This window comes from Lates calcarifer, linkage group LG16_LG22, assembly GCF_001640805.2.
Source record: "Lates calcarifer isolate ASB-BC8 linkage group LG16_LG22, TLL_Latcal_v3, whole genome shotgun sequence".
Taxonomy (NCBI): domain Eukaryota; kingdom Metazoa; phylum Chordata; class Actinopteri; family Centropomidae; genus Lates; species Lates calcarifer.
In genome coordinates, this window is record NC_066848.1 from 22740483 (window position 1) to 23005780 (window position 265298).

General features: G+C 40.0%; 8 protein-coding genes, 2 long non-coding RNA genes and 23 other non-coding genes across 41 annotated transcripts; 9 read left to right on the forward strand and 24 right to left on the reverse strand.

Annotated features, from left to right (window-relative positions):
- The first annotated feature begins 18917 nt into the window (after positions 1 to 18917).
- Positions 18918 to 67779, forward strand: LOC108895698 (LIM domain-binding protein 3-like). Its single transcript, XM_051076571.1, is given in 14 exon segments — positions 18918 to 18976; positions 19142 to 19357; positions 40588 to 40739; positions 44275 to 44344; positions 48153 to 48175; positions 51827 to 52015; positions 62014 to 62070; positions 63983 to 64179; positions 64272 to 64582; positions 64584 to 64636; positions 65709 to 65889; positions 66216 to 66336; positions 66833 to 66948; positions 67471 to 67779. Coding segments are annotated over 13 exon segments (1656 nt in total). The 5' UTR covers positions 18918 to 18976; positions 19142 to 19261; the 3' UTR covers positions 67561 to 67779.
- On the reverse strand, positions 28076 to 28149 carry trnat-agu (transfer RNA threonine (anticodon AGU)). The gene has a single exon. It is a non-coding gene; the product is annotated as a tRNA-Thr (tRNA).
- Positions 28450 to 28523, reverse strand: trnat-ugu (transfer RNA threonine (anticodon UGU)). The gene has a single exon. It is a non-coding gene; the product is annotated as a tRNA-Thr (tRNA).
- Positions 28857 to 28930, reverse strand: trnat-ugu (transfer RNA threonine (anticodon UGU)). The gene has a single exon. It is a non-coding gene; the product is annotated as a tRNA-Thr (tRNA).
- trnat-agu (transfer RNA threonine (anticodon AGU)) lies at positions 29209 to 29282 on the reverse strand. The gene has a single exon. It is a non-coding gene; the product is annotated as a tRNA-Thr (tRNA).
- Positions 29488 to 29561, reverse strand: trnat-agu (transfer RNA threonine (anticodon AGU)). The gene has a single exon. It is a non-coding gene; the product is annotated as a tRNA-Thr (tRNA).
- trnat-ugu (transfer RNA threonine (anticodon UGU)) lies at positions 29862 to 29935 on the reverse strand. Its single transcript has one exon. It is a non-coding gene; the product is annotated as a tRNA-Thr (tRNA).
- On the reverse strand, positions 30269 to 30342 carry trnat-ugu (transfer RNA threonine (anticodon UGU)). The gene has a single exon. It is a non-coding gene; the product is annotated as a tRNA-Thr (tRNA).
- trnat-agu (transfer RNA threonine (anticodon AGU)) lies at positions 30621 to 30694 on the reverse strand. Its single transcript has one exon. It is a non-coding gene; the product is annotated as a tRNA-Thr (tRNA).
- trnat-agu (transfer RNA threonine (anticodon AGU)) lies at positions 30900 to 30973 on the reverse strand. The gene has a single exon. It is a non-coding gene; the product is annotated as a tRNA-Thr (tRNA).
- trnat-ugu (transfer RNA threonine (anticodon UGU)) lies at positions 31273 to 31346 on the reverse strand. Its single transcript has one exon. It is a non-coding gene; the product is annotated as a tRNA-Thr (tRNA).
- Positions 31680 to 31753, reverse strand: trnat-ugu (transfer RNA threonine (anticodon UGU)). Its single transcript has one exon. It is a non-coding gene; the product is annotated as a tRNA-Thr (tRNA).
- trnat-agu (transfer RNA threonine (anticodon AGU)) lies at positions 32023 to 32096 on the reverse strand. Its single transcript has one exon. It is a non-coding gene; the product is annotated as a tRNA-Thr (tRNA).
- Positions 32584 to 32657, reverse strand: trnat-agu (transfer RNA threonine (anticodon AGU)). The gene has a single exon. It is a non-coding gene; the product is annotated as a tRNA-Thr (tRNA).
- On the reverse strand, positions 34494 to 34567 carry trnat-agu (transfer RNA threonine (anticodon AGU)). Its single transcript has one exon. It is a non-coding gene; the product is annotated as a tRNA-Thr (tRNA).
- trnat-agu (transfer RNA threonine (anticodon AGU)) lies at positions 34641 to 34714 on the reverse strand. Its single transcript has one exon. It is a non-coding gene; the product is annotated as a tRNA-Thr (tRNA).
- trnat-agu (transfer RNA threonine (anticodon AGU)) lies at positions 35138 to 35211 on the reverse strand. Its single transcript has one exon. It is a non-coding gene; the product is annotated as a tRNA-Thr (tRNA).
- trnat-agu (transfer RNA threonine (anticodon AGU)) lies at positions 35871 to 35944 on the forward strand. Its single transcript has one exon. It is a non-coding gene; the product is annotated as a tRNA-Thr (tRNA).
- Positions 36307 to 36380, reverse strand: trnat-agu (transfer RNA threonine (anticodon AGU)). Its single transcript has one exon. It is a non-coding gene; the product is annotated as a tRNA-Thr (tRNA).
- Positions 36617 to 36690, reverse strand: trnat-cgu (transfer RNA threonine (anticodon CGU)). The gene has a single exon. It is a non-coding gene; the product is annotated as a tRNA-Thr (tRNA).
- On the reverse strand, positions 37047 to 37120 carry trnat-agu (transfer RNA threonine (anticodon AGU)). The gene has a single exon. It is a non-coding gene; the product is annotated as a tRNA-Thr (tRNA).
- On the reverse strand, positions 37470 to 37543 carry trnat-ugu (transfer RNA threonine (anticodon UGU)). The gene has a single exon. It is a non-coding gene; the product is annotated as a tRNA-Thr (tRNA).
- On the reverse strand, positions 39614 to 39687 carry trnat-agu (transfer RNA threonine (anticodon AGU)). The gene has a single exon. It is a non-coding gene; the product is annotated as a tRNA-Thr (tRNA).
- Positions 39949 to 40022, forward strand: trnat-agu (transfer RNA threonine (anticodon AGU)). The gene has a single exon. It is a non-coding gene; the product is annotated as a tRNA-Thr (tRNA).
- On the forward strand, positions 55096 to 61384 carry LOC127143399 (uncharacterized). The gene is made up of 3 exons (XR_007814772.1): positions 55096 to 55466; positions 56538 to 56577; positions 61277 to 61384. It is a non-coding gene; the product is annotated as an uncharacterized LOC127143399 (long non-coding RNA).
- A 6238-nt stretch (positions 67780 to 74017) lies between the features above and the next one.
- bmpr1aa (bone morphogenetic protein receptor, type IAa) lies at positions 74018 to 126540 on the forward strand. Its single transcript, XM_018694612.2, has 13 exons — positions 74018 to 74227; positions 91550 to 91664; positions 104683 to 105075; positions 115961 to 116123; positions 117057 to 117159; positions 117292 to 117391; positions 117497 to 117584; positions 119035 to 119170; positions 119450 to 119642; positions 120680 to 120977; positions 121139 to 121314; positions 121472 to 121602; positions 121777 to 126540. Exons 3-13 carry the CDS (start codon positions 105009 to 105011, stop codon positions 121900 to 121902), a joined length of 1581 nt encoding a protein of 526 aa, XP_018550128.1. The 5' UTR covers positions 74018 to 74227; positions 91550 to 91664; positions 104683 to 105008; the 3' UTR covers positions 121903 to 126540.
- Positions 126410 to 129389, reverse strand: rps27a (ribosomal protein S27a). Its single transcript, XM_018694613.2, has 6 exons — positions 129305 to 129389; positions 129131 to 129195; positions 128661 to 128715; positions 127377 to 127462; positions 127106 to 127237; positions 126410 to 126613 (listed from the first exon to the last, which is right to left on the reverse strand). Exons 2-6 carry the CDS (start codon positions 129176 to 129178, stop codon positions 126464 to 126466), a joined length of 471 nt encoding a protein of 156 aa, XP_018550129.1. The 5' UTR covers positions 129179 to 129195; positions 129305 to 129389; the 3' UTR covers positions 126410 to 126463.
- A 197-nt stretch (positions 129390 to 129586) lies between these two features.
- Positions 129587 to 137890, forward strand: LOC108895694 (clathrin heavy chain linker domain-containing protein 1). The gene is made up of 11 exons (XM_018694611.2): positions 129587 to 129870; positions 130691 to 130878; positions 131579 to 131667; positions 131826 to 132024; positions 132203 to 132318; positions 132504 to 132594; positions 132674 to 132780; positions 133486 to 133657; positions 133733 to 133935; positions 134291 to 134473; positions 136307 to 137890. The coding sequence occupies exons 1-11, from the start codon at positions 129667 to 129669 to the stop codon at positions 136501 to 136503; spliced, it is 1749 nt and encodes a 582-aa protein (XP_018550127.1). The 5' UTR covers positions 129587 to 129666; the 3' UTR covers positions 136504 to 137890.
- Positions 137891 to 141557: 3667 nt separating this feature from the next.
- Positions 141558 to 164874, reverse strand: LOC127143403 (uncharacterized). Its single transcript, XR_007814786.1, has 3 exons — positions 163672 to 164874; positions 154424 to 154480; positions 141558 to 142739 (listed from the first exon to the last, which is right to left on the reverse strand). It is a non-coding gene; the product is annotated as an uncharacterized LOC127143403 (long non-coding RNA).
- On the forward strand, positions 144252 to 177883 carry rtn4a (reticulon 4a). 7 transcript variants are annotated; one of them, XM_018694600.2, is made up of 9 exons: positions 145583 to 146454; positions 155407 to 155460; positions 157536 to 158981; positions 170580 to 170787; positions 172481 to 172619; positions 175438 to 175507; positions 175811 to 175857; positions 176162 to 176220; positions 176582 to 177883. In XM_018694600.2, exons 1-9 carry the CDS (start codon positions 145911 to 145913, stop codon positions 176622 to 176624), a joined length of 2610 nt encoding a protein of 869 aa, XP_018550116.2. In that variant the 5' UTR covers positions 145583 to 145910; the 3' UTR covers positions 176625 to 177883. The 7 variants fall into 7 exon arrangements, with proteins under 7 accessions (XP_050932613.1, XP_018550116.2, XP_018550119.2 ...); XM_018694603.2 differs by lacking the exons at positions 155407 to 155460; positions 157536 to 158981 and adding an exon at positions 152664 to 152708 and having other exon boundaries at positions 145667 to 146454; XM_018694602.2 differs by lacking the exon at positions 157536 to 158981 and having other exon boundaries at positions 145668 to 146454.
- Positions 177884 to 178753: 870 nt separating this feature from the next.
- LOC108895691 (glutamate dehydrogenase, mitochondrial) lies at positions 178754 to 199848 on the reverse strand. Its single transcript, XM_018694608.2, has 13 exons — positions 199309 to 199848; positions 191806 to 191886; positions 191611 to 191666; positions 187664 to 187727; positions 187037 to 187131; positions 185190 to 185369; positions 184472 to 184609; positions 184164 to 184301; positions 183588 to 183668; positions 183290 to 183413; positions 182607 to 182698; positions 182431 to 182493; positions 178754 to 182041 (listed from the first exon to the last, which is right to left on the reverse strand). The coding sequence occupies exons 1-13, from the start codon at positions 199718 to 199720 to the stop codon at positions 181922 to 181924; spliced, it is 1644 nt and encodes a 547-aa protein (XP_018550124.1). The 5' UTR covers positions 199721 to 199848; the 3' UTR covers positions 178754 to 181921.
- Positions 199849 to 205826: 5978 nt separating this feature from the next.
- shld2 (shieldin complex subunit 2) lies at positions 205827 to 214042 on the forward strand. The gene is given in 11 exon segments (XM_018694610.2): positions 205827 to 206179; positions 206815 to 207740; positions 207892 to 208042; positions 208732 to 208839; positions 208947 to 209141; positions 209263 to 209315; positions 209317 to 209410; positions 209528 to 209746; positions 210617 to 210860; positions 211297 to 211412; positions 212506 to 214042. Coding segments are annotated over 11 exon segments (2442 nt in total). The 5' UTR covers positions 205827 to 206016; the 3' UTR covers positions 212679 to 214042.
- A 1514-nt stretch (positions 214043 to 215556) lies between these two features.
- On the forward strand, positions 215557 to 265087 carry ttc7a (tetratricopeptide repeat domain 7A). Of its 3 annotated transcripts, none has more exons than XM_051076654.1 (21): positions 215557 to 215719; positions 216775 to 216961; positions 220045 to 220208; positions 220387 to 220555; positions 224150 to 224280; positions 225417 to 225541; positions 226705 to 226783; positions 227296 to 227465; positions 230017 to 230080; positions 230266 to 230403; positions 233688 to 233771; positions 234725 to 234829; positions 237800 to 237917; positions 238739 to 238796; positions 238979 to 239051; positions 239155 to 239315; positions 246267 to 246383; positions 247275 to 247387; positions 247990 to 248124; positions 251293 to 251495; positions 258754 to 259690. In XM_051076654.1, exons 1-21 carry the CDS (start codon positions 215663 to 215665, stop codon positions 258799 to 258801), a joined length of 2499 nt encoding a protein of 832 aa, XP_050932611.1. In that variant the 5' UTR covers positions 215557 to 215662; the 3' UTR covers positions 258802 to 259690. The 3 variants fall into 3 exon arrangements, with proteins under 3 accessions (XP_050932611.1, XP_018550125.1, XP_050932612.1); XM_018694609.2 differs by lacking the exon at positions 258754 to 259690 and adding an exon at positions 263876 to 265087 and having other exon boundaries at positions 215566 to 215719; XM_051076655.1 differs by lacking the exons at positions 215557 to 215719; positions 216775 to 216961; positions 258754 to 259690 and adding exons at positions 219645 to 219753; positions 263876 to 265087.
- Positions 265088 to 265298: the final 211 nt, after the last annotated feature.

Genomic DNA, 265298 nt, shown 5'->3' on the forward strand with positions numbered 1-265298 from the left:
TATTTTGTCCTTTATCAATAAAAAAAAAAAATGCTAATCACATTGAATTTATGGTGTGTTTTGCTAGGACAGAGTAGAACAGGGTATAAACAGAATTAAAATGAAGTACAAAGGAATACAAGACCTGCAGAGTGAATGGACTGACATAAATGTGTTCAAACTTTTTTGTCACGATCATGCATTTGTATTTATTTCAAATTATATTTATTTTGTGTCTTTAATACTTACAGACACTTAAATACACAAAGTTGCTTTAAGTCCTAGTATAATTTTCAGTACTGCAGACAGTGGATCTATAACTGGGTCAATAATTAATTGATGTACCAAGTTGTGTAAGGCCTTAAAAGTAACGAGGATTTTTAATTCAATCCTAAATGTACCAGGGAACCAATGTGTCAGCACTGGGCTGACATGAGAACACCATGGAGTCTTCATTCACAGTCGTGCAGCTGTTCAGTTTAGAACTGTATGCTGCTGTGTCAGACAGACAGACATTACACAGCGATGTGTTAGTGATTACTACTCCCTAGCTACAGGAGTTTTGTGTTCAGTTTGAAAATAAGGTAATGTGGAATGTAACTGAACATATCTAGCCAAGTGCTGTACTTAAATCCATTCTGGACTTAGATTCACAGTCTGTGACCAGGGTCTAAATGCAACAGACCTCAGGTGAGTTGATGAGTGGATAAGTAGCATCCTTGCTGTACTGTACTGTACTGTACTGTACTGTACTACTCACTCTATTCTTCTCTTCTCCAGTCTAATCTACTCCACCACACTTTACCACACTGCTGCTGTCTGTTCTACTTTTCTGGGGATTTAATTCTCTTGCTCTGTTTTTATCTCAGCTGTACTTTAATCTGCTGTTCTGCCTCAGAACTCTTTGTCTTATCAAACTTATTGTTCATTTACCCTCAAAATCCCATTTATTATCAGTTCAGTTCAAGTTCACTCCCCGTGTGTGTCTTTCTGTGGTGTGTATTTCTGCCTCCTCTCAGCTGGTTTTCATTCTCCTCAGCAGACTGTATCTCACTTTACATTTTTGTGTACATCATAATGCATGGAAACAGAAAAGCTCCTGTAAATCTTCCTGAGCCTCATGGAAGATCTTTCACTCCAGATGTCCTGTCAGCGCAGAATTCATGTCATAAATATACAGGTTGTTTTTAGGAGAATGTGATGTATGTGTCTGTGATTTTAGATGTATAAAGAACTGAATGCTTTCATGAGAGATGAAGTGAAAGACAATATTTTTACTGCTTCTGACCACCAGATGATCAGAACAGAAAATCTATCAGCAACTGTTTTGATTAATCGTCTTTCTTACTCTTTCTTCTTTCCTCTGTTTTATATGATAGTCAGCTGAAGAAACAACCTGAAGACAAAGTCAGCTTTGGCTTGAGGGATTCATGATAAGATTTGTTAATTTTATAGATCAAACAATGTCATTTCACTTCTGTGAGAGCACAAAATATAAGGTTCAACCTTCTCAAAAGAGATAAAAACAGCAGTAAGGTAAAAAAAAAAAAAAAAAAAGCATCAAACCCTGACACTGTCTGATATTTAGTAGATTTCAAGACCTTCTTGATTTGATTTACATTTTTTCTAGTACATGATTTTTTTTCTTATCCAAACAGGAAAAACCTCTGTAAAAACATTTAGAGCATCAAAGGACACTAAATCTCTCTCTCTCTCTCTCTTTCTCTCTCCCTCTCCCTCTTATGTGCTCTTTCTGTCTGTGTCTGTCTCTTGCCCATCAGGTGCCTATGTCCCGGAGGGCCTGCTAACTTCCTGTACGTGGGACTACATGACTTTTACCCCGTCAGTGCGAGCCTACACCATGCTGCTCTTCATCTTCGTCTTCTTCCTGCCGCTCTTCATCATCATCTACTGCTATGTTTTCATCTTCCGTGCCATCCGCAACACCAACCAGTCAGTCTGTGTGTGTTTAGTGTTGTTAATGTGTGTGTTTTCTTTGTGTATTTTGTATGTGTTGTAAGTGAAGAGGCTTGTTGGATTCATATTTGGTGTCCCTAGTAATTTTCAATTTTTAAAGTTAAAGCAATAAAAAAATCTAATTTTTGAGATATAAATGGAATTTTTACATTACTTTTCACCTTTTTTTTAATTTTCAAACTAAACAGAGATAAATTTTATTTATTTATTTTATGCCTCTACACCACTGACAGCCATGTCCACTTGTCTATCCATCCAGTTCTCGTGAACAGGATACCTCAGTAACACTTGTTACAACTTGGACTCAGAGATGAACTGATTAGAATTTTGTGGTCAAGGTCAAAGGTCGAGGTCACCTCACAAAACATGTTTTTTGCCTCTTTAATGTGGTATCTCAAATCTGCCTTGAAGGAATTTCCTCAAATTTGGCACATTCGCGTAGACTCAAGCATGAAGTGATTAGATTTTGGAGAGATCAAAGGTCAAAGGTCAAGGTCACTATGAACACACAAAACACATTTTTGGCCATAACTTAAGAATTTAGATGCTTATTAACTGCAATTAGAATGGTTGCCAAAGGCATTCAACCACAGTTGTGGTTGTTTTTGAAACATAAAAAGATGTTGTATATTCAGTATCTTTATCACAAACCGTACACACATTGTTGTTCAAATGTTTGTATCTGACCCTTGGTGAGCAAGGTTTTTGGATGTGAGAGACAATTCTTATGCTTATGCTTTTATTGACCACTAGACCAATAGCTCCACCAACAGACAACCACTGCAGGCCTAAATCCAGGGCTGCAATTAACAACTTTTATTGTTCATGAATTCTTAAAACTGAAAGTAAAAATGAAACTATATACGCCTCTAATAAATAATTAAGTTGGTACAGGGTCCTCAGGTAAAGTATGGGTGTGTATGTGTGTGTGTGTGTGTGTGTGTGTGTTTGTAGGGCTGTGGGGAAGATTAACGGCAGCACTCACAGTCATGGCAGCAATCGTGACTCGGTGAAGAGTTTCCACCGGCTGCAGAATGAGTGGAAGATGGCGAAGATCGCCCTGATCGTCATCCCTGCTCTATGTCATCTCCTGGTCCCCGTACTCCACCGTCGCCCTCACTGCGTTCGCAGGGTAAAACACTACAGTGTACACAGGCTGCTTACTGTATGTCATTGTAACATCAATAAAATCACTGTTATATTTTAAATCAACAGCCACCAAATCCAAATGTTGAAACCTCCAGCTGCAGTTCTTCTAATGTCCACTAGAGGTTGTTCAAAGAAACCTTTGATTGCATTGAAATAAATAAGAAAACCACAAATTTCTCTCTATAAATGCAAAGTCAACATAGTTTTTACAAGTTCAGCCCTCAAAAGCTAATTTCACTTTGTTGTAAACTTGTTTCCTTATCTATTGTCACAGCTTGAAAGTAGATAAAGCTAAATATGTGATAAAAATAAGAAGGAATAAAAGAAAAAGTGTACTGATCAGGTACTGACCCTCGCTCTCTCTTTTTGTTGGCACAGACAACTTGTCCAATTATAGAGCACCTTGATGCATGGTCTGTGTATTTGTTTTCATGAGAGATGCTACTGAGAGCTACTGGGTAATTTTTCGCACCCACCCCAGGAATAATTACATCCACTATGACCGCCTGCTTCTCCGTGAACTGACTGCTCCTCCAGTCATTTAAATCCCATCTGGAGCCACATCCCTGAATTTTAAAGAGAATCTCTAAGTTTTGTCTGAGCTGTTTGTCTTTCCACTTTTTTTTTTTTTTTACTTTTTATATTAGCTCAGTGTCAAGTATGACAGATGTTCATGCTATTTAATTTGAACAGGTGCTTCATGTCTGTGTGTTCAGTTCCTTTACACAGCACATTTATGCTGCTCCTTTATTCTGACTCGCCATTCTGTATAAGAGGCACAAACACAGAATGAGGGGGGCATTGTTGTGTCACCTTTACTCCAGCAGTGGATGCAGTCACAGAGCCGAAGAGATGTCAATGTAAAAGAAACAGACAGATGCAGACGCCGTTGTGTTACATGTCACCCTCTGATTCTGGAATGCTGGCATGTGATATAAAATCACACTCTGGGCCTAACATTATGCCACCTTTGATTCAGTGTAAACAAGCAAAGCTAGCATAATGAGAGGCCGTCTTCATGGCAACATAGTGGCGCCTGTGTTTAAAAAGGTCTTATCAACTCTACAGTGCCCTCCTGGGGACGCTTTTGTATTTCTCTTCTGTCTTTGTCCCTACTGAATGTCCATGTCTATTACAAACTAGATCCTGTGACGTCACTCAGATTAAAATGTCGTCCAGAGTGATGAGTTAACAGACTGAAGAGCACAGTAAAGATTTCATACCCTATTCCCTCTGTTATATTAATCTTGTCTCAATGGGGCTTAAGAAAAAGACTGTAAGGCTGAAATTATGTTTCTTCAAAGATAAATTGTAAGAAGTTTGGTCTGAAATAATAATAATAATAATAAGAAAAAACACTTGAAATACAGGAACAGGAAAATATTTAAGTTTTGATGCATATTTTCAACCAACAACCAGTGTGTCTGCATTTGTTGTGGTTCCTCACTCTGTTCCCTCTTGTGTTCCTGCTGCAGGTATGCAGACATGTTGACTCCCTACATGAACTCTGTGCCCGCCGTCATCGCCAAGGCCTCAGCCATCCATAACCCCATCATCTACGCCATCACACACCCAAAGTACAGGTAACACAATGCATGATTTAAGCATCTCCAGCTCCACTGCAGACATATCACTGTGTGACTTGCCAAGCTTTAATCTGACACTTAAATGGCAGCAAATAATTATAGGATACTTAATTAGTTTAACAGGTCACATATGTTCCTACAAGTTTCCTTTAAAATGTAATAATTTCATAAAAATTAGCTGCTGAAGCTGATAATTATTAAGATATTTAATAAGAAAGGCCTATACGCAGTTTGATGTTGTTTTTTTTAGCTAAAAAAACTAGGAAAATATAGATAAGTGAAAAATAATTCATAACCAGTGGAGGAAAGGTAATGCTTTATTATATGAATCTTTAAATTCTAATTTCTTTAAGTCTCTTAAGAAGTTTCCTGAAGTTACCAATTATATGCATGATAGAAAGTGATCAGTTGGGGTCAGTCGGTTGGGGTGAGCTAAACATGTAAAACAGGAACTGTGTCTACACACAAACAAACAATTCAGCATCAGTGAAGAATGAAGTTTCCAATAAATTATTGAGTAACTAAACTAAAACTGCTATTTTTCCCATAGTATCAAACTACATGGTTCTTTCCAGGAAACTTTCAAGAGACTATTAGGAAATAGCAGACTTCTAAAAAAAATCCATCTCCCCTACAATTTGTACCAAACTGTGCAGACCTTGTAATTTGCAGTTTCCAAGTTTCTAGGAAAATACCTAGAAAATACATGATACACCATTTTTCCAAAACTTCATTTTTGTTCCTCACTGCTGTACCCTGTAAGAAAAATATGTGATACTGGAGTATAATTCATCTCTCCTTTCCCCTAAAATGCAGAGTTGTTAGATTGCTCCCCGTGGTCTTCTTTTCTTCCACTGAATCTACATCTGAATACCAATGGAAACCAGTCAGTACTAGTGCCTTACATAAGACCTTTAGCTCTACAAAATGTTAATCAGCGAACCTGCCTGCTGCGTCGCCTATTCTCCTGTTTTCCTTCTGCTAACGTGACTGCAGCTCAGCTAACCATCACACTGTTCGAGAATCGATCCAATCAGAGAAAGCTCTGCTGCCGAAAGCGCTCTAACACCTCAGCTGATCTAACTGCTGCTCAATTAACCTGAATGTTAACTGGGCTGGACAGAATTAAACACACACACACACACATACACACTCACACACACGCGATGGTTTAATGCAGGACACCTGACCTTGATTGTTAAGAGACTTTAAAGCTGCAGGATGAAAAGAAAACATCTTATATAATTGTACATGTCTGTTTTATACAACAGCATCATGATGAAGGAAAGGCAAAGAGTTCACCATGACAACAAAGAAGATAATAAACTGACTCTACTTTGATGCTAGAACCTCTTAAAAGAAATAACTCAATTCATTACTCTGTAGTAAAACAAAAAGTACCAATGAAAGTTTGATAACACAAAGTTTCAGCTGTATGTGCTTTTCATTCAAAGTTCATAACATGACATGGTTAGTTTTAGAAGGATAGACACTTTAAAGAAACTAGTTAAAGAAATAACTCTTGTTAACTCTGTGTCTTTTGGAACACAGCCTTATAGCGTTTTTACACCATTAGAATGAATTGGAGTGTATATGCAGGTTTTTTAAATCCAGGCAAACTTTTCTAAACAGACTATGACTGTGCTATGGCAGTTACTTTTTTAAAATATCTTTTATCATCGGTTCAGTTCAATTCAAGTGAGGTCAGGACCTTACAATAATACATCACTTTTCAAACTCGAAAATATGAAGAACAAAATCCCTGTCTCTGTTCCCAGAGATTATAAAAAACAATAAGTGTTCCTGGCAATTTATGCACCAATGTCCAGAACATCAATGCACGACATAGCTCACTGATTAACCTGCTGTATCTCACTTGCTTAGTATGTACACAAACTGTAAAAACAGCTATTACCCAGTGAGCATGGTTTTTGAACGCACATGCTCTCATGCACACTTAGAATGCAGAGAGGCCCAACAAAGAGACTAATAGGGCATGTAAACTGTAACTGCATTGATTTTTCAATGCAAGCTCATCTATGTTGCAGCCAGTCCGACGATGCTGAGAATGACTTAACACACAAACTTAGTGAAAGATTTACAGACAGCTGGTACAGCCCAGTCCAGGGGGAAAAAACTAGTACAGTCTACTTTTAGGAGTTTTGGTATGACTGCCTTCTTGACTAACTTTCTTTTCTCTTTTGAAATGTACACTGGTATAGTATAGTTAGGAACATTCCATTCATCTGTAGTCTGGGGGAGAAAAACACAGACAAGGTGAGAAAAAGGCACTTTGAGGGTATTGTAAGCATATATAAGTCGTAACATGAATTCTACAGTATATTCTATGTAAAGCATCTATAGCTATTAGGGGCTCTCCACCTCTTAAGGTGGAATGATGCCCTTAGTTTAGAGACCTAGGCATGTGACTCCTTTGCCCAGTGGTAACATCTGCACCTGAACCACCAGCCAGAGTCAAACTGCTGGTCTCCCTGTCTCTCTCACTCCAGGATAGCATTAGCTAAGTACATCCCATGTCTTGGCATCTTGCTCTGTGTTCATCCTCGCGACCTCCGCTCGACCAGCAGCAGTTTCATGTCAACGCGCCGCTCCACTGTGACCAGCCAGACCTCTGACATCAGCAGCCAGTTCAGACGGCAGAGCACCGGCAAGTCCCGTCTCTCCTCCGCCTCCGACAGTGAATCGGTACGCTCAGATCTGTTGGAGTTGTGAAAGCATGTTCACTGATTTACAAAAGAAAGATAAAGCAGGAGATGAGAAATACATTTCCTCTGAGGGAGATACTCAGTTGTGTGTGTCCTGTGGTTTGTGTGTGTACACCACTGTGTGTATCAAAGAGTGTGTTTTCTTGTGCAGGGTTTGACAGACACAGAGGCTGATCTGTCCAGTATGGGCTCCAGACCAGCCAGCCGCCAGGTTTCCTGTGACATCAGCAGAGACACCACTGAACTCCCCGACTTCAAACCCTCATCCAGCTTCAAGTCCAAGATGAAGAGCAACGACTCAGGCATCTTCGAGAAGGTAAACCCCTCTCACCTGCCAGTCACATCCCTGGATTTCATCATCATTGGTTTGCCACAGGACTGGATTTTTTCAAAATTTAAAATCATGTGATATTTTCTGCGGGGAGTTTGTCCTGGTCGACCTTCAGACAGTATGAAGACAGCAGGAGAAGGATTAAACAGCAGATCACCGCAGCAAGATACCCTGTTTCAGAAGACATTTTTCCCTTCATGTAGATTATTAACATTACATTCAGCCAGGGATGAGGACATGAGGGGTCACCTGAGGAGGAGTGGGAAGGATTCTAGGGCATTTTGTGGGTTAGTTGAGGCTGTTTGTGTCTTTTTTCATAACTCCAATGTTCACGTTAATCTGCTGCTTTGTTTTTGTGCTCTTTAATCTGCTCAATGTGTTTTCAGCTTGGCCTAGAAAATCCTCTTTTCCTTTTGATCTTAATCAATGACTGAATTCTGACATTTATTAAAATTCAAGGTAATTGATTAGCGATGAGTTTGATGAATGGTCCGCTGGTTTCCTGCCTGCCTCACCGAGGATGATAAATTTGATTAAAATCTAATTTAGGAATATTGGAATATATATTGGAATATATGGTATTTAGTGTGACAGGAAGTGTTGAGAGGACTTCCATCTTTGTGGGCTTACATTGGTTTGTGTTGTTTTCCAGACATCCTATGACACTGATTTCTCCATGGTAGGAGTCGGGGAACGTGGCAGCATCCCAAATGTGAGTAGTGTCCAGCAGTTCATTTATTCACTACACTACAGCACAAAAAACAGGACATTCAATGAATTTTCTCTTTGTTCTCCCTTTAAAAAAAGCAGTGGAGAAGGTCTTACCCACACTGCTGTGTCTTAATTTAACTTTATTAAAGAATAGTTCTGGCTGACCATCATTAGACTTTCCTTTTTCAGATATTAAGTTGATGAATACAATATTATTGTTCCTGATAATGGATAAATCCATCAAAATAAGATCCACATCTTAATAAACCATAATTAGATTCTGGTGGGTGATCCTTTGACTTTCAATCTAGTGCCATCATCAGGATGTAATTTTCATTTGTCCAAAACTTTGTTTTAATACTAAATATCATGATCTTCAGCTGCACAGTGGATTTCCTTCTAAAACAGCTGGGTGTGCTAACATGCTAAACTAAGATGATGAACATGGTAAACATTATACCTTCTAAACATTAAGATGTTACAAACTGACTCAGCACATAGCTCAAAGTACTGTTTTGCCTGAGTGCTGCTTCAATGAGAATGGCTGTAAACTATTATGTTTTTATGAAGTCGATATACCAGGCAATGAATGTTTTAGTGCTAAGCTGTTAACTCAGCATAAAAGAGTCTGGCTGGTCAAGAAACACTAACAGGTGTGAGTAAAACTGTCTTCAGTGTTATAAAATCACACACAAGGAAAGTCAGAGGATCAAAGTTATTTCAGTTCATCCTGAGAGGAACATGAATGTCTGAACCACATTTCATCACAATTCATCCAATAGTTGTTGAGACATTTCTGTAAAAGCCAAAAGTAAACTCATAGGATTGCCTAAGGTCAGTAGAAGTCATCCTCTAGATACCATGAGTGTCAGTACAACATTCCAAGACAATCCATCACAGTTTTAGTCTGGACCAAAGTCGTGGACCAGCCGACCAACTAACTATAACCACACTGACTGCATGGCTAAAAACTTTATTTTTCAAATCAAAATCGAAATGCTACCATCCTTTTTTTTGTTGTTACGTTTTTCAGTTATTCCTCATCTTAATAAGTTAAAAGCAAAAATAATTATTAGAATAAAACAATGATATAATAATTTTGTTTTCCTGTTCGACAGAGTGGGGATTTTGCAGATGGACATATGATGAGAGGCACAATTGGCAGAATCCCGAGCATCGTTATCACCTCTGAGTCCAGCCCCTTCCTTCCCATTGGACGAAATGGTTCACGTTCCACCCGCACCAAAAGAGCCAATAGCAACACAGGAGCAGGCTCAGGGTAGACTCCAGCAGCCAATCACCTGCAGCCATCTGATCAGCTCATGTCCAGTCAGATATTTAGAAATGTAGAGTTCAAACAGGCCTGAAGGGTTCACCTGAAACTCAGAGACAAACAAAGCCATCAGAGGAATTAATTAGATTCTAAATTTCTGACAGTGTTCTTACAGCTCATAGGGAGAGAGAAATTGTCTTTAGCTCTCGTTGAGCCCTTTTGATTTCAGTTTTAACTACAACACAGATCTTAGACTGAGACTGAGATGTCTAAACTTTGAGCTTTTTTCCAATGAATACATTATCACTTGAAGAGCAACTTAACACCTTGTTGAAGCTTGAACATGCTTCCCCTTTGTCACCTTTGACAGGTCACTACTCCCAGTATCCCTCTATCTTAGTGGATGTTCAGACTGAAAGCAGCTTTGTGTTAAAACAAAAACAAGGTTGCAAAGGCCTGGTGGCTTGGACACTTACCATGTACTACCCCCCTTGTTTTGGCCTTAATTTGAGTTTGATATTGAGTTTGAACTGTTTAGTAGATTTACCTGACTGGCGATTAAGTGTGGATCTGAGTCACTGAAATATCAGGTGTAGCTACTAAAGCTGATACATCTGTTATTAAAGGCCCTGCACACACACACACACACACACACACACACACACACACACACACACACACACACACACACACACACACACACACAGGTGCTTTTAGTCATTCTGGCTAATTAGACCACTGTGCATGGATAATACAAACAACTTAGTGCAGTGCAGAGCCACACAACTGAGAAGAGGTCTAATCAGGCAAAAGTGAAAACACCTGTGGGCCTGTACAATCCTGTAGAGGACCTTTAACTTTGACTCAGATTGCTATGTAATATGAAAATGCCCCTTGCACTGAAGGAAAACAAGTATCTGAGGTGTTTTTTTTTTTCTTTTACTATAAGTTCAACCCAAAGAAAATTATTTTCCTGATCCTGCCCCTCATCCCAGATTCAGGTAGATGCAAACCAACATAGGGTTTAAAAAACAACTTTTAGTGTTTTGTGTGTTTTTTTCTTCAGGTGATGTTCTTTGGTGAAAGTACCTGAGCCCTTTAGCAAAACGTTTTCTCATGTTTCAGGAAAATCTCAGTATTACTATGAAATGACTGTGCGTGTTGAGATTTTTAGCAGCGCATTTTGCGTTTTTTCTACAAACCCTGTAGTGTCCTGTTTGTGTTCTTGTTGTCCATTTCTTTTGATCTGTTTCTTTTGCGTTATTCCAGCTCAGTTCTCTACAGAGTGAAGTGACAGGCTGAAAGTTTTTCTGCTTCTCTGCGAGTAAACTTACGGACTAATGTGTTATTTAAAACCCAAATTCAGGGCCCAATTTAAAATTTGAAAATCAAAAGCCTGCCAACTTACCATTCACTAAGCCTCTGTCAGCAAAGTAACAGTCTGATAACAGTAGGAATATATGTAGCCATAAAGTGTATATTTAAGATGCTTTTACAAAATCCAATTAAATAATTATTAATTCTTATTTTAAAGAAGTTTGAAACTAAAGTGTTCATCAACCAATTTATGGAATTTACATAAACTTCATTAACTTGCTAGCTATAGCTGACAAAATCTGCTTGTGACACTTCAGAAAATTGACAGCCCCTTACTACAAATGCAAAGCTGCTTTTGCCTACTGTTTGAAATTAAGGGCCAGTTGTAAAATACTAGGAATTTTGACTAAATCTGCCACCATTTCCACCATAAACTGAACATGTGCCAGAGTAGAGAGAATGAAAGGTGTAGCATCAGTAAGATGGGAGTGGTTTAGTGAATGGCTTGGGTATAAATTACAATCTATAATGTGCTGTTATATGAACAGCACAGCACAGCGGATAGTTTTTTTTACAAAAAGTTCAATAATGAACACTGTTTTGGACATTTACTCTGAATCAACACGAGGATTTCCTTCCAAAAAATTGAAGCAAACCTGCCCATAAAGATACCAAAATATACCACAATAATCAGTCCCAAATCATAGCAGCGTGATAACCGGAAATTCTGTTTTCTACCAGACAGTAACGTTTCAGCTCAGTGTAGTTTATCCTCCTGGCTGCTGGCCTGTTCACTGGTGAGTGAAAACAACAAACAGAAACTACCAAACAGAAAACTCTGCTTTCCAACATCAAATGATAACTCTGGTATTTTTTAAAGCTAGGCCCTTTTTTCCCATGATGTGGATGTAAATGATTGATTGGGATGTGCAATATTGTGCAAGAATGGTGTACCTGTTCACTGCAAACAGTGTCTGCAATGTAATCCATTTGGGCACTTGTCTACGTCAAAGTACATCCACTAAAGTGCTTGTTTTACTATTATAAGTGTCTTATAACATTATGGATAGGATTCTCAAAGAAATAGACCTTTTATGAAAGACCTTACCAGAAACATTGCTTTATATTGCTAACAGACTCCACCTCACAGAGAACAAGTATATCGTTCTTGCTCAATACTGCAAAGATGATTTTTGTCTGTATCAATCATTTACACGCCAAAACATGGGAAAATAATGCCAAAGGTTCAAAAATACAAGTTGTCCTTTAAAGAACTAGTAGTTATCAGACGACAACACCTTTGTCCTTTATCTCCCATTCTACCTACAAGTCCTTGTTTCAGATAGAAGGATCCTGGAAAAAGGGGAATATCTGATAAGATGACTTTTCATGGAAGGTAACTGCCAGATTCAAGTGAGGAGATACAGTTTTTAAATAAAACTCATGATATTTTGGGAAGTTCTCTCACCATCAGTTGGAATATATTATCTAAGCACTGAACACACAGATAAAAGCTGATTCCATGCGGATTTGGATAATATCTGGGTACAATGACAATCAACAGGATTTTCCAAAATGTCAGACTGTTTCTTTGAACTAATTCAAAAGTTTTTCCTCATCTCAGTGAATCCTGGAAGCCCTGAAGCCTGCAAACGCACTTTTGTTAAGACACACAATATTTTTTAATGTTTCCAAAAGTTTCCCTGAGTCCTGGTGTTGTTCAGTTTGTGCTTTTCTTTCTGTTGGTGTTTCTTTTTCCTTCTTTATTACATATTTAACGTGTATATGTTTCTGAAGGGCAGTATAGTGGGATGTGATTGTGATGTTGGTGGTGTGTGTACAAGGCTTGTAAAGGGATATAATTGTTGATTGTAATACAGCTCTTGAAAAGCTAATCTGACCTGTTGGTCTGTGTAAAGTTAACTGTACATTCTCCAAAAGTCTAATTGAATGTTTTCACAAAATAGCACAGAGACATCAACTCAACTACAGTTCTTTGCTGAAAGAGAAATTCTCATCAATTCAACCAAGTCAACAAACCGTGACTTAACTTGAACAAAACCCGATTAACAGACTAAGCAAATAAAAAGCTGCAGCAACTCAACCAAACTGTTCGCTAATCTGAGCCAAGCAGCTGTGGCTAGTGGCTAAATTGAGTCATTAGCTAACCTTACTCTGGTATTATGCTGTATGCTGTTGATACAAAGTGTTTTATTGGCAAGTATTGACTAAGCAGAATCTAAATTAAAGCATTTCCAAACCAGCTGTGAAGTGAAACTCAGCTAAAGCAAACTTAATCAAAATGGTTCAGGGGATAAACCACCAGTAAACTAAACCAAACCACTTAAGCAGCTAAACTAACGGTAAGATTATCCATCCCCAATACAACTTTCAAGATACTTTGATGGTTTTGGTTGGAGTTTGAAATACATGTTACATTCACTCCCAGGTATTTGAACTGTTAAACCTTTCTTTCGGCAGCAGTATTATGTATCTGCCTAAAAACTGTCCTAATCATTCCTCCTGGAATCCAATGGCAGAAAGAAAAGTATAATACAACAGCAGTACTATAATGCAGTAAATCTCTGACAACCGCACAGCAGTGTGATGATACTGAACATAAATGCAGGTATTTGATGTAGTAGTAATCTTGTGTATTAAAGTTTCTGTTTTGAAAGACTGAAGATGATTTATTGTAGATTTGTAACTTCAGTGTTGCTCTTATTTATTTTTCTAAATAAATATCTATTATTCACTGTTGAATGCCTTCATTTGTGCCTTCATCACAGCAGAGACAGAAATTATTTTTTACAGACACACACACACACATATCAGTGGTGGGCCGTCACAATCACTGATTTATCACAAACACTGTCACAATCACTGATTTATATATTTATTTATTTATTTTCCCCCCACTAATACTATATGTGTTAAATTGTTTCCAATAGTCTCTTGGCTATGCTGCTTCCATTAGAATCAGAATCAGACTTTATTGCCAAGTAGGTTTGCACATACAAGGAATTTGTCTTGGTATATTACAATACAGTCTATTTATGTTAGAGCTTTTATCCAATCAGATTTCAGTCCCGTGTTGGCAAGTTAACAGAAATCTTCTTTAGGGCCTTCAGAACCAACAGTGCAGGCCTCGGTAATTTAAAATTAATGCTAGGCTAACGCTGAGAGTCGAGTCTGCCCAGTCGTATTTCTCGCACAAGTTTTAATTCGCTGTAGGGCTGAGAATGTCCGAAGAAGCAGTTTTTTTTATTTGTCTACAAATAATCAGCAGTTTCGGTGAGTAAAATGCACTTGACCTATATTAGGTATATTGTTTACGTTTTTGTCATTTTATTAGTAAATATTGATGCTTAAGGTAAAATAAAACACACAAATGAACTGAGATTAAACGTGAGCAAAATAACACTTTTACTCAGCATTCATTGATTAACAATTCATACAACTCATCATTGTAAATTATAGAACAGAGGACTCCTCTAAAGAGAGTCATTAGTTCACTTTTTCACCTGTCAGACTCTGAAGTCTCTCAGGCTGCTGCTCACTGACTCCTGCCTCTTTAAATAAAAACCCTGCTAATGAAAATCCACCGTTAACACCCCCCTCCCCCCTTCCTCTCCCCCTCGGCCTCCCTCATGTTCTCTGCCCGGGCCGGGGACCGGAGCAGGATCCCTGGATCGCGGACCGCTGGCAGTGCCGGTCGGCCTGTGACGGTTCACGGAGCTTCAGGGAGAGAAACAGCGGCGGCAGGTATTTACCTCTCTACCTGTTTCCAATCGGTTTCTGCCCGCCTTCCTCTGCTCTCTCCTGTCTAATCCCTTCATCTTCATCATCACTATCACCGCCAACCGGCAACAAGTTGCACGGCCCGCCCGGCTCACGGCGCCGGCGGCAGGGTCACACCGGCAACTTTCACTCGCTGAGGCTGCAGCTTCTTAGTTGTCAGGCCTGAAGTTAGCTCTGCAGATTTAGACGCTCAGATACTAGGGGTATGTTTATTTTATTTTATTTTTATTTGTGTTCACTGAGTTACGTGCGTTGAGCGGGCCTGCTGGGCGGAGCAGAGTGCGGGAGGCAGCAGGAGCAGGTGGGCGGTGTCTGCAGATCACCTGAGACAGGCTACGACTGTCTTCACTAGAGTCATATAACATGTCTGCGTTTATGTAGAAGAACAGAACATTTTTATTAGCATTAATATGATGTTTGGGGCCTTTATTTAGCAGATTTTAATCAATACTTTCACATAGTTATTGACCGATTTTGTTCTTTTGTTACTGGTCATTGCAGCATTTATAGGCAATTTAAAGATTCATTTCAACATGTAATAATTAGTTTTGCATTTGCATGGTGGGATTACCGTGTTAAGCAGCCTTTTTTTAAACTTTTAAATGTCGACCTACTCCTTTATCTTACATTGTAGCAGCTACCTATTTATTCTTAAATGAATGAAAATTATATATATATCCCTATCCTAAACACAGGCAGTGGTGGAAAGTAAGTAAGTACATGTACTCTAGTACTGTATTGGATATCAGATTACAATACATTGGAAGACGTTTGATAAGATTTTAAAATACAGCACACTGTTAAAGATTAATACAACGGGTCAAATGGTTTGTGGCCTTTATTTAGGGCCCCTTGTCACATTTCAGATCTTCATGAGTTGAGCTGTTTGTGTTCAGAGTACTCTTTTTCTGACACTAAGTACATTTTACTGATAGTACTCGTATTTGTACTTTTTTAAATGCAGGACTTTGACTTGTGTGTCAGTATTTTCCCATTGTTGGGCCCCCCTCCTCCCTCCACATGTATATATGCATACATGTGTTACACATATTAGACAGTGTGCACAACAGCAGGGCATGTCCATGTCTGTATCATTTACTGAGCTGACCTTTAACTTAACAAGACAGCTCCATTAAGAAGCTGTTTAAAATGACAAACTATTCACAAGTGCTCTTAGGTCAGTAGTGTGTTATTAATGCTGAGAGAGATCCACTATCGCACCACCATCCCCTCTCATCAAATACTCACTCTCTCTCACACACACGCACACACACACACACTCTAACACCCTACTCGAATAACTGTGAATGGTTTTGCCTCAACTCACCGCTCTCAATGAAGCCCAGTGGGCGGTGAATCACATCGTGCCATCAAGTTGACTCAGTTCGTTTTCTAAACTTGAACCAGTTCACCGAAATGAAGTGAACTGACAGCAGTAATTACAGTCCACATCTCTTGAACTGAATAAACTGTTTGTCCAGATGATGGTGCTAAACAAAAGATTACAGAGTCATTAAAATCTAAAGTGTTCTCTGAGGAGCAGCAAGTGTTGGACCGACCAACTAACAGACTGCCTGTCCTCATGTTGTGTTTTGTCATTTTCCTTGCCAGATGTTGATAGTGCACCCCAAAATAGCATCAAATAATGTATCTCATAAAATTCATACTCATAACATAATTAATATGGACAAAATAGCACATGCACCAATGCTAGGACCCTCCTACTAAAAAAGGAAGCACGTTATTCATTTCTTCAATTGGGCATCAGCAACATATGTTTATGTTCAAGTGACAAAACCCTCCTGCAGCTGTAATAACTTCGTCAGCAAAGGAGGGAACAGTGTAACAGTATTATATGCTACAAATGTCCACAGAGGGAGGAGACAAGGGTGGATGGAGACCTTGTTGTTTTTATTTTTGGAAGAGCGATGTACTGTTGTCAGGTCAGAAAATGTTTGTTTTTATTGTCATGTACACATAAACAATAACATCCATGATTACAGTGGGTGACATGCCAAGAAACATAGCAATGCACCAACAAAGGCAATGTAGAAATAGACTGCTAGCAAGTGAACATCTAACTATAAATAGAGAAATCTCTGTCTGTCTGTATTTTTATTTTCTCGACAACAGCTATTCCGATCAATTTCAAACTTGACGAGTGTATTGCCTAAAACCCAAGGAAATGCAGTGTCAACTGTGAATTTTTTTTGAACTAGCAGAAGTAAATGCACAAATTCAAGTAATCCAAAAATTGGCTTTACAAAATGAGGAAAGAAATACATTCAGTGTGTTTGTTAAACCTCAATCATATGAGTTTTATTAGGTAACACTGCATGTAAACATTCTGTAAAGTTTTAAGAAGTAAAATCATGACTTATTTGACCTTAAAACAATTTTTGTAAAGTGTATTGGTCACATGCATGCTAGGAATACTCTCTTCCAGCACTATCTCTAGGTGCCTCCATCAGATTCCTCTCTGTGACAAAGGTGTCTAAACTTAGCTGGTGATATAACAGGCTGAGCAGATCAGGCTGCTCTAGGATCAGCCTGTCAGTCTCAGCAGAGGAGCTGAATGCCCTCCTTACTGCTGAAGCCAGCACATTAATATATGTAAATAACAGAGTTCTGTTTTCCCTCTCCTGTCTGTCAGAATCCGAACAGCTGTCAGTCAGCTGGGCCTTCTGATCAGGTAGGTCACTGGACACCTGTTGGTCCCACAACACAGATCCAACTGTGATTCATCCACAGGGGTTTCTGTTGCTCTTGGTCTTTATGCAGATTTTCCCACATCCAAAACTCAAACATCCAACAGACACAGTTAGAGTTGGTGAACATAGTGGAGCATTTAGCAGCTAAAGAGACAGATAGTTCCCTCAGGAGTTGGTAGAGACCAACAGTAAATATGAACTACTAAATTGTCAGCTGAGGTTGACCCTTCATTCCCTAATGTTGTTGCCCTGATTCAAAGTTTATTTATTTATGTATTTATTGTAGTTTGAAGACATTTGTTATTGTAGTTTGTATTCTGTTCGTGTGTGTGTTCATAAATACAGCTGTGTTTTATCCAGATGATTCACAGTAATTGGGCAGAGCAATGCCAGGGTCTGAGGCCATGTCTTCAAGTATCCATTTTGTCCGACCAACAGTCTAAAAACCAAAGAAATTCAGTTTCTGTCAAAAAGTAATAGCAAATATTAACATTTTCAAAGTCAGAGACATTTTGCCACTTTTTAAAAAATCAATAAATCACTGATAAAATAAATAATCGACATTTCCAGTTAATTTCCTGTCAACCAAATAATTGATTAAACAACTTAGAGGAGAGTAAGGAGACACAGAGAAACGGTCCTTTAGTCATTTCATGAAACCTCACACATGCTGACAACTCAGCAGAGAGAAAGAGTGTGTGTGTGTGTGTGTGTGTGTGTGTGTGTGTGTGTGTGTCTGTCTGTCTCAGGAAATTCTCACCTGTTGTTAACACCTGCCAAAATAAAAGACCATTAACCTAACATGCATCTGTTACTGTACAGACAGAGCTGACTGTCATCACTCTGGGTGACATGCTTCTTCATTACCATGAGCACACACATGCTGTAGTTTATTTGACTCAGTCCCAAACACACCATCCTGTGTGTTGATGCCTTGTTGTAGGGAACTTCAGCAGTGATGTGTGGGGGGAATTTGGACCAGCGACTTTGCTGTAACAGCCCATCTGCTGCTGACCTTTCGGCTATCGGAGCCACTTAGCTCGTGCCCTTTCTGTTTCAGCTCTTATCACCGCAGAGATAATGAGATGTTTCCTGGCATCGCCCCTGATTGGGTCCAAGGGAGACCCTGGGCATAATGGGGTGAGGGAGTGAGGGTAAGGGAGGGGGGCGAGTCTAGAAGAATCTGCTGGGTCTATATTAGCCCCAGTGAATCACGGCGAGCCTGACATACCAGGTGTCCCCTTTCACGCCATATAAGTCCACCCCCCCTCCTTTCCCTTCAACTCCCCCCCTCCCCCCACTGCCCTGCCTCACCCGGCCTCACCCCTCCACCCCCCCCCACCCCCCCCCCCCCCACAATGCCACAGTGCTATCTCTAGCTATTCTTAGGCTGTCACTTCAGCTCGTCTGAGCAGGCAAGTCCTCTTCTTTCTCCTCTCTCAGCTTCTTCTTTTCTCCAACTCTTTCTTGTCCTTCTTTTAGAGTTTTGGTTTTTGCATTTCACACAGTTTTCAGTTTCATTTCAGGTTTGTCTCTCCATCTTTCACCTGTCTGATAGCCGTCTCTCCATCTCCTTTCAGAGGCTACTCGGCGCCGACCCCATCCCATCCCATCCCTTCAGCTGCTGTGGGGTTTAAAAAAAATTTTTTTGGTTTAATCACCGCCGTCCGTCTCGGAGGATCTTTTAGTTACCTGGAAGAATGAGTACCTACACTGTATCGCTGCCCGGCCCCGGCCCCTGGGGCTTCAGACTGCAGGGGGGCAAGGACTTCAACATGCCACTCACCATCTCCAGGGTAAGAAAGTGCTGTTAGTGATTTTTGGTGGTGATTTTCCAACGTATACCATCATATTTTAGACCAGATAAGTCTCTAAAGTCTGTTTCAAATAGAAATGAGCTGCTATCAGGAGTTTTCTAGAAATTACTGACTGTATCTTGAAACAAGAAAGAACAAGGTGTGGCATCCTGAAAGCCAAAGGGTTTTACTGTTGGAGGCAGCAGTTGGTTTTCATTCATTTTGGTCTGATCTGAAAATCAGTTTGCTCAAACTTGAAAAATGCTTAAATAAATCTGCATTTTGCACAGAACCAGATGCAGTTCAATGAAATGGATTATTTTCAAATATGGGGTAGTTTACTGATATGAATGGAAATGACTGCCCAGAGAGTGGACATGCAAAAAAACCCCAAATTTTGGAAAATAGTGGTATAGTGCTTTAAAGCTGGCTCTAGAACCTGCGACTGCTGTTTTCCTCTTCTCATGTCATTTGCTTGTTGGTTTCTTGATCAAAAGTTGGGCTTTGTGAGATGAACAGTATGTGGAGCCTGTCTGGGCGAGACCTGTGACCCCCACCGGTCCTCCGTGGCCCCCGCAGGGCGTGACGGCTGCCAGGACTTGTCAGGGAAGCCGAAAGCAGAGCTGGAGGCCTAAAACTGGAGCTGGTGTTGGTTTCACAGCTTCGTCTCTCTGAATAGACAGAGCAGGAATGAAAAGACAGAGACAGAGAGAGAGAAAACACTCCTCTGCCTCTTCTCTCTGCCTCTACTGCCTCACTCTGCATTTCTTGAGTCCTGGGCTCACAGGAGAATTTGTTGCATCTGTTGTCAGGATGCTGAGATCCTTCACCTTTAACCTTCTCTCTGCTGGCTGCTTGTTGATGATTTAGGCACTGAGGTTCATTCTGTGAGCGGTTTTGGGTAACAGCTTCAGCTAAATGCCTGAAAGGAAATAATGCTCTGTTTGCTTTGTCCATTACACACACATACCTGACATATTGAAATGGCAATAAAGTAACAGACATGATGTGATGCAGACGTTGTGCTTTGACGTGGTCAGGACACGCGTTGGAAAGTTGTTGGCAGAGTACTATATATGTAGCCATGCTTTAGTGAAGGAGGGTCAGATATTGACCTGAGTAGATGATGGAAATATGTTTTAAGGTTTGAAGAGCAGGGAGCGTCAACACATCGAGAGATAAGAGGTACAGTTGTTTGACTCTGTTATCTGCTGCATGTTATTCTGTACTGGTCCACTGAAAACAGACTGTACTCAATATAACCCTACACATCTGCAAAGTTTTGTGATAAGTTCACACTGGAAAAGTGACATAATTAGGTATATTGAAAACTGGCACTGTATATTAAAAACTTGATTATTGAGTGTGCCGTTAACAAACATTATTGTCACTCCACTTTGCACAGAAGAAGTGGAGGCACAACAAATGTAAATACATTGTAAACAGTGGTGAAGCCTTATTAAAAAGGCAAGAGAGAGAGAGAGAGAGAGAGAGAGAGAGATCGAAGATATTGTATGAGGAGGAAGAGACAGGTGTGAAAACAACACACCTTGTTGTTGGGCTGATGATTTAAGCGCTCAGACACAGTCAGCAGTTGAAGCAGTGGCTGTGACACACAGCTGCTGGAGGTGATTAAGATGCTTTAAAACACTTAGCACCTGACTGCTGCAATCTACATCAAACATCTCATCAGTCCTTGGAGTCAAGTCTGAACTCACAGACATTAAACATGTATTTTTAGATTCAGTGTGCCTCACATTTTCCACTTATATCAAACGTCCCTTGTGAATAAACATCTATTAATCTGCTTTGAAATCATAAAAAATGATGCTCCTTATAACTGTAGAATCATCAGGTTTTTATATTTTCTTCTTGTCTATACATCCATGGGTGCACTGCAAAGAGGAGCTACTATTTACCAGCTGATTCTGCAACTTTTAATTGTGCTTATTTGCCAAAAATGTGAACAAATATAAACAAACAATACCCATTGCCCATCCCCTAAAGCATTACAAAAACTTAGAGCATAGTTATCCCATAAATAAAAGTAAGATGAAATAACAATAGGAGTTACAAAATCCATTAATACTAACTTTTAGTGGCATCATCAATATTTTTTGGCTCATACTGTTGGCTTGCAGGTGTGTTTGTGTTGAGCGTGTAACCTCAGGGTTGATGGTGACTTTCAGCCTTTCTGATTGTGAAAAAAGAAAAAGCACGTCTTTTCCATTGGGTCCTATGAGTCTGAATTTGCACGTTAATTTGTGTTGAAATTTACTACTGTTACTACTTTAGACAGTGACTGCTAGTACGACTGTTGCTGCTCAGTTCAAGTTAAACAACCAATGCATTAATTGGTGCTGTGATAAAGATGTAATCAATCAATCAAGAATCAGTGCAGATTTGATTATTAAGTAATCAGAATGAGATCAGTGAACTGATCAGGGGTCTGTCTTCAGTTGGTGGTCTTTGGCTGGACGTCATGCTAAAGCAACACAATGACATCCAGCAGCTGTTCGTGCTCTCTCTCACACACACACCACACACACACCACACACGCACACACACACACAAACACACACACACACGCACACGCACACACACACACACACACACACACACATACTGACAGCAGGCTCAGTCATTCAGGAGCAGCTGACGAGGTGCTTCCCCTCTGCTCTCTCTGTCCTTTTCGGTCTCTTTCTGTGGCTCATAGTTTTCCATTACATCATCACACAGCCACGTTGGGAGACAGACCACAGCTGTTTACAGTGAAACAGATTTTACTGGTCACCAAACGTCACATATTGACAGTAAGAGATGAGTCCAAACAGTGAGAGAAGAACATCAGCACCAAGAGCTGAATGGAAAAATGTCAAAATGATGGAAATCTGACATTTCTGTTTATTTCATGTATGAATGTGAGGAAGGCTCCACATCGCTCCACACAGATCTCATGTTTTCTTCTCGTCATGCTTCATGTGCATCAGCGTTAATTTGCTAAGTCTGTTTCCCTTTTGCTTTTTATCCACTTAGAACTTTCCAGTGTCTTTATCACAGCAAATTTTCAATTTGTGCATAAAAACAGGTGGGTGGCAATGCCCTGTCTGCCATCCTCCCAAATCATTCTTTTAAAAGGGAGGGTAAATGCACCATGTCAGAGGAAACATGTATTTTCAACAAGGTTCAGGGCTCTATTTTCATGCTGGCTCTAGAGCTGATACTGCTCTGGCCAGGACTGGCTTCCCTACCAGCAGAGCTGCCTTCGTCCTTGCCACTGTTGCCAGACTATGTGTATTTAAAAAATGCTGATGTTTTGGTCTGACGTTTGGATATTTTGGATCAATCTCTGTCCATTCTGTCATTTTATAGGGATTTATCTTGGTGTTAATGTGAGCGTGAGTGGTCGTTTGTCTGTATATGTCAGTCCTGTGATAGACAGGCAACTTGTCCAGGGTGAACCTCCACTTTTTCCAATGTCAGTGGGGATTGGCTCCAGCTCTCCAGCTTTCTCTTTCCTTTGACAACCAAGGATAACCAGTATAGCTAATGAATGGATAAAACTTACCAGAACACCCACAGTCCATTGGCCCACCAGCGCAGTGGCTCATGTATGCCCTGTATGCCTTATTCCTAAATGTCATGACTGTTTGGCTAGCTAGCTAAGGTTGCTAGGTAATATTAGCTTGTGATAGTTGGAAGCGTCAAGTGTTGAACGTCACTCTAGGACTAAGGGGTAACGACCAGTGTGGAGCCTCCTCGCTGTAACTGTAGGTTAAAAAACTACATGGTTAAAAGCACACATGTAGGGTGCACTGAGAATACAGAGGCTTACATAGAGTTTTCATTTTGTTTGGCTGGTCAGCCACGATCCACATGCAAGAAGTGCACAAGACCAAAACTGGTCATTGCTCGTCAGCCATCAGAATAAGTCCCAAAGACATTTTTTGTTGTTGATTTAAATCATCCAAAAATACCCTATCCACCACAGCTTTGTCCTGTCAGTTTTTTACTGTAAATCTGTGTGTGTGTGTGTGTGTGTGTGTGTGTGTGTGTGTGTGTGTGTGTGTGTGTGTTTGAAGCAGAAAAGCCTGTTAGTCACATGTTCACACACATAAATCTGCAGCCTTTCACTACAAATATGTTAAGATGGAAATAAACACAAGCCCACACGCACACACACACACAATATCAAAAACCCTGAGCTTTGTTTGAAAAATATTTCCATCTCTGTGTGCGGTGCCATGTGGTGATAATCTGCCGTCATTATGACAGCAGTCGCGCTCGCTCAATGGATTTACGCTGCGTTTTCTGGCACTGACGGCTTTCTGACAGAGCCAGGGAGTTTTTGGATGAGCGAGGGACAGGGGACGCTTCCCATAATCCCTTTGGGCTCCGCTGTTCATTGTTTCCGCAGGTTCAGAGGTTCAGAGCAGCAGGTTCGGGGAGCAGGGATAAAAAAGAAGGATTAACAGGCAGATGAGGACAAAACAGACCCAATCTACATCTCTTTGCTTGAGGGGTTTGAAGAAAATCAGCATTAGATTTACAGTACATGTGAATGTATGTTTCTTCCAAGTTTAGCCCATTACCAGCTGAATCGCCCCCCACTCATACCACTCTTTAGCAGCCAAGCCTGATATTTCCAACCAGGAGCTGGTAGAGACCAAAAACAGAGCTAAAAGAACATGAACTTAGAATCATCAGGGGGACACAAACATCACTCCACGTGAATGATCATGTCCCTCGTTTCCTTTCATGCCTCAACTGTCTAGTAAAGGTTAAGAAATGCCCCCAGATAAGTGACTGCTGGATCAGATGATGAGACTTTCAGCAGTGATCTCAAAGTTTATGATGTGAAAATGCCTGTATTTTCTATTGGATAGAATAAATTCAGTAAGAACAAGAAGTGAGAATCTACTCAAGTGATCGTGATCAGATATGTCCCAAATGTGTTTTTGATCACACACAGTTGTTTTAAAAGTGTTTTAGAAAAAGTACACTGATGATGATCTAACAGTGAAAATGGAGTTGCAGATTTACAACAATTAATTGTGGCCCCACTCCCCCTCCATCCTGCTCTGACTCTGGCTGTGTTGCTGCCTCATTTCACCCTTTCAAATATATTAACAGCAAAATGACTTCAGAGGTTAGTGATGTCTTCTTTCTCACACTCGAATTCTCCCAGTATCTCAGCAGGGATTAGTCTGAGGTCAGGTCCAGGAGTTTGGGATGATTTGAGGCTGAAGCAGTGAAAGGCGAAGCTGATGGCCTCTGAGCGGCACCAACCTGAAACCAGCAGGGGCTGATGGGAAGATAAAGTTTACCTTTAGGCAGTGAATTAAAACGTTCGGATGTCAGACTGAACAGGATTTAATTTCCTTTTCTTGTGTACTAAAAGAAACTTCGCTAGTCTGCCTTTAGAGGAGAATCTACACTGACTTTCACTTTCCTGGTCTGCTCTTTTAATTTTCCACTCAGATCCATACTTTACCAAAACACTCTATTACAACTAAAAGCCCTGTGTTCAGAATGTCAGTAAAAGTATAAGTATTACTTGCAAAATGTTCTTTAAGTATCAAAAATAAAATTAGTCATAATGCAGAATGGCTCCCTCCAAAGTCTTATATTATTATAGTATATTCTATTATTTTTTATCATAAACTCATATATGTAAGACCATTTTAATGTTGTAGTTCATGAATGTACTTCATATCTTTTTTCCTCAACCCAGCCGGTGGAGGCAGATGGCTGCCCACCCTGAGTCTGGTGCTGCTCGAGGTTTCTGCTTCTTAAAGGGAAGTTTTTCTTTGCCACAGTCGCCTAGTGGTGGTCATGTTAAAGACCTCTGGGTCTCGCTCTTGAAATATAATAATCTAAAGAATACAGTCCAGACCAGCTCTATATGAAGTGCCTTGAGGTAGCTTCTGCTGTGATTTGACACTATATAAATAATGGAATTAAATTGAATACAACTGGGTAGATTAGACTAGGATAGTACTGTATCATAAAGTAACTATAATTAGTATATGTATATGTATAATGTATGTAGTGTAGTAAAAAGTACATTTTTTTTACATAAAATACAATACTCACAGTCTAAGTATATCAGATTTATACTCAAGTACATGACCTGAATAAATGCAGTTAGTTGAATTCCACCTTTGCTTTTCTCAGTATTTTATCTTCACCACTGAAATTTGAAGGTCAAAATCTAGCATGTGACTGGACTGCCCTTTGTCTGTTTGCCCTTGCCACAACTACTCAACTCTCATTATCATCCTTAGGAAATGTCTTTTTCTTCATTATTATTATTATTATTATTGTTAGTAGTAGTAGTAATAATAGTAATATTTGGTGCTGAGATCGTTGCTACTGTTATTATTGATAACACCATTACAGCTATGTTCCAGCAGTTTTTCTCTCAGCTCTGCTGCACTGACCTGCTGCATATTCATTTCTCTGCCATATTCCTCGACTCTGCCATTAAACAGACTGACATTTTCTCCAAAAGAGCCACATGTGGCTGCAGGCTGACTGAAATGTCAGACAAGCTCTGAGGTTGTGCAGCAGTGTTTGTGGTTCTGAAGAGTACAACACTCATAACAGAAAGAGGAAACAGTAAGAGGAGAGTTTATGGACTGAGCTTACTGAGCTTTGGAACCTTTCAGACATGAATCCTGTAATTTTCTGCAGCAGCAAGAGATCATTAAAACAGAACAGACCAAAAATATAAAACGTCTTCTACTTATTTCTGTGGTATATTTTCATTTCACTATTGTAGAGCACTGAAGTTAAACTGTGCTGCTTTATTTGTAGGTGTGCTGCTTAGATATCAAATAAATAAACAAAGTAAGAGATCAAATACTAAAAGCCAGAATGAGCCACAACCACTCAGGAACATGCACCTAGATTAATTTAAGCTCCACTTTCATAGCATTTGTTTGTGCCTTGATTTTCAAATAATTGACATCTTTTCACTCTGATAAGCTTTTTAAAAATCCCTCACTGCTATAATTTGTGTGTGGTTTTGTAGTCTATTGTCACTGGTGGTACATGATACATGTATTTTCATATCAGTGAGACATACTGGCTACTGTTTTGATTTTGGTCCCAATAGTAACACTGAATATTTAAGGTATTATTGCCTGATGTAACATCATCAGTCAAATGTTGTGTATGACGGTCTCTGTCCATCCAGATCAGTCTGCTTTCCAGCTGATGTACAGCTGAGCGTCGTTCTGAGCTGTTCTAATAAAATTTTACAGTCTGCCTGAAAGCCAAGCTCTCTGAAACTCGACCCCTGTTGTAGCACACAAGTCTGACTCAGCTCTCAGTGAGCTTCCTGATCCCGCTGTATGCTGTTACAGCCACACAGGATCTACCTGAAACGGTTTGACAGCAGGGAGCCCCAAATAAGATCTGCAGTACACCCACTGAGATCTTTAGTGCAGGACTGATCTTGAGTTTTGTAGATATCACTTGGTAGTTTATGTCATAATGCTGCCTGTTACAGAAGGGATGATTATGTCTGTTCTCAGGATATCTGTAGGTATGGATAGATTACTAACTGGGCCTACCAAGCACAATCCCAGGGGTCCGGGGGCTCTAGCTGGGCTAGAACTTCTGTTTGAAGAGACTGTCAACATTTCATGTGGGAAAGTGAATGACATGAAGATGCTAAAAGTCACCAAAAAGACACAAAAGAGTAGGAAGCGACTATAAGGACATACAAAAAGACACCAAGGAGATGCAAAATGACCATAAACATATATAAATCAACCACAAAGAGAGATAACATGATCACAAAAATGCAAAACAACTAGGTTTGAGAGTGCACCTTAGCCAACAAGCTATGGAAAGTGCAACAAATTGCAAATTTTCAAGGTGACATGAGCAGTAAAAAATGCAAGTTAATGTAACGTATCACTGCGCTACAGCACCCTACACTGCCACTGTACCAACAGCCGCCTCTGCACACACAGGCCTGCAGTGTGGCAGTGAGCGGCTGTAGCTGCTGACAGGCAGAAGGCTGTTTTTAGCCTCTGAAGGTCAGTGAGCCTGCAGACACACACACACACACACACACACACAGGTCTTATCAGTTACCCCACTGCTCATCTGTCTCTTGTCACATCTACTGTTACAGACCTAGAGAGTCTCTGCTGTCAGGTCTGTGTGTATAATAAACTCCACATTCACATTTTTAACTTCGCTTTACAGTTACAGAGGGTCGTGGAAGTCTTGACATCACTTCCGGTGTAACTGCAGTTCAAACAGCTTCTGTATCTCAGGCAGGGTTTCTATCATGGATCTTTTAGTAAAAGCCAAACATGCTCCTGAAGTTTGTATTAGTCTATATTAAATTAGCATTTAAGATAAATTAGTGTCTACTACTGACCTTAATAGTAGAAGTTGAAACTTTTGTAATTGTAAGAAAAATAAACAACTCATTTGTTAGTACTAGAGATATTCCAAAAAAATATTGGTATTGGTATCAGGGCCAATTGGGACATATTTTAATGAGCCTAATATCAGCTAAGATAAAACCAATCTCATCCTTTCTTTCCTGAACTCTGCTTTTGACTGCATTTTACAGTATTCCTCAGAGGGTATTGAGTTTCTATTTTCAGTCAAGCTCCTATTTAAAAGGTCAAGAAGAACCTCTTCTGCTCATTATGAAAGTCTATAATTTTTGACTTAGAGTTACTCAAGACAAGGCGCTGCTGGGATTTGAACCCAGGATCTCCTGTTTACTAGACAGGCGCTTTAACCAGCTAAGCCACAGCACCTGTTTTTTCTCTCTCATATTTTACTGAATTAATTTCATTAAGTTTACTCAAATCTGAGCTTGTGGATTTTGATTTGTGAAAGTATGTGTGCAAAACCAAGATGTTTCTTGGATGATTTTTTCAAAGTCTATCCAACTGTTTGATCTGGGTTGACTAAGAAGAAACTCAAAGTGTTGCTTTATTTGAAAATGAAGAAATATATTTCAAAATTAAGTAAGTGATTGTTCACAACACTAAACTGATCCTTCCAGGATTTGTTAGTATTTCTAAATTCCTGTCCCATGGGATGTGATTTTGAAGAGGTACTGCTGGGATTTGAACCCAGGATCTCCTGTTTACAAGACAGGCGCTTTAACCAGCTAAGCCACAGCACCAGTTGGTTTTATAGCATCCCTTGGCAAAAGGTTCCTTTAGCAATGCATTCAGTGTTACTGGTCACTGTGGTGAGACTATTTTGTTGAATTGATATATTTATTTCTAAAATCATCACTCTGAGAGAAAGTTATAAGCTCATTTGGGAACATTTTTGAGGTGGAATGCGTAAGGGGGATTAAGCACAACTTTGCTTAAAGGCACTGCTGAATTTGAACCCAGGATCTCCTGTTTACTCCTGTTTTGAAATATATAAGTGTGTTTCTATATTGGACTGATACTGTAAGGTTTGTTAGTATCTCTAAATTCCTGTTATGTAAGAAACAACTTTACAGAGGCACTGCTGGGATTTGAACCCAGGATCTCCTGTTTACAAGACAGGCGCTTTAACCAACTAAGCCACAGCGCCTGTTCTTTTGTTCTGCAGCTACTATCAAATGGTTCCTTTAGCAAGGCTTTCACCAAGCTCAGCATGTTACTGACCACTGCAGTGAGAATATATTGTTGAAATTACAGTTTTACTGGGAAAATAATTACTCAGAGAAAGTTAGAAGCTCATTTATGTCCTGCCTGAGGAGGGACAAACAATGAAGAGCTGAAAGATTCTGGTCACATCTTTTCCTTTAGTCAGGTTGCATTAAGTCTAAGGCAAATCATTTGAGATAGATGCAGCACAACTTTATTTAAAGGCACTGCTGGGATTTGAACCCAGGATCTCCTGTTTACTAGACAGGCGCTTTAACCAACTAAGCCACAGCACCTGTTCTTCTTGTTCCAGCCACTGTCAATAGGTTCCTTTAGCAAGGCTTTCACCAAGATCAGCATGTTACTGACTTGACCCCATGCTCTCCAGGCAATACTGTTGACTGTCTTGTATGGAAAGTAGCCAAAGTTTGTCCAAAAAGTTATACCTTGGGCACTCAGTTATTGCCTTGTTTACTCAAGGAGGAAGGAGTAACTTCAGAAAGGCGCTGCTGGGATTTGAATCCAGGATCTCCTGTTTACTAGACAGGCGCTTTAACCAGCTAAGCCACAGCACCTGTTTTTTCTCTCTCATATTTTACTGAATTAATTTCATTAAGTTTACTCAAATCTGAGCTTGTGGATTTTGATTTGTGAAAGTATGTGTGCAAAACCAAGATGTTTCTTGGATGATTTTTTCAAAGTCTATCCAACTGTTTGATCTGGGTTGACTAAGAAGAAACTCAAAGTGTTGCTTTATTTGAAAATGAAGAAATATATTTCAAAATTAAGTAAGTGATTGTTCACAACACTAAACTGATCCTTCCAGGATTTGTTAGTATTTCTAAATTCCTGTCCCATGGGATGTGATTTTGAAGAGGTACTGCTGGGATTTGAACCCAGGATCTCCTGTTTACAAGACAGGCGCTTTAACCAGCTAAGCCACAGCACCAGTTGGTTTTATAGCATCCCTTGGCAAAAGGTTCCTTTAGCAATGCATTCAGTGTTACTGGTCACTGTGGTGAGACTATTTTGTTGAATTGATATATTTATTTCTAAAATCATCACTCTGAGAGAAAGTTATAAGCTCATTTGGGAACATTTTTGAGGTGGAATGCGTAAGGGGGATTAAGCACAACTTTGCTTAAAGGCACTGCTGAATTTGAACCCAGGATCTCCTGTTTACTCCTGTTTTGAAATATATAAGTGTGTTTCTATATTGGACTGATACTGTAAGGTTTGTTAGTATCTCTAAATTCCTGTTATGTAAGAAACAACTTTACAGAGGCACTGCTGGGATTTGAACCCAGGATCTCCTGTTTACAAGACAGGCGCTTTAACCAACTAAGCCACAGCGCCTGTTCTTTTGTTCTGCAGCTACTATCAAATGGTTCCTTTAGCAAGGCTTTCACCAAGCTCAGCATGTTACTGACCACTGCAGTGAGAATATATTGTTGAAATTACAGTTTTACTGGGAAAATAATTACTCAGAGAAAGTTAGAAGCTCATTTATGTCCTGCCTGAGGAGGGACAAACAATGAAGAGCTGAAAGATTCTCCTCACATCTTTTCCTTTAGTCAGGTTGCATTAAGTCTAAGGCAAATCATTTGAGATAGATGCAGCACAACTTTATTTAAAGGCACTGCTGGGATTTGAACCCAGGATCTCCTGTTTACTAGACAGGCGCTTTAACCAACTAAGCCACAGCACCTGTTCTTCTTGTTCCAGCCACTGTCAATAGGTTCCTTTAGCAAGGCTTTCACCAAGATCAGCATGTTACTGACTTGACCCCATGCTCTCCAGGCAATACTGTTGACTGTCTTGTATGGAAAGTAGCCAAAGTTTGTCCAAAAAGTTATACCTTGGGCACTCAGTTATTGCCTTGTTTACTCAAGGAGGAAGGAGTAACTTCAGAAAGGCGCTGCTGGGATTTGAATCCAGGATCTCCTGTTTACTAGACAGGCACTTTAACCAGCTAAGCCACAGCACCTGTTTTTTTGCTTTCATATTTTACTAAATTAATTTCATTAAGTTTACTCAAATCTGAGCTTGTGGATTTTGATTTGTGAAAGTATCTGTGCAAAACCAAGATGTTTCTTGGATGGTTTTTCAAAGTCTATCCAACTGTTTGATCTGGGTTGACTAAGAAGAAACTCAAAGTGTTGCTTTATTTGAAAATGAAGAAATATATTTCAAAATTAAGTAAGTGATTGTTCACAATACTAAACTGATCCTTCCAGGATTTGCTAATATCTCTAAATTCCTGTCCCATGGAATGTGATTTTGAAGAGGTACTGCTGGGATTTGAACCCAGGATCTCCTGTTTACAAGACAGGCGCTTTAACCAACTAAGCCACAGCACCTGTTGGTTTTATAGTATCCCTTGGCAAAAGGTTCCTTTAGCAATGCATTCAGTGTTACTGGTCACTGTGGTGAGACTATTTTGTTGAATTGATATATTTATTTCTAAAATCATCACTCTGAGAGAAAGTTATAAGCTCATTTGGGAACATTTTTGAGGTGGAATGCGTAAGGGGGATTAAGCACAACTTTGCTTAAAGGCACTGCTGAATTTGAACCCAGGATCTCCTGTTTACTCCTGTTTTGAAATATATAAGTTTGTTTCTATATAGGACTGATACTGTAAGGTTTGTTAGTATCTCTAAATTCCTGCTATGTAAGAAACAACTTTACAGAGGCACTGCTGGGATTTGAACCCAGGATCTCCTGTTTACAAGACAGGCGCTTTAACCAACTAAGCCACAGCGCCTGTTCTTTTGTTCTGCAGCTACTATCAAATGGTTCCTTTAGCAAGGCTTTCACCAAGCTCAGCATGTTACTGACCACTGCAGTGAGAATATATTGTTGAAATTACAGTTTTACTGGGAAAATAATTACTCAGAGAAAGTTAGAAGCTCATTTATGAGGAGGGACAAACAATGAAGAGCTGAAAGATTCTCCTCACATCTTTTCCTTTAGTCAGGTTGCATTAAGTCTAAGGAAAATTCTTTGAGATGGATGCAGCACACCTTTACTTAAAGGCACTGCTGGGATTTGAACCCAGGATCTCCTGTTTACTAGACAGGCGCTTTGACCAGCTAAGCCACAGCACCTGTTATTTGCCCTTCAGCCACTCTCAGAAGGATCCTTGAGCAGGGCACCCACCAAGATCATATTCAGTATTTTGATACAGCTGTATTCCCAATAAAGCTGTTTTCATTCACATGTTTTTTGCAGCAGCAGTTAGTTATTGTGTCATGCACACACAAGTGTCCAGCCCACATCGGAAACAAACAACTGTTGCAGTAGTGAAACATTTGTGAACATGAACATTTTGCATTACATTGCAACCACAGAAGTTTACTACTCTTAATGTCTGCTTTCTTTTGATCTTTCATCCAACAGTTTCTTATTTCTACATTCAGCGGCTACAGAGCAACATGATCATTCATATCGGTGTCTATGTTCACCTCCTGAATCTAACATCATTCCTTAGTCAAGTTTGTATGTTTTAGTTAAACTCCTACTTCCAATCTCAAGAACAACCTTTTTTGCTCATAAAGAAAGTCTATAACCTTGGACTTGGCATTATTGATGCTGAGGCGCCGCTGGGATTTGAACCCAGGATCTCCTGTTTACTAGACAGGCGCTTTAACCAGCTAAGCCACAGCGCCTCTCTTTTTCGTTTTTTCTCATATGTAAGTTTCACTCTTATATGTGTATCTGCTGAAACGAGACGTTCCCCCACCAATATGGTCACTTTTTGTCATGCCTCCGTGCCAGCAACAGCTGTGGTCAGAGGCATTATGTTTTTGAGTCATCCATCCGTCCCATTCTTGTGAACGTGATATGTCAGTAACAGCTTTAGGGAATGTCCTCAAAGTTAGCACAGGCACTCATTTTGACTCAAGAATGAGCTGATTAGATTTTTGGTCATCAAAGGTCAAAGGTCGTGGTCACTTACCTTACTAACTCAGGAATTCACATGCTAAGTAACTGCAACTAGACAGGTTGGCAGAGGCATTCAACTTCAAGGCCATAATTCTACTTTTAAACATTTGGACTAAAGCAGCAGCAGGTAATCAGTTATTGTGTCATCTTACACTGAAAACAAAGAACTTTACCTCTTTTACTCTACTACTTCTTTTATTCTATTTTCTTATGATCATTCATCCAGAGGAAGTCTTTAGAAATTGCGAGCATTTTACTGAGTATGTATGTATGGCCTCATCATATCATGAGCAGTAAAGCATAATATGGAGTTTTTCTCCAGTCTTCAAAATCCCATTCTCTTCAGGGAGACATAAAACCTGCCTGTCTGGCAAATGTGAATGTTGAATATTAGTGCACACAGAGATGTCTGATATTTAGTCAATTTCTGCATCACATACAGTCAGACTCTGCACTGTAGGTATTTTTCATTTGACAATATGTTCTAAAGTTTGTTTTGTACCAAACATCTACAGACCGCCTGTCTTCATACATCATTATGTTGTTGTAGTTAAGCTATTTTTGGCAAATGAGTTGAAGGGCATAGAGTATTTGTGAAGAGGAAGAGAAGGTCTGCATATGAGGACAATGTGGTGTGAACCTGGGAAGTGTATGTGTGCCGTAAAAACTGCATATGGAGAGTGTGAAGTATATGTGGGTCAGTGTGAATGGCTCGGAGTGAAAGTAGGCCACTCTGCAGCCTGGACAGGCCTCACATTGTTTGAGCTCAGTGAGCAGCTTCCTGACTGAAAAACTCTCCAAACATTTGGTCACTTTGGTTTGCTTTAATCCAGCTGGCAGTGGTGAAATAATCTAAGCTGAGTGACCGTGGAATCAGCTGGAGTCAGCGAACAGAGATGAGCAACACAAAGACTGAAAGAGCAGAACAGGAGGCTTTGCCATCATTTAACAGAGAGGTTCAACCCAGAGGGTTTAGTACCAGTGTTTTTCAGTCCTCTTGTTTATGAAAGGAACACAACACACTTACATATCATCACATTTTTTTAACATCTATTCCTCAAGTTCAGCCAAACCTCTACTTCAAACACCAAGAGCAACTTATCTGCCCATCATGAAAGCCTGTAAAGTTTTGGAGGTGGAATTGCTAATGATAAAGTGCTGCTGGGATTTGAACAAGACAAGCACTTTAACCAACTAAGCCACGGCACTTGTTCTTCTTGTTCCAGCCACTGTCAATAGGTTCCTTTAGCAAGGCTTTCACCGAGATCAGCATGTTACTGACTTGACCCCATGCTCTTCAGGCAATACTGTTGACTGTCTTCTATGGAAAGTAGCCAAAGTTTGTCCAAAAAGTTGTTAGATTTGTCACTAAAGGGGTCTGAAAAGTCAGTAAATGTAAACCTCCCCCTGATGATGTAGTAGAAACTGTTCTTGCCCATTCTTTTTGAAAGACTAATGGCCAATAGGGAAACACTGTCACTTGGCTGGCTGACCAGTGGTATACCTTGGACACTTAGTTATTGCCTTGTTTACTCAAGGACAAAGAAGTAACTTCAGAAAGGCGCTGCTGGGATTTGAACCCAGGATCTCCTGTTTACTAGACAGGCACTTTAACCAGCTAAGCCACAGCACCTGTTTTTCTTGCTCCAGCCACTGTCAAAAGGTTCCTTTAGCAAGGCTTTCACCAAGATCACAATTTTATTTAAAGGCACTGCTGGGATTTGAACCCAGGACCTCCTGTTTACTAGACAGGCGCTTTAACCAACTAAGCCACAGCACCTGTTTGGTTTCTTTTTCTCTTATATTTAAATGTCACTCATATCTGAGATTTTGATTTCCTGTCATTTTTTAAAAGTCTAACAAAATGTTTGATCTGGGTTGAGTAAGAAGAAACTGAAACAGTTTATTTATACACTATATCCAACAGTTACAGAGCAACATGATCAAACGTTTGTGTTCACCTGACTAAGGTTTTTTACAGAGAAAGGTCAACTTTTGGGCATGTGCTAATTAACTGCAACTGGACAAATTGGTGGAGGCATTCAACTTCAAGGCCGTAATTCTACTCTTTTTGTTGCAGCCGCTGTCAAAAGGCTCCTGAACAGTCAGTAAATGTAAATGCCTCTGTGACATAGTAGAAACCATGTGCACCCATTCTTTTTAAAATGAATTCATCTTCTCCAATAAGCATTATTTTATTTAAAGGTGCTGCTGGGATTTGAACCCAGGATCTCCTGTTTACTAGACAGGCGCTTTAACCAACTAAGCCACAGCACCTCTGTGGTTTGTGCTATTTATCTCAAAAAAGAAATCACATGTAGTGAAAAGCTTTTCCTCTGAAATCAATCAGTCAATCACGAATCATAAAAAATGACCACTTCACATGTGCAGTTACTGTCCATGTGTGCAGTGTTGGAGGAGTGAGGTGCCTCGACTGACTGATCTGATTTACTGTGTGCTCTCATTGCATCTGCTCAACAGCTTTTTGTGTTTTCAAGCTCTGCAGGAGATTTGAGTTGACCTACCTGTGTGTGTTTGTGTGTATGTGTGTGTGTGTGTGTGTGTGTGTGTGTTGTACTGTAATCCAGCCACAGTATCCCCTTGCTTCCTGTTGCTGTGGTAATGTGGGATGAGCATTTTGGACACAATGATTTTAGAGGTGGACGGTTGACTAAAAGAAGTATCAGCCTTTAAGTAGCTTTTCTGGAGCTGTTGATTATATCACATGATCTTCGTATACCCAGTCATCATGGAAATACAGATGTTTAGAAGAACATGAAATAATGTGACTGGGTTTTAGCCACAGTAGCACTGTAGCTCCTTGGATGTCACTATAAGTCTGTCCACCACAAATAAACGACTGTAAATCTGGTTTGAGATCAGAAAGAAGATACTCCCTTTAACTGAACTAACCTTGGAATTCTTAAGTTAGCAGAGGCGCTGTGGCTTAGTTGGTTAAAGCGCCTGTCTAGTAAACAGGAGATTCTGGGTTCAAATCCCAGCAGTGCCTCAGATGTGGAGCTGTGGTGGTTACTTTTCATTCACTATATCTTGCCGCTCATGTCTTATGTTTTAAATAAATAAAATGTTTTGGCCCTCATTTGGTGCTGTAACTTAAGTTGTACATAAACTGTGAACCAGTCTAGTTTTTTTTTAAACTTAAATAAGTCTTGTCGCTTTGTTTCATCTCCTTTTTAAGTTTATATTCTGATACTTGTTCCTACTGATTTCAATGATGTCCTTAGATTAGAAAAATGTTTCTCACTGAAGTCATAAATTCCAAGAAAACACATTATTATATTTTTTTGAAATGACAGCTTTGTGTAAGAGAGTTGGAGAACATGAAAAAAAGACATCACAACATTGTATCTGAGGCACTGCTGGGATTTGAACCCAGGATCCCCTGTTTACTAGACAGGTGCTTTAACCAGCTAAGCCACAGCACCACGCCTGTCTGTGTTTTTATTTCTCTGCTTCTCCTTTTGTTCCTTGGAAAAGTACACATCCCAGTAGTATCCACGTCTATTAGCAGCATTGTGGGAGGCAGGAGAGAGCAGGATCAGACTCTGATCAGACCTGCTTAGGTTAGAGATGTTTTAAGTAAACATTGGTACAGAAACCAAAGAGTGTGTGGGGAATTAAGCATAAGAAAAGGTAGACATTCAACTGTTACTGTCCAACCAGGCACTGCTGGGATTTGAACCCAGGATCTCCTGTTTACGAGACAGGCGCTTTAACCAACTAAGCCACAGCGCCACATCTGGCTAATGCCCCTACTGTCCAAAAGACCATGTGAAATGAAACTACAATTATGCGAGTCACTTTACACTCCTTTTTTGACTCAAATTGAAAAAAGCATCGGCTGCACAGAAGCCAGGATCTCCTGTTTACTGAATGCTACAATTATTTCTACAATTTGTTAAGACTAGCATGTTGGTGAACACTGTCTTTTTTAAAGCCTAGCTGAGTTGATGTAACAATAATAAGAGTAAGAGTTCCTCAGAGAGCCAAGAGTAACTACATAACTTCCACTGTGATTCTTATCTCTTGAAATAACACATAACATATAAACACATTTTGAATTAAATTGCATGTATTCGGCATTAATAAGTAGGCACTGCTGGGATTTGAACCCAGGATCTCCTGTTTACTAGACAGGCGCTTTAACCAGCTAAGCCACAGCGCCTCTATAGTGTGCTGTTTCTCTCATATTAATACATGAACTTAATACATTTTATGCTCACTTTGAACAAAGTGTCAGCTGGAAAGTTTATTGTGCCTCTGGAGGACCTTCCACTGTATCAGAATTCACAGTGGATGTGAGAGGAATCCTGTAAGAGAGTGCACATGAGTAAGGCTGCTGGGCCTGAACACATCCCTAAAAAGCAGCATTTTGCTGCGCTCTTCTTAAGTTTATAGTTTCAAGCCTGTGATTGTTCAGTCGCCACCACTGTGTCCAAAGCATTGATTCTGGTCCAGTTATCCTAAATTGGTGCAATTTCAAAGCAGAGGAGATGACTAAGCAAGTGATAACAAGGCACTGCTGGGATTTGAACCCAGGATCCCCTGTTTACAAGACAGGTGCTTTAACCAGCTAAGCCACAGTGCCACATAACATGAAGACTGGTTTTGATGAGCAAAGCATTTAGTTGTGTGTGCGTTCCCTGTATGTAGCTCTTGGGCGTGGTTGAATAGTCAAAAAAATCTCCTTACCTAACCACTTTCCCTTGACCTCAATGGAAAACATCATGACGTCAAGGAAAGATAATTGATAAGGACTCAGGAAAAGAGGACTGTGGTATTTAGAGAATCTGACTGCACCTATGGAGTCCATACCAGTACCCACAAACCACCAGGTAGTAGGCATGTCTGAAATATGTCACACACACTAAACTTAACCCACACTTAATACACACTGTTCCTAACTGCTCTGGAGGCAGTATGCAGAGCTGGGTGTCCAACATATCCAATTTTCCTGTTCTCTAATAAAATCAAAAACAGAATGTTATTGTTGACTGTAGTGAGAAAAGTTTGTTCTGAATCTTAAATCAACCAGAGGGCGTCTCCGGAAGCGGCTCTGAGCTGCTGAATTTATTCGGTTATCAGTCCTCGGTGCAGGAGCTCTCCCAGCTGGAATTGGACCAGTAAGCTGAGCAGAGTGCGAACTGGGCCGGCTCCCCGCTGGCTTTCAGTGTCATTACTGCTCATCTCCAGGGGGGCGATGTTTCATTCACATCCATTAACCAGCATTCAGTGGAAATGTCAGCCAGATGAGTCAGAGCAAGATAAGGACCACAGCTAAGTGTCAGAGCACTATTTAACCTTTATCACTGTGTGTGTGTGTGTGTGTGTGTGTGTGTGTGTGTCTATAGTACAGTCTCATCCAGGTCTCAGCTGCTGTTTTTTCTGTTAATCCTGCAGACCTCTCCTGTTTCCCTGCAGTCTGTTCAGATGACTGCTGTTATTCTCCATGCAGATGGGATGACACACAAACAGATGGTTAAATCATAGGTTCACGTTTCTTCAAGTTTATCTTAAAACAATACGTGCCGTACCCATATGTGTGTGTGAAAGGCTTACTGGTTTGTCTAATTGCACCTGCTGTTCATTCCGACCTTTAAGAAATCCTTTCCTAAAGTAATTTCTATAAGACAAAATCTTCTAATGGGGGATAACATCAGCTTCAGCTTCAGACATCTTTGGAATGTAAATTAGTGCTTCATATGCCTCCTCTTTACTCACCTCCATCTTTGGCTCTGTCTCCACCTACATCTCCTTGTTCTTCCCCCACCTCCTCTTCAAGGACCCCATGCTCCATCTCCACCATCTTGTCACCCACCTCCAATTTTACATCAGCTTCAACTCTCTCCTCCAGGTGTAGAGGTTGGAGGTTCAGACTGGAGCTAAAATATCTCCCGTGGATGGAAATAGAGCGAGTAATTAGAGTGAGTTGATGGGACTCAGTGGGGGTTAGCGCTGCATGGACAGCTGTCCAGGCTTTAACACCCAGGCATGAACACTTGTGTCCTGTCATTGTGTTCGAGGCGCCACAGAGGCCTCGAGGTTACAGACCAGCCCTGTGAGTGAAAGGTCACGAGGTCAGATCTGTCAAATGTAGCAATGCTTCCATCAGAGGCCGTCTGTCCTGCTCAGGTAATACCTGAAGTCGTGCTAGCAGCACTGTTGATTGGTTGGTCAAGAGACTAAATTATCTTAACAAATATGAGATTGGTCTTTAGAGGATGCACCGTATGACTTTGATGCCTCACTTTTCCTGTAGCACCACTGTGAGGTTCACACTCGTGGACTTCGGTGAAATGTTGTGACAACTACTGGATAGATTGTGATGAAATGTGGTTCAGACATTCATGTTCCCCTCAGGATGAACTGTAATATCTCTCTAACATCTCGTGAGTGCTGCTCATGTCTTATATTTGAATCAGTAATGTTTTGGCCTGAATGTGTTGTAACTGAAGTCGTATATGAACTGACTTTTGTTTTATGAACTTTGGTGATATTCAGTCTTCTTCCCCTGTTTCTTTCAATGAAGTCATATATATATGTGTGTGTGGGTTTTTTTTTTCTTTCTACCATAGTCAGTGTTATTACATTTCCAAAAATAGCAACAGCCTTATATAAGAGAGCAACATGAAAAGTAAACATCACAGGTTCATAGTTGAGGCACTGCTGGGATTTGAACCCAGGATCTCCTGTTTACTAGACAGGCGCTTTAACCAGCTAAGCCACAGCGCCTCTGTTCAGTTGGATCTTCACTCATATTAAAGCTGCACTCATATCCGTGATGTTAAATATTAGCAATATCGTGTATGATCTCAACATCTCAGCAGCACCCAGCTCAGATCGATCAGACGGTCAGAAATCGCCTCAAGTCAAATAGTTTTTCTTTCATTTTAAGCAAATTCTGGACACTTTCAGGTACAGATTTATACTAGATTATCTACAGGATTATTTTATACAAAAATATCCACAACCGTTATGTAAAAGGAACACAGAGGCGCTGTGGCTTAGTTGGTTAAAGCGCCTGTCTAGTAAACAGGAGATCCTGGGTTCAAATCCCAGCAGTGCCTCAGACATGAAGCTGTGTGGTGGTTACTTTTCATCTTCATGTCTGACATCTTTCCAAACAGGTCTGTTTCATTTTGTATTTGAAACTGTGTGTAACTTGCGAATGTAGGTCGTGTCCTCGACATGTGCCAACACAACTCCCCTCCACAGGTGGATTTTTAGATTAAAGGGTCTTTAGTGTGCCGCCATATTAATCATGAACTTAATGATTAATTCTTTTCTCATTTGATTGATTGTTTCGTGGAAAACCAGCTTGTCATGACTAAGTGATTGAAAGATTCAAACTGACAAGTGCACTGACCTGTGGTGTGTGTCACTGGAACTTATCACATGTGCTAGAAACCGACATTCAGGATATCTCCAAAAGTAACACAAAAACAAATAAATGTTAATTTGTTGATAGATTTTTTTTCTTTTTGTTCTTTTTCTTTGTTCGTTTTTTAACCAGTGTGGAAGAAATTACTTTTTGCAGATTTATTCTTGGTTTGTTTTCTATGTTATATGTTCAATAAAAGATTCTTGGAGCAAACGTAAGATCTAAATGTCTTTGTCATTGTGTTTGCACAGATCTCTCCGGGCAGCAAGGCAGCACAGGGTAATCTGATCCAGGGTGATGTTATCGTCGCCATTGATGGTGTCAGCACTGACGGGATGACTCACCTGGAGGCCCAGAACAAGATCAAGATGGCCAACTACAACCTGGCGCTCACCATGTCCAAGTAAGAACCAGTGGTGGAAAGTAACTGAGCACATTTACTAAAGTACCATATTTAAGTACAATTTGAGCTGCTGGTTATTTGCATGACTATTTCAATTTTATGATACTTTGTACTTCTACTCCACTGCTCTGCTCCAAAAGGCTAAATGCAGCAACAACACATTTGATCAAACCTGTATCTGGCGTTCTGACATCTGACAATTTATTATATTAAAAGTATGATGCCATGGAAATGTGTAATTTCTGAGAAAACTGCTTTTTATATTTGCAGTTACTACAAGACAGATCTAAAAACCAAAACACAGCATCTGTACTTTGGCTATGAAGTTAAACTGCAGTCTGGTTTGGTAATCAATGAGCTATAGACCTGTTAACAGATGTATGCAGATGTACTCTGTCATAGAAAGAAGCTAATTACAGCTAAAGTCAGAAGGAAACTGAGAGCTAGCTGTGAAATAGCCATGGCTAGCAAAGTTTAGTTATTGCTTTAGTTATTCAGTTTGAATTAAATGTAAATGAAATAAATGTACTGGACCTGTCCAGGATGTACCTGCCTCTCGCTCAGTGTCAGCAGCTAATGGATGGATGGATGGCTGTATTATTCTGAGTTCATTATAAATATTAGTAGCACTCAGACAATGGAAACTGAGTCAAACTCTGAAACAGGTGATTCCTATCGGCTGTGGACTGTGAATAATAAAATCAAACTTAGCTTTAATAACTTTTCTTAAACAAGTTAAAAGGGATCAGAGACAGTTTATTTGTGGATACTGCTGAAGGTTTTGTATTTAGTTGTAAATACTATAATAACTGCAAATTTAACTCCGTTATTAGATTTTATGTTTTACTATGGAAGATTAGAGATTGGTTTTGGGTGCTGATAGATCCAATCTGCTTAATTTGTGCAATGAAAAGCATGTATGGAAAACAAAAGAAAAAGATGGCCGCTGCAGATGTTGGGCTGGTTTGGTGAGTCAAATCATCCTCCTCTTACCCCCAAGGTGTCTGTCTGAGATCTGATAAGTTCAGTGAGGAAATGAATGTTGGTCCACACAGAGCTGAGAGCAGAGTTTCATAACCACAAACCCTTGGGGTGATGAAGATAAGATGTTGGACTGAGGATGAGGGGCCTCTGTCATGTTTTTTTTTTCTCATCATTTTTTCATGTCATTCATGTTGTGTTATTAGTGTAAAGTGGACAGTGAGACCTGTGGTGGACTGGCAGGAGACACAGGTCAGGAGATAGATGTGAAGCTCTGACACACAGGAGCAAATATAATAGAAGCTGCTTGACCTCTGTTAACCTTTCACACTGCCTCTGCTGATGAAATAGGTGACACAGAAAACATACACACATAGACAAAGAAGAGTACAGTCATGTCTTCATTTTTCATTTCAGGGACACTTTGATTCCTTCCCAGCACAAAATGACCATAACAAATCTGTGATGGTCAGTGGGTTTGCTTTGTCAAAATACTTGATCAGCTGGCTTCCAGAAAAAAAAACTGGTTCATGCTATGTTTGTGCAGTCTTAAATAACATTTGATTATTATCAAGGTGTGGTCTCTTAAGTAACAGTTTAATTAGCAGTGGATAGAGCACACCTGTAATTCAGTACACACTTGTGCCTCCTGCAGGCCTGCTCAAGGGCAAATGTTTCTTCAGTAAACCTCTACAACAACCATCTACAACAAAACTAACTGTGACCTGCAGCGGGGAGGTTGATGGTGTTTGGGTGTCTGAGTTCACCCTCATTACACCTCAGTGCAGCGTCCTGACTTTCTGTTTGTGTTCGCTTATCATCGCTGCTCTCAGATGAATAAATTCCTTCGGTCCAGCTCTTATCTTGCCTAGACTGGTGTGTGAGGTGATATGTGGTAGAATTTATTATAGTGTGTGTACAGTTTTGTGTCCTACTTTCTGACTTTTTCTCCCACTTACTGTGGTTTTATTGAATCTTTCTGACTTGAGTTTTCCTGTGTGGAGGATGGTTCTTTTTTTCCCAGCAGTAATATTTATTCCTATTATTTTCTGACCATGAGGCTCTTAGGGACATGTTCTATAGTCACATCTGACTATTGACCTCCTCCTCCTCTTCTTACTTGTGGCTGAGAAATCGAAGGTTTTTCTTTTCTTTGCTGCCTTGTACCTTTAGGTTGCTTTGTTAAATAAGAAATATTGACAGAGATTCTGTGTTTGTTCTCCCTCACTGTCCCTCACAGTGACCTACATACTGAATGATTTCATGGATAAAATAAAATGCCTGTAAACTGATCTCTAAATGCACACTAATTTTACACTTACATAATAAGTTCCTGAACAATTTGAACAGGAAAATTAAGATTACATCCAAATAACAAGCTGGCAGTTATCATTCCTTAACAAAGATGAGCTTGATAGTTTTTCCTGAAAATGCCACATGACATTTATTATTTTTTAGCTGTAAAAATTGGATTAGGGTTTGTGAAAGTAATGGTGACTATGTGCAATTGCTGAATGAAAGCCCCATTGAATTCTAATCCATCAATATTTTTTATTTTGCTCTGTTACATATTTTAGGAGGTATAAACTACATAAAGCAGGGCTGTGGGAAGATCATGTGCTCTGTAATAACACAGCCTCTGTTTAAGGCAACACTTAAAGTATTTAGTATTCTCTGCCAAAATAACATACTGTATTATACAGTGTGGTGAAGGCTTTTGCACATTTGTCATTTAGGCCAGAATGCTGGGAGATAAAATTTATAGAGAATATAACTTAAAAGTTAAATGCGTAGTAGTGAAATTCTCAAAAAACACACATATATTCTTAGTTTTCTAAATACCAGGTGTTTCATGCACTGTGATTACACATAGTCAAGAGACATGTCAGTTTAAAATGTTTCAACCTGAGCAAAAAACTCACACTGTTTATGCAGATTAACAGTTTTGAGTACATTAACTCCAACACTGTACTGAAGTACCTTTTTGAGGTACTTGCCCTGTGACCTTTATGGATAAGTGTTATAGATAATGGATGGATAGATTATATAAAATCAACTAATATGATACATTATTATAGATGTGCCTACCTATCAGTATATAATGCAGTAGAAATGAGCCTCATCTTTGCCAGCTGCCACATTAAAGTGATGTACACAACAGCGCATGCTTAACTATAATCCAATAATAATATATGTATCATTCTCAGTATAATGATACTTTCACTTTTAGTACTTGATGTTAATGCTTGTGTACTTTTACAGTAACAATGTGACTGCAGAACTTTTGTTTGTGAAAGAGGATTTCTACATTGCGATATTTTTCACATTTTCGTCACGTTCTCAGGAAATGATATATATCTTTGTGTTGTTGGTGGTCTTCTTTTTTCCTTTTATTTTTCTATCATAAGACAGATGTGTAGGAGTGTTTGGCCTTGGTGGAGTTGTGCACTCTACTGACTGCCATTCTAGTTTTTATGTCCCACTCTGTCAAAACACATTTTCTTTTCTGTTCACATATTGAATCATCACCTCTGGGTTTTTTTCTTCCCTGCAGGTCAAAGCGTCCCATTCCAATGCCACCACCAAGAATGGATGCCACTATTTCCATGATCCCTCACCAACAGGTAACTTAACCTAGAATACATTTCTACCAGCGCAAACTGCACTGAGATCTGCCCTGGATACTGCAATGAAACTGATCTGTTGCTATTTGTTATCAATCACACTAGTGCAGAGTATATTTTCAGTGCAACTTCAAGTCTTTATCGATGGTAAAAAATTTATCTTAAAATTCACCACTGCATAAAGGCTTGAGGTTCCTCTGAGTGTTACGATAGAGAAAATACTGATGCATCAAATGGCTCTAAACAGATAAATAAACTCTAATGGAAAAATAATGACGCTTAAACACATTTTCTCATCACAGTACTCAACTGTCTGCATTCCTGTTTTCATCAATTAGAAATTTATATTTTTCACTCCTGCAGATTTTTGATAGAAAAGTAAGTCATGGTGTATGGAGTTGCTGTACTTTTTGGGTGATATTTCTTTTCATTCATGCCCATTTTGTCAGCATTGTCAGAGGATGCTTTCAAAATACTACCATTAATATTTATCAGTTTTTATTTATCAGGGAACTTTATCTTAAGTGCCATAAAGAGATAAGATAATCATAATCATATCTTTAAAAATTCTCGGTACACTTGGTCACAGTTTTTCAGGTACTTGGCCAGTCATTTTGGAGAACTTGCCACAGTCCCTCTGTGGATTCAGTGTGTTTCACTGTCTTCTGTCTCTTAATGTAATCCCAGACTGACTCCATGATGTTAAGATCAGGGCTGTGAGGGCCAGACCATCTTTTGCAGGACTCCTTGCTCTTCTTGTCTCTTTGGTTCTTTATGATTCTTGCTGTATGTTTGGGCTCATTGTCCTGATGGTGTTGATGATGGAAAAGAAGCTACTTTTACATAGAGCAGCGTAAAGGATTTTTGTTCCCCATGAAAATCTGGACTGTTCAGACAGGGCAAGTGTTTGAGTATTACAGTACCTTTTTACACACACACACACAGAGAGAGAGAGAGACACTGTGGACTCCTTCCTCATACCTAAGGAAGGATCAGATTCCATCACATTGGTTCAGTACAGTGGGCTGCCGCCCCCTGGTGGCCGTAAGAAGACAAAAAAGCAATCCATCCATTCATGCACGTTTTCCCAAAAAATACAAAAAGACAGAATCACAAAAACAGTGTTTTGAATCAGGCTTGTAATTTCATTGATGCATATGCAAGACATTCAATTGTCAAATAAAATATAGTGTCGTATATGTAATGATCATATCTAATCCCTGAAAAGATGGCGTTTTGTATATTTGAGTTTTTCATCCAACAACAACATACAGGATTTTATTTATGTTTGAATGAGTCTGACAGGCTTTTATATTCATTTAATATTGTTATTGTTAAAAATCCATAGATATTAATGAGACATTTTTGGAATATGTGCAGTAGAACTTATGATTATATCCTCATAGTTCTCTGCTCCCTCCTCCTCCCCTGTCCTCTCCCTTGACTCCCCCTCCTCCTCCACCTGAAGCCTCAGTCAGTGCAGGTGAACGGCCGCCTGTCAGCCTGCAGTGCCTCCTCTGGGCCTGCAGTGGCTGACTCTCCCGGGAGGAGAGCAGCGGCTGTCAGCCCCACTCAGAGGAAGCAGTATAACTCCCCCATCGGCCTGTACTCAGAGGAGACTCTGAGAGAGATGGCAGCAGTTCAGGCGGGTCAACCTTTGTGGTACGTAGAGATGAAGAGGCCCGATGCAACACGTAATAACAGGTTAATGAGCAGAGGAAGAAAATGTTGCAAGAAGTTTTAAGCTACAATAGTAAAACAGCACAACAGCAAAACAAAACACGACCATTTTCTGTTTTGTTGGTTGTGTTTTGCCACTCAGGGCCGCCATATAATTAGCAGCTCCACCTCTGAGACATTATGCTGCCATGTTGACCAACAGGTCAGCACAGCACAGCCTCTATAGGACAAATATTTCACTCTGTTTTGTGATAAATATCTGGGCCTCTGCTCTGCTGAACATTGACCCTAAACAGAAGGAGAAAAGTGCATCAGAACATTCAGTGTTTTAAAACCTGGGCTGGGATGGTGTGGATTGAAGATCTGGTCGTATATAATGGTGTGAGACAAGAAGACAAAAAGCAAATGGTGCCTAAATGTTTCAGTGATGATGATGGAGACTGTTAATGAGGAGTGAGGAGGAGGATTAGGCGTGCCTGTGGGCTTAAAGTGAAAAGGATAGCTCATCCCAAAAAACACATTACTGTCTTTTAGACAGCAGGAGCAACACACCGCACACACCTAACCTCACCCCAATCTTAAAACAAATCTCAAAACTCAAAAATGGAACTATTTAAGTCCCGGGGACTTGTTTTTTGTCCCCAGAAGGAAGTTGGGTCCCCACAATGTGACTGTGTAAACAGAGCTATGTCCCTGCAACATAAGTAATACAAACACACACACACAATCCTGTAACAGATCAAAATACACACTTCCACTTTAAGCACTTACCGCCCTGAGCATTGCAAAGCTGTGATGAGAGGTAAGTATGTGACTGTTACCATAATTATTCATAATCATAGCCTGCCACACACACACCCAGTTACCCAGCATGCCTGTGGTGTTTCCTCAGTTCTCAGTGTGATTCGGTTACTGTGTCACCAAACTGGCCAAACACCTGTTGGTTCCTCTGGCTGCTTTTAAAGGTCAGGGAACCTTCTGGACACACACACACATGCACACACACACACTCACCACCCTGTCCTGTCTGGCTGCCCTTTCCTTACTTAACATTAACACTTATAGAGTTCCTCTAAGTCCCTGAACACATAAGTCAAAATCAAGTTTTATTTATATAGTCCCAAATGATAACTGAAGTTATCTCAGGTCTCTTTTCATATAGAGCAGGTTTAGATTTCACTCTGTGTAATATAAAAAGCTACATAAAGTCTATAGACATTAAGCTACGTAAATCAAAAGCCGTCTTATAGATTTAATAAAGCAGTAGAAAAGGCAGAGTTGTATAAACAACATAAACTCCACAGTGGCTGCAGCCAATAAACACAGACAAATTGCTATGTTGCTAGGCAACACAGTAATCGATGCTCTCCTCAGTAGAGTGATTTTATTCATTTATTGCACACACCTGTCTGAACATTCACTGAGTCAAAAAATCTAACCAGTTCACACAACAACAAAAAACAAACAATAGAAAGGTGGTGCCCAACTCATTGATGGTGAGTTAAGTGAACGAGAAGTCACAGCTGGAAGGATTCACCCACAGGATTTTAGCATTTAGAACTCTGGAGTTTCAAGATCCACTTCACTTCAGTCAGACGTACTGTCACATGTTCACTGTCATCGCTTCAAGTCTGTGACAGTGTTGGGTTACATGGGGATAAAATTTCCCCCAGTTGTCTATAAAATATGATAAAAAAAATCCTTGACCTTGTAACCTATTTCAAAGATTTTCTTATGAAAGTGTTTTAATTCTACTGATAGTAGGAGCATATGCTGTTCTTTTATTTATTTATTTTTTTCATTCTTATCCATATTGCTATCTAAGAATCTCTCTTCACACACAGATTTATAGCTCTGCAGCACAAGAGGTTGTGGGAGGATATTGGAGTCCTCTGTCCTAACCTTCGTCCCTTCCTGACCTCTGAACCTTTATTTCCTCCTTATCTTTAGCCTGGCGGAGGTTGTTGTGCTATTATAATTGTTCCTCTTCCCATCATCCATCAGCTGAAGGACATCGCTGAGCCGCTGGACTCAAAAAAAAAAAAAAAAACAGTGATTGTGTTTTTTAATGACTCCTCTTTCTTTCTGTCTTTTCTCTCTCTTGCTTCCTTGCCGTTCACCAAACAAGGTTTTCTCTCCTGCTGCTCCCAAGTTAGTATCCTCTCCTGCTGACTGCATCTTGGATGTGTGCTTGCTCTGTTGTTTGGTCTTTTTAAGGCATGGTTTGGTTCTGTGGCTGATTTTAGATGGACTGTGTGTCATAGTGTTGGGATAAAGTGGTGTCACAGTTGTGACCTTTAAAAGTGCTGCCTGTAGCCTTTTTTGATCATCAATACATCATTGTCAAAAAATAGGTAACTGGGTAAAATTACCATGAATAAATAAGACTGTGTCAGACATAGCAGGTCCCCTCTGTCCATATCAGTGTATATCAGTGTTTTTATAAATTAAGATCATGTTTTCCATCATCTGTGTTGTTTCCTATTGAATCTCTTCCTGTTCCATGCTGATGGTGTATGTGATGATCCAGTTTATTTCCCTGCAAATCAAGAAAAAGACAAGAGTATGGGTTAGGGTTAGACAAAAAATAAATGTGATAATGATTTGTTGATGTTAAACAGATACAAATCACCTTTAACAGACAAAGCAAAAAATTTAAACCTCAACTTTTTCCACCAGGCGATACCTCTCTTTTAGAGACGTTTTCGTACCATGTGTTATCTAATCAGGTTCAACATCAGAAGTTGTTTATAGTCATCATTAATGGCAGCACTGGTAGACAAAGTGACAAGGCAGCCATCGTAAGGTGGCTTTCCTTCCAAATTTTCAACAAGTTTTAATCAAATTTTTTTAGAAAATCAGCAGAAGAAAATGCATGTTTCCAATATTAGCAGTTGGTTTGTTCAGATAAATGGCTGGTGGAGCGGGGTCTCCACTCATTGCCATTAAACCACTGCAGCAGAAGAGAACAAAATGAGATGAGGTCATTAAAAGAGCTCAAATGATGGAAAACACGAAGGAAATCTGACATTTCATGTATCAGTGTGAGGAAGGTTCCAGTCTCCTCATCGCTCCACACAGGTCTGATGTTTTCCTCTCTTACATTTCCAATATGCATGAAAGCAGGTGGTTGGATATACACAACCTGAGATGGAAGATGTGATATGGTTTAACAGTGCACATTTTCAGTGTCAGATTTAGTTGTGGGAAGAATGAAAACAGGGCTGAGAGAGAGGTTCAAACCCTGCCTCCTTTGCCAGAAAGGGGGTTTCAGGTGCAATAACACAGTCCTACAACCAGCTCCTTTTGAAGCAACCTGACCCCTTTTCCTGGAGAGTCAGTTTGGAATCCCTCAGGGGAATGTTTTGGAACCACTGCTGTTATGATCTGAAGGATTCCTACAGGTTTCTCCTATCTTGAATTCTTTAATCAGTTTCCCCTGATCCTAAAGCTTCATTTATGCTTTCTACATTGAGTGTGCGCATGGACTTCATAGGTACACAGCTTATGTCAAAAGATACCACACCAAGCATTTTCTCGCCAAGTTTCTGATGGGGATGGATATTATTGAAAGTGAGGTAAGATAAGAGATAAGATGAAGGTGAAATAGAACTTATCTGGATGTAATTCCAGTTACATAAGTGGCTTTGTACCCTGCTCTTTATCACAAAGTGAAATATAACAGTCACTATAGAGGACTATAGCAGGACACAGACATGTATTATACATACATCAAATGCTGTTGCTGTGGTGTCACTAACTGCTGAAATCAGATGCTGAATGTATAAATGAAAACCTACGCTACAGGCATCTAAAATTGGACCCCTGTTAACTCTTTGCTTCAAGAATACATCCAGCCCTAGGGTTGGGTTTAAGCTGCAGGGATCACCAAATGAGTGACATTTAGAGGTGCTTCTGGTTACTGTCAGTGAATGACCCACCCACCTGGTACTCCAAGCCAATTAAAACAAACACCAATAGTTTTCTACCGAAAGTCAGGTCTGTTTTTTTTTTTTTTTTCCTTGTTTTTTCTGTTTTGTATGTGTTGATAGGTAGTAAATGTGCATCATTGTGGTTTTCTGTGTGTTTTAGACTGAAAAGCTGCTGTTGTTGTTGTTGCCAGTTGCTACAAGGCTGATGGCTTCTTCTTTTTAAACTAAAAATGACAAATGACTCTCCAGCTAATGAAGTAGCAACAAGTTAATTAGCTGTCAAGATCCTCTCTGGGTTTTTGTGAATGTTTTTGCTCCACTGGTGTTTGCGGTGTGTTGATTGGCTCTGCATGCATCCTGAGACGCATTCATTTATTATTTTCAAGAAACTGATTAAATCCCAGCTGTGTTTCTGGTCTGATACAATCATCTGTGCTGTGTCTCTTGGCATTTCTGTTGTGAAAGTAAAGGTCATTGTTTGACACATTTTTCTGTTGAAGTGAGCTGCTTGTGACATTTCATGGTGGAAGCATGTGGATGTTTGAAGCATGAGGCGTGATCAACTCTGTTTTTAAACAAAAGAGATAAGATCAAACTTATCATCTCTAACTGAATGTTTAGGTGCTGGTGTGTTCTGTTGGCTTGACGTTTTTTTCCTGCTTGTCTTGATGTGATGACGTTTTTGGACAATCAGGAACATAAATGAATTAAATGAATGAATTAAAAGACTGGAATAAACAGACTATAATCCACTGTTATCAGACTTCAGGCTGAAAATTTAGCACAACAAACCACAAAGAAACCACAAAGAAATGTGAAGCTGTAACCCAAATAAAAACAGTAATTTATCTGGATCCTGGTTTTAGAAAGTGAAACTCTGGCAGCTCCATTTGGAACGATAAGGTGTAGGCTGATGTTAGTTTGGCACATCTGCTGTGTAAATCTACTGTAACCTAACTCCAATGCAGATAGACATGACTCGGCTACAACCTGCTGCCATATGCAAGCTGAGATCAGAGAGAGATGATTGTACTCCTGTTTATATAGAACCAACAAAATGTTTTCATCTGATTTAGTTCACGATTAAGTTTCTTAGACCAGGTTAGACCAACCAATACCTGACATGTAGGTTCATTTTTTCCCTTCTTTTTTTCCCTTTTTAAACACAGTGATGTAGTTACCATCCCACTTGGTGGGAAGCTAGCAGGTGCTTGTCTGCAAAGTTGAAAAGGCAGAAGAATAAGGCAGCTTCCTTTTTCACAGTCCACAAAATCTATCTTTATCCGGTGACGCTGCCATCCACTGTGTGGAACCCAAAATACTTCCACACGCTGCTTCTCAGATGTTTTGGTGTCGTGATTGTCCCCTCAGGACGGCTCTGCTCGCAGTTCACCTCCTCCTTCTATCAACGTAATGAGAAATTTTAGTTAATTAACATATTTGGCGAGTCACAGATACATAATTGAATATATCAGTAAAATGTTCACAGACAATGTGTTTGTTTTCCACCAAACCAAAATGATCTGATCTTGCAGTCCAGTACCCACTTGTAATGACCACAGCACTGGGTTATAGTTAGGGATAGTTCTGGTTTATATATCGCTGCATGAAAATGAAATGTGAGGACCATATACAGTTCTTTGTTTGTCAGCATAAGTAAGTAATCTGTTTGCTGTGAGCACGACTGGCCTGGATGTTTTCTTCTTTTTAACACAACCCCCATCAACTACATCCACCACCTTATTGTTTCACATGCTTCCCTTTCACCTTTCCCTCCATCTATCTGTCCCCCACTTCGCCTTCCTTTCTCTTCCTCTCTTTCCTTTCCGTCACCACCCATCCGCTGCTACGTTGCCCCTCCACCCAACAGCGCCGGCTTCAACCCCAACGTGCTGAAGGACACTGCCCTCTCCACCCACAAGCCCATAGAAGTGAAGGGCCCCGGTGGTAAGGCCACCATCATCCACGCCCAGTACAACACACCCATCAGCATGTACTCGCAGGACGCCATCATGGACGCCATCGCGGGACAGACGCAGGCTAAGGGGCACGACGCCAGGTAAGAACACCACCTCTTTCTCTTCATCGTCCTCCTCCTCCCACTCCTCTGTAATCAAACTTTCAGTCCTCTTCCTCCCCTGCCGTCTTCCTTTTTATTCTCTATTACGTTCTTTCTTTTCTTTCCTTGGCATCCCTCCATGTGCCCCCCTCTCGCTTTCCCCTCCTCCTCTCACCTTCTTTCTTTGTTTTTTTGCTGTGTTTTTTCTTAAAGACAGTACTGACTCTCCTGTGCTGCCTTCTTATTTTCCCTCTTCTACATACACTTTTTCCCCCTTCGTCCTCTTCTTTCATCTTCTTTGTCATTCCATCTTTTCACTGTTTTATTGGACTTCTTCCTCTAAGCTCACACTGCTGGATATCACGGTAATTAATCCCACATACAGTTCTCTCCTTGGCAAATCTGCTCCTCCCTCCCCTACTCATACTCCTCTTCTTCGTCCTTTGCATCCTTACTTTGTCCTCTGGGGACTCACTTCCTCCCTTGTATTTCACGTGGCTGTGATTCAGTCAGTCAGCTCAGTTGTGAGCAAACTGCTGACTTTTTTTCAGGGTTTGCCTGGATAGAGAGAGTAGTGCAGTGGTCTTGGCACTGATTGTATGAACTTTGGAGACTGAATGTTGTTGTCATGCTCTTTGTTGCTGGTTTGTAGTCGTTTGTACTGCAGCACTGTTTGTGTTCACGTGATGAATGTGTGACTTTTCCTATGGTGTGTCTGGATGCAGTTTACATCGGTTTCATCTGAGCATGTGTTCAGATCGGCCTGCGGCATCCAGTTTTATTCTAAATGTCATCCATCACTTTAGAAAATATATCACATGGTCATTTTCTAGACACAACCTCCCATTAAAGGTATAGTCTGTGGTTGGTTCGGCATGGTCTGCATGCTGATTGTGGCACACTGTGTGCAATTCTGAGAGAGTGCACACATCACATACACCATCAGCACTGAAATCTCCACGAAATCTCATGAAATCAGCATGAAGTCTTCCAATTTAAAAACAGGTACAAACTCATTCTTACCCTAACCTTTAATCAGCTGCCTCACTCTGATCTCAAACCTCAGTTTCCTCAGTGAAGTGAAATTTCATTCAACCAATGTGAGGTTGTAATTAACTTCAACGACAATTCCCCTCTGCCTTTTACAGCTTTTACAGGATCAGCGGTTAACACAAGCTTAAGACATTTTCACATGTTATTCTAGGACATAAATTTTTTTTAACTTGAAACGTCTCTTTAAGAAGGCAGTTGCTAACATGTGGCTAAATGAGACTACACAGGTTTTCAATGTCATAACACAGCATAGGAAAACCAATCGCCAGTCCACTTTTACAGCCTCCTTGTTCACACTCGTGCTAAATTATTGCTAACTTTCTAAGAAGATTGGTGGTGACCGTGGTGTTCATCTATAGCCCAATGTTAGCTTTTTACTTATGGCGATTGTATTTAGGCTTCAAATATCATAAAAGTGGTTCATTTGTGAAGATTATCTTGCTGTATCTTAACTTTGTAATGCTCACAGAGTTTATTTTCCAAAAGCAAGTGAAAAAAATACCATTGGCTTTTTGTTGTTGTTGTTTTTCTTCAGCACCAATATACCAAGACACATTCCTTGTATGTGCAGACCACTTGGCATTAAGTCTAATTCTGATTCTGATTCTGTTCAGGGAGACAGGGTGATGCTGACCCACAAAAATGCTTCATCTCTGCATCACTCCATGTCTGACAGTAGTCTCAAACCTCACACTAAATAAGCTTTCCAGCGTTCCAGATTTTATGTCACACACTTTCCCATAAATCTTGAAGCCAAAAAGAAGTAAGTCTCATTTAGCTTTGGTGCATCTCTGGCAGTGCAACACATTTTCCTCTTGGTAGATAATCATATTATCAACGGTCAGTCACTTGTCAGCCAGTTTGGATGATAAATGAAGAGTTCCAGAATACAATTATACAGACAAAACTCCAAGTTCTCCTCCAAGTTTGATGTCCTGCTACTTCATGTCATGATCAGTTACAGTGGTAACATCTGCACACTTATTTCAATGGATGTTTCTATTCCAGTTGAATCTTTCTCAGGTCAAAAAGCAAAACATATATGACTGTTGACTCACTTTCCATGCATGCTCTCTGTCTGGAGACTGGCTTTTGCATCTTGCCTTTTTTTATTTTCAGTTTTCCTTTCTCTTAAACATTACGAAGATTCATCTCTTGGGTTGTCAGGCCCTCTCGTTTGTCATTAGAGACAAACGTAGTTGGATTGTGTGGTGTTATGGCAATCATGGAAAAAACTACTGTTTATTCCTCTTTTATTTTTCTGCAGATTATACTAACAATCAATTTTCCATCCTGTTGGAAAATTGCATCTGTTGAAAAACCGCTCTTGTTTTCCCTTCAGAGGAAAAATGATATTGCTCCAAACATCTCCACACCCATTCATCATTTCAGCAGCTCTATTTTTACTCCACGATAAACCTGCTCCAATTGAAACGTTAGCCCGAACAAAACCACCCAGCCGTACTGAGGACGAGCTTCACTGAAAAACCAATTACACTCCTGTGTATTACAGTTATCCTCCACCTCCTCCCAGTCTTCTCATCCTCTCATCAAACTCTCATTTAGAGAGAGACGGAGTCAAAATACAAAACTAAACAGATGAAAAAAGCTGTGTTTTCTTTAACAGACTGAGGGAAAGAAAGTCTGTTACTGGTCAAAATGATGATAAAAACTGAATGTTCTGAGCCCTCTTCTCCCTCTTTTGGTGGTCTATATCTGTTCCTTCTGTTTCTAACAAAGAAAAATCTAATCTAAAACATGGTAAAACATTCTATTTCTCATGTTCTCCTGTGAACATTTGCTGCTATCCTTGGTGGAGGTCATGAGTTTTAAATTATTTCTCATTTATAGTGAGAGCCTATCATTCTAGATTTTAGTTCCTCACAGTTTCCGTTTTCTCCACCTTCATCTTCATTTCATGCAAAATCAAATCAATACCAGCTCCATATTGCTTTATTTTTATTTTACTCCTCATCTGTTTTTTTTTTTTTTTTTTTTTTTTTTTGCTTTTGTGTCATTCTGGATATCAGACAGTAAATATTTTAGCACTTTAAGGTCCAAAGCTTCACCCTCTTCAACCAATAAGTACCAGTTTAAGTTCCCAAAGGTCCATACAGTTCCCCATTTTCATTCATTCCTGGGACTAAAGCTGTTGCTTTAGTGTCTTGGTGTTGACTCTCTGTGGTTTCTTGTGGGGGGGGGTTGGATGTGCTGGCCTATCTCTGTGGTTGCAGTACTCTCCCAGTTAAAGATCGTCTTGTAGACAGCGCCTCCCCGGTCTATCAGGCCGTCCAGAGCGCAGAGAAGGACCCGGACCTGGGCGAATGGGGCCGCCGCAGCACTAACATGCAGTCCAAGTCCTTCCGGGTCCTGGCCCACATGACCGGAACTGATTCCTGTGAGTTTCCTTTTCCTGATGTTGTTATGTTTAATTACAATTTAAGATACATTCATGCCAGTTTCTACTGAACTATTGTACTTTTTACTGCACTGCATTTATCTTACAGATTTAGTTTCCTTAAAAATTAAAATGTTTGCCTACAAAACATGAAGAGCTTGTAAAATGTGAAGCTTTGTTACAAATAAAACAATAGTAAAAACATACACAGCTGAAATGATTAAACCCAGCATCACACCAAAGCCTGTAATAGACACATCGGTCCACTGTGTCAGTGTCACATTTTGCGTCACCAAAATGTCAAAACTACACCCATGTAGGATAGTGCAGTCAATGAATGATGCATTACAATGAAGCACTAGATTTATCAGTGACTGCAGAGTCAGACAGAAGTAGTTGTGTGATGGGTACGAAGCAAATGACATTCACATCAGAGACCAGGGTTTGGGTCCTGTCTGTGGTTAGGTTTAGGCATCAAAAGAACTTTGGTTAGGGGAAAAAATTGTGATTTTGGTTAAATGTAAAACATATATATGTGTATTTCACACCTAGACATAACACTGATGTTTAACAAAAGCGTCATGGTTCCAGCTCCTGCTTTTATTTTATCCACTGGAATTACTTCAGTATATTTTAAGAATGTCTCTTTGGGTTCCGGGTAGTTGTGACAGCAACTCTCTCTATTTTCAGAATTTTTACAAACCAAATAATCAATTGATTCATTTATAAAATGAGTGATTATAATAATTAATATAATCATTAACAGTCATATACAAAAATAGTTCAAATAGTTCAATTCCACCTCAACCAGCTACAATGGTCGTGATAATAATGTAACAATATAATTTATTAAAGTCACAGGGGCCATTGTTCTGTGTTGACTACTTTATTATTTACTCAATACAGGACTTTTACTCAGTAGTTTTTACAGTGTGGCATTAGTCATTTTACTTAAGTTAAAGTTCTTCCTCCAGATATTTAAACTTGAAATGACTTGAAGTTTTCTAACTAAGCATACTGAGGATGCTCACTAACACCTCCTCTCCTGTGTGTCTTCTGTTTCTGTTACAGTACCAGAGGAGGAGGAGCAGGAGGCACTGAGGAGGAGCAGGTAGGCAGCAGGGCTCCATTAGACAGCTGCTGACCCCCGGCTCCTCACCTGTTCACTCTGTCCCGCCCCATCCACCTCTACCCGGCCTTCCAACACATCACAACCCCCCCCCAACTTCAACCTACTGCCCTGTCCATAAAAATCCTCAAGCCTAAAGATCGCCTCTATATCAGGCTCCATTCTTCATACGTACAGCACTTCAGTAAGCCAACATGTCAGCATCGAAAATAATCCCTGTAACTTTCATCCAGCTCACAGATAAACTGCTGTATCCTGGAAAACAGAGCACATTCATTCTGAAACAAAAACCACAATCACACAGAGCACTCGTATTGTATTGTATTGGTACTGAGGTTACAGACAGAGAGCTGCACAGAGGGAGGTCAAACAACATTAAACTGTGAAATAACATGAAATGAAATGAATGAATCCAATACCTGTCACAAACAAACTACATGTATCTCTGAACTGATCAGGCTGGTTTCTTTTAAAATGTAGGGTTTTTTTTTAAATCCTATTTTGCTATTTTTTTGTTTTTATAATTGCACCAACACTGAGCTTACAATAACCTGCAGGTTCTCGACATGAAACCATCATTATAACATTATAGCTCAATATATAATGCAGCAGTTATTTGTTGAAATATAATATAAGATTTTAGATCTTAAGTAAATTTCCATCAAAATATACTTAAATTACCCAAAGTAAAAGAACTCATTTTTCAGAATGGCCCTTTTCATATATCATATGTCACATATTATTGGATTACAATTATTGATGCAGTAATGTATGTAACTTAATATTACAGATTGGAATGACTTTATATACTGCTAGGAGAGCTCTGAATTATCTTATATATTAACCTCAAATAACACATTGTAATTTTTATATTTTTCATTATTAATCTGAACCTGCAAAGTAACTAAAGTGACTGAATAATTGTAGTTCAGTAATAAGTGCACTGTTTGCCTTCTGGACTGAGTAAATGTACTTAGTTACAAGTCACCTGTGTTACAGTTTGAGATCTGGGACACAAGCTGTGAAAAATCAGTGTAGTTCAGTTGTAAACACAGAAAAAAAGGCTGAGGCTGAATATGGTGATGCTGATGAACTTTGAGAAATAACATGTAATGAGCTGAGTTTACCAAAAGGAGGAGCAGTAGAGCTGAGTAAACTGAACACACAGGACACATCCTAATTTACCTCTCCAAAAACCAATTTAAATTTAGTTTTAGGAAGTAAAGTACTGCAGCAAACATACACATGACAAATATAACAAACAGCAAAATAAACAATAAACAGGAGGAAATTATAAAAATAACATCAAATAACACAAGGGAGTTGCATAAAATAAATACAGAAAGCTCTTCACACAACTGCCAGTAAAAGTTATTTGCATATATTGAGTACATTAAAAATAGTTTTTCTTTTTTTTTTCTTTTTTTAAGTTTTTTAAACCTGTTAAATGTATTCATATAAACATGGAACTTTGTTTAGATAACTATCAGGTGAATAATATAGGTGGTTCTTAGACTTGTTTCAGGCACAAACATGAAAACAAAACAATACATCAAATTCAGGAAGGATATGATTCAAGTTATAAAAGAACTGATGGGGGAACAATGTGCATGAGAAATGAAACCTTCTCTTTTAAGATACTGCACCAACAAAAGACTTGATCTTGAATAGCTCTTAACGACGTAAAACTTTCTGAAAACAACTGACGTGATGTTTGACCATGTAGCACTTTGCTTTTGTTTGAGTCTTTAACGCTGCAGGGAGGGGACACAGAAACCACCATGACAGTCTGCTCCTCCGCAGACATGTGATGTTCAGGACCACACTTGGTTTTCCTGTCGCTTCTCCAGCCTGCAATAACACACATCAGCTGTTGTCCGCTTTAAGTTTTAAGTAAAGACTACACTATGCATTGTAACCTGTAGGAGGATCTACTGCCAGATATACAATACAGTTGTTTTAATGCTGTTGAAGCTATAGCTGTGTGTAACCCAGACATCTACAACCAAATGTAGCCTGGTTGTAGAAAGTGTTTTTGGGTTAAATGTTGATCTGAGGGAAGGACCAGATTCAGCAAATGAGAGAAACTCTGTGAATGTTAGATTTAGTTTTTAGGATGTTCTAATGAACCCATCTGTCCTGAAGTAATCAGCTGGATGCAGAGAGGAGACACTGATTTTGCAGATTTTTTTATTTCATTTCATTTGTCCTGTTGCTGTCTCCATTTTTTTCTCCTTATTTTATAGCTGCTGTTGTTGTTTAGGTGTTTCAGTCTTTCCTCATGTAGCACTACAAGTCGCGCTGTGTAACAGACACTGTATATCAGAGTGTGGAGGTCTGCTTAGTCTCTGAGAGGACGAACAAACCTTTTAACCCTCCACCCCTCCTCCTCCCTCCTGCCTGTCGCAACCCTGATGGATGGAGCTTTCTCCTCTCCGCATACTTATTTAATCATCCCTCCATTATGCACAATCGATCCCTGCTGCTTCCTCCTGAAATACAGCCAAATAACCCCCCCTCCCAAAACCCCCAACCCGCCTTGGTCCCTCGTCAGACTCTATACACCGACCAATGACTCAACATGAATCAATAGGAGCAGAGGTCAAGCTTTTATCCGCCAATAAAGAGACTGTGGTTTTTCCTTTTTGTCTCTATGTCGTCCTGACAGAAGCTGCTCACATTTAGCTTCAGCTAAGACTGAGGCACAGAATCGGCTGCTCCAGAGAAATATGTATCTTTTAATGATGCATTTCATCTCAGATTCAGCTATCAAACCACTCGCACAGATCATTTTAATGATCTATGGGTTTTATGTCCCAGAGTTCCCCTTACACGGCCGTTCAGACGAGGTTGATTAAGAGCTTTATCCCCTTCTACACCTCATTCTGATGAGGAAAACTCAGTCAGTCCATCAGACTTTATTTATACAACATTTTTCATGCAACAACGACAGATGACTGACAAGCTGATAGTGAGGTAGTGGAAAAGTAAACAGTAAAATAATCTGAAACAAATACACAAAAGATGTGAAAATGATGAAAATGCAATAATGAAACCAATGAAATAGATAACAAAAACAGTCAAATAGAGAGGACAGTAACAAATAAATAGATACAAGGGAATGAAACATTTTATACATGTCAACACTTATCTTAATAAAAATAAATGAAAATGATAAAATAAACAACGGCCATAAATTCAAAATTGTTCAACTGTCATATTATTTAAGTCTTACTTATTTGCACTGAATTAAAACAACATATGATGTTTGCCTTTAAAGAGCCACCCTAATGTTTTATGTGTCAAAATACAGTTTATCAAGTCCCAAAGTGACCTCACATGTCATCAGTGGAGGTTGAAGTCTCTGTCACATCCTATTTTTGTGGAAACAGGAACAAAGTCTGCAAAATGTGACAACAACGTCTGGTTCAGGACTTGTCAAATTCTTGAATTTTTTTTAAATAATTAAATAATGATTCTAATGATTCTTGTTCTAATAAGATGTTTGTTTAATTGACTTTCAAAATACAGAACAAATGATCTCAACTAACAAATCATATGTTCTCAAATTTTATCTACTGCCACTAATCAGATTTCTACAGCTGGTGGCTCAGTTTTTACAAACTGTGGCCGTTCTCTATGATTTTGTCCATTTTTGAAAACAGCTGCTGAGTCATTGTCGTCGTCGTCTCTCAGCTGCTCTCCTTAGGGTTTGCCACAGAAGACCGTCCTACATATTTGATTTGGCATAGGTGTTTTATCCAGGCTTGGGACTGGCACTAAGAATGCACCAGACGCAAAGGCCAAACCTTTCTACCATCACCACCCAAAATAAGTATTGAGTGTGATTCTCAGTTTTAATTTCTTAAGTATGTGGAAGCTCTCTGGTTTATCTGTAACTCCTCCATCTTGAGTCATAATTTGTAGTCATTTGTTACTGAGCTTGAAGAGCCTTATTGTCTTTCAACCTGCTTGTCCATTCAGCCTGTTGCAGGAAAGCACCATGTTAATGGTCCCAAAAGATTCATTTAGTACAGTGACACAGAAACAGCTTCATCAGGTGAAGCCAGTGACTTATGATGTTAAATCATCTGCTTGAAATTAAATTTATATTGAACTGGTTTGCAACAGCAAATACATTGTGAAAGAAATGTAATGCACTTAACTCTTTCAAGAAAATGTTGCCTTTGAACATAATACAGCCACTGATTGTGTTTCTGATCACAAAATAACTGGGGGAAAAAGTTGATGATTATTGAGATTTAAAAAAAGGTTGGTCAATAACCTTTCAGGCTCAATAATGGAGGAAATTACTTGGTAACATTAAGGAAGCGTTGGGGTTTTGTGTTTGGTGTTATTTGCTATCGTCAAATGAAGAGAAATAAAGCATCACATTTTATCAACATCCTCACATCAACCTGAGCAATATCGAGCATTTTGATTTTTGCATGAGAACAGTAACAAGCTTGATTATCTTTTCTACCTTTTCAAGGCTTTAACTAATCTGATCTGTGTATAAACAGTATATATACAGTATATATACATATGTGCATGCAGACTGGTAAGGACTACATTTGTAAATATATAAATGTATATAATACTGTATATATTTGTGCGGTTCCAGCCCAGATTTGCTCTCTCTCTCTTACTGTTGCACCTAATACCCCTTACTGTGCTGTAGCCCTACTGAGCATGCTCCAGCTTGTGCCGGCTCCGCCTCTGCCTCTCCACCTGTTATGGCTGCAGTGCAGCCTCTGGACCCCGCCCCCTCTTCACCTGACCACGCCCCTCACAGGTAACCAATAAATTTGACTTGTGAATTGTTAAATATCACAAAAATCTTTGGGGGCATGCAAATATGCAAATAAAACAGAAAATAAATCTCATTCAGGGTAGTTTAAAAAAATCACAATCATTTTGAAGTGACACATGAGGGACATATGGTGAAATAGTGACCCTCTTGGCTCTCCATAGAGTTAAGTGACTGTTGTGTGTTTGATGTCAGCTATGATACGAGTGTGTGTTTACACCTGTTTACTTGTGTGAGTTTGAGTGTGATCTGGGTCTGGAATATCCAGTATGTTTTGAGTTTGTGCCCAGACGTGTTGCGTTTGTGCGCTAGTGGGAAAGCTCAACATCTGCTAAAGTGTCTTTTTGTTGGTGGTCATGGTGAACTGAGTGAAACACATTTTTGTTGTTGTTTTTGGTCTCTACCAACTCTGTCTGTGTTTACCTGCAATAAAACACTGAGAAACAGAACAAACATGGAAAAGCAAATGTGGTAAACAGATTTCACTCAAGCTTCACCAGTAGTAGGTATTGCTCTGGGCTGACCACAGCCTGCAGGCACAGGTGACCTGAGGTACAGTTTGTAAATCGTCATGGTGACCTCTGCTGTTGTCGTCTCTACACCTGCAGCCTGAAGCGACAGTCTGCCGCTGGTTACAGCTTCCAGCACAAAGCTGCAGTCTCCAGGTACAAGTCCCTGCAGCTGATCCAAGTGCTAAAGTCCACATGCTGCCAGCGTTTAGTCCACTTCATGCTGCCTCCTTTTCTGTGCTACATAACACACCACCTGCCATTAAACGGAGGCTTCTTTCTCTTAAACTCCTTGCAGTACCATGAGTGGATTTAAGGCTTTAGTGTGCTTCAAATCAATAGCTTTTATGTTTTTATAAGGAAGAACAATGGAGAGCACAAATTAGGACAAATGACAAGCTCAGAAAGGTTCAGGTTATGTGAAGCTCAGCGTTGTGGGTTGGCAAGTTCTTTTAGTGGGAAAGGCCTATTTCAAACTCAAAGAAATTCAGAGTTGCACACAGGCCTGTGAATATTCTCATTCATCCAGGTCATAGTATCTCAAGGGAAATTTCAATCGAATACAACTGGGCTGAGGCCAGGCTGAGACTGGTCAGATACGAGCATGAACTGATGAAGCCTCTTGGATGAGAGGTGAAACGTCTTCCTAGACAATAACTAAGTCCAGCTGCATTTGATTAAAATTTCCCATGAGAGTTGCACACAGTTGTTCACATGAAAAGTGACAGAAATGTGTGATTGTCAGATTGTCTGCTTCAGAAAGTCACAAATATTTGGCACATCTGATTCCACCACTGACATTTCAGATGCTGTAGACGAGCCAACAAACACTTTGTTTGAAGCATACTGAAGCCTTCATTTTTAAAATGGGTGACCCTGATGGGAATTAGACCCATAACCATGGCGCTGTTGGTTCATTGCTCAGCTGGAGACATAACAACTTCATCATTTCATCATCTGAATAATGGGCTGAATGAGCTGTCCTAACTGGTGTTAAAGGATGAAATTCCAGCTTTAACGTATACTTAATTTTTTTCCTTTGCTTTCTTACAAAACCGCTGTTTGTTAAGTTGATGAAGGTGACTTGTCTTTTTTGAAGGGAGATGTTGTAATTGAGGCTGTCTGTGCTAACAGTGTTTTTCAGGCTGGGTTCATGTTCTGTTTCACTGGTGTGCTTTAAAAAAAAACTTTAACCTGCTGTTGTGTATCCATTGTATATTATGTGTATATACTAGAGTTAGATGTACACCACCCAGTAAACACTGATGTGTTAAAATGTAACCTAGTGTTGTCTTTGACGGGACAATCAGCAATTCAATGTCTGATACATGGAAGAGAGCCAGGTCAGTATTTAGACTGGTATTAAATGCTAAAGCTACAAATGCATCTTGGTCCCTGTTGTGAGTTACAACTGCAGGATCATGAAAACTTGCAGTTCACAAAATCAAACTTCTGTTTGTTACTTATTACAGGATAAAGGTCATTGAAATGAAGGACTGTGTTTTCAAATGACTGATTGACCAGGGATAGGGATGTAAAATTAAAAGGAAAAAACCAACATGAAGTGTCTTGGAAAGTATATTAGGCCACTATTTGCTGCAAGAACAGCATCAATGCAACTTGGCATTGATTCTACAAGTCTCTGGAACTCTACTGGAAGGATAGAACACCATTCTTCCAAAAGAAATTCCCTCATTTGGTGTTTTGTTGATGGCAGTTGAGAGCACCGTCTAACACATCAGTCCAAAATCTCCCACAGGTGTTCAAATGGGTTGAGATTTGATGACTTCAAGGGCCATAGCATATGAGTCACATCATACTCAAACTATGCAGTGACCTTTTGTGCCCTTTGTGTATATATTTCTGCCAGTTGACCCACTCAGTAATCCTTCTATGGCAGAGGCTGAAACTCAACTGCAGAAACCAAGTTGCATGACAAAGTCTGAAAAGATTTCTGTTTGATGTTTCTTCTGTTATAACATTTCTGAACTGAATTTGAACACAGTGGAGAAACACTGCATGCAGCTTAGAAGCAGTGATGGATCAATTACTTTTCATCCCTCTCCAGCCAGTACGCTCAGCCTCCTGCCATGCATCAGGCTCCACAGGCCCCACCCCCACAGCAGTACCAGCCAATGCCACAGCAGTACCATCAGCCCCCCATGCAACACGCCCCACCAACTCAGCAGAGCTCCATTCAGATCCCTCTTGGCTCCGCCCCTCCCAAAGTGGTCAGCACCGCCTGCATATACCCCTCCCAGCCTGGTGAGAACACCTGCGAGCTGATTCATAAAGTGCAGATTTATTTTTGCCTCCTGATCCACTACAGGCTGTTTTAATATTTTCCTCACCTCTAGCTCCAGCACCAGCTCCAGTTCCTCAGCCCCGCCCTCCAGCCGCCGCCCCAGCCCCACCTCCACCTGCTGGTGCCTCCTCCAACAGACCCCCCTGGGTGACCGACACCAACTTCGCCGATAAGTTCGACCCGAGTAAGACCACCACCACCACCATGAAGGTGCAGCCGCTGCCCCAGGCTGCCCCTCCTCCACCAGCTTACATCCCCAACCCCTCCCCTGCTGCACCTCCTGTTCCCAGCCCCGCCCCCATTACCCCCAGCCCTGCCCCTTTCTCTCCAGTGGCGAGGGGTGTGGCTCAGAGGGCGGAGAGGTTTCGCCGCCAGCAGCCGTACACCCTTGTGTGGGGCCTGCAACAGTGTCATCAGGTAATTTACACCTGAGTCTTCTTTTTACTGTACAGAAGCCGTCTAATTTAGTTAATATGACACTATGTGATTTAATTTGTATATTATTTAAGAAGTTCACCTCCTGTAGCTGCTGTGCTTCTGCTGGGCTACACTGGTACACTGGTTGGGATGTACAAAATAATAATGTCTATATGAAGTGATAATATTAAATATTTACCTTAGAATTACATTAATTTACCCATATTAATGATGTAATGAAGGTATTTTTAATCAGAAATTTAGGGGATATGCAGTAGAGTGAATAAATTAATTCATACAAATTAATATTAATATATTAGGATATTTTCAGTGGCATATCTGCAAAATTCAAGGCCTTATAAGGTGAAAAAATCTTTTAAAATATTTACCAAATAACATGAAATCTGTCTTTTAATTTCTAGGTTAAAGAGAAATTCTGGGATGCTTTCAAGTTACCAGATGTAGTAGATCTTAACGGGTTTACTCCATAAAAAGTCCTTAAGCAAACAACACATTAAATTATTATATTATGCAAATATGAATAACTGTGCACCTTGATTGAAAAATGAAGGTGGTGTATGAACTCAGATATACCTGTGTTGTTAAAACCCCTTAAAACTTGGTCTATTATTTATCTACTGTGATCATTCTTCAACACTGACTTTGATTATAATTAATTCATATAATTAATTTGCATCCAAAATATTTCTGATCAATCTCAGTAGCACCTTAAATTGATGACTGAATTACCTTATCTTTTGTTATCAATACCAAGCACCTTGATTTAGACTAAGGTGTCTGTTTTTACATTACAGCTTAACTAAGGGAATTTTAATTTTAATTAATTTTGGATTGTAATTGTAATTAGATTTGATTTTGGATTAATTTTACAATTACAATGTATTTTCTCAGGAAATGCTGTATTAACTAGACAAACCTACTGTATAGTAGTTCTGTTATTTTCATTTACTTTGGATGTCTAATGCTACAAAATTAAACCAAATGATGGAAACATGTTACCTGAAGCAGAATGAAAAGAACATGTTGTTGTTGTTGTTGTTGTTGTTTCCAGGGGCCCCTTCCTGGTGGCCCTCGGCCGGTCCTGGCACCCCGAGGAGTTCAACTGTCACTACTGCCACATGTCTCTGGCTGATGTTAGCTTTGTGGAGGAACAGAACAACGTTTACTGTGAGAACTGCTACGAGGAGTTCTTCGCCCCGACCTGTGCCCGCTGCAACACCAAGATCATGGGGGTGAGATTCTCCACCTGTCTGCTTGTGTTACAGTGGTGCATTATAACCTGAGTGAAGTGTAACGGATCATACTTCTGTGTGTGGCAGGTTTGATTTATTGAATAATCATCACAGCTCTACAGCTAAATACTGATAAAACAGAACTTCTTATAGCCGGCTTTTTCCCATCGCTGATAGAAAGTCTTAGATTCTCTTTCCTCCCCTGTTAAAACTACCCTCCATCATTTAGACATCTATGTGGACCAGGCTTTGAGTCCTAACCAGCACACAAATGATTTGGTTCATTAGCGTTTTTTAAACTCAGGCCTGTGTGTCGTGTGTTGCAGGAAGTGATGCACGCTCTGCGGCAGACGTGGCACACCACCTGCTTCGTGTGCGCAGCCTGTGGCAAAGCTTTCGGAAACAGCCTCTTCCACATGGAGGATGGAGAGCCATACTGTGAGAAAGGTACGATGACCCTCATTGTCCAGGACACGTATGGATCAAATGTATCTGAAGAACCAACTGAAGAGTAAAACAGTTGTTGCCTCAGTGTGAGAAACAAGACACATTTATCAGTGACTCCCTCTTACAGCCATCCTGCTGTTGGTAGGTGAGATACGTCAGAGAATAATAAGGACATTTTAGTTCCACACTGACAAGTGAAGACATTGACTGTAAATCAAACCAGTGTCAGATTTATTCTTGTTAATTGTTTTCAGCCTGATAAATAACAAAAAAAGAAAAAAGAAAAGGTGATATAACATCTGAACAAATAACTATCAACTAAAACAGTTCTATCCTTAATTATACAGCTTCAATTAATGTATTATTATTAGTAGTAGTAGTAGCAGTAGTAGTAGTGTTACCTAACTTTAGACTGGTCAGAGGTCAGTCTGTAAGCAGAAAGAATGAACTTAAAAAGGTTGTTCAAACTAACTCTGGCTCTGTTTGTTTTTCTCAGATTATATTGCACTCTTCAGTACAAAGTGTCATGGCTGTGACTTCCCAGTTGAAGCTGGTGATAAGTTCATCGAGGCTCTAGGTCACACCTGGCATGACACCTGCTTTGTCTGTGCGGTAAGAATTAGAAACAGATACCATTCAAGCTGTAAAATAAGTTAAGGAGTCTGTTCAGCTATATAACAAATTGTTATGGTGTTTTTCTCTGTCTTTGTTTTTTTTGTGAAACCTTATTTTAGATTTTTGGACAAAAAGAAGGGGTTTACATAGACAAAATTATACCGGCACATGTAATGGGTTACATTTTTCCAGTATTTTACATAAGAATCATATCACAGTGTTAGGGTACAGATCAGATTTAACATCCCATTATTTCGTTGACAGTTGCAGGCCAGTTGTTTTTTGTTGGAGGATTTTGGCTGCAGCCATATCCATGTGCTTTCTTGTTCACAGCCAAGACTAGTTTAAACAGATATTCATCCTGAGCCAGGAGTTACAATCATATCATTATACTAGGTCTTTTTTTATTTTGGGTGAACCAACTCTTGGATATGCGCAGATGTTCCTGATGGATCACAGATAATGGACTTCAGTTCTTTGCAGTCACTATAATCACTGTCATATTTGCTCCAATGGCAGGTTTGCCATGTGAACCTGGAGGGCCAGCCTTTCTACTCAAAGAAAGACAAGCCTCTGTGTAAGAAGCATGCTCACGCCATCAATGTGTAACCCGCCAACTACCTGTGGGTCTGCTGCCTCAGCGCTCACCACCACCGACTGCAACGATGAAAACAAGCCAACAACTTTTACAGATGTGTGTAAACACTCTTTATGCAAATACACTTTGGTTTGAGACATTTTTTGTGCATTAATATTAATGTTTAAAACAATGCTGCCTGATTATTCTGCTTCAAAAACAGGAACTTATGCAAAAACAAAGTAATGATGTTTCTCTTGTCCATCCAGCTCACTTTATTATGTACTGTAGTTTTATTTTTATTATGTTTTCTACCAGAAACTACTTGTGTCTATGTGACCGCCGTGCTGCTCAGTTCAGACAGGGAAGGTTTGTATGGAGTCTATAGTGTGCCAAATGAAATAAGAGTAGACTTTTTCAGTGTTAAGTATAATTAAATAATACAATGAATGTTAAAAAACATACACACGCACACAAATATAAATATATATATATATATAATATATATATATATATATATATAATATATAAGTATGTATATATAACTGCATAAATGTAAATGAAATAGATTTTAACAATTATAAAATAATAAATCAAAAAAACTAATTCTAAAATAAAGTATTTTAAAATGTATTCATTTAAGCCTTTTTAAAATGTATTTTGCAAAACATTAAATTAATATTTTATTATTTATAGACAAAATAAAGAAATGCAATTCTCGTTTAAGAAAATAGAAATATATTTTATATTTTAAAAATGTTATGTTACTCTTTTTTTTACTTTGAATTTATAATTTCTCAAATTAGATTTCAATTAGTTTTTATAATTGCTTTCAAAAATTTTATGATTCATCATTCATAATTTAACATGATAAAATTCTATAATTATTTCAGTGCCTCACTCGAGACTTCAGAAGTTAAACTGCACAGCTGTAGTTTGTCTCCGGAATATTGTTCTCATCATATCTTGGACTTGTCTTGGTGCCTATTTTGACTTTTTTTTTTTTATCTTTTAAAAACAACAAAAATAAAGTTTGGTTCAGCACTACAATGTAAAACCATAGACTGTATAGAAACTACAACAGTGAGGCCTAAAAGTGGTTTATTTCTTGCATTGATTTTAAAGAGAACATAGTTGCCTCTACTCTCAGTCCTGACTCCAGTCTTGAAACCAGTCTTGGGCCTGGTCTGTACTCTGATTCAGGCAGATCTGCTGATGGTCTGGAATGAAGTGGTCTGACTGCAGCTGTGTGAACTGAACAGCTTAGCCGCACATGAAGAAGCCTTATCTGAGCTGAGTCTGACATGTAGTTAGAAGTGAGAGTGGCAGTGAATATAACACGAAACACAAAAAGGTGACACTTTTCACCAGCCTCATTCCAGCTGGTTAACCTGTGTGCTCAAATATGAAAAACAAGTCCACATACACAGTGATACAGTGTGAATACTACAAGAGAATGTGGCACAGTGAAATCTATTCATCTCCTCATTCACAATGGTTTATTCAAGAGACATATTTGTATCACTGACTCCTGACTGACTGCAGAGCCTGCTGTGTTGTACTCCATGATCAGCTTATAGAACCTTGGATGGTGTGACACAGCTAATATGATTCCTCTGTTTTGGGTTTCCTGGGTCTGTCTGTTCCTGCAGATGTAAGGCACTGATATTCTTGAAAACAAACGCAGATGTGGACAGTGAACATTCTGTCTATGCTGCACTGAGTGTCTGTTCACACATGCAGTTGGCAGACGTATACTTTATTTCAACCTCATGATAACTTTGACGGTCTTTTCCTAGCTTCCATGAGCAGTTTTCTCTTTTGTAAATATGTCACTGTTATATTACAATATTGTAACTGACATGAACCCAAACTGATCACATCTGCTGCTCTCTGTCAAGATGAAACTAAAAAGTTTGAACAGCCACATATCACCTCCACATAGACAGATATATTTATATGAAGTACCAACAGTGTGGATTTATTTCCCACCCTCATGCGCTATCTCAATGTATTTGGAGTTGTTTTTCCAGGTGAACCTGCTCAGGTGAGGCTGCTGCAGAGCGATGATGGTCTCTGAAGATGTGATGTGGAGTGTAGCTACTAATCCCTTTTTGACTTCCCATACACTAGGTGTTACAATGCAGCAAATAACCTTGAATTTCATATTTATTGACTATTTTGACTGTGTGATATTTATTTCAAAGCTAATATATCGTCACTGCTGCGTTCAGTGCTCTTCAGATTATTAGTTGTTTAATTCATGTTTGTCTCAGTGAATGTTTGACATCACAAGGTGTATTTTGAGTGTTGATTTTGATGATGGGGTTTTTTGTAATTACACTGTAAATGTTCTGAACTATAGAGGCTTGAATGTTTATTACAGTGGCATTTTTCAGTACAAAGCCACTTAATGGCTCTATTCACACTGCAGACCATACCGCAGGATACTATGTAGCCCCTAATGTCCCAAAAGATTATTTATTTTCTTGTATGTTGTGCTTACAAGAGCTACAAAAATATTATCTTTTGAGACTGTGGGGCGTCCATAAGATACAAATTATGTATGTCTAAAAAAAAATGCAACATACCAGTAAACATGGTGGTGCAGTCCATCTCTTGGGTCAGTTAGGGCAACATAGATGATTTATCATTACCTTAACTCTCTCATAGCTTTTTAAGCCACAGTCCTGAGGGTTGTTATTATATAATTCTCTAGTTTTTATATTATGTATAGCTGGTGTTTATTCTGCTACAGTATTTAGAGTCATATCTCGCTGCGTGCACGTAACTAAATGTGACATTGTGTACATTCTATAGTCACATAATGACGTAATATAGAAGAGTGAATCAGTAGATCTTGAGGCATTTGCATGTGTACATGTAGAGCTACAATGGCTTATAAAGAAATTTTGAATTTTCAACTGCACAGACTGCACATAAGGCATGATCCATTTCAGATCCTTCGTTGGTACACTGATTTGTGCTGCGTTACAAGTGTGAAGGAGTAAATCATGGAGCACACAAAGAAGATAAAAATGTTTTTACCAGTTCACCAGTATCAGGCAATTTAAACACATCCTGGTTTTGAAAAGGTTTGCAGTGTGAACAGAGCCTCACATACACTGAATAGATGATTTAGAGCAGAGGAACTTTTCAGATGAACTTAAAAAACTTTGACACAAGTTTCTGTGGGGAAATTTAAAGTGTTCAGACACGTCTCCCTGCAGTGTACTGTGCCTTAGGCCACTCTGTTTCTGTCTGACTGGCACACACACTCGGCCAGGTCTGATGAGTCTGTGTGCTGGTGTACAGTTTTTACATGGAATATTTTATACAGTTTGTGTGTGTGTGTGTGTGTGTGTGTTTTTCAGAAAGTGAATGTGTGCATGCAGAACACTTTGTCACAGTTTGTCACAGCATGTCGAACGAGGCGACGTCAGTATTAGTTTGTGTTTGTGACACCACGTCATGACAAGAGAGACGTGCTAACCCAACTGTTTAACATTAATAAGAGAGTTTGAACTGGTTTTGGTGTCAATGAGCTGTAAGTGAAACATTATCGATGTCACATTATGACTGAGGAAATGAAGGAAGGAATGAAAGAAGCTGAAGTTACATTAAGACTCTCCTAGTTGTTGGAGGTCCAGCTGCTTTACTACATTTGATTAACAAGTTTTAAATATTTGTGTTGCAAGTTGAATAAATTGCACTTCAAACACTTGAAAACATTTGTTTGTTTATGAATATTTACTGTTTCCTGCAGGAATCCTCAAGTTAAACTGACAGGATTTAGTATATTTGTTTGCTCATAAGAAAAATTATAATTTGCTTTGGTTTTCTGTTGTATTACAATCATATACATGTACAATATACAGTGAAAATACAATTACCACAAAAGATTTTTATTCAAGATTTAAGTTAAAGTGAAAACATCTGTACAACAATATAAAACTATTTACTAAAGAATGTACAAAAGCTCAGAAACTATGAAACAAGAAATATAGAAATTTATGAAAGAACACAATACAGAATGAAAAAGAAGAGAAAATACGTATATATAATGATAATTTCTCAGTCCAGATGTTCAGCAGTCAACACTGTAAGTGGGAAGTTGCTATTGTTTGTTAGAGGTGTTTTTTTAAACAGTAAAAAGATAAATAACATGTGAGTTTGGACCCACTTCCTCTGTATCTACCTAGGAAATTGAGCCACATTCTAAGAACAGATATGAAAATGAAGATGTTCAGACTGTCCAATATGAATGACCTGAATTAGTTTGGAAAGAAAAATATGTAAATGGGCCAGTGAAATAAAAAAAAAATAAAAAAAGAGCTGAAATAAATTTCTGTTTGACCTTGGTTTAGGAGTCACAACAGGAATCTTTCAAACTCTATCTACTGGGCAAATCTTTTACCTACAAATCCCTGATTTAAGAGGATTAGTTTTATATGTAAAAAATAATATGTATTTTAAAGTCTTAACTGTGTCATTAAGATCAGAATTTATTTTTAAAATGATTGAAAAAAGATAAGTTCACAGGATAAAAAGTCTGAATTCTGAAAAACTTTCAGATTTCAGTCCCTCTAGGCACAGACAGAGCTCTACCTTTTGTGCACACACATGCAGGTGTAATCCAGTCTACTCAAACTAATCAGAACATACAACTCTCTCTTGAAACAAGTAGTTTTTCTTGTAACATTACAATTTTACTGAGATATTTGTGAACTGTAGAAACAACATCTATATTGTAATGTCCAGCAGCAATATTAATGTTGTTTGTACAAAATTGTACAAAAGGATTAGCTTTAATCATTTTACTAAGAATAAAATAAAAGTCCTCTCCTCTCTTTTAGTATGTATCATCCAACAAAACATTTACCCAAAGTTCCTCTTTCAGTTTCAGTCACAGTTTTCTGTAACTGACTCACAGATCGCAATTTCACAGAAATGACAATAGTTTAATATCAGTGTTGCAACATTGTCTGTATTTGTCACAAGTCACTGTCACACCAAAACTCGTCACTCTTGTTCACTGTAGATCTTTAGATTGATTAGTAAGATAAGATAATCCTTTATTAGTCCCACAATGGGGAAATTTACAACAATGGGGAAATTAACATTTAAATGTATTATTATTGTTATTATTAGTCTGTTGTTATTGTTAGATTTGTGTTTATTCAAATTCTTGTTATTATTAATAGTAGTGATAGTAGTGACAGTAGTAGTTGTAGTATTGGTGGAGGTAGTAGTAGTTGTAAAGTTAGCAGGCCTGACGCTCCTTTAACACCAGAGGGCGCTTGAAACGCTTTTAGATTTGACTTCAAAATAAAAGCCTGCAGGTTTCTCTGCGGGACTGAACAGCGTTATAGTGATTGGGAGCACAGAGTCGTAAAAATTAAAGAGCTCTCACTCCGCCACCGTGTTGGGAAACAAAAACAAACCAGTCCGCGCTCGATACAGCGCAGTCTCTTGGAAAATACTGAATTCTTCTGTAATTCTACTGTCTGCTTCTGGCAGTAGGTTTATGTTAGAAGCTGATGTAATATCACACAGATATCTGTAAGGGTATTTGAATATCTATAGGTAAAAATATTAATGATGTATTTAACAAAAACACTTCTTTTTCAGTGTGACCTCTTTATTCAGCCTCTGTCCAGTAACAATACTATTACACAGAGGAATAATCTGGTATCCATAACTGAATTTAACTGGTAGTAATGTTAATTAGAGCAAACCTGAGCTCAGATTTCAGATAGTAAACATCAATTAGATTTTTTTGAGGAGGAAATTATACCATTTCATAATTTTAAAAAAGATTTATGGTTTATTATTGACCTGATGGCATTTTGGAAAAAAGAAAAAAAACTGAAAATTTGCATTGCATTGTGGATCCATCATCAGCTTTGTCGAGATCAAAAACATTTAAATAGAAAACAATCTTAACTCAAGGCCCTCTTACTAGACCTTTTTACCTGCAACACAAGTTCTTCATCAGTGAGTGTAGTTTGGACAGTTGTCATGGAGATGGTGTCAGCGGTGAGATATAGTGATATGCTTATGCAAAGAGGTAAAACTTGAAAAAAAAAATCATTGTGAGACACTGATTTAAAACATTATATTTACTCAGTTAACTCTTCATATATTGTCTGTATTTTTTTTTTTTTTGTTTCTTGCTATTTATTTTTTGTTAAATAGCTACTGAGTACAGTATTTATATTTTTTTACTTTATATTTTATTCTGTTATCTTATTGTTTATCTTCATTTATATTGTCTGTAAGCCCTGCAGAGTAAAAGCACAGACGTCCCTTTGTCTGACTCTCACTTTGGCAATGCAGTGAGACATTATTGACTGACTGATCCTGTGAGAGAAACTGTCATACAGCAGACTGACTCTTGCCGGCCGTAAACTCGGGGATTTATTTTGAACCACCGAGGGAGTCACCTCTTCAGTTACAGACGATCTTTGTAAGGCTGGTATTTGCTCTCCTCCACCATCAAACAGCCGATCGACAGAGCGGCCGAGCGGGGAGCTGAGAAGTACGACGCCTAAGACGCTACACAAAAAACGCTAGGAAATTACGCTTTTATGTCCTGCAGTACCGGTGGAAATTTGGGCTGGAACTACGGCAATGAAATAGCGTCGAAAGGAGTGCCACGTACACGGGAGAAAGTGAAGAAAGCGGGAGGAAAGAAAGGTAAAGCAGGGTCAATCCAAAACTTCACTCCCAGACTGCGGGTCTGATCCCGACTTTTGGGCTTCGTCTATGTTCCGGGGCAGACGCACTCTTTTGTATTTACGATTTGTCGCATTTGTGAAAACCGACATTGCTCTTTATGCCAGGCTTTGTTACTATTTTTCGAAACTTATTGCGTGTGTTTGATTTATATAATAGAGTACATGTCTGAGTTGTGGAAACAAATCACCATAAACAGTCGGTGATTCGGCGATCAGATTTTAGAGCGTATGTGTCGGTGCCAGGGGATAGACGCATCCTTCTGGCTGCTGTCGTGGAAAAAAGTTTGTTTCACCTTTGCTGCGGCGCCAAGTTGGGCTTTTGCTAGTTAAAGTCACAAAATTTACCACGAACACACCTTAACCGATCACCAATACTTGAGTTCACTCTGTAGTTGTTTATCGAGGAACATTTTATTGCATTTTTGTGGAGATATTCACTGTTGAACGCTTGTTAGCCACATTCCTCGGTTAGCTAACTGCTGCATAGTTTACATAGCTTGTCTGTAATTATAGTAAAGCTTGAGCGTATACTAACACGACAGAGCACACTCTTCAGTCAAAACATATCGATTTTGATCCCTTCTTGATCAGTAGTCACGTTATTCTCATTAAATGTATACGATACGAGCTAGCTAACGTTTAAACTTTGGGTTAGCAGTCTTTGTTTCTGCTAACTTTTTTAGTTGACTTTTGCAGAAATGTTACGATAGTTTATTAAGTTCAACGAGGGAAACATGTTTAGTTAAAAGGTCTGTAAATACTCCTGTTCTTTGTGTTTTATTACGTTAATTTAGTTTCTTTCTTCATTAAAGCACTGATAAATATTATGTTACTAATGTTGAGGTAGCTAGTTAGCGTGCTCTGCTAACTTTGCCAGTAAACAAATCCAAACCAGCTTTAAGTTTTATGGTGTTTATTGGTGAAAGTCTCAGATAATCTTGTTATTTTCATATTGTTCTTTAGTCTTTCATAATCAGTGTTTGCAAACCTTTCTCGATCACCAGTTGTGGCATGTAACTGCATTTACTCAAGTACTTTACTGAATTATAAATTCAAAGTGTTTGTACTTTACTTGAGTTTGCTTTCATGCTGCTTTATTCTTATTCCACAACATTTCAGAGGAAAACCTTGGACTTTTTACTCCACTGCATTTACCAGACAGCTGCAGTTACTTTACTAACAGAGATTTTTGCTTACAAAACATACGAAGAGTTTGTAAACTATGATTTTTCAACAAAAATGAAACTACTGAACAGTAAATACACGTACAGCTGAAAAATTTCAACAATTTTGATAATTTTTCATGCAAAAACCCAAACATTTCATGATTCTAGCTCCTTAGTTATTTTTTATTTATTTTGATTAAACAAAGACTTTGAAGCAGATTAATCCATTTCATAAATAGTTATTAGTCCTGCACAGAATAGGTAAATCCACCTGAAGCAACTAAAACAGTAAAATCCTGTTTTTACATTAATGTGAGTTATAGAAATCTAATGATATAATAGTGTAGTCTTCTACTTCAATACCTTAAGTACGTTTTCCAGATTGTGTTCTCAACTTTCTGTACAGGGCTTTTACCTGTAACAGAGTACTTCAGCATTGTTGTATCGGTATTATTGCTTAAGTAAAAGTTCTGAATACTTCCTCCACCTCTGGGTATTGTTTATCCCTCTGTGTCTACATATCTGTTACTGATGTCCTTTATGCAAAACAGTGGTGGATTAGATATTGAGATCTTTCATTTCAGTAAATGTAGCAGTACAAGACTATGAAAACACTCTACTACAAGTCCTGCATTTGTAATTTCACTGAAGTAGACGTGCACAAGTATTAGCAGTAAAACATGCTAGCAGCTGCAGAATTTACATGTTGTAGCTGGATGACGATGATTATGTCATGAACTTATTTCCAAATTTCCACAAAAGTCGCTTTATTTTAAGCACATATCTACACTCTATAATCAGTATCATCCAGTGTTAAAGTAGCCAGTCGATTACAATTGGCTACAGGTCTACAGGTAATTTTCACACACAGTTAGGACTGTTGATCATTCTTTTAGTCTATAAAATTTCAGAAAATAATAATAAGTGTTTGTTCCAGTTTCCCAGAGTCCAGAGACAATGTTCATGTTTTGACAACATTAATCATCCATTTTAGACAATTTGTAGTATAGTGTTAGTCCAGGTATTAAATTCCCTGTCAATCAGTTAAAGATTGATAACATCATCTATCCTGTGTTTTGAGGTGGAGGGGGCTGGGCCACTGATTGTGGCTTTAATGTTAGCTGCTCAGTGCTTTTACGATTCAAGCACAAAGGTCAGAGTTTTCACTTTTTGAGCTTTCAATGTTTTTACTGGTATAAGTTAGCAGCTTTACAAACAAAACCTCAGTTGTACGTTTTTGTGTGTTGTCCAGCTCTCATGACTGCAGCCCCTTATTAATATAAACCAGGAGCCCTCTTGTTAACTCATGTTCTGATTGGGAACCAAATGGACTCCATCAGCTGGTTCAGTTTCCAGGAAAAACCAGGACAGTTCAGTGAGCTGTAGGGTGAAATGAGGAAAGGCTTAGCTCCTGTTGGTATCAGTGTTAAAGGTGATCAGGATGGAGAGGACTGGACAAACAGTCAGCAACCAGAACATGAGTGGATCGTGGGTCAGTGTGGGGCTCAGTCTAAGCAGGAAGTTGGTGTGTTTGCCTGCTTATAGTAAACAAAGTCGTATTTTACTCTCCCAGTTGTTTTGTGGTCTGAATTAATCTGGATGCTCACTCTGTTGTTGCTTTACCTACATGCTGAAAGGATTAGTCACGCACAGTGGTGGAATGCGTCCAAGGACATTTACTCAAGTACTGTACTTGAGTGCAAGTTTGAGGTACTTGTACTTTACTTGACTGATTTCTTTTCATGCAAGTTTCTACTTCTTCTCCATTACAAACAAATATTGTAATTTTATCCCATTACATTTATCTGACAGCTCTGTTTACTTTTCAAATGAAGATTTTTTTCGCTTACAAAACATATCGTAGTGCTTATAAAATGTGATGCTTTGTTATAAATTAAACAGTCCAACAGTAAATACAAGTAAAGAGGAAATAATAGTTGATAGGCAGAAAATTAATATGCAACCATTTTGATCGGTTTCATTTTTCGCACAGAATTCTCAGACATTTCATGTTTTCATGTTTCCATTTTGACAAAACAGGCATTGTGTTAATCAACTGATTAATCAAGACAATAATCCTCGCTCCATCTCAACCACCTACAATAATAATAGTTTAATAATAAATAAAGGTGCAGCATTTACAGGGTGCATTTTTCTCCATTGAGTGTGTTTACCTCTTTATACTTCCTGAATTATATTTAGCTACTTTTACTTAATTAATATTTCAATGTAGTCAGTCCAAGTGTTGATTAGATGTGGGTTTTTTTTTTTGGGTAACAAACCATCGCAGGTAGAGTTGAGTTAAATTTGTTAATTACCAGTGAGTGATAAGATATTTCTCTTTGTGTTAAGGTTTTGTATCCGAGGACATGGATAGGAGCACTGTGCAGTTCAGAGGATCATTTCTATTCTAAGTTGGGTCTAAAAAGATCCTGTCCTGTTACAACATGTTCTTATCCCATATAAAGTGACTTCATTTAAAAAAACAGGTCATATTCTCATTTGAAGTCTCTGTTTTTGTTACTGTTTCAAGGTCAGTGTTTGATCAGGGGATATGTTAAACTGTGCAATAGTTTCCAACTAAAATTAAAAGTAATCTTCCAACAGCGTCTATCTCTGCACTGTGAATTGTCCTCCCCCTAAAGATAGGAAAAATAGCTCACAACAGATAAAAATTCACATTTAATGTATGTTTGTGTCATGGAGGTTCATCCTGTCTGTGTATTCACTGGTCAGTAAGCTGCTGTATTCAGTCTCTTTGCATTTAATCAAACAAAGCATTTTATTCCACTCTGTATTTGCATAAAACAGTAAATGACACCGTTATATCACCAGCATGGTGGTGTCTCTAAGTGACAGTCAACAGCACATACACAGATGTTTTATCTACAGTCATGGACGCAGAACTTGTTTGGTACCATGGCTTGTTGAACTAGTCTGAACACAAGCCTGTAGAATATGGTTTTGCAGGCTGGGTAGAAAATAAGCTAGTCAGCTGTAGCAGATATGAAGATCAGTTTGAAGAAAAGATCCTTTCTAAACTTGATAAAATGGAACAGATACAATGTCCAAAGTTACAGTCCTTTTTTTTTTTTTTTTTTTTTTTTTAACCACAAAATTAACTCAAGTGTTTTCCTGGAAATGTTTACTTGTTTCACTTTGATGGAAAGATAGTTAAGATGCTGAATGGTGTGATTTTTCTGCTCTTGTTTAAATATGAGGATATGGAGAACATTTTCAGACAGTCCCTCCTGGAAGACATTCATAGTGTTGCACCTGGTTGTTGACATGAAAAGCATCAAGATTAGTCGTGTGAAGAATGGAAAAAAGAGCTGAGGGGTTCAGACCCTGCTTACTTTCTCACCTCCACACAGCTGACCAATCACGGGTTGAAGTAGGTGTGAATGTTGGATCGTTATCTTTGAAAAGTTACAGAGATGGTCAGACATAGCTCTATCCTCTGCATGAATTGATTCGTATAGAAAATGAAAATAAGAAGGAAAACTGCTGCTCAATGGCCCAATCAGAGATTAATATTTAAATGGCATAGTCTTTATAATCACAAATAAAAACTACAGACGGAAGGGTGGGCACATCCTGTGTCTTTGTGATAGTGATAAAGCTGAGAAACTCTTATTTTTGACTGAAAATGGTTTGAGTTTTGTACCTCCAGTTCCACTTAAAAAAGAGAGACACTCATCTACCTTTGCAGTCCATTTCTGCCACCTCCTCCCCTTTCTCTCCTCTTCCTGCTCCTTGAGGGAGAGGGGGAGGGTTGTTAGAAATTAAAATCTAGTATTATCCATATGCCAGACAGCTGTACATTCCACAGCCAAGCCCAGGATCTCTGTTACCGAAATAACGGACTGACTGACGGTCAGGCCACAACAAGAGAGTGAGAGAAGGAGAGCAGTTTGCCATATTTATTCAGCATTTTTTTCTTAAATGTATTTTCTTATTTTATATATATATATGTGTGTGTGTGTGTGTGTGTGTGTATATATATATACACACACACACATTGTTGTTGTGATATGGTGCTATATAAATAAAATTGAATTGAATTGAAATTGAATATATATATATATATATATATGTGTGTGTGTGTGTGTGTGTGTGTGTGTAAAGCTGAAAGTAGACATTAAGCCTGTGGGTAATAGTTTTCATTATCAATCTGACAGTTGTGAACTTATTTTACAAGCTCCTAATTTTTTTTATCTAGGCTGCCATAGGCAATAACATTGTTATAACATATTTCTGTATGTGAAACTGGTTGAAAAATCCCAAGTACTATTGTTCCAGACCTCTGAACTTATGGACCTTAGATTATTAAATGTATGTTTTTTTCTTAATCAGGTTAATGAGCTTTGTAAGTTTGCTGTTGCTACATAGCCAACCTTAGCATTAACAGCTGTCAATGTACCAGTCTTGCCAAGAACTTCAGCCATCATTGCATTTGCAATACAAGCAGCACTGGTCCCTCAAGGCAGTCTGGAGACCACAGTGACTCGGTATGGGAAAGTGATGAGTCAAGCCAGGGTTAGCTGGCTAGCATGCTAACTTCAGTAGGGGAAAAGAAATGTTAGAAGTAGAAGCTGGAGACGGCTCTTGGCGAGTAAAAGAATGAAGTTTGATGCTGAACTTACAATGTTTCCTCTAGACTGGAGAGTAAACAGCTGTAAATGCTAAGGTTGGCTACATATGTAATGAAAATTACAAATAGTTCCTTCCATTCATCCATCCATTTCCTGCTGCCTGTCCAGGTCCAGGTCATGTTTTAAGATGTTATTAGAAATTATTGTTATTTACACCTGGGAAGTACTGGCAAATGTATGATATAAATATCAGTAAATCCATGCCTTTGGTAAATAATTTTCATACTTTGGCCAGTATGACCATGAAACACATTTTGAAATCCCCTCTATGAGCTATCAGAAAGTATTAAATTAAACTTGGTGATGCTGCACAAACCCTGCTCTGTTGACTAATCTCTTCAGCTCTCCTAAAAATGCATTCAGACTGTTGTCAAACAGGGCTTTGGCTGAACACTGTTTTCCCTGAACAAACACAGTTCTAGTTGCTTTTCTAGTGGTGTGAGTCAAACATAACAGCAGAGCACAACAGCTTGACTTACTCCTTGAAAAATCACTTTAAAATTTATTTATTTGTGCTTGGCAGTATTTATCCTGCCTATAAGAGGCATAGGTACAGTTGGACTTTTATTATACAGACTGTGAAGCAGCAATGGCACAAAAAAGTCATTATTTCTCCTTTAAGAGGGTCCAACAAGAAAGCATTTTTCACTGACATATTCAAGTTTTATAAATTCCTGTCCCCTCCTTTATGCCACTAGCATTTGTTTTGTGGTTGAATGTGTTTGAGCAGCAGCAGCCTGTGGTGTAGTATTTTTCTGTGGTTTCTCTCCTCAAACAAATGAGGAGATAAATGTGTCTGCGGGGATGGACAAAGGTTAAAAGACAAATCACTGTGCTTTTTTTTTCTGTCCATCACTCATACATCAGTTTTACTGAGGACACAGACGCCATGTTAATTCAGGTAAAATATCTTGTAGCATGTAGTTGTAGTGCTGCGCTGACTCTGTCAGATAATGTTTGTTGGTTGGTTGAACAAAACAAGACGTCTGAGGATGTCATTGTGGACATTTTTATGCCCGTGTGCTGTCAACAGCCATAGCCGGACTTTAGGATGAACTGATCAATTTTTGGTGGTCAAAAGTCATTGTGACCTCACGAAACTCATAACTCAAGAATTCATGCGATTCAGTTGAAGTTCACTATTACCTGGCATTGCAATAAACGGTTAATGGAGAAAGTTATTGACAGATTAATCAATAATGAATATAATAGTTAATTTTAGCCCTGATTCTGGTAATCAGTTAATCATCCTGGTTATCCTGTGTTTAAACAAACAAAAGTTCTGTTTATATTCAGTGTTTCTCACCAGAACTTGTGTGTATCATTGAGCTCCAACACGTGATGAATATGTTTCCTTCCTCATAAAACCAGCAGCTTGCAGTTAACAATTATTTTATTTTTGATCAATCAACTGGTTATTTCCTCTCTATAATTTAACAGAAATGTATCTGATAAAGACGTCTTCAAGTGTAACATTTCACTTGAAAAATGAACGGTCAATTATTGAAATAGTTGCCTTTTTTGATAGACTAAGGAATTAATCGACTAATAATCACATAAAATTTCCCTTACATTTTACTTCACCCTGAAATTTTGGCTTAAGAACACATGATGGAAACCTCATGATGGTAAAGTTGGTGACCAGCTCTCAGTTTGGATATGTAGTTTGCTGATGAAAGCTGGCAGTGGCTCAACACAGTAAATACATCTTTACTTTTACTGAAAACATGAAATTCACACACAACTTTTCATCTTGTCCTTGCTTATGTTTAGCCCAAGTATCCCCCTGTTTTTAGCTCTTTTCACCATTTCCATCTCTTCTTTCTATAACTTGTATTTCTCATTTTACTTCTCTTGTCTATCCCCTTTCATCTCTCTCCGTTTTTCTCTTGTTTCTTGGTTAAAGGTTCCCTGTGCCCTGCTTTCTACATCTGTTTCTCCCTTGTCGTATTGTTCTTTGTTCTTTCAGTTCACCATTTATCAGCTCTTTATTATAACCAGTACTAAAAATAACTTACTCAAGGTGTGGTCAAAAAACAGCTCACATATTTTTACATTCAAACTGAATATCTAATGATATCATATATGATTTATAATCATTTGAATATTGAAAATAGCTCTGTGTTTCTTTCTCTTGAGTGTTTCTAGTCTGCAGTCTTGACCTACGAGATCTCTCTTTTTTCTCTGCTCTTTTTCCATCTCTGTTTCTTTTTCCCTCACTTCTTTTCTTCCCTTCTCTCCATTCCTCTTTTAAGTTTCTCCCTCCTCTGCTCATTCTACCTCTTCTCAGTTTTCTCTCTCCTGGGAGTGTTTCCAGTCTTGGAGGCTGAGCTCGGGGATCTCTCTCTTTCCTCTGCTCTATTTCTATCCCTCTCTCCCCTTTTTCTCTTCCATTTCTTCTTTTCCTCCCTCCCTCCACCTCTCCTTCTCTCTTGGAGTGTGTTTCCAGTCTCGTAGGCTGACGATCAGATTACTCAGGGAGTCTCGGAGGCTTTCTGGCGAGGTGGCAGTGGTGGAGGTGGAGGAGGGATGGAGGGAGGGAGGGAAGAGGTAGGGAAGGAGGGAAGGAGATCAGGTTTCACATCTCCAGCGCTCTCCTCTGTCTGCCTCGCCTCCCTCCTCCTCCTCTTCCCCCCCTGGCGGCCTGGAGACAGAGTGGCTGAGCCGGGGAGGAAAACATGCAATCCACCCCTCTCCTCCTCCTCCTCCTCCATACGTCCAGCCTCTCCGCTGCAGAACAGCAGATAAATAAAGCCAGTAAATGGGAGCTGAGCACACAGAGGGACGATTCTTCACCTCTTCTACCTCCCCCTCTGTCCCTGCAGAGATATTTTATATCCTGCACCGTGTGTTTTCATTCTCCTGGATGTGTGGCAAAGGTGAAACTGCTTCAGGGAGACTCTAGTTTCTCGAGACGGCCAGAGCTGAGGATCAGACCTGTACTCAGAAATCAGTAAAATGTGTCTCTGGAAGTAAATGCAGAGGGGCCAAAGCAGTGGGGCTGCTCTAGTAGTTTGTAGTTGTAAGACACTTGTGGCTTTAGCAGCAGCTGTAGTAGTAATCTGTATCTAAGGGCTTTGTATGCATATTTTGTCTTTGTGTTCCTTTCTTGGTGAAAGTTTGGTGAAGAAGTATTTTTAGTCTTTGCTCACTGAGGTGAATTGACTCATCAAAATACATTTTAAGTAATTATTGATTAATCAGTTAATCATTTATAAAATTGGTCTATAGAACAGTCAACAAAACATCAGAAAATAGTGAAAAATATCCACCACAGCATCTTGCTGCACTAAGTGATGTTTGCAGATATCTAACCATTATGTGACCAACAGCCCAGAACCCAAAATTATATATTTGTTTATAATGTAAGACCAAGTAAAACAGCAAATTCTCAATTCTCTTTGAGAAGCTGGAACCATGAAATTCTTGGCATTTTTTCTTGAAAGATAACAGAATAGTTATTTATTGATTTTTCTTTCAGTTGACAAATTGTTTAATAGATTAATTCATTATCAAGGTAGTTTGGGTTCAATTGTTTTGATTGACTAATTAATTAATCAGCTAATTGTTGCAGCTACCTACAGGCACAATCGGTGTGCCTGTGAAAGGTTTACAACTGAAGACCTAAACTTGGATTACGTTGTTGTTTCCAAAGTGCCACAGTATTACTACAGCTGTATGCTGTGAGTGTTTGCTCAAGGAACCATCCATGAAAACAAGACGATTGAAGACATCATCTATGTACTACTAATACTGCCTACCTCTTGCTGAATTAAATTATTTCAGCTCACACAACACAGCCCTGCAGAATTTCTCTCATCTTTTTCTCAAGCACAATCAATAGGCCTCTGCTAATGCCATGCATTTCACAGTTTTTTTGCCCAGTCACTCATGTGATAATAGTTCAGTATTTTCAAACCAGGTCTTAATTTTTGCAGCCAAACTGTTGTTTCTGCGACGCCGCCTCCTCTGTCCTGACCTCACTTGAAGGTCGATGCAGCCTCCATGTTCGGCGGCTCCAGCGGCTCCAGTTGTCCTTTAATGGTATTGATCTCTGCTTTAAATACACCCAGCCCATCCCAGTAAATAATTCAGATGGCCTCACCACAGTGGCAGCAGAACGTTCCTGTTCGATGGTCGGACAGAAAACATTCCCTTATTCTAATAGAGGAAGTGGGGATGGAGTCTGTTGGGGCGGCACGTTGTGGTCGCCTCTGTTTCAAGTCAAACCTGCCTTTTTTCACTCGCTATGAAAATTAGATTATTTGTGGTTGTGTGTGATTTTGCGTGGTCATGTGACAGCAATGAAGAGGACTGCATTCCTCAACAGTTGAAAAATGTGAAGGGGTCGCCAAACTGCAGGAATGGAATCAGATTTTTATATAGAGTTCACAACAATTCTCTCTTGTCTTTCACAACACAATTACATCACAGAACAATTGCTTTATAGTTGTTTGACTGTAGCAAATAACCATAGCTGTATTTGGGCTGTTGTCACATCCAGTGTTAGTCACCTGGAAGTCACTCTGTTCTCAGTGAAACATCGGACATGCACTGTTGTTCCTTTAGTATAAGTGATTGTTTGGTTTTACAGCATTTTGTTGATGATTTGCTCCAAAATGTCCAGAAAACCTGAGATTGTGTGTTATTTCTTTGGTGACAGCACTTTGATCTGCTGAAGTGACTGACAATGTAGTTTGATTTTTACATTAAAAGAAAATAATCCACACATCATGGACGACACAGTAAAATCCAAGTATATTCATTATGGTCACTAATGAAAAGAGAATAATAAGAGCCCAGGGAGGTAGGGCAACATATTTCAACCAAACATCCCTAGTCCTGGACAATTTGTCCATTCTGTTGATTAAATCAGCAGAAAATTAATCAGCAACTACCTTAATACTTTGTTTAGACTATTGGTTGGTTAAAACAAGATATTTAAATGGCATTTTCCCCTTTTATTGGAGATTTTATAGCCTTAACATTATTCCATAATGTAATCTTGAAATGAATCGGTAATAATAACAATGTAATCATTAGTTGCAGTCCCACTTATAATGTCTCACCTTGCTGCTACAAAAATAGCTTTTCCTTATCTTTAATTACTTTAATATATTTTTTTTCTTTTTTTTTATTATTTTTTTTTTCTTTTATGTATATTTTTCAATGATATTATTCTTCACTAACATTGTTTAGTAAACTTGCTTGCTAATCATGACAAATTAGCTCATTAAATCTGTTTAATTCAATAGAATCAATGAATCAAATGTCTAGATCATATAAAGACAGTCAAACATGAGCTGGCAAGTAAGGTATGAGCTCATAACTCTGTGTAGTGCAATAAGAAATAACTCATCAAAGTCAAATAAATGACTAGAATTAAAAGTGAAATGTTTTCCTTCACAAATAAGAAAACCCAAGCAAGTCTGTGGTCCTCTAAGTCTAAATATTAGGAACACAGCACAACATGTAGGTCTTAACTCCCTCAGACATCTGGATTGTATAGAGTTCCTTCTTCATTCTTGGAGTTGGGTTTGCTTTTCCTTTCTCAGTAATCCTCCTGCCTGATAGGTGCTGTGATCTCTCTGAAGTGACAGTGTACCCTGACCTCCATCCTGACCCCTGACCCCTGACCCCTCCTTCCTTACCCCATCGTCCTGACCCCCTGTCAGCTCGCCTCTAATAGAGTCATCCAGCCCCACCTGGATTAGACCGTGTGACTGACTTCACAGTGATCAGTGTTGAATAGATTTCTGTATTTACATAAACAGACATTCTCAGCTGTTAGTAGAAAGTTTTCAGAGTCGTGAGGTGAGGCCAGATGTTGTGTTTGTGGTCTAAATAGTTGTTCTGATTGGTTTCACACTGAGCAGAATTAGTTTTGTATGTTTTATGCTTGTTTAAAGATGAAATGTCTCCTCCTTGATGTCTTCTGTCATTGTCAGAAGAAATCCAGTTTCCTATCATAAAATTAGGCTGATTGTTTTAGTAAATATTTTGATAATTAATTAATTCATTGTTCTGTCTTCTTTCAAGGACAGATTACAAATTGTGTTTTATTTATGTTTCAGCCTCAGATGTGAGGATTTATGGCTTTTGTCATATTTGACAGTAAATAAAGTGTTTTTAGCAAACTGATGTTTTATATATTAACCAACTTATCAATTAACCAAAAAGATAATCAGCTGATTAATTAATAATATAATGATTTGTTGCAGCCCTGGTGTAAATAACTGTACAGTCAGTAATCTGGTGTTAGGAGTTCAGATGAGAGTTTCAGATCAGCTCCAAGCAGGCTTATATGTGGGTTGTTGAGTGTTCACATCAGCAGGACATCTGAATGTCACATGGTGTTGCATATGTTCAAAGTTTGAATGGCAAAACAGGCAACAAAACTTTTGGACTTCTTTTTTTTCTTTTAGTCACACACACATCATATATACAAGTACATATTAAACAGTGAAAACAGCATCACAACAGCATCAGACCATCTCATCTCATCTCATCTTCTTTTAAACTGTTTAAGACAAGAATTGCACTTTGTCACAACATTTTCCTCAGCTGAAGGCGATGTCTTTAAATGTATAGTTGTATTAGAAGTCTCAAATCCTCAAATATTCAGTTTACAGTTATGTGCGACAAAGGAAAGCAGTGAATCATTTCTTTTAGGGTGGACTCTGCAAATGTTTGGCTTTTTGTGACAATTTTTTGCTTGAACCACAGTCTGAAATAATTAATTGATTAACATCACAAAGAAGTGGCGATTATTTTCTTTTAACTTACTATCAAAATGTTTTTTATGGAACATTTATCTATATTTCTGAATCCACTTTTTTCACCCTGGTCTCTGTTGGTTAACAACCATCATTTGGAGTCTGTGTGGTGGGCTGGTAAACTGCAGCAGGATGGTTTTCAGGCCAAACTGTACTCATCAGTAGGTGGTTTTATATTCTTGGCTGTCCTGCAGGCTGCAGCCATGGGCAAACATCAGCCCAGCACACAAACCTCATCACTGAGTTTTCCCACTCCGCCTGGGCTCCTGTGAATGCAGCACTGCTCCCTCCCTGTCTCCCTTTCTCCTTGTTTCAGGTCTTTAATTTCAATTAGCTTTGGCCACTGGTTGACCTTGATGGCATTAGTCTTTCTTCCCAGCCTCCACTCTCTGCTTGCATCTTCCTCTGTTGGTTTTCCAAAAGCTGCAGGCTTTAACTGCTGCAATCAGAACGCTTTGCTTCTGCTCCCTGTGTCCATCCCCTCAAACACCCAAACCTCCACACACACGGATTCTTTAAGGCCTGCAGAGGCTGCAGGGGGATGCAGGTGGGAAGTACTGTTAGTGACAGACAGTAAAATGATACAAATCTTCAGATGTTTCCTGGCAACAAGATGCTTTTATTGGACTCTCACAGGTCATTGTTGTTCCTGTCTTTATTGATGTGAATGGATTATAGCAGATGTACCTTTCTGAAACCGTTAATACCACAAGCAGTATGCTCGCATTGCTGTTCATCGGAGGTGATGACACTTAGAAAGGCACGTTTAATGACAAAATCAAGTAGGCCTCCAACCAACAATAAATTCAAAAGGTGACTCAGAATTCCTTTGCTTGTCTGACCCTCAGTCCAAACCCCAAAGAAACTATCACTTAACACAAAGAAAAGCAACAGAAGTGAACAGAGATGAGAAGGTGGAATTTTCTGCTTGAGAAATGACATAAATTATTAATCAGTTCATCAAAATAATTTCAGATTAATCAACTTGTCATTGCAAGTTTGTGGAAATTGAGCTGGTTTCTGAAAGGAAACTTTTTAGAAGATTAAGTCTGATCTAAATTTCCAGTTGGTTGCCTTGACTCATTTTCAAATCTGTCTTTAATTCCCACCCAAACAGCTGTGGTGCGATCTTCAGTTTGGAGGGGGGGGTCTCAACACCCTCATTCCCCTTCATTGATGGAACAAACTGGCTTGTTCGATGATCAAGTTGATTTTTGGTCAGCTGTCTGCAGTTTGGGCAGTTCTGTGCTCTGATTTCCAACATGGCTGTTGTTTAAAGATCTGTCATAAGCTGTAGAGAGCTTGTTTTAATTATTCTGGTATTATATTGCATGTTATGGTTCTGCACAAAGCAAAGAGACAGTGAAACAGTATAGTGAAACAGTATTTGCCTCTGAGTTTGTTTCTGTTCATTTGTTATGTTCTCTCTCCACACTAGAACTATAAACTTTTTCCACTGCTGATAAACCTCACGTTTGAATGTGATTGCTTAAAGAACAAGCTGCAGAATATGAGCCAAGTGTTTTTAAACTCTGGAGCTCTGCTTGTATTTCTGTGTGTTTATGTACCATCACATCCTGCATACCTCTGCCTGTCTGCCTTAGGTGAGGGCTGGTTTCACAGCTTTCCCCTCAGACTGTGGTTTCACACCTTCATCTGACACGTAGCTCGCAACGCAGGAATGTAGATTCAACTATCAGTTACCTCAGAGCAGTTTTACTCTTCAAAACAACTCACAAATGCTTTCAGCCAGGTATTTACTTAAGTATTTGTATAATTGAATCTCTTAAGAGTTTAAGAGTAAAGTGTGGAGAAAAAAAGTACATATTAGTAGTGATATTGCCTCTGCTTCCTGTTTCTTTGCATCTATCTTACATTGCTGGTTTTCCTGTAAATAACTGGTTGCTCTGTTTCAGATTGTAAACAGCCCAGAGCAATGTTACTGCAGCTTCCACTGAGTGGACTGTGCAGAAAAGCAGGGAAATCAGTCTAGGAAATCACCAACACTCACCATCATCTCCCTCCAGCTGGTTATCATTCAAGTATTTTTAATTAGCAAAAATCAAGCATTAAATACAGTGAATGGAAATGACAGAATGCAGTAAAATACTAATTTAAACAGGTTTTTCCTTCAGCAAGTTAACTAGATTTTATGGCACTGTAAACATCCCCTGGTTTGCATTTGAACAAGAAATCTCCATCATCAAAGCTAAGCAATTGTTTCTTGGTGTGAGGCCTGTCTGCCTCTCAAATTTTATAGATATCTTCTTTTTTGCCATTTTGCTTCTCAATTTGAGTTCAATATTTTTAGGTTTGGTTTGACAAAAAAAAGCTTTTTGAAGACTTTACCTGGAAATCATGGACAAAGATCACGAAAAAAAATAGACAGATGATTATTTTCCATATCGATTATCGTCCGTAAAATGTCAAATGTGAAAAATGTCCATCACAGTTTCCCAGATAGAAAAAAATGTCTTGAAAGTATTGTAATGAATGATATGAAATGGCACAGCAGTACTCTTCACTGTGATTTGTCTTTATTTTGGTTGTTTTATTGATTAAATTAGCTGATTTATTTGAAAAATAAGGAATAAATCATATCAATCATTGAGATTTGGTAGTACATGCAACCTCTCTGGAGGCAGTGGTGGACAGATGGACACAGTAAAACTGTTCTATAAAGTGAGCAAATGGACAGCTTAGCTTATTCTACAGCTTATTCTATTCTACATTTCTAAGTTTCCAGTGCTGCTTTTTCCTCTTTGCATAATATTTGCATAATGTATATCTCAGCCAGAACTTTTCTCCTGCTTTTTGTTGTTTCCACTCAGCTGTTAGAATTCATCATAGTTTACATAAAAACAGTTGGACAGAAAGCAGAGCTGTGTTTCACTTCAGTTCACCCTTGTGTGTGGGAGAGCAGGAGGTTTTTCCCTCCGTCTGTCTCTTTTTCTTGGCACCGCCACTTCATCCATAAACGAGGTGTGTTTCTTTGCGTGTGTGTGTCTGTGTGTGTCTGTGTGTGTTTTGGACAGGGAGGCAGCAGCTGTTTTTTCGCCAACCTTGTGACCGCTCTCAGCCCCCGTTTTCGGACATCTATTTTCTCCTCGTCTGTTCTATAATAACTCAGCGGTCGAATCCCCACTGCTGTCATTTTTTCTTTTTTCTTTTTTCAGTCCCTGGGGGTGGAGCTGAAACACCCTCTCTCCCCCAGACACACACACACACACACACACACACTCACTGTGAAGCTACTGGTCAGCTCGTCAGCACAGTTTTCCACACTGTCTTGAGTACATTTTCCAGCTGAGTGTGTTAGTTTTGGCGGCAGCAGCATGGTGTAGTGTGAAGCCAGATCCTCCACACCCTGCTGAAGAGCTGCTACTTACTGCTGACCCTGACCTTTGACCTCAAGAGAGGGATTTTATCCTATTTTAACACAGAATGTTGATGTTAAGCTTTGGTTCATATTGAGATATCTCAATGACTTTTAGTCAAATCTTATATTAGTTTACTCTGGATGTTCCTTCTCTACAGACGATGAACCCTTAGATTTTGGTGACTGCATAATCAATCCTCAAACTTAATATTTTTAACTCTTTAAGGAGCAAAATCATCATGTGTGTTCTGTGCAAGTATTTTGGGTTGCAGCGAACATTTCAGCCAGTACTAGTAGTTTCTGAGGTGGCAGGTTCTGTCGTAGTAGTAGTAGTAGTAGTAGTAGTAGTAGTAGTAGTTGTTTCTGTCAGTAGTAATGTCTATAGCAAAGATAGTAGTTGTTGTAATTTCTGTGGTTATAGTAGAACCAGAGTAAAACTCTTCATTTTTATTTTGTTAGTTTGCCTGCTGTGTGAACAGCTTCCTGTCCTGTCTGCAGTGTCTCTGCTCAAACTCTATAACCGCCAGCTGGTGTTTGACTCTCTGCTCTCTGAGAGTGACTTAACTCACTCTCCTGACGTCTGCCTCCCTGACTAAATAAAGCCTCCTTTGAGGAGCTCTGTGCTGTCGAATAAAAAGGCTTCTGTGTTGGAGGGCACGAGGAGGACGCTCCGACTGTCAGCCGCACTGTTCCACTTATCTCCTTACAAACAGCAACAAGTCACAGACACTCTGACATCAACACTGATCTAATGATGGAGCAGACTCATGCTCAAGAGTCCTGAAGGAGGTTCTGTGAGTCTCTAAGGTGACTCTGTTGGTCCTTTAGGCCTTTAGTGACTTGAGAGGACGCAGGGATTCTTAAGGTTTTTGAGGTGGTACTAGGAATGTTGGAATGAGTTTTAATCAGTCCTTGAGGGGGTTTTGTGGTCTTTAAAAAAGGTTGCATTAGACAGTGAAGAGACTTGGGCTATTTAAATTTCACTGCAGCATGACTCATCTCAATAAAACAGAAATGTTATAATAAAACAATCCAATTAACAACCAAATCACTGTAAAAGCTGCTACATTTGAGAACTTTTTGAATGTGTTTTCTTTAACAGAAAAATGTCAGTTGTTCTCATTGAAAACATTGAAAACATCTCTTTTCTACATTTATGTCAAAATATCTGTGACACTTTCTGAAAGTGGTGTTGATTTGCTTCACTGATTACAACAAAATATTACTTTTTTACTTCTTATCGTACAAAGCCCGATAAGTATTACAGTATTATAACATGTTTGTTTCTATGTCTCTGTATCTCAGATTGGTGGTTGTGATGTTGGTCTGATCAGACCAGCTTCCTCTGCTTCAAGACTACATTTCCCATGGAGCTGTGCACCGACACAGCAGACTATTCTACCATGGAGCCACCAGTCAGGTATGAATACACACACACTGTTCCAGCTCAGCTCCCTGCAGTCAGTGTGTAACATCTGCAGGATGTTTATTGTGGTCACATAAAAAAACATTACTGGTTGGCTTTCTGCTCATTTTAAGTTACCCCATGTCACACAGGCACACACACACACACACACACACACGCACACACACACACAAACAAACATAAACATTTTTTGTGCACAGACACTTGGATTATTCCTTAAGGGCACTATTTTAACAGTCTAAGTATAGCCTAGTATAAGCATAGTCTAGCAAGTGTATTTAGGGTGTGAGCAAAACCACGTTTGCTAAGTTTTAAAAAGTTTGTAACTCCAGGTGCATGTTTCAAATGTATTGTCTCTTAATTAATCGTGATCGTGGTTTGGATGTAACATGCAATAAGAATAATAAGCAATCAGGGTGCCATCTCCTATCCCTTTAAAAACTAGGTGCACTTGTACCTTGGTGGATTGCTATTATAATGGTAGATCTGCTAGCAGCTTCTGTCAGCTGATCTCTCCTCGCCCGGGCTGCTGCTGGTGTATTTGGGTTCACTAACATCGGCACATGCAGTTCAACATAACGCCTTCTCAGGCTCTGTAATGCAACATTACTTTTTATCGTTTGTATGTTTTTGTGCTGCTGTATGTCTGTGTGTGTACATGCATTGTGTATCTGTCTGTTTAGTCACTTATTACTATCCTGATAAACTGGCAAAGACACTTGGGCTGTGCTTCATGTTGCTTTACGTCGGGTATAAGATAGTTCCCTCTAATTTGACTGTCCAATCCCCTTTCCCCTCCTCTCTTTGAGGAGATTAACCTTTGACCCTGGGGCTGAAGGCAGGGCTGCCCAATCAGGAGGCTTCCTGGCTTTTAATTGCAGGCTCTGATTGGGTCATTTGAGCTGTCATCTGGTTTGATTAATAACCACAGTGCAGGACAGCAGGAAGAGCGCTGATTACATGGAGCCTGAAGGCTGTGTCTGGATCTGTGTGTGTGTGTGTGTGTGTGTGTGTGTGTGTGTGTGTGTGTGTGTGTGTGTGTGTGTGTGTGTGTGTGTGTGTGTGTGTGATACAGGTGAAGTATTGCCTTGCAAAGAGAAAGAAAGCATGCATGTGTGTGTTACATAGGTGGAGTGCTTGAGAAAAACGTGTGGAATGTGTTTTAGGGTGTATGTCTGTATTTGTGTAAAAGGTGAAGTCATGCCTTCATTTGAGGAAAGATTGTGTGTCCTTTAACTTTTTTGACCTGCTCAGCAGGGCTGGGCAATATGGCCCAAAATCTTTACATATCACTTTATACTGATAATTATTAATAAGTATATTTAATACTACTTAAACTGGAAGGAAATGCATTCATCATGTGTTTTGGTGAGTAAAGCTGAATGTAAACATAACAAGAAGAAAATTCCACAGGGCTCTAAAGTATGATTTATTTTCAAATGAATAACTTGATTCTCCCTGAGCCAACATGGTTTAACATTTAAGCCTCAACAAGGCAACAGCATCAGGCTTTTAAATAAACATCACACAAGAGATCAGCATGTTCTGCTGCACATATTGGCTCCTTCACTCTGGTACTGGTAGTTTCATTTAGATTTATGCGGCATATAATAATAAAAAACAGAAATATATAAATGAGAAAAATGTGACTTTTTAAAGTGACAAACAGTGACTGGTCTGGTTCCTGTCAAAGACTCAGTGACAACATAAACTCAGACAGGACCAACTGCTGCTGGGGTTGAACTGAAGTTACCACAAGAGGCTTGTTATCGAGTCTGCCTTCTAGTGCGCAGTTTGTGGCGCAGACTTTGTTTTTCTGTTTACTCGGTCAGATGGTAACGTCACCTTTTCAAATGCTGGAGGAAGTTTGTTGTGTTTCCCCTCTTTGTCGGCTCAGGTCACTGCATATTTTATAACAGATATCGCTCTGCTGTAATATCCAACTCCCACACCTTTTCCAAATCACAGATGTCACAATCACTTGTGTTGTGCGAATGGTTTAATCTGCGTCGACCAAAACAGATAATCACCAAACTAACCAGCAGATTATCAATTCTGAAAATAACGTTTTGTTGCAGCATTAAATCTATTGACTCACATGACAGATGGGGTCATTAGAGTTTTCTGTTGTTGGTACTTGGGGGCACTATCTGTCAGTTGTGATGAAGTCAGTTTTTCCTGAACAGTTTGACATAGTTGATGAGTTTTGTAGAAGTACGTGACTGTATGTTGAAATGAGGCATATTGCTGCCTTTGTTTTCAGACCTTCAAACAGAGCCGGCCAGTCTGCAGCACAAAATCACTCCCATATGTCCCTCGGCAGCCCCGCCCCCGCCACCCAGCACACTTCCCTCACACACTGCAGCCTGGCTCGCATCAGCCTGGCACAACTTACAGTGCAACCTGGCATACTGACAGAGATGAACTATATTGTGTTTTTAACTACAGACAATTTCACATTTCACATTTTACTACAATTTCAAACTAAAAACTGTAAAGAGTATCCACAGAAAATGAAAAAGTCTAATAAAGGATCAGAGCCCAAAATTGATTGAGAAAATGCTGATGCGAACAGACAGGAATGCCTGTTAATGGTTACTCAGTGAAATAAAAACCTGTAGTAGAGTACTTCATGATATTGATGCAAAAACCACATACAATACTGTACAAAACTTCTGTATGAGTCTGGCTGTATGTTTGGGCTCATTGTTCTGCTACAGGATGAATTGGGGCGTAATCAGATGCTTCCCTTAAAGTTACCAGGTTGTTTACAGTATAATCTCATGGTATGTATCATCATATTGCAAAATCCTACAAAAAATGTAACTAGATTTTCACTGAAGATAAATGCACCACAAAGATCACAAAACAAGCTACTATTCAAAACAGATACAAGTTTTCTTTAACTGCAGATACCTGTTTTTCTCACTGCAGAGTTAGCAAGTTTCGTAGCAGCTGGAATAAAGTTGTAGTCTGTCATATGTGTATTAATGCATTGTGTTATCTGTACATGCACACTTATTATGTGGTTAAAAAGAAATAAACAGCACAATTTAAAGCAGAAAATCCTGTTGTGAAGTGATTAATATGCAGAAATAAGCTTGCGAGGTTGAGTGTTTTGGTGTTGATTTTGGTGTTATCTTTACAGCAGCTCAGTGAACGCTCCCCCAGTGGTTGGCAGTGTTTGGATTCTGCTGTTTATCAGAATGCATTCGGGTCATAAGTTCCTCAGACACTCCTGTGACTGGTTTGAGTCACTGTGGTGAACTTTCAGTCACTGTTTCACTACTTCTTCTGTTGAAGGCTTGAACAATACTAGAAATTACAAATCTTTTTTAATAAAATCGAAACTTTTTTTATGTGTCCACCAGTACTGGAGTTAAATCCTAAATCACCACAGTTGCTCCTCAAATCTGAGAAGTTATCAGAGAAGGCAGACTCATGTAAATACGTTTCCTGTGGCATGAGGCATGTGGCATACACACACAATAAAACACACTCCTCATCTTGTGGACTTACATCAGATGCCATTCTTCCTGTCTTGTCACTCATCTCTGTCCTTTTAAACTCCTTTACTAGTTTTAATGGATATTTTGAGCAGGCCAGTGTGAACATTTAGAGGTTTAAATCCAGAAAATAAGGTGATTTAGATCTTTAACACTGTCTTCCATTCCCTTTGTACTTCACTTCTTCATTATGTCTTCACTTTGTCTTCATTCCTGCTTTCCTGTGTCCCCTTCCCCCTTTTTTAATTTCAGTTTTTCATCCATGACTTTTTATTTCTGCTTATGCACCTATGTTTATTCTTCTTTCTGTGTTTTCTGTTTCTTCTTTACACACAAACATACACATGTGCACAAGCTCACAAAAACACTCTGAGACAAACACACAGGACCACCTATATCGTCATACCATCCATGTACAGCTCTGTGGCCTGGCTGTAGTTTCCAAGGCAACACGGTGGAGGAAATCATCCGGCCTCCCTTCATGGAGTCCAGCCTCTGACCAGACCACCCACACATATACACACTCATGTGCACACACTCACACAGGGCCAATATTCTGTCTGCTACAATTACAGTTATATTTTAGTTTTATGTTTTCATGTCTCTGGGGAAAGTTGTCTGTGCTCCAGTCTCTCCAGTTTCCACTCCCTCATACTGGGAGCAGACCAGTGCAGCCTGCTGGCAGCTGCTGTAGCAGCTGAGGCAGAAAATGACTTTTACAAAAAAGAAAATCCACCAGAAAGAAACTTTCTACATCTGAGTGTGATTGGCTGTCGAGGCTCTGGAGGCTTTGCAGTCTCTGGTGACCTCAGACTCAAAATAGAGGACGTTTGGTTTAAAATGACTGACAGCACATGAGGGCGGAGCAGCTGAGTGCGAGGAGGATGGGACTTAGTAGGCACATAGTAGTGGTTGTTCTCACAGTCTGTCTGCATGGAGAATGCTATCAGAGCTGTAGCAGAACTGTGTGCGTGCGTGCGTGCGTGTGTGTGTTGGGGTGTACTTTCCATTACCTGGTTCCCACATCCCAGCAACAGTTGGAGAAGGAAGGGGGAAGGGGAAAAGAGGTGATATGGAGTCAATGGAGAGGGCTGGTATTGATAAGCAGCAGTAGTCAGCTGACTCAGGCAGACCACTTTACTTTGGGGTTGAAACAATTAGTCACTTAGTTAGTTTACAGAAAGTTAATTGGCTGCTCTTTTGATAATTGATTAATTGTTGGAGTCATAGTTCAAATGCCAAAATGGTGCTTGCTCATGCTCCTCCAACATAAGGATCTTTAGTTTTTCTCTGCATTTAAATAATCAGACACTGAACATCATGGGTTGGGGACTGTTGATCTGATAACTGAAGACATGTGAGAACTTCACCTTCCACTTATTTGGCCATTTTATAGACCAAACAATTAATCAATTAATCTAGAAAAGCATTGTCAGATTTGTTTGCTTTCTTATTGTTCATACATGACAGAAAACTACATATATTTGGGTTTTGGGCTGTTGATTGCATAAAACAAGGATTCTAAATGCATCTCATTGAGTAGAATAATTTCTGACACATTGTGACAAAACTTGAATTAAAGAATCAAGAAAATAATTTACAGATTAATTGATAATGGAAAGTGAATGACTGGATTATGCTGCTGACTTGATACAGGGGACATTGGTTTTAGGTGTCCCCAGTAGCAGCAGCAGTAGCATGAAGTGGTTTAACTGGTAGGGTTGTGTTGCAAACCTTCCAGTGTCCACTCCACTTATCAGTGTGATTTATGATCATAATGTTGCTTTTATGGTCTGAGTGTATTTGTTTTATGACTCAGCTGTAGGACAAAGGCGATACTGTGCCAGTGATGGATAGACCTGTTTCTATGGTGATTAGAGTGATTAAAAACACCTTCAGGATCTGAACCACATTGTGCTGCTTTATTACTTTTATTGCTTTGTGACTTGACGTCTGTCTGTGTCTGTATATGGAGAATCTGCAGGATGGCTGAGCACTTCAGCAGCTGGAAAGTTGCAGGCTTGAGTTTTAAAGCATCAGTACCAGTATTGATAGGTCATTCAATCAGTAATTGGTTCATAATGATATAAACTAGCTGTATGTCAGACCTTGAACATGTGATGTTCCTGCTGTAGCTGCTGGGTAATCTGTGCTGCTGTAACTCAATGAATGAAGAGGGAAAATTGATGATCCTCTTCCAATTGCAGCTGCTCAATGGATCATCTGTTAGCCTCTAATGAAATTAAACTTTGTCTCTGCTCACTCTCTGTCTGACACACACAAATAAACAAGATGAGGTGGTGTATATGCAGCGAAGCAGCTAAAACTAGGTTCAACTCCCCCTGAGATCAGTAGACTAAAAGCTAAAACAGTTTTTTTGGATTTATCATTTAGTCTTTAAAATGTCAAGTGAAAAATGTCCATCACAGTTTTCCAGATCTAAGTCTTCAGATGTCCTCTTTAATCTGATCAACAGTCCAAAACCCAAAGATTAAGTTTATAGCCAGAGGAGAAAACTGGGAAGTATTTGAATTGGAAGAAGCTGGAACAAGAAAATTCCTACAAGACTCAAAACAATGAATCAGGTATCAAAATAGTTCATATTAGATACATGTTTTGGCATCAATGTCATTCTAGTCATTGCAGCTTTACTCACAACTCAAATTGGAACATGCTGTGTTGACTCCACATACTGCTGGAATCAGTGGAACCTCTTCTTTCCATTAATGGCCGCATGTCTGAAGGATCCACGTTTATAAATTTCCTCATAAATAACATAAAAAGCTCCCCATCTTGGCTCATAATCATCAGATTTTAGGCTAAAAATAATCCAGATGATTGTTCTCTATACTGCTATCCTGCCTGTGTAAGCACTGCAAATTTTATTAAAATTTAAAATGAAGTAAACCAATGCGGTATCAAGGCTGTTAGAGACAGTAGCTCTTGGCCGAGACTTCGTGATATTGTATATATTTTTGTTAATGTTACACGTAAAATGTTAAACAACATAAGTTACAGGAGCCCAAACAGATCTTCAAACCATTAAAATCACAAGTTTTGAATATCCAATAAATAAAATGGAGAGAAAATGCTGAAGTCCTCACATCTGAGAAGCTGAAACAAGTAAATATTTGATGAATTACTTAAATAATGAAGCAGTTCATCAAATGATCAAATATAATTAAATCCTGAGGTTTACCCTCTGACCCTCTGATGATAATTCTAAACTAAACATTACATTTTATTGAGCAAAGATAATTTCCATCATACAGGTATTAAGTTCTTTTGAAGAGATCAGATTAAGCAAGACATTCTTAGGGTTGTGTGTTCAATTTCCAGTGTTATCACCTAGAACTTCCTGTGTTTCTGTTGCTTTAAGATGGTTTAAAAATCATCCTCTAAATGTTGTCATTAACCAACTCCGCTGTGGAAGATGTAGCATTTGAGATAGAGATTGAATAAAGGACGATGAAGAGGAGGAAGGTTAGGATGAAGGAAAACAGAGGCAGAAGATGCAGGGAGGAAGAGGCCCGCAGCGCCACTCACCGTAGCTCGGGGTATTCTGGGTATTCTTATGCTAATCCATCGCTGGGGATGAGGCACAGAGCAGCCAAGCAAACAATGGCAGTGGAGCCAGAAAGTCTGGCCTGCAGTCTCTCAGGCCCTGAAAGGCATGTCGGGCAGGGCGCCGACACCAACGGGAGGCTGCTGCAGCACCCAGAGGCCCGCCTGCAAGGAGGGGCCCCTGGAGGGGACGGGGAATGGGGCCAAGATGAAGGGAGAGAGGGGAAAGAGAGAGGAGAGGAGAAATGAGAAGCAGCAGGGAGAGAAGGGGAGGAGGAGGGAGAGAAGTAAGGGAGATGGAAAACTGAAGAGGGGAGAGAGAGAGAGAGAGAGAGAGAGAAAACTGGAAATGGAGAATAAGGGAAGAAAGAGGAGGTAAGATGAGGAAAAGGGGGGAGGAAAGAAGTGAGAGGGGGAGGGAGAGAGAACATAAGAGACAGAAATGAGGAAGGGAATGAACTAAAGGTAAAGAGAACAAAAAAGAGGAAATAAGATTCCTGAAAGGAAAGGTGATGTGGTGGAGAGACAGATGGAGAGGTGGAAAGGAAGAACAGACCAAACATAAAGATGATATTCTAAAACACATTTTCAGTCTCTTCATTCAAGTGAAATAACAAAGACGCCTGAACTTGATATGGTTTTTATTATGCCTCAGTGTTCTGGGAAAGCTTGTGTTAGAGGCATCCAGTAACATGCATCTAAGGATGTGTGTGTTTTAGACCCACTCAGTTGTGTCTACCTTATTCCGTACACTACTGGTTAACCTCATTAATGTGAACAAATGAGTAAGTATGTGTGTAGTCTGGTGGATTGCTCATGTCTGTCACTTCAGAGACATTTTTAAAAAGGCACTCAAATTGTAGATACATCCCCCAAAGCTCTAAAACAGAATACCTCTCAAGAGGAAAAAGGAAAAGTCCATCAGATTTCAACAAACTCCTGCTTTACCTTCACAGTTAAGCAGACTCTAGTTTTGCTGTTTGCACATGAAAGTAACAATATGACAAAATAGTCAGTAAAACCACTCAAGGTTTGGGCCTTTTGACCATATCACAAGTTTCATGATACCTGAGAAAAATCCATCTTCTCATTAAGTCCTGTGATAATCTAAGTCCTCAATCAAATAAAAAAATTTCCAAAAGTTTTGTTTCCACTAGATAAAACTAGTTTATCTATCTTTTTCCAAAAGATTTATTACTGCATATAACAAAATATATTTATACCATTCATATTATACTATTTTGATAGTGGAATAATTGCTTTTGTTATTTTTCATGCAAAAATCCCAAACATTTGTTCGTTGTAGCTTTGCTAATGTGAGGCTTTGCTGTTTTCCTATCATTGTAAACAGAATATGTTTGAGTTTTAGACAGAAAGACATTTAAAGATTTTAAGCCCTAGGAGACTGCTATGGATATTTTTCACTATTTTCTGACATTTTATACACAAAAATGATTAATCATTAAATTATAATCAAATTCACACATAACAGTCACAGCCCAAAAAAATGTTCATAACCAGACAGATGAGAAGCTGGGGATGAAACGGTAATACATAAAAACAAACAGAAATGCAAACAGTCCATCTCAGCTTCCCTGTTAATATTCCCCACAACCACCAGCACTGATCCCAATCTCCCTCATTACTGCATTTATTTGTGGAGCTCAGGGGCTCTTGGTCTCCGCCGGTCCTCCAATCAGGCCTCTGCGTCGTTTATTTAGTCTGCCGCCGTTCTTCCAGAGCAGGAAGAGGAGACACGTTAAGGCTTGATTATTGATGTCTGGCCCCTGATACTGCCGTCCATTTGGGGATGGGGTGGGGAAAAGTATTAGGGATGGATTATTAATGGCTACACCTCCCCTACTACCCCTCCTTTGCTAGGCCCAGTGTCAATTTACAGCATTTTAACAGTTCTTTGAGGAGCTGTAAAGTTAGTAAATAAGATGTGGACATGAGGAGCTGGAACTGCTTCTGAGCTGCAGCACAGAAAGGTCCTCTCCAAAACAAACCCTGCAACATTTATATTGTAAAGCCTTTTTTCAAAAAAGACTACCTTTTAAAAGTTAGCATTGTCTTAAGAATCTGTTAAACCAGTAGGCCATAGGTGTGAGTAACTCTCTGTTGTGTGAAGCCTTGGGAGTCAGTCATTTGGAGGGATGGAAGGAATTTTTTGCAGCAAATGTTAGTGTTTTTTAGTTTTCTAACAGGAGAAGTACCAAACATATTGTCTGTAGCAGCAAGTGAACATGTAGTCAAATGCTGAAAGTTACTACTTGGTCTGATAAATTCATGTTCTTGCTGACCTCCCATGATTTTACCTTTTAATGCAGAAGTGTAACCATCTTATGTTTGCCTATTTTTGCTTGATAAATGACTGAAATGAGTATTTGATTATTATTGAAGAGCTGATTGATTGTCAATTGACTGATATTAGTTGAGACATCATTTCAACCCTAAATCTAAAATCTTTCTTGACCTTGAAAATTCTGACCAAAAAAAAAAAAAGTTGTAAGGAAACTTGCTTGGTGGTTGAAAGCTGCTGAAAAATCTATTAAGTGAACCTTGGGTCAAGTTTCTTGGTCATGTACCGAGTTAAAATCTTTCCTGGCACAAGTAATGATGAATATCTAGCAATAGCCCTTGTGGGAATTGAACCTCTAGCCCTTGCAGTGTTAGTGCCTTGCTCTGCGCTACACTGGCCAAAACAAATCCGTGGGCTGTGGTTAGAGAGAAGACTAATCCTAGTAATAATAATAGTAATCACAGTATAACTTGGTGTGTTTCCTTTATTGAGCTCTTCATGCAGACTGCTGTAGGAGCCACCAGCCATGGCAATGTAATATCATTTTACATAATAGTTTTTATAGCCGGCTACCTCTCCAGCCAAATGAAAAGTTATTATACCCAGAAGCAGACAGCTTCCATAAAAGCCTTCAAAGAGCTCTGTTTCTTCTACAAGTCTTAACCCACTGCTTGGGTTTCTATCCCACCAAATTTCCCAGCATCCCTGGAGAGGTGTGACCTCAAATTCCTTCCCCTGTTGGGGTGGGGGGGACTGGCTATGGCTCAGCGATTCCCTATAAGGGCGGTTTATTTTGTACAGGTGGAACTGCTAACAATACCTCCTTTCATTCCCGTTATGCTGAATGTTCCTCCTCCAAGACTCTGATGTCACGTCGAGCTAGCTGGAGCAGCTATGCTACATTAACTGCTGTTAACTGAGGAGACAGGCCTGAGGAGGAGGGAGACAAGACAGGACGGACCATTGGACACAGGTCATGTTTGGAGGGAAGGGATGTAGGTTTGAGCCCCACAGCAGCCAGCACACGTCAGACTGGCATGAGGGAAAGTTGTGGTTTCAAAAAAATTGTGTCCACAAATCTCAAAATTAAGTTAAAACAATGCATAATGAATGAACTGTCAAAGTCTGCTCCCTGTTCTGTAATAGTGGATGAAGTATTTAGATCCTGTACATAAGTAAAAGTACCAATACCACAATGTTAAAAATCTTTATTACGATTCAAAGTCCCACTTAAATAAAAGTACAGAAGTATTATCTGCAGAATGTACATTAAGTATCAGGAGTGAAAAATCACTTCATTGTGCAATAAACTGAAATATAAAAAGTATTTGCATTTTTATGTCCATGTAACCTCATCTCGACAGAACCATCTGTCCATCCTTAATTGTCAGGAACAACACCTCAGGTGAATCTGTCAAGTCATTGTAACAAGCATTGTTACCTCAATATTCCTAATGCTACCTCGATCATTTGCAGGATCTGAATGCCCTAAACAGCTTAACCTCTGCAATGACCATCATTAATTTAGCAGTCGATATCTGAAAAACATGAGTCAGAGAAAATGAGACACTGGAATCTGCGTTAAACTAAATCAGCTCTGTTAATTTCTACTGGGGGAAGAAGGCGTTTGTTTTTTGACTGAGAAGCAGGCTGAAGGATCAGACAAGTTTTAACCTGTCTCTACTGAGGAGGAGGAGGTGCAGCAGGAGAGAAAGTTACCCGACACCTAGAGGGTTTAGCTTTTGGAGAATCTGTCTCTGTTCATCTTGCCTCTAGTGTCATGTATGAACATTTTATTTCTCTGCTATTTAATTGGTAGTTGACTGATGACTCTCTCAGCCTGTAGTGTGACTGTGTGATGTCTGATTATTCCAGCCTTAAGGCACAGAGTCTCCATGTCAATCACTAGTTGTATATATATATATGTGTGTGTGTGTGTATGTGTGTGTGTGTGTGTGTGTGAGTGCGTGCGTGCGTGCGTGCGTGCATGCATGTGCGCGCGCGCGTGTGTGTATGTATGTGTGTGTGCACAGATGTCTTACCTTATGTTTTCAAAGGGAAGTGAATGTGTTGGATGATTTTGGGAAGGGTGTGTGTGAAGAAGATGGGAGGAGGCATGCTTCCTGCCGTGGGGGCTCTCAGTAGACGGTCCTTCCTGAGCCTGCCTCGTCTTGCCCTCCCTCCCTCCCTCTGTCTGAATGTGTCTTTGTGTGTGTTATCTCTGAGCTGCTGCTGCTGCTGTTGCAGTTGTTGTTGTCACTCTCTAAATGGAGCAAAGATTCAAAAAAACAAACTTCAGGTTTTGTCATGGCAGTGAGGTGAAGATTTTTCCACTTTCTGTTAACAACACAGGTTTATGTGTGTGTGTATTTCTGTAGCTCCCTCATATACACACACATACACACTCCCTCTCTCTCATACTACACACACTTACTCCTTCATTTACTGCCCTGCATGCACATCCTAACCCTCTCTTTATTTCATTCTGTCTCTTGTGCACACTTCCTTATCTGTACTCCTGAGTTTGAAAATGTCTGCCTCATACACACACATACTCACTTCTGACTACCTGTGATCAGTGATCTGCAGATCTTAAAATGTTTTAAGAATCACTTAATTCAGTTTTTATAAATGAATAAAAAGCCAATAAAACATATTTAAAAGTCTTAAATTTCACTGTTATTTGATGTACTGTTGGTTATAAGATGTTCAGGCTGTCAGGAGATGTTAGACATCTCTAAAGTAATGATGGGATTGTTGTGACTGTGCTGCAGGAGGCAGTTCATTTATTTTTGTGGAGTATTATTTAGCCTTATCAGACCTGTAGTAAACACTTAGTACTGCTGCTACAGAAGCTTGAAAGATCATCAACTCATAATGAGCAAGTGTCAATTTTAGCAAAAACCTTTTTTAATCCAAACTTTAATCCAACCATTTGAAAAAACGGGGTACATAGCTGCCTGCATGTGAATAGATTTAAATTGCCTTTCACTGTGTGTGCTGCGTCATGCAATCTGATTGTCTAGGAAAAAATAGTTGTAAATATAAAATATATATATTAATTGCACTCATGCACTCATTCCCTAACTTCTCAACATCAACCATGCTCTCCTTCACTTTAAATGATACACACATGCACACCCACACACATTCATATACACTCCCCTCAGCCTGTACAGTGTCCTGTGTGTGTGTCTTGTTCTCTGCCTCCTCCGCCAAAGATGTGTGAAAAGTGGGTCACAGGTCGGACCTCTTTGTCCCCCCCAGGCAAATGAAAAGTGACAGACGCCGGCCGCACATCGTCCTACCTCCCCCCTCCTTCCTCCCTCTTGGCGCCCACTAATTGCGACATGCCGTTATTAGTGCTGCACAGGGCCAGCACTTGTAATTGCTGAACATCCCTGGACAAATAATTTGGTAGTTAGTTGGACTGTCGGAGGCCAGTGCTGGGCCTGCAGGGGTCACTGGGTCACAGCGTGCTGAAGGTGGGGGCAAAGGGAGAACCATCACCCAGCCAAACCAAACCACTGTCAATTTACATGTATCTTACATGTATCTGGTGATCACTTTGGATCAAAACCTTCACTAAACAGCTGTGGTTGAACTCAGTTTTAATGTTGTTTGTCTTTTCCTTCCTCAGGGTTTTGGACCCAAAGAGCAAGTGAGACAGAGGAGGACCTGATATTGTGATATTACCCTCCAAAACCTCAACCCCATCCTTGTGTCATCTCCTCCCTCCATCCCTCCTGCTTGTCCTCCACCTGACCATCCTTCAGTCCGAGGCCTCCTCAGGCTGCCTCAAGCTCCTCCCAACTTCCTGACTCCTGCTGTGGATTATAGAGTTTTATCAGGACTGGGGTATCTCCTCTCAGTCCAGCACACGGACCAGCTGATCAGAAACTGCCTCATCACTGAGCACGGAACTGTCTGGGCCCAGATCCGGTCTCAGTCCAGGTCTACTGCAGGATGGCAGGTCTACCGTTCTGTTTGGCTGTGTTGGCCGCCGCTCTCCTGCTGACCCTCAGAGCTGACGGTAAGAAGTTTTAAATCCATTTATCTGCTCTGATCTTTCAATCATTTGAATCCAAACTTGTTTGTTTTTTTTCTGTTTTAATTCCTTTATTGAGGAGCACTGGTTTATCTTTAAGATCCAATCACATTCCCCCGTTTCTTGACAAATTAAGAAACCGATCAAAATATTACAGAAGGCTGTTTAGGCTGAAAGAAAATCAGATTGATAGGAAAGGTTTAGCTAAATTTCAATTTTTAAAAGTTTTGAATTAGAAACGCACTGACCTGTTTAAATGAGATGTGATCTCTGTGCATCTGTCAGGCATCTCTGTCAAAAAGTTGTATAATCTGTGCTGCCATCACCTGATGCAGTGAGTTGTGCAGACACTCCTCACTTGAAACTTATGGTTTGTTTTGTAAAGCCCTGACGAAGCAGATTTTCATCATTTGCACGAATTTAAAGTATCAGTCCAACTTAGATAAAATAAGCACAGATGGGTAAGTAATAGATAAACCACTCATGCAGTACTGCACATCAAAGGTATGCTGAAAACAGTTTTGTAGCACTGCAGAGTGCCTTTACTGCAGCAATAAACCTGAGACTGATTCATCTGTAAAACAGCCAAGAATCACAGCTGTCCATTTTAGATCTGCTTCCAGGTCAGCAAAATATCTGGATTTGTTAAGCTGTGATGCTACCAAATATCTCATAGAAGTTATTATGGAATTCATTGTTTTTTATTATAAAAGACCAATTAAGAAAACAGTCAGGTAACTTTAGAAACTTATCATTTATACACCACCTTTCTCTGGTTAGAATGAGCAGTGTTGGCAGCAGTAGATTATATCAGATGTAGACAATTAATGTTAATTGTAACTTTTGTGTAACTGAAACTGTAGTGTAAAAGGCGTAAAAGTCAGTTTGTTCCGTCTATTATTTCACTGTTTCACAACAATCACTATTAGTCAGTAATCAGTAATCTGTGATCCACTGCTGCTCAGCTTATTTTCAGGTTAGAGCTGCAGGTTAGCAACATTAGTTAGGCTAGCTTCATCTATGTTGATGTTGATTCATTCAGTAGCTGCCACTAAAAACTGTAGGATTTCTGGCTTCTTTCCCACAGCTGATCACAGATCAGAACTCAACCTGTGACTTGGAGCTATTTATGACTTTGGTTACTGACAAATGGTGAAAGCTAAAGTTAATTAGATTTAAGTAGTAGAAGTAGAAGTAAACCAATAAGCAGATTTCATACACAGATGTGGGCTCTACTTTCCACTTTAATGGAGGTATTTCATGTTTTACTGTATGGTGTCTAATATTCATGTCAGCACAGTTGATTTCTTTTCTGTGTGGTTACTTGACCTGAAATTAGTTTGACTGTGACTACTTGATCTGTAAAAGGCTTTCTGTGCAAAATCAAGCTTAGCCATGATGATCTGTCCCTCACAGCCACAGTCCTTTCTCTTCATAACTCTGATTTATCTCTCTGAATGGTCACTTTTCTTTCATAAGCTTCCTTCGAAACATAGAGTTACTCATTAACCTTTTTTGTTTGTATTCAGAGAGATAAGCAGTACTTAACACACTACATTAGCATAAAAAGTCATTATGCCCCTCCTTCGTAATCAGTACCCCCCTCCCTGTACACACAGATCTGTATCATAAGCCTTTTGTTAAAGCTGTGATTGAGTGTCAATTGGCTGATAATGGAGAGACTTTGGAAATGAACCTCTGCCTGTGGAAACAATAAAGAGGATTCAATTGGGGAAAAAAGTTCCAGGAATTTTCATTCAGAGCAGCACTCCTTCCTTACATTTTCTCTGTTACACAGTCAGCTTTTTTAATCTCAAGTTGTTTGTATGTTTCATTCATTTATTCAACCAAACTGTGAATACTAGATACTACCCTATACTTTTTTCCCTTATCTGAAGCAAGGAGTGTTTTCTGTGCTGTATAGAATGTGAAGCTCAGTTTTGGGGTGTGAAAAATGCCAGTTTATTGTGTAGCAAAAAGACTTAAAGGGAAAACAAATACGGTGGTGGGAGTGATAACAGTGCAGCTCTGAACATGAGAAAGGTCACCTTCTGACCTGCCAGTCACTGATGTACAAACACACTGAGCAGACTGATAAAAACAGGGCAGTGCTCAACCAAGTGTTACTGACTGTGATTGAGTCAGACTCTTTGATATCTGTGACACACACACTTATCTGTGGAGGAAAGGGAGAGACTCTTTCAGTCATTTTCCCACTCTTATGTTCACATTTTCACCTCTGTCTGTTGACTTTGGCTGTGTGTTTTTGTACACAGTATAATGTTTGGAAATCAAGTTAATCTGTTGTTAATGTAAAAGCATTAATGCATCCCTGCATTGGTTTTAGTGTGGAGTTGTGTTTTCCCATGATGGTCTGATTGCTGCATCAGAGGTTTTAATGGCCTGAAAAATGTAAAAATGGCTGCAGAGGGTAAATAAAAAAAAAAAAACAAGTGTCCTTGTGAAATCAGGTCAGTGCAGCAGCATCATGGTGGGACAATGCAGTTTGAAAAGTAGAAGAAGAAAGGGATGAATGGATAAATGATGATTTTATTTGAAATGTGAAACAAACAACACTGCATCACAGTAAAGGACATGATGCATAAAAACACCCTTTTCCTTTTAGAATACAGTACTACAGAAAAGATAGAAAACAACATAGTGACAACAACAGCAGTGTGAGTCATCTTACCTGCTGTATTTATTATTCAAAAAACTCTGTGTATTATCTACTGTAAACTAGCAATTCACTTGTAGAGCTGCCTTTATATTTTATCTTTTGCAAACAACTTTTTTTCTGCACTTGGTTGACATTCATTTTACCGCATTTTAAACTTCATAGCATGAAAAATAGATGGAGGAAATAGCAGAAGGCTGGAAAGATACACAGACAAACAGAAAAACGTGTGTGGTTCTTTTAGTTATTTTTCTGGATGAACAGGGCCAGATTTACGTGAGAAATCCCAGTAAACACCAGGGTCTCAGTTCCCGAGCTTCAGCCCACATTCATGTAACACGCCATTAAATAAGAGGTTTCCACTCTCAGCAGCTGTATCAACCCTCAGAAACTCTCCCTCTTTACTCTCCACCACTCCTCCCTGCAGGAAGCTGTTCAACTGATTGTTGCCGCTCTCACTTCCCCGCTGCACATTAACCATTTCCTGTATGGCACTGTACGAGCTGTCAGTGGTGCTAAATGCTCCAAACAGCCATTGTTCTCCGGAAATATCCCTCAGTCCCTCTGGAGACATACTCGCCCTTTTGAAACAGTGTTTATTTCCCCTCTCTGGACTTTTTCTGTCACAGCCTGTGAAGACTGAGAGTCATTGAACACCACACAGCTGATTTCATCAATGAGATATGAGGCACATGCAATAAGAATTAAGGCAGCAATTAACAACTAACTAATGATATATCTGTCTTTTACTTTTCAAAAAAAGTAATAATTTATTTATAATTTATATAGATATTTTTCAAGTGTCGTGTCATAAAAGACCATGGAAACTGGAAAATGTTCACATCTGAGAAGAGAAGAATGCATTCTCTAAATGATAAATTGATCAAATTAGTTGATTGATAAATTGATAAATTTTCTGTTGATCGACAAATCATTTCAGCACTAGTCAGGAAAAGTGAGGCCTTCAAAATAAAAGCCTAACATAAGTAAGATGGCTTGAGTGCTGCTGCCAATTCAGATGTTCCATTTTCTGTTGAGTTGCTACATTACAGAAAAAAACAACAAAAAACAAAGTTATCAGAACTCAAACCCAAACTAAAGTCACCTGAATTTACTCTACAGGTGCAGATGTGATTATACAACTACTTTGCCCTTCACTCACTTCAACTTTAGTCACTTGGAAGCAGGGAAGCATGAAAGTGCCAGGAAGGTTTGAGTGCTGAATTAAGACTGATGAATGGATGTTTTGACTGAGTGCAGGTCATGCAGTGACTGTACTTAGGGACAGAGAGGTGACAGAACTCGTGCAGAGAAAGAGGTGGATTTGATAGCCGTCTTCTCGATCACATTTTCTGACCATCAGCAGGATGATGTGCATCTGAGTCCAGGGTGTGTCGTCCTCTCCTCTCGACCTGCAGAAGTGATGACGACCCGTAACAAGAGAAAAGTGGCTTCTTCTCTGTCCTGCTCTCTGTCAGGCTGTACTAACACTGTCAGGGCAGAGAAATAATCTCTCCCATGTCTCCTTCACTTGCTCTTTCTCTTCATCCCATTTCCAAGGTTGGAGGAGTGAGCAGAGCAGAGGGCAGTGACACTGATCGTTCTCTTGGGGTTTCAGAGTGGTTGACAACTGATCTGTTCTCTCTTCTGCCTCTTTTCTCCTGTTATCTGTTCCTGTTTGCAACAACAGCAGCAGCAGGTGTCACTTTGGATGTGTGAGAGATTCCCAGCATACTTAAAACTTGTCTGTTTGTAAAGTGTATTCAGTGCTTTATTTTTCCCTCAAAGGTGCAAATTGATGCAGTCAAGCCTGCAAACACAAATACACACTGAGAATTTATTCACACATATAAAGAAACAAAAAATGCTAATGTAGGAGATAATTTGAAATGAAAATGACCAACCAATGGTCTAAGTCATCATGTTTCTAGGGCTGGTCCAGCCAAAAACCGAAACAGTCACAGTGAGCTGAAACAGCTGCAGGTGACAGACTCTTACTCCTCCACCACTGAACTCTATCAGGCTTCTAAGATTCATGTTCTTGCTAAAGGGCACACATCCTGAAGGTGGTAAATCCATCACTAGGAAAGTTTAAGAAGGTGATGTCAGTGCAACAGTCGAAGACTCCTGGTTGCAGGGCAAATGTTACACAGTATTTACATTTCATTTGTTTGTTTAATCATGCATGGTGGACCAGACGGGTGGAGTTTATCACCTCAGGGCAGGAGTGTGATTAGGAAGTTTCCAATGCAAAAGAGTAGATAACAATGACCTTCATATGGTGACCCCACTCTCCTTGATACACACTTCACTTCCTCTGCTGTACTTTTCATTTCAGCAGTTGGGATATGGCAGGTGGTAAAACGAACACTCCCCAGTCTGCTTTTAGCAGCAGCTCGACCACATTCCTTTCTACCAGTGTTGGAATGTAACTATGTGAATGCACTCAGTTGCTGAGTGTATTTAAGTACATTTGAAGAATCTTTAGTTAACCTAACCCTTTTTATTTTTTGTAGATGTACTTGTACTCAACTGTGTTTATCTGATAGCTGAAGGTATAAATGACTTTACAAATTCAGATTTTACATGTGAAACAGGATTTTTGTTTAGAATATGATAGATTGTGAAGGATTATGATACTTGAGTAAAACTGTACTTTTACAATTAGTCAGTTAATCTCTTAGTTAAAAATAAATTAATGACTGTTTGATCATGCAAATGCAAAAATACCAAAGATTTCATGTTGCCAGCTTCTCAGATGTGAGGATCGGCTCTTTTTCCTTGTCGTAAATTAAATTAAACTGAATAATTTTGAACAAAACAAGACCTTCCTGAAGATGCAACTTTGATCTTGGTGTGACAGTTAAGGGCATTTCTCTCTATTTTATTTTCACCTACTGCTCATTTTCCTTCCCTGGGTGAAGTTGTTATATCTATTAACCCAGTGTGGTTTGTTGTTATCTCTATGTTAATTTTCCTTTAGCATATTTCAATATTCTTTGCTGTACTGTGGCTTTCAGTTGATCGTATCATTTTTATTACTCTACATATTTGCAGACAGTGACTCATTGCTGACTAACACACAGTCATAAAGTCTCTCTGCATGAGAGCAGAGCAGCTAAGTTTGTCTCCGTTTTTACTCAGACCACACTGAGTGAAAACACCCAAAACAGAGCGTCCACTTTCAGTGTTACACAGCAGTTATTGGGACATGGAACAACATAAAGCAAGTGCTCTCTAGCCTGCTTTTCCCAGCTGCTCCCCCACATTACTTTCTGCTGATTTAAACAATGTTCATACTTTATTCCATATCTCCACCTAATTTCCTCCCTTGTCATTTTGCTTGAGTGTTTGATTTCTAGGGCTGCAACTAATGATTATTTTCAGTGGTGATTAACCAGCTGATTATTTTTCCTATTAATCTCTTGTTCTGTCTGATGCCTGTGAAAAAAAGTGAAAAATGTCCATCACAGTTTTATAGAGCCCAAAGTAACATTAAATGTTTTTTTTTTTTTTTTTTAATTTAACCAAAACCCAAAGATTTCAGTTTACAATGACATATAAGAAAGAAACATGTCAAATCTTCTCATCTGAAGAGTCTGGACCAGAGAACATTTGGCAGTTTGTCACTATTTTTGCTCGAAATAACAGAAATGATTGTATAGTTCTCCTAATAGTGGCACAGTATTTTTCTTTCAATTGACTAATCCATTAATCGACTGACCATTTTAGCTCTATTGATTTTTACTTTGCTAAGTGTAATCATCTTTAATACATTACATACTTGCAGTTAGTATGTCATTTTTGACGAAGTTACAGTCAGTATTTCCTCTCCTGTATTGAAGTCATAATATACTGCAACTAACAGATATTTTCATTATTGATTAATCTTTTAAATTAAAAGAATTCTGTATGACTAGTCAATTGATAGATTTGTTAAATGACAAGAAATGAATCTCTTACTTTTTTGATAATCTAAAATCACTGTAGTACATTTTTATTAAAAAAAAAAAAAAACATTTGATGGTCCCAGCTTCTCAATGTGATGATTTGATGCATTTCTTTGTCATACATAAATCAAAACTGAATATCTTTGGATTTTGGACTTTCAGTCAGACAAAAACAAGACACACAAAGACGTCACTGCAGGATGTAGGAAGTTATAACGGGTATTTTTCGCTATTTTTGGGCCTCAGACGTTGTGTTTTGTTCCAAAAATCCCAAAGCCACAAAGAAAAGAAAAACAGCAAATCTTTTCATTTGAAAAGCTTTTATCATCTTTATTACTCTACATATTTGCACCCAGTGAGTCATCATTGACTAACTCACAGTCGTAAAGTTTCTCTGCACCAGAGCAGAGCAGCTAACTTTGTGTCTGCGGACCACACCGAGTGAAAACACCCAAAACTGAGCGTCCACTTTTGCTGGTTCTGCGACCGGTCATATGTTTAGATGAGCTGAAGGCCGTCTGGCTGCACATCACAGTGTTGTATCAGACAGCTGCTGCCGGTGGATGCTCAGACCGCTGCATGTAAATAAACAGTCTGAAGAACTGAAGCAATGCTGTGACTTTAAGAGCACATGGACGGAGTCTGATTACCCAGCGTGCTCTCTGCCAGACCTCAGTCTCCACTCTGACTGCCGGCACAATTAAGCACACATGTGGATGGACACACACAGAAACAGCAGCCATTTCCAGCCTCAACACACCCCCTATCCCTTTACTGCTCCTTCCTCCTGGCCCCAGTCAGTCATGACTATAGAGCCAATCAGAGCAGTGGGTTGACCGGGAGGTGGGATGGCAGGAAACAGTCTGAGAGGTTTTTCAGGTCTAGACAGTGATGATATCATTGTTCAGTTTTTTATGTTGTTCTTTTGAGCAGTTTAAAGCTTCAGATTTTAAATGTAAAACCACGCATAGCCTAAAGGACCATGTGGAGTTCTAACCTGCCTGCAGCTCTTTGCCATTCACTGACTAGAAAACTCAGATAGGACGTAACATAGGGACAATTCATTTTTAGTCATTTTTTCTTCGTCTTTATTCTGCAGGTGAATCAGTAATGAAGATAATTGTCACAGCCATAATTGCAACTAGCACAAAAAGTTTCTAGGTTAAAAAGTAATGTAGAAGAGCCACCCTGAGTCACAGCAGTCCTATGAACTGCGACATGGAATAGTTACAGTATGTGGACCCGCCAGCTGACTCACTGCAGACTGATCTGAGCTCAGTTTGTGTTTGTTGAAGAGATATTATCTCTGGTTATGAGATGTGAGGCCATGGAAGTGGAGTGTGTGAATTCTGCTTTATTCAGTGTGTCCCTTCTGGCGAGTGAACACCAGCTAACAGCTGTCTGCAGATACCAGGCTGATGTCCTGTCAACACAAACAGTGCTGATGATCTAGTGAGCAGACTTTCAGTTTCTGTCCTGTCTGTGCTCACAGTGATCATTAAAAGGGATGTACTGTACTTAGTTGAATCATCTGCTTCTGACAGTCTATGTGTAGCTGCATGGGACTTGTTTCTCTTTTTAAATATGCAAAACAATGACGCCCTTGTAAGCGGTTTTATTGTTCTTACTCAACTATGTTGAGCATGTAGACCTAAAGAATATAGATGTGTCATGTTTTAGTCATTTTACATTTGCTGGGAAAAATAAAATACATTCTTTGGTTTATAGTTTTAGAACTGGGAAATGTGTTTTTTACAATTATTTATTCAAGGAAACCAAATAATAATAATAAATAAATTCAACTTCTCAAGATAAATACTGAACACTGGTTCTGAGCAAGAGTTTCTTGAGATGTTTAGATTCTTCATCATCAGTCCCATTAGGGAGGCATTTGATGGGTCCCAGATTTATTCTGCAGCAGGACAACGAGCCCAAACATACAGCCAGAGTCATAAAGAACTATCTTCAGAAACAAGAAGAACAAAGAGTCCTGCAACAGATGGTCCAGCCCCCACAGAGCCCTGATCTCAACATCAAGGAATTGTTCTGGGGTTACATGAAGAGACAAAAGACACTGAGACAGCCTGTATCCACAGAGTAACTGTGGCAAAGTTCTCCAAGATTCCTGGAACAACCTACTTGCCAACATGGCATTATTTTGTAAAGCACCTTTACTTTAAGTGCTTAAAACCTTTGCACAAAACTAAATATCTGACATAAGTGAAACATCAAGAGTTGATTGGAATTGAAAGAAATGAACTCTGACTTTTGGATTTGTTAGGTTGAGTCCTGCAGCTGCAGAGTGAGCCTGTGTTTGCCGACTCAGCTCAGTGATGTAGATGTCATCAGCTCATCAAAGAGTTGCAGTGAGGCGACATCAGATGATTCCTGTTTTTTTTTTTTATCTCTGTGCATCTGTTAAACATGAGTCAGAGTCTGCGTTCCAGTCAGTAGAGTCACAGTAGATGTCTGTTAGATTCTCCTGTGAACACACTGAGGACAGTTTCTAATCCACAGCACCAGTTTTTACTCTGAGGAAAGACTACTGTGCGCATATTGAAAGAAAGAGACACACATCAGGGGAGGGCCTAGACAGACTAACTGACTGTTGCTGTGGCGACCGGGTAGCTCAAATTGTAGGTGTGCAGGTAGTTCATGTCCAGACATGACAACATGCACGTCAGCACACCTCAAGTGTTTTTACTCTGAGTTAAAGACGAGAGAAGGAAAGGAAAGCATGAGATAGACGTGTTTATGTAAAAGCCTGAAACTGAAAAAAAAAGGAATAAAGGGATAAGAAAGAGAGAAGATGGAGAGAAGAAAAACAAAGGATTAGAGAAGGAATGGAGATAAAAGAGGGATGGACAGAGCTGTATGAGAATGCAGAAGGATGGAGGGAGTTATACTTCTCCTCCACCCTGTCTGATCTCTTTTCTGTTGCTTTGATAAAAAAGAAAATAAGAAATATTTTTGCTCTCTGATGAATCTGAATTGATTTGTCCAACCACAGAAAACTAATCAACTATTGTCATGATATCTTATTATCAGCCAAGTATCTTTGGATGGGCAGATTGAAGAATAGAATAATAGGTTACTTGGAATAGTATTAGTTTCTGTGATTTATAATTGTGATTTCCTTTAGGGTATGTCAAAAATTCTCAGGAATGTAATAAATTAATAATACAAAATGAATATACATATAAAAAGAAGCAAAACACAAATACACAAGAAAATAACTTTACTGATTTGAGAGGAAACTCAGTGTGACTGGAAGCAGGACCGTGAACAAAAACAAGTGGAAGTAAAAGTTTTCACTGATAATCTGGGTTTTACTATGGAGTCTCAAGAACACCTAGAATGTAAAGGTTAATGCAGGACACACTCACAGTTGTTGGTGAAGTGGTCTTTGGTCAGTATAAATAGCCTGTGGTCCTTATATGGAGTTTCATCACATCTCCTCCTCCTCTCTGCCTCCGTGCAGACTGTTGTCCAGCTGATTGTGGAGGAATGTTACACCTCCAGAAAAGGTTACTCTGATAAATCTGACCTGGAGTCTGCTCCCCAAGCTCCATCCTGTCCCAGAGCACAGGATTTAAAACTTAACTTGTGTGTAATTGATGATGTTTGTTTGTGCTCTTTGGTCTTGGTAGCATTAGCAGTGTGTTTTGTTTGGTATCAGACTCAGTCTTGTCACAATCTTGACAAAATCTGTTTTGTTTGAAAGCTCCAAGTGTCCTGAGTCTCTCTGTGCAAAGCATTTTAGGATCTTCACGTCACTGCAACACCTGTTTTCCATTTATGGCCAGTTAGCATATAGAAAGGTTACTCCTTACCGTCTCTGGTGAGTGAAGCTTCATGTCCACATGAAGCGCTAAAAACCCAACCACGTTTTCAACACAAGGTTCCAGTGAACAAAATTTACCTAAGCTTTAGTCCAAAAATGTGTTATCGTGAAGAAAAAGCAAAAAACCAGTAGAACAGGATTGTGACAAATCAAAAGGGGTTGAAGAACTGTAACCCTTTTTTGTCCATTGGTTGAAAGAGCAAAGCATGCTGGTGAATATTGTACTGTGAGCATGTCAGTGATTTTGATTGAAAGGAGGAAAAAAGTCGTATTTTTGTTTTAAAACCACTACCAAGAAAATAACACATGACTAATCACCTCGAATTTGAGTTGACCGACGCTTATAAATAGTTTGTTTAAACAGCCTGTCTCTGACTCAGCTTGTGTGTCTCCATCTAGCTGCAGGTCAGAACCCAGACCACGTCCTGCAGGGGACAGGGGTGAAACCTGAGGCTCGACGACCCGGCGAGGACTCCACCATCGCACCCGAGGACGCCGCACGATTCCTCAGCTGCTACTGCTCTGGACACTGTCCTGAAGATGCCACGAACAACACCTGCCAGTGAGTAGAGACAGCAGAGTAGAAGGCAGTAGAATCTCTGATAGAATTCATCACCCACCTGCCTGAGAGTCCTGAAATAGCTTCACTCTGAGGACAGCAGAATGATTCAGAGGAAAGAAGGATCAAGCTGGTGACTAGTGTTCAATTGTTAGATTAGATTTGTTTTGTACTGTATTTGTACACTTTAAGTACTAGTATAACAAAATGCAGTTATACAGATATACAAGCGGTAGCAAACATGCATATAGAGATATGTAACTGATAAGCAACTCTGCAGAATGAATAATAAACCAATAATAATAATAATAATAGTAATAAAGTTGTGATAGATATGCAAAATAAACAAAATAATATACAAAATATAAAGCAGTATGAACAGAACCTAAGAGGAAGAGCAGATTTATCGACTGATCAAATTTATAGTCACACGAAAAATCTACAGAGAATCATTTGATTGTGCACTTACCAGTTTTCTCACTTCTATGCAGCTTTACTGCATTTTTCAGCTCATGTTCTGCTTTTCTGGATGATAACTTTACTGTTCTGCTGACTCTCACTGCACTCATAGCAACATTTGAAAACATGAGAAGAAGCAGTAAAAAGTCTCTGTTCACTAACTGCTCAGCAACAAACAGCAGACAGACACAGGTAGAGACTTGGTAGTTAACATAGATAGTGGAGGATTTAGCAGCTAAAGAGCCAGATATTTCCCTAAGGAGTTAGTGAAGACCAAAAACAGAGCTAAAGAAGAGGGAATACTGGACTTCATCAGGGGGACACAAACACCAGTCCAAATGAATCATAGTGTTTCCTGTAACTACTGGATGTGGAAACAACATCATAATATCAACTTAAAAGGGGCCATAATATCAGTTAGTGCAGGTTTAGATTCACTGTTATTAATACATATGGATGATGTATTTGTCTCCTTAGGACTAATGGTCAGTGTTTTGCCATCATTGAGGAGGATGAGCATGGAGAGGCCATCCTCACCTCCGGCTGCATGAAGTATGAAGGCTCACACTTCCAGTGCAAGGTACACACACACACACACACACACAAGGTGTGATCAGAAAAGTTCAGAGACTGCTCCTGTTGCGTATGAACAGAGCACAACATGGTAATACACATGTGGTTTGATTAACTGGATGGTTGGTGTGATTGACAGGACTCTCCCAAAGCGCAGACCAGGAGGACGATCGAGTGCTGCAACACCGACTTCTGCAACAGAGACCTGCAGCCCACCCTCCCCCCACAGGCTCCCTCTGGTAACATTTCTACTGACCAGCTGAGTGATTCAGGTGTTTATCAGGTGAAGGTCAACCCAAGTTAATCACATTGTTTGTTTGTTTTTTCCTCGGGGGTCTTTTCAGAAGGGAGCCCCCACTGGTTGGCTTTCCTCATCTCTATGACGGTGTGCTGCTGCACTCTGATCTGTGTCACCGTGATCTGTTACTACAGGTAGGACGTCACCTGTACAGTATCCACAACACCTTACACAACTCAGATGATATTAAGGCCTTGAATAATATAATTTTAAGATTTAGATTTAGAGATGGAAATGTCTGTCTGTCATGTAGACCTACAGTTAATTCCCATTCAGTAGTTTCACAGTTTCATCTTAGTTTTAGCAGACAAATTATTTATAACTTTATATTTCTCATATCTTTAGATTTTGTGAGACTTACACTTGCAGAGGATAGTATTATCTGATGTCCATCATGAATAAACATCCATGCATTTGCTTCAAAATCAAAAAGATGCTCCTTGTATCTGCAGAACCTGCCTGAAAATCATCGTATGTTTAAGGTTTCCTCAGTATCACAGTAATCAGCTGACAGTTGTCTGTACATCCATGGGTACACTGCAAACAGCAACTGCTAATAGCTTATTTGACATGCTTTTAATGGTGGTTTGTCCAAATGTAAAAAACATGTAGGCTACCAAGAGGGGTTTTTTCAAGAAGGGAGGATTTATTGTAGGACTGTAGTTAGGTGGACCTAATAAACTGGGAACTGAGCGTCTTGGACTCATAATCTGTTATTTCTTCAAAGGCTTTGTGACACCAGATAAGTTCAATAAACACATCAGATTGGACTCACTGATTTCCCTCTGTGGGTCCATGTTTTCTCTGATGACACAGGATGATTATACTTTCATGTTTACAACTCTTATGTTGTTGTTTCTTAGAAGCAATGACTGTAAAAAGATGAACGAAATGACAGTTCCTCAAAAGTGAAGCCAAAACATCTTGATTGCCCCCTGGTGGCTGACTGCAGTATAGGTCGTAAATCCTGCCCCCTCCATGTTAGTGGATGGAACATGAGCCAAACTAAAACATCAAAGTACATGGCAAATACAATTTTTTCCAAATATGATTTCTGTCCATTTAGGTAGTTCTATGTTCATGTGTTTATTTCACTGATCATTTTGGTTTTAATGAGTTATTTGTTGTAATAAAAAGCAGGTAAAATGTCATGATTGACAGCTGTGATTGACTTGTGATTGGTCAGGCAGGTGTATCAGGTTGTTAGACTGCAGTAGAAAAACTCTTGAAAAACTTTTTGAGGTGAAAATGAGTAAATCCATCCCCTGTAGCAAACACACATTAAAATTATTCTTCAAACTTTTTAAACTTAAATATTGAAAAAAAATAAACAACAACTTAGTCAGTACTTACTGACTTTCACTTCCTGACTGACTGCACGACATTTGCATCCAGAATTTACTGATATTTAGTGGAATTCATTCTTCCCTCTGTCTGTGCAGTGTGTCCTGTGTTACTGGCTAACACACCCAGCAAAATATTTCCACCTGCATGCAAAACAGTTGGTCTGTATGTTGAAGTGACTGTAGGTTGTAATACAAGACTAAACTGTTGTTGAAATGTAATATTGTGTGTATGTGTCAGGTATAAGTGGCAGACTGAGCGTCAGCGATATCACAAGGATCTGGAGCAGGAAGTCTTCATCCCTGCTGGAGAGTCCCTCAAAGATCTCATTCACCAATCGCAGAGCTCTGGCAGCGGCTCAGGGCTCCCCTTGCTGGTAGGTGTACAGTACTACACTGAGAGTGCGCATGCGCACACACACACACACACACACACACAAACTGTAACTGTGCTAAAAAATATGCCAGAGGAAAAGGACAGAAAAGCTACTAAAACTCAATGTGTCACTAAAACTGACACACTCCACTGACAGGAGGTCAGAGGTGAATCAGCAGTTGAGATTTTGCTTGTGTGACTCAAATCCTAATCTTAATAAAACTTAAAAATGACTCATCATAAAATCTTGTCCTTCTGCCTCACTGCGTGTGTCCCTCAGGTGCAACGAACCATCGCCAAGCAGATCCAGATGGTGCGCCAGATCGGTAAGGGCCGGTATGGTGAGGTGTGGCTGGGCCGCTGGAGAGGAGAGAAGGTGGCCGTCAAAGTCTTCTTCACCCGAGAGGAAGCCAGCTGGTTCAGAGAGACGGAGATCTACCAGACTGTCCTGATGAGACATGAAAACATCCTGGGTACCAATCACATTCATCTCTCAGTACAATGAGACAACAGATTGTGTTTTTAAGTCATTGTAATCAAAATACAAACATTTATATTTAATATCTTTGTAACTAGGCCCTGCTGGTCAAATGAGTTTATTAGACTGAAAACATCACTGAAGCCCATTGTACATAATGCTAAATATCAAACACTGACTATTTTAGAAAATCTGAAGACGAAGTTCCTGAAATATCAGTCAATCAAGAACGAGTCTCCTCACTGAAGCCTTTTTTTCTCATATAAATGAAACATGAAATACTAATATGTAAAACCCGCCTCAAAGCGACATACGCCGTCAGGGAAACCGAGCCTGAGGGACTGATCGATACCTCCAGTGATTTCTTATTTAGTCGATGATTTAAACTAATGACAGTGAACGCAGCATGTCGTCTGTCAGGACTAATGAGACACCACAACAACGTTCTGTTAAGCAGAGGCAGACAACACTGTGGCGGGATGTAGTGAAGACGCAGTCATGCATTTAGAAGTGTGTGTGTTTGAAACAGTCTCTTCAGTCGTGCTCACCATCTAGATTCATCACCTCCACTTAACGTGAGAATAGAATGGACATTTACTGAGTCAGTTTAATCATTGTATGAGGACTTGAAGCGTTGACTGTCCACGTTTTGTGAAAACAGGATAAACTGGGAAACAATATAAAATTCAAAAGACAATAAGAATAAAAAAAAAATCTGTGATAGAAGCTGTGATGAAGAGCCTGTTTTCATAAAGCTGAACATAAAGTTTTCTATTGTAGCTCCTGCCTCTCCTCCAGTATACTTACTGTAGGTTTCCCTCCCAAGGAGAGTTTGTCTGGTTCATGATCATCTGAATCATCTGTGACCACCCTCTGGACCAGAGGAGACATAACCTGATTTATATGTAGTCACAAATACTGTTATCCATTGTAATTAAATCTGTACAAGGTTTTCTTCCGATGCTAATGTTTCTTGCCACAGCTCATCAGTGGAGATCTGACCTATCAATCATCCCTCCCTCCCTCCTGCAGGCTTTATCGCAGCCGACATTAAAGGTACGGGCGCCTTCACACAGCTCTTCCTCATCACCGACTACCACGAGAACGGCTCTCTGTACGACTACCTGAAGCTGACCACGCTGGACACGCAGGCTCTGCTGCGACTCGCCTACTCAGCCGCCTGCGGCCTCTGCCACCTGCACACCGAGATCTACGGCACGCAGGGCAAACCGGCCATCGCCCACCGAGACCTGAAAAGCAAGAACATCTTGATCAAGAAGAACGGCACGTGCTGCATCGCTGACCTCGGCCTCGCTGTCAAGTTCAACAGGTTCGCTGTCAGCTGATTTTAACTTGATGGTGTTATTTTATACAGACGGGATGGAAGGAGTAAAGTTTCAACCAAAAAATAATGTAGGAATTGTACGTAATATTTGAAGAATTTCAGCAAGAATTTACTGACTGACAGCACTCTTGTTTGTGTTGCCGTAGCGACACTAACGAGGTGGACATCCCTCTGAGCACCCGGGTGGGGACGAGGCGCTACATGGCCCCTGAGGTCCTGGACGAGAGCCTCAACAAGAACCACTTCCAGGCTTACATCATGGCCGACATGTACAGCTACGGCCTTGTCATCTGGGAGATGGCCAGACGCTGTGTCACTGGAGGTACACACACACACACACACACACACACTTTCTAAACTCTTTTTGACTTGTCCAGATAAAAGTGTGTCCTCCTCTGTCAGCACAGTCCTGTTCAGTTCCGAAAAAAAGCTTTTCCAGGTTAGTTCACATCAGTTTTTGCTCCTCTGTCTCTGTTCAGGTATTGTGGAGGACTATCAGCTGCCGTATTATGAGATGGTGCCCTCTGACCCCTCCTATGAAGATATGCTAGAAGTGGTGTGTGTTAAAGGACTTCGACCCACAGTGTCCAACCGCTGGAACAGCGATGAGGTGAGAACACAAGTCCCCTGTTTATCACTTGTAAGCAGTAGACAAATAAATGAAGGTTTATAACAGACTATGAATAAGGAATAATAATAATGACATTTTTGAGATGGGAGGACCTCCTGTCCTCTGAATGATGTGTCTCTAACAGTGTGTGTCTTGCCCTCTGTGTTTCCACAGTGCCTCCGGGCCATGCTGAAGCTGATGTCAGAGTGCTGGGCTCATAACCCCGCTTCCCGCCTCACCATCCTCAGAGTCAAGAAAACGCTCGCCAAGATGGTGGAGTCCCAGGACATCAAGATCTGACCTCCCTCATCATCATCCTCCTCCTCCTTGTCCCACCTCCGCCACCGGATTCACCTGAACTCGCCCAGCCTGACCTGACGTGGACCGGATCAGACCGGACCAGCGTCCACAGGCTCGCTCACCCCTCATCAGGAGGAGGAAGAGGAGGATAAGTTGGGAGATAAAAAAACTTTTTTTTTTTTTTTTTTAAAAGAAAAGGACCCGTCTCAGGGCTGAACTGTGCACCACCACCTCCTCCTCCTCCTCCTCCTCCTTCTTCTTCCTTCTTGCTCTTCTTTCTTCCTTCTTGAGTCCATCAGCTGGAAACAAACATAGAGTCCTTCCTCCTCCAGCTCCTCTTTCTGTGATGAGACAGCCGGGTTTGACGCTTTCTGTGAAAGCCAAACAAGACAATAAAAATAATTCTGATGACGACTTCTTGTGGAGGGCAGAGGAGGTGAGGGGATGGGGCTCTTGATGCTTGTTGTGAATGAAAAGTTTGAAACTTTTTTTTTTTTTTTAAAGGACCCACCTTGCCCAGCCCTCCTCCACATCTGCCTGTTTTAAAAAAATGCCAATTTTTTTGTTGTTTTTTGTTTATTTTTTTTTCTCTTCAGGACTGAGTTCTCCTGCCATATTGAAATATATCTCCACTCTTACAGTAGAGTTAATTATAAAAGAAAAAATAAGGTACTATTATAATATGTGAATTTTAATGTGTAAATAAATGTTATCATTAGATGCCGTGCCTCCTCATAAGAAGATTTTTTAAAAAAGAAACCAGAACACTATGCTGCAGTGGTGTTGACGTCCGGCCGACTCCTCAGAGACGTTGACGGGAGATGATGGAGTCACTGCGGAGACGTCTGCCGTCCTGTTTGTCTGTCTGTCTGTCTGTCTATTAGGTCATTATTGTACAACAGTTAAAAAGAAACAGAAAAACACTCTCTGGTTGAGTTAAACCTCAGTGGGTGAAGCCAAAGGAGCCAAACCTGTAGACCTGTAGAACTTACTCTGACCCCCGAGGCACTGCCACGTCCAACGATTTGTTCAGTGACTCACATGAATTAATGAGACCAGTGACAGCATTGTAGGCGAGACTAGAGAAAAGGAAAAAATGGATGAAATGTTTGCAGTGAATTGACAATCTTGGCTTCTTTTTTTTTTTTGAGAGGACAAATTCTTAGAACTGAGATTTGCCAAATCATCAGTCATTTCTGTTCTAGTCTTCACAAAATGATCATTTCACTTCAGCTCCTGTAAAACTAATACAACAATGTAAAAATACTCAGTTACAAGTAAAAGTTCTGCATTTAAAATGCCACACCTACAAAATTTTCATTGATAAAATTTTCATCACTGACTTCAGTCTCAGAGGAGTCTGGGCCTTGTCATCTGTATTAGGTTAAAGATGACTGTTTGGATCTGAGTTCCTGGCTGGTTCAGATCCTTCACAGTCTGACCTGAGGCTCTGCCTCTCTGCTCTCCTCACTTTGGCTTCCTTCTCATCATCTTCACTCTTAACAGACAGGAGTGAGTGGGAACTTGGTATCATCAGCCTCCTCCTGACTGGTCCAGAGTTCCTCCTGTTCCTCTTTAATATGTGGCCTCTCTGGGTCCTCCTGATCCAGGCTATGGCTCAGCTCAGGGGGAAATCTCTTCTTTAATCACCAACAGATGCTGGACATCTGCTGGGAACACCAACATACAAACACACACACACACACACACACACATTATGGATGACAATACTTTTGATAAAAAAGTGTCATGAGCTAAACGCACTTAAAGTACCAAAAGTAAAAGTGCTTGTTCCACAAATGGCCCTGGACCAGTGCATTATTACATTTACACTTTACTGTTGTAGCTGCTCGAAGTGGAGCTGGTTAATACTACTTAATGTTGCAGATACATTTATATAACACTATAAAAATGTTGAATAGTTTGAGCCTCAAACTGCTTTAAATGAAACCATGTGACAAGTTTTGAGGGGAAAAGTCTCCAGTGGAACTTACAGCTGACAGAGCTCAGAAACATGACTAGACGCTGACTTTTTGTTAGAGATCCCAAATCAAATAAATTGGAAACCACTGATTAAATCTATAAAAATGTATTTTATTTTATAGGATTTTCATATTTGTATATGTAAAATATTAATCTGGTAACTAGTAACTATGAAGAAGAAATATGAAGTTGCAGAAAATGTACAAATAGTTTAAAATCTTTTACTTGAGTACACTGCTTTAGAAAAGTTCTTCTCACCACCACAAAACTGAAATTAAAAATATTAAACCAAGTGACATAATATTTCCTGCTCCATCTTGACTTTGGCTCCCTCCACTGTAGTTTAACTTGTCCGGTCAGTTTATTTTAATTTCGAGGAATGCTTGTTAAAATCAAACTTCCTTCAAAAAAAATCCACTGCTTCTTCATTCTGCAACATTGAAGTAAACTGATGTCCTTGAATGACCTTCAAAACAATCAGGAAATCGTTTCTTCAGCATTTCAGTTCAAAACTTTGTCATCAAGAATATTTGGGGGGGCAGATCCTGGAGGTGTTTAGCCTAGCTTAGCACAAAGACTGGAAGCGGGTGGAGACTGTTAGCATACCCCCATCAAAAGAGAAAAATCAGTGTTCCAACAACTTGCAAATCTGTTGGCTTTACATGTTTTATCCGGTTTATTGAACAGGTGTAGAAAAAGAAATGTAAAAATGAGACTTGACTCTTTTGATGGAGCTAGGCTAACACTTTCCATCCACTTCCAGTATCTGTGCTAAGCTAGACTAACCACACTCTGGGTCTATCTCTGTACTCAACACATAGAAGATTTCCCTAAAATGTTGGAGTGTTCCTTTAACTGTTTTGTGTTGGTCTTCTCTCCTCAGCAGCACGATGACATGCCTGTGTTGGCTTGCTGTGCGTGTTCACTGTGAGTGAGTGAGTGAGTGAGTGCGAGAGAATGAAGCTAACCGTTCATACAGTAGCTATTTAAGAGCAGTAACTTTAGTGTTTTTCTCTGTAATAAATATGCAAGAAAACCCCCAGTATAGAATAATCTCTAATATGTAAATCTTTAATGTTTTTTGTTTTGTTTTGGTGTTGTTGTTGTTTTGTACAGCATCTGGTTCGGTGCCTTATGAGTTTACCAAGGAAAATGAAAAACTCTGTATACAGTCTGTCCAATGTAACGATTTTTAAGTAAATAACCTTATTTTAGTACACAAACTCACAGCGTCCACTCTGCTTCCTTCACCTGTTCACCAGCTCGTTGATTTATTTGCTTTTAATGCACATGTTGTTTATGTTGTTTTTTTGGTTTTTGGTTGCTGTTTTGTTTTTGATGTGTTTGTTTTATACACACATTCTTTCACTTTTTGAATGGAAACCCATTTCTACCCAGAGGAGAAAAAAAAGAATAGGATAAAAATAATCAGGGTCAGAGTTAAAATACAGCAGATTTTTGACCCTAGCCAAAATTGAGACCCACTCAAATAAAGCAGATATAACCAGGTATAAGCTTGACCTTTTCAAAGTAATTATTGTAACAGAAAGTCAAAATTTATATGTTGCAAATTTTGACTTGTGTTGTAATCCATACTTTTAAAATTTATATTACATAATTATAATTTTGACACACCAAATTTTAAGTTGGGCCAATAATTTTCTTAAATGTTAATGTTCTAATCTTCCCCATGATTTAATACAATTTCGACTCTTTTGAACTTTTATTTTGGGATTTCAAACCTTGTTTTACTGTGGAAATGATTGATAGGGACATAAATCTTTGGAAAATTACATTAATTGTTGGTGGGGGTCTGATAATAAGACCCAGGTTCAAAAATACTGGAGTCATCATCAGAAAGTCAAGGTCAGAATTTTGACTATAAGACAGATTTTCAAATTAGTCAGAATTTTGTATCAGATTCCCATCATTTTGATTCACTGCATTTGTTATTTTTGTTAATATAAATATTTCATGTTTTCTTGGCAGAAATGAGCTTCCATACAAATCAGGACAGTGCTGCATGTTGTTTCTGGTTGTTCAGAGTCCAGACTGTTCCTCTGAGCAGAACACCAATACTGCATCTCACAAACGTAAGAACCAAGCGATCTTCATTTTAAATCAATGTAGGTGTTTACTTTTATATGTGATCAGTGTTCAAATATTATCTGTAAACATGTAAAATTGTTAAAAATGTGACTAAGTTTAAGTTAATTATTCCTTAAAGATCATTAACTATTTCAGTTTTTCAAGGCAGCAGCACTGAGTTAGGGGTCAAGGTAATTTCTTATTGGAACTATGTCTGTTAATTGTCATAGAGAGACAAATGCCATGCTTTCTAGTCCAGTACCATAATCTATTCAGTTTACAATGATATGAGAATATTTAATTGCAACCCCAATTTAGTGTATTAAAATAATTACCAGTTCTGATAAACTCACAGACCAATGTACCTTGTCTCAAATTCTCCTTTTACCATTAGTTCACCAAATTAAACTTGAGTAAATACACAGAGTCTTTGGAGTTGTTGTCAAAACATTTTCGTCTTTATTGTTAACGCCCCTCAGTCCTTCCCTGTCTACTTGTCCTCAGGCTTGTTGAAGCAGTAGGTGAGGCAGCACTTCCCACAATAATGGCGGTCGAAGTGGCTTGCCATGAAGACGCCGGCACCACACTCATCAGCTGGGCACTCACGCCTCAGCCGGTGGATTTTTCCGTTCTCATCCACCTGGACACAGAAGAGGAAAAAAAATTATTTAATTAATCCAACTGCTGCAGCAAAACTGAACAATCAAGAAAAACAGCTGGGAAGGAATGCTGTTTCTGCACACAGAAACTATAAAACTCTACAATTCTTTTTACTTTTTTAAATTTAATGACAGGAATAATTTCACATATTTTAGCTGAAGCATAGCTTGATTCAGCAAAAGTCTGATAAAAAACTTTGCATCCAGTTCAACCAGAGTCCACTTTTGATCTGGTCTTCACCACAGACTGACAGGATGCCTATTAGAAATCAGAAGATCCAGTGTCTCTGAATCAAAATTAACTCTAATTGGTTGTATGGGAATAATGTCAGCAATTTGTGTCCATTTCAGTTCTGTTGATCATCAACTGAAACCTGCAGACTGCAGTCTGAACACCCCGCATCTGGCAGATTTAGCTCTCAGCATGAAGCAGATGATACTGAACCATGATACAGGAACTGAGATATTTGTACCTTGTAGTATTTGAGCACAGCGAGCTTGACCTTCTTCCTCTTGTGCTTGTTCTTCTTGGGGGTGGTGTAGGACTTCTTCTTCCTTTTCTTGGCACCACCACGCAGCCTCAGCACCAGGTGCAGGGTGGACTCCTGAGAAGAAAAACAAATAATAGTTAACAGACAAACTGATGTGTACATCACAGTCCAGTCTTCTAGATCCTGTAAAGCCACATGAAACAATCAAAAAATTATTTTTTATTCTTTTTTTCCTGTTCTGCCCTCAGCTCACCTTCTGGATGTTGTAGTCGGACAGTGTGCGTCCATCCTCCAGCTGCTTTCCAGCAAAGATCAACCTCTGCTGATCAGGAGGGATACCTGCAGACAAGAAAACCCAGGTATCAACACCAACACTGGACCAGGCAGGTCATCAAACTAATACCCTGTCTGTAATTCAATCCACCACAGCCTCAGATAAATGAGCGGAGACAAAAGCTTTACCACTTATCACATTCATTCTGTTTCAACAGTTACATGTATGTAACTGCAACTCTAAGACTGCAAACCAAGGAACTAAAACAGGGCTGCAATTAACGACTATTTTCTAAAACCACTTCCACCTCCTCAGAGTCCATGCTGCTCTGCTGGTGCAGTCAAACTACAGATGTGCACTTAACGTTTATTCAAACCCACAGATCTGCATTTTAAAGTCAAGTGAAGTGCTCAAAGTTTCCAAGGATGCAAAATATATCAAGTTCAAACAAATGTGTCTGATATGAAGCAACAGAATACGTACAATATCACTATCTGATGGACTGTGCAGCTGTAAACATCTCGCTTCAGTGAAATGTTGGAACAAAAATGATTTAAAAAAATGTGATGCTGCACCGTATTAAACTCTCCCCCAACTTTGATGATAGAAAAAGGGGAAAACTCTTCACTCCTCACTTTATAAAGATAATTAACCAGCTGTGCACAATAAGCAAAGGGTTTAATTTTGGATTATAAATCAGAACCTCAGTTATAAGACAGAAAGATCAACATAAGTTAAACAAAACTTTAACTGATGTAGGACTGCAACTAATGATTATTTACATTATCATTGTTTGTCAATGGAAAAAAAGCTTCCCATTATAATTTCCCATAATCCAAAGGGACATCTTCACATGTCTGTTTTGTCTGACATGTCAGTACTCAGATCCTTCACTTAGGTAAAAGTAGCTGATACCACTACACTGCATCTGTTTTCATGAGCTACTCCTGGTAAATATGTATAATCAAAGTAACTGTATATGTCAGATAAATGTAGTAAAATAAAATAAAGTAAAAGTATTTCCTTCTAGACTGTACTTAACGAGTAGTACTAAGTATTGCCAGACTACTTCGCGTAAATTTGTACTGAGATAGTGTAAATGAGTAAAACTGAATATTACAATAGTGGATCAACTGTCAACTCATCAGTACAGCTCTACAGCAAAGCAGAGAACATTAATCGTGTAAGACTCATTTTGTTTTGTCTAGCAAAATGCAGCGGAACAGCACATTGGAAAAAAACGACACAAATCAATTAACTCACCCTCTTTGTCCTGGATTTTGGCCTTAACATTTTCAATGGTATCTGAAGGCTCAACCTGTAAAAAACAATGACAAGGTAAAGCCGAGACACGCTGTTCCGGTCAGAGCTACGGTCACATCCTAAGTACAAGTCTCAACGTTTTATCTTTAGACCCACACATGCAATTTTACTTAGTTATATACGTAAATGTGAACTCTGTGAGGGGAGCTGCGCCGGATTTAGCCCACTGCTGCCCCACACGTGTATATGGTGCTCTCCGCAGCTAGCTTAGCCATTTAGCTTCTGTTATATGGTAAAAATAAAAGGAGATGGCAACCACTCCGTTAGGACTTAAGCCCTTGCGAGCACCACAGCAGTCAATATACGGCTAATAAATGGGTCAGATGTGGGGTTTTGGGGTTAATTTGACAGTAAATTGAGTAAAACTCTTGACGGCCGCCGAAGCGTCCATCACAGCCCGGCTCACCCACCTCGAGGGTTATAGTCTTCCCCGTGAGGGTTTTGACGAAAATCTGCATCCTGGCGTTCAACCCACCTACATGAGAACATACACAGGACTTTTACCTCATTATCTGTGCTAAACGGGGTCTGAAAAGTCGTTATTTTGTGAGAATAATCGGTTAAAACGCAGAGCACGATCTTACCACTGGCTCACTCCTAATGGCGGATCATGAGAAGAGGGCTTTCGGTTCGAGCGACGGGGTTTTCTGAACGCGTTTCCACGGGGTAGGTAACCGTCACAGCGCCTGATCGAAAACACCTGAAAATATTCGATTTCGTGGTCGTTTGGTGACTTTTATCACCCGGTATATGGGTTAACGTTAATCTAACATATCTAATAAATACAAGTATTTTTTTTAAGGAACCCAATCTGTACACTGTACCTTTCCACGGTAACCATAGCAACGTCATTATTTGCAAAATGGCTACTCGGTGAAAGTGTTGGAATCTATCGTAATGTATGACTAAATAACATAGACTACATATAAAAAAAAATAAAATAACAATGTCTGAGCCACAAGATTTCAACAGTTTGTCTTCAAGAGAAGAAGCAAGACATCCATCACCCGACATTTTGATATCTGAGAACGATGAAAGGTTTTTTCAGTCTCTATATGAGTTTATTGAACATGAGAAACGGTACCTGCAGTGTCCGGAAGATGGTGTGGACGAACTCCGGTACATTATTTACCGCTCCGTGTTTAATAAGGTGATTGATGAATTTAAATCTTATACAGAACATGTCAACTTTATATACTGTTTATAGTTTAATCCATAACAACGCCTCATAATCTGATTATATATTCACATGTAATCTGAATGAATAACTAGTGACTGTCAGTAAATGTAGTGAAGTGGGAAGTATAATAATTAATTTTCTCTGAATAAGTGATGAAGTACAAAGTACAGAAATGGAATATCAAGTATTTGTTACTTTACTCTGTTCTACTGATACTGTCAGACTACCACAGTACTACAGTTAATGCTTTTACTGCTGTTGATGCAATTTATCATCACAGTCTAATTCATATCTGACCAAAAACATCCTTCTTTGTAACATTGTATGTAACCAAACTTGAGTCATCCACTCTGTAAGTAGAAGCTTGATGCAGTGTAAGGAAAAGAGCTATTGTCACGACCAAAAATCTTCTTGTATTGCCCTCCATGATACAGGCAAAGATGTTACTTTGGGTTCTGAGTCACTGTGTTCTCACTATTTTCAGAATTTTTCAGTCATAACAGAGTAATTATACAGCGTTGCATTAGTACTTGTATTTAGGTAAAGGATCTGAATACTACTTTCACCTCCATAGGATAAATCATGAAACACTAAAATTCTGTTCCAGAATTTCCTAAAATGTTACGTTTTAGTAAAGCTGTTGGATAATTTATGATTGTTTGCGTCAACATCAGTTTTGCAGGTTAAGCAGTTTCAAGATTACTGTTTCTTAATTTTTGAGTAAATCAGAGAACAAAATAAATTTGGGCTCCTGTTGTCCCTCCTCCCTCTTTGTTTTTTTTACCAACAGGTGATTGCACGAACAACGCACTATAAGAGACTGCTGTTGACCATAAAGGCTGAGTATGACGATGTCATCAGGGAGCTGAAGAGGAGGGAGGATGAAACCAGGGCGGCTCAGCGAACTCTGGAGGCTACAACATCACATCCCAAATCACTAATAACCTGCCAGAGACGAGCTGACCAGCTGCGGGACAGGTGTGTGTCTTTGTGAGGACCAAATAGAATTTAGACCTTGACTGAGTGAGGAAATGTTCTTCTGTTTGAGGGCTCATGATTTTATCTATTCATTTTAACTGTAAGGGACCATTAATAACATTAAATATAAATGTCTCCATTTGATTTATTGTACCACATGGACCAATTATGGCCTCTCAATTATGATTTAGTAAATCTAAGCAAATATTAAATCTAGATTTTGACTTTCTATCACAATACTGACGTATGGTGACCAAGACTGTGGCATTTTATTCATTTAGTATTTTGACTTAGGTCTAAAATTTGCTATAATATGATGATATAATTGACTTGCCATAATTTTTTTTACTCCAACATGACTAACATTACATTCATTTTTTGTTGTGTTTCACTGTCGCTCTCATAGTGTTGTTTTCCGCTGCAGCAGGCAGCTGTAAAAGCTGTAAAAAGGCACTGGACCCTGCCTGCTCAGCAGAAAACATCAGACACACACAGTTAGAGACTAGCTGATGAACACAGTGGAGCATTTAGCAGCTAAAAAGCCAGGTATTTCCCTCAGGAGCTGGTAGAGAATGAGCTAAAAGAGAAGGAATATTGGACTTACATTCATCAGGGGGACATAAACACTACTCCTGATGAATGATCATGTTGCTCTGAAACTGCCGGATGTGGAAATAAGCTTGTATGTGTTTCTTTCCAGAATCTCTGGCCTCCAGAGGGAAACAGCAAAACTTCAAGAGGAGATCAAGAGACGGAAATCATCTAAAGAGCAGAACACATGGATACCTGGTACTTCTGATATTTGATACTTAGGCTTGATTGGTTCAAGTTCACTTAGTTGTCCTGTTAGTTGTGTGAGCATGTCTGTCTGTCTCATTGTCTCATTATCCATCCATGGCTAGAATGAGTGGCTGTTAACTGCTTCTGTCCTCTGTCTCATCTCTCAGGTGTAACAGTGGCTGAGTCTGAGGATCCTGAGGCTCTGGACAGGAATCTGAAGCGTCTTGTGGCTCAGAGAGCTGCTTTACTGGACAGGAAGAGTCGCTGTGTCTCTCTGGAGGTCAAAGCTGGGCTGGACGCCAAGCTGCAGACCGCTGAGTGCCACAGAGACCAGCTGAGCACCGAGAACGAACGACTGAAAGTCGTGTAAGAACTGAAAACATTAAACCTGCTGCTGTCTCTGTCTGGCCTGATCTGAGAAATACTTAAGATACTTAAGATAAAGACATGAAAATGTCAGTGTGTGTGTGTGTGTGTTAAAATTTTGACAGTTTCATGTTGACATAGACTCTACTGAGCTCTTTTTCTGTCTGTCTGTCTGCAGATACAAGCGTCTGAGGTTTGTGTGTGACTGTCTGTCCAGCTGGGAGGAGGAGGGGCAGCAGGTTCCTCTGGAGGAACTCCTGCGTTCCACACTGGAGAACATCAGACAGACCAGCGGTGAGACTGGGGGACAGTTTTGATGTTATGTCCAGGAATTTTTATTATATCTTCAGTTTGCTTTGGTGCCACTCAGGATTAAATTAAAAACAAAGTGAAGGTGTCATCACGCTCACACATCTGTAAATAAATATTTGAACACCTTTGATTGTAGCGACTCAAACCTTCTCCGGTTTGCTCTGCAGTGACAGACGACAGCATCCACGCTGAGCTGTTTGAGGACGATGAGCCGACTGGAGTCGACGAGTCCAGACTCCTGGCAGATTACCTGGACAGGTGCTGCGTTCACAAACAAGTCTGGATCAGTTTATCTGAACTCTCTCTGAATCTTTCTTCCTCTCCTCCACTCTGTCAGATTTGTTGAGCTCTTTGATTCAGCTCAGTATGAGGAAGCTGCTCTCTTCGCTGCCAGATCTCCTCGAGGAGTCCTGAGGAACCTCAACATCATGGAGATGTTCAAAGGTGGGCAACACACACACACACATCTGTACTGTCGTATGCACACTATGTATAAATAAGTGATTTACGAACATATTACATAGCAGCTGTTAAATGCATGTTTTAACTATTCTGAAAACAATTAGCTGGAAAACATTTAAAATTAATGTTTAGAGGTGAATTTTTTATTTGACATCCTTGCACTGTATATTTCTAAATACACACCACCTTTGGCAGCTAACGTGACACATACTCCAGTGAGAAACAGAAGCTATGATAATACTAAATGGGGTTATACACTAAGAGGGCTTTCACACCAGGGACACAGGCCCAGATACGACTACGCTTGACCCCAAAGTCCAACTCATTGATGTGTAGATATGCAAGTGTACTTGGGCACTGAACAACAATACTGGAGTTAAAGCTGGTAAGTGGAGAAGTGGAGAGGGAGGGCAGCTGAACTCAGACATGGTACGAAGCAAGTTAGAGTCTATAAAAATGACTTGTAAGTGTCCAGTAAACATCAACTGACTGAGTAATGTCAGCGTGAAGTGAGAGTTGGTATGCCTGGAATTTTTCCTGTAGTTTCAGTGTAAAACCACCCACCCTCATGAGCATGTTTATAGTTTGTACTAAAGTCATATATTTGGCAGAGTATCTGCAGGTCTAAAGTTACTGAGACATGTCTTCCTGTACACCTGTCACTTTCTCTTCCTCTTCTCCTCCCAGGTGTCAGAGCCTCCCCGGGGTCGGTCCCCCCACTCCTCCTCTTCTTCCAGGCCCTGCTGATCACCGTCCCGGCCGGCGTCGAGCTGTCGGCCCCTCTCTCCCTGCAGTGCGTCCTCTTTGCCCTGCAGCACGGCGCCTCGCAGCTCGTCACCCACGCCATCACTCAGAATAAGTAAACACAGCAAATTATCACAGCGTAAACTGTTTGCGTGATCTCTGCTGGTTTTTCAAGTCTTTCTCCTCGTAGACTGACCTTCTCCGAGCACCTGGGCGATATCCTTACCGAGCATGCTCAGAAAAACACCAGCGTGGCTGACCTGTGTCTGACTTTGGGCACTGTCGTCTATCAGGCTTGCGGGCTGGACAGGAAGACCGCACTGAGCATGTGCAGGAGAGGCCTCATCCACAGTGCCGCAGAGTTCATTAACCACTGCAAGGATTTCACAGCTGGTCTGCGTCTGTGTGTGTGTGTGTGTGGAGGCTTGTACTGCTGTCTTTATGAGGACTAGTGTCAGTTTTAAGTCATTGTTATGAGGACTTTTTAGCCAGTCCTCATCACTTTGAAAGACAGGTCAAAGATTCAGGCATCACGAACAGAGAATAGTTAAAAGAAATGCCTCATGTTTGGCGAATGCATTCACCTCATAAAAAGTATCAATATCATAATCAATCAATATCAGTTTTGATATTGGTGATCGGAGGGGTTAGAGAATGTATTATGTCAAAGAGGGTCCTAACAAGTACACTGTAAGTCATTTTAAGTTCATTCAGCAGCATTCTATATGAAAATCTCTCTCTCTCTCAGAGGACTGTATTTGGGTTCTGTATCGCTCGCCCAGCCTCGCCCTCCTCCGGCTGTTGACAGAACGTCAGCAGGGCCGGGCGGCCTTCTTGTCAGTGGGCAGGACCTGTTCCTCTCTGCTGGCTGATCCTCAGCAGCAGGAGTTAGCGCTGCAGCTCCTGGACAGCTTTGTCAGCCGAGGACGAGGTACGTAAACTGACAGATAATCACAAACAATCAGCAGGCGCGAAGCCAGTGCTACCACAAACACAGTTCCCTCAGGCAGTAGTCTAAAAAACTTGATGGATGAGGATGTGTTTATACTTATTAAATGATGCAGTGTAATATTGGTGCATTAAAACCTCCTGAGACCACCTTATACCTATTGATAGATATTTTATTAATCCCAATGTTAAATCTCAGCATTACAGCAGCCACATGAATCACGAAACAAAAAGCAAGAAAAGAATACCAACAAATAACTAATATTGTAACCAGACGCTGGAAAAATAAAAAAGAAAGAAACAATAGGACTATACCATAAATATATTCAATGATAGTACCATATAAAGGCACAATCACACACCTGTGCTGTATATTGACTTTTTTCATTTGCTGCATTTTGTTTCATCTCGTGCAGACTGATCTGTGCATCAAAATAAACTTTTAATGCAGTAAAGTTAGAGTCAGTAAGAAGCAGAATAATGGCTGAGTTTTACTAATAATGTTCTCCACGTGTAGCTGATGTTCTGTTTGACAAGTAAGTTTCTCTCAACAGTTCAAATGTCATTTTTAAAGTAGTTAATTAAATCATTTATGTAGTCATGTAGTCATCAAGAATGATTTATGTACTTTATTTACAGTGTCTGATTCAACCAGGTGACAGAATCTGTCAGGATCTAACAGTTATAATGACATGATCATTTGGTGTTGATGATGAGTTGTGACCTCCATCAAACCTGACAGAACATTTTTATCACGAGTAAAAGTCCACACTCTGCTTCCTCTGGAGAACAGAATCCACCTCCACACAAAGATATGTTTTGCATATTGTTACTTCACTGTTACTTCAGTATGTGTAAGGAGACTTTTGCAGTGTTTTATGTTTTGCCACGTTCGGGGATGTTTTTAAAATATTTGCAGCTGCAAGTGAGCTCATTCTTCTGAAATATTTAAGGACCAGTGTGAATGATTTAGTGGCATCTAGTGGTGTGGTTCCAGATTGCAACCCACTGAATACTCCTCCCCTCACCCCTCCTCTTCCAGGAGTGTAGGAGAATCTATGGTGGCCTTCAGGTAACGCAAAAATACAAAAGGCCCCCTCTAGAGCCACAGTTTGTTTTGTCCATTCTGGGCTACTGTAGTTCATGATGGTGCAACATTGCATAATAATGATAAGAGTGATAAAGAATCTTAAGATTACAAAATATTTTACAAAGTGCAGGCAAAAGGCAGTGGAAAAAGAACTGAACAATGAGCTCAAATAGTAAGAGTAAAGGACAAAATAACATGCATGTACACACACAACCTTACATAAGTATGTTTACCAAATAAAAAAAAAAAAAAAAGAAAGTCCCACAATAAAGGTATGTTTTTAAGAGTGATTTGAAAGGTAACTCTGATTTTAGTCTGGATATTGGTTTATGATTCATGCCAGTTCAGAGGGCACTGCAGTGATCGAGTTGTGAGGAAATGAAAGCATGTATGATGGATTCAGTATCTGTAAAGCTCCAGATTGAATGGATTCTGGGATGACTTTGCAAATATGTGTTGCAAAGTTGAGACAAGAGCTGAACGTGACACTGAGGTTTCTGGCAGGAGGCTAAAGATACACAGAGGGCCCTGAATGTTGTTGACTAAAGACTGTTCACTGCAAAATGTTGCGATAAAGTCAGTGTCTGCTGCTTTTGCAAGGCCTCACAGGGCATAAATATGAATCCCACATGGGCGAACAAAAAAAACAGGGCGAACAGAGGAAACAAACCAAACTACTATCAACACCTGACTTGAGGTGACCCCTGTGTGTCTCTGTCCTCTCAGGGGTTTTGGAGGGCGTGATCCTGGAGGACAGAGAGTCCTCAGTGGACGTTTGGAGTGATGTTGCATCTCTGTGCTCTGAGCTGAAGCGGGCTGACCTGAGCCAGGCTGTCCTGTCCATCCTGCTGGACCAGAGCGGGACCGGGGTCCTGTCCCCAGACCTAGACGGAGCCCGACTCATGGAACACGTCTTCCTGTAAAAACTGAGCCTGAACGTACAGGTAGAATAATTGCAGCACAGTGACTCTAAACAGCTGTTATTAACCTGTTTCTTCATCACACAACATCTGATGTGTAAAAAAAATATTTTTAAAGGCTCTGAAGCCTCTGTGTTAATGATAAAAGAAACTTAAAAAGGTCACATAATGAAAAAACAATTCTATTATTCTGTAAAGACTCATGCAAATGCACATTTTTCTAATTTGTACACTGCTAAATAAATGAAAGCTATTACTCTGTGCCCATTTTAAACAATTCTGAAACAGTAGCCATCATCAGTATCACAGATATGCATCACTGTGATGCCGCTGCTGTCTAGCTGACCTGTTTTTAACACTTGAGCTTTGGCTGGTGTCATTGAAATGACTCAGGTAAAAAAAATCTGAAACAGTGACAGCTGATGGCCAGCAGGTGGCGAACAGATTCACAAACTGAAGCTGAGAATCATCTGTGAGGCAACTGCAGTTGTGGCCTTTGTGGTTGTACTGAGCTTATGCAGTTTTGAGGTATTTTATGCTCTTGTCTACCTCTGCTATACTGCATTTCAGAGGGAAATATTGCACTTTTTACCACGCTGGATTTTCTTGGCAGATATACTGTCTAGTTCCAGTTTCTTCCAGTTGATTTTAGAAAGATGACACACACTGGTCTGCAGGTCAACAGCACTGATAAGCACTGCAAATTAATTTTAATTCATTATAGTTACACAGCTCAAATCACTCTTACTAATTGACACATTTATGGCATAAACAGTCTTCAGCCTTTGGTATTTCCTCCAGAACACCACCAGTTTCCTGAGGTACATTGTCCTTCTGCCTCTGTGTCCATCCTTCATGTCTGCTTTTCATTTGATTTAACCACATACTCAGTATAGTTGACCATCAAAGTGAACATTTGTGAATGAGCTGGCGACATCAGTAAGAGTGCTGTTATCTAAATTGCAATCTCACAACCTCAAGAGTCTAGACTCCACAGTTGATCTTACCAAGTTTGAACCCCCAAATCTTAACATGAGAAAGGCCAAGTAGATCTCTTATGCAGTTAGATAGTGGTTGGATACTTTCTTTCAAGTGTTTGAAATGATTCATATGAAAAGCCACAGGAGGCTTATGGTGTTTTCCCTCATGATTTACATGTGTCCTTGTTTCCCAGAATCTTAACAGCTTTTATATGAAATTCACCATTTTGAATAAACCAGAATTCTTTAACATCCTTTAACATCTCATATTACACCTGTGCTGGAGACCAAGTTTTACTTTTTTCTGTCTCATTTTTGTACATTTAATTTTTTTCCCATCTTGCGTGTTATCATTTGGTTTTAATTTGGTTTTCATTTTGATACTTTTTATTCATTTAGTTTTTGTTGTAAAAAAATATTTTTAATCTACCCTAATCCCATTTGCCCTTTTTCTGGACCAATAACTACAGGCACTATTAGAACCCCCAAAATATCCACAAACGAGTCCTCGTAAGTCTAGCAAACCTGACAGACACACAGGCTCAGCAGGTCAAACAGAGCAGCCTTTGTGTCTGTAGGCCTCAATCTGAGTCACATCACAGTGAATGAAGTCGCACACACACTGAACAAACACACTCCCACTAGTCTATAAACAAAGCCAACTGTTAAACCAGCACCCTTTCTGTTCATCTCCTTGTGTGCTCTCGCTCTGCTTGACCCATAAAACTTAAGCAATGAAGCTTTTATTCTACTGTGACCTCAACAGATAAAACAATAACATAAACTTAAGTATAATAGTAGTAATTCATCAGTAAAAGTACCACTACCACAGTATAAAAATGCCCTACAAGAAAATCAAAATTCAAAACTACTGATAAAAGTAACATCATCAAAATGTATTTCAAATATTAAAAGTGGTTCAAGAGTTGTGCAGTAGATGTCTCCTGTGACCGGTGACACCTTAGCAGACACTCCCTTTTTTGTGCACGATACCATAAATAATGCACCCAAAATAAAAAGGTTACTGGTCCTCAACCATTTTGATTATAGTCATAACCCAGGTCTCCTTCAATGGGAAACTCATTCAGTTTTACAACCAGAAAATCAGATTGAGCAGAGGAGATACTGAAAACAGTTTCTAGTCCAAACCAGTTCTGTGTCTGTTTCTGTTGCAGTGATATGTGGATCCTAAAATGCTTTGCACAGATAGAATCAGGAGACTTAAAGCTTTCAAACAACATAGAATTTGTAAAAACACATCTGTACAGACCAAAACACAGCTAATGTAGTGCTACCAAGGTCAGACTGTCCCTCAGATGTATTTATACTGAGTCATCAATGCTTCATCAGCATTTTATTGTAGCTGCTGCTCGAGCTGGAGCTGGTTTTACCTACTTTTTATACAGTGAGCTAGTTTAGTCCAGTGGCCCCCAACCTAGGGGTTGGACCCCTCAAAACAGTCACTAGATAAATCTGACCGGTCATCAGTTGATAAATGGGAGAGGAAAGAAAAAATAATTCAGATTCACAGATTTTTAAAAAATTTTTTTTTTTTTTTTTGTAAAATGTGAAAAATGTCCAAAAAAAAAAACCCTAACATTTTTAAATACAACAACATGAGACGTTTAGAAGGGAAATGTCTCTTTGTTGGAACTGATAACTCACAGACTCGTTAGACAAGTCAAAAATACTGTGAGTCACTAATTAAATCTTTAACAATGTTTTGTATTTTATAAGCCTATCATATGTGTTTTTACATAAAACAATATAAAAAGTAGAAACTGTCAGATAGTGGAGTTAAACTTACAATATTACCATGTGAATGTGTGAATTGTTGTGGAGTAAAAGTATGAAGTAGCAGAAAATGGAAATACTTTTCACCACTGCAAAACTAAAATGAAAATATTAAACCAGGTGATTTAATGTTTCCTGTTGCATTCGCTAAAGGGTTTCTGGATAAATCTGTGGGGTCATCACATGTTTCATGGGAAAGGAAAGAAGAAAAAACAGAGTTCTGATTCGTTAATCTTTAGTGATTTTTTTTCTCTCTTTTTTGTCTTTGGGCCTTATAAATGAAACCAAACATTAATATTTGATTTGCTGTAGTGTCTTCCTATGTGTTGTTATGATTTGCACTTTGTAGCCACCGTAAAATACTCAAGTAACGCACAAGTACTTCATAGTTATTCTTAATCAGAGTACTGCAGGTAATATAGAATCTGTAGCTGTCACACACTTACTATAAACACACAGTGTGAGGTTATGGTTCTGACTGAAGTGATGCTGAGAGGTTGGGAGGGGGGAGAGGAAGATCTGTTTATCAAAGGGAAAACATAAGAAGCAGTGTTGGAAAGGACTAGAAAGATGTGGGATACAATGAGATTAAAAGAACAGAACAAAGAGGGGGACAATGCAAAGATATAGTGCTGACTCACAATTGCCTGGCTCCATCACAGCATACTGATCTCCTGCAGTGTGTGCGTGTCTGTGATGCTGGCCCAGCATGACACAGCTTCTTTGACTGTCACCTTCTTTCAAACCCCATCTTTTTCCCCAGGGTATTAAAGGATAAGTCTGTCTTGAAACAGTACTTACATGCTAGTGTAAACATCAGAACAGGATTTTCATACTGTTCATTTTGAGCATTAAATGATCCATGATAAACCTTCCAATGTAAGTGATGGGAGACAAAATCCACAGTCCTTGCTCTGTGCCTAAATGTATATGTAAAGTTGTTTGTTATGTTATTTATATTTATAAAGGTTTCCTCAGTGTAGCACATATCTGTTTTGAAACTAAACAAACAGATATCAGGTCGGTTTAACTTCAGTTACCTCTCACATAAATACTGTACTTGGGAAGAAAATGTGCTCACATTCCAGGTCTGAAACTCATAACTATCCAATGGTACAAAGATAGAAGAACACACGTGCCTCAGCTACACCCACTAGGAGACAAAGATGGGAGGGGATTACACAGCATTTTTCACTTTCTCTACAACTGATGTCTGCTGCCTGAGTGTGTGTGTGTGTGTGTGGTGTGTGTGTGTGTTACTCAGCTGCCTGAGTAACACAAACACACACACATACACACACCTTGTCAGACTTTATCTGTCTCCTCCCTACGAATTCATGACATGAGTGTATTGCATCAGGAATGGGCAACTGGTGTGTGTGTGTGTGTGTGCGTGCGTGTGCGTGTGCTCCAGTTGATATTTCCATCATGGATTAAGGTGTTGCTGTTGGTTTGGTGGAAAATATTCTGCAGAGCCACCACAAGCCTAATGAAGAGATATTTCTGAGGTGGGGTGAGGCATGGCGACAAGTGTGTGTGTTGTGATAGTTAATGCATGATTTATATGTGAGGATATAAAAGGAGTAACTATGTTTTTGCCCGTTTAAAATGTGCCTGTCAGTACGTGGAATTGTTATGTTGTTATATTGTTATAAAATATCCTGATGGGGGTTATGGGTTCTATTTATAAACTCTTCACATTTTGCAATGTCACTGGGCACTGGATCAGTAGGTGTGTTTGAGATCCAGCAGACTACACCCAACTTGATGGAGAACGTGAACTGCATTTGGAGCGTGAACATTTTCAGACACAAGTTTACATTAGCCTGTTTACAAATGTGGAATTAATTAATATGTAATATATAAAAATATGACAACGTCTAGACTGATGGGCTATGGTGTATGGTGGAATACCTGCTAAAGTAACACTTTCAGAGAGATCACGTTTCTTAATTTATCTCTGTTTTATTGAGAACCATAAACTTGAGAATAAAAAACAAGGGTCACCACACTGCCAGGAGGACAAATGAAATGAAACGTAAAGAATAAAAAATCAACCTCTAAGGTCGTTACTTTTTTTTTCTTTTTTTTCCATTAACAAACCCCTGAAACTGATGAACAAGTTTCCTGCTGGGAATTAAATGTACAATGTTAGTGCACTCCCTTGGTGAGAGATAGCCATAGGAGATAACAGATGTCAAGTTCTTAGATTAAAAACGTATTGCATGTCATGTTTGTCAGTGAAGTCTTCAGCCAATAAGGACAAAGTTCTATAATCTGAAGGAGCTTTGTACCTGCAAGTTTTTAATGTCATGTTACGTGATGATGTTGTGCAGTGTCAACCAAAGGCAGACAAAATTTCTAATGCATGCATTGTTCTAAGCCCAGCATACAGCATGCCAAGTCAGTGCTGCGCAGTGCTGCATAAAGTCAAAAGCACCTATCATCACATTGTAATGTTAACACTTGTGATGCCACAGAACCCTCTGTCAGTTGGCTTTGGGTCACAGTTGAAACTGTCCTCCAGGACAAAAATAGCACACAGGTCATTTGTGCAGCAGCTTATTACAACTTATAGTTATGTTTTTTAGTTAAGCAACATCTAGTGGCTGTAGTAATTATGAGGGCAACAAAGTGGGTGATGCAGTATAAAGGGCAACAAAGTTTGCATTAGGAGGAGGTTGGGATGGATGGATTGGTCAAAAATACAGGTCTTTCACACAAGAGACCACTGTTCAGTTCCTGTTCAAACCCTGTAGTCATTGTTGTTTCTTTAACCCATGACCACTCCACAACCAATTTTATTGCAAACATTGATCTTTTCCTAAAACTAACCAAGTACTTTTTATGCCTAAGCCTTACCAAACTGAGATCGTTCCACAGGACGATGAAGCTCCAGTGCGCTGCTGGTATGCTTCTGTGGGTTGTACCTGAGGACAGGAATAAGCTTCCTGTGTGATTGTTGAGGTTGGAGGATTTGTTGGCTCTTGCCTGGGGCTTCAGCAACCCACCCACCAAGTTTTATATCAAATGGATGAGTGGCCGTCGAGAAAATAGAAATATTTATTTCAAGAAAATAGAAAATAGATTTTTTTTTTCATGCTTATTAATTTATTTATTCATTTGTTAGGCGGGGAGGCCACTGTCTCTTGTTTGTTGTCTTTCAGCATTTCAAGCAGCTTCTCGTAGCTCTTGAACTTTTGTTTGTCCTCCTTGAAGTGTAGGAGAAATTCCTCGTAGATCTCCTCCGTCAGTGACTTACTTTCGCTGTGTAGTAAGTCAGAGAGACTCTCAAAGTCTTCTTCCAGCATGCTGGCCTTCCTCTTGTTCTCCATTCTGCTGCTCTTCAGCCTTTTCTTCTCTTGGGAAATACAGACTCTGACCTGACTGACAGGGTGATATAAGATATATATATATATATATATATATATATATATATAACTGTTACATAATCAGTGATGTCATCTGCAAAGAATAGAATATAATTCCGTAAAAATGTGTGTTAAATAAATGATTGACAAGACAATTCTAGAACTGCTCTTTTTTGTTTTCCAGATTTCTGCCTACCCTAGCTTGAGACTTTCAGAAAACAAACAGATTCTCCCAACATTGTGTGAAACACTTGTAAAATTATAAAATGATATTAGTTAATACATATGCTATAATACAATTATATACTACATGAGATACATTTTATTATCAATATGTAATCAGTAAAACTTTTAACGATTGTGTTAGAGGGGAACAGATCTGATTTTAATAAAGTAACATTTTTGATAGCAGCCCCACCCCCTCTCTGTCTCTCTCCCACATTATCATGTTGTCCTGCTCCGTCTTTGAAGCAGCCATATATACTTACAGACATATATATTTACATATTATATATAGACTCAGGCCGGTCCTCAGCATACCATGTAACTCTATATCTCACTCTGAAGCTGACTTCAACTCTGTGCTCCTCTGAAGCTTTGCACATCTCTTTCCAAAGACTTTATTGATCTCTGTAGAGCAACTGGGTTGTTCAGAAGCAAAGAAAAGAATGTAACAAAACTACAAGCCCACAGCCCTGCTAGTGGCTCTGAATCTGTATGTGAGCTAAAGTCATTAGGACACGTCCTCTGGGGAACATGAATGACACTGCCAGATTTTGTGCCTGTAGATGTTGAGATATATCACAGCACAAGTGAAAACTTTAACCTGCTCCTGTCACTAGAGAAAAATTTAAAACTGTAATACCTCTGATTATCCTCTGACTTCATCTTGCTCCATCACCAGGTCAATTTTAATTTGTCTAATACTTGACCAAATAACTGCAAAAGACATTCCCATCAGCCTCTGCTGTTCTCTGTGATGTAGACTGATGCTGAATCTTTAAAGCTTTGACAAGCTGAGTTCTTGAGTTAGTTAAATATGATTTGACTTTTGACCAAGATGTTTCATGTGAATTATTGTTAAAAATAAATATTGTTATTTCCTTTTAATCTATTTTTTACGGTCCTTCTATTTTTCATGTGTGTCAGTTTCCTGTAAAGCACTCTGAATTGCATTAATCTGTATAAACAATGCTACACAAATTAAGTTAGACTGATTGATTTAAAAGTATTCTAAAGCAACACTGTCATTCAGCAAGCTCTGCAGCTCATATAAACTATAAACTTAATAGAAATCTTTTTTCATTTTTCTACAAGATTGAGAGCATTGAAAGTTAAAAAGCCTCAAACTTCAGTACTGAAAATGGGAACATCTAAAACTACCCTGTAATTAAGTCATTAAGGCAATAAATGTCTGGTTAGATTCACAATCTTATTAACTTATTCTTTGGTCTGATAGTTTTGGTCCAGATTTAAGAAGTACCTTTTCAAGCCTGCTTAATATTTTAAAGATCATCTAGTTTTACAAACAAGTAAACTACATTTCCCAGGTTCCCTGAATGCAGCATCTCTCTGCATCTGACAAAATTGTAAAACCCTGTGATTAGTCATCCCTGGTTGACTGACATTTTGCCTCAGGATTCCATCTGCGCACATGTTAATACTTGAAACAGGTAAGTTCAATGTACAGGCTTATTCACTGAAAGTTACTCCTATTAAATATGAGGTTGAACCTCAAACTTCAGTACTTCTTATTATTGACTGAAAATGGCTGCAGCAGTGAATATCTAAATCTATATCTAAAGCTATCCATGTGCTAATGTGTGAGCACATGTTGAATGTGTGGTGGAAAGTTACTGTGCTTGACTACTGTACTTAAATAGAATTTAAATGTACCTGTACCTGTATTTCCATCTCCTGCTGCTTTGTATTTCCACTGCACTAGATTTCAAAAGGAAATATTGCACTTTTACTACATTCTTTGAGAGTTTTAGTTAATGACTTTGCATATCTGTGTTTTTAATCCCCCCTGGTGGCCTAAGGGTTTAAGGTGCTGACTTTCACTTGACTTCTTTGGAGCCCTTATTTGAAACCACAGGAGAAGTTTAGAGGGGAAAGGTTACTTTGGTGGAACTGACAACATCTCACAAAAGTCTGAAACATAAAAAGGAGACACAACTAGACACTGATATTTTTGCAAGGTCCAATCCACCTCAAACTTCCAACCAAGTTAATGATATTTTCTAGTGAAAGAAAAAAAAACCTTCAGAAACTATACTGTCAAGAGTCGACTCATTGTTGGTTCTTATTATACCTTAGTGTTTGTGAGGAAACTAAGGCTGAAGTTAGGGTTTTATTTGCAGGAATGGCCTGCTTGCTGCTATCTTGTTACCAGTTCTGTATAACTATGTTTATCACAGTGTATTTGTCACCAATTTAAAACACTTAGTTGTGTTGTACTCCAGAGTCAATTGGCCATCTCTCTCTATGCACTGTTAAAGTCAATGCTATATTTTTATTTATAAAACCATCCAAGACAAACTTCTTTCATATCTTTGCACAGATCACAGTACACATGGACCCTTGGAATAACTGTATTGTCCTGTCTGAAATTTGTGATTATGCCATCCTGACCAGGCTCCCCTTGAAATAGAGGTTGCTAACCCCAGTGTGATTTGCCTGCAGAAAGCTAAAATCTTAATCTGAAAAGTAACTAGAAATTATGGCTATGTGTAGTGCTGTAAAAAAGATGTGGAAAAAGGAAGAATTAAGGTACAATACAGTACTTCAGTAAATCTACTTTGAACCAGTGGAGGAAGAAGGGGAGTAAGTTAAAGTTATGTAATAATTGCCCTGCTGGACCAGAAGTAATGTCAGGGTAGGAGGACTGACTCCGCTTTTTGCTCCTACTCAGGTTTAGCAGAGTTTTGGAAGAAGGCGGGGTCAGCGTGTACTCTTACCACTCTGATTGGTCACAGCTCGTGACACTCAGAGGTTAAATTGCATGTAATTGGTCTGCGGAGTTCCCCCACTTCTCAACTTTACAGTGGCCATCTGGGAGTCGGGTCCGACTCTGGGGCAGCTGTCGTGTGGCGCACTTGTCCAAATTTGTCCGGTGTCGAAAAGCAGACATACCGGAGGGACTCATCGGCGCGGTTTCACAGCTCTTCCCGGTGGAAGTTTGTCACAGGCGATAACTGAGCCGGATAATTACTGAACTGAAACTTTTTCCACCTCAGGAAACACTTTGGGAAGAAAAAGAAAAATGGCAGACAGCGAGGAGCAGCAAGTCTCTTCCACCACTCCTCTATTCAACGAGGAGGTGCATCACTACCAGGCCGAGCCGGACCAGCCCAAACAAGACCTATTCAGCGTAGACGATATTGTGGACTTGGTCGGCGGGGCTCAGGACGCCTTGGAGAGGCACATTGCGGAAGACAGTGCGCCACACGAGGTCACAGAAACTTCCTTCGCTCCCCCAGAGGCGCCGGTAACATTACTGGAGCCAGAACCGGTGTCAATGCCAGAGGTAAAGGAACCTGAGCCTGAGCCTGAGAAGGTGATCCCGGACTCCACCAGCTCTTTTGTTCCTGAGACCCCTTTAGTTGCAGAGGATCCAGAAGTCGTCGCCCCTAAAGCCGAACCGGAGATCACAAACATCATACCGGAGCCACAGGCTGCCCCCGAGCCCAAACCTGCCCCGGAGAGCGACGCCCTCCCAGTGGCTGAACCCCGGAAAGCATCCCCAGCCCCCGCAGAGGCAGCAGAGCGACCTGCGGTGACGGAGGAACCACCGGCTCCTGCATCTTGTGAGTATTCAAACGGAAAAATGACTGTTAATTTACGTAGGAATGAGTTTGTAGCACTTAGATGAGATAAATAACTCTAACAATTGTCATCAATGTGAGGGAAATTTAGTTGAACTGGATCTTAACGGTATTTTTCCATCTTACCGGTTTCTGTGCATCAGATCTGGATTAGCATTGTGTGCTTGTCCAGACGCCGACATAGAGATAAATAAGTGGGGTAAAACGCCACATTTTGCCGGTTTGACCAACTTTATCCACCGGCATACCTTAGATCACCTTAAACTGTGATCATTTTGTCCAGATTGATAACATTTGTGCAGTTCGGCCGCGGTAATGGTTAACCCGGTTAGCGGGCTAGTGATGCTACCCTGAGGCGATCGTGAGCTGCTGTTTCACGCCTGAGTGTGAATATGAATGGAGAGGCAGACTTTTTAACAGACGAGTATTTATGGTGTGAAAAATTAGTCCACGTTTGCTGATTTTGCAGTGATTACCCATGATTGAGGTGGGCGCTTTGCCCCGGTTTTTGCTGTGTTGTAGCATGCGGCCCACCTGTTTTCACTGATAAACGACAGGAAGCGTCATGTCAACCGTTGCCTGGATGAGCTGGCAATATTGCACCATTTATCCTCCAGCAACGTCTTAGCAACTTGCTCCATTAACTTAACGTCTGTTGTATATTTTATACATTTTACAAGAAAATATTTGACTAATTTCGCCGTTATAGGTGTGTTTATTGTGGTAGACCGAGCAGCGCCCATCTGCTCTGTGCATCTACCCGCTGTTGCTAGTTGCATAGTTCAATTATCGGACACCAGACACTAGGTTTTCTCGGTTTTTGTTTGTGTAGCCACAAACAAGTAACAAACAGCACAGGGATTCTATCAGATATCCAGGCTACATCATTTTCTTGAATACAAAGCATAAGAACAGAACACGCTCGATAGTGTGAGGTTTTTATTGCTAGCAATCAGTTTGACTTAAGTGCTAAGCTAACGTTACAACATTATACTTAATAAACCTACAGTCGGGCAATTTGAATTGTAACAGGCATGAGATTATGTGAGACCGGCAGTTATCTTTTGGTGTCTGAAAGCAAAGGAAAAAAAATGGCGTGTTAAATAATAACCTGTCCGATAATGGAAGCACGTAATGTTAGCAGTTAAAGCTGTAACCCAGAGATTAGTCACAACAAAGGAATCCGCTCTGCGTCCACTCCCTGTCGGCTGTCCTGCATTTCCATATTATTTCCACACTAACTTCAACGCCTTAAATCAGTCCTGCGTGTTTTATTTTCTTATTCTGGCTTCAGTGATTCAACCCCACCCCCCCAATCTCAACCCAAACCAACACCCCAAATACGAAAGCAAATTAGCTGTGGAGGCCCGTGTCCTCTTTTAGCTGCTATCACAGCTCTGAGTGCTCTTTAGCTGTCTTTTTTTTCTATAATGTTTGGACTGATGGTGATTTTAGGAAGTGCATATTCTGAGTTGCCGCTGTAGCTGTTGTTTACTGAGATGTGGCAGGTAGCAGGTAAACAGGCCTGTCTGGGCTTCTCCAGGCAGAGGAGCAGGCAGCAGAGAGGCAGGGTGGGGCTGCTTGGCAAGGCCACTGATGGAGGTGGATAAACCATGAGCTCCCGTTAAAAGCACGCAGTCACCAGTCTGAACGAAAGACAAATATATACAAAAAAGCAATCATATTTTCCTACTTTTAAGGATAATTAGGATATGTCTGCAACTAATGATTATTTTTTGCTGTCAGTTAATCAGCTGATTACTTTTTCATGTAGTTGATTAGTTTACAAAATCATAAAATATTGTGAAAAAATTCCCCCCTCAACTTTACAAACCCAAATGTGATGTCTTTGAATGTGTTGTCTTGTTCAACCAGCAGTCAAAAACCTGAATATATTTAGTTTACTGTGGTGATGACAAAGAAAAGCAGCACATCCTCACATTAGAGAAGCTGCAATCAGTAAATGTTTGGCATGTTTTCATTAGTTTTCCTTGAATGACCAAAACAATTAATATATTATTAAAATAATGTCTTGTTTTGTCTTACCAACAGTTCTAAACCCAAAAATGTTGAGTATACTGTAACGTAAGACAAGGAAAAACAACAGTTCTTCAGATTTGAGCATCTGAAGCCATTGGTATAGAACTATTAAATGTGTAAGTGATTATCAGAATAGTTGCTGGTTAATTTTCTGTCGATCCACTAACTGATTAAAACTTACAGATCTATTTGTTACCAAGCAAAATATTGTTATTGCACTGAGCATCAAAACTGAAAGTATCTGGTTGGATTAGTAATCTAGTTCACTAACAGTGGCAAGAAAAAAGAAGTGAACCCTTTCGAATTAAGAGGTAGCCTACATAACCTGTGCTGACAGGTTATGAAATGCATTACTAATAGACAACATGACAATGTTATTAACAAAATATTATGTTTGCTTATAAATGGACTGGTGCCATTAGTGTCTGATGAGCTGTACGTAATTTCCTGCTAAGCCGAGGCCAGCAACATGCCATACTTTCAGTTTCCCAAATGTAAGGATTTCCTGCTTTTCCCTGCCGTATATCACTGTAAACAGAATGTCTCTGTATTTCTTTGTTCTGTCACACAAAGAATTTTAAGAGTACGAAACATTTTTACAGGCATTTCACTGTTTTCTGACACTGGGCCGACAAACAATAAATCAATTTATGAAGAAACTAATCAGCAGATTAATTGAGGAAAAATAATAAAAGATTGTTGCAGCCCTAAACATAACACCATGTGTGGGGAAACATGAACAGGAGTGTAAGTGCAGATATTACCCCGCCCACTCCATTGTCTTTTCAAAGCCTCTGTCATCCCTTCTCTGAACATGAGTCTGATCTGATGAGTCTTGCTGTGACTTTACATCACACAGATTCATGTCGTCAGCCTAAAAAAGGTGTCTGATTTGAGTTTTTGTCCCCACCCGTTAGACGCGGTGACTGGCAGGCTGCTTAATCATACGGGGCTCAGCGGTCATTGCCGGCCTACATCTTATTTTTGGGTCACCCACATCCGTCAGTGTGTGTTTGTGGAGAGCTTGTGATGTGGTCAGGTGGATTAGATGGAGAGGGGAGATGTCAGACACACAGTCACGGAGGCTTAAAGCTCAGTGAGTGTGTGCGTGCTGTCCAGTGTTGTTGTTTTCCCTGTATCCTGGTGAAGGCTACACATAAGTGGGGTTAAGTGCTTCGGAGTCAGACCCCTCCACCCAAAGCAACAACACTATCAGGCTTCTATGTGTTGTTCTATCTGAGCCAGCATCTGGCTCTCAGTGTAGAAGTGAGACACACTCCTAAATATGATGAGAACCACATGTTAATCTGTTTTAAATCTGGCCTCTTATCGCTGTGATAAGTGCAGAGATTTCCAAAGCAGTGTAGTGAAAGATGATATTTACCCATGTTGTGCAGATTCATCACATTCATGCTGATTTTAAGGCCATGTTGCTGTGCTCAGGGAGGTTTTTCTGTTATAAAAGCTGCCATCTTATGGATGAAGATGAAGCCTAAATAAACCAGAAGCTTCATGGAGCAGGAAAAGGTTTCTTTTCACAAAAAGAGAAAGTACTGTCAGTTCTTACAATTTCCAGAAGAACGTTTCAGTTTTTCCAAGTCTCTCTGTTAGTTGATTAATTAATAAGTCAATAGACAGAAAAATGATCTACAGGTATTTTGAACTATTTAATCATTTCAGTCATGTTTCAAAGCAAAAAGCTTTGTCATCTATTATTGTAGATTGAATATCTTTGGTTCTGAATTTTGCATTGAACAAAACAAGACAATGTGAAGATGTGATGTTCACAGAACCAGATGGTGCCACCCGTGGCTGGAGGCATTGTGTTTTCACACTGTCTGTCTGTCTGTCTGTCCCATCCTCGTGAATATGATAAATCAAGAACATCAACCTGGTACAAATGTTAATGTCACTGTGACCTCACAAAATATGTTTTTGGCCATAATTCAATGATTCATACACTAAAAACTCTTAATAGCTTTTATAAATTACTTTACAGTCTTCGCTACATATATTACATAAGTCTGGACAGACATAGATGTAAACTGCTATTGCATCGCGTTTACAGTTGCACTAATATCTCCTGGCATTCATAGAGTATTCTGTAAGTTGAAACCCATACAAATATATGGCAATCAGCTGATATCTATTTCTTCAGTAGCTGTGACAGGAAAAGCAGATGTTGAGATGATACATGAATGTCAGACACATTAGTCCTTGAATACTGTGACCAGGGAACAAGTTTTGATCTCAGCTGTGCAGACGAGCTGACATCTCTCACTCATTTAAGTCACACAGGTTCATGTCAGCAGTTCACACAGTAACAGCAGTTATTACATGGCAGACACCCAGACAGCATGCATTTAGGATTGGTTTTGGTTTTGCTGGAGGCCAGTTTCCCTCTCACTCTGTGTTCTCTTTCTGTGGACGGGAACAGCTTAAATTAATGGAACAAAGGGGAATCAGAAAACAAAAGGTTCTGGACTTTGTGTCCTGTTTTTCCCCAGAACTGCTGAGTGTCAAGGAGCCTTCAGTAGAAACATGCTGATCCACAACCACCACAAATCTCACATCTTAGAAGGTTTTTATTGTTAAAAATGCTTGTTTTGTTTTTGTTTTTTGTTTTTTTTTGTTAAGCAGAATTGCGTAACTGTTGGTTCGGGGGGCTGCAGCAGAGACAGTAAAATCAATTGTCTGTCTGTCATTAAACTAACCAGCAGGAAGCAAAATAACCTGCTCTGGTCCAAAAACGGTTTGACCTCAGTTTTAACTCAGCGGAAATGAAGTGATAATGTTTAAAATGTAAATAAGGGAAAGAGTCATCATTACCTACTTCTGGACTGTATATTTTTAACCAGCAGGAAGCAGAAAGAGCTTTGACAGGAATCGTACATTATGTTCTTTATTTTACAAGATGGCAGCAGGTGAGTCGTTGGCCTGAAGTCATATATCAGTGTCAAGCTGTGAGGCATTCCTCAAGATACATTTAGCTCAAGGAGGAGGCGAATGCCTCAGCATGTACAGCAAGATGCCTGAAACTATCAGGGTTAGTTAGGGGTTTGATCCTCATCAAGGCCAGAGATGACACTGTTTCTTGTAATGTAGTCACATGTTGAGGATTTGGTTGGAATTCTAAAAGTTTAAGTAAAGCTCTAAAAGTACATTGAGAAGAAGAAAAGTTTTTCTTCCTGGAATGCTAATTTAGAAGCTTTTTATGGACAAAGTAAGTCATATCTACTGCATAAATACCTTTACACATTAATGCAAAGATCATACACAAATCAAGGGCTGGGTGGGTGTAGGAATGTCTGCCATTGTTTTAATATTTAAATGAAAAAACAAAAGAATCTAATATTTTCATAGAGAAGTTACTCTGATTGTTGCACAACGTTGCAGCAATGACCTGAGATCCGTTATATTGCCCTAAAGAAGACCCTCCATTACACCTGCTTTGCTTGTTTACATTAAACCAAACAAAGCCAGCATAATGTTGCCTCAGTGTGTGATTTTAGATAGCATGGTGGCGTTCCAAAATTATGAGATGTGATGTGGAACACAACTCAACACCGTCTCAGCATCTGTTCCACCATGCCAGTTCTCCCTTTTACACAGAGGTGGAAGAGGTGTTTTGCAGCAGCTACACAAACATTAGCTACAATGCACTTTTTGCGTATTATCTTACCTTATATAAAATCAGTAAAACCTGAGTCCACTGTGGGGAGACTGGGAGAACCTGTTTCATGTTGATTTGATAATGTTCCAGGTTTTCTGTTGAACGCTACAGGCCTTTTGATAAGGAATAAATGGGTCAGACTTTGTTGTTTATTGTTATTTTATATATTTATATTTAATACATAACTTGACCTAGAAATTTGATACAGCTCCTGAGACTTTCAGTAAGTGTGATGGGTTTGAAATCCGCTTCTCTGGTGTTTGTAACAATTAGAAACACAAGAAATATCTGAATACAAGCAGTTTAGATGCAGTCTATTGCATTTAGACTGAATATACGTCAGAATTAGATCTGTAACAGAACAGTACTATTATTTTGCATAAATGAACCCACTGAAAGGATATCAGGTTCTCACTGAATCTCACACTGAATTAGTTAAATGCTGAATGTATCTCTATGTTGGTCTCTGTTGGTTCAGTCCTAGGTCATCTTCAGCGTTGGAGGCTAAACCTCGACAGCAGAGGTAACCAAACAAAATGGCCTACTATGAAGAATCATTTTGGCCTAATCATGATCAGATCAGCATAAATTTGTATTTCAATCTATTCTCTGAAGGATTTGATTTCTAATACACCAATCATTTTGATAATCGTCGTAAGATACAGCGTTGTTCATGATTTGTGCAGATTATTAACTTGTCACAGCCTTAAATCATCTGTTTAGATAATAAGCTCTGAACTAAAGGAAGGAGCTGAGGGCATGTTTTCACTATGATTTTTGGAATCATACCAGCAAACATTCTTGATTACATGTAACTCCTATGGAGAGTGCATATGTCCCATTCTTCTTGTTACTACATTACAGTGGGAGCTATCCAATACCAACACAGCCTTCTCCTGTCTATTTATAGTGATATAGCTTAAGAGCACTTCCCTGTGCTTGTCACTGTTTTTTTTTCCTGTCTGTCTTCTTAATGACATCAGGGATGAAGTCTTTTGTCAACAGCCTCAGTAAGGGTTAAATACACTGGCCAAAGGAACTTGATTTGAAGGATTTTTAGCTTTGCAAAGCTGGCCCATGAATCTTGAATCTTTTTAGCTCCTTTGTTTGGTGGGGAATGAAGATAATATAAAGGTTTACTAAAGTATGTATTGTTTTTATTTCGCTCAGTATCATACTTAAACCACATAGATCCACAATGGAGCCAGCTATCTCAGCTTATTTCTATTGGGCTCATTGACCGATTATTGGTCTATGCTCGTGCCATATTAGTGATTTTGCTGACAAACTGATTTTGAGTTTTGAGTTTGTTTTCTTCTTTGTATGTCATGTTATTAGCTCGCTAGTTGTTTGTTTTTCAAAGTTTCTGAGTTATTGAGAACTTCATTTAGCAAATTCATTGGTATTTTGAAAACAGAGTGATTTAAACCAGTCTTTAAGCAAAAATACCAAACATCATTGATTCTGGCTCGTAAAATATGAGGACTTGTTGCTTTCTTTTGTCATACACAGGAGTAAACTTAATAGCTCTGAGCTTTAGACTGTTGTTTGAACAAGCAATGTAAATACATCATACTGTTGTATGTTATACATAACCTTCTGTTTATCTATAACACATTGGTTTATTGTAGTTTTTCATGGGTGTCTGGCGTTTATAGAAGCAGCATTTTCTTTGATTCGTTGTCCTTTTCCTCATGTGGCCTTTCACTTTGGACAATGTGTTTTTTAGTGTCTTGCCACATGCAGTTAAGTTGATTTGGTAAAATCACCCAAAATGGCAGGCCTTCTGTTTTCAGCAAGCTATCCCTTAATTTCATTCAGCTTAATTTGCCTTTATAAGCCATCTGCTGATTTGGCTCAGAAACAAGTTTCCTCTCTGTGGCAACATCAGTGATAAAGTCACTGAAGTCACGTTGATGTGTCACAGTGTACTGCAGCCATGTTATTTTCGGTATTTGTTGCACAACATGCTCACATTATTATTTTGTAGGTTCCTGGTTTGGACAAGTAGCTCATGTGAAAATGGTTGTTATGCTGAAGTGCCTGTGTTTCCCTCTGGTTGCTCTCTTCTGTCACATCTGAGGATTATAAACCACTAAACATAATCACTCCCTCCTGATCAGAGGTGCATTCTTTCTGTTCTTGTGTCTTGTCTTAGAGAGCTGCCTCTTTGTATGCATCCAGGCTTCTTTATCTTTCTCCACAGCAACCTCTGTTATGTCATGCTATGACACTGACCTTACTGTCTCTCTTCTTATCTGGCCTGTTCTGTCCTCCCCTTGCTTCCAGTGAAACCTTCAACAAATGTTCACATACATGAGAGAACATGTTGAGTAAGAAATGTAAACATGCAGTAATGCTTTCAACATCTTATGAATGTTATGTTGAGGTTTGATACCTGCAATGATGGAGGAAATATTCAAATCCTTTACTCAAGGAAAAAGTACTAATACCACACTATAGAAATACAGTTATGAGTTAAAGTCCATTGTGCATTGTAAATGTTACTTAAGTTAGTTAGTTAAGTAAGTTAGTTATGTATGTAATTACAATCACAAAAATGTATTTACAGGATTAGATCATTTTAAAGAAAAAAATGTCAAATATCTGCTCTTTCCAGCTTCTCATAGATAAGGACTTGATGTTTTTCTTTGTCACATGATAATGATAATGAACATCTTTGGATTTTGGACTGTTGGACAAACAAAATGACATTTGAAGACATGCTCTTGGTCTGTGGTAAAAGGACTCCATGGCTGAGATTATTACTACTAATGCATTGATGTAAAAGCAGGATTTTACTTTTGTAGTTGATTGATTAGCATGAAAAGAAAAGATTTAAGTAAAGTCTTAGTATAGTCCTTCAGTAAATGCACTTAGTTACTCTCCACTGGATATCCAGCCTTGGTTTTGTACTTGTCTCTAGAGTTTTTAAGTTTGGTGAAGAATACCCTGCAGGCACCCATATTTCTCCCTCTGGTTTTGCTTAACGTATAGAAACTGTAATTGAGGCATCCCAGCTGAATAAGACACCATCAGGTTGCCAAACAGTTATCATATCAGTTGTGGTTTAGAGACGTGATTTCCCACATTAGGATTTCCAAATCGCAAACTCATTTGTAATGGGAGATTATATCTATTACTTCCTCTGGTCTTCCTTTTCTGGGCTTACAAACTTACTGAATTCACTTTCTGCTGCTTTCCTCTTGTTTCCTCCACAGATGTACCTTCTCCTTCTAAAGCTCAACCTCATCCTCTGATGCAATTCCCCACAGGCAAGTTCTCTCTGCTCGCTCTGTTTCCCTGTCCTCCTCATTTATTTTCTTCCACCACCTCTTCACTTAATTTAAGTGGCAAAAATAACCCTCTGCATGTTAAAAGCTGTAGATTTTTGTCACGTGTAGCATTTGTGGATTTGAGTAACACTAAATCTGATGTTCGACAATGCTTGTATTTGTGTTGCATTATGACTCACATGTGACTCCTGTTGTAGGAAGATTGACATGAGCATACAAGTAGTTTGTAGAGGAATAATGATTCTCCTCAGGCCTGAAACAATATTGATTTTTTTACTTGACAATATTTTGAAAATATTCTTTGAGAGGAATCATTATCTACCATCACTTAACAGTTTGTGTTTGAGAGACACAATGGGCATGGTTTACTGGCGCCAGACCTGGGGCAAAAAAATCTACCACCATGCATCAAACCAGGGTGGTATACCAATCACCAGACAAATGCTGAAAAATCTTGACTGTGAAAGGCTCTCCCAACCAGCTTCACTGCAGTATGTTGTAGTCTTGTTAAACTTGTTTAACTGATTATGAAAGCCACAGATGAAACAGGAAAAGTGTTGCTGCACCGACATCTATGACTTGAAAGATGTAACTGTTGAACCTCTTACCACACCCAGCTTCTCAGTTGGTGGTCACTGTGATCAGGTGTGGCCTGATGTGCTTTTGTCCACACCCAACTGTGATGTAGGGTTGCACTACAGTGCAGTGTTTTCAGACCTACTCTCTGGTATGTTTTTTTTTTTTTTAAAGGGTCAAAACTTCTGCTACATTTTAAGTATTAAGAACAACTTTATTGTCAGACTAATGTCCTTTCTTCTGACCTTCGTTGTGGTCAGGCACTCTGATAAAGGCCACATTCTGAAACACACCGGTCTGACAATATATCAGATACTTGATGCTTGATATTTCAAGTGTTGCTGCAGGTTTGGCCCTGTAAGACTGCTTACCCTTAGTCATGACACATGAGAAAGTGAAGAACCCCCCCCTTAACTTATACTCCTGGCATATGGGTAAAGCAGGGAGATGGTAGGAAAGTGCAGTGCAGCACAGGGTATTGTAATTACCACTATTTGGCGATGCAAGTGCATAATATTACCCTATTGGTCAGAATAAGCCACCCATCCTGGCTTTTTTTAAATATACGGAACTTGTTGGTCATTTACCAAACGTTTTGTTAAATGTCTACCAGCCACAGGCCAACCTTTTAGCAGCATTTGTCTGGTTTTTATGGCATTACTATCGTCCGTTTATTAAAAAAGAAGTGGGAATGCAAACTGTCCAATATAAACTGCCACAGACAATCAAATTCAGGCTGATTTTAGATGCAAATCACAGCTCTTTGTGAAATTCAGAGATAAGTGATTTTAATTTGCACTGTAGCTCTTGTTTTTGAATGATAATCATTTTGTGTTGCAGTTTATATTGACTGGCTTGTGATTCCACATTTCTTTGTGTTTTTCTTAACAGACAAAAGTAATGCCATAGGTCTTGATTTCCAAACCCTTCCTCAAAAGATTTTCAGTAATGCTAACTTCTACCCAGGTGTGGTGGGCACTGTAAGGAATGGAGTATGTCTTTGATATGTGCTGTATTGCATTCTCCCTCCTCCCTCTCTACTCAAGCACTTGGGCAGAAGGGTGATTCCCCTGCTCCCATCTCTCCTCTCTCCCCTCTTCACTCCCCTGACTCTCTGGAGGAGCTCTCTCTGACTGAGAGTCCCAACCAGCCCCCCACTTCAGGATCTGCTGCACCCTTGGGCTCCTTCTCCACTGAACCCCCCACTACTCATTCCAAGGACATGCCTTGGGAGGTTGAAGAGGGAGACTCTGGACCAGGCCGCAGTAAGAATAAGGAAGACCTTCTAGATCCGTTAGCTGGTCCTTACCTGAGTTTAGGGAAAGACCCAGGGCCTCATAATCCATGTGAAGACAGCGGAGTTTCCTTTTCACCTGAGGAGAAGCTGATTAGCTCAGACAGGTCCTCCACTGGCCCCTCCCCTGTGAACCCTCAGATGATGGTCCCTGAGTCTCACCTTGCCTCCTCTAACCCAACAGAGCCCTGGGATTCACCATTCCTAACATCTCAAGACAACTCCAAGGTCTCCATGGATAGCTTCTCCAAGGACACGGCCCCCATTAGCTCTTCCAAGTATGAGCCAGACCTGCACGGCAACCAGTCTGATGAAGATGATGACTTGATGTACGAAGTGAAGAAGAATAATAACCCATTTGAAGGCTATTCCCCACTGGCGGATAGTGGCTACTCTCATTTTGGAGACTCCAAGTCTGACAGCAGAGCCTCTAAAATGTCAGAGAGTCCCACTCCAGATCTGGTCCAGTACGGGCAGACTGGAGAATCTCTGGATAGCCCACCATCTTTCTTAGACGAGGGGAAATCATTTGAGATGGGCAAGATGGCTCCTGACTCGCTCATGCAGTCAGTGAATCAGTTCTCATCTGGTCTTAAAGATGATGATGAAGGGGAAGAGGAGGATTCTACTCTTCCGCCATCGCTTCCAGACATCCTTAAGTCTTCCCCACTCAACCCTGAAAAAATCGACTCTGGCTCTTCAGAGGGAAGCCCAGAGGAGCAGAGTCCCATCCTAGAGCGGAGGATGATGGAGTCTCCCAACCCTCCAATTAATCTGTCTGCTAACAACCCGTTTGCTTTTGATGCTAAAGTGTCCCTTCTGAAGGAGATGGCTGAGGAGATGGAGGTGAGAGCTGCAGACAAAACAAAAGTTGAAGATGACAAAAGCTTTGGCGCATTCGATCTTGTTAAAGAGGCAGAGGAAACGACCCCAGCTAAGGTCAAAGAGGAGGAACCTGTCAAAATTGAGCAGAAAGATTGGTTCTCAAGCCATGATTCTCCCAAAATGACCGAAAAGTTTGAGCCACTTGACTTCCAGAGCAAAAAGACCCCCGCTGAGGATTCAGATTCAGAGTCACCAACTGCAGACTCTCTGTCTCCAGTCCTGGAAGCTATGGCCAAAAATCCTGCTAGCTTCCAGGTGGAAACTGAGAAGAGGGATCTAAAGATGGAGGTGGAGGAGCCAGAGGTGGCTGAGGAGGTCTCTGAGCATGAAGTGTCCTCTGAGGAGTTTGAGTTCATTGAGCGACCACCCAGGGGCGTTATTGATGAGTTCCTTGAGGCTCTGGATACTTCCAAGTTTGCCTCCTCCAAGGCCCCAGAAATCCCCATGGATGATGATCTGAGCTTTGGTCTGAAAGATGTAACTCCAGTTTCAGCCCCTCCTCCAACAAAAGTAGCCCCACCCCCAGAGGTTGAAGAAGAAGCTCCAAGTCAGGGCTCCTACCGCCTCCTTACCCAAGCCTCCCCTCAGAAGAGCAAGGCTGAACTTGAGAAGCTCGACATCCAGCAGCCCCCACTCCAGGCTCCGCTCACTCATTCCCCTGTCGGTAAACCAGAGGAGCCAGTCGCCAAGAAGAGTGTGGAGGGCAGCAAACTGTTTAAGATGCCAAACCTGAACATAAGAGCAGGTAAAATAAACCAGTTCTGGCATGGAAACCATCTCCCCCACATCCTCCTCAGTTTTAATTGGCATTTCCATGTTCATCGGCTTAATTTTCATCTTCACTATTTTGTTCTCCTTAGTTATTTTCTCCCACCCAACCAACCACCCCCCACCCAACCACTCAACCAACCAACCATCCAACCGACCAGCAGTCAGTATCTACTTTAGATGTCATCACTTTCTCCTTAGTATCACTCTTTCTTTCTTGCATTGTCCCTTTTTGCATTTTCTTTGAAAATTAACCCCTCCTTTTTGTAACATCTGGTTTAATTTGTGTTTGCGTGTTCCATTGTAGTTTGACCTTTGCCTCTGCTGCATTTTGTGCATTTCTATCTCACTAGAATAACATCATTTCTCTGCACCTGAACCTTTTTTTTTGTGATGTGGTAAGTAAAATGTGATGTTAACATTGATTTTTTTTTTTTTTTTTTTTTAAGCTTCTGTTCTGTTGACAACACTTTTATTGTACTGAAGTAAAATCTGGTGACAAAGGTATAATAGATTGTCGAGGATATTTTATGCATGATGAGCAGAAATGAGAATTCTTGGGATATGATCAAACCTGTGCCACTGTTGACCACCTAAAAACACTTGTGTAGTTTGTTTCTATTTGCCCACTGAGCATTTTTCCTGTCGAATTGGATTACCGTGCCGTCTGATTTTAGCGTCTCTCTGCTCTCGAAATAACTCGAGATGCCACTCTGAAACCCAACACCACCTTATAGACCCCAACCCACTCAAAACTACATACACACATATACATACAGAGCTACCAGCCACACCCTGTTACTGACTGAGCAAGCTGCTGCACTGATTTATCATGTGCTTTACAACCTCCCCCACTCCCTGTAATACACGACTGGATCAGATTTTATGTACCTGAGGCAGAGAATCACTTAGTGATAGACTCTGTGCCAGATAACATGAACTGTCACGACTGAAGAGGGCTTTGAACTTTGTATCTACCAATCTCTCAAAATATTTCTCTCACAGGGTTATTTTACCAAATTTTATCTAAAAATGGAAAGTTTCTGTTAATTTTAATTGGGTTTGATGTAAGAAATGAATAGAGGGATGTTTAGGTGGCGTTCATATATAAATGAAATATGAAACAGTGAATTTAATATAAAACAATAGAGAAGGAAGTACTGATGCACAACTAGTACATGTGAAAGGAAATCAGTTTGCCAGAAATTAAAGGCTTATTGCTGTGTTTAAAAACAAGAAATTAAAAGACAGGTAAAAAAAAAAAAAAAAAAATTAACAGTGAGCAAGATTAGAGTGGAAACAATAAGTCAATGAACCTGTTATTCAGTGACATAAAAGTGATGACAGCTTTAAAAAATGATTAATAGTTTCAGTTGTTGCATTGATCTATAAAACTCAGTGTTTGTAGCACATTGTTATTGTACCCTGACGTAACTGTGTGACTGTGATGATGTTTCAGTGCAGAGTAAGCAGCTGTTTATCAGACAGATGCAGCGCCACCTCTTTCAGGGCTTTTAGAAAGTGATGATTCACCCACAAGGCTCCCCCCCCATCTCTCTGAAGACACGATCACTTAGTCTTCATTTTAATGGATGACTCAGTTTTATTTAAACTGATATTGATCATTTAATATATACACACTTATATAAATGCCTCCACACACACACACGCACACAGTTCTATGGTGTTGCATACACTCAGACAGACAGCTACTGAGTAACTAGAGCAGTAGGACTTTGCTCTTTGGGACAAGCTGCCCAGGCTTAAACTATGTGTGTGTGTTGGAGGAATCTCCTGTTAATTAAAGCCTCCTCCTGCATTGCGACACTGGCAGGCCCACAAAGGGTTCTCCGACCCAGAAACCACTCAGCAAATGTTCCTAATTATACAGCTTGAGGTGCAGCGCTGTGACTTGAACAGAAGTCTCCCTCCCTGATCGTCCCTCGCTCTATTGTGATTTATGTATTGTGTTTTTCTCTAGCAATCTGAAGCGTCATTGACAGTGAAACAAATCTTTTGATTTCAGTAATTTGTGCTATGTTTGAACACTACCCTGAGCCTGACGAAAGCTGTTTTTAAAGCATCTTTCCCTTTCACAGAAATTAAAATATCCTCAGGGTGCTTTGGTCTCAGTTGGTTAAACCACCAACACCAGTAAATCAGCCGTTTGATGTGAAACAGCTGTGCTCGATCAGATCAGTACATCAACAAATGCTTAATCATGTTCTAATTATTTAATTATCATTCAGTGTGATATTTTTATGCAGTTAGTTTGCAAAATACCTATATTATTTATTTATTTTGAAACAGATCATCTGATCTACAGATTTATGATCTAAATGATGACCCTTGCATGTGTCATTCTCCCAGTGGATTACATCAGCAGGAAAACAGTGGAGAGCAAAGTTATTCAGAGACTGAGATCAAGGTGAATGGTCACTTTGTACTGCTTTGTCCTCAGAGAGAAAAACTTGTACTTTTCTTTTATGTAACTGTCTCTTTCACCATTGAAATCACCACAGTTCACTGTTTTATTAACTGTCAGCTGAGTGTTGGTTTCTAGCAGGACACCAGTAGGTCATTATTAGACAATACTAATGGCAAACTAGCCCTAATGGGTAGAAACCCCTCTCCATGTCTGGCAGGAGAAGAGGCAGAGGGGTTTATAAAGTGAGACAGGTGCCCTCTAGTGGAAGAAGTCAGTGATTACTACTGCTACAGACCAGATAACATTAGCAACATTAAGTTTGCATTTGTTTTATGACATAACTCAGATTATGTCAGCTTGTAAATGCACACCAGCATCATTCAAATTCTCACTTTATTAAAAATGGATTTTCTTATTTTGTCCAGCACATACTGCTAAATTGGGAAATCTTGGCAGTAACTGGAAAATTAGCTAATCTGGTAGGAAAGGTGCCTGGATGGTTTAAGCCTCTGAAACCATTTGCTGTTTGAGATATTTCGATACGCTTGTCGATGCAATGTCTGAGTTCAAGTTCTTTCCAAAGATTTCCATAGATTTTGATAGGCTCAGGCTACGGACACACGGACAAATAATAGATTTGAGTGAAACTGAATAAAACCAACAACAGATTAACATGCAGTAAAAAAACAAAAAACAAAAACCTGTTAAACATACACAGAGCACATTTAGATTGGGCACCAACAAAATCAGAGGGCAACCTCAGTGAGAAGAGTTGTTGGGAGGATGACCTTCAAAAGATCAGTAATTAATTGTGGAGCTAAACCATTAATGGCTAGATAAACAAATAGTAAGGTTTTAAAATCAATTCTGTATTTTACTGGCAGCCAATGCAAGTGTGTCAGGAGGGATGAACAAAAACATTTGGACAGTTTGTATACTTCTTCCCCACAGGTTATCTGCCAGCATGTGAAGGTCTTTATACGCAGTTTAGTTTGATGGTGAATGAATACCTTCACCCCTATGTGGATGTGGAACAGGCCTGTGGCTCTGCTCTCTCTGTTTATTTTTTACCTGCATAAGTTTTTAAAAAATGAGGTTTATCTTTCTAGAGAGATTTGTAGCTGAATCATTTTCACACAGACAGAAATCATTCATTCACTTCGTCTCAATGCTTCGTCAGCAGGACGGGGGTAGGAGGAGGGATGACGAAGGGAAAGCAGAGTGAGTTAAAGCGTGGGGGGGGGGGGGGGGGGTGGAGAGAAAGAAAGGAGGGGAAAGGGAAGATCAGACTGGGTGGTGGTGAAGAGGGGGAGGAGGATGGAAGGGAGAGCATGCCAAAAAGAGAGGGAGGGGGTGGTGAGGCAGAGACGTTTATAGTTGCTGCGTCAGAGCGCTGGCAGCAGACAGTCAGCTGACAGCACGCCTGCAGGACAGACTTCGTTCGCTCGCTGCAGTTGTCTCCCGCCCCCCAGAGGAAGCCTCACTCAGGTTCTCCCCTCCCTCCCTTGTCTTCCTCCTCCTCTTCCTCCTGCAGCTGATCACATTTACTCACACACATTTGCATTTACCGCCTCTGCTGGGTGCCTCTCTGTGGAATGTGTGTTTGCTGATCGGACAGCATGGAGAACAACTCTGCAGACAAACAGGAGTGCGAGCCTGCTGCAAAGCACTGGAGAGAGCAGGGTATACCTTCACCTTTCTGTCTCTTTCTTTGGCTTGTTTGACTGTTTCTCCACTGTGGCTAGAGCGGAACAATGACACTATGGAAGGTGTCCACTGCTGCAAGCTGTTTCAGGAATGAACGCGTCCCAAATAGCTTTTTCTTTTTTGGTTTGTTTTTATCGTTTTTGCTCTTCTTTCACACACTGACTGTAGGACATAGATGTTTGAGATTGATGCCTAGTAGATGTGAATTGACTGGTAAAACAGTCGGACATTGCAGCACTTTAACCTCCTCTACCCTGCCTGTCCCTCTGCTAGGACCATTGATGAACGCAGCTTACGCAAGCCAAGCTTTGGAAACGTTGAGCAAAAGATAACAAAATGTCAGGCTGCATCTTCAACTGTAAAAGCTTTATATGTGATTTGATCAGAGATCTTGAGTTTGAGTATTTTACTCTAGTTATCACACAGTTTCATAAGGTGCAATGAAAGAGGAAAGTCAATGTTTAGGAGGTGAACTTTTTCATCCCAATCTCATGTCATTCATCTGTATGTTTGTCCACAACATGCATTGTACCTGATTGTGACTCCTCAGTTGTTTTCTTGTTTTCATACCAGGAGGCTCTGAGGGCTCAGAGATCCATGATTGCTCATTTTTCTATGCTGTTTGTGGGGTTTGTCCTCGTGCGACTGCAGCAACTACAGGGACATTTTCTGGCAGAGAGGACCTTTGGACAGTCAGCCAGTCAGCCACTGTGACCAAAGGTAGAGAGTAGAAAGGAGGAGGAGGGGGAGGGAGGGATTTGTGAGCAGAGTGATGTTAGCTGGCAGTGAAATGATTGGGTTGTGTGTTGGTGATATGCTAATAACCTGGAGAAGAGTCAGACCAGAGCTTTCAGTAGAGACACTTTCTGCACAGGCTTAATGTTGACTGCCACTGTGATAAACTAACATTTTCAACAATTTCCATTATTAGGTATGTTTTTAGAAAGTGTGTTAACAGTGAGTGCTGCTGTACTTCAGGCATCTTTTGAGGAAGTTGTTCCCATAGTCGTGGTTAGGGTTAGAATGAAAGTTGTAGAGCATGAGGGTGCTTTGCTCAACAGCAGTCATCTTCTTATTCAAACTAGGAGGCTGTAAAATCATATTTACTTTGCCTAATGTTCCAAGTACTGTCCGTTATCACTATGGAACTAGGAAGGTCTCTAGATATCTCTTCCTTTTACGTGTTATGTTAATGTCATGTTAATCCATTATTACTTATACTGTTACATGCAGCTGGAAAGTCCTCATGTGACAGAGACATCAATAAGTTCATGTACTTAAAAATAACTTACAACTAACTAATTGTTTTCATTGCTCATCGACCAGTCTGGTTGTGGAGCAGGGATTTACATTCTCTGTGGTATAAAAGAGGTCTTTAGGACATTAAATTAGTTGGAACACTGCAGATATACTGTACATATACCGTTAGCATTAGCATGTTATCTCATGCTGTGTGCTGCTGTCTGCTGATCATCATGTGTCCTGCTTTTGTCGCTTCATCTGAGGACACGGTGCCGCTGTCACTTGTCAACTCAACACGGAAGCCCTTGTGCTGTGTGCTGCGTGTGTTGGTGCTGAGCTTCATAACAGTGTGTCGCCTCAGCTCTGTCATTCACTGAGCCAGTAACAAGTGAGGACCATGAAGTGGCAGAACGTGTTGGCTGCGCGACTGAAAAAAGCTGTTGTGTCTCTGAGGCTGTCAGGAGAGTCGCACTGTGACTAAGCAGTATTTGTTTTTTGTTGTGTGTGTGTGTGTGTTGTGTTGTGTGTGTGTGTGTGTGTGTCAGGGACAGTGAGGTTGCAATAGCAGTGAAATAACCAAGCTTTGTGTTGCAAGTCAGACTGGGCAGTATTTAGAAATCAGGAACATCATCTCTTTCACCTTTCGCACATTTTTTTTTTTTTTTACCGGAGGAATGACTCATCTTCCTCCTCCTTCCTGTCCAGGCTGAGTTCATTATGAGGTGTTCATCAGCTAAAAACACCATCAGTAGTGAAAGCATGCTTGTTTGAGCTGCACAACAATAATCAGCACCATGGATAAAGCATCACAAATGACTTGGTAACTGTTTACTTTCAGTCAATCAGCATATAAACATTCAATAACTGTTTTCTTACACACTGTAATGTAGTGGTAAACATATGTAAGTACTTAGAAACACAGCTAGGAATAACATGTCTTCATAGACATTCATGTTTGCATACAGCTTAGAAATTCTAAACAGGGGGACTTCAAGTAAAGTGTTTTGAATGTTCCTCTGTCAGCTCCTGCAGCCTGGAGCAGTTTGACAGTTCAAACATCCCTTATGTTTTATTTCAGCACAAAAATACAGGTGCCAGACTCTGGACTGAGCAGAGTTACATACAATGTAATGTTACTTAGTTATCTATGATATCACTGTAGTGCTGTGATTCTCTCAAGCATTAAGAAATCCAAGGATGTTTGTTTTGACTCCAGGGAATTTCACCTTCAGTACAGTGTTTTCAACTGATGTTTAAGACAAAAATTCAAACTCATTTTCAATTTGAAGCATTAATACTTCTCTTTAATGCAACTTTACGCTTCTACCCCACTACATTTTAGAGAGGAATATTGTAATTTTTACTGCACTCATTTATCTGACAGCTGGAGTTACTAGTTTCTTTACAAATTCACAAACATATAAAATATGAATTGATGAATTAAAAAAAAACTAGAGAAAATAACCATCCACAATAAAAAGAAGCCCTAGTCATAGCCCTGTATAAAATAATCTGTGTTGAGTACTTTTTATAGTTAAAGTGCATTTGGATTTAAAGTCAATTAATTAATTTAAACTGACCCTGAGTCAGGCCTGATGGTTAAATCCTGATTGGTTCGTGTTAACTTTGTTTTGCAGCCAGTGGCTTAGTATTTAGGCTGCAACTCTCCCAGCATGCACCTGGAGTTTCCTGGACAGCTTGTAGTCCCTTTTATGGATTTTTAACTCTAGCGGATCTCTGATGAACACTCTGTTTCTTCTGTTTTAGTGGGTTGGATTTAAATTCCTAACTTTTATCTCATCTTTATTTCTGCCTGGTATTTCTGGAGCCAGTTATCCTTTTACAGCCTCCTTATGCAACACACCCCCACCCACCTCCTGCTGTAATGATCCTTTATGCAGTGTCTCAAAGTGCGTCTGCTGTTTCCACCCTCCTATAGTTAGCAGTAGTCAGGTCAGTATCATCATATTGGAAGAGTGATGTTGTGTAAGGATGAACCTAATGTAAAGGGCTATTTTAATTTCTCACAGTCCAAGGTGGCATCTTCAAATGTCTCAGCAAGACCCAGCAACCTGCAGCTTTAATTCAGTAGTTTCTGACTAATTTTCCGTCACTAGATCAATTAATGGTTGCAGCTCTAAAATACAGTTTAATGGGACACTAGGAGAGAGATTTTTATATTTTAAGTTTTTATATTTTCTTTTGGCTTCGTTGTGATCATCAGCTAAATATCAGAGCACACCCCTCTCTTTAATGTTCACTATTGAGTACATGTCAGGCGGTGCCTTATGTTTTTAAAATGGACTTTCACAGAATAAATTGATCGTAATCAATAGATCAACCAACCGCACAGAGAGAGGCCGAGCTGCGCATGTCTCTCGCTCTCTCTCTCTCCCCTCTCTTTCATTATGTCTCTCTCCCCTGGTCTCCCCTCCCGTCAGCCAGGCGGAGCCGCCGTGCTGCTGCTGCATGCTTAACGGAGGTTCAAGATGGACGCCAAACGGGGTTAGTCTGGTCATAATCTTTTGTTTACCGATCATCTCTCTCCTCTCGTACGTGCCACATTTGCCAACGGTTATGTAGCGTTTATGGCCTTGTCGATATTTGCATGAGCACCGGGAGACTGGCCGCAGTCAGCTCGGGGAGGGTTGGAGGCGGATCGGCCGCCTGCGGAGGTCATGCCGGACGGTTTGACGTTTTGTCCCCGCGGTTTGGACTGGGCTACCGGCGGTGGCTGTCAGTCGGATGATAGCACCTTTTAGGAAACCGACTGCGTTGAAAACAGGACGGATAAAAGTGTGATTAAAACATAGCGCCGCGTGAAAAGAGCTCAGCGGCCGGGGTTTAGCTAGCTGTGATGCGGGGTCTATTTTTAGCCAGGCTCCGGCGGTGCTAGCACGCCCGCTACCATATGTAGCCAGGCGGCTACAGTAGGACCGCGGAACCTCCTCCTCCGCCTCCTCCTCCTTCCTAACCACCACCTCCTCCTCTTGCGTCGGCTGCTCGGTCCGTTTCTTCACCTGCAGACAATGGCTCTACCGGCCACAGCTGCTGCAGTGTGGCTAACGAAGCTAACACGGAGGTAGTAGCATGCTGAGCGATAAGATGATGGAGAGCTGAGCTAACTGCCAGCGCCCACTCGCACCCCGCTCTGCTCAATAAGCAAGAAGCTTCCCGAAAATACAGGGGGGATTAACTGATCAATACATCCGTACATCGATCCATTTGTTGTTGCTTGTTCAGAATCAGGTCGTGTCTAATAAAAAAGTGATATAATCGTCAGTACATTCATGGACTTAGTACTATATTCTAGGCCTTATCATCCCTGCTGGTTTTCATTACTTTTCATACGTTGGCTGATATGACAGGTATTAAATTGCGTTCTGTGTGGTATTAAATACCTGTTTTTACAAATCTTGAATTGAATTTGTGAACCGTGCTGAAACCCCTATTAATGTAATGCATAAAAGTGAAACGCAGTTCATTGCATTAAACATTTTTGATAGTTACAGTTTGCTTGATTAATGCATGCATTTACATTCAGTGCTGGACGGCTGCGCATATTAATATAATGATTAATGAAAGAGATGTCGTGACCATAACTGCATTAATTTCTTCAGGAAGGGATATTGAATTTTCCTCGTTAAGTTCTTTAAAAGACATGCTGCGAATATGAACCAGCTTTTTCAATTAGATTTTGTGAATGAATAACCTTTGGTGTGGCAGCTGACCCAGTGTTTTACAGTACTTTCAAACGAGCAAAGAGCTGTTATCTGTTCTGGAGACCCTCTGAACTGTGAAAATCTGTCTCTGTAGTCTGTCTCATAATTAAACAGCAGCAGCACTGAAATCTAAGGTCAATTGTTAAGATAACTTGAGTATAATGACTGTATTTACATGGCTTCAGAATGGTCACCAAGCTGTTGATTGTGCTAGAACATGTTGTCCAGTAACAGGTGTGTATTATTAAAATATAAACTTAGTAGTAGAGCTGCAACGGACATTGGTTTTCAGTATCCATTTCATCTGCTGATTATTTTCTTAAATAATTGTGTCTATAAAATGTCATTTGTTTTTCAGTTCAAAAGCAATGATGATTTTTTTTTTTATTAAAAGAATGACTATCCTAACCCTAATAACCCTAATAAATTGTTTTCTGTTCTTTTAAATGTCAGAAAATAGTCAAAAATAATTCATCACTGGTTTACTAACAGCCAAGGCCATTTAGTAAATGTATTTTTTCCTATGTACTGATGTTGAACCAGTGCAGGTGTGCTGCAGTCAGTTAGATTTCTCCCCTTGGCTACAACTTGTTGCTGGAAATAAGATTTTGGGCTTTACCTCATCTGTGGGCTGTTAGGCCATTTTCAGGAATATTTTGGTGGGCAGCCAAACGTATTGTGGCCAGTCCATCTGTCTGTGGTGTTTAGCAGCATGGCTGCCTTCGCTCAAAGCACCTGCTGTTGTCTCTGTGTGCAGAGGAACATCAGTTCACCCTGCAGCCTCAGTTTGCATTTTAATGCTGCTTTGCTTATCGGCAAGCATTTTATCTGTAAATAGACATATGTCGTCTTTAATGCTTTGTGTCAAAGCTTTAGGACACTTATTCCTGCAAACTTTAACTTCTAGAACAGATTGATTCATTAAACTGTGGTGTGTTTGCTCTGTAAAAGACTGAGTGTGGTCCAGTGTACTATTTTGAAGTTGAAATGATTTAAGTGCAGCTTGTTGCTAAATGCTTAATTTTCAAGCGTGTCCTGTCAGCTGTGTGATTGCCAGTTAACAAGGTGGAAACATGAAACAGATTCCAGTGTATAGTTTGTCGTACCCCTCTGTTGTTCAGAGTCAGAAAGTACAGCGTGTATCAGCTGTGAGCGATGTGAGCGACGTCAGCACTGCAGTTGTCAGAGACTGCAGGAAACCCAGGACCCCTTCACTTCTAATATTGTCCACTGACCTGCCTGGAATTCCCTGGTGAAATATAAGCATGTGCTCAGTGCAGGTCCCAGGTCATGAGCTCAGCTGTCTCCTAGCACAGCCTGACCCCCCACCCACCACCTCCACCACCCTTCTCTCTGGGTCCTTAGATAGGGAAGAAGCTCCCAGCAGCACCCGCAACCTGCAGTTTTAACTCAAGCTGAACACGGCTGCTGTGGTTCAACTTAACCTGACGTATTTTGCGTTTTAACATTTAGTAAGAAAGAATTTCCCAGAACCCAAGATGACATCTTCAAAATGTCTTTAAGTCCGTTCCAGTATTTATCCAGAGGAAACTGAGAGCATGGTTGTTTCATGGCACCTACAGTAATGGGATGAAAAAATTGTGAATTTTGCAGGCACTTTTGTTGTGTGTAATAAAATAATATTCATGAAAGTCAAAGCTGATGACCTAGCTGGTGTTACGTCACTTGAAAATCGTCATAATGGCGTCAGGGTGGAAAGTAGAAGAGAGTCCAGAAGGCATGGAGACGAGGACGTTTGTGAGTCAGGAGCTGCAGTGAGTTTCCTCCTGCAGGGTTTTTTTTAAAATTCTGGATGAGTCAGACAGTTTGTGACCTCTCAGTGATGGAGGAGACAAACTTTAAGATGCTCCACCTCCACAGCCACATGCACCAACCATGTGACCGTTGAGGGATCAAGCAGAAAATTTGACAGTGAAGTCAAGACAACACAGTGCGTGTTTGGAAGAGATTTTCCCTGAGGACACTTTAACTTAACGCTGATTAAATTTGTTAGACTTGTCTTTTATTTTGTCTTAACCCAAAACAAATTGCACCTTGATTTTATCCTTGCTCCCAATCAGCGTGTCTTTTTCACGCCTCATGACAATCCCATGATTTCTGCTCTTATCATGCATATTAGACTGAAAATACATGACAAGAAATGTAACATTCACTGATCTAGGCTTGTTTTAAAAGAGCATTGTAGTGCTTTTCCTCTTCAGCATCTTTCCAGGTGTTGGGAATATGGCTGCATATGTGAAAACATTAGTATAAAGTCTTTATTGTCTCTGGAAGGAGCTGATAGAATCTGATCAATGACCACAAAAAATATTGGGGTGTGGAGTTAGAAAGAGGCGAGCGCACCAGACCTCTGTAGCCTGAGGCGTCATTTGAGGACATAAACTGGGGCTCGGTCACCTCTCTGTGGATGATTGACATTAACCATCCATCCAACCTCCTCTTCCTCCTCCTGCAGTGGTGGATCTCCTCTACTGGCGTGATGTGAAGACCACGGGCGTGGTGTTTGGCGCCGCCCTGCTGCTGCTCCTCTCCCTGACGGTGTGCAGCATCGTGAGCGTCTGCTCCTACATCGGCCTGGCTCTGCTCTCAGTCACCATCTGCTTCAGGATATACAAAGGCATCCTGCAGGCCATCCAGAAGTCAGATGAGGGACACCCATTCAAGTGAGTATCAGCAGGAGAGAAGAAATATAAACTCTTAAAAACCATAAAGATTTAAAGATCAGAAAATATAACATATGATGTTAATTATACAATATAGGAGCATTATTAACTTAAAGGCACAATAATAATAATAGAATAATTTGTAATATGCCAGGTCTGAAGAAATAATGATGCTTTAGTGTATTTTTTAATAAGATGACTGATGATTGTGCACTTTTCTTGGCTCAGCATCACTGCGCTTCAAAAGATTAATCTGTAGATGTACTCAGCAGCATCCTTACAAATATTTATACATTCAACTATAAAAACCAATAAGGTCGATTGAATCCATCCATAAAACCAGAATATTGCAGTTGAGTCTGTGGTCTCTGTCTCTATAAGCACAAACCTCTCGTGTATAAAGTGAACTGCTCTTCACTAATGGTTTGGTCTATAAAAAAAATCAATTTATCAGTTTGCTGTCATCTGTGACAAAGGAAAGTATCAAATCCTCACACAGGAGACTAGAAACAGGCAATTAGTCCTTCATCAGAGTAGCTGCCAGTCATGTTTCTGTGTTTTTCAATGAATAATTGTTGCCTCTCTAGTTCCCTCTCCCCTACAGCAGTATGTGTAACACAAATGAACTTCGACTAGAATTCTTCTGACAGGTTACTGTGCTTGATTCGAGTCTCTAAAATTGACTGGTAAAACAAAAACATACCTGTCATGTCCAACTCCTCAGCCTCTGCTGTAGCTTAAGACAAAGGCTTTCATGGATATGCCTGATAAAAGCGTGTTTCAGATATTCTGACGCTTTACATAATAAGTTGAATATATTAAATGATCTAGGAAAGCACAATACAATAGCAGAGTAATGTAGGATATAAAATCAAACATTAAAGTCAGTTTTAATGTGAGTTTTGGTACGATTCTGGTTTCACTGGGAATTTAACCCGGTCAGTCACATTAGAGAAATCATTGACCTGATTAATTCTAATTAACAGTCAGTGCTGCGGGCAGTCTGAACCAGCTGCTGATGTTGTTGATGCCGGGTCACAGATCATATTCTTTTTAGATTTTCTATTTGGATGTTTTAGCTTGCGTTGTCCTGTTGTTCAGGTCAGTTGTTACAGTTCCTCAGAAACACGCAAAGTCACCTAAAACCATCTGTGTTCAGAACCATCCTGTAGCATACTGACGCAGGATTTTCTTCTACACTGAGCCTGCTGGTTCCTGCCTTGTTGTGTGTTCAGTAGTTGTTGGTTGATCCACCTTCCTGGCTGTTTGACAAAACCTTCTTACTGTGTTTTCACCTGCTTCCTGCAAACCGACCTCGCAGCACATTAAAGGTCAGTTATCTCAGATTAACATAAGCTGGGGAAACTGAGCTCAGAGTCACGTTACAAGCTGATTTCTACAGATCTGACAGTTTTAAAACTTTAGTAAGAGAAATGAAAGTTGGATTGAAGAAGCTGGATTTCCTCATTTTCATTGAGAGGAAATGTCACAGTGATTCTGTCCTCAATTAAACATGTCTGCAAAGATCTTAAAGAACCTTTAATCAGCTTCAAAGTCACTCATTTGGCACCAACTCAGTTGTAGATGTCAGGTTTTGAAGGAAACCTCAAAATTGCACATATAAACACAGTACACACAGATTCATCATCGTCACATCTGCTCTGTATTAAACCCAATCCTCTGTCCCTCTCAGGCTGTACCTGGACCAGGAGGTGGCTCTGTCTGAGGACATGGTCCACAAGTACAGTGACATGGTTCTGGCCAAACTCAACAAGATCATCGCTGAGCTAAGGCGCCTGTTCCTGGTCGAGGACCTGGTCGACTCCATCAAGGTGAGAACAGCCTCGCTCACACTAATTGGAACCAGAACTGATTATTAATATGGAGTTAAGAGAAAATTGTGTATTTAAAACCACAAACTTATGAAATGTTTAAACACATCTGATATTTGTAACTGATGTCAGTGACCTGTGATGTGAGGGAGGTGTACAGGTAAATCAACAGCTTTTAAAGTTTCACTCAGCTCCAGTTCCCTCTGCAGGCCTACAGGGTTATTTTTAGATATAGATGTGGCAGAATGTAGCAAATGTCTATTGCAGTCATTTTGTGTTACTGATAGTAAAATAAATCAATGATGTGTAAATATGTGCAGAATGGAGTGTAACCACACAGAGGTTTGGTGGTGGTTGGGTTTGACTGAGAAAACAGTGGCCATTGTGTGCATTAATGTTACAACAATGAAGAGTGATCCACAGTGTTGTCCTCACTGACTGCTGTTGTCCTGGCTGTGTGAAGAGTTTTGAAAAAGTGAACTCAGCACAGAGAAATGTGAGTTGTAAAAAAAAAAAACAAATATGTTTGTAGATCAGTGCTGGTAACAGATGACAGACAGTCCAGTCCAGTTACACTGAGAGCTTTCAGAGGTCTGCAGCTGTCAGAGGCCTGTCGACACCTCGCTACACCCCCCCCCCACCCTCCAACCTGCAGTCCATATACAGATCTGCTCACAGTTCATCAGAGAATAACACAGGAGAGATTTCCTTAGAGGGTAAAAAAAAGTCTGATTCTTTAATCCGATCAGGAGCGGCTCTGAGCCGCAGGAATGTTTTCAAATTGTGTGTGTGGATGCATTACAGGATATTCATGTTATTCTTCTGTATCTGATTAATTTCCTGTTATCATTCTTGCTGTGCCAGCAGAGAATATTTACAACCACACCAGCAGGTCATTAAAATGTCACACACATTTAAACTGCCTCCAGTCAGGATTCTAAGTGTGTTGCCGCAGGGTCTGTTCGCTGGCAGCCATGTTGGCTCTGGGCTCCGGCTGTTTTAATGTACATCATTAACACGAGAAGAAAAGTGTCAGGTTATATCTCGTTCATATTACAAAACGAACGCTGGGCCATTTTCAGCTTCCTCTGATCCTGTTTTAACCCTCCAGCTGAAGCTTTGCATCCAACACATCCAAGAAAAAAGTGTTAATAGTATGTCCTAATGCAGCTCTATAAATCCTTCCAATATTTACTGACCCTTTTTGAATTATTATTATTATTTTTTGTCTCATTTATGCAGCCGCATCTGTAAGATCCTTTCTGCCACTGCAGTGAGTAAATCATGAGAAAAAACAGGAAGTATTGAACTGGGTTTAGGTGTTTTTACCATTAATGTCTATCTACTGATTGGACATCCAGTGGCAGGTGAAGCACCCAAAAGATAAGATATACTTTTATTTATCCCACTTGTGGGAAATTTAGAAATATATTTATTATATAGTGATATTATTTATTTATTATAAAGTGATATTTCATCATTATTACGACACTGGCTCTTAGTTAAGTTTTCTCATCCGTTTTTATCAGTCATAATAACATTGTACTCATCCATCCACCTCCAGGGTTGGGTTGCAGTGGCAAAGACGTATTTCACAGACATTTTATCAATTTCACAAGTGATATTTTAGAGACTAAACAGTGAATTAAAATATTGATCTTAACATCACAGGGGTAGGTTAGGGATATAATCTTCACTGTAATTGAACTCGTTGCTCTGGACGACGTTTTAACTCCGGCGACGTGACAGGATCTGGTGTGTAATCGACCTGGACATCCAGCAGGACGAAGACAAAAAGAGGAGGAGGGAGATGCTGCTTGAGATGAATTAGAGTCATAAATCCTCCTCCTCCAGAGTCATACCACAGACATGACACATACATTTATATCATTCACTGTGACTTGCACCTCCTGAGGATATGATCTGAATCACCGTCCAGAACAAACCTCCAGAGAAAAGAGAGGCTGAGTCACCTGCCTGTGACTCAGCAGGTTTTTAGGGTTTCTTCAGTATCACAGTGATCCAGTGATGGTTGTCTCTACAGCAACTTTAAATGGACAGTGTGACTAAATGTAAACAAATATAGGCTTCATGTTTCCATCTGATGGCCTATAGAGAACATGAGTGCCCACTACATTTGCATGGTTTTATTACCTTCCCTTTAGTGTGTGCTCATCTTGCTGTGACCTGCAGACCATCAGATCAGCTATTTTCATTACATTTCACACTGAGCTTATAAAATCAGCAGAAAGAACAGAGAGATCAACTTTAAAATCCAAGCGCGTGGCTCTGGATGTGATTTAAATTTCAGACGGAGCAGCTAGTTCACAGACAAAACAGCAGCTCATTGTTGCCGTGTTGTGGGTGAAAAATGATGAGATTAAAATCACTGACTATTTAAAGAAAAAGTCTCTGCATTGTACAGTCACATTCCTTTCATTGACATCACTAGAGCCTGAGAGACGTCAGCGTTCAGACCGATTCGCTCTGATCAGGTTTAGATCTGCCCTCTGAGTCTGACTCTGTGCAGGAGATGAATTCACATTCAGCACCAACCTGCTGCAGTTACATGAGTGAATAAAGAGCAGAGCTGAAACTTTAATGATCCCAGGAGGAAATTCTCTTAACGTTATTGATGCAGAATTGTTTATCTCCCTCCTTGTAAAAAAAGATGGTTGTTACAGGAATACACTGTGCCCCATGTAGCAGCATTTCAGCAGCAGAAAGCACTCTTGTTATGTACACGGTGTTCCTGTTTATAATGTTTTTAATCAGTTGTCGTGTTTTTCCTTTTCCTCTCTTCCTGTGTTCTCTGCAGTTTGCTGTGTTGATGTGGATCCTGACCTACGTCGGTGCCTTGTTCAACGGGCTCACTCTTCTTATTCTGTGTAAGGAACAGTCACATGCAGTGTGAATGAGCTGATCAGTGAATTTAAAGCCACTGTTGTTGGGATATCGGCATTTCTCACTTTGGCTCCATCTAGTGGTGAAATGACAGAATATCTGCAGCTTTAATGATTTCACTGTGAAGGTGTTCGAGGCATTAAGAAGCCTTGAATCTCATTTACAGGCGTTGCAAGTAGATTTTCTTGTGTTTTTAAATGATTAGTCAATCAACAGAAAATTAATCTGCAGCTATACTGATCAGTGAATTGTTACATGAAGTGATTTTTCTTCTTCCTCCTCCTCAGGTCTGATTGGAGCGTTCAGCTGCCCGATCGTCTATGAGAAACACCAGGTAACAACCACAGTCTTTACCCATAATGCACCATTTACTCTGCTGCTTTTAAAAGAAGATCCTCTTTGGTAAAGTTCGGAGAGTCTGCGGAGTCTCAACAGCGTTCACTTCATGCTTCTTGTCAGACAGGTGGAAATAAAAAGTTATGATTAAAAACACAGATTCACTTCAGTCAAAACTAAACCGATTCAGTCTGCATTTCAAAGTAAAGGCACTAATTCAAACTATGACTTTTATTATGTTTATTTTAAAATTTGAATTACTGTCTGAACTGTTGGTAATCGTGGTGTTTGTGTGTTTTCAGGCTCAGATCGACCACTACCTGGCTCTGGTCAACAACCAGATCAAAGACGTCGTTGGAAAGTAAGATGACTGAACAATGAGCAGTGAATTTACCTCTGTCTATATTTATCCTTTCCAGACCTGAGCTTTTCAAAACTGCTGCATTAATCATGTCATGTTAAATGACTTATTTCTGGAATTGCAGACATTAAAAAAAAATTCAAGGGATCAGATATTAAACTGAAAACATTTATTTCCAACATGGTCCCCAAGATGTTAAAGAAAGACAAAACCCAAGATACACGGCATGAAAATCACATCAGAACACAAGCACAGGGACAATGTGACGGCTGGAATAAAAACTTCTATGTCATGAATCTGTGAGTCTCAGGTCTCAGCCCGGCCTTTAATCTTCTCTCGGTTCTTTTGTTTCGTTCTCCAGGATCCAGGCGAAGGTGCCCGGGATGAAGCGCAAAACAGAGTGAAGTAACGACAAGTCGCAGTTTGGATTCAGGAAGTCCTGAGAGGAAGATGGTTTGGTGGGCAGGTGGGGGTGTTTTGGCGAGGGAGGGGGAGGGTGGGACGTATATGAAGGAAGGCAGGAGGAGGAGAGGAGGGGTCTGGCGAGGACGCAGCCCTTCTAACTTTATTTGTCAAAATAATAAAAACACTTCTTTCCGGTTCAGAATTCCTTTTTTTTTTTTTTGTTTGTTTTTTTTGTGTGTTTTCTGGAAAAGTCGAGGCAGAGTCACGACGCAGAGTCCAGCTCGATGATATTTACATCTCCCCTCCTTTTTTTATTATCACTGAAATCAAGCTTTGAAATGTTTGTTTCTGTGAGATGTTAAAATTCATAGAAACACATTTTAAAACGTTGAACGAACCCTCTCTCCCCACCCAGGGCATTGTGGGAGGTCAGACGCTCCTTCAGCTGAAGAGTGTGGATGGTCTTTTGTGATCTAGATTTTTCTTTTTCTTTCCCTGCCCGCAGTCGAGCCGAGCAGAGACAAGAGCGAGCAGCAGACAGCACCTCATTCGTATTTCTCTTTTCTTTTTTTTTTTTTTTCTTTTTTTTTTCTTTTTTTGGTATGAATATTCTCGCTGAGTTAGAAGTATTTTGTGATTTTACTGTTGTGTCCCTCAAGCTTCGAGCTCGTGTCCTCAGTGACCTTCTGCGTGGTTTGGCCTCAATGTGACGAACGACGGATTTGTGAACGACGTCTTTTACTCCTGATGAGGCAGTTGGGGGTGGGGGGGTGGGAGGGGTTGTATTACCATTTAAAAAAACAAAACAAAAAAAAAAACTTCATTGCTTCTGAGTAACTTTAGCTAGGAACATCTAGAAAACCTTTGCCAGACAAACAAAACACATTAATTACACAAAAGATATTTCCATGTCATTGCAGTTGTCTAATAATGAAAAACTCTGGAAGGAACACGTTTACATTCATCCACATCAGAAAAAATATTTAAAAACGGAAAAAAAAAGAAGAAAAAAAAAAGAAATGGGAGTTAAAGAAAAAAATAAATAACCATACTGTCTGTGGAGCCGATATCTTAATAAAGTTGCAACTTGATGTGACTTTGGGAAACCTTCAAGCATTTGTTTGTTATGCAAGTATAATTGTGAATGATAAACTTCATACTTCAATTGTGACGATAAAAAGCTTCCAGCCGGGAGCCGTGTTTGTGGAATGCATTGTGAGATGTAAACAATTATCAATAAAGCTTCTAGACGAAGAGAGTCCCGCCTCCTCATCTGTCTGTCAGCATTCATCAGCAGCATAATGACCATTTAATCACCAGGTCATTAATAACTAGAATGTAGTTGTATGCTGATATGAAGAGGTTTTCGGGGTTGATGTTGTCCTTCGAAACAGCAACTTGACAAAAAAATATTTAGTATCGGAGCAACTCTCTTGAGTCTGTCTCTGAAGAAAGCCATGAGATGCGGTTTAAAGGTTTGAGAACAAGTTGGACCCTGTGTAGAGATTTGTTTTGTTTCCTTTATAAAATCAAATCCAGCTGTTAAATAGTGTTTTTTTACTTGTTGGGCCAGGAGGGGGCAGCAGAACTGACAGCAACGACCTTTATAGTTAGGGGAAGAATAAGTTAAAACTCGTATTATACATCAAAACAAAGCAGAAGAACCCAGTTTCAGATTTATTTTAAAACCTTTCTTTTTTTTCTGAAAAGATGAAAAAGTCAAGTCTAACCTGTAGGTCCTAATGATATCTTTATTTAATAAATGAATAATAATACAACATTGTTTAATAATCTAACACATCCTGGACAAGCAGTAGAAAATGGCTAGATTATATAACTCATTAAAAAATTACCAATTTATTTAAGAATAACATGAATTTTATATAAATAATAGTTATGGAGAAATATGTGATATTACTGCCTTCACTGGGTAAGAGAGTACGACATGAAACAGACTCTTTAAAAACTTCTAAATGATTTTTGAGTAACCTGCTTAAAATGAAATAGTTTTTGTCAGCATCTGTAACATCTGTTGTTGTTGTTCTCTTTTAGTTTCCAGCTGTTTATTTTCCCATTTACCAAATTAGATCTGAAAACAGATCCATAAAGACAAACACACACACACACATTGACCTTCTTTGTACTTTATTTTATTTTAACAAAACAGCATAAAAACTTCCACACACAGAATCCCAAAGCAGTTTCAATCAGGGCTGAGAGACAGAAAACCGTTTGTTTCATCCTTTTTTCCCCCAATACAGCATCAAACTCCCCTGACTCCCTATGCCCTCTTTCCCTAAACTACAATCTCAGGTGATGGTGTGAAGCCTTGTGGCAGCAACAAAGGTCACATGTCAGTTTAGTTCAGCTCAGACTCTTTGCTGTTGGTTGTGTTGTGTGTGTGACTTCACTGTGAGCTGCAGTGATGTTGGTGTTGGCGGGGGCAAAGCTTTCTTCTTGAATTTGTGCCTGTTGACTGGTGTGTGTCCTCCACAGGGACCATAACACACAGTTAGCAGTGTGCTTTGCATAGTTCATTAAAGAAAGTGTCTGAGCTTCATCCACCACAGCTCTGTCAGTTTGTGTCCGTCAAGATGAAAAGTCTCACAAAGTTCAGTGTCAGATAAGTCTTACACTGAGATACAGTTTCTTAGAGAGACTGAACTCTCAGTATTAGTACACTGCATTTACAACAGCAACACTTCATTCATTGTCCAATTTCCTATGACAGTAAACTCAACATCTTTGGTTTTTGTCTGTTAGCAGAGCTAACAATTCCTGTGAGAACTCGCACCATCGAGCAGCAAGTTTGATTTCATTTTGATTTTCTGAAACAAAACTCTGAGACACTGATCATCTGAGGATTCTGAGCTCAGTGGTTAGGGAGGCAGGTGTGTGAGGAGCCTACAGTCCTGTAACAGAGCACAGTATTGCTGAGTTTAACTGCATAGATTAGCTTGACCGTGAGCTGCAACTGTTTCACAACCTGAAAGGAAAAAAAAAAAAAAAACAGCAAACTCTCAGGGGGAGTTTGACTGCAGACAAACTAAACAAGGAGCGAACAGTTAAAGGATCATTCCAGGTGTTTTTTAAGTTTCAGGCAACATGCCAGGTGCTTTTTATTTTACAACTGACGTAGTTTTAAAGGATGTTGAAGTGTAACAGATTTTTTGAAATGTTTTGTTTTAAACTACTGCTGCACAGAAATGTAGTTGGATGGATGGATGGAGATAGACAGACACTGTACAAGTACAATGAGATCTTGTTTGGAGCAAGCCTGTATATGCCTGGTGTTAGAGTAATAAAAGGTATAAGAGAATAACAACAACAACAATCTGTGTGGAGAGCTGTAACCTCTGACTTTAAGTCCCTCTGTTTACCATTCATTAACAGTATATGAAGATGTAATAACTGGTTTCCAACAGCTGTAATCAGATCTAAGTGTTTATTAATGTATGTGTTAACAGCTCCTCCTGTAGAGGCTGCTGTATAAACAGATAATGAACGACGACACAGGAAAACATAGTTGTGACCTAACATAAAATATGTCTTCAAATTTTATATATGAAGACATTTCAACTGTAAACTGTTAATGAACATTTAAAATGTACTTATAGCTGCCTACAACTACATGATATTATGTTATACAGTATTTACTAAATGCTTCTATACTGCTCGTTAATGCTTAACTGGGGGAGTTAAAGCAAAGTGGTCCCAGTTCACTAAACACTGACTGTGATGGATTATCTCGAAAAACTGATGGATGATTTGAAAAATAACGAGTAAACGGGATTTGTAGTCAACAGGCTTGAAAACACACAAAAAAACATAGGAATGGTCCTTTAATAAAGTAACTCTAGAAGCAGTAATTATTAAAGCTAAAGTCCTGAGGCACATGTGCACTGACTGCATTATATAAAAAGAAAATAAATCTATGCTCTCCAGCTGGCCACAAACATATCGATACAGTGTGCACTATGTGGCCAAAAGTATGTGGACGCCTGGTAACATGTAACAGCCTATGCTCGTCTGGTTTCAGTCTTTCCACCAGAATCATTTTTCAAGTAAAAAAAAAAAAACTCCAGCTCCTCTGCTTTGCAGCTGAGTGTCTGTGACCTGTGACTGAGTAGGTGCTGGTCATAGACAGACACTGCTTTTCTTTAGGCCAAAAAAAAAAAAGATCACAAAGTTAATCAACAGTTTTGATACATAGCTACTTGTTTCAGTTGTTTTTCAAGCAGAAATTCTCTGATTCCAGCTCCTCAGATGTGAATATTTTCTGGCTGTCTATGATATTAAACTGAATATTTCTGGGTTCCAGACTGCCAGCAGGACAAAAGAAGACATCTGAAGAGGTCATCTTGGACTCTAGGGCACAAGGACACAGGGATGGACATCTTTTACTATTTACCGAATGATTCATTAAAGACAGGTAAATGAATCATTAGTTGCAGCTCTAGAGAAAAATTCCAATCCAAGTTCAAAGTTCATCTTGATTTGTTCAATTAACAGTCCAAAACCCAAAGATATTCAGTTTACTATGATAAAAGACGATGATGAAAATCAGGAAATATTTACATGTGAGGAGCTGGAAGTGACTATATTTGCTTCAAGTTGATTACAAAAATTGGCAGGTCACACCTTAAAACAAAGTGTCTACTGTTTGAGACAAATTCTACAACAGACCACAGATTAATTTCACTTGTTTTGCTTGAATAAATTCTGAAAGGCCTCAAACACCTAAAATTATCGAGTAAAAGAACAAAGATCATTTGTTTGTATAAAATGTTTTTCTTTCTTGTCCTCGATAAGTAATAATGTAGTGACTCATCATGTTGAGAAAAACATCCATTAATCTCAACAACAAAACAAACAAACAAACAAAAACTAGGCCACAACTACACTGAAGTTAATGGGTGCAGGTGTCCATATACTTTTGACCACACAGTGTATTGCAGGCAAGTGGTGACAGTTTTCTCTGTGCTCTTAAGGCTTTTAGATAATTTCTCTATATATTTAGGTTGATATGTGCATAAAGCAGCTGTAGGATTCATCAGAAAGCAGCAGAGCTGTGATTCAGCCCGTTTTAAAGCCGTCAACCCCAAGTTTCTAAAGTGTATTTCAAATGTATGGAGAGAAAAAGACTGTAAACAGGTGTGTTGAAGAGAGGGACTGAAACAGGGAGAGTTTCTGCACACTGCTGCTGCGCAAAAACTGTCAACCCTGGACTCTGTTTAAAAAGTGAGGTGTTGACGGGACAGGTAACAGACAGACATGGAGGCGGATGGAGGTGACTCTATGTGAAGATGAGGCCGGCCTCGCTGTAAACCTTGAAGACCTTCTCGATGGCGTTGACGTACGCCGCCGTCCGCAGATCCAGACCCAGGTTGTACTTGTTGGCTGTCCGCATGATTTGCTGCATGAGTGGAAGGGAGTGAGGAAAGGAAGTTAGGAGGAATAAAAAGAGGGAAAAGAAAGGAAGCAGGAGAGAAACATTTCAGACACAGAATATGTAACATTACTGACATTTTGTCGTTCACTTTCCGTTTACTCAGACATGTGGAGTTTGGACTCTAATTGTTCTGGTTACAACAGTTTTCCCACAGATCTTTAAAAAGTCTTACAGGAGTCATGAGTTTATTAATCAAAAAATAAAACCTTCATTTGTTTTAGTCTAAGTGTCTTAAATCGATCCTTCAAAAGTCTTAAAATGCTAAGACATGGCAAGTAGGATTTTTCTGAATCAGGTATCTGCCACTTAAGCTGTAGAGACTATGTAGACGTGTGTGTGTGTGTTTTTTTTACCCTGGCAGAGCGCTCCATGGTGAAGGCCAGACCTGAGTGAACAATGTCCTTCTCAGATGCTCCCTGCAACCAAAACACACTGTTACAACACCACAGAAGAAGAAGTAAAAGAAGGAGAGGACATATAGTAGTGGTAGTAGTAGTAGTAGTAGTAGTGGTAGTATCTGTATACTCACAGAGATCCTGGCCTGGAACTCAGAGGTGGGGACGACGGGAATGGCGCCGCCGTGTTTCCCAAACTTCCTCTCTAAACTCTCCTGAACCGACACTGAGGTAGTGAGGTGAGAGCATTAATAAGCTGCTGTCGCTCTCTCACTGTTGTTTGCTCTTGTATTAAAAAGAGTTGACTAAGTAAATAATTAGCAGATTAAGTGTTAATCGTTTCCTTTAGGTAAATCACAATAAAAGCCTCCTGCTGGTTCAGTGGTGAATGAGAAGCAGCAGCAGGAAATTAAGTTCAGGGCTGAAAATGGACAATAAACAGTGAAACGAGGCTGATATCTGAAATCACAACGAGGAGATGAATATATTTAAACGACCGCCTCTGCAAAAATAATTACATTTATAGTGATATACTATGATTTACAGCTGAATGTGTAGTTATATTCTACTACAAATCAGCCGTCAGTTGATAAGGCAGTGCTGACTGTGCTGCTCCTTTCAATAAAAATGCAAATAAACAATCAATCTATCAGTGTCAGGCCTCTGTCACTGCTGCATCAAATATACAGCAGATTATACAGCATCTTTTGCTGGACCACTGTTATTACAGAAACCACATAACTGGTTTCATGACAAAGTGTGTATTTGCCAGACTGATATAAATGTATGTAAACGTAAGAGACCTCATGTCACTCACTGAGCAGGTGGTAGTTGGAGTCTCTCTCATATTTGAAGGTGAGTCGACCGTAACTGACGTGGTTCAGATTCTTCAACCACTCAAAGTATGAAACCGTCACACCACCGGCGTTCAGATACATGTCCTGACAGAGCAGAGAGGAAACAAGGAGAGGGAACCAGGAGAGGAAACAAGGAGATGAGTCTCAGTGACACCTAAAAGTGGAAGTAATGCAGAAGTTCCATTGACATTTTATCTTTTTTTTTTTTTTTTTTTTTTTGATGAGCTCTTATTCCAAACAGTGTCAGACTCCACTCACCGGGATCACCATGATGTTTCTCTCCAGGAAAATGCGGTCGGCCTCGGGTGTGGTCGGACCATTGGCTCCCTCAGCAATGATCTGAAAGGAATACAGACTCCAGATCAGTACTGAGAGATGATGGGAAAACAGGACAGAACAGAGAGTTTTAACGAGTAACCAGGTTACAGGCAGTTTTCTGCAGTGATCTGATTTCTTAAGCATCATATAAACAAGAAACCTGATTTCCTCAGCTACATTTCTCCTGAGTCTGAATATGTCAGTTTCCACAATTGTACATTTGACTGTAAAATTCAGGTACCACATAGAACCTGTTCTCTCACTGTGCTGTCAGTTTAAAAGCTCTAATGAATAAATCAATCAATCAATAATCAGCATCTTGTATCACTAACTTACCTAAAATATGTAATGCTCTAAAAACACAGTCTGGGGTAGGGATGAAATCTGGTTCCTAAGTCAGTAACTTACTACATCACCTGATTTCTCCCATTCACTGATGACAAATGATGAACTGATGATTCAATTATTACTGATGATGACTGATACTATGTGTGCACGTGTGTGTGTGTGTGTTACCTTGGCTTTGATCTTGTGTGCGTTGCTCTTGGTCAGCTGTTTCTCGCTGGCAGCTGGGATCAGGATGTCACAGTCGGCCTCCAGGATGTTTCCTTCGTACGGTGTTGAGTTCGGGAAACCCACGATGGTCCCGTTGGCCTGGAGACAGAGAGGAAAGGTTTAGTTAGTAGGTTCGACAGATTGACTGTACTGTAGCGACATCACTGTTCGTCCAGCAGGTGGCGTAGTGGTCTTGTGTATTGAGTGGACTGTGTGTTATGGTTGCTTTTATTTTTGTTCCATTTCTCTAATATATGACCAGTGCTCACCAGTTTGTAGTCCTCCAGCTCTTTGGGGTCGATGCCGTTGGGGTTCCAGATGTTTCCATCCATTTCTCCGACTCCGACACACTTCGCTCCGAAACGATGGAGGTAACGCATGGAGTGGAGACCCACGTTACCAAAACCCTGCAGGCAGAACAGAGGGCACAGTAAACCCTGTGTACATCACAGACATTTCTCACAGCCACATTTTATCGTCAGTTTCACAGAGTGTGAAATATCTCAACATCTACTGGATGGACTGTGGTCAAAGTCATGTTCTCCTCAGGATGAATCATCTTGCAACAACATCAGGTCAAAATTTGAATGAATTAAAATAGTTAATTTAAAGATTAATTTTTTAAATCTTTCTGTTGAGGGTGCAGTTTACTGGAAAAGCTATGAACTAAATATTCGAGTATGTGCAAGGATTAAAATCCTGCGGTCTGTGTGCTGTGGGTCATGTTGATTGCAACTCATCGGCTAAAACTGAAGGAAAACATGTGTGGCTTCAGATGAGTCACAGCTGAGGACTCTGGTGGGCCCCATGAGGAAGAGGAGGAGGAGAGAGGGATGACTGAAGGATGGAAAGAGTGATGGAGAGGAAGAATGGCGAGTTTTGTGTGTCACATTAATAACATACAAAGATCACGAGGAAGGAATTTCTCTCTTGAACTTTAAATCAATGAAAAATGTGTGGAATGATGAGGAAGAGGACCAGGCGTACCTGGATGACAAAGGTTTTGTCCTGAAAGCCGGGACACATCCCCAGCTGGCTCATGTAGGCCGCCTCGTTGATGAAGTTCTCAATGCCATGGAAAACTCCTCGACCAGTGGCAGAGATCCGACCATGGATTCCTCCCTGACTGATGGGCTTCCCGGTGACGCAGGCGTGAGCATTGATGTCCTGAGGATGGAAAATAGAGAGCTGAATAAAGAGACGACTGGAAGACCTTTTTGCTAAAACTGAAACACAATGGAGCAGCCAGTAAATCCACAAACACACAGCAGTTGAATCCCATTTGCAAGTTTCAGCTTCCTTTCGAGTCTGACTTTCAACATCAACCACAGTCAAGGAAACAAATGTGAAATATTAGATTTACGGGAAGATACTCCAGATGAAGAAGGAACAAAAGTCCTTTCCTTAAATATGTGTCGACCATCCAACATGTTAAAGTAAAAACTTGTGTTATTTTCCATGACTTGAGGAGGATGAGTGCTCAGCCTCCTGCTGGTGTTACACTGTATCATGTGGCAAACGACACACAGTCATACTCTGTGACCTGCAGCAACAGCAACATGGCTCGTGTAGGCATTCAGAGCATCGATATTCACTGAAATAAGACTGAATATTATTTGCACTGTGTTGTTTTTACTTGTGCAGCTGCAGCACAGACCCCCAGAGAGGAACAAACTGAGTGAGGACGGGCTTAATGAACGTCACAGAGCAGAGATAAAATATGAGGCCAAAGTCCTACAGCCCTTCAGCTCAGCACAATGTCCATGGTTTAGGTCTGATAGTTAATTCATGTTAGTTCATGTTTGTTTGGTGGTTGTCCATAAATCACAATTAAAATGACTTCTGCATTCTGCAGTCACAGCTGCATCCTATATATCTAGGTAAACAGGTTAATATACTATCAACAAAGAAAAAGTTCACATCAAACCCAAATGCTATATCCCCATAACTAACCAAATGATCAGAATAAAAATGATAATACAGTACAGTAGTAGCCTATTGAGTACTTAAAATAAATAAAATAAACAAGGTATGGTGTGTTTAGACATTAGTTCTACATGACGACAATGTGATTTTGTGGCTGTCAACTAATTAAAGACTAAATTAAAAGTTGTTACATGAAAAAAGAAGCACTGACGTTTGCATCCTTGTATCGTAAAGATAAGTTCTCATAAGTTCTCACGGGGCAAAATGAACTGGAGCACACTTAATAATTCAGTCTTTAATTGCACAAACAGACTAATGTTTTGACACCACTGTGTCCTCATCAGAGTCCTCTGATCCTCATCCTCTGATGAGACCAACTGCAGTGACTCTATAAGTTTGCTGTATTCAGAGGGAGCTGTGTCCAGCAACACCATGAAACTCTTTCCAATCATTTTACAGCTAAAAACAGACCAAAACTATCAATGACTGCATATCTGTGTTTGCTGGAAAACCTGACTGACTCTGAAGTCGCTGTCCTGTTCACAGATAAAGAGGTCTGAGGTCAAAGGTTGATTTTCAGCTCAATCAGATGATGAGAAACTTAAGGAGAAAGTCACCGATTGAAGGATATACATCCACCAGCCTGAACACAGTGAAGACTCGTGATTTACTTTCAGCGGTGTTTGGTTTGGCAGCAGAAACCCTCCAGCCAGATCTGGAGTTCATGTCTGATCCTGAACTCAAGTGTTAAACTACAGCTCAGTCTACATCTGATGTTGCGTTAACGTGTGACTTTTCTGATTAATGTTTCCTCTGCTTGTTTATTTTTGATATTTTGACACTCCTTATCTGTTTCCATGCCCCCTGCATAACGTAGGTTCAGGTTAATATTCAGAGTGGAGACTCACATAGTGTCCCATGGTGGTGGCAAAAGTGTCTGCGATCCAGGACATCTCCCTCTCTCCAGTGCTCATGTCTGGAGCAGGAACATCAATACCAGGCCCTGTAGAACCACAGAAACATTGGAGACATGTGACAGATGAAGGGCAATAATAACCAACAGTCTTCATGTATTAAGGCAGTTAAGTCTCTGTGTTTCCGTTCTGCTGCATGTTTCATTTCATTTCATCACATTTTTGTGCTGTTTCCTCAGAAATGTTTGTTATAAATTCTCCCAAATCTCTGAACTCTGCTGGAGAGATGAACAGCATTCTTTCCAAAAGATATTCCCTCATTTAATAATCATAGACTTTATTTGTATAGCTCCTTTTAAAAACACACACGACACAGCTCAAAGATCTTTACATTAAACTGTAGAAAACAGATTAGCAGATTTCAGAACAGACTACCAAAATACAATAAAACAATGATGAATAACACAAATAGAAATAAAATGAAAAAAGAATGATTCATCAGTAACACTCAATAAAAGCCAGACAACAGGTGTCTTAAAAACAAAGTGTAACGAGTTGCACTGCACTGCTGTGTTGGACTTGGTGATTTGAGAGGTAATTTTCACGGTGGAAATCACTTACCGATGAAGCCTTTCTTGGCAAGCTCGATAGTAAACCTCCTGGTGATTTTCTCCAGCTCAGTGTCCTGAAAACACACACACCAACAGTCAGTTCAGGTATAACTCCCCATAAAACCTAAAACTGTGGACTGGATTTATAGTTCTCTCTGTGTATGGAAAAAAGAAATGAGATAGAAAATGTTATTCAGTGAGCTTTAGAGGTGTTGGTAAGTGTATTTTTAAGCTCTGGACAAAGCCAGGGAAGCTGTTTCCCCAGTCTCCTACAGTAACAGCTAATCACAAAATCAAACAATGTCCAAAATAGGGAAAAAAGCAGTAACTGATATAAAATGTAAATTGTAAATTTCCCCATTGTGGGACTAATAAAGGACTATCTTATCTTATCTTATATCGATAGGGACTTTATGCTAAACTAGGCCAACCCAGGTCTGACTTAAACACTGAATCTGTTTGAACATTCCACTGTTTTTTTAAACATGCTAAACTAATCTTTTTTATGCAAGAACAAACTAAACTCTAAGATCTTTTCTAAAACTGCATAAAGCTCAATTTAAAACCAGAGTCATGATCAGTCAGAAAATGACTATGTAGACAAAAAGGCCTACAATTATTTATTAAATTCATGAATTTAACTACATTTTTGTGTGTACTTTTCAGCTGTATATGACAATAATTCCCACTATAAATCAATTAACCTGGATCTGGGTAAGTGGCAGAAAAACAGAGCAGTGAAAAATGATTCATTCATTTATGTTCCTGCTAAAACTTTGATTTTTAGCTGATGATTTTGTGAAGTCTCCTGACAGCTACAATCTTATAGACACATTTTACTACTAACTTACTGCTGCAGCAGACAAGATTTAACAACTTTTTTTTTTTTTAAGAACTTAATCAAGTTCTTCAAAGACTATGAAACTGATGAATCAGAATGATTTTTTTTTTTTTAATAATGACAGCTGATTTGACACTTGTCTGTTTGAACTGAATCTAATTCCTGGAAGTTCTTCATGTGAAAAGGTCGGAGGTCCTCACAGGGCTGCACATGTGAGAAAGCTGATGTGTTTTGCAGCGGAAAAAAAAAGGAAAGCGCGAAGGTCAAGCAAACATTTAGCCAGAGTTCAGCCCCAGAGATAGAGAGAGCAGAAATCAATGTGTAAAGAGGGAAAGCGAGAGAAAGTTATTGACTCATCATGTTAGAGTGAGAGAGAGAGAGAGAGAGAGAGAGAGAGAGAGAGAATCCCAGTGTCTCTCTGCCAGGTGATGGCTCAGCATTTCCCATCAGGTCTGAACCACTGAGCAGCAGATTGGGAGGGTCGGGGGTTATCACCAGTTAAAGGAACATCCTGCTGTTATTTTACATGGTTTAGACTGGGGGTTGGTAACGTGTGACAGAGACATGCAAACACGAGTAAAAGTAAATAGACAAGCAAGTAAATATACAGAAGCACTGACACACAATATGTCACAGCTTTGCCAAATATTACATTAGTGTGGTCCTGTAATTACACATTGCTAAATTATATGAGTAATAAAACATGTTAAACCTACATGGTGTTGATATGATGATATGTCAGCTGCACTTATCATTGTGCTGTCTCCAGACATGGCTGGCCACCTCCCTGTATATATACTGTTTGAGTCATTTTTATTTCTAAAGCCATTCTAGATAAACTTTGCTCACATGTTCGCAAACCTTTACAGAGAGTTCATCCTCCAGTCCTGTTCTCAGACCACAAAACACTCATCTACTGTCAGTCCCAGAGCACGAAGTGAGACAGGAAAAAAAATGTTCATGTTTTCTGCTGCAGAGTAATCTGCAGAGGGAGCTGAAAGAATCTGGTATTCAAGACTGAATTCCAGCAGTGCTGAGACCGTTTCAGTTCTGATCAGCTGGGAAGAACTAAAGTCTGTTTTTCCATCTATAAATCAAACTGTTTACTTAATTGTCAACTTTAAACAATTTAATTCCATATCAGTCAGTTTTATTATTCTATTGTAGCCTATTCCACAAATCAAGAAGGAATCTTCCAAAGTTAGTGTTTGTGTCTGTGTCTGTCATTATGAAGGCATCTTTTAAATGATCACAGCAAGAAATAATTGTTTCAGTGTTTGTGTGGGCAGAGATAAAAAAAACTGTGAATCTAACATTCAAATGATCTCTTTTTTTCATCCAACAGCTTCATCCTCCCTGAGTGTGATGATCATTACAGCCTCAGATGTGGCAGAGTGGTCTAACCTTACTAATCTTTACTGTTTACACCAATTAATAATAATTTAAAAAAGACCTGCTGAGTCATGTGTGAAGGAAAGAAAAACTGTCAGATTTTAGGTGTAGTGAGAAGCAGCAGAGGTTCCTTGTCTGTAATATGAGACTGTGAGTCAATCAGGAAACAAAGCATGTCAGGACATCATCAGCTGTTAATGATCTCTGTCTCTCACACTCACTCTCTGCTTCACAAACAGGATTTTTACTAATAGCAGTGTTTCACTCACACACACCTGGGATCTAGGTCACTGTGGTGAATTAATAGGACAGAGGTTGTGCTGTATTGGATTTAGAAAGACCCCTCATTACACTACCTTTGCTTATTTACACTGAAACACACACAGCCGGCATAATGCTGTGCTGGTGTGTGACTTTATACAGCATGCTGGCATAGCAGAATCAGAGGCATGACTTGCAACACAGAGGCATCTACGTCATTCGGGTTTCAGCTCTCTTTTTACTCACACATCACACTGCTTTTGTGACTACAACCACTGCCAGCTTAAAGGCGAGACAGCCGGGGTCCTCCCGTTCCACCTCTGCACCTTTTATACAGAGCAGTGAGGTATAATAATGGTGCCATATTATCAACTTGGACAGGCTGTGTAAAAGATACTACTGCAAGTCCCAGCAGGTCTGAACAAAGTCAGTATTAAAACTTGTCTGTAGTGTGCGATGCCTCAAGTTTTGCTAGGTCTAGGGATGTCAGTGATCAATTGATTATCGACTGTCATAACTGTTGTAACTGAGGTTGTTGAGGATGATGCGTAACTGTCAGAAAATGTACTTCTGTACCTCTTACTGTTTAACAGGATGGATTAACGTGTATTGGGTGACCACTCATAAGAACCACACAAATGAAAAAACTAATGCACCTCCTCACCATCCGAGGAAGAAGTAAATGTCAGCGTGGCTCCCTGTGCTCACTCTGGCATCGTGTCTACGAACACTGCAGCGTGAAGCTGTTAGCTATCTGAGGCTTATGCCAGGCTCAAACTGGACTGGATTAAGTTTGGTGTTACTAATAACGCTGGCTCTCTCAGCATTTGTGTATCTGGACACCTGTCCCACCTGAACAGGTGCTTACTAAACTTCTCATGTAAATAAGGGTTGTGTATTTTCTTATATAAAACAAGTAAAACCAGAGTCTGTGGAGAACTTCCTGTTTATTCAGTAACATCACAGGTTATTTACTGTTGAAGGCTACAGGCCTTCTGAAGAAGAAATCAGTCAGACTTTGATTTAATTGTCTGATCTAATGTATAATGGGGATTGTATAGCATTGTCTGTGTGTCATTATGTTGTTTAATACTTTGGATTTTTTCTGGCCAGTTGGTGACAGACAGGAGTGGAAGCTCTGCAGTTTTAAATGAAGTCTGAACAGTAAATCTGTTCTTTAAATTCTGACTTTACTGAATTTGTGGTGAACACAGGTCAAGTCAGTGCCTCTCAGTACCACTGTCTGTCATGAGCTTTAAAGGTTAACTGACTATTGATTATTTTAAGGAAACTGCTTTAGATTTGAGGACATGTTGTGCCTTCTCGTTTCTCTGTTAAGAGTCAGAGCACTGCTTTTCTTTATCATTACCAAATGAATCAGATCTTATGTGTTGGAGGAAAATGAGTGAATGCAGGAGATCAACTAGAAACTTAAACAGTCTGGAGGTTGTGTCTGGACTTACAGAGTAGTTCCTTGGGTTGATCTTCACTCCGGCTTTGGCTCCACCAAATGGCACATCTGGAACAAATTCACTTTACTGGAATACTAGAACAAACAGCAGCTTCACTCTACAACCAATACCAGAGGAGTGACTTGGATACCAAATATACCAAAAGGGTGTGTGTGTGTGTGTGTGTGTGTGTGTGTGTGTACTCACCAACGACGGCACATTTGTATGTCATCAGCGAGGCCAGAGCCTTTACCTCGTCTACAGACACATCTGTACTGTAACGGATACCTGAAACACACAAACAATAAAACTCAGATTCTTCCACTTACAGAAGTAAAGATAAAGGTCTATAGCTCCAAAAGCAGTGAATCTGAGTGAATTTCTCTTTTTCTCTCCACTCTCCTTCATCTCTCCCCCGAGACAGTGAAGCCCTGTGTTTGAATTTTGGGACATTGCACCTGAACCAAAACATGCACTATCTATGAGTCCAAACAGACTGCATCTGTGCCTTAACTCCCTTTCCAGAGTGAGTAGAGATGCAGTGTGTAATAGTGATGTGAATTAGTAGTGGTGAGATGCGAAGAGGACAGTTTCAATCATTAGGTGTTCCATAAATATAATGTCCACAGGCTGTAATTTTAAGTCCATCTGCTTCCTGCTCCAGATGCATCAACCTCTACCTGACTTTGTATCCAAACTAGAGATCAAGTTTTTTTTTTCCAGAATGATACAGCTTATTAAGACAAACAATATTCCTGTATATATCCTAGGTTCTTTCACAGTGGATCTCCTAGAAGCAAAATATTTAAAAATTATATGAAAACTTTTAACCAAAATCAAAACATCATAGCACTGATTTCAAGTGTTTTGCTCTTGCTTGACCTAAATGTGAAGCATTTACAAAAAAAATAAATAAATAAATTTGCTAGTGACTAGCTCTTTGCCCTCTGAATTAACACCAAGGGGTTATTTACAGTCTCACTTCTGTTACAAATCTGGTTTGCTGCTAAAATATAAACACTTGTTGGTATGTACTGGAGATTTCCCAATAACAGAAATGAACATTAAAATTTGTTCCCTCTGCTGCTCAAATCAAAAGCCTATTTGTCTCTATATGGAAAATAAGAACTCATTGAAAGTGGAGGGAGTTCAGTCTGAAGCTGGAAATGAGTCTAGAGCTGAGCCAATACATGCAAGCCTGTTCACACGCATCACTGTGAATACAGCCTGCTGCAGGGAAACTGCACAAAATTGCTGCAGCTCAGAGAGATAAAAGAGAGATGGAAAAACAGACCAAGAGAGAAAACCAGAGTTTCTTATTCTATGTTACACTCTTGAGATTTATTTGTGCAAAGACAAAAGGAGTAAAAATCTAATAAATTGTGATTTTTTAAATCTTTTATTTTATTGAGAGCAGCAGAAAACAAAATACTGGACGAGGACAGAAAATAAAAAAATGTGAAGCAGTGAAAGAGCAGTAAACAGGAAGCAAAAACAAAAGTGGGGAAGAAAGAAGGAAAAAATAAGAAATCGGCAGGGAAACAAAGAAGTGAAGCAAAGAGACGAGTGCGAAAGAGTTAAGAGGAAGCAGACACACTTGGCGTGAGAGGAGATGTTTCTGAAGCCGCAGTGAGTCAGTCAGTCTGGGGTGTGGTCACCTCTGCTCAAAACAGGCTCATTTAAAGGAACAGTACAAACAGCTTCACATTCAATCAAGTTGACTTAATGAGTTTACTTAGTAAAACTTCATATAGATCTGAAACAACCACAACCTTCACCTACTCTACCAGTTCTTATATTAACATTTACATTCAGTACATTTGGCAGCTGATCTAATTTACCCACAGACAACTAAGAAATACTCAGTGTTTAATTCTAAGACCATTACCATCTGGTGAAAGTTTCCAACCAAAAACTTTGTTTAGCTGTGGTGGTCAGCCACCCAGATCCTGACACCTCTCATCCCTCAGTAACTACCAGATGATAGCCAAAACAGCACAAAAACTCATTATGTGGTTGATTTTTATTTTTATTTATTTATTTTTTTAATAGTACCTCTGCCCAGAATTAATCAAACATGAAGATTTAATAGAGAGTTATAAAAGTAGGATTGTTTTCATGGAACAGGGGCTTTTACTTTCATTTTTTTCCCCAAAGTGTCAGTTTATTGTTGGAGCAAAGAGAAAAGACGTCTGTCTGTTCAAATGGGCCTAAACTTCTTCAAACAATTGTTATTTTCATTTATTTGATGACTCTATTTTCAACATATAATTGGTTCTAGAGGATCTGCTGGACAATTTTCTTGGCAAAAGTGCTTCAAATCCTGAGCCCTATCATAATGTTCCACCAGTTATACACGGGTTACAGAAGATACAGTGATGCCACCACAGAAATGGCGCCTTGTTAACTTTTGTCTACAACCCAGATTTGTGTGTAAACCACTGCAGGAAATGCTGCTCTTCTTACTGGAGAGAAGAATGTCAAATGTCAATGTCAAACCAAGGAGTCAGTCTGTCACTGGTGTATGATGGACTCTCTGCTGCAGACATGACAACATAGGAGTTTTTCCTAAATCAGACAATTTGGAGCTACTTTTAGCTTTAAGGTGTTTTGTGCTGATGACTCCTGGTTGTTGGTCATTTAAGTTCAGTCTTGGTTTTGGAAACAATAGTTTGATACACAAATCTAAAAACACCAGATGATCACATTTTTGCAAAATGCTCCTGACAAATAAACAAACCAACACTGGTGAAAACATAACCTTCTTGGTGGAGGTAAAAATCTATCAGCAGCAAAAAATGGTTGCAACAAATGAAGTCACTGCTGTTTTGAATTACTTTGAATAAAAAGAAAAACAAATGAGAGGATAAAAAAAACCTCGCTGTGACACACCTCAGATAATTCATGTCCTTAATCATATGTCAGCTGATGATGATGATGTTTTCAGAGGCTGAAAACTGGTTTCCACTGAAAGTGAGATTATTATCTGCACTGCACTGCACTTCTACACACACCGTCCTGCTGGCCCAATTATTCACCAGAACACCAAATGTGGATTAATGCACTGCTGAAAATAGTTCCTAACAAATGCTCTATTTCCTCCTGTTTGTCTGATAAAGACTACAGTGAACCACAGACAGAGTTGGGAAGTCAGAAAGTACTATGAGACAGACTAACACACTGTTGGAAATAGAAAATAGAGGAAAGCTTTATCATTTTGTACAATCCAAGGTGACATCTACAAAAGTTTGCTGTCATGTATGACAAAGAAAATCATCAAATGGAACTTCAGAATTTTTGCTTAAAAATGACAAACACACTTAATCGATTATCAACTGGCTGATTAATTTGCATTTGACAGACAAATATATGACTAACTGTTGCAGCTCTAGTCTGGACTTGACATTCCCGGATGACGTTGGACAAGAGTCAGGTTACACCCGGGACAGGTTGCCAGTGTATCACAGGAATGCCTTCACAGGCACAGCAAACATGTGAACTTCACACAGAAAGGCCCCAAACAGGAGTTGGAACCTGGATCCTTCTTGTTGTGAGGCAGCAGTGCTAACCACTGCAACACTGCAACACTGCACCACTGCACCACTGTGCCACTGTCAAACTGGAACTGGACTGCATGTTATGGATAATGATGAACAGGCAGAATCAGGATATGAAAGAAGTGTCTTGTACTGCAGTATTGCAGGAAAACAGCCACTTTCCTTAAGGCACAGACTGAGGAGGAGGGGTAACAGCGAATATTCACTACGGCTCATTAGTCAGCCCTTGACCTAAACTTACTTATAACTCATTTCAAAGCCTTTCCCTTGGTCTTTCACAGCCAAGTTAGAAAACACAAAAAACATTTCTACCACTTACTATATACCACCCACCTGTCAATTACTGAGAGACTCTGAGTTAGTGCTTGGTGCAGATACAATAATTATTAGATGATGATGCGACAGCCTTATTTCAGCATTTAATTCACTATTATACTCAATTGGCTTATGTAAAGGAACACTTGTTCTGACATCTGTGATCTTGTTCTGACATATGGCATAGAAACCGAACATTTAATAAAACCCTCTTCAGTCTGACCATTTTATAGAAACATAAAACAAGTGTCTATGACAGCCTTCTTCCACCTGCTCAATATTGTGAAAATCAGAAACAGAGAGAAAAAGAAAAAGAGCAGAATGGGAGCCTTCAGCTCAATCTCCTCTACTGCAGAATCACCACCTTGAATTTGTCTGTATCTGCATCTGTTAAGGCTTGAGAACAATATTTGAAATAACCAGCTGTTTTAAAAATGAAAAAGAAACATCTGTGCAACCCTGAATAGATGATAGTTGATATGATATGATTTGAATCAAAGGTGCAATACTACCTCCCCAGTCACTACTTCCACAGCTAATACATCAACCACTGCACCACCTGCTGCTACTCGAGGACAACCCTCTGTGAAGTTTTCTTTCACAGCACAGATCAGTGACAGCCGCAGCAGGCAGAGTTTGAACTGGGGCCAGATTTCTTCCTAAAACAAGACTTTTCCTGCAGACAATGAGACAGTCTGATGGGATTAACTCCTCTCAGGTTTCTGCTGACAAACTGGTGTAATTTTCAGTTCTGAGCTGTGTCCAGGGCGTTTCCTGGAAATATCCCATCACTGCTGTCGAGGAAACAATTGCACAGCACCCCCAGCACTGATCTGTATTCAGTTTAAAAAGGCTTAAAGTAAATAAATAAGCCCTGCAACAGAAAGCATTTAGCTGTCCTGTAAATGTGTAATTTGAATAACAGAGATAATGTAAGTGTGGTAGTTCATTAGAGAGTGGGGAAAAAAAACTTTAAAAGCATCCTATCTCAGTCTGTTAACAAATTCTGTTGACTAGTTTTTGAGACATTCTGCTAACAAATACACAGACTGATATATTATTCTGTAGTAGCAGGAGTTTCAAATGGTTGTTTCAAATATTGTTCTGGCAGCTTAGAGGACAAAGTTTTGTGAGTTCTGTTTTTTCATGTCATTTCAATCAAGGCACCTGATCCAGTATTCACAGTTTTTTGTAAGAAGTAGTCCATTTCTCAGCAAGTTTTATATCTGTGTCCTGATGTCAGATTTATGGATGTGACAGAACTTAAACTGAAGTATGTGTATCACTGAGGAATCAGTGATTTAGCATCTGAAATCTAACTTTCACAAAAGTAAAGGCCTTATAACCACAGTGTAAAAATACTACTGTTACAAGTAACATGCCACATCGTAAAGTACTAATTATGCAGAATGAGTAATTTCATAAGATTATACATTATATAGATGTATTATAAATAAGCACCACTGTCATCTTGCAGCTGGTAATCTGTAATAATGCATCAGAAATGTATTGCTGATTAGGTTTTATATTATGAATCAGAATCTGCAAAGTTGAAGTGGAAGTATAAACTCGGGTAAACTACAAGTACTTCAGATTTGAATTTAAGTACAGTACCTGGAAAGTGACAAAGTACTTTGTTACTTTTCACCAATGACTATATAAATAAATTTGTATCATAACTTGTCAAATACCGACTTATTCTTTGATCAGATAGTTTCAGATTTAAAGAATAATTTCTCCAGTTTTGGACTACATTTCATTTAATGGAAGTTCTACTTGTGTTTAGACAACATTTAGTTTTTGACAACTTTAATTTCTTTTCTGCATTGAAGGAAAAGTTAAGAGGAAAAACAGGTTTATATTAAAAGTCAACTTTTTCATGAAAGTATGGTATCTGCGCTAGTATTACAGATACCCTACATGTATCTCTACCATCTCATGTGGATGTTTCCACCACACATGTTGCCTGAACCTTATGTCAACAGACCTGTGGTCAGTCTGTGAGGCAACACATTCATCAAGATCCCATCATGAATGTACAGTAACCAGCAAGACAAATAAACACACACAGTGTGCAGGTGAACCAGCTGCTGACCGGACTGTCAGCATTCCTGTCAGGGGAGGAAACCTCACCACCTTTAACCACATCGAACATGCCTGACGCTCCTTTCAACGTCTACACAATCTTTTATTACTTATCTCCGCTGATACAGTACAACATTACATTTTTGTTATTGTTATGATGACAGAATTTCAGCCCATATGACAATATGAAGCCTTTTAACAGCTCTAGTGAAGAGATACCCTCTAAAATCTGGCTGTTAGACATTTTTTCTACATTCATATTATTTCAGGTTGGTTCTTCCATTGAAAAGCAGGAGGTGAGATTAGCCCAAAGCCACTGGACTTTAGTGACCAAATGATTGTCAATAGAAAAGAGAAGCTCTGCTATTAATTAGCAAACATATTAAAAATGAGCTAAGCTTATAGTATATTTTTGACATACAGGTGCATAATAATTCGATTTGGTGCTGCAATGATTAGTCACGTAATGGATTTGTTGATTGACAGAAAATGATACAGAAACTATTCTGATAATCAATTGATAATTTTGGTATGTTTTTAGTAAACGGGCCGAACATTTCACAACTCCATCTTTTCTGCTTTCCATCACTATGAATGACTCCTTACACATTGCATATAGTCCTTTGATCCATTTTCAATATAAAAATATAGTAGAGTGAAGCTTTAGTAATGCAGTCCTGGACTAAACTAACAAGAAATGTGTATGGATATTCCTTATTCCCAGAAGATGAATCTTTATCATTTTGGTGACCTCCTGACCTCACACCACCTGCAGGACAAACTTTATGTTCAATTTCCACTGTCACTTCAACATTTCTGTAATATTCTTATGATATTCCTGATTTTCTACTTCGCATGTCTGGTCACATTTATCTAGCAGTGTTCATCATCTGGCTTTTTACTCCCACTGTAAGTTTAACTTTCTAATGACATCCTACCAGTAACGTTATGATACTCCAGTGATACCCCAGCCACTTCCATCCCTTGCAGAGCATCTTGTGTAAGACTGTGATGTAGAGAATATAAATGTTCTATAGTATTTTTGTCTATCTTATTAAAATACAGCATCACTACATATCTACATATTAATTTAGCTTTTAATGCAATCAGTGGTGGAAAGCAAATAAGACTGCACACCCAAAACATAGGATCGGTTTACAAAATGGGAAGGGGTCTCTATTCTACAAATACTTTGGTCATATCCAGCTCTTTAATAATAATGGAAAATGTGTATTTTGGGCTCAGCCATTGAACTTCAGAACTCTGACTCCTCCTCCTTTTAAAAGTATATGGATTGTTATAACCTCTACGACAGATAAACAGACACTGTTGAGGCCAAAATACTGCACCTTATTATAAATTATGGGCTAAAACAATGGCTCAACTGGCTGCAAATGACAGGGTGGCAATCTCTCCTAAAAAGTTTGATTTAGATATGTTTACATGTGGCCCTTTCACTGCCTGTAACTCAGTTTACTAATCCAGGTTAACCCATAGACTGTTGTGTTTAACCCTAAAGAAGATGTCAGCGTGTTGCTGTTTTTCTTGTTGTTGCAATCATTCAATAAAATGTTCGTTGTATATCCTGTAGTAACTTCTTGAGTCTAGTTTCAGCTCTCTAAAAGCGTCCTATCATGTTCCTTTTTACCTCCTGTCTGCCACTTCCGACAGTCTGATAATACTGTTGTGATAGCGTTATAATATACCTATATTATTATATATACTGTTGTGATGGTCCAGCTGCAGGTCTCACCTCCCTTGCAGGGCGTCCTGTGCTGGCTGTGCTGAGCCCGGTAGCCCTCTATCACCTCCCACTCTCCGTTGTCTCTCTTGATGGGGAAGCTGACGCTCAGAACGTGGTTACACGGCTTGATGATCCGCAGGATCCCGCGGACCCTCTTCCTCTTCTGCTCAGGGGTCTCTCGCGTCCTCAAGTCCTCCACCAGCTTGTCCTCCACGATTGCGGCTCCACGGTCGAAGAAGCCCTCCACCATGGTGAAGAAGTTTGGGTCGTCGTCCCGGTCCACGGCCTGGCTGTAGCCGCGGTACCGCAGCAGAGACGCGGACGCCGGTAGAGCCGAGTCAGCGGCAGCAGCAGCGGTGCAGCCTGAGGCCAGGACACTGCCCGCTCCCCGGGTGAGTAGCTCTCCAAAATACCGGTACATTTTGGGTTTAATGTAAGTTTACCGTCCCAGGGAGACGTGTGAGTCGGGCTTTAGCAGGACAGTGTGGGGGAAGACAAGGAAATGGAACGGGGAAACTAAAAGTTGTACCGCAGCAGCGACTCCTCCTTCATGCCGCCCCTTCCTGTTAAACTACACCGCAGTGTGCGTGACCAACAGTGCACGTGCAGCTGCGTGTTTTTAAAGCGAACACAAAACCACACAAGACCTTTAAAACGAAAATAATGCAACAAGAAAGTCCTGCTGGTTAGCTAAATCGTTAGCATTTAATAACAGTTTACAAACGTGTTCAAACACAACTCTCAATGTAGTAAACACAGAAAATTTGCTACATGTAAACAAAAACACAAAATATGAAGATTACTTCTCAGACATGCACTCTGGACTTGACGAATTTTCCGTAATTTTGGTTGTTTGAGATAGCCTCAAGCCTGCTAGAATTGGTACACACTTAAACTTCCGGTTCAACATTCAAAATAAATGTACATGTCAATGAAACTTCAAAGTTTCGAGTGGTAACAAGGGCACAAGGGGTGGTGGTGGTGGGGGGTTTAAGGTTATTTAAAAAGTATAAAATTGAATATATAAGGTATTAAATATTATTTATATCCTACTTTTGGAAGCAGTGTTTCTTGTCTTGTCTTAAAAAAATAATCGTTACAGAAGACACAACTCATTTATCACTATAATTGATGTAACTAACACGTGAAAACACAGGGGAGGATATAGTTAACACTTTTATTTTGAAAGGAACAACTTTTGAACTTCCCCCGGCGCGGGTTCTCTTCACTACCTCTCAAGCGCACCTTCTCCAATCAAAATATATATCAACCAATACCCAGACAATAAAGGAAATATGTATGAATTCTGCGCAATGAAACATTTATAAATAAATTTAAATTTAATTTTGTGATATTAATCATTATAATGTTGCATGTTCTTGCATGTTTTAGAGTAAAGTAATGCGAATGTATTTAATCTAAAAATAAGGTCACATTAGAGACCTTTGCATGTGTGTACGAAGAGGTTTTAAATGTCGTCATTTCTAACCTTAGAGCTCATGGTCACTTACATGAAACTGTTTTTATGGACTGTCTGTAAATGTAAGAGACTCCAGTCATATAAGTCTGCTTCTGTCAATTAAAGAAAAAAAATGATGTCAGTAGTGATAAAAAAAATACCATCACAACTGTAACATAGACAACTGATCATGTCAAAATATATATTTTTTTCCTCTTTAAACAAACAAGACAACAACTGTTTGGAAAATGTATACACATTTTTTCATCAGTTGCACAGTCCTGATAATGAATTTATTTGCTCTACCATTTCAGTTTTTTGCCATTTTGCCATAGTTGTACTTCTTGTAGAGTCAGTTTTTCCTTAAAGAAAAATTCTTCAGTGATTATTAGACATTGCTCATGTGTTCTCCCTCCCTCCCCCAGGTCCTTGTAACAACTTTTTTACTGGTAAGATTAATAGTATTTAATCGATGGTCTGTCACTTACCATCACCATCATCAAGGAAATATAGTAGATAAAGAAGCACAGAACTCATAAGTATCTTGTATCCTAGTATTTGTGGACACTTTTCATTAAATGTTCCCCAAAATTCAGACATTTGTTGTCAAAATGTATGTTTTTAGTATATTGTGAGTCATAACTTACTCTTTATTATTACTGTCTTGTGTTTAAAATATTTCAGGCAAGTCACTGTACATACTGTATGAACAAAGTTTGTGTGTTGGATATATGCTTTTATATTTTGACTGTGTGGGACATTTTATAGCTGCAATGGTTTATCAGTTATTGGTTAAATTTACAAAAATATTTATATGAAAATATTAGTATTAATTGATAACATTAATTAATATTAATGTTCCTTGGAGCACCAATTTAAAAAGGGAAAGGATCTGATCTCACACAGATACAAATAAACTATAACAATATGGCATACTTAAAGACTTGATGATGGTAAACATCAGAAACTTCTGACTGGGAACTTCAGAGTTCCACATGGTCAACTCGAAAACAATAGGAATGGCTGCCCCAACATCTTTGTACTATGTTGTTGTCTTTACATTAATATCTACACATTAACAAGTTATTGCAGCTGCTTGCTGTGGATGAGAGAGATGTAAAATGTCTATTCATAGACTAGTAATCTAATATCAATCATTACAGACATCTTTGCAAAAACTGTAACACTGACATCTTCGCTAATATATTAAGAACATAAAGTCTGTTAATGTCAGAGAGCTGCAGAGTCTGTGAAGTCCCTACAGAGTAGATCCTCGATGACGCCAGCCTCATACCAACAGCAGAACATCTCGCTGCTGAATTTAGTTTCCATTTGAGACAGTTTCTTGTTATTTCATCCATCTTTCCATATCTATACATTATAAATATATTAAATTGTTGTTCATTATTCCTGCAGATTTAAAGATTTCACACACAAATCCTTATTACGTCTGATATTGGTCTCTGATCAGTCATGTGATCAGTTGGCAAATGTTCTTCAAAGAGACCATTCCACTGTAGGAGGAAGTCATTAATAAATGTTCAAACACAGACAGCTTTTTATTCTGAAAGTGGTTCTTTACACACTTAAGGTGTGTCATTCTAACAACGCTGATCAATTATCAATTATCATATTGATTTTGAAAAGGTATCAGATAACCCCTGATATCAGTAGTTAATACATGAAAATAGTTGAAACTGAGGGATTATCCAAACCATCACAGTGCAGCCTGTAGGTTAGGTTGTACTGTAAAGTCAGAGAGACATGGAGTTAATATTAGATAATAAACTGGAATATGAACGTGCAGGAGTGTGGAGGCGGGAACATGACGTCCAGCTGACGGGAGCAGTTTTTGTCACGTCTCACTTCATCCTGCTGACTGAAGGCAGCAGGTGAAGGAAGCAGAGAGAAGTCAGTGACTGAAACTGGAACTGAGTAAAAACACATGACTGCTGAGTTACACTGACTGATACACAGAGAGGGAGGTCAGGACTGAATAATGTACCACAGCCCAGGGTGACGTCTGCAGATTTCTTATTTAATCCACCAAACATCCAAAATCCAAAGATAATTGTTTGCCAGCTGTAAATCCTCATATTCTTTGATAGTAAAGTGAATATGTGTGGATTTTAGACTGTTAGACAGATGAAACACAACCTCTGAGGACATCACATTGGGAACTGGGATATTGTTGGTGGGAATATTTCACTATTTTCTCACATTGATCAATTAATCGAGAAAATCAATAATGAAAATAATCTTTAGCTGCTTGTTGATTTTACTGATAACTGTTACTGGTCACACTATATGGCCAAAATACAGTGTACAAGACAGTTTACTTTGTCTGCCCTGTCTATGTCCAGTCGTTTCAGTCACTTATCAAAAAAAATCATCAAACAAAACAAAAATTCTGATTCCATTTTCTCCAGTTTGTGTCTTTCTGATGCCTTATGAGAGAGTGAACTGAATATCTTTAGGTTTGGAATTATTGGTCGCACAAAAAATCAGACATTTGTGGATGTCACTTTTGGATCTTTTGTGATGAAGATTTTTTTTATTACTGTTTTATGGCATTTTACAAACAAAACAATGACCTGATTAATACTAACAAGTAGTTACATTATTAATTCTACTATGCTACATTTTAATGGAAAAAAAGAGGAGATTACTTTTTACTTTTTTATGGTCAAAGATATGTGGACAGTCCTGTACTTTTGTCTGAGTCTGTTTTACCTTGTCTGGTCTGGTTCCAGTGAAGTGATCTGCACCAACACACTGTGATATTTCACACAGCAGTGTTCTTACATCTTTGTGTGATCAGTTTGTATCTATAGCTTTACTTTTGACACTGTCCGTTCATTTTCAAAGAGAAATGATGACTCCAACAGAGATAGAGGCATTAGGATGTATGTCCACTGTGACCAACAGATGGAACAAATGCTTCAGCAGTTTCAAAGATAAAGGCTGTTGTAGCTACAGAGTGTAGAGGTTCATATATCCTATCAGGGCCTGCACCTGCCCAGCAGGTTGGACAGGTGCAGCATCCTGCAGGTGTGATCACCTTTAACTATTGATAATGATGACGGAGCTTCAGTTGCCTGAACCAGCCTGCTGAGTCAGTCTGTCCAGTCTGAAAGCAACAACAGCTATTGTAGGATTCTGCCCTTTAGTCACATACTGTATATTCTAGGATAAGACTGATAGGAGATGACCAGGTCTAAAACAGGTCTAAACCTCAATTTTTCCCCAACCTGAACCTCTTCGTTAAAGTTAACACACCACCACCTCCCCTAGCACCCTGTCCTCTGATTGGTGGAGCTGTGGCGAGCCAGTGGCTCTGCTGAAGGAACATTTATGGCCTGGTTATTGTTCCCAGCTGTGAAACACACCAGCTGTCTGCATCCATCAAGTGGATGGAACCATGTTCTGCCTCCTCAGTCTGAACTGTTTCTGCTCAGTCATGGTTGTGTAACATCTAACATGTTGTTCAGTTTGACTTCAAACTGCAAAAGTACCCAAGAGAGACGTTTCCTTTTACAGTGATTTTGACCAAAAACATGCAACAGTGATGGAAATGATCCAGAAACTCAGTTGTTCTTATGTAACACTATGTAACACTTGACCCTGTGGAACAATATCTGAAAAGCACATGTTCACCTGTAGAGAGATTCAGTTTCAGTCTGGTCTTCACCTTTATTCAACTGGAAAGGATCCAGCTGATGTTAGAAATTTCATTTACAAAGCCGAACTGACCAAGGGAGCACCTGTGCACACAGACGGGACAATGTGGCACACAGTGTTATACATGTGGCAGATACTTTGTCCAGAGTGACAAATGAGGTTCAGTCAAAGCCACGGTATATTGAAAAGAAGCCTTTGAGAACTTCAACACTCAGTTCATGTCCATCTGACCACCTGTTTGACCACCAGACGTGTATGTTCTGATGGAGAACACTGGCCCCTTCAGTGTGCCCACATCAGGCTTCAAGTTTTTTCATTTGCTAAATTCAGCATTTGATAGTGAAAATACTGCACTTGATTCCAATGTGTTTGACAGTGTCTGGGATGCTGGTTGCTGTTACTTTGTTGTTGTTTAACTGAGCAAAGAGGGGATTTGTGGTACAATATCGCTATGGTGTTCATGTAGAAGGGAAAAAGTCTGCAGAGGTAGAAACTCCAGCAACATTGTAGTACACAGAACAACTTTATTGTCAGAACAAGGCATTTCAGCTTGAGGCCAGAGTCATTAAAAAACACATGGCAGAGAGGCAAGGGGTGTGCTCAATAATGGACATGGATGACACCTTGGGTGACACCATTATCAGACACACCCCTTTTTAACCATTTTAACGTTTGTTTGTCCTAATCAAACTAACCTTAGTTTTGTTTGCACTGGCAACAGCAGCACACAGAGTAAGCAGAAAGTAGCAGTTTCATTATGTTCATTCCCTGAATCGACTAATCTGAGCTTCTGTGTCCGACCACGTCTTATCTCTGTATCGTCTGATGTTGCTGCTGCTGTTCTGCAGTGCAGCAGAGAGGATGGAAGTAGCTGAGGAATAAATCAAGGCAGATATACATTGCTAAGCAGAGAAAGCAAATGCTTGAAATCTTTATACAGGCCAAAAGAAAAAAAAGTATAAGTGCTGCAGCTTTCTATCAATAAATTGTCTCATCTATAACATGTCAGGTAATAGTGAAAAGTACCGTCCATAGTTTCTCAGACTCGTCTCAGAGGTGATGTCTTTGGTTTACTAAAGATATTTAAACAACAGCATTACAAAACCTGAGTCATTACCAAAAATGATGTGGCCATGTATAAGGAAGTGTCTGTGACATTCTTTTTAAAATTGCAAATGAGTATTACAGTATTATTCATTCATTTATTGGTTTATTTAACAGGGACACTGCATTCATAAACATTGCCAAGGGGCTTTTTCAACTGTAGTCCAGTCATCCTAAAAACTGAATATAGACTAAACTGATAAAGTTGTTGACATGATTTCTAAGTGCACAGAGCAATAATAATATGATAATATGATAAACTTCATACAGGTCACCATTGTTCTACATTGTCAGATGCATGCACAGAAGCACATAGGTAAAAGACATGCTGATCAATGAAATGGGAACTGTTAATATAAATATGGACTGAATAAGACAACATTAAAAAGATCTGAATTTATTAAACCAGTAATGATGAGACCTGACATTTTGCTGTAAATAAACTTCCATATTTATCCATCTCAGCTGACAGCATGTGTGACCGGCCCAAGATCCATGTTTTCCTGGGGGCTCCTCCTCCCTCCTCCGGCCCATTCTCAGTGTCGCAAGCTGGGGTGGAGAGCGAGCGTCGCCCCCCTGCCAGATGGAGGCACCTGGAGTTAACCTGGACAGACGGACACCTCAGGCCAGCAACCGGTGAGGCATTCAGGGACATAAGAGGAAGGACTGAGAAGGTGTTTTTTTTTTTTTTTTTTTTTTTTTTTTTTTTCAGATTTACATGTTCAGTAGGTATCAGTGGGCTTGGAGCTGAGAGGCTGTTGGTTTGACTCTACACATGAGATTTGTTGATGATACAAATAGATACAAAATCTACAGTAATAAAAATTTATACTGTTACGACAACAGTAAAGATCAGTTTAATTCAGTTAATGTCTAGTTTGAAGTGTTGTATAAATTTCTACTCAAATGATCATTTAGCTAGATGTAAATATAATAAAGTAAAGTATGTATTTTAAAGCCACTAATTTACTTATGTGACTATCTCTTCTTTCAAAAATTTCATTTGCAGTCTGTGTGTTTCTTTCAGTTTATTCATCTCAGTTTTCCTGGTTTGGATCTGTATTGAAGCCACCGCTACATGGCACAAAAGTCAAAAAATTTAAAGACTACACAAAGTAGCTTTAAATCTATTTTCCTTCAAGTTTTTCCAATGTACCAGGGTAACGATAAATGATGAATGATAAAACTTCATCATTAAAAAAGGGAAAATTAGTGTAGTCTCTTTAACTAAAAATAAGTGAACAAATACTAATAATTTGCTTACTTTTCAGAGGAGGCTAGAAAACAAGCAAGATTGTCAGGAGAGGAGGAAGGAACCAGCAGGGAGGATGTAGAAGTTGACCCAACTACGCCGAATTTACGAGACCAAGATGATCAGACCAACACCAATCTGGATGACGCTGGATGGACCACAAAGGCATCACAAGGACAGGAAGAACAAGCAGGATCAAGCTGCAATTGTAACACTGAAAAAGATCTTTGCCCAGATGATCACAGACCTGTAGAGAGATTTATGAGCCAAGATGAAGAATCAGATCCTGAAAAGGAAGATCAATCTTCAGCTTCAGTTCTTGAGTATCTGGACAGTTGTTTCCCTGCAGCTCAACCAGAGCAAGAACAATCACAACATGAACCTGAACCTCCATGCTGTTCTAAACACCAGTCATCGCCAGCAGCCTCTCCTCTGAGTGTTAGGACTCAATACCTCACCACCTGGACCCTGAGTCAGGCCTTAGTCCTGAGAGGCAGGCGCGGCGCACAATCACCAGCCAGCCCTGAGAAAACCCTGCTTCCTCAGACCCCAACCAAACACACCCAAACACCACCCTCCATCTCCTCCAGCACCCCAGAGCTCTTCAGTCCTTTAACCCCGTCACCTGGAGCCTCAGCTGAGCTCTTCAGTCAACCCTGCTCAACCCCAAGTGTGGAGGAAGGGGGCGTCGTCCTCGAGGCCACAACAGACGGTGTGCTCTGCTCCCAGGTGGCTGAGTCTACAACTGCCCTCGACTCCCCCACCAAATCTCCCAATTTCAAGAAAGCCCGAATCTCTGAGGACTCCAGGAGTGAGGCGTCATCGGACAGCACCACAGTCAGCCTCCAAGGTCCTACCACACTTCTGGTTCGGTGTTACAAACCAGGGGTGCGATACTCAGTTCTGGTGGCGGTGGTTCATCCCTGTCACCTAAAGGAGATCAAGGTGAGATGTTCTCCACTGCACTTTTAAATTATATAACATTTCTAATGTTAAAAGAACAAACCTTCTTTTGATACTTTTTTAGATTATGTAATGTTTTAACTTTCTGCATTACCTCTGTTTGAGGTTAAGTGTCTGACTTGTTGGTTTAAAGGTGAAGTCTGGGCCATCAGCAGGGACTTATGTCCCTCTGGCATCCATGGTGGTGACAGACCAGTCAGACGTTGAGATGAAAGTGGTGCTGTGGCGGCGGGCGGCATTCTGGGCGTTGACTGTGAGTCCTGGAGATATTCTGCTTATCACAGGTACAAGATCTGACCACTTTACTTTTACATGATAGCTAATGGGCTCAGTCCACTTCAAACTCTTTGTCTTGTTGAACAATATCTGAAATGCCCAGCCTTCACCCATTTTCCATTGTTGCAAACTGGCCAGTCACTGTGTGGTGTAGGTGTGATTGTCTGATGTTGGTTTTTAATACAATGTTGAGCTCTGATCATTTGTTGATTGACTCTAGCTGTCAAAGTAACAAATCTTAACCAAACCTTCCTCAAACAGCCACAACAGCCACAACATTAAGAGCACATCATCAGTGCACAACCAACATATCAACAAGTGATGTGACTACCAGATAAATCATTGGGTGGTGCTTTTGAAAAGCTCTGTTTTCACTGTCACTTTAAAACATGGTTTTAAATTCTAGAAAAAAAAAATCTCAATTTTTGGTGGTGAAAAATACCAGATTAGAGCCCATTCACACCAGCATTTATAACAGCAAGACTTCTGACTGAAATCCATTCTTTTCAATGGAATTGCCACGATCATGACGGCAATGTAAAGTGTACAGTGTTTTCATGTAGAATTCCACTCAAAATTAGCAGTGTGGAATTACAGACCATCCTGATAGAGCTGTCTCTGAAGAGACAGAACTCATACCTTCACACACACGAGATGTTTCACATGAAGTGTGGTTTACAGTGCCGTCTCTGATCAGGACTGCAGGTTAATGAAGACAGGTGGAGAGGAGAGACGGTGCTGCAGTCAACCTTCAGCAGCAAACTGCTCAGCCTTGGACAGATCACTGCCTCCACCTCGCCACCAGGTACAGCTCAACCCACCCTGCGACCAATCATCAGCCACCACAGCTGAAGTGTTTCAGCTGCAATTCCTCCACACCTCTTACTCTGTTACTTCTCTCTCTCTCTTCAGCTCCGCAGCATGTTAATGTTCATACTCTCAGCTCTCTGTATGGATTTCTGAGGGAGCGACGCCCTCTGCTGGTGTCTCTGCCCCCCCACCCACTTCAGGACCTGAATCGCCTCCCCTACGCCACCCTGAGGTCACTGAGGGTCAACACACTGGTTCACGCCCTGCTGCGTGTCACACACACGCATATCAGCTCAGGTGAGTCTATGACACACACATTGAGTGGAATTATATCACTCTGTACCTGTCCTGTTGATTCATTTCATTGAAAGACAGAAATGAATGTGTGTGTGTGTGTGTGTGTGTGTGTGTGTGACAGTGTGGCGGAATGAGGCGGAGTCTCGCTCCAGATCAGCAGTTCAGTTGAAAGCTGGTTCTGAATGTGGAGCAGCCAAATGGTCAGCAGGGGGCGCTGCTGCTGTGGGGAGCTGCTGTGGACTGGCTGCCTCGTTTCAAGAGAGACAGGGGTACACACACACACACACACACACACACACACTGTTGCTTGTACTATAAGTATGCTGACACACCGATCTTAGAGGGTCAGCTTACAAAATTACAAAAAGCTCCTCTGTCTCCTTCAGCTGCTGTCTGGGACTTCCATGTCCTCCTGGTGAGGGAGGGTTTGACCTTTGACCTCCCTGAGCTGCACTCCACCCCCTGGAGCTCTGTCCAGCCCCTGGACCCCACCGACCGGCGAATGCAGGATTTCCTCCCATCACGACACAACCAAAAAAGAAACAGCAGCAGCATCAGCAGTCTGGAGCTGGACCTCGACACGCTGCTGTCCCAGAAATACAGCGGTGAGCCTGAGAGCCTGATCACTGTAGCATGACCTTTGCAAAAGTGCAGCACTATTATCTGGTGCAATTGTCAGAACTGTAATAAACTTCTGTCCTTCAGTTGTCCTGAACTGATGGTAAAGTAAAAAAAAAAAAAAAACAAACTTTCAGAATACAGGCTGACTAAAATACTGGCATGCCCATTTGGAAATTTTTACTGTGCAGGATGTACAGGCAGCATGCTTAGATGCTCAATAAACAGTTTTAGCTTTTTCTTGTCAGTGAATCAGGACATAATATTATTCAACGCAGAACATTATTTTTATTTTTTGTTAAAAAACAAAATTAAGTTGACAGCTATTTTCAGTGTCTACACCTGCAAGCCCTTGAGAGAGAGACAATCTATGTTTTTATTACGTATGGCAGGCACGGTGTTGAAATGCACAATGCTCCCTGAAAGCATCACTCTTTATCATAATAATGATGTAGTCATGGTTCTGCCTGGTCAGCACCTAGACTTCTTTTATGCATATATATTCAAAGAAAATTATAAGGAAAATGAAATTAAAACAATTTATTTTGTATGTTCTAAAACTTCATCCATCCCCCTCAAATTTGTTGAGATATATTTGAGATATTTGCAAATTGAGATTTATTGAAACAGACAGTGCTGTAAATACAGAACAGAGTTTACATGGGAGTCAGTGTTCCTCTGGAGTAATTATAGACTTTTACCTGCCTGCCATATTCAATAAGACCTAAAATCAAAGTATGTCAACACTGAAAAAACATAAGACCTAAAACTGAGCAAACTGAGCTACATTTTTACATTACAGCACTTAATAGGCTTTTCAGGTGAAGGTGTTATTTTTTTGTTCTCTCCTCCATCAGGTGATGTGGAGCTCAGAGTCCAGGTCATTGGCTTCCGCTTCCAAGACGCTCCACCCTCCCAGAATGCAACTCAGCCACTCCTGGACAGCTCCACACAGCTGGATGGTATCCTAGAGGCGCTGAGCGGAGACGTCACCTACACTGGCTGTGGTCGCTGCTCTGCCGAGCTCAATACTGACACCAACGGCATCTATGGCCCCTGTTACCCCTGCCTGCCCCACACCACCGTACGCCGCTACTACAGGTACGACTGATATCAGTGTTTTCAGGAAATCCTTTTTATACACAGGCTAACAAAAAAGCACTTTAGACATTACAGTCCTTTTCATTATTGATTTCCCTGCTGATTATTTTCTGGACAGCAGGTTTAACCCAAAGATATTCAGTTTACTATCATATACAAAAAAAATCTCACATTTAAGAAGTAGGCTCAGCTAATATTTAGTATTTAATACATGGCTTTAAAATGGCAATAAGAATGAATAAAATGTTTAAACATAAATATTTCGATTTTGTCATGTTAAGAAATCCTCTTTTTGTAGAATAAAAGATGAAAATGCATCAACTTTTTTTGCCTTACTTTCAAGACTTGGATATGGATAGATAAACCCTAAAAATACATTCTGTGTGTGTGTGTGTGTGTGTGTGTGTGTGTGTGTGTGTGTGTGTGTGTGTTACAGGCCAGCTGTGCTGACTGTGAGTGGGCAGGGCAGCAGTCAGGTGTGTGTTCAGGTTCCTCCTGTTCCTCTGCAGAATATCCTCGATGCTCCACCTGATAAACTCCACAGGAGCTCAGGTGAGACACAGTCTGACTTTACTGACTGTCTGGGTCTGTCCCAGCACCCACACCTGCTGGGTGCTGTTCACAGTACATTGCAGGAAATCGTGCAGACACAGAAAAATTTGGATCTCAGTGCCTTTGGCTGTGGCATGATTGTTGGTGCCAGACAGGATGGTCAGAACAGAAATCTGAGGCTGCAGTGGACAGAGGCTCACCAAAACTGGACCCCTGAAGACTGGAAAACATGGGCTGGTCTGTTGAATCTCGATGATAGGGTTATTAATCTGTGGACCCAACAGTCTGGACTGTTGACACAAGTGGAACATTTCTCATTCATGTGGAACATTTCTAAAGGGGAACAATCCCATGAATCTGAAAGTCCATGTGAGACCCTAAAGAGCCTGCACAGAATGATGGTGGGAATGATAAGATTTCACTGAACTCCACATACTGAATGACAAACTGCTGCAACAGCTGCATCAAAACTAACAACAGAGTGAGCGAGTTGCCAGTCAAGCACAGTTTGTGCACACTATGGCTTTCACTTTATATTTAAGATTCAGACTTATCTGGATAAAAGTGAGTCAAAATTAAATATTCAAGCTATGATGGCCTGTTTGAATTCCACATTTATAGTCTGTAAGAGCCACAGAGGGTGGCATGGTGGTGCAGTGGTTAGCACTGTCCCCTCACAGCAAGAAGGGTTTGAGCCCTGGGCTTTTCTGTGTGGAGTTTGCATGTTCTCCCTGTGTTCCTCTCACAGTCCAAAGACATACATCTTAGGTTAACTAGTGACTCTAAATTGCTTGTAGGTGTGAATGTGAGTGTGATCCTGTGATCCTGTGATGGACAGCCAATCCATACAGGGTGTACCCCACCTCTCGCCTGATGTCAGCTGGGAGAGGCTCCAAACAGATAAGCGGTATAGATAATGGATGGATGGAAATGCAACAGAGCATTTGAAATTATTTCCTGAAATCCACTGTCAACTTGACCTAAGCCTGCCTTATTGATCTGTCAGGAAATTCAGTTAATCAATAAAAAGTCCAGGTGAGGCAGGAGTGTTGTGCATTAACCTCTGTTATTTATTTTTTTACTTGTCTCATAGCTCCAGGCTCACAGGTGAAACACATCCAGGTGGCAGCAGAGAGGATCCAGACCCTCCTCTCCCTCCCAAGGAAAACCTTCGTCTTAACCATCCGGAGTCACTTCCTGTGCGATGAGAACAGCTTCCCCCTCAGTCAGGACTTTACACTGCTGGACCTTCAGTTCCCCAGCTGACAGACTGCACAGTGATTATTGTTGGTTTGCAGTTTACCAGGGAGCTGGAGCCTATCCCAGCTAACATTAGGCCCTGGTCTATCACAGGGCTGAGACAGAAACAAACAACCATTCACACTCACACCTACAGGCAATTTAAAGTCACCAGTTAACCTACCCTGCATGTCTTTGGACTGTGGGAGAAAGCTGAGAGCCTGCAGGAGACCCACGCAGGCTCATGGAGAACATATAAACTCCACATAGAACCTACTTGCTATGAGACGACAGTGCTAACTACTGCACCACTGTGCCCCCCAGCATGACAACCAGTTTGCTCATCAGTCTGTCCTGTAGTCAGCTGAGTTAGTTGACACTCGAGTTAGGACAGATCTGCCTGTAGAGTGTTCTTCAGACTACACTGTGTATTAGCTTTATTTCTTACCGATTGATTTTAACAGTGAGCACATTTAGTACATTTATCTTTGTAGCAATGTTATTAATATCAAATTTTATTCACCAGAATGAAAGAATCAAATTTCAAACCAACAACAGTTTTTTTTAAAAAAATAGTTGCATCTGTTGACATTTACTGAAATCACAGTGATCTATTATATATAGATTATAATAACAAAAACATGTATATGAATACACACTCACATGAAATACAACAAAAAAAAATTCATCCAACTGTTGAAGAGTTTGAATAGCATATATTATCATCTGAACAGCATTACCAGTCTTATCAAAATACAAGAGACAGTGTGCTCTGGTGTTTTAATACATCTGATTTATGACAATGTTTTTTAATTAAATTAAATTACTGATCATATCTTGGTGACATTGGACCACATAGTTGCAGGGTATCAGCTGCTGATACGTGGAAGAGCTTCTGTTTAACTGCACGACATTAATGTTTCATTAGAAAAAGTTTTTGAGGAAAACAAGTTATTTGATGAATTAGAGTGCGACTCCTTAGAGTCACGAATGTCATCCTGTTGTAGACTGACTATGGTGAAAACTGTATTTTAGATTTTCTAGATGTATGTGCTGCTTTTGACATTGCTGACTGTAACTCTGGTTGTGCCCCGCTCAAACTGACTGAGTTTTTGTTGCTGTCCTGGCCCCCAGATCCTGGATCAGTCTCCCTCAGTGGGTCAGGTCAGTAGAATGTTTTAAATCTCATCTCTAGATGGACCTTTTCTCAAAATGAATTTATTGATTCTTTGTTTCTCTTTTCTCTCTCGTTTTTATCCCTTTAAACGTTTTTTTTGCTTGTATCTGAAGTTTGTATTCATGTGCTATTGAGCGCATTCATTTGCTGTGAAGCACTTTATAAACCTGGTTTTGCAAAGAGTTGTATAAATAAAGATTTACTTTTTCAAGGGCCTGAAGTTAGTTTGAAGGGCTGCTGTGGAAGACTCACCTCCTCCCTCTCCCTCCCTCTTGCCACCAACAAGTGAGAGGGCATCTCCGACATCAAATTCTCCTTTGTTGTCATTGTCTTTCTTTCCAGTGATGAGACAGAGGGCGTTGCCTGGGGCAATAGATGCATCAGGCTCAACGAAGAGTACAGAATATCTTAAGGAAATTTAGTATAAGTTCACCTGAAGCTTCAGTCACTCTATATTTCCTAAACTGATCTGACCCTGACAACACAACCCATCTGCCCCTCACTCTCAGATCAACACAAATGTTGTGTTTAACTTGGTAAAACCCTGATCCTTCCACATGTCTGTCTGTGAATCATTTACAAAGTTATCCTTGAATAAAAGTAGAGTAACATTTATAGTTTAATTGGTCTGACCATAGTCAGTCTGATGTCCTTTTCAGGCTCAGGATGTTACTATAGGACTAATAATAATGACTGTGACTGCATTGCTGTATATTTCTCCCAAAATGAGCCAAGGTGAACTTAGATTGGAAAATAAGAAAATTGGAAGGAGTTACAAGAGTGTTTTCTTTAGGTTTTACACACATACATCTCATACAAACAGGCTGAGACGATGTGCTGTTGCCATCAGAGTTTTCAGTCCAGCACCATCTAGCGGCAATTGTCAAAAAAGCATCACAGTTTCGTCTCATGGCTTCTATACTCTTTGGTGCCGTGATATTACACCGTCAGCTCAACCCATAGAGCACTTGAAGAAATGCGAGAGTCGATGTTTGATGTTTAAATAATACAGTTGATGCTGCATCAACCAATGCTGTGTAACATATCAGTCCTGCAATACATCATTCCTTCATAAAAATTAAACGGTATGAAACTGCATTAAAGAGACTACATCCTCTATAATGATTACACAGCTGAATCAATATCTCCTTTCAACAAATAGTGAAAAAAATTTAAAAAATTTAAAATTTTCTCGAGGGGAGGATTTATTGCACAACTGTTGTGCACAACTGCATTAGTTTTGGCTAGATATTCATAATAAATGAAAATATGTATGTATGTATGTATGCATTTACTTTATTAGCTTCATAGAATACACTGTTGGGAATTATCGTTAATGTGATTAAGAGTGATAATGTGTGTTATTTGTAAATATTTACTGAAAAATTCAAAATCATTTTAGACTACGTAGGTTGTTGTTATGGAAACCCAACAGTGTCACACACGTCTCTCTAGAGCGTCGAGCAGCATTTAACCCTAACTATTAAAATTCTTACTAGCTGAGGATAAACGTTTATAATTTGTGTTTTGTTGTAGATCATAAAACCATGAATTCACTGCTCTGCATCCAAGACTAACTGCTTTTCCTAAGTTTAGCCTGTATGTGTCTGTTTAAAGGTCGTTCTTCCCCGGTCCAATATGAAGGCGACGCTGACGTACGATGGAGCGACCTCTTGGATGTGACCTATCTTGACAGAGAACTACATCTTTGAGTTGACTCTGTTATTGCGTCAGCAGGGGGCGGGGCATGGTGCAGCCGCTCAGCTGTCAAATCTGCCCCGCTCAGGAGAACGCTGTTTGAGAAGAGGGAGAATCGTCGATTCAAGTCAAACAAATGTCAAGTTTCCAGAGAGAAAATGAGGCCGCAAAATCTCTGTTCAGGAGGCTTGAGGTTTTATTTTATGTCATAAAGTAGCTGATATAGACTCGCAGTAAAACCTCTCAGTAGTGAGTGACCCTTAGATGTCCCTGAGTATTTACACCCTGTGCTGTGGTCAGCGTGACTAATGTTGACTGTTGTTGAACTGCTGGTGGACTCTTGTGAATTCCTTCCTTTTCCTTCAGCTTCACAGATATCCCCATTTAAGAACGCGAGTTAGTGTGAACTGAAATAGTTTAGCTTTGTCTGCCTCGTGCATTGGTTTGTACAACCTTGTGCTCGATACAGTGCAATTACATATCACAGTGCAATAGCTGACAGATGTAATATTTTGTAACTGAGCCAGGAGGTTAGCCAGCGTCAGCCTGCCAATGTGTCTGAACCCAGATCAGGGAGTAAGCCAAGCAATTACAAATTGATTTTTTTCCCCCCCACTGAACTCATCCATGAAATGAGCACTATTAAAAGAAAAGAACAGCACCTTATATGTGTGTGTATCCTGCCTTAGCTGAGTTGAACACTTTGCTGCATTAGAGTACGGCTTTCTGTGCCTTGCTCTTTCTTAAGCCCCACCTGATCCAGTTAAAGTGTTAACGGAAAAGATTAGGGACATGGGTCTTAAAAGGAAGACACCCTTCCTCCAGATCAAACCCTCTCAAAGTGCCACGCTCACTTCAAGAGGAGACAGGAGTCACTAATGCACTGCCAAAGACAAATAATGCACAATAGTGTGCAGTGTAATAAATATTCATTGTAAAGTTCTGACAGAAGACAGTAAGGAAGCTTGTTTATGGTGAAAAAGATGTATTTACTCTGAATATAGCTGAAATTTCCTTGTTAAACTATGAAACTTAAGCCTGATATAGATAATATTACACACTGATAATTTGGTCCTGTGTTAACAGTAACATCCTATAACACCTATCCTCACTCTGCTTAAAAAGCAACATGTATTTACTTTTGCGCACTGGCTTCTGTTGCTCATGACCTCCTGTGCCTGTAGTAACCCACACTCCACCCTCCATCCCTCCGCACTCCAAAGATTACTCATTTATTTCTCCTGGTAGTCTGCAGTTACTCCCATCGTGTCCGGGGAGTACAGTCACCACCGGGACAGAGCAGCGATGGCATCCCGAGTCTCCTTCACCCAGATCCGGCTGGAAGCGGAGCTGGAGCGCTACCGGGCCGAGTGCCAGTGGGACAAGATGCCGGCGATCATCGACCAGATGCAGGCGGCGCGGATGCACGAGGACGGTGAGTAAAGAAGCGGTTTAATACCTGGAGGGGGTATAAGCTGACGCTTCCTGACTGCTCGCTGATGTGCACACTGGAAAAAATAACCATTTAAAAAAGTTTACAGGATCCCATTACAGGTTGATAACCTTGACTCGCTCATATTAAGTGGGGGGAAAATTCCACTTGTTTTTAGGGAAGCTCTTTCACTTGTTTCAGGAAGTTATTTGTTGAGTTAGTTTTAGAAAATTCTTGATACTAAACATGCTTTGAAATAAGTTGCATTGGGAACAATAATATGTGTATACACTCAGGCTCAGTAAGAATTCTAATTGTTTGTCAAGGATGGACATTTTTTACAGTGCAGGGATTGTTCTATTAACAAGCTGGACTTTGGACTTACAACAACATAGAGTGAGTTACTGTACTTAAAGGTTTCCTCAGCACATGTATTCCACAACCACAACAATAATAGTAATGATGTTAATAATAATGAGTTGAGTGCATCTGTCCCTGTGGGTCAGACCAGGGGTCACAGAGGGGTTACCAGATGTCCCCGTGAATAATTGTGCATTGTGTACACTAGAAGTTTACAGTACACACAATGAGAGGCTGTGCACATGATCAGAGATACTGTATGGGCGTCCACATTGTTAACACCCCTCATACAGGACAGACAGTCCCACCTGCTATTTCTCACACAAGACAAGATTTTCCAGTGAACTGTGAACTACTCACTGCCTACCTACGCCCTTGAAATCATTCCACACTGTACTTGTGCTCCTAGAAATGCAAACACACTTATGGTTCTGTGCTCCATAAAGCATTACTTCGGTAAGTCACTAATGCACCTGCCTCCACCTCTCACCTCGGTAAAGTAAATATGGGTTCAGGTGACTTGACTGCTTGTCTGCTGTTGTTGAGCCCATAACTGGCTGATAGTGCAGACCAGCAGTTTCTCCCTGCCTGCACACGCACTGATGTGTTAAATCAATGTAGTATTACTGTGCGCATGCATGCTTCACATTAGCTGATCTGATGACAGTGAGTGTGCATTGAAGACTCAGAGAGTTTATTAGAGATAGAGGAACTTCATGGGAGGTGAAGCAATAAGGAATTCAAGTAAGCAGTAAAAACCAGCCTGTAAAACTGTAAAAAAGCAGCCAGTTACTCTGCATAGGCAAATACACTAATGAGCTGTAGCTACTATTAAGGACACACTGGATCATGTTCTCAGTGTTTTTCTGGGAATTTTAGAGTTTCACAAATCTGGATGAATTATGCTCTAAAATTAAAACATTTCATAGGTTGGTATTTCATAGGCTGATTTCAGTATTTCTAGACTTAAATGCTGTGACGTTTTCCTCTAAACTAAAAATGTATGTTAACATTCAGTGTGTCATTGAGGCTGAACAAACATTTCATTCCTCATTAAACATTTGCAAAGTTTTTTGTTACGTTTTTGTTAAGCTACAGTGTTTACTTCCATGTTTTGTTTCTTCTTCTTCGTAAATTCGAACATTACCACCACCCATCAGCTCCACAGCTTTAACTCAGTGGGGTAGCTTTAAATCATTAAGTAAATAGGTATGATAATACATAAGTATGTAAAGGATTCAGTGTTTCCCCGCAAGAATCTTATTCAAGAAGTGTTAAGTTTTGGCTTTTTAAACTCTATATAGGGTACTTTTGTGGTATATGGTAAAAGCTGCCTGTGGATAGCACACAGTAACACAATGTGGCCATGGATGTGGGTTAGTCTTAAGATAATTTAAAATTGGAAATAACACTTTTGGCCATATGGGGACAGCAGAGTAATGTAAATGTAAACACATAACTGATATACAGCAGTTGATACAGTTAACATGTCAGCAAACAGTTGTTCATTTAGACAACCAACATTTAAGGAGCATTTGTTTTTAGCCCTCATTTGGAGTCATGGTTCTCTCCACCTGAATCCTAAGTCCAATGTGTTTGGTCTCCACCAGCTCCCGAGGAAAATATCTGGCCCTGTAGCTGCTAAGTTCTCTACTGTGTTAGCTATTTGCTAACCTTGGACTGGAAAAAGGGAAAATGGAAATCATTTTTTTTTCTTAAAAAAAAAAAAAATTCTAGTTACCTATGGGTTTGTCACCGTGAACAACACCTTTCACAGTCACATGATCCCTTGTTAATACAAAAATACTGATTACAGCCATTTTACACTACACCACAAGATCGCTTATCTTAAGACCTGCCTGTTCTCTGTGGAGTTCAAATGTGTAACTCCTACTGATTACTAACTGAGGATGATGAAGATAAAAGGAGATGAAATTAGAGCACAAAAAAAAAAAAAAACACCTGGAAAACAAAGTGAGTAAACTCGAGGGCATTTTCTTTTACTACCTTACCAATCTGTTTGCATTGAAACAAGAATATTTTCTCTCTGACTCTCTCTCTCTGTCCAATAATAGTCTTACCTCCTCATTACTTTATTGCGACACTGCTCTTACCAAAGTCTACGTTGCAACTTGTTTGAAATCATTAAATAGCTTTTCCTGCAGTTATGGGCTGAGACACGTCCTGCTGTTTATCCCTCACTTTCCCCTCACTGATAACTTCAGCCTTGGCTGTGCTGATAAAACCAACTGGCAAATATGTCAAGTATCAGAACATAAACACTGCTCACAGAGCTGGCGTCAGAACACACACATGCACACACACACACAGTGAATGAAAAAGCTAAACAGGAAGGCTTTAATCGAGCATGTGTGTACACAAAAACTGAGTTTTACTACTGCACATGAGTGAATATCAGGCACACTCAGAACAAGGTTAGTATGAGTAAACCTTGATATCTTGTGGAGATGTGGAATGTTTATCATGTGACTACAATGTTAACGCTATTTAAGGAAAGTACAAGGGAAATGGAAACTGTATCTTCTAAATAGGCCTCAGGACTCTGGCATATTTTAACTTCTCTCTCTGTGCCGGTGGGAAATGCTGTTTTTAATGGACTGTGTGAAGTTTGCTTTGGCTTCAGAAACAAATGACCTGTGACCCTGAGCTCAGACCGTCTCAAGCAAACTCAGTTCTCTTTTAACTTTTTGAAATCCCACCCCCAGACGATTACGGGACACTGCTGATGGCTGAGGCGTTGCTGGAGGAGTGCCTGCAGGAGAACATGGACCTGTTGCGGAGTTCCACACCTTTGATGGACAAGACCCAGCTCAAATTGTGCAGGGCGAAAGGCCACCTCAACACCATCCTGAGCCGAGGCCGTCTCACAGTCAGTCTAATCTGTTGTTTCAGGCTATCCTATTAAAACTCTGCCTTTATAAAGCTTATTTTATACATTTTAACCTAAGAAAGGCAGTACATTATGGCACAAAGCACAGGGAGCTTTATATACAAATCTAAGTCTTTGTGTTGCTTCAGTTATTGCCAACCCTTTATTCCTCCTCCAGCCCAGGTACTTGAATGAGGCTCTGCTGCTGATGGCCAAGGTGCATTATGTGCAGGGTCGCTACCGTGACGCCCAGGGAATGTGTGCCAGGGTGGGACTGGAGGAGCTGACACAGGATGACCAGCCTACCTACCATCTGCGACTGCTGGCTGAGGCGTTTGTCATTAAAGGTACAGGGCCTCTCTAAAACCTAAAGGGCAGTTCTGGATGAATATAACTTGGGTCTTATTTTCATACTTACAGTAGTAATAGGTCAGGTCTGGGAACACAGCAACATCACTAAAAAAGAAATCAGACGGTTCAAATTAAAGCAGCACAACAATGGGACACATTTTTATCAAACCTCAATGACCATCAAACTTATTTGGAGGAGACAATTAAGGTTAACAGTAGAATTGTTATTTTAATCATAACTGTATGTGCTATTGTTGTGCATGTAGAGTTTCCCTGTGTAATGTGGAGTTATTACAGATGTTACAATACAGTCACCTTCAGTTTTACTCTCTGTCTTTCTACGCTGGCTGATCATCTGATCACTCACTTCTTCCCCAGTCAGATTCAATGTAGCAATGCCAACATGGTCCTAGATCTCAACAGTTTCTTTGATAAGTACAAGGTTAAGAAAGAGTCTTGCACATCCAGCATTTCCTTTTCAGGTGCATCAGACAGAAGTTCAAACTTTACAAACCAATATTCCTGCACATTGTCTTGAATGTATTAAATGCAAGCAGTGTATATTGAGCACAATGTTAACACACCTGAAAACTATAAAAACATGGCTCAAGAATTATTTACACTCACTCAATTATTATATGATTATGATGAACAAATGAGCATTTGACATTTATAGCATTCAAGCTTTTCCAACACAAAAAGCAGAAACATTTAAAATGAAGTGAAAACAGAATCATATATAGGTAAAAAACATCCAAGCAGTTGTGTCCGGCCACACATGATTTGGGTGTTTCCAGAAGTCGAAGACATTTCAACTAAGTGAGAGCGGTTTCCTTCTCTATGAAATTCAGTCTTATATACCCTTTTTGAGAACTTTTATATGGCTAGGTGGTGGAAAGCTAGTGGAAAACAATACTTCCAATTTGGTCATCTTAATAAAAGTAACAGACCAACAAACACACACACCAATGGTAGAGAAGAAAAGGGGGGGTGGGATTAGCACTAGCAATGATGGGAAGCAGCAGGGTTATTGAAAATTGAAAAATTATTGAAAAAAGATATCAAATTTGTGCTGGTGATGTAATCCACAGGCCTGCCAGTGGTTTTACACTGTTACCTGGATTAACAGTTAATAATCAGCTCACAAATATGGTTGTAAAGGATGCAGCTAGCAAATGTTCATCAAGGAAGGGAATAAATTCATCACTTTTGTTAGACCTTATGGTTACTGCCAAAGAATTTTGGTGAGAAACAGTGAATATAAACAAGTGTTCAGAGAAACTTGTGCAGAGGTCTTAGACCATGCAACTATAGTGCGTAACAAAGCTATTTCCATCTTTAGTGTAAAAATGATCATGGCTTCCATGAACCTACTGTATGTGAGCTAAAGCCATATGTTCGCTGTCAGTGGGACTTCAGACTCTGTAGTGCTGCACAGTTTACATTTGCAGCAGCTCTCCTACCTGTTAGCCTGAGCCTTATGTAAGCAGGAGCAGCACTGAAGACTGGCACCTTTCCTTGAAAAACACCACAGGCAGGACTGAACAGTTCCCTGCATACATTTCCTCAATGATCCCATTCCTAATCCCTTTGCAAGGAGCTATTAAAGCCCTAAAATCACAATGACCTTGTATGGAGTTTGGATGTGGATATAGAGGGAGGTGAGGGAGGGGCGGGCGAGCAGATGAAATTTGGTCTGTGGAAATTAATGTAAGATGGCTGGAAATCATCAGCTTGATTGGACAGACAGTGGTGTCCGTAACTTCCTCGAGTATTTGTTTGAGTTTTAACCTCAGTTTGTGGATGACACTGATGATGTGAAAATCTGGAAAAGCTGGCCCCATCGTTGTGCACAACAAAGACGACCTTTGTGTTTTCTCTCTAGCTTCCTCTCCTGAAGACACCTTTGGGAGTAATAATGTCTCAGATTGGATAGATTCAGAGTGAAGTAATGACTTAAAGCTCTCTTGGGAACAGATTTACTGCAACTGCTGTGTATTCTGACAGATTTCTATACAGATGCTGTTTTAAAAACCTGATGATGGTGAGTCATATGCCAAGGAAGTGTTCACTGTTACTCACAGTCACACAAGCTGTCTGAAGAAATCAAAAATACAGTCTCGTTATAAAATGTGTTTTTTCCAGTCAGATACCATCTTGAGTATCTCCGTCAACATTATGAAAGTCAAAGGTCACATAACATTACACAGTCCATAGTCCTCTTAGCACTGGAGAGCCTTGTCACACTCATCATCATCATCATGTCATTTCACTCCCTGTTTCCTGGCAATCGGACATGACCTCATGCTCATGAAACTGAGGAGAATGTTATTACAGTAACAGTCAGATTTTGATTTCCTCTGATTGTTTTGGAACCCAGTAGATGATATTTACAGTGGATTGTTATGATGACTCTCAGAGGCTACATGAGACAACAGATCAGATCACGTGGGGGTTGCTTAGCTCCTTCCCATGCCTTTTTGTGTATATGTTTTGTGTATTGTTGTGGGAATGAAGTCAGATGTGAATATTTGGATGATGATATCTTGTCTCTTGGCAGCTGTCTGCTTATTTGATTAGGCCTGGCGTCTGGCCTGAGGCTGCTGTCTATCACAGGCCAACGGCGGTCTAGTAATGTTCCTGCTCCATCCATTTATTTGCACCAATAAGTCCACTAAGAGACATCAGAGCTGGCATCTGGACCACCAGTGCCCCACTCATTTCTTCCTCTGTAGAAGACTGAAATGAGCATCTGTCTGCCCAGCACAATACTAGAAAACCTGCATAGTAACATCTGTTAAAGGGCAATCAGTGCTCTAAAGGTAATACTTTTATTTGTATTGGAAAAGACAAAAGCCATGCTAGCTCTGTGAACAATAACAATGCTCATGTGCATGTTTAACAGGTTTAGGTTTACCATCTTCATTTAGCTTCTCCCACTTGATGCTAACATCTGCTGTGGTCAGAACATCATGGAAAGCCATCCATTAGTTGTTGGGACATTTCAATCTGGACCAAAAAGTGGTGGACCATCAGTCCCAGAGTTACATGTGAATGAATTTGAGGAGAACTATTTTTAGAAGAATCATAAATCCAGAAGACTGTCTGGGGACAGATTAAAAAGGAATGGTGCCAAAGCCTGAGTTATTCCCACCTTTAGTCCATGGTACGAGGGAAGCCCTGCAATGCTGGGAAATCTGCTTCCCATAATGCTTCACACAGTGCAACCCATTTTTAATTTCACTTCTTTCAAGCCCAAGCTGAGGCAAAATAATCCTGATGATGTCATCAGGGTTATTTTCTCAGAGCCACGGAGGACATACTTTATGCTCTTACTCCTTATGATGAGTAAACCTACCTTTATGTCGTAATGTCGTAATTTTCCTTTACGACATTTGTTTGATTTGTTCGCTCCAGCTGGAGTTTGTTCTCTTCTAACACACAACTCATACTCAATGAAAGGCTTTAAATAGTACATTTTATTGTATATTTTGCTTTCTGTAATAGACCGCACATTCACTGGGCTTTTGCTGGTCGATGATACCAGGTGGTGGTAAAATTCATGATCAGGGTGTTTCCTTGTGTTTCAGGTCTATCTCTGGACCACCAGACTGTTTCTGCAGTGTCTCGGGTTCGTCTGTCGGAGAGGGAGGAGGAGAGTCTGTCCTGTTACCTCAGGGCCTGTGATGCTGCTCTGTCCTACCTGCAGGAGCTCGATAAGGTAGATTTTTGATTCATGTGGAGTTTATATGATATGTGAGTGTGTTTTTATGACTGTGTGTGTTTCTGTAGTCTCACTGACATTGAAAATAGAAATGTATGTGTGTGTGTGTCTGCATGAATTAAGTACAGCTTGTTGTCAGTGGAGATAGTCTGTGTTCATCAGTTACACTCGTTTCCAGCACTATTTATTTATAAGCAGACTTTTGAAGAAATACTCACTCTTTATATCTGTTTGCTGCAGGGTTGTTTTTACATCTTTTCATTTCAAATATCAGCAAAATATGGATTTACCCAAATCTTTTCATACAACTGTAAATGCTTGAAAGTTTCTATTTTAGGCTACTTCATATTCTACTTCATTTATTCCACAGCTATAGCTGCTGTTTTTTCCTCAGATTAAGATTTTACATATAAAACATGTAATCAGTGAATGTGATATGATGCATTGTTATAGACTAAACTGCACAACAGGTTATAGAGTATTTCTAATTAGCTGCATCTTAACCACCTTCAACACTGAAGTACTGCTTACATGTTAATGCACAATAATAATGATCCAGTAATAAAACAACTGGGATCATAAATATTTTTACTTTTAACTTTTTACACATTGTTGCCAAAGATTCTGTACTTTTACTTGAGTAAGTTTTTGAATGTAGGACTTTAACTCGTAATGAGGTATATTTGCAGTGTGGTATTACTACTTTTAAGTAAAAGAACTAAGATCTAGTACTATCTGTATTACTTTGGACAACTTGGAGACAAATGCTCTGCTACTACATGAACATGATGGAAAAAATAAAAACCAAAGCATTTAAAGGTGCTTTAAGTTTTTGCTATTGCTATGCAGCCAATGTTAGCATGAACAGGTGTTTACTCACCAGTCTAGAGGAAACATTTTGAGTTCAGGGATGAAGAAGTAGCGCTGCCTAGAAATGCTGAACTTGCTATTTGCAATTATTCTAGACTTCTTTGTTTTCTACACAGAGATATTACTGCTAACACTGGTTATGTTAGCATTCATATTTACATATAGCACCTGTAAGGCTCACTGTCATTCATTTACCTCTGGATTTCACATTAATGTGCACCTACATTTAGTGAATATGAACTTTGTTGTTTATGTATTTACAGGTAGTAACTACACCCCACAGCAAAACAGCCAAAGCCAGTCTGCTTCCTCCACCTGTGGACATTGACCTGGGCTACTTCCTACAGGCTGCATTACAGAGTGCTTACATATGTCTGCTGCAGAGGGGGTGAGTCTACAAACTGTATATACACAACAAACAACACAAACCCAGTGTCTGCCCTCTTTTGTTCTTTGTTGCTGTGTAATCCATTTCCCTATTCTGTTAAAACTGCGTATTAAAATAACTTTGACTTGACCTTCAAGATTCAAAAGATGACAGGCAGGAAAAAAAAAAAAAAAAAAAACTCACCTACATATTTCCTTCAGTGTGACACATACGCAATAATTAAATACCAACCTCCTCTTCAAGAGTAGCAGCCAACTGATGGTGAAAAGTTTATCAAATAAAACTGCTTCTTAATCAGGATAATTTTTAAGAAGAACAATAGAGGCAGAATGAATCTCTTTAAACTGATATTTGTTATATAATTGGTTGTTGGCCTTATGCAATCACAGACTGGAAGTTTATCCACCTGTATGTGACGTCACTGGTTATGCAGTATGTGTAGTGGCTGCAGGCTTTGCTGATTCATCCTTATCTGTGATGGAGAAGGAACCTTGGGCTTTGTCCTCTTGTCTTATTTTAGAAAATGAGGGGGAGAAGAAGTCAAGCTGAAGCTTTCGGGCTACACATGACTCCAATGCAGCAGAGATGCATTTTAATGTGACCAGTAGGTGTCAGTGTTGCTCTTTGAGTCAGAGAAATTTGAATAGCTGTTGGACTGCCATGCAGACTCAGCTCTCAGTTTATTAAGTACTAGCTAAATCTAATGCAGTCTAATTTTGTTTAGTTTTTGTTGAAACATCTATAGAAAGGTGTTGATTCAAATGTATGATCTTTTTGGAAGCGGTAATTTGGGCTGCTGTTGAATTGTGTTACACAGAGTTTTTTTTCTAGTATTTCTACCATCACTGGTGGACAAAATATTAGAGACAGAAGTTAGTGAGAATATTGCTCCAGTCATTAGAGAACTTTACAGAACTCTGCTGTTAATATGGCAAGCTGTGACCCTGCATATATGAAGCTGTTTGCAATCAGAATATCACTATTTATAGTGTCGTCTGCTCTTCTGTCCACAAGACCACATATCTGTCTGCTTCTTCTGCTGTGTATTTATTTTTTGTATTTATTACAACTTCACAACCTAAACATCACACTAAGGTACGCCTACCGTATGTGTGTGTGTGTTTGTGTGTGTGTGTGTGTGTGTGTGTGTGTGTGTGTGTTAGTCATCTTGCGCAGGGTGCACACCAACTGCGTAGGGTGCTCAGGGTGGTGGAGTCACGAGGGTCTCAGAGCTTCAAGAAGGTGAGACACACACACATACACACACACTCACACACACAAAAAAAACATGGTTTGCATTGCTACAGTTTTTTCTTTCTGGAATGATGCAAACATGCAAAACCAACATTATTCGAGTGGATTTCAGTAGCTATTTGCTAACATGCAAGTTATTTAGCAGGCAATTTAATGATGCTTTTTGAAACAAATTTGCACAAAAATGATAAAAACATGTAACAAAATTATTTGAACACTAACGAGTAATTTCCCCATTTGCATCTGAGTGGAGATGATGGACTGATGGGAAGATGTGTATGGCTAAAGCTCTCTCATCCAGTCTCAGTTAACATTTGTGCAATCTGATTAGTAAAAACAACAATAAACAAAATGATTATTTATCATGTTTCTGTCTGTATTATAATAATTGAATACATACTGTAAGATAATAAACATGCTGATCTAGCCAGGACTTAAAATTATTATACTATATTCATCATTATTATATCATTAATTATTGCATTGTGCTTGCATCCTAGTCTGCAGCGAGGAAGCTAGCAGAGGTGCTGCTGAGCTCAGTGAGTGAAGACAGCTACTGGCCCCCGCTGGGCCCCCCACCTTCAGCCTGGCTTCACAGAGAGGGAGCTGCCGCCTCCAAAGACGCCATGTATCCCACTGTTAAACCACCACAACGTTACAGCACTGACTGGTCTGTCATTTCTGTTTCACTCTTTTGCTTTTTAGAGCTGTCTTATGTTTCACCCCATATCTACAGTCAGTGTACTAGGTGAAATTATTTAACCCAACCTTAACATTCAAGTTAATACCACCTGTGATTGTGTTTTGTTATGCTACTGTATCAGCTAACTATTATGTGCAAAGCAATTGTCTCTGCACGTTTCAATTTCCTTTGTCAAAGTTTTACTTTGAGCCCTTTCATGTGTATCACTTTTCTCCAAGTTACCATCCTATCAACAACTGTAGGTCTTGGAACTTGGTGCCAGTTTTCTTTGTTCAAGCGGTTCTTGGATTATTTTGTACTAAATGAGTCATCAGCAGGGTGGTGTGAATCTGAGCCATGTCTCTACAAAGTAAAAGAACACCCTTTTTTTTATGGAAACCAAATTGGTATTATGTAACACCACAACCAGCAGGGTGCTCCTATAGACTAACAGTTTAGATCAGGCATCGAGGGCATCCAAGGTGAGGACTGTCACAGCACACCCAGACTATTTCACACTCATTCCTTCTCTTATCAGTGTGATCTGACACTAAACTTTTAGATATGAAGAGATTTTTGGCACCACTCAAAATACAGCCCAGCAGTGAATTAGTAATGGAATCTGACTGTTCAATCATTGTTCAACAAACCCATGGTAATCTAGCCTACTAATTAATTTAGTTTGGTCCTGTTTCAGTTGTAACAGCAATTTCCTCATTCAAATAAAACAGATATAGCAGGGAAAGAGAAAAATACATTTGGACCACACTTTGGCTTGGATTTCACATGAGGCAAAACTACCATGTTGACAAAAGGATACTGTGCACAGTACTAAGATGACACAGTGGTGTAATAAAACATAAGAGACAAAGAAGGGCTGGTGCTTGGCTGCAGTTTAAGGTTAAGATGAGATCCCTGTCTAGTCTGAAACAAAGTCACAGGGTTTCTTAAGCCCCATTGCTGTGTCCTCAGAGTCTATGGTTTACCTGTGTCCTGTAGAAATCACCAAAACGCCACTAGAGGTCATCATATCTGGAGTTTAACTGAAACCTCCTGAATGGTTTGACTATATCCAGGGTGATATGTTTAAGGGCAGATGTCTACAACTCAGGTCATTCATTTTTCACACCAGAAAGAAATGGAAGTTACTGATTATCTGACCAACTGAAGAAGTCCAGTTATAGCAACCAGGTATGCAAGTTCAGTACCTTCCGATACTGTAGGAGGTTTTCAGATTGTCAATAATGTAAACTCAGGCACCTGAGGCTATATGTATATATAATACATTTATATTTATGCATATTTTACAGTTTATGAAACCGCAGTAGATTGGAAGCCTGTAGTTATTGCAGGGGCAAATAGTTCCATGATATAATGTATACTGATATTAAAAATTTAGACTAATAGAAGTATATTCTGTGATAAAATCATAACCACAACATAAATGATAGAGTGTTCTGAAAGTATTTTTGTATTCTTTCCTCAATAGTAATAGTTGAATAGGAAAAACAGAAATCTGAAATCTAAAAGCAACTCCCTTTATCACCCTTATTCAGAGAGGTGCAGCATTATTATGTGGTGTCTCTCTGAATCACCTGTGTGAGGCAGAGATTATGAAGTAACGTCATCTTACATCAGGTTTAACTTAATGCCTGTTAAACCCCTCAAAGTTCCAGTTTCTCCATACACACTGGAACCTGGAAACAGTGACATATACAATGATATAACATAGCATAGCACAGCATAAAATAGCATAGCATAAACATAGTATAGCAGAATACAATATGACAAAATATAACATAGTATAGTATAGGATAACGTAGCATGACATGACATAAGGTGGCATAAACTGACAACATTAACAGGGCATAGTCCTGACGAGACAACCTGGTTATCTGCATCATCACACACTACTGTATCGCCATTTTGTTGCCTCGTTTCAGCTTTTCCCACTTTGCAGGGATCCTGCGCTCGTTGTTCAGGCCCTGCGAGCCATACTTAGTCACCGCCACATGACTAATCCTGCCCACACTATCAGAAGTGAAGATCTAAATCCATGTCTGAGATTAGAAGGAGAGGTTGAACAGGAGAATTTACCCAGAGGAATAGCTGTACTTCAGTATTGTTGATGGCTCTTGTCATCAGTTACCTCTGGTGAAAATGCCATGATGGTGTCTGGTAAATGTGTCCTTGAACAGGACACAGGAGCTGACCAGAGGGATGAGAGCCACAGAGAGTGATGAATGAGAGGGGTGGGAGAGGCAAACATGGCAGAAATTAAGGAGCCTGTGTGTGTGTGTGTGTGTTTGTGTGTGTGTGTGTGTGACATTTGAGATAGAGCTGTGTAGTGATACACCCAGGGTGGTCCGTGTTGTGTTACAGCATTACAGGTGAGACAGAAACTGGACACCCATGGCAATCTGGCAAACTACCTGTGGACAAGCAGCATATGTGTGTGTGTGTGTGTGTGTGTGTGTGTGTGTGTGAGGGATAGACTTCCTGTTCTTGCTACTATTTTCTGTTTCCTGTGTCCTTGCAGTTGCTTTTGTCCTCAGGACGTGGTGGAAGAAGCAGTGTTGCTGCTGCTCATCACAGAGTCCATGGTGAGATACACACATACTCACACACACCATTTACTGCCTTTTTGCTTCCTAATGTTTCAACACATTACTTAGAGAACCCTGCAGCTGAGACCACCTGTTCATCTGCCTTTTCCCTCTTTAGTCTTCCTCTTTTTCCTCCTTCCTTCCTCCTCTTCTTTAACTCAGCCTCTCTCTCGTTCATCCAGGCCAGTGGCGAAGCGGTGATCAGTCGTCTGCCCGACCAGGCCGATGCCCGCCAGGCCAGCCTGCAGGATGCCGCCTCTGTCTACGACCTGCTCACCATCGGCATGGCCAGGAGGGGGCAGTACGCCATGCTGTCTGAGGTGTGCTCACAGACACAAACACACACACTTACACACACTCTATGCTGGAGGTCTGAGGGGAGGAGAGCAACAGAGTGAGAGATGAGATGTGTTAGTAAGAGCTTTGCCTTTGCCAAACTTTTTAATGAAGGTCCTTATCACTGTGAGCGAGGGGATTATGAGTCTTTTCTCTCACTGTCTCTCAGTCTTTTCTCATCTCTCAACACCCCCCCTCACTGTCTGTCTTTTTCTAATTGTTCCTCCCTTTTTTCTTTCCCTATGTTGCTCCATATTCCTCTTCCATGCTCTCAGTCTTCTTACAACCTTTGTTACCCCCCAATGTGTTACCCCACCCAGATGTGGGAAGCTGGGGAGGCAGAGGTTGGAGGGGTCGTCTCAAATTAGGTTTGTCCACCTGTCTGACTGATTCATAGATAGCATCAGTCATGGAGGACCACACACACACTCACACACTGAGGTAGTTTCACCTACACCAGTGGCTCACTTAAGACCAGTGTGGACCATTCATTAAAAATAAGGTGTCAGCCAGTCAGTCACAGTTCCAATTACATACATACTGTAGCAGTAACGAATTAACTGGTGTGTCTGCTGCAAACTCAGACTAATATTATATTTCAGTTAGAGGATACAGAATTATGAATTAGTATTATTATAATGCTGGATTTCTTAAATGCTTTGCCATCATTTAAAGAATAACATTCAAGGAATATGTTGAAGGTTAGAATGGCAAAAAGTCAATTTTAATTAACTTGGAATATCTTCAGAATAAACCAACTACTGACAGTGGTGAAACAAGTTTTCAAATGTTGTAATTCAGGCAAAGTATTCATACCAAAACTGAAACATATTCCATCATGAGTGGAGCTCTGCAATCAAAATATTATGTGAGTAGAAGTGCATAAATATTATGAGCAAAATGTATCAAAAGTAAAAGTATTAATTATGCACAATGGCCATTTTCAGACTGTTGAATTATTAAATCTACTATATTGTTGGATTATTATTACTGGTGCACTTTATATTTGTAGATAAATGAAGTCAAGATAGTTTAATTACTTTAAACAGTGACTAGTTGTTTAATCAATCGAAATGTGTCATATTTTATAATATGTACTATATTTGTAGAGAATTGTAAAATCTTACCCCAGACCCTCAAAGGATAAGCGGATGGATGGATGGATGTAAAATCTTAATGGATATCTCTGGCATTGGACCAGGATCTTATTTTCCATGTTTGTGGGTGTAAGTGAGTGACTGGGACAAAAATCTTTGGAATCAGTACAGTATTGAGCAAGACCAGCGCACTGGGCAGTTGTCCACCTTAAAGTACATCCAGGCACTGACAGGCTCAGACTGCTTTTAGAAGTGTCTGGCAACATTATGGAAGGGATTCCTACAGAGACAGACCTTTTTATTAAAGAGTAAGATCCTTTTTTTTTTTTTTTTAAACCAGAGACATCACTATACATCTCTACCAGACTCCGCTGACAAGAACTTTTTTTTTTTTTAAAGATTTTTTTATTAGGCCATAGTTATTCTTTAATCTGCAAAATAGTTATCACTTTAGAGTTAATGTGTAAGATGTAGTGGATTAAAAATATAAAAGAATGTAGAATTTAAATACTCATTAAACCTGCATTAATACATTTTTTTGGCCGTGGCTGTGGCTCAGGAAGTAGAGTGGGTCACCCACTAATCGGAAGGTCAGCGCTTCTCTAGTCCTGTGCCGAAGTATCCTTGGGCAAGATACTGAACCCCACGTTGCCTCTGATGTGTCATCGGTGTGTGAATGGGTGTGGATGTTAGAGCGCTTCGTATGCAGAACAAGCGCTGTATGAATGTGTGTGTGAATGGGTGAATGTGACGCGTAGTGTAAAGCGCTTTGAGTGGTCGATACGAGTAGAAAAGCACTATATGAGTACAAGTCCATTTACCATTCACTTGGGAGCAGTGTAACAAACTGTAAACACAACACTGCTACATTACCACCTTTTAAAATTGATATGGTGAACATGTTGACAGACAGTTACCTGTTTACACAACCAGCAGATAGAGAGCAACATGAGCATTAATTTGGATCAGTGTTTGTGTTCACCTGGTAAATATAAGCTCTGTTTTGGTCTCCACTACATCCTGAGGGAAATATCTGGCTCTTTAGCTGCTAAATGTTCCGATGTGTTCACCAGCCAGTCTCTAATCTGTTGTCTGCTGAAAACAGGCGAGCACTTCTCCTGGAAACAAAGATGATGGGAGCAGTGAGGCTGAAACAAAACAGTGAAGTTGTAAATTGATCCTAAACATAAAACACTGAGCTGAAAGACTCTAAAATGCAAATGGGAGCTGAGGAGAACTGTAGTTTGATGATCATTTTCTGGCTTTGTCATAACACACAATGCACAGTGCATAGTGCACGTAGTCATTAGACCAATTGAGAATATAAAAAAACTGATTAGTGCAGCTTTAAGTACAGTTGTTGAGTCAGTGTAGCTCAGGCTGTTGGCAGTTTTCTGTTCCACATCCCAGTTTGACTGAACCCTAATTCAGGCTCTACTTGTTAACCCTCAAAACAGGGGTTAAATTGGGATTTGTAGTGGACTGGGGCCTGAATTAGCAGGGTTAACAAGGGTCAGCATTGTTATGTAGCAGCAAAGATAGTCGCAGCTTCATATGGCTTCATAAAAGCCTAGCAAGTATTACTGAAGCATTACAATTCACACATAACTTAGCTCATTTAAGAAATATCCACAGTCTATTCAGTCCACAGTTAATCAGATCACTCATAGTGTATGTTGGGCTCTGTACAGCAGGACATCTTTGTCTGTGTGTTAAGTGGTCAGCAGCCTTTCTATTAAGTGCACATTATTTAATCAGAATATAGAGCAAACCTTTCTCCTGGTTTTACTTGCCTTCTGTCTGAATGACAGCATCTAACTGAGCGGCGCTCCATGCCATCCTCTGCTCGTCCACACACACATCAATCACATCATTATGTGCTGAAACAGAACAGAGTGGGTGGTGTGTGGTGACTGACAGTCATTTCAAGATAGAAAAATGTAGCCAAGGAGAGTGGCCATTCAATTCAACTGCGTAAAGGAGGAAAAATTAGTGAATAACTGTAATGTTCCTAACCCTGGTTTTTCTAACTTAAAAACTGGTTCCCTAATGGCTTAGACAGTTTGAACACAAACACACATTTCTTTTTGTTTTACATCCCACTTGTACAAACTTACATAACTAAAATGTGTTTGTGTGTCTGTGTCTGCATGTGTGTGTTTCTTCTCCAGTGTCTGGAGCGAGCCATGAAGTTCTCATTCAACGAGTTCCACCTCTGGCACCAGCTGGGCCTGTCACTCATGGCGGCTGGGAAGGTGAGCTCATTTCTCCTTATATACCAGCAACAGACCCTCTCTCGCACACACACACACTCATACGCCACGCCACACCCGAAGGAGACATCCATCTTCTGCCATGCCTATGTCCTGTACACTGTGGTGCTCCTTCCTCACCCTTGTGTCCAGACGTGCAACAAATAGCATTCACAGCCCAGTGTTCAGTCTGCTCGGAGGGCCAGCTGGCTGGAAATTTACTCAGTCTGGACAGTTTAGGTATTGCCAATTAACTGACGGTTCCAAAGAAGTACAATTAAAAGGCATTCAGCTAACCTATAAATCTAAACCATCTAGAATAGATTGTGTTGTCCTGCAAATGCGACCCCCACCACCTTCTGCTACTATAAAAAAAACACCCTTGAAATGAATCCATTATAAATGAATAAATTCTGTTGTAATATTGAAAAACAGGACATCCTTCAAATGGGAGTCCTTGAGAGGAATAAGAAATAGTTTACAATCCTCTCTCTCTTTCTGTCTCTCTCAGTCCCTCTGAGTATGTGAGTGTGTGTGTGTGTGTGTGCGCGCGCTCATGTGTGTGACAGAAAAATTGATCTGGGTTGCAGGATAAAGTGACACTGCAGATCAATGGAGAGCTCTAGAAATAGGCTGCTCCCTAGAAGGAGAAGGGGCCGCCTCAGTGTCGTCAGATCCGCTTCTATTTAGGGCCCGCCGAGTGTGTGTATATGCGTGTGTGTGCATGTGTGTGTGCGCATGTGCGCGTGGTCCATTAATGATTGACCTACATGTATTAAGTGACTGTGTGTCTAAATGGGTCTATTAGGGCTGTGTAAGGACAGTTGATGTGTGTTTGATACACTTGTTCAAAAGCGATCCGTGTCATCTGTTGCTGTGTGATAACTGGCTGCTGCGTGCACATGAATCACAATTTGTCACTGACATTTGTATGAGTGTGTGTGTGTGTTTTCCAGGGGGTTGGTGCTGTGTCTGTCTTTAAAGAGTGCGCCAGGATGAGACCAGAGGACCCTTCATTGCCCCTGTTGGCTGCTAAAGTCTGCATTGGTCAGCTGCACTGGGTGAATACACACACATCACCTACATCAACTTGTGCGCAGTAACCACGACATGTACACACATGCATTTGAGGGTCAGAAGCATGCATGTTTTTTACTTGTGACACTTGGCTCTCAGGGCCTGTCATCTAAATTTTTACTTTTTTGTTGTGAAGTATTGGATACCTCTACCTCTTCATCCTTTAAATAAAACAATATAAGAGAAAAGAAAAGCAGTCTTTGCCTCGGTTGCTCACAACTCATGTCTGCATCATGGCCATAACACGTGATGAGACATCGCAAGTGGACCCTGCTTCATTTTAACGGGTTATTCGGCAAAAGAGTTGCACATTGCAACAGCTCTATATATTGTTCCTGTGGCTGTGTCTCAGGCGGTGGAATAGGTTGTCCACTAATTGGAAGGTCGGTGGTACGATCCCCAGCACCTCTGATAAGCCAAAGTATCCCATAGCTAGATTGTTGTCAAGTTTTGTGCAGACATTTATGGTCTCCAGACAATGAATTCTGTCGATTTTTGCCCCCACATGAGGTTGGCATTTGTGGTTTTGTGTGAAATGCCTCGACAGACAGTTGGACTGATTGCCTTGTTGTGGTAGCACACAGTCACGTCCCCCACAGGGTGATATATAATAAGTTTTTCTGAATCCACTTTCCATCAGAAGTCAAAAGTATAATTTGTCTAGTTCTTAGCTTCAAAACTAAAGATGTTCCTATCAGCCTCAGTTGTACTTGGTGCTAATTCAGGGATAACTCTATATTTTTGCACCTGGGCACCTTTTCCTGTGTTTTGGGTATAAATATTGATAGGGACAAAAATCTGGAACAAACAAGCAAACTCCACACAGAACAGCCCTGGGCGAACCGTGGTCCAAACCAGAATCTTCTTGCTGTGAGGCGACAGTGCTAACCACTGCACTACTGTGCCGCTAGAGAGTAAGTAACATCACCATATATCACTACCAGACTCCATCGGCAAAAACAGCCATTTTACTTGCAGAACACTGCAATATTCTTTACATAAGAAAAAGTATCACACAATAACACAAAATACCTCCTGTGTTTTATGAGGTAATATTACGGTTTTTGTCAATGGAGTCTGGTAGTGATATATATTACTCTTAAACATCTCTGAAGGAATCTTATATCATATCCAGTCAGTGTCAATAAAATATGGACTCATCACAAAGCCATTCAACAATACATGAAAAGGCTGAAATTTCACAGGATTACAGCCATAGTATCAAGGATCTATTCTCCATCTGGAACTAATGAGATATTGCAAATCTGCATGTGAATACAGTATCATGGACAATCACATCTGTAATCCAGGGATATTCATTTTTATATAGTAAGACCTGCTGCCCCCCCCCCCAGCATCAATTAACAGTTATGAGATGATAAGATGAAATATGAAGTTGCATCATAGAATTCAGTTGTGCATGGATTGGAGGTTTTTTTTAGTGTAATGTTGCATCAATGCATGCTTTGAAATGCAGTGTGTGTGCTTGAAGTCAGAGAGTCACTGCGCAGCATCACTGTGTCGCTAATGTTTCGGGATTGACATAGGGGTCACTCAGGCAGATACACACACACACCACGAAGCCCGGCCAGCTTGGATAGACCTGCTGTTCATGATCTGGGCAGGAGGGAGAAAGTTACAATAACAGTGGTATTTATGGTGGAGGGAGAGAGTGACAGAATGAGTGAGGGTGAGTTAGACAGAGAGAGCGAGAGAGAAAGGGGTCAGAGATTAGAAAAGAGGAGCTAACAGGGGCGAATGGAGAGAGCACATCTGTCAGTGGCTGGAGATCATGGCAGGCCGGAGACACTAAGGAGCTTACAGCCTTAATCACAATGGGACACTATGGCCATAGTGCAGTGGGGCATTACATAAATGGGCCACCATTATCCACCATCAGCTCCACTGGACAGTCTGAACTGTTTTCTAGCCAGCAACATGTTTTTTGCTTATTCTGTTGGCTTACTAGCTCACAGCCCAAACCAAAACTTCATAAGAATTTCATATTTTCTCAGGTTTTCATAGCTTTCCTATACACAGTTTATGAAATAGAAACGGATGTAAAGCACATGAAACCCTCTCCCACCACACCACAAACTGCAAGCTGATTTTCGAAATTCCTGAAGAGCAGTTTTGCAGATGCAAAACAACTGCGACATGTTCTTCTCTCACATCGTCCGAGGGTGAAAAAAGCCTAATCCTCCTAAGATGTGCGTGGACGGGCTGTGTGTTTAAATGACTGGCTATTGTGTGCCGGCTTTGAACTCGCAAGGGCTGGACTCAGAGAAAGAGGCACAGAGAGAGAACAGAGGAGGAGGATGGCGAGAGGAGGAAGAGGAGAACGAGGAGGGGGAGGGAGGGTGCCCGAGCAGTTGGCTCGCTGTTGCGCTGGCATGCCGTCAAAAGGCATTACCCCCACCCCAACCCCACCCCCCTGCTCCCACCTAACCACCTGCCTGCCCGCCACCAGCCATACCTCACACGGAGTGACACACTTTTTCCTCGGCTCAGAGCACCTCGGCTCAGCCACACACACTGCCTGCAGTCTACTGCTGCGTGTGTGGGCGTGTGTGTGTGTGTCCTTCAGCAAACTCTGCGTTGTCCTTCAGCTGAATATACTCGGACTAAACTCACACCAGGCTCAGCCATCAATACTCCATTCCCTGCTGCACTTAAGCCACATTTGCCTTTCAGTGCTACAAAGGCTTTTTCTGTCACGCACAAGTGCATGAGAGAATATTGCAGGTCCTACTTACAGCACAGGACCTTGCAGATTTTTAAAATACATTTTATTGTAGGAGATTTTTATTATAGGTTATTGGTTTCGTTATGTAACTGGATTTGTCTTTGATAGAAGACTAATGCAGTGATTCACCTGCCCATTGAGTATATATAATTATGCTAACATCCTTCAAAGGCTAACTGAGTGTGTGTGTGTGTGTGTGTGTGTCCAGTTTGAGGAGGCAGAGGTTCTGTCCCAGAGAGTGGTGTCTATGGGGGAGGAAGCTGGTGAGTTTCTGCCCAGGGCCTACCTGGCTCTGGGGCTCTGCTGCAGTCTACAGGCCTCTGAAGGTATGGATACACAAACTACCAAACAAACAAACCTACTATGATTCTCTTCACCAGAAAATCAACAGCATCATTTGCTCACACACTGAAGAGGACCTGTGAAAAGCAGCCTGTTGTGGTCATGAAAGCAAACCTCTCAAGGAGAAGTTAAGGGAGGGTGTTTGGCACCCAGCATAGGTTTCTTTTAATTATGGTCATGATCTTTCAATAACCTTTAACAAGTGGCTTTAGTTACATTAAATTGACCAGGAATAGTTCAACATTTTTGGGAACACATTTATTCACTTTCATGCCAAAACTTAGATGAGAGGATCAACAACATTGTCAAGTCTTTCTGTTAAATATGAATCTACAGCCACCAGATGTTTAGCATTGCTTAGCATGAAGACTGAAAGTAGGGGCAAAGAGCTATCATTTGGACCTGGCTGGTCTAAAGCAGGTCAATGCCAAAATCTTTTGGTCCAAGGGTTAAAAAGGTTTACCATCCAGCACCTCTGGAGCTCTCTAATTTATGTCTTATTTATGTCTTTTATTGAATGAGTGTAAAAATCAATTTTTAGGTGGACATAGTATGTTACCATAAAGTTGCCGGGAAACCATCAGAGACCCTGGTATGTTACTGTGCCAGCTAGGCTAGCTATCACCGCCTGTATGCCTAAGTTATGGGTCATACAGGTGTATCTGTCATAACGGTCACCTTAAAAGAGGAACGAGAAATAACCTACTTTGTGGTTTAGGTATGAAGTTTTGTTGAACACATGTTGCTTCTATTCTATACAAGAGTTAAAAATATAAAAAAGCTAAAAACTAATGTCTCTCTGCAGCTACTCTCAAAGCAGATCGGAATGAATTCAACAAAAGGGCGCTGCAAGCTCTGAACAAGTAGGTCCTGGTTGATTATCTTAATAATATAAATTGGCATTAAATGCAACATGTTTTTCCATGATTTTATTCCACTAACACTCAGGCTAAGTTTGTGACATATATAGTAATCAAAAAAGTTTGATATCCTGTTATTAAAATCTTTGATAACACAATATGAGCCATATTTCTCTCCTCCACAGGGCTCACTCATTAGACCCCCTGGATGCTCAGATTGCTATGTACCTGGCTCTTCAGCTGGCACTTGTGCGCCAGGTATAAGCAAACACATGAGAAATTATGTTTGTGCAGCAGACAACAGAGACAACAGAAGACAGTGTAAATTGTAAGTGCCTGAAAATGTGTTTGTGTGTGCCAGGTATCAGCAGCCATGGAGCCCCTGCAAACAGCTTTATCTCTCCATGGAGACGATGTACACTCCCTTCACCTGCTGACCCTGCTGCTAAGCGCCCAGAAACACCACCGTCATGCGTTGGACACGCTGGGCTTGGCCCTCAGCCAGCACCCTGACAACTTCAAGTAAAAACCCACTACACCATCCCACTCACACATGCAGCAGAAAATGTTGGTAGAAGTGCTGGTGAATTGAGGATAAGGTGCCAATCGATTTCTGTACTTTTTAGACTTTGTATAGGTGATTTTTCATGAGTGAGTGAGTGTGTGTGTGTGTGTGTGTGTGTGTGTGTGTGTGTGTGTGTGTGTGTGTGTGTGTGTGTGTGTCTGTCTCTGTGAGAATGGCTCCAGTGAGTGGTACAGCAAGGCCCTGTCCTAACACCAGTCCTCTCCATAGGGATAGGGTGTCTCAGCTCCACTGTGTTGGAGGCCAAGCACACACACACACACACACACACACACACACACACACACACACACACACACACACTTGACTCCTTATTTAGATGTGCCAGAGTGGAGGCCTGCACTTGCAGTACCTATGCCCCTCATACACCCTTACCCTTTTAACACTGCAGCTCTGACCTGAGCCCAAGTGCTGCTTTCCTCACAGAACTGAGTTGCCCAGCACATATAAACTACCCGTCTGCTACGCTAAGCAGGTTAAAACACATTAAAATAGACTCAGACATTTACACTCTAATCATTTTGGGGCATGTAGGGATTTAGTGATTTGCTTTAGGACAATTTGAAAGGACACATTGCAGGAACTTTTGGTTATGAGTTGGTATCTCTAACTATGCACCCACCATTTCACCTTTTTGCCAAGTCATACTTGACATATGTTTAATATGTGCATTTGTGTAATGAATCATATTACTGCATGATATCATGTAACTTTAAACTATATCTAAGAAGCATATGGGATATGTACAAAGCTTTCAAACCTGTTGTAAAACCTTATGCTAATATTTTGACATTTAATTATCTTAAATTAAGAATCCATTTTGAAATGAAGTAGTTTGAAGCAGGGTAGTGGCAGTGCAGACCCCTCATTGTGGTTTAAAATGCTCACATTATATCACAGGTTTTCAGTCAGTCGTACTGAGCAAAAACATTCAAAACATATTCATTAGCTGTGGAGGAAGCTCTGTTGTATCTGAGAAAGACAACATTAACACTCCTGGCCAATTATTTCACAGTAACCATAACATGGAAACATGTTGCATCATCTTTCTGATGTGTTTTCTCTCTATTTCAAAGCCCAGTAAAGCATTTCATAATACAACCATTTGGGGTCAGTGTTGGCCTCCACGGTTCCAGCACAGACAGATGGGGTACATCCATACATCAGGAGCAAGAGGATGAGAGAGGAAATGCAGAAAAACAAGAAAACTGATGACACAATGAAGGGAAGGAAGGATGTAAGAACCTGACAGGAAGAACAAAACACAGAGACAGAGTGGGAGGTTGTAGGAAAGACTACAGTTTCATAATTGCACAGGTTTTACTTATCAGTACTGTATGTAAAATTGGAAGATGAAATCTATTCTCTCTCTATCTAGATGCACAATCACACACTTAGACACACACACACATACCTCCTCCGTAGAGACACTTGACTGCTTTGACCCATTTAAGAGCTCTTTTCCAGGCTCAGCCAATCACATCGCTCTCTGCGCCAGGAATCCCCATCGCCCCAGTAACCATGAGGTCATATGGGTAGAGCAGGCAGCATCAGTTGTTGTTCCCAAACTGTTGTTATGGAGTGGTAGAGAGACATTGAGTCAGAGAGAAAGAGAGAGAGATACTTATCTATGTATCTGTTGTTTGCTGAATGGAGCAGCTGATTTAACATGACTTGTTACTGAATGTCCGTTAACTGTTTGTGAACCTCTAAGATTTACTGATTTGTTTTAGTGATAATAATTTCACTCCTGCCAGTAAAACTAATTATAACTGAACCAAATGAGAGCTAGAGAGAGAGATAGATACTCTGCATGGGCTTGAAATTTCTGCCCTAGTCTGACCTTACCCAATTGACTTTGGCCCAAACTTTGCTTGGGAACAGCACTCTCTCTCTCTGTCTCTCTCTCTCTCTCTCTCTCTCTCTCTAAAGGAGTAGACCAGTTTCTGTGTAGCAATGTAACAAACAAATGGTCTAGTCTGCTGTTACATCATATCTGTTCATAATAATTGAGTAAGCATCTGTGAGTGTTAGTGGAAACATCACACAGTATACTATACTACATACTATACATACTAAATATTATAGTATATAATAGAAAAACTGAATTAGAAGTAATGTAACAGCTCTCACCAAGCATTAGCACCAACATCTCTCCCCACTGTTAAACTGTTTGTATGTTCTAAAGTCGACCCTAACATTATAGTTGTGAGCAATCACTTAAAGCTGCACCAATAAATATTTTAAATGAACAATGAATGAAATGACTGTGTGTAATGTGTAGATGTCTCTCATAGTGACAAACACACACAGAACTATCGCTCCACTGTGCTTTTCCCCTCAGCTCTACACAGTGCACAGTTGTTTTAGTGTTTTACTTGAATGTCCTTGTGCCATCTCAATGCTCTTACAAAACATCAGATAGACAAAGTTAGCAACTAGCTGGTGAGCATAGTGGAACATTTATTACCTAAAGAGCCACACGTTTCCCTCAGAAGTTGGTGGAGACCAAAACAGAGCCAAAAGGAGAGTAAATATTACTGACATTCGTCAGGGGGACGGATGCACAACTGTAGATTTGTGCTCTGTGTTTGCTCTTTGTTGAAACAGGCAAATGTTATGCTTTGTTATGCTAATACATTAGCCACTAGCAATTAATGGAGCTTGAATGAACCAAACTGGAATCACAACTTTTCCTTGTTGTGAAAAGAGCACTAAACCAAATCATTTGCAAATGTTCCCCAAATCTTTTCCAACTTGCTGTCTCAATGCAGAGTGGTGTGTTTGAGTAAATCTTCACAACACAAGCTCATTGGTTGATCCAACTTCCTGTTCTGAGGCAGGTTTGAAGCAGGCACTTAAATATCATACCCAGAATTCATACAAAGGTATAAAATAAAACAGCAACATGATTGTTTACCAGATGACACCTGTGCATGTTTGCTTACATGCAGACAGAGAAGAATGTTGCACGTGAGAAAAGGACAAGATTATCAGTATGCACTACAAATAATGTCATATTAATCATTTAACTGTACTAATGATGGCAGTACTTGATTCTACCATTTGATTATCAACAGTATTTTAGCCGTAAACCCAAGCCAAACCTGCAATATGCACCTGAAAATGAATCCAGACCCATCCAGAACATATCAATACCCTCGGGCTGAGGCAGTTGCAGATCTCAGAGTCAGAGAATAAGAGATTGAGACACACAGAGAGAAAGAGAGAGAGATGGGGAGAGAGAGAGATAGTGAAAGGAGGTGTTTTCTCAGTAACAAGCTCACTGAATATCATTTGCTTTGGATGTGTGAGCGAGCATCAAAGATCAAAGTGTGTATCATGTGTGGTGCCGGGCATTCCATGACAGTTGCGTGTGTATTTTACGTTTTGTGATGCTGGGGGGATGTGGGTGTACATGTGTACAAGATCGTAATCTTGCACATGCATGTTTGTGTGTCACTGTGTGTTTTGTGTGTGTGTGCATGTTATGTGTGTGATTCCTGTTAGCCACTGCCTCTCTGCACCACAGCAAACTGTCAGCTTGCTGTAGCATACTGAATTTTTCCTTCCTCCTTTTCTCCCACATCCTCTACCCCCGGCTTCTGTCTTTCACTCTCCTTCTCCGTCTCTTCCTCTCGCTTTCCTCCTTTCTCACCCTCTCGTTCTCTCCTTGCCCCTCATCTTTTTTTTATCTCTCTGTCTCTGTTTCTCCCTTTTCTTTGAAATTTTAATCACCCAGTAAACAGGCACGCATTTCAATGTGAAATGTGATTCTGCTACAGATTGAGAGAGCTGAGGAGAGAGAGGGAGAGAGGGAGAGAGGGGGGAGGGTTGTGTATGTGTGTATGAGAGAGAGAGAGGGAAGGGAGTAGAGAGAGAGTGATCGTGGTCTCACAGTTTGTACTAAAGAGAATGATTAATCCCAGCCTTTGATTCTGCATTCATCTAACGGGATGTTGCAGCATGAGCAAGTGTGTGTGTGCATGTGTGTGCATCTGTACAAGTGTGTGTCTAAGCATGCACAATGCGTGCCTGGCTTATGCTGTACTACACAGAGCAAGCACGTCTGCACAGGCTTGTATGTGTTGATCTCTATGGATGTACTATATATATATATTTATATATATATTTATTTATATGCACATACACACACACAGAAACATAGATTCACTTTGAATGGGAAAGGGTCTCAGACTGGACCCCACTGTGTGTGTATTGTGTGTGCACTTGTGTGTCTGTAGAGACTGTAGAGAATATACACTCTGATCTGTGGGAGTGCAGAGTGAGTAATACTGTAGATGCACCACTTTTTCAAGGGAACATTATTAGCTATTTTTGTATGGAGTTTACACTGGCACTCACTACTCTTAGCTGGCCACCACCGAGCATTAAAACTGAGCTACGCTGCTCACTGCTATCCATCGTCAAACACTACGCTTTGCACAAGCCGGGCTCATTCCCAGGAGGCTGGAAATGACAGCCTTTTGTAATCTGATGTGTGGTTGTGAGTGCTGTAATCTTGATGAAATCTATTTTTTCTGGAGCTTTCTGGAAAAATCTAGTGTCTGTGATGGAGTGGTGAATAACAAGGTGGAGAAGACTCCAAGACTCTATCCTTGGATGACTTACATCAGTTTGACATTACTTACCATGATGTAACAGGTTTGCTGTTGATATGAAGTTTTCTTTCCTTCATTGTGGTCTGCTCTCCTTTGCCATTGCTTCAGTCTGTATTAAGCTGGTGTCAGTTTATAACTCAGGACCTTCCAGGACCTTATGATGTTAGCTTATAAATAGCTCATGAATTTGTGAATAAGAAAAGTACTTGAACCACTTAAAGTACTTAAAAAAACAAGTGCGCATTAACTCAGACCCAACCAGCGTTTGAACACCAGCATATATTACCAGCTCTTTTTAATTTATGTCTTAAACACTTGTGAAGGCCAAAAAAATGTGAATTAACTGCAAAGAATTAGATGTAAAATCTCAAACAATGTCCTCATTGGCAGACATGGCCTTTGTTTGAAACAGGCTTATAGTAGACACAGGCATCTATTCCTAATTTTTGCTGTTAATGCAAATTCAAATTTTATCCACGTTCTATTGATGTTGAGTTACTGTCAATAAAACTCAACTTTTCTTGCATAAATGACACATAAAAGCTTAACCCCTCCCTTTTCTCACAGACTTTTAATGTGAAGAAAATAGACAGTGAGCACATCCAATCCCAGTTGTCCTGGGTTTGCCTGCACACTTCATTCAGCAAGTTTTCCATGCCGCGTTTCAATCTACAAGGTCTTTGTCAGACAAATATTATTGTGCTTTATATACAGGCTTAAAATTAGAGCCCTCCTATTCAAACTCTTTACTCAAAATACTTTCTCTCTTTCTTTCTTTCAGTGTGCAGACCCTCTTCTTTTACTGTGAAAGTACTGCAGGAAATGTTGACTGAAAAAAAACCCTAAACAAACAAACAAACAAAAAAAACAATAATGCAGAAACAATTGAAAATCATTTGTGAATGGGGACAGTATTTGTTTTAAGAAGAGACACAAGTAAAGTCATTATTTATTTGAATAATCTGAATATCATGAGAATTTATGGTAAACTGAATGGTACAGTACAGTACAGTATTGATGAATACTGTACTGTACATTTAAGACAAAGAGAGAAGTCAGTTCTTTGTATGTATGACACCCACACACACACACACCTTGTCACATTTCAACACCAGGATGGATTTACACCCTCACAATGCTTCTAAACGCTTTGCCACACTGGTAATGGGGAGCCTGGAGACGCACAAAATCACACACACACACTCCAGTGGACCCCTACTGGCAGGCGTATCCTTAACACAACGTCCCTCGGCAGCACTTGTCATCCACACGTCAGAAAATCCAACCCCCTTCCTCCCACACACTTTCATTTTTTTCTTTTCCAGCATCCCTCCATCTTCTCCTCATACCCTCCACACACACACACACACACACTCTTCGTCCCTCCCTTCCTCCTTCTCTCTATCTTTCCTCCCTCCACCTTCTGACAGGAGAGTACAGAATAATTGGAGGAGCCTTCAACAACAGGCAGGCAGCGGACAGCTAGGCAGGCGGGCGTCAGATGTGGTGAACACCATAGTCTCCCTGTCTCTCTCACTCTCTCTCTCTCTGTCCTCACACTCATGGATGAGTGATGCCCATGACAGACTGCATCCTCTGAGAGCCCCTTCTGGCAATTACCACACACGCACACACATCAGAGACTCCCACATCACTTAACCAGTTGTCTTCAACTAAAAGGGCCGAGTGGAAACACTCTACGGCCTCTACTCATCAACCTCTCAACAAGCCTCTTAGAGCTTGTTGTTGATGACTATCTTTACCCCCTCTCTTTTTCTATCGATCCATGTGTGCCTCAATCCACATGCATCAGTTAGATGTTGATGGGTCCTGAGCACTTATCCAGCTACTGTAGAAACACAAACACTGACACAAGGGCATGACTGTGTACATGTATGCATATTTATGTGCTTCTTATTTTTATAGCCAAATAAGTAACTAGGATAATATCAGCTACTTTTCACTGCTCATCCACAGAGCTGTTTGCAGAGATCCACTTTTCAGTGGTGAACACTGACAGGTATTGGTCTCTTGCAAACCTGCAGTTGTTAACATGTTATGTGTTGATACTCTAGTTGATATGATCAGTGACAATAAGAACAGGTTTGACTGTGTTTGGATCCAAGTTCTCTAGGATATTTTTCCTTGGGGACAGTAATTGTACAGCATAATATGGGTACCTACGTACATGATACAGCAACAAAACATGAAAAATAACCATGACATTAAACAAAGATAAGTAATCTGTGTGTGTGTTTTGTGGTCCAGTTTGCTGTTCACAAAGGTGAAACTTGAAGAGGCTCTGTTTGGCCCGGCTGCAGCCCTGCAGACCTGTGAAGAGATGTTGCAACGCTGGCAAAGCCGCTATGATGTGAGCCGCTCCAGGTGAGTGTGTATATGCAGGATAGTGTGTTTGTGCTACTTTGCTTATCACCACACTGTAGAATGTGCAACACTTGACTGCTCAAGCGTTTTTTTTAAGCTATGCATGTTGAAGCTGGGAGGGGGAAGCTTTTGCTGCTGTGATATTAATTATATTGATCACTTATTGTGTATTTATTTGTTTGTTTGTTTGTGTATGTGTGTGTGTGTGTGTGTGTGTGTGTTTTCATGCTTTCCGGCATTTCTGGTATATCATGTCCATGGAATTATAAGGTTCTATCTGTGATGAGAGGAGCTTAGGTTTCACATCTTATATGGCAAAACTGATGTACTAAAGTTCTCTGTTATTCAGCATGATAACAGAAACATTTAAGATAGGGTTTTCTGAGGGTTGGCTATCGCTAGTAAAAATGTTAGCTAATGTCAACAAGACGGCTGAAACCCAGCTGTCTCCAACAAAAACTTGATCCAACTACCTAACCTTAATTTTCAGGCTATTAAACATGGTACACTCAGTATCCAACCATAATGTGATTATGTACTGAGAAATTTACTAAATTTAATTTGGATTTAATTTGGTTTTGAGTTCCACTTAAAACTCAGTCACCTAGCAGTGAGACAACCTTATAGGCTCAAGTTGGAGAATAACTCTGGAGATGCTAGTAGGAATTTTCAATTTTCAAATTAAATGTCTGTTGATGTACAAATCCAAACATAACCTACACAAAATATTAATAACTAAACAAAGAATAGTTTGGATTTTAGTTTGAATAGTTTGAATTCTAAGGTGAGCACATGGAGTGTATGTAGTGCTTACATTAGTGGGTGCGTTTGTTCATGTATGTTTGTACTGTACTGTACATGTCTTCTTTGGTGTGTGTCTGTGTGTTGCAGTGAGACAGATGACAGCAGCAGTATACCGATGGCTGAGACAGCAGAGGTCAGCCCTGGTGGCAGGAAACCCTCCATCCACCTGACCCTGCCCGACTTCCAGGACGCCTCTACTGGTGTGCTCTCTTGCTGGTTTAAGTCTTTCTAATGGGGGCCTGCCACTGTACATATTTGGATTCCAACGTGCTGAATTGATTATTTTAAGTTAAACACATCTCTCTCCCTCTCTCTCTGGTGTTGGGTAAACACCAGTGAGAAAGGTGATTGTGCAGGTCAGTCTAAATCCACCAGCCTTTGGCCTAGTATGATTAAAACTGTGTTTGCCTGTCTGCAACCCAGTTTTGGGCAACAGATGTGCTGTTTAAATATGAATGATCTGACTCATGTCCACATCTGTGTTTTGTATCAGGATTGCAGGTCTGTACAGTTGCCATTCAGTCACAGGAAATCTATTGATGTTCTGAACAAATGTTTGTTTTCCTGAATGTGGCTCTATTCTGTCTTGGTAAATGAACAAGTGATCTCTGTTTCATGATCCAGTGTTGTCATATTCAAAGGGTTTTGAACTGAATCTGCTATTTGGTATTCTGTAACACTATATTATTGTATTATTATATTATCATTGTTTTTTAAATGTATGTAATCAATTTGCCAACCTGAATTTAGTTTTCTGCAGTCCCTTAAGACAGTACAATAATCCTTTCACTTTCCTGCACAGGTTCATTGAGCCCTTCATCAGTCGCAGTGTCTCGTCTGGAAGCGGCGCTCTCTGAGGTGTCAGACATCAGCTCCACCCGTCGCCAAGGACCCACCTACATCTGGACTACCCTGGAACGCATTTGGCTGCAGGCTGGTATGACAGGCTGTAAACATAATTTTTCAAACGTTGAAGTTTGGTTCTCTTGGAAAATTGGATTTGAAATTCCTTCTGTCAACAGGGAATTACTTTTAACACTTGTTTGGGTGCAGGGTCGACCAGTTACCATGAAATCACAGTGTGTGCTACATGGGAGTTAATTTGCGGTTGAACTGAGAGAATAGGAAAACTCTGGCTGTGTATTTATTGACTCTGAGCTGGAGAAAAAAGTTGGCCAGGAAAGTTTTGTTGGAAATTGACAATTGACAGTAATCAGATTCCATAGTTTTGTGTTTCTCAGTGTTATTAAGCTTCATGAATAATAATCCCATTGGCAAGTGCAAAATGGAGAGAAAATTGAGTTCAGAAAATTAAAGCTTTCCAGATCTCCTGTTTTTATTTGAAAGACTGCAGCAATAAATCCTAATCCTAGAGCCATGCTGCCCTGAGTAGCTGCACTGATGCTTTGAGCTGAATGCTGATGTTAGCATGCTTACATGGTCAGTGACAATGTTAACATGCTGAAGTTCAGCAGGTACCATCTTAGTTTAGTGCATTAGCATGCTAACATTTGCTAATTAGCACTAAACATAAATTACAGCAGAGGCTGATAGGGATGTCATTAGCTATTTCAGGCTTGGAAATTTTGACCTGATGATGGCAGGATGGGGATCACCAAAGTTATTACAGTTCATTCAGTTCTGAACGGGACATGAATGTCATAACCAAATTTCATGGCAATCAATCTGATAATTGTGGAGGGAGTTCCCTCAAAACCACAAATGACAACCTTGATTGTATTCATGTATGGTAATACTAGATGAAAAGTTACGGGATCACCATCTGGGGACTCATCCTCTGGGGACAGCGACAATACCACCCCTAGATATTAAAACAATACCCAGAGAGTACCCAAACTGGTTGCATCCACGGTTTGTGTTTGCTATAAAGGCATTTTAATTTGGGAACTTCTGGATGAAAATGTTGTGCAGATGCTACTATGGAAGCTGTGCAGCCTGACTGTCTTATACTGCTCCCTGACCTCCTTACAAGCTCAGTTGAATTTCAGTCTCTCTGGGGAGTGAGGCATTGTTTATGCACTTGGTACAATGTGAGCACACTCTTTTCACATTTTGAGCACTGCAATCACAGATATTCAGCTGGGGTCACCTATATATAATAAAAAGTTGGAAAAACCTTGTGCTATAACATAAGGGATCTAGATAAACAACAAAACAATTCCTGCTGGAGATGATGTGTTTGTAACCTTGTTTAAAACTATGTAATTTGGTGTGATTACTGCAGCCATTTACCATTACCTCTGCCTTCACAGACATGGGTAAATAAGGAAATTGTTAACAATTTAGTGGTCGGAGCCATTTCAGCCCCATTCAATACAGCATACTTGATGTACTTCCACCGCTTCAGCCTGCAGTCTGCATGTGGAGGTTCACAGGAGAGCAGAGCATTAGCAGGAAATGAAGGGAGAGGAGCACAGAGATGCTCCGCACAAACAACACTCCCATCTATCCACTCAGCTGTAGTGGATGAGGCATGGGAATGGGAATCCATGCAGCAACCAAGTGAAGGCAGTGATGCAACCAGAATACCAGCGTGTTACAGCACAGGGCGGAATGGGTGGAGGGGCCGAGGGGGTCACATCCCCCGTGGCCCAGGGTAATTTGGAGGTTATTTTCTACGTCCAACCTTTGAACTCTCACTATTCCTCTGCTGAGAACAGGCAAAATAGAACACGCTCGCTAAACTATGTGTGTGTGTGTACGTGTGAGGCCAGGGGTGTGTCCCCTCACTTAAGGCTGAGCCAGTCATACCCCCAGCTCCCCCCTCCTCCCTCCTCTGCTTCCCAGCATTCTTCTTCACATCGGTCACTTCCTCTCTCAATCTCACATCCTTATCGACCACATAGGGAAAAACACGCACGCAGAGGGCTCTTTAAAAGGGATACATTTAGCTGTATGTAACCATGCAAACACACACATACCCGCAAACATATAAATGGACTGCATACATGCACACACTGATCTAATAGTATTTTTCTTTTCTGGGAGTTCAGGTGAGGAGCAGGCCTTACATAACCATTCACTGAATCCTTTTTCCCCGAAATGTAGCTATGAAAAGGAACCCAGAGGAGAAATGGCTCTTTTTCATCTCACAGAGATAGCATGCATGCACTGAGTATTTCCCATCTGCGCATCTATGAGACACAGGTAAACAAACAAAACATCCGCTACCAAACACACACATGGGTTCACACAGCGCTCGGGAGCAGACGCGCGTTCAATGTATTTGCACAGCACAGTTCACTCTATCTCTCTGTAACATACACAACAAGGCTGTCTGTGTTTAGAGCTGAGGGGTTTCTTTCTCAGGGTTTCTCTGGGTGTTGACCCAGCGTTCACTCATGAGTGTGATTGACAGCTCCCTGCCCAAGCATCCTGTCCACACAGTGGTCTGTGCTCCGTCCTCAGGGGCGGGTCCTCTGGTCAGCTCTGTGTCCGAGTTCTTATTGGACAATGAATTGCTTGTAGGCGTAATTCTGTGTGTGTCTGTGTGTGAGTGTGTGTGCGTGTCTGGGGTTTGTCCTCGTCTTCCCAGCAGCAGCAAAGAAAGGAGGCAGGCAGCTTTAGTATGTGATGGCCATATTTAGGCAAGACTTTCATGACTTCCCAGGCACTACATTGCTCCCACTCTCTCTTTCACACTGTCTTTGTGGTTGTGTGTGTGTGTGTGTCCATCCAAGTGTAGTATTTTGTGTTAGTATTTGACTGCTGCACAGTTTACATTTTAACGTGATGCTGTTGAACTCACAGTTAAGTCATCTCTGTCACTTTCACTTGTTACTGAGGGGATTAATACTATTTTTTTCCTCCTTTCTCTGCCCCTGATTATCCGCCTTTTTCTTCATCCACCCCTCTCGTCCTTTTGCACCCTCTCCCCCCTTGCTTTCTGTTCCCTCTGTTCTCCCTCACACCTGTCCTTCCTTCCTCTCTCCTTTCTTATACTCTTTTCCTATACCTTTCGCTTTTCTTCCTCTTTCACCTCATTTTCCTCCATTCTGTGTCATTACTGCCTGTCCTTTCCCCCTTCTCACCTTTCTCTCCCTTCCTCCCTCCTTCCCTTCTCTCTCTTCTTTTCCTCCCGCAGGGGAGCTGTTCATGGCAGACGGTCGGCTGAAGGAGGCCCAGTTCTGCATAGCCGAGGCCAGCGCGCTCTTCCCCAATTCGCATTCGGTGCTGTTGCAGCGGGGCCACCTGGCCGAGCTCCGGGGCCAACTGGACGAAGCCAAAGGCCTGTACGATGAGGCTCTGGCCATCCATCCCACAGGAGAGCGCATACTGGTGCACATGGTGAGAGACAGTGAAAGCATTAGAGGCTGCTAAATTGAATTAGAGTTTATGTAACATTCTGCTCTGTTAAGTGTCTCACACAATTTATGGTATTAGATTAAAATGGACGTAAGAGAAAGGCTGAACATGTGCACACACTCATGTATGCAGCCTAGCATGCAACTGGACTACACACACATCCATGCACACACTGACAATTCTTTACTTGAGTTCACTAAATTACATTACACTTTATGTTACGCAAGACCCTCAGAGTCGAGCCAGACTCACACCTGCAGTCATGTACTAACATACACACAAATTTAAATGGTTCTAAATCCACTGAATTAAATTACTCAAAATTCAATTTTGTCCGATCTCCTTAACATGTACGGAAACACGCCATACAAACAGTACAGAACATGTAGTTTCACATGAGCATAGCAAGGTTTTTACGTCTTTACACGCCAAGATATCGTATCTCAACAAGTTAAAATCATATGACAATTTTCCACATAATATGTAATAAAAGAAAAAAAGAGGTTCTCTCATGCACACAGTTTAAATGCATTTTTAGACTTTTTAAAAAGTACTGTTAAGGGAGACTGAACTGTGTCAGCTCTTTCTCACAAACACACATACATTCACACAGATAAACTGTGTACACTCTGGTACACACACACACACACACACACACACACACACACACAGCATGTTATTATTATTATGGCATCTCCATAATGATAATCATATCTATGGAGAGACAACTTGAAAATTAGATTATGAAATGAGATAAGCCACTCATATTTTTGTCAAAATGTATGTGTATTATCTCTGCAGAATTAATTTTACATTTTCATGTAGTTTTGTCTTTAATTCACAAATTTAAATATGGTTGCAGAATATTTGTTGACATATACAGCTAGGGAAAATGTGAAAATACCTAACCCATTTTAAACAGAATCATACAACCTTAAACAATTTTTTGAATTAATCATAAAGAGAAAAATGTCTTGAGAGGATTCATCAATCAATATCAGGTGGAATATCTGTAATTCTTTATCACGGCTTTAATGCATCCTAGCTTCTTTAATATCTAATCAATACCTTATTAAGCTGAATCAGGTGTGTTGGCGGTGGAGTTTCCTACAAATCCCTCTATTTTTACAAAGCTGTACAGCAGGTTTGCGTCACACTCTCAATTATTTAGTGTGGTGACTTTAACAGAAGAAACGATGCTGTTTGACTGTTATTCATGCTCATAATCATTACTCTGGAAATAAACAAATCCCTCTTTTTTCAAGTAGTTATAGCATATGTTAGCCTGAAATATTGTATTTAATAGTGAGTGCAGTTTAGTTTCATGTGTAATTTAACAGGAATTATAAGGCTAGTTTGCTACTAGCTGCTAATATTAACTCACGCGCTGGCAATAGTGATGTCATCTCCTCATAATCATTATTCTTGTCCTCTTGTGTGTAGCACTGTACAGTGTCAGTGTCAGGATTGGGGTCATCATAGTAATATCACATTATAGCTCAGTCATATTCTGAGATGTGCTCATTTGTTGTGGGCAAGCTTTAAATTTCAGAAAATAGAAACAAGCCTTGGTCCACAACCAACAAATGACAAATACTGCTCAAAGACTAGCTTTCTCTTGCCTGATCACTCCCCCACATTTCTTTCATCCGAGCAGATCCTCTCTTTCTCCCACTCCCACCCACTCCCTCACTCAGTCTCTCTCCCAGTCTGTCCTCCAGATGATCCACTGGATTAACCACAGTTGCTTTGACCTTTGAACTTTCTCTGTTGTCATGGTGAAGGGACCAGAGAGGGATATTCCTCAAATCCAAACCTCACAACGCCTGACACTCGCTCGCACGCACACTACACACATAGACACACATTGACTGTGGTCTCCATAGTGACCAGAGATGTGCTGGTTGATATCTCTGTGACTTAAGTACTGGCCACCTTGTGACCACATAAGGCTAATGCTTTTCTTCCTACTGTGCACTTTAGTCTGAGTGTGTTTGTGTGTGAGTGTGTGTTTGTGTGTGTGTGTCTAGAAGTGAAGTCCCATTGGGGTAGACAGAGGTACGCGTCTCTTCCATATTTGGCCTGTGGGAGAACCAATCCCAGGGGTTGAAAAAGTTGAAACAAAGCCAGCTGGCAGTGTCCTACTCTGGGTCTCTTACAGGGCAGATGTGTTCTCAGTCTGAGTGTGTGTGCACACATGTGCGTGTGTTAAGACATGATTGTGTTTGGGTATGGATTTGGTGCACATGTAGAATATTTTTTCTTTTTTTTTTTTAGTAAATCGTATGTACAGTCGCTTCAGAAAGTATTCAGCCCTTAAGAAGGCAGTTCACCGACGCTTCCCATCCAAACTGAACTTTGAGAGGATAGGTGTGCTAACTGTAATTGCTGCCAAAGGAGTTCAACAAAGTACTGAATTAAGGGTCAGAATACTTTTGTAAATGACACATCTCAGTTTTTCACAAAAGTTGTGTTTTTACTTTGTTATCATGGGTTATTATAGGCAAAAATGGCTAATTTATCATATTAAGATAAATCTGCAAAGGAAGTGTGCAAAAAAGGTAATACTCTCTGAAGAACTTGTGTGTGTGCTTGAATTTAGGCACATGTCACTGTAAGAACTATTCATCCATCCACCCATTAGCTATACCACTTATCCTTTGAGGTTGCAGGAGGCTGGAGCCTATCCCAGCTGACAGTGGGCGAGAGGCGGGGTACACCTTGGATAGATCGCCAGTCTATTGCAGGGCTGACATATAGAGACACACAACCATTCATGCTCACATTCACACCTACACCAATTAACCTAACCTGCATGTCTGTGGTACCTGGAGGTAACCCACTCAGGCACAGGGACAACATGCAGACTCCACACAGAAAAGAATCTTCTTGCTGTGAGGCGACAGCGCTCACCGTTGTGATGCCCAACATTTTAGGAACTAATAGACCCAAGTATAAAAATGTTGCTTTATAGAATTCTGTATCTTCTGGATTATATATTATACATGCTAATGGAGCAATGTGAATAGTTGCATCCTTGCGTTGTGATGGAGCCTAAGTGGGACATTGTGTGGGACATTTTATTTGGAGCACTGCCCATATTTCTGGCTTGCATCAGCCTGCCAGAATACAACTTACAGTTGCTGCTACTCAGTGACTCTGGCTTCATGCATTTATTTTTACACTGTATCTGCTGTGGACACTTTGTGTGCCGGTGGCCCATTTATTCTGCTCTGCCTTAGGGGGAATTCTGATGATATTCTTGGTTGATATTCTTACACTTGAGCTATTATTCTGCACAAGTACATACTGTACTTTCCTTGAATGTCCTTTTTTAAAAAGGCTTTTTTAGTTATCAGAGGTACAGAATAAAAAAATAGATGTAATCCTACTGTGGCCTCAAAATGAAGTTTTTCTCATTTTCAGTTCTTCATTGTGGAAGATTTATTATGAACCTGCATTATGTACCAATGAGACATGTAAAAATTGACAAATTGACATTTTGATTTTGCCTTTATTGGAGACCTTACGGTGTTGATACATGCAGTGAAAAAGACAGGGTGTATACTCTGCAGCAAAGGGCTCCAGAATCAAAACAGGGACACAGCAATTATATTGAATATGTCTTAACTACTGGAGTACTGGATTTAAGCCAAAAGTGTTACAAGAATCTGAATGCAATGATTATTCTAGCATTTGATTTCAGAGTCATATTTTCTCTATTTCACTGGTTTTTAAAAGACTCAAACATTTGAGGTTTATTTGTACATTTATTTTTACTTTTCATTTTAAAAGTCACTGTAAAGCCATTACATGCCATCCATGAAACAAAAACATATAGCCACTGCTATTTTTAAGTATGCTTATGAGCTTGGTTGCTGAGAGCTAGATGAGAAGGTTGATACCTTCTGCTATCAAGCAAGAGTCAGGGGTTGATTAGCTTAGCTTAGCATAAAGACTGGAAACAGCTAGCACAAAAATGACAATCTGAGATTTTTCATGAGTTACATGCTGTAATCATTTCTTAGCAAAAAACATTTGGCTGTGACTTCTCCTTTGGTTGCTAACCACAGATTCATGGAAAAAACACTTGGCGATAAAATAGTTATTCTAGAGACAGTCATAGAACTCCCTCTGCAACCACAAACAAAGCTTTTGATGCCCAAGAAGGTTGATTTTTGGACCTTGGAGAGGGCCAAGCTAACTATTTTCCCCAACATCCAGTCCTAATGCTAAGCTAAGATTTTGCTTTGATGCTTGCTGGCTTTTGCTTGGTTCTTTTTATATCCCAGGCATAACTACATTTCCTATAGATTTTAGAGCATTTTGACTGATGTCGACAATTCAGTTTGCTCACACAAGAACAGAAAAATCAATTAAGCAAAGAGATTTTTTCAAGGGTTTTGACAGAATTGAACAGCTTCAACCGGAGTGAAGTGTGTTCATAATTTCTTCATAGTAGCCACAGTAGATGGAAAGGGGGCAATGTGAGTAAGGGAAACCCATAACCGGAAGCCAGTTATGGGCCACTAGCCCCTGCGGTGTGGTTAGTAATAACACACCACCACCATCTTCCCTCATTCACCACACACCCATTTACTCACTCGACCTCTACATCAACCATGTCCACATGGTTTTTCGAGTGTGTGTATGTGTTTGTGAGAGAGAGAGAGAGAGAGAGAGAGAGAGAGAAATGCAGCGATCAGACAGTGACTCACAGCTCTGGTCAGCTGCTGGTTTCAAAGTATTTTTGGATGGATGAGGGTGTGTTAGTGAGGGAAACCAGTATAGGGCTATGGTATGTTGTGTGTGTGTAAATTTGTGTGTGCTAAAGGTTAGCAACAGATTTCTAGTGTAACGTCTTGGTTGTTGCAGTCCACAGGTTAAATCCAAGCACATATTCTGTTTGTCTACCATAGTATTAGCCATGTCAGCTTTTACACATCTCTCTGTCTGTTAACCTCATTATGGTAACCAGTTCGGGTGACGTTTATGTATGTGTGGCATGTGGTGCATGTGTGTCTGTTCTGATGGGTAGCTGATCCTGAAATGTGGCCCAGCCTTGCTTCCGGCAATGGTATGAAATGAATCTGACCCACTCCCTACATCCTCCACATCTCATCCCTCCTTTTCTGTAGTGGAGCCTGCTCTGAGTCAGCCACACACACAAGAACGCTCGCATGCACACACACATACACATGCACGCACACCTCCAACACACACACACACACACAAGCATATTCATACACAGCTCCACATATGCATGCATACTCTCAAGGACGAGGGCTTGTGCTCATTGAATTAATCGCGTTCCAATTATCAAATGCCCCCCATCTCTCTCTTCCTCTCTCTTCCTCTCTTTCTCTCTTTCGTTCTCTTCCTCTCTCTCTCTCTCTCTCTCTCTCTCCTCTCCTTTCTGTGTGCATGGGGGTGGTTGTCAGCTGATTAGATAATGCAAATACATTATTTATAACACTTTGCTCGTTCTTGCCGCTTTATGGGATTGCCTAGCAACCAGGGAAATATATTCTATTGAGTAAGACCTCTGATAACCACAGAGAGAGGGAGATAGAGAGAGAAGAAGAGTGTGTGAGAAAGAGAGGAAGAAAAAAATCGGGGTTGCAAACAGAGAGACGATTGGGAGTTGGCTGGTGCCTCCGTTGCTATGTATGGCTCATCTGAGCTCACTTATTTTTTCCTTTTTCTTTGACGCCTCTCTTTTTTTCTCTCCATCTCTCTCTCTCTCTCCATTGTTCCCATTTTAGCTCATTCGCTCACACTCCTTCCTCGCTTTCTTCCTTTTCATTTCCTCTGTTCTCCTGTGTCACTCCTCTCTTTCATTCCTTTTTCCCTCACCCTCCTTTCCTGTTGCTATCTTTCCATGTGAGTGTGTGCGTGTGTGTGTCATGTTGACTTTTATGCTGTTCTATATTTATATATCTGCTTTAATCTGTGAAAAGGTGAGGATGTACTTTGCAATGCAGGAATCGATTCTAGATGTACTGTAACAGGAATAGATACACATACATTCACCAGTATAATACTGTATTATACTATTTGCCGTGCAAACATGCTATGCAGGAGATGCTTAACATAAGGTCAGCATGGTCAATATCATATCATGCTAACAAAACAAAACATGCGTTGGACAGATGGCTCAGTGAAAGTGTTACGCGGTTTTAACCTCTTTAATCTCACCATGAGTGGTCAGTGGGTCAGTCATTATACATGACTCAAACCCAGAGCACCTCTTTTTGAATTTTAGTGGTATGTGTATTCACAAGCACACTGTCATCTTGGTTATGGATGAGTTTTTGGAATATCCTCATTAAGTTTTGCACATATAAACAACTAGTTTATCCTGGTTTCCAAACCTGTATAAAACCTTATCCCTGTTCAAAACAGGGTTCAGCTATTTCAATTAGTGTAAACATCTTGTGGCTTCAGTGAAGAGTTGGAACAAGCCACCTCAAGAAATAGTTTGACATTTGGAGAATTTTTTCTTCAAGAGCTGGATGAGAAGATTGATACCACTCTCATGCCTGTACGCCGAATATAAACCTACTCCCAGAAGTCAGTTTGGTTAGTTTAGCATAAAGGCTGGAAACAGGGGGGAGCAGCTAGCCTTGCTCTGTCCAGCTCAATATACCCATTAACACCTCTGATATCCTAGTAATTAACACTGTATTTGGTATTGGGCTGTTTCCAGTCTATACTAAGCTAAGCTAATCAACTGCTGGCTGTAGCTTTATCTTTGACTGACACATACACGAGTGGTATTTTGAATGTTGAAGTATTATGTTGAAGTATTACATCAAATAAAAGAGGGGGAAGAGGGAAACTGTATATTAAAGGTTAATAAGTAGAAAAGTTCAGGCCAAGATGACTGAGTTAAATACTGTAGACTTGGCTCACCTCACCACTCCCTGTGTGCCCAGACTTAACCACTGATGGGATTAAAGGTTCAGATAGGAGCTCTCTTTGTGGTTCAGTGGCAGGGCATTGGGCCTCTAGGTTACACTGCGTGTATATATGTAGTAGATGTTAGTCCACAGGGGTTAAACAGATGGTTATTGGGTGTCATAACAAGTCCTCTGGCTGCCACATTGCATTACTGTGGACCATATTCAACTGAACCATGCAATGCACATATTTAACACTTTTAGACTAAAACTGTAACATAACAATGTCTAATCTCTTACCTAAACTTAACATTTATTATGTTATTCTTGTTTTCCAGTTTGCCTGGTCAGTCACAGCTCTTCAGCTCTGTAGGCAGCATGGCTGACAACAGCAGATTGCAAGTCTAAATTTAGAGTTCAGCTGTCTCTACACTGTCTAGAAGACATTAATTTCTGTGCTTTTTCTTTCTGGGAACTGATCCATATGATCATTTTGTCACTGGCTGATTTTTTGTTTATGTCATGTAGAGTTGACTCAGAAAGTATTCAGACCCCTTCACTTTTTGCATGCTTTTATTGTGTTGTGATTTTATTGGAAATTGAAGTTGCCATTTGCCCATCAATCTATGCTCAGTTACCCATAATGTGAAAACATCATTTCAGCAATTGCTGCAAATGTAATAGAAATCAAAAATTGAAATATGTATGGTATTGTAAAAGTCTTTACACACAGAGGGCATTTTTTCATGCAATTAATTCACATATCAGTATATTTTTCTATTGTAATTTACATTGTTTTTATCACCAGTACTTTCACACATGAAACATGAAAACAACACAGCAAAAAGCAACATAATTCTTCTTCAGAGGGAGGTTGATTTTTCTGAGGTTTTGTACAGTGAATAAAGGCATCACAGTCACATAGACTGACAGAGGCTGCTCTGGATCAGTAGGATCCCAGTAGTTGGTAGTACTGATATTTTGTGTATGTACGAAGAAGTGTGTAACTAGCTAACCATCTGTCTCATCAGTATCTGGTCAGTTCAGTTTAGATCTGCGTCCAGTCACACATTTGTTTAACCTCTTAGCACCCACATTTTCAGTTAGGGTTTGGTGTATGGAGCAGGAGGTTAAAGTCTGTACTATAGCCTTTATACATTGGCTGGATTTGTGTCTGAGTTTTTGCATGCAAAGCTATGATGTAATCAAAAATTTCAATGTTTACTTAAGGCAGAAAAAGTTTTTAGGTAATGAAGAAGCTATCCAATAAATATTATTCCCATAAATAAATCTCTGTGGTGGCTGCTTAGCTGTAGTTGGTACATTCAAATATTACAAAGTACTCCTTTTGTCTTTGCACAGAATGAAATATGAATAACATCAGCTGACACCAAAGAACAAAAACTCATTTCCCCAATGCTAATCAGTTCCATAATCAAATCACTGTTGGGTGTGTTTGTTTTGTGACATTCAGGAAGCTTTTTTTCATCCTTCTCAATCTATCTGATGGAAATACACTTAATTAAATGTTGTGTGTTGTTGCAGCATTTCAAAAGTTTGCTTAAATTAACTTGAAACATGGATGGAAACACCACTGCCCACTTGCTCAGCTTGGCTCTGCTTAGCTCAGTTGTGCTTTAATGGCACGGCAAGAAACAAACCTATGCTGCCAAGCTTGATGGGATCAGCTGAGGTAAAACTGGAGACAGATGGCTGGGAGTAATTAAAGCAAAACCAAATAGATACCAGTTTTATCAGTGTAATGCCAGACACACTCGGTAGCAATCTAAATGTTCTTGAACGCACATTTGTTCGCTCACTTCCTTTTTTTTTATCTGCTTCCTCTTTCATTTTCTGCATGGCTGCATTTATGTAGGGCTTTTATCCACTGCACTTTACAATTTGCCTTCATTCACACTCACACATGATGACAGATGACAGACAGAGATAACAGAGCGCTACCATGGCTTGATCATTGGAAGTAATTTTGAGTTCAGTGTCTTGCCCACGGACACTTTGACATGTGGACTGGAAGAAGTGAACCGCCAACTCTGTGATTAGTGGATGACCCTTGCCTGTTTATGTGAGATTAATATCTCACCTCACTCTCAAATAGGAAAATACTTGTTTCCTAAAATGTCAATCCTCTGTCTTTAAATGTCTTATACGCTGCAGTGTGCGTGTAATGTGGTGTGCGGTCAGTTTGTCTTGTTCAGCCTGTCCTGTGTTTATATCAGACCACAGTATATACAGAGGTGTTTATTTGATTGAGCTGCTGACCCAGAAGGATCAACTTTTCCATGAATACCAGCATAACTGACGTGCGGCACAGATGGAAGGGTGTGTGTCAGTGTGTGTCAGTGTGTGTTTGCCCGGTAACCGACTGTGTTTATGCTAGAAACGCTGGAACAATGTAACCCCTGTGAGTCTGGAGACTGGAGGGCACAGACAGTAAGTCGGGAAGCTAGTGGCCAAACCAGCGGCAAGGAATACATCATACACCTCAAGAGTACATCCATACACAAACACGCATACACACATGGGTGCATACACACAATCATATACCCACACACGCACACATACGCAAGCTGGTAAACCTTGTGTGTGCATCCTGTGACAGGTTTTCTCTGTACCCAAGAGTTTCATTCTTCCTCTGTGTTTTCCACACAGCAGCGCTGAGGAAAAGGAGAATGCAGGAAGGGAGAAAGTTTGTGTGTGTGTGTGTGTGTGTGTGTGTGTGTGTGTATGCTCTTATTGAAAGTTGCATCAGAGCCCCTAGACAGCTATGTGAATTTCAGCCCAATTAATCTGGAGCTTGTGAGTAGAGACTGCATAACAAGGCTTGTCTGTCTGACCTCAGGCCAGCTCAGTGTGTGAGTATGTGTGTGTGTGTGTGTGTGTGTGTGTGTGTAGTCAAAGTAAGAGAAGGAGATGATATTGTGCAAGAGTGGCTGCCTGTTGTCACCTTGAGTGTGCATGTGACACTATAGCTTGTGTGTGTGTGTGTGTATGTGTGTGTGTGTGTGTGTGTGTGTGTGTGTGTGTGTGTGTGTGTGTGTGTGTGCAGTATGTTTGTGTGTGAGACTCCATGCTGTTGGCCAGTTGTGTGTCACTCTTCTCTGCTGGGTTCTCAAACCAACCACACCCCAATTGAGCTGAGCTCTGAAGGGACAGAACACACACACACACACACACACACACACACGCACACACACAAAGCTCTGCATGACCTTTAACACGGTGACAACAGATATCAACTCTCTCTTTCTCACATATATTCTTCTTTACGTACACACACACTGACACATCAGCCTTAACAGCCATTTATTCAATTTATATATCCATACAGTTTACATGAAATGCCAGTTACTTCCCTCTTCAGCCCTTTCTGCCTCACACATATACAGTACATACATTCATACAGTATAAAACCACTGAATGTGGAGATTGCATGCATACCCACCACTCCTCCTGGCAGAGCCCTGGGCTGTAGTCACCAAACACGCCACTGCAAATGAACACTTTGGAGTAACATGTTCTTTAAAGGTACATACCAATATTTTCTATTTATTTTTCTGCTTTCCCATAGACCAGTGAATTCACTTAATTTGAATATGTTATGTATTTTAATATGTTAGAAAATACATTTTTTTTAGAGTTTAGAAACTTGCTTGACGTGGATAATGAAAGTGATGACCAGTGTTAGACAGTAATCAATTATTTAGTAACTTGCTAAAAGTAATGTGATTAGTTATTTTGAGTAAGGGATTAAGGAAGGGAAGTACATTACAGTTACTAATCCCATTAACACTCAGTATCACTTCAGTCTGGTCTCTCTGCAGTGGATAGACTGGTCATTGTAGCTTCTACTGTAAACATGAAATGCAAAGTTGGACAGTATGTGGACTCATGGCCTCACTGTGAGGACAGAACTTTTGCATTGCGATGGGACTACAGCATGTAGTCGATAAGTTAATAGCTCCAAATTGTAGCTGGTTGTTGAGCCATAATGTCTTATTTTCTGTCTCTACACCTCGGTTAATACTGAGTATGTGATGTTTAGGTGTGATGCTTTATGGTAACATTCTACCCACCATTGCTAGTGGAGCAGTCACATGATCATACAGGTTAGAAACAAAGCCCCCAGGTCAGTCATACTCACTTTGAAGAGGGAACACAAAGTAGCAAGACTGCAACCTCAAACCTGAGGCGGCTCCATGTCTGTTCCAGGACATCCATGATGGTCCTCTAGGTTTGATTTCCCAGTATTATTGCTTGTAAATGCATTGCTTTGTGGCAGCTGGTTCTTGAATCTCAGATTTTGCCAGCAATATTGCAGTGCAACAGTAAGATACCGTTGACAAAAAAAGTAAAGGCAAGTTTATTGGCATACTGTAATTTCATTGCATTAACTGAAACCAGTGAAACCAGAAACATTTCTCTTTGCCTAGGAAAACAATATTTGAACAATGTAAAAAGTGAGGAAGTGCAGCTTTGTGGGGGCCACAATGCTGGACCCCACAAGTTTACATGGCTGTTGAGGTGTAAGACTTAGTTTCAGGGTTAGGATTAGAATTAGTGGTTAGGGTTAGGCACTCATATGTGATATTTAAGGTTAGGGGAAGGAGCTACGGAATGCATTGTCAGTGACAGGACCCCACAAAGATAGGTGTACAAGGATATGTGTGTAAGTGTGTGTGTGTGTGTGTGTGTGTGTGTACACCCAACTCTTAACACACTGCATCATCTCTCAGCTCCTAATCTCTTGATTTGTGGATTTTCTCCCTTCACTTGTACAATCCCAGTTGAATATGACTCCAGTCAAGTGTAGGACGGTCAGTTGTTGCTGTTTTTTTTCTCTTTTTTGTCATAGTAAACTAGTTCACAGGACAGCAGGCATTATAATACAAGATCTGGATGTTTTTTTGTAAAAAGCCACCATCTGCTTACTTGATCTTATCATGCCATGAAAAATGTTTTAATGGTAGATATTTAGGATAAAAAAAACATCAGAGACAGGGTTCTGTGGTTTGATGTGATATTGGCATAGTGTACTGTGAAAATGAGATCATGTCATAGGTCAACTTTATCCTGTAACTTACCTCAGAATTGGGGTTAATACAGTTTAACTGAACAAATTCAGCATAGTTGCATTTAAACCACTGCCTGTTTAATTACTTTATATTCCCATAATATACATTTTCAAGTACTACAAAAATCATCCTAACCACTGTGTACTTTTGAGTTACTGTATGTATGCACTGTATGGGTTTTTAAAGGGTTCTACAGAATGAATAGAAACATTTATACGACACATTTTCCCCATAGGTGGGAAAAAGTTTTTTTTTTTTTTTCAATTAACATTTTGAACTGACTGACATTGAACATGTCTCGATGACTAACAGTATTATACACAGACCTAAGTTAACCTTTTCATCCTCCATCCATCTGTCCATCCAGGGCCGTTTGCTGGTGAAAAGCGGGCGTGCCCACCTCGGGGAGAAGGTCCTGCGTGATGCAGTTCAGGTCCACAGCACCTCCCATGAGGCGTGGAGTGGCCTGGGCGAGGCCCTGCAGTCTCTGAGCTCCAGCCAGGCCCCCGACTGCTTCTTGACGGCTCTGGAGCTCGAGGCCTCCTGCCCCATCCGGCCCTTCACCATCATCCCCAGGGAGCTCTGATCATTCCTGGACTGGGGGGGAGGTTTGGTTTAAGGCTGAAGAATTGTCCTTTGACTGGATGCAGATACAGTGGAAAACAGTGCACTCCGACTGATGATGTTCTCAGTCAAAAATGGAGATGTGACTTTCATTGTCACCCTCTGATTTTTCCAAAAGTACTATATCTGTACATTCCTAGCCTGTTCTTAATAAGCTATCTTGGATGAAAAATGGTATGAATATATATTTTCTCCTGGTGTTGAATATTAACATGAAAACAGATGTGTGTATAGAAAAAAATCATGCTATAGTGTAAGTACTGTACGTCTCCTATGGAGTTATTGGTACAGAGGGAGGTTTCTTTCACAATTAATGGCAAAAGATGAGTAATATTTTTAATGATCAGAATCACTGGGCATCACTTTAATGGTTCATAAATCGCAGAGATGTGCTGGTTACGTCTTGACATGGAATGTATGCTGTTGTGTTGTGTGTGGAAATGCAGATACATAGATTATGTATAGGCAGCGAGTCACAACAGCAGCCCCACTTCATCTTTATTCTAGCCTTTGATGTATATTTGATGATCATGTTGATTGACACAGCTTTTATGTACACACACCTCTCTCTCTCTCTCTCTCTCTCTCTCTCTCTCTCTCTCACACACACACACACACACACACAACTCAAACATTTCCACCCTCTCATCTTCAAATGAGAACTCATATTTTCTCTAGCAGGGGGCATTCACTTATATCATTCCATATGTCATTATTATGTGTGTGTGTGTGTGTGTGTGTGTTTTCATGCAGTACGTCTTTAGATTACATATCATGTGTGTTTGTTTAAGACCATCCCTCTGGGGTGTTATCAGTCCCTGTTATGTTTGTTATGTTTGTACGGTATAGTAGGCGACTTATCCACTAATAATGAGTGTGTGTGTGTTGTTTTGTTTTTTTGACTCATCTGTTAGTAATGCTCTCCATTATAAACAACAATGGCTTTTAAAAATCACTGCTGGATGCCGCGTCTTCACCTGCCTTGTCACTTGTGACTAATGGACATCACTTCCGAGTGCCTAACCACATTAATGTGAGCAGTGGGACTGGGCTGCCGGCTTATGTAATACTGCCAGCACAGTTTTCTGCCTCCAAACTCCCTCCTCCTCCTATCTCTCTCTCTCCTCCTCTGTTTCTCTATGTCTCTCGCCCTCTCCCCGGCTTGC

Bases quoted from the DNA above. Each gene is read 5' to 3' on its own strand.
- bmpr1aa (XM_018694612.2), top strand. From the start codon at position 105,009: ATGGCAGGTCTACCGTTCTGTTTGGCTGTGTTGGCCGCCGCTCTCCTG. The intron at 105,076-115,960 runs GTAAGAAGTTTT...GTCTCCATCTAG, and splicing joins GCTGACCCTCAGAGCTGACG to CTGCAGGTCAGAACCCAGAC. The intron at 121,315-121,471 runs GTACACACACAC...GTCTCTGTTCAG, and splicing joins CAGACGCTGTGTCACTGGAG to GTATTGTGGAGGACTATCAG.
- rps27a (XM_018694613.2), bottom strand. From the start codon at position 129,178: ATGCAGATTTTCGTCAAAACCCTCACGGGGAAGACTATAACCCTCGAG. The intron at 127,463-128,660 runs GTGAGTTAATTG...TCTTGTCTGCAG, and splicing joins CAAAATCCAGGACAAAGAGG to GTATCCCTCCTGATCAGCAG. The intron at 127,238-127,376 runs GTGAGCTGAGGG...TTTTCTTCTCAG, and splicing joins CCGACTACAACATCCAGAAG to GAGTCCACCCTGCACCTGGT.
- LOC108895694 (XM_018694611.2), top strand. From the start codon at position 129,667: ATGTCTGAGCCACAAGATTTCAACAGTTTGTCTTCAAGAGAAGAAGCA. The intron at 129,871-130,690 runs GTGATTGATGAA...TTTTACCAACAG, and splicing joins ACCGCTCCGTGTTTAATAAG to GTGATTGCACGAACAACGCA. The intron at 133,658-133,732 runs GTAAACACAGCA...TTCTCCTCGTAG, and splicing joins CACGCCATCACTCAGAATAA to ACTGACCTTCTCCGAGCACC.
- rtn4a (XM_018694600.2), top strand. From the start codon at position 145,911: ATGGCAGACAGCGAGGAGCAGCAAGTCTCTTCCACCACTCCTCTATTC. The intron at 155,461-157,535 runs GCAAGTTCTCTC...CTAACCCAACAG, and splicing joins TCTGATGCAATTCCCCACAG to AGCCCTGGGATTCACCATTC. The intron at 170,788-172,480 runs GTGAGTATCAGC...TGTCCCTCTCAG, and splicing joins GATGAGGGACACCCATTCAA to GCTGTACCTGGACCAGGAGG.
- LOC108895691 (XM_018694608.2), bottom strand. From the start codon at position 199,720: ATGTACCGGTATTTTGGAGAGCTACTCACCCGGGGAGCGGGCAGTGTC. The intron at 187,728-191,610 runs GTAAGTCCAGAC...GTGTGTTTTCAG, and splicing joins TCAACCCAAGGAACTACTCT to GACACTGAGCTGGAGAAAAT. The intron at 185,370-187,036 runs GTGAGTCTCCAC...TTCCATCCTCAG, and splicing joins CCACCACCATGGGACACTAT to GACATCAATGCTCACGCCTG.
- ttc7a (XM_018694609.2), top strand. From the start codon at position 215,663: ATGTCAAGTTTCCAGAGAGAAAATGAGGCCGCAAAATCTCTGTTCAGG. The intron at 225,542-226,704 runs GTGAGTCTACAA...TGTGTGTGTTAG, and splicing joins ATATGTCTGCTGCAGAGGGG to TCATCTTGCGCAGGGTGCAC. The intron at 239,052-239,154 runs GTATAAGCAAAC...TGTGTGTGCCAG, and splicing joins AGCTGGCACTTGTGCGCCAG to GTATCAGCAGCCATGGAGCC.